This window comes from Puntigrus tetrazona, unplaced genomic scaffold (assembly GCF_018831695.1).
Source record: "Puntigrus tetrazona isolate hp1 unplaced genomic scaffold, ASM1883169v1 S000000793, whole genome shotgun sequence".
NCBI classification, from domain to species: domain Eukaryota; kingdom Metazoa; phylum Chordata; class Actinopteri; order Cypriniformes; family Cyprinidae; genus Puntigrus; species Puntigrus tetrazona.
The window spans coordinates 1-277,500 of NW_025048397.1; the positions used below are offsets into that span (position 1 = coordinate 1).

A 277,500-nucleotide genomic window follows, 5' to 3' on the forward strand; every position below is an offset into this window, starting at 1 on the left:
GATTGGGCTCTGATTTTTTGAAGAACACGGGAATATAAAGTAAAGTATATTGTAAATTTATGACGTACTGTACATCTGTACATCTGTTGTTGAGGTGTGTATGTGTCGGTCTGCAGGCAGATAGTGGTTTCTTTTGTGAGGGTTACTCCAGCGACATGAGTAGACGTGGATCATGAAGGAAGAGTTCAGAGGGCCATCGTCAAACAGGGCTGTTTGCTGAAACAGGTGAGCTGTGAACAAACACCACGATGAATGATACGACAGGAGTGATATCTTGCATACGATATCAACTTTGATTAACTTAACAAGCACTCACTTCAATGGCTGTGAATTGGGTTCTTCTTGCAAAGTTGAATATTTACAAGAATACAAGATATTAGGACGATTTCATCATTTCATGAGGGTCACAGGCGGAAGAACTGGAAAGTCAGAAAGTTTATTCTGAGAGACGATCCTGCTTATATCCATTACTATGATCCCACCAAAGTAAGCAAGTTTCTGTCTTTTTCTAAAGATCGTTTTGCTTTGTTTTTCACTTACAATAAAGACTGTCTGTGTATGTCTGTAAGGGTGAGGCAGATCCTCTGGCTCCATTCACCTGCGTGGTTCAGTCGCCGTGACGGCGGTGGAATACGTGCCTGATGGTATCCATCTAAATAATAACAGCTAAACACATTTCACCAGCCACGCTTTATAAATATGTCAGCTTATTGAGACTAGTGAATATCACCAAACCCACAAAAACACACGTTTCGCTTCAAAAGAAAGCATATTCTTTTATACAATGGCATCAAAATTGTGAATGGACTGATTTTGATCAGTATGACAAGTGTGATCTGATCAACTCAAAATTGAACTTTTAGGACAATATGTTCAGATGTTATAATGAAAAATAATTATATGAGCTGGTGGTGGCGCTCACGGGGGTGCATCGTGAGAGACACAAGAGCTGGTCTGATTACTATTCAAGACCCCCTCTGGCAGTGTACCAAATTTCATCCTTTTCTTATGGCATAGAAAATATTTTATTCACAGCAGAGCATAGATAATATAAGAAACGTTAACTGAAATTGAGAATTTTTATTAACAAAATAAGCTCATTTCATATTCGATGCCTGCTATGGGTCTCAAATAGTTGGGATGGGGACGTGTTTACCGTGTTGTAGCATGTCCGTGTAGTACTGTCCTGCTGAAATACACAAGACCTTTCCTGACTTGTGTCATCTGGAGGGGAGCATATGTCGCTCTAAAACCTGTATATGCCTTTCAGGATTCATAGTGGCTTCCAAAACATGCAACAAAGGGCATTCAACAAAGGTCTTTGTCCTTGTCCTTCACGCGCAGTTTCTCCGAATATTTTGATGATGTTATTCACTGTAGATGATGAGATTGGTGGAAGCCTTACGCAATTTTGACGTAGAGAAATATATTATTCCACAATCTTTTTACTCACTCTTTTACAGATTGGAGAGCCACTGCTCGCCTTTATTTCTGAGAGACGTCTCAGACATCCCTTTTTATAGATAACCATGTTACAGACCTGATGTCAGTTAACTGAATTAGCTGCTAGATGTTCTCCAGGCTCAAAATATCTTGCATGCAGGCGTCAAATTTGAAATTAGCCCAATAAGTGGTAAAAAGTGACAAATTTCTCAGTTCGTTTTGCCAATTGGGTCACATGAACTGAAAGTCTATTAGTTTTCATTTTATTCAAATTCAAAAAAAGTATTGGTCAATTCGAGTTGTACACTTACTAAAGAGGCTACGGCACATTCAGTACATAACCCTTAGCAATAATTTTGATTTACCAAATATGGAAATTGTTTGACTGAAATGTGTCTCTCTGTGATGAACTCCTGCAGCCAAGAGACAAGAGGTGGATGGCAATCTCTTTGAGATCATCACGTCAGATGAGATACACTACTACCTGCAGGCGCGACCGCCAACGAGCGCAAGGACTGGATCAAAGCCATTCAGAGCGTCTCAAAGACAGGAAAATAACCGTATCGGATCCATGCCGTGGTCTGGGGGATCCGTGCGAGGTTGCGTTTTGTCTCCTCTTCAGCGTTTTCTAAAAATAAAAATCCCAGTTTGCTGTTTCTTCTCCTTCTGCATTTGCACAAAACAGGAGGCTTTGCAACGGTCACGTGACGCAATTTCTCAAGTAAAAACGAAGTTAGAAACAGGATGTGGGTGAAATGTGTTGTTTCACCAGAAAGTGATAGTACACGGCGTTGGTCTGGCTGTCCAGAACTGTCAACTCACTGAGAGGTCTTCAGTGTTCGTGTCAATTAGTAACACTTCCCATTTCTTTTCTTACGTCCGGTCTGATGGTGAGGCGGCGTCTCTAAATATCACAGCTCTACTCATGCTCACTATTCTTAAATATAGGTAGTAACTGATTACATGATGATATCCCAAAAATAAAGTAGTTTAAAATACTTAGATTTAGACTAAAGTTACTTTTTTATGGAATGCATTGTTGTAGGCTTATTTTCATGATAGCAAAAAAAAATATATCATTTATTAATTCTGTCCAATTAATCTTTTACATTTTTTATACAGTAGCCTACTGCTCATATTTGCCCACAAAGTCTTCAATTTTGTGCAAGAGACAGCATTCGACCACTGGATTTCTGAAATATTTTATTAATAAAGTTTCTCATGGTTCTCTGAAGATGGTTATGGTCACAAGACATGCAGGTAAATCGATTAAATATTTCATTATTTATCATATGCACGTTTCAGACACCTGCTTTAACAGCCTTCATTCACAGCACACTAAGTGTTTGTCTTAAGGCTACCTGTTTTCTGCACTCAACAGCAGCCTTGTGTGAAAACATGTTCTCGCACCTTCGTGTATCTATATACACCTCTGTTTCCTGTTCACGGACGCTTCTTGTTTCAGCCCCACGTCTGTGCTTTTAGTCTTTTAGGGGAGTGCTGAAGCAAATTTTCCCCATTAGATGCCAGAAAAACACACAGTGCTTGCGTAGAGTTGAGTAGAGTCACAAACACGCACACTTTCTTTATGACACATACAAACCACACATCCATACCAACACACGCTTACACTTATAGCTGCATTCATTTTCTGCTTGACACTATTACAGAGTAAAATATGCATAAGCAGGAACAAAGTGAGTTAGTTGGCCTTATATGCCAACAGAATCAAGTCCTACTAACAAATACAGCACTGTTTTATAGTTAAATGGCTGCATGATTAAAAATCGTAGTTTCAGTGGGTTTCAAGGAGGACATTATCTTAACGTAAGCTTGATTTGGGACTCTGTGAAGTGTTTAGGTAGTTTTTGTGGATTTTGAATACAGTATTTATTGCAATTCTAACCTGAATAGAGGCAATAATATACATGCACTGGAGCGGTTGCCATATATATAAAGAAAAGAAAACCCACACACATGTTTGTTCCTGCAGATAGATGTATAGGACACAAGAGGGCAGTAAATGTCTAAAGAAAAAAAAAATTACTTTTGACCAGTGCGGTGTATTATTAATCTAGATCTGACTCATGCATATAATTTAGTTTTAAATAACAACAGATTTAGACAAAAACATATTTAGCACACACTGAATATGACTACTGTAAAAAGCATTTAAAATCTAATTACATTAGCGTGCATTACAGCATGAAAACATAAAACCAACACAAATACTTTTAATATATTAATATACTGTATTGTGCATTTGTTCATAGTTTAATCTCTCTCTCTCTCTCTCTCACACACACACTCACACACACTCACACACACACAAAGAGTGGAAATGATATTCCTTAACCTAAGAAGAGACATTTAGATCAAGTGGGCATGGCTATCTTTATCTGACCAATCATTGATGAGGGGCAGGTTTAAAAACAGGTTTTTTGAATTTTGAATTTTCAATATGAAGCTGCGTAAATGTTTGATGGATTGACGTGAACAGCGAGATCTGAAGAACCACGTGACGCTCAAGTTACATCCAGGAATTATGACGATGAAGACTGATCTTAGTATGGCATGAAATCAGCCTTAATAAGCATGAGACTCGTTGAGTAGTAGTGCATAGATGACACATACGGGCACATAAGTTCGGTTTTGATCTCATAGTCTTTAGTAATTCATGCATCAAGCACTGTAAGCACATACATCAGTCACAGCAAGAAACGATCAGTACCATCACATTCACTTCTAACCGCATCTAGGAGCTTGTGATATGAATGTGAAATCAAACAAAAACCAGAAAGGATCTATCTGGCATATAATGATCCGTATCAAGCAGAACACGCTCCTGTCAGAATACTAAAGAATCTGTTGTTATTCCTGTTCATTTATTTTTTACATGCCAAAGGATGATAAAAATGATTATTTGATTCTCGACTTTGATCGGTTTCAGCCGGGGATTGCACACAGCACTGAAACTGAACGAAAGTAAGTTTGTTGATGATTTTGAAAGACGACATCATTGCCCCACAGACCTCCACGGGGTTCTTTTTTTGATCTGTTTATGCTAATAACCAGCCGGATGTGGATCGGAATAAGTCTTTTATCACATGCAGCCTTCAAGACAACCAACCCTGCTGGAATTTAAAAAAACCAGCATATGCTAATTAGATGTGTTTAGAAGCATAGCAGCTGGTTTTAGTTGGTCACGAGTTGGTTATGAGCTGGTTATGGAAACTTAACATAAAACGTAAAAATCTAAACGTAAGATGAAAGAGGAGCCCACACGATAATAAACTGGAAGTCTCTGGGAGCTGATGCAACATGTGCATTAAAAAGCTGCAAAACATGCAGCCGTGTACTATTTTCTGTCCACAGCATGATGTCTGCGTGGACGCTTTCATGTTTGCTCAGGATCAGATGATTGTTTCAAGCCTCAAGCACACGGACGTTGTAGAAAAGCTCAGAGTGAGCGGCGCCCGGCTGGAAAGGTAAAGTGCAGGGCCATCATTATACCATCAGAAGCTCTGAAGGAAGACATTTAGTAAACCTGATGAAAGACTTCTGTCGTTGTAAGCTGTTCGATAGAGAGGGGGGAAAGACATTTCTCGAATGGACCTCATTATTGAGAAGCAGTCCACGCTCTCTAAATTTTTTTTTTTTAAAAATATGCATTTCGCCTCGTTCAGAGGCTGCGTGAGTGGTTGCAATCATATTTTAATTCAAAACTGTGTTTGTGGCATTGTTTCTCCCATGTTTCACTGACCTTCAGTTGAAGTCACAATTCTGTAACACTATAATTTACTCAGGCAGACGAATTTTTTTGTATGACATTAAAATCTTTTTAGAATAATTGTACAAAGGTTAAGCAAAACAGTTGCGATTATTTCTGAGAACCTTTAAACTGCAGACAGACTTACGCCTGCATTATGGTCCAGAACATTAATTTTTTCGTCCCTTATTTTCTCAAATCCTACAAAAATAATAAAAAAAATCACAATTGTCTATTTCTGAAGTTATTTGGCAATCGTAACGATGACATAATTACTCACCTTACCTCACTCAAAAAGAAAAGTTATTGTTGGAGATATGCGAGCAACAAAAATATTCAAAAAAAGGATAATAGAGATGGAGTAGAGATGGAGATATTCAAGAAAAAACAATTTGTACTAAAAAACATGACTGATAATAAAGAATACAGAATTTATGTCAAGTTTGTATAAGGGATATATTACGAAGAATGTATTTATAAAATGTGTTACTCTCAGAGGAACCCTGCCATCATGGCATAGCTGTCACTTGGTTACGAAATTGCATTTAAATGCTTTGATGTCTTGAATAGAGGATGCCTTCTGTGGTTACATCTTCATTTTTTATTTCAGTGGCTTTAATTATAAATCGCACCCCTAGGTGTTTGCCCTAGAAACTAGAAAATATGACTGCCTTGTAATACAACGCTAATCACATGGAAAAAACTACTAATACTATTACATTTATTACAGAAAATATGTGCAGAAGGGTGCCACTGTGGGGGATTTGTAGAAGTAACATCAAAAGCAGAGTACTGAACCACTCATAACCTTAATAATTGAGATATCCAATCAACACGTCCGATTTCAAAAACAGGCCAATTAAATGCCCAGTGCCTTAACTGACACTTTTCTTCGTTGTTATTTAAAATAAATGCTTCTGCCAGCTGATATGAAATATAGGATGAAGAATGGGACTGGTCAGACACATTTGAACTCCACTCTCCTTACTCTTCACACCACTGCTACTGCTAAATGGCTTTCTTTTATCATTTTGTCTGGCGGACCAAACAACGGTGTGCTGATTTAGTGTGAATAGCCTTCATCAACAAGACAGCCTGCTTGCACTTAGTCCACACTTAGTCTGTGGCATCAAAATGTCTGAGAATTACTGATGGGGCTTTAAAGCACTGCTTCATGATTCCTCAAATCCTTTGTTTGGAATTAGGGGTATACAGGTATTTTTGAAAAAATGAAATATCATTTCTATTTTAAGTAGACGTGGTAAATTAGTAAATTAGTAAAAACTACGGACGATGCTTTCAACGCAACCCTCCATCTCGCCCTCTCACATCTGGACTCAAAGGGAAACTACGTCCGAATGCTGTACATTGACTTCAGCTCAGCATTCAACACCATCATCCCTCAGCAACTGATAGAGAAGCTAAGCCTGCTGGGCCTGAACACCTCTCTCTGCAACTGGATCCTGGACTTTCTGACAGGCAGACCTCAGTCAGTCCGGATCGAGAACAGCATCTCCACACTGAACACTGGAGCTCCTCAGGGCTGTGTGCTCAGTCCACTGCTGTTCACCTTGCTGACTCATGACTGTGCAGCGATGCACAGCTCCAATCACATCATCAAGTTCGCTGATGACACGACCGTGGTGGGTCTCATCAGTAAGAACGATGATTCAGCATACAGAGATGAGGTGCAGCAGCTTGGTGTAGAGCCAACAATCTATTTCTGAAGGTCGACCAGACCAAGGAGATGATTGTTGACTTCAAGCGAGCAAAGAGTGACCATTCTCCGCTGTCCATTGATGGATCCAGGGTGGAGACCGTCAAGAGCACCAAATTCCTTGATGTTCATCTGATAACTTCACCTGGTCACTCAACACCAGCTCCATCACCAAGAAAGCCCAGCAGCGCCTCTACTTCTTGAGGAGGCTGAGGAAAGCTCATCTCCCTCCACCCATCCTGACTATGTTCTATAGGGGGACCATTGAGAGCGTCCTGTGCAGTTGCATCACTGCCTGGTTTGGGAATTACACCGTATCGGATCGCAAGACCCTCCAAAGGATAGTGAGCACAGCTGAAAAGATCATTGCCGTCTCTCTGCCCTCTATCACAAACATCTACACCAAACGCTGCATCCGCAAAGCCCACAATATAGCACAGGACCCCACACATTCTTCACACACACTATTCACCCTCATGCCATCTGGAAAGAGGTACCGGAGCATTTGGGCCCTAACAACCAGACTGCTGAATAGTTTCTTCCCACAAGCCATCAGTCTCCTTAGTAATCAGACTTGAACAGACTTTCTCTCCCTATGCATTCTTTGCACTTCATATTAATTGTTGTCTTGTATTTTGTGTTCTTTGCACTGATTTTGTCTTACACACTGATTTTGTTTTGCACTTTACTCCCTTGCTGTTTGCACTAAGTCTGCACACTTTGCACTTTATGTGGCTAAGACACTGTCTTAGCTCAGTATGTGAGTTTTTGTATTGTGTGTGACCTGTAGCACCAGGTCCAGGAGAAACGTTTCATTTCACTATGTACTGCACAGCTATATGTAGTCGAAATGACAATAAAAAGCCACTTGACTTGACCTGACTTAAAAACGAATAGTACACATATGACACATAATAATCTAGTGCCAGAATCACTGTGGAACTCTTTTTCATTCATACTCAACACCAGAGGGCGCCCTCAAACAGAAAGTCCACAAGCCAAACTCACAAATAACATTCAGTAAAAGCCTTGCATATGCATCCTCACGTCTCACGTCTCGTTCGCCACAAACCAACAATAATATCAACACTCAATGAAGCCATACATAATGTTGGAGTATTATTGTCATTGTTAATTTTTGATAATACTGTAGTGAAATCAGTAGTTCGGAAGCGTTACGCTGTTTCAGACATCGTTACGTCACAAACGTTTTGAAATGTTTCAACAGTGATGGTTTTTACCTCATCACTAATTAATTTGACATTTATAGTAGCTTTTGATACAGCAGTTAAAAGGAAGACTGGTCTCCGACTGGCCTGTTTAGATAAGTCTTCTAAACAGTGGATCATTTCAATTGATTCAATGCTCTGTTTCTCCCATCACTGCTGAAAACCCCTGCTATAAGACACCTCAGAGATGATAAAACATGCCAATACTAAGATATTGTAGAGACTCGAGAGCTTTGGACTTTGGACTTATGTAGTTTAGTTTTTTTGGTTCTGTCTGCACAGTTTTAGGCCGTAACCTTAGGCAGCTGCTTTATCAGACAATGACTGTGTAGGAAGTGCTTGCACCTAAAGGTACCTCACGAAACTCATTTCAGATGGGCTTCTGCAAAATAATAATATTATACTAATACATCTGGTCAAAACCACAACTGACCACCACCTGCAATATTCAGACGCCATCTTTAATGTTTAGCTCGGTTCTCAAGGATTTGGATGTACAGGAGGATTATGGGATATACTCTAAAAGCGAAGGATATGTCTATGCTGGTCTGAAGAAGGCATCTCAGGACACAGGAAGTGATACTAACTCTGGATTAAGATGTGCCTTGATGCCTTCCTTCCTCCTTTTCAGAGGCAGCCCTGGAGATAGTTTTTTGGTTTATCCTATTTAATATGTTTATACCGCACTTGGATCCGGTTTTATTTCTTCGTTCCTAAGCGGCACAGTCATTATGTCAGAAACAGCTCATGTGTGCTGTTGTTTGATGGGAATGAATTGTCTTGCTATGACTGAGCATTTATCGTTGACATTGTCTAAACGAAACGGCTAAGGGCTCTTAAAACTTGCACGCTGGCAAAGTATTGATTTTCTCTAACCTCATATTCTGCTGGTACTGAATCACAGGATTCTTCATGATGAATTTCTTTTTCCTTTGACTGTGTTTATGTGTTTATTGATGTTTGCCGAGCAGTCTGAGATATGTATAAGTTCAAGTAGTCTGATGAAAAATAGATGCGGTGGGAATGTTGTGCAGCTCTGCTGTTACTGGCGTACATTTTCTACAGCAAAACAGACCACTGGAGACGAGTCTTTTCTTTCTTCAACGCGTTTGCTTGTGTGGGTGTGAACTTTTGAATTCGAATCCATTTCGAATGGCATTTTGAAAGCACCATCAGCAAAGAAGTTAAAAAATTCGCCTTTCCTGCTGAAACAATGCATAGAGAAGAGACCGAATAATTCAGTGAACGTCTAATTAGTTAGTGCAATTTAAGTTAAGTGTAGTTTTGGGTAGGATTAGGGATGTAGAATAAGGCATTAATATGTGCTTAATTATTACTAATAAATTAATAACATTCTAGTAAATTGCATGCTAATTAGCAACTAGTTCCGAAACCCTACAATAAAGTGTTACCAAAAATGCACACAGTAAAAAGAGGTTGCTTTAGCTTGGTGTTGATTTTGAAGATGGCTGCTGTTTCGCATACATACAGGTCGGCTGTTTATTTCTTATGAAAGGATTCTCATGAATTGGCTTAACACAGCAGACGTTCTCAGCAAGCATTCTTAGCGAGATCAAAGGTGCACGGGTGTGTTTGCTCGTGAATAGCATCTCTATACTAAGATTCACGGACAGACTCAACACACAACAGGAACAGACAGATCGCACTGAATGTTTTTTCTTTTGGAGAATAATAGTGACGGCGAGCCTTGATCTGAAGTGTAGACAGAATGCATTGAGTAGCCTACACTTATTTCAGTTTACTTTCCTAGCTTGGAATGGATATTCATCACAAGTTAGTCGAGCTGTATCTCTTTAACAAACTTCTCAGCTCAGATCTTACCAGCTCTGTTTCCTTTATCATACTCACTTTCTGAAATGTTTTTGAAAATACTCTCATCAACGTTACACGTTGATTTCAAAGGGCTGACTTTATTTACGTAAAGCACCATATTAAATATTGTTCTACTGAGAGTCTCTATACTTAATGAATGCTTTCTACATTCATCTCTACAGTGTTGCACGTTCCCGTCTGGAAAAGAAATGTTACGGCTCGACCTTGCTGCTTTAAACGTGTGGCCCTTTTCCATGCAACTTTAACTTACGTCTCGTAAGTCTTGGTTTTTATTTGTGCACCAGCATTGCAACAGTCTTGTTGTATGCAATATTAATTAATTCCCTGCAATAAATGAGTGATCTTGAAGCGCCTGTGTCAAATATAAATGAAAGCGAAGACATTGGCTTGGTTCTCTCTTTGTTTTGGTGAAGTGGTACTTTTCCATCAGGTTTCCACATATCAGAACAACTTAACATCAACACAGACCTCGATGAGCCTTTAATCTGAGCCACAATCGACCTCTGCCTCAGAACAAGTCCATCATGGCCTCAGGCCTGCCCCGCTCTACTTTGTGTGTGCGTGTGTGCGAGTGCGTGTCTCTAAACTCCTCGGGCCATTGACATTGGGCAGTTGCGTCAAGGAGCGTTGTGAGGGAGGAAGCGATGACTGGAAGGTCTTACACTCGTTCGCTGCTATCTTTAAATCACTGCTTCTCCCCTAGCTTTCCAAATCCAGCTCAGCTCACATGAGGAAGATCACAGATGAGATCGCTTTCAATCTAATCGCAACGAGATTATACTTACGAAAACAGAATATACTTACAAGAATTCTCAACGTTGTTTCAAACCCGGGCTCAGTTTTGTTCTGACACCAAAGCCTGTAGCCGAAAGTGAATTATTTAGTCTAAATCAGGGATCCTCAAATCCGAATTTAGCTCCATCCCCGACTAAGATTTGATTTGAGGATCCCTGGTCTAAATACGCAGTAATACACGGTTGCCTTCTTCTGCTGCTGTGTTTGATATTACTGACAGGGTCTATAAATTGCCACAGCACACGTTTTAAACTAATCGACGGTGAAAATGGGGTTGCCAAACTGAACATTCGCTTTGATTCTTGGCAGGCATTCATTTTGTATCCCGGTTTGGAGAGACAAGCACTCATCTCTGCAGCATTATTATAGGTGAAAGGTCAAAGTTCGGGTGCTACAGAGACGCTTCTTCGTGATGACGAACACTTGGGACTAAGTGCATTTCATCTACTTCTTTACAGAGAAACTGCACCCTGCTGGATTTCTCTAATTGCTGCTTTTCTGCTTGTTTTTACGGAGGCTTTTTTTTAAATGCCACGTATCGCATGGTAGGAAGTACAAACGAAAATGTTTCATCATGTGGGTGGCTTTCTTTTTTCTCTAAATGTTGTTAGACGTCTTCAGTGACTCCCTAAGTGACATTTAGGAGACACAGCCTGTAGGTCCACGGACACGAGCATTAAAGGTACTTAACCTTATCTGGCCGTAACGAATGAGCTGCGCGGCGGCTGCAGATAACGGCTAAACAGCGCACACACGGCTAATTCTCACTCGAGGGTCGTATTGTAGTTATTAATGGGTGACACTGGAGCATTGGCCTGGCTAACCCTCTCCGCTGCGTCTCGTCCACCCGAGACTCCTTGAGGGATCCTGTAGAGATCAAAACAGCGTGAGACCTCGCCTCCATTTACGAGTCTCACTCGACAAGCCTCCTTTCCACAAGCTCCCTGTTCAGAAATAATGTGGCAATAAGAAACGCTCCCGTAAGGAAATACCCATCGAACAGTGGTCATTTATCTCCTCTAGGCCGCTGAGAGCGGGATTTGTGAGCTGAAGGAAACCTAGCCTCGCACCATGGTGTGTGTCTTTCGGGTACACACAGATTAAGACGCTGTCACGAACGCAGTGGCAAGCAGAAGACATAAAACCTGACAACTTTACAAGACTGTGTCCTCTGCGCATTATAAAAAAAAAGCTCTGTTCAAATATAAACATCCTGCAAAAGGCACTTGTTTTATTGGTGACACGCCGGCAGGCCAATAAAACAGTCCGTGGTATTTCGTGGCTGAATAAAAGTGATCCAGTAATAAAATATGCAACGGGAAATATCGTTTTGCATCACTCTGAAAGGTGCTGTCCTGATGTATGTTTCTGGTTTTGTTCGTCTGGAGGCTAAGCAATTCGTTTTGCGTTTCTGATATGTTAGCATTTCAGTTAGGTAGAATAAATCAGAAGTGTTTGGCCATTCCACGGTTCCAGCTCCTTAAACATGAGAATCAGATTAAATATTGCAATGAACGATCCACGCTACAAACATAGTTTATGTTTATGAATTCATATAATTCATATTTTTAATTCACACTGTCATCTTTTCCAATATGTTTAAACAAATTTTTATATTTTATGGGAATCTTTAACTTTGGAAGGCATTTTATTGGCTTTCGAGTTCAATTCTTGTATTTAATCAGTGAAATATAATAAGAAGACATTTGGGCTGTTACTAAGCAAATTAAATCAACACAGAAGTTGCATCTGAAATGTATTTCCACGCTGTTTAATTCAAGACATGAACGCATTTAACTGCAATTACATTATATTAGACATGAAAGTCTGAAGAATTGAAATGTGAAATTATAACCACCAATAGATGGCAGAAAATAACTCTTAATAAGTGAGTCGCTGCGATCGAACAGAGTTATTTGAACGGTTGATTCATTCAGAAACGAAACATCATTGAGTTGCTCAGAGATGCAAAATAGTGCTGTGGCTGTTTGGACTGAAACACGGGCAATGTGCTGTTTAAAACTAAAATTTCTCAAATAACTTTTATTGAGCGGTTGTAAAAAAATAAGGAACACATTGTAAAGGCCCAATAGTCCAGACTTGATGTAATGTACGTCTGCGCTCTGTAGGGCTGTTTTGAATGGTTTTTGCAGACTGTATATCGCACATCCCTACCACTGAGGCATTCAACACGAAAGAGCTATTTTAATAATAGCTGTCAGTTAATTCTGTTAATTTGACCTCGGGGACTGGAGCCCCAGAAGCCACCTAATAGAACAGATGAATAGAAATTCCATTCTATAGAATGTGACGGTAATGGCGGTAAAGGTGGTTGAAAAGGCAGAGTTGCATCATCAAATTCCAACAAAAAGGACCCCCTCCCCGTCCAAGGGAACAACACATCCACAGAAACACTAAACTTTCAAAGTACATGTATTTTTTGATAGATATTTATTGACTATAACATGCACATTATCTACAATTAAAGTGGAAGACACATGCACCCTGTAGAAGTCAGTTTTGATCTCATCTGTGAAATCCTTATGCTTAATGGGGTCTGTAATACGAGGAGAAACAGTCTTTAAAACTGCTCGTGGTAGATCATTAGTGCTCTGCAGGTAATTCTGAAGGATCTTTATGCAGTTTAGTTAATACTGTGATTGTCAAAACTGCTAAGCAACTGTGTTTAGGTAGTGGGGCATTTCAAATCAGCTACTGCAGAAAATGTGTCTTAAGACGTGGCAGTCCATATACAAACTTAAGACCAGAATTAAGTAAATCAGAAGAACAGAAGAACAAAACAAGTTAGCCTTATGATGGAGGTTTCTTATGATTCAGGTTATGGAAGTTGTCGGCAGGGCTGCATGGAACCTGCTCCGGAAGGATGTTACATCTTGTTATTGACTACAAAATCAACAATGTCAGAAATGAAGTGTGCTTTTGGTTGCAAGAAAAATTATCTCAGTCAGCTTCCAAAGAGTCCAGCCTTAAGGGAATTAATAATGTCCATATCACAGCATGTAAACAAACGGTTATTACATGACTGCCTTAAAGCCATGACAAATAAGAAGAGGACACAGTGAAGTGTGTTTCGATTAAAGTTAACATAATGTAAAAAGGAAATGAAATAAACTCAACTTTAGTTGGTAACTTTCAGGGTATGCAAATAGCCATAGCAACTTGCTCTCTGAATATGTTTCAGTTACAGTACTCTTGTTAGGATGCGTGTGTGCTCTACTGAAAAGACTCTAGTCTGTGTGACAGATGTGCAAGATATTATAATGTTTGCACATCAATCTTCACTCCACACACCACGACTGTACGGCAAAAAACAGCTTTTTAACATCTTTGCAAATTTATTCAAAATAAAAAAACTAAAATTGTACGTGTTTGATTTGGAAAGGCACACTCGTCTTAATAAAAGGTCTAACAGCGGAGAATGCATATCAGAGCAAAAACCATACATTAAGGTAAACAGAAACTGCCTGAAGAGCCGAGAAACAGGTTTGTGCCAAGCCACACATAAAAAAAAATTCTGAAAACCTGAACCTGTGCATCTGCCCACATTGAGAGGTGAAGAGGAGGAAGAGTGGCAGATAACTGACGAATTTCTGATAAGCAAAGCTTGCCGCATCAAACAAAGAAGAATGTAAAGATGCTGTAGCTAAATTTTAGTTTGAATACTTATGCAATTAACTTATTTTTAAAAAATGTACAAAGATGTTAAAAGACTTTTTTTTGCTGTACAGGTTTATGGTGTATGGATTGTAGACTGATGTGGAAAAAAGTCATTTAAAGCAGTTTAACGTAGGGCAGTAACAACAAAATATGAAAAAAAGTAATATGTCATAAAACTAAAAAATATCTCGTCAAGAACCAGACCCATTGTCCTGGTTGGTAGGGAGGGTGTGGATGATGTCATCTGTTGGCCTGGATCTCTTGTGTCCTGATGGCCTGCTGGAGATGGACGTGTGCACTATCCCACACACTCTCGCTTCAACGTATCCAATCGTCCTGGGACTAGAACAGGAGAGCTTGGAACCCTAGGACGCATTGGAAGGGGGTGAGGCCTGTGGAAGAATGTGTGTTTGAGGCATAATATGCCCAGGGAAGAATTCGGACCACTGATGTTGTTTCCGACTGCAATATGTCCTTTGATATTTACAGAACGTTTGACTTGGCCATTGAGGATTGAGGGTGGTATCCTGATGTGAGGCTGACATTAATATCAAGTTGTTCACAGAAAGCTTTGCAAACTTGAGAGGTGAATGGAGTGCTTCGATCGCTGACTCTGTCCTCTGGTAGACCGTATATTTGGAAAACGTTATGGAAAAGTGCAATCTATAATAACAAGGATGGTGGTAAAGTTATTGGAGGGGGGCAGATCGCTAACAAAGTCAACTGATAGATGGGACCATGGTCGTTCTGGGATGGGTAGAGGTTTAAGAAGACCAGAGGGCAGTACTTTATGTGTCTTGGACTGATCCCAGACATGGCATGATTTTACATATTACACTATTTCCGTATTTATTTCTGGCCACCAGAACAAATTTTGTATCAGTTGGGCCATGTGTGAAATACCCGGGTATCCAGAATTGAGGGATGTGTGGACCCATTACATAATTCAAAATAGTAGGTTGATGGCCCATTATACTGCTTGTGTAATTCTTCCATGATTTCCCAGGACACCGGAGCTAGAATGATGGATGGTGGAAGAATGGGTTTGTGGCCAAGTCAAGAATCCTCTAACCAGTGTCGCCACTCTTCATGGACAAGAGCTCCTTGCTCCCCACATCATGATTCCTTTCAGTTGGTTTCCGTGAGAAGAATGCACATGGATACAGTTTACCTGATTGGCCAGGTAACGGTGCCTGTGGAGTGACATATGGCATCCACAGCCGCAGCCATGCTGCTCAGATTGCTTCATATGAAACCATTTCAGCACTGGCTTCACTCCTGGGTCCAGAGATTGGCATGGCACTGTGGGACACTCCGTGTGATCTTGTCAAGCTGTCACAGCACCTTCAGTTCGTGGTTGGACCTTGTCTTTCTTTGTCGTTTTGTAAATAACATCATCCTTAAATAATCACTTGTTAAAGCGTACATACATTGTTAGCATATCACTTGTTAATTGCTTATGAATGGTTTTAAAATGATTAGTTTAACATTAGTCGCTTATGAATGCCTTGCAACTGAAAGTTATTATAAAGTGTTACTCAAAACACATGGAACTGCCATTAGTGCAAGCACTCCTAAAACAGTTTTACTTAACAAATACAGTGTGAAGGGGCAAGAAACTGGCCAAAGGAGGTCCACCATGTTTAAATGGTGTAAGGTTTGTAAGGTCTAAATAGTCTGGTTTTAAATTATTGTTCTACAACTGTTGATACCAAGGCTACGGTCGCTGTAGCACTCTTCTGGGGTTTAGATTGTGTGGCGTCAGCTGCAGGAGCTCTATAGTCATGTTACATTGGCTGAGCTTTAATCTTTTCTTTAAACTTTTTGATATTTTTGCTGATATTATGAAATGTTAGCATAGAATTGTTTTGTTTCATAGCTAACTTGACAATACAGGGTAAGCTTTTGCTGTGGTTTGATATATAACGTATAAACAAATAAAAGTCCCTCCAATGTTAAAGTCATGGTTACGGCCTTGGAAGGGATCTGACCTCAGGTCACCTCAAGATTTACTGTGGCTCTGACTGCTTGTCAGTTTTATTGACGTTATCATTCTGTTTAGTGCTGTAGAACATAAGAGTATGTATAAAGGTTAATACTGTGCTCTAGGTCAGACAGTGCTTTTGCAAATTTATATTGGCCAGCGACAAAGTTTATTCTATCGTAGGAGCAGGACTTAATATGTCAAAGTCGTCATTAAGCATGCCGCAGTAGTGTGAAGGGAACATTGATATAACCTTGCCTACAAACAGTGAGCATTTCAAGGCCCAAACTAAACAGTATTTCTAAGAAAAAAATCATTTGGCTTGAGAAATGTAAATCAAAGATTTAAATTAGGTTTAGTAATAACATATTCATATAATATTTTCATATGACTCAAGTCAAATCAAAATTAAGAATCTTAATATCTTAATTGCTTTGCCTAGACATTTTATATATTGTATCTTCAACTAAAGTCATTTAAGAAGCTACCTGAGCCAAAGCTGATAACTGAAATGAAAACTGAGAAGTCTGAGCAGTGAAAGACATGTAAGCAATACAATGTAAATTTTGCTAATGAGTAGGCCTTCATGATTTATCCTTGCATCCATACAAACTTCCTCAACGTTTATACTTGTTCAGATTGCTTTGCAGAATAGGCCTAGTTAGTCCTGCACACTAGCTTTGGATGATCTTTAATCCAGTACAAAATCTTTCACCAATGATGAAAGCTTTTGCACATCAAAGTGACATTGTTTATGTGACATGAGTATAGTTATTTTTGAGGCTTTAAATTTTCTGATTGTTTAGGTCTGTCAGTACATACACACTAAATTGATTTGATGCAAAACCATGGCAGCACTTTCCCAAGAGGCTCTGTATTGAAATCCTAAGAGATACTTTACAAGTACAGTTACCTTGGCAACATGTTCATGTAAATGTATGTGCATAGGACATACATGCCTGACATTTTGATGGAGATTAGTGTTGCTTCATTGTTATTTTGTAATCATAAGTTGACTTTGATAGCTGCAGTGTTTGTTATGACTGGAAGAAGAAAATGAAGTAAGACTCTAGCTAGATCAGCCTCTCACTGACCTTAATCCAAAAGACCTTTTGAAAAGAGACACAATTTTTCTCTAGTCAGCTAACATGGTCTCTAAAACTCTAGATGGACAATATATGAACACACACACACATACAACTATTGAATTTTGAATTTGAAAATCATGGTTATTGAAGTTGAATTTGTTAGCAACAACATCAATATTTCTGCTGATGGATTTCGGGTTTTGAAGAGCATCAATGAGGTTAGCACTTATCGTTTCAAATCACCTTAAAAAAACATTTGTTTCTGAATCTTACAACTAGTTCCATATGAAACCATTTAGTACTTGTTCAGATTGCTTTTCAGAATAAGCGTAGTTAGTCCTGTACACTAGCTTTGGATGACATTCATCTTTAATCCAGTGCAAAATCATTCCCCAACTTCACCAATGATGAAAGCTTTTGCACACAGTGATGTTATTTATTTTATGGATTTACCTGTGCTGCCGCCTAATATACATGTCAGAGACAGGTATGTCTTCTGGCATGGAGAATTCTACCAGAGAGAGTAGCGAGGCTGATCCAGAGCTAGGGGTGCTCTGGCTATGGGTTCATGGCTAGCTCTGCATGCCGGGATCACATCAGCGTAACCAGGGGATCTGGCTACTCTGGAGGGATCTTCTCCCCGAGCTGCAAGCCTCTTTCTGAGTGGAATCGTAAGACGTAAATGTCCACCACACAGTTACTTCATGAAAGATTGTGTCAAAGGATGTTACAGATCAGAGATGTATCCGCTGCTATCTCTTGCAAACGTGTGCCTTTTGGCGCGGAGGAATCTACTAGAGAGAACAGCAGGGCTGATCCAGAGTAAGGGGTTTTCTGGGTATGTGTTCGGTGGCCAGTGCTGCACGTCAGGACAGCTGCACCTTTGTCAGCATTTATTAACAACCACACATAGAGGATTTGGCTACTTAGTGAATGATCTCCTTGAGATGCAAAAAGTAGGAATGGAACTGACATGTGGGGAAATGGATGTTTTTCACCCATTTAAGGCTTCTGGCTTTGCCAGTGTTTGGCTGCTTTTGCTTACGTTTTAAATTTCTTTACATTTTAACTTCAGCAGATCAGCACAGTGCTCAAACAACACATTTTTGGCAGAAATGCTAAAACTAAAAAAATCAGGAATGGAATACTACAACTAGCTTACGTGTCAGAAAGGGGAAAACACACCGGTCTACAGTCAAACAGATGATAAAGAAAATGCCTCTTGTGGAATCTACTTGCTGCATGAACTGCTACAAATATCCACAAAGGACTGCAGTTCTTGGAACAAAGTTACTTGCTGGACTTCCATAACAGCCAGAACACACGGCAGATCATCATCATGGACCCCTCAGCATTCAGCTGGTGAGTGCTGCAAATCTAGTGAATTTCAACAGATTATACCAAGTGTAGAGGAACATGCCGAAACTGGACACACTAATTGACACTCAAGACATCAGATTGTTATGAATATATCATTTAGTGTAACGATTCAGAGGCGGAAGCCGGAGTAGAATCCATATGCAGAGTTTTAATGGAGACAGCAAACAAATCCAAACGTAATCCAAACTCAGCGTCAAATAATCAGGCAAAGGTTCAAACACAATAATCAGTCCAATCCGAGTCGTCAAGGCAAGGGGTAATCCAAAGAACAATAGTCAAGAAAAACAGGCAATAGGTCAAAACACGATAGAAACAGACAGATAAAGAAACGCTTGGTATGCAGTGATGAGCTGGCAATACTTCGCACCAGGCTGTTGTTTGGGCCTGGTTAAAATGGCCGCCAAAAGGGAAGTGGGCGTGGAGAAAGCAGAGGAAGAGCTGACAGTCAGAACTCTGGGGAAGGCTCCCTCTGCTGGTGTGGCGTTACAGCACCCCCCCCTCTAGGAGCACCTCCTGGTGCTCTACGTGGTCGTCCATCGTGGTCGTGGTGCAGGGCGGCTCAGGTCTGGCTCTATGAAATTCCTCGATTAAGGAGGGGTCCAGAATGTCGAAGCAGGTATCCATGATCTCTCCTCAGGTCCGTAGCCCTCCCAATCCACCAAATATTGGAGCTGACCCCCTCGTCTTCTGGAGTCCAGGAGTACATTGACAATGTACGCCGGTGATCCATCTACATCCAGCGGTGGTGGTGGTTCCTCCGGCTCAGCATTGGGGTCAGCATCCGAGTGGACAGGTTTGAGGAGCGACACGTGAAAGGAAGGAGAGATACGGTAGTTGGCAGGGAGCTCTAACTGGTATGTGACCTCATTGATTTGTCGAACGATTTTGAAAGGACCAACATACCTTGGGCTGAGCTTCCTGCTCGGCAGATGTAACTTGAGGTCCTTTGTGGAGAGCCAGACCCTTTGTCCTGGTAGATAGGGAGGATGTGGGCGACGTCGTCGATTTGCATGCAACACTTGAGTGCCAATTGCACGTTGCAGGCGGACATGAGCATTGTCCCATACCCTCTCACCTGCGCTGAATCCAGTCATTAACGGCGGGTACAGAAGATGGTTCTCCGGACCACGGGAACAAGGGGGGTTGGTAGCCAAGCACACACTGAAACGGGGTTAGTCCTGTGGATGAGTGAGTCAATGAATTTTGAGCATATTCAGTCCAGGGAAGGAATTCTGTCCAACGGTGTTGCTCTCGACTGCAGTATGTTCTCAGATATCTCCCGATCTCTTGATTTAGTCTCTCCACCTGCCCGTTAGACTGTGGGTGAAAACCAGATGTTAAACTGACATTTATGTCTAGTAATTTACAAAAGGCTCTCCAAACTTGAGACGTGAATTGGGTTCCTCGGTCGGAGACGATGTCCTCGGTAGTCCATAGTTTCTAAACACATGATGAAACATGGCTTGGGCTGTTTCCATGGCTGTGGGTAGACCCTTGAGTGGAACTAGACGGCATGCTTTGGAGAATCGGTCAATAATCACCAGGATGGTGGTGAATCCATCAGATGGTGGGAGGTTGGTAACAAAGTCTACGGACAGGTGAGACCATGGTCTTTGTGGAATGGGGAGAGGTTTCAGTAGGCCAGCTGGAAGGTCTCTGGGGGTCTTGGCTTGAGCACACACTGGACAAGCTTTTACATAATTTGTGATGTCTCGCGTCATAAAGGGCCACCAGAATGAGTTCTGTGTTAGCTTGACGGATCGAGATATTCCTGGATGGCCTGAGCTCAAAGATGTGTGAACCCACTGCATCACTCTCCTTCTTAGTGTTTGTGGAACATATTGTTTGTTGGGAGGACAATTAGTTGGCGACGGTTCGTGTTGGGTAGCTTGTTGGATTTCATCCATTATATCCCAGTTGATGGGTGCGATGATTACGGCTGGGTTCAGGATGGGTTCTGAGGTATGTGTCTGATGAGGGGGATCATGTCTCCGTGACAACGCGTCTGCTTTGCTGTTCTTGCTTCCTGGGCGGTAAGTGACAGTGAACTGAAATCTTGAAAAGAAAAGTGACCATCGTGCTTGACGTGGGTTGAGTCTCTTAGCAGCTTTGACATATTCAAGGTTTTTATGGTCAGTGATAACTTGAAATGGATGTAGTGCCCCTTCTAGCCAATGCCTCCACTCTTCAATGGCTGCTTTCATAGAGAGAAGTTCCTTATTGCCGACATCGTAGTTTCTTTCTGCTGTGGAAAGCTTTCTGGAAAAGAAAGCACAGGGTACAATTTCGCAGGTTGACCATGACGCTGTGAGAGCACCGCACCAATGCCACAATCAGAGGCGTCCACTTCCAGGATGAATGGAAGGTCGGGATTTGGATGTCTCAGGATTGGGGCTGTAGTAAAAGTGGTTTTCAGGTTATTGAAGGCGGTGTCTGCTTGTTCGGTCCAATGTAACCTTGAGGGTTTTCCTTTGAGTAGTGAGGTCAGAGAGGCGGCTATTAAACTGTAATTTCTGATGAACCAGTGGTAGAAATTAGCAAATCCTAGGAACCGTTGTAGTTCTTTGACTGTGGAGGGCCTGGGCCATTCAGTGACAGCAGTGATTTTAGCATTGTCCATTTCCACGCCGTGATGACTTATATTGTATCCTAGAAAGGATGTCTGGAATACATGAAACTCACATTTCTCTGCCTTGATGTACAAGTTATGTTCTAGAAGACGGGAAAGGACAATCCTCACATGATCCACATGTTCATCCTCAGATCTGGAGTAGATCAGAATATCATCAATGTAAGCGATTACAAACTTGTGAAGAATATCCCTGAAGATCTCGTTGATGAAGGACTGAAATACTGCTGGAGCGTTGGCAAGTCCATACGGCATCACCTGGTACTCATAGTGCCCCTGAGTGGTGAGAAATGCAGTTTTCCATTCATCTCCTTCCTTGATTCTGATGAGGTTGTAGGCACTTCTGAGATCGAGTTTGGTGTAAATCTTGGCTTCGAAGTTGTTCCAATGCAGCTGGGACCAGTGGTAATGGATAACGGAATTTAACAGTGACATGGTTGAGACCTCGGTAGTCGATACATGGTCGTAATCCTCCATCTTTTTCTCAACAAAAAAACCCAGCTGCAGCGGGAGAAGTGGATGGACGAATAAATCCAGAGTTCAAAGCCTCGTTGATATACTCTTCCATAGCTTGGGACTCCTGACGAGACAGGGAATAAATCTTACTTTTGGGTGGCATAGCGTTGGGCAGGAGATCAATGGCACAATCCCAGGGCCGATGTGGTGGCAATTGAGTGGCCTTAGTTTTACTAAAAACTTCCCGCAGGTCATTATAGCATTGTGGAATCGTGGGAGTCTGTGAGCTGAGGGGACTTTCCACACTAGTGGCGAGACATGGCAATGATGGGCAGTTGTGCAGACAGTGCTTTGGCAGAACTGAGACCAGTGTGTGAGTTCCCCTTTGAACCAAGAAAAACTTGGGTCATGAGTGGAAAGCCATGGGTATCCGAGGATGATTTCATACTTGGGTGAGTCAATTACATACAGTGAAATGAGTTCTTGATGAAACAATCCAGTTTGTAGACGGATGGGCGATGTCTGTCTGGTGATACCCCCTTTTATGGGTTTATTTTCCACAGTGGTGATTCCAATGGCTGGCAAACATGGTATGGTGGAGATATGGTGTTGATGAATGAGATTCTGGTTAATGAGATTAAGTGCAGCTCCAGAGTCAATCAGTGCTGTTAACAGAATAGGACCATCGTCAGTAGTTATCTGGACTGGTACAGTAACAGCCTTGAATATTTGTAAGGAGAAACCATCACAACTCACCCGGGTTGAATCAGCTGCCTTCTTCCGGGCCTTGTGTGGACACTGGTGATTGCGATGGCCTTGTTCTCCACAGTAGAAACAGAGATTCAGTTCTCGGCGCCGATTTCTCTCAGTCTCAGATAGGCTGGTAGCTCCAATTTGCATAGGTTCAGAGCCAGACTGTTCAGGTGTACAGCTGGACACAGGTGCAAAATGGGGTGATGAAATGCGTGTGATCCTCCGTCTTGGTACACTCCGTTGCAAGTTATCTAACTTAATGGCGGTATTGACATACTCCGTGAAAGACAAATCCTCTCCTCTGCAGGCCATCTCAGTTTGCAATTCCGGATTGAGACTTTGTTTAAAGACGGCTTTGAGTGAGACATCATTCCACCCACTTTGTGCTGCTAAGGTGCGAAACTCAATGGCATAGTCTGCTGCTGTGCGACTTCCTGAGTTAAATGCAGAATCCGTGTTGATACATCCTGGCCCCTGCAGGATATTCAAACACTTCACGAATTTGGTTCATAAAATATTCAGCAGAAGTAATGCAGATTTACGTCTGTTTCCCAAACGGCCGCAGCCCACTCAATTGCCCTGCCGGACAATAGTGACATGATCAGGGAACACTTATCTGCTTCGGAATGATCTGTCATAATTCCCAGGTAGGTGCGAGTTTGGCGAATAAACCCTTTGCATTGCTCAGCAGAACCATCAAATTTTTCTGGCAGTGCCAGTCTTACCGTAGGAGGTTGCGTGGTGGAAGCGAACGGATATAATGAAGCAGATGATTGTTCGCTGCTTGCACTTGAGCCAGCTGTTCCTGATAATTCTTCATAAGTTCACTCTGGTAAGTGAACGCGGCCTGTAGTTGTGAAACCTCCGCTGGATTCGGTGAAGGCGAAGTATTCTGTAACGATTCAGAGGCGGAAGCCGGAGTAGAATCCATATGCAGAGTTTTAATGGAGACAGCAAACAAATCCAAACGTAATCCAAACTCAGCGTCAAATAATCAGGCAAAGGTTCAAACACAATAATCAGTCCAATCCAGTCGTCAAGGCAAGGGGTAATCCAAAGAACAATAGTCAAGAAAAAACAGGCAATAGGTCAAAACACGATAGAAACAGACAGATAAAGAAACGCTTGGTATGCAGTGATGAGCTGGCAATACTTCGCACCAGGCTGTTGTTTGGGCCTGGTTAAAATGGCCGCCAAAAGGGAAGTGGGCGTGGAGAAAGCAGAGGAAGAGCTGACAGTCAGAACTCTGGGGAAGGCTCCCTCTGCTGGTGTGGCGTTACATTTAGCTACCCCAGATAGAGCAGACAGTGGGTATGCAGCCCAGGACTCTGATAATAGGGGACTCCATTATTAGAAACATCAGTAGCAATTCCAGTTTTTTTTTGCCCATCTCCATGGTGATGGAGTTTGCTGCTCGTCTCCTCACTCTCTCTGCAGAAGGACCTCCACTTTTATTCCTTTGTCGAGAAATTCTGTCAGCTAGCTGTAGTGGCAACGTTGGATGATGCAGCCCTCATTTATCTGTTCCAGCTTGGGGCCAGTTACCATCACCCCATAGACCTCCCAGACACCACAGGACTGAGTTGGAGAGAAGCCATGTAACTTGTCTGGAAATCGTCTGCAGGGCCAAGCCAAAATCGCCCAGCCATTTCTGATTCCTGTAGATCCCATTTCACACTCACAGCCATTCTGCCATTTTCAAGGTGGAGCTGGAGGGACAAAGGATCGCGGCAGAGCTGGTGGACTGGTGAGCCACGCCAGAGAGGAGGGAGCTAGGAGCCATTGTGGAGCCAATGGATGAAAGTGTCGAAGTCTGTTGGTCCAGTTCGCCTTCCTCGTGCTGTGGGAGCTCTCTGACTGCTGAATCACCTAATTAGCTCTCTGACCTTATTCCATCTGGTGTACACTCAAGAAAATACTCTTTAAACTAACTTACTTCAATTATGTAATTATGGACAGTGGTTGCACATGACCAAATGTTTTCTTATTCACATGAATAGAATTTTGCACTTTGCATTGTTTCAACACAATTGAATGAGGACAAATCTATGAGAAATAGTAAAGTCCAGCCAACTCAATTTATTTGCTTTTGTTTTCAGTCAAGACTTGGAAAAACCTGTTAATGTCTTTATCACCAGCAGGGTGAATTATTGTAATGGTCTCTCACTGAGCTTCCCAAGAAGACCATTAGACAGTTGCAGCTCATCCAGAACATTGCTGCCAGGATTCTGACTAGAAACAAAATCTGAGCATATCACACCAGTCCTCAGGTCCTTACACTGGAGCTTCAAGAAGCTTCAAGCTTGAAGAAATGATCAGGTACCATATTCACAAAACTTACCAAGAGTTCTCCTATAGCAGTAAATGTTTTTAGCTAATAGTTTTCGTTTGAAACCTATCCACAAAGCTGTTAAGACAAAGTTTTATTAAGGAATAGAGAGACGTCTAAGAGTATGGGCGGCGTTGACCTTGTTGCTATGAATGACAATATCACACTTACTAACTATGCACACCATGATTGGCTGATAGGAGAGGAGAGGAGTCTTCATATAGGTTTATTTCATAAGGTGGACAGCACACCTCAGATCATTTGATCTTGAAAGAATTCAATATATACATTTTCTTATTATAAACACTGATATCTTGGCTAATCTGAGCACAGTTCACATCCTTGAGGTCCCTTCTGAAAGTCATAGCCTCAAAACTTGCCTCTACAAAAATATTGTGAATGTAGCAGACTGTCAGGGTAGGTTTAGAGTTAGTAGAATAAGTTGACATATACTTGCAAAGCTTCTGATAGTCAGTATGTAGTATGTGCTGAATCCATCAAAATAAAGATATTAAGCAGACAGTCTACTAATACTCTAATGCCTGCTAGTTGACATGTAGTTGCAAAATTACCTGACGTTAGTAGAATGTCTAAAGTGGACTAATCAATAAATAGTATGAAGTGATAGTTTAAGAGGAAGAATTTTCTTGCTTTATTTTTTTTATAATAAAAACAGGAATGACTACTAACAATTACTAGTCAGTAACAGCAGTCAGAGATGTTAAAATGTAGAAACCGCATAAGCAACCATTGATCATTATTCCAATGCTGGTGCCTTTGCCATTTCGGAAAGGTCAAAATCTGCCCATAAACACATGAAAGTAAATTGACAGATGCAGTCTGCAATGACAAAAACAGTACTTCCATCTGATTTTCTCAAGATTTGTTTTGCTATAAACCTAAGACAGTTCTACGGTACATGTTTCATATGATATTAAAAATACACTCAAATAATAATGCTTATCAGAGAACGTAGCCTGACTGCTTCAAGGTTGAAACGAAAAGACATGTTTTTAGTAGCAATAGTTTCAGGCACAACACATTTATCAAGGCAAATATGTTTAAACCGATGCATTTATATGACAACTAACTGCACCAAAGCATTTTTTTATATTGACTTCAAACAAGACTGCTTTATGAAGAACAGAATGCATTAACATCAATGGCAGGTTTTTACATAGGACAGTTTTACATTCTTATTCCATAGAACATTTTTTGGATGAAAGTTACACAACTAAAATTATTCAAACAAGATGAGGCATCAATGCTTTGTTGTTTTTGACTGTTCTGATTTCACAGGGTCATTCAGTTCTGCGAGTGGGACAGCAGATGAAAAATGACAACATCTTCTGATGTTCTCTAAGGAGTTCCCTGACATGAAGAGCAGCGTAGGGACATCTTCGGGGAGTCAGTGATGGCAGCGGTCTGATTTATTGTGTTAAAAGCTGAGGCAGCAGACCAGGACGATGCATGTTCAATGACTCTGGAGGTTTTTACTTGTACTCTGTGTTCTCGTCTACACACCGGACCACCAACTGAGTCACCGCCGATGAGCCGAGAGTGCTGTGGCATCAAATGACTGAAGCAGACTGAGATTGGCCATCAGGCTGATAGAACAACTGCAGTGGGCAAGCGCCTGCATTCATAAGAAATGGAGAATTGGCATCCAGCAAGGGCAGTTTAGAGGTCTTCGGGGAAAACTCTCTAATGGTTCGAGGAGCTGTGTGTGTGTGTTCCTGATTCAGCACATCTTTTATGTTGCTATCCCTAATTGTGTCTGTGTGTATTTGTATTTATATATAGAAATGTAAGTGCAATATGTGTGTTGATGTGATAGTACTTGTATTAAAAGACTTCTTCGTTCTTTCTACAAGCATGGCTCATTAACAGTATTCTTCTTGTAGGTTCCTAAAATTATGGCTGAACCAGTTATGTCACATGGACTATTTAATAACATCCTTGCAACGTTTGTGTTTTGATCGCTGTCCATGGAGGGTCAGAGAACTCAAAGTTGTTTCAAAGTTGAACAAAGGTCTAACAGGTTTGGAACGACATGAAGGTACATAATGACAGAATTTTATTTTGGGGTGAACTATCCCTTTAAAGAAAAGTCCAATTTTAGTGGTTGCCACAGTACTTGAGAAGCCTCTTCATTTTCCTTTAAGTGTTGTTAAAGCACACCTTTCAGTCAATCGAAATGTGAATTTGTACCAAGCAGTTATTCTTTTTTTAAGAGGTGGGTCCTCTCCAGGCCTAAGTATTGGCAATTAAATATTTTCCTCATTCATAGGAGCTAATGATGTATTCATTCATAAACCCTGACGTATGAAAAGGTTCTACAAGGTTGTGTCGAGTTTGATCTGCCTTTTAAAATTCAGTTTGATTTAATTCAGGTAGGAGCCAGTGCCATTTTGTTATTGAATAAAGATGGAATGGACCGTCATGCATGTTCTGGGCTCTCCAACATTTTAATGTCTTTGTTGAAGAAGACACAAAGGTGTTGTACTCTGATTATAATCATCTGATATTTCTCCATTCATTCATTCATTCATTCAGGATTTCGCCAAAGTCCTATTTTTATTTTTTTATATATAAATTCACAACCCACTCATCAGAAAACTCAGTTTGAATAGGTATGGTGGATTGTAGACTCTGTAGTAAATATCCACTGTTAGTTATGTGTTTAACATCTTTACCTCTTTCACAGTGATTTAAGGTAAAAAATGCATAAATAGATAAAATGACCCAGGAGAGCTATAGAGAGTAGATCAGACGGCTTATGCACTCACTCTACTTTGGTGTCATACAACAATAAGTCTCTGCAGTGGCACTTCTAGTCAAAGAAACGAATTAAGACACCGGCTAACATGTGCACGTACTTGCATCACTTTCCTAGCAGAGAGTTGCAGCTTGTCAAATATGGCAGCAGTTTCTGTGGAATAAGATGACAGTCAGAAAATAAGCAGCACAAGTAAGAAATTCTCTCTAAATTGAGTGAACATTATAGCAATGCTCTTACATGCCTGACTAGGATGTATCTGTAAAAGGAACCAATACGAAACCTCTGGCTGTCCGTCTCCAGCCACTGAGTTTATTTAAAAGGACTGTAGAGTAATGCATAAATAAAAGCAGACAGCGAAGTGCCTGTTTGATTTCATGGCTGCCAGGGTTTTCTGACAAGTGTGAATGCGCTTGAGACAGGAAACTTTGAAACTCATGAGGACCATCTGTGCAATGAATGCACCACTCTTCTCAAGCACAAACAGCATACAGAGGACACCCATTCAGCAATTCGACACTGAACTTGTACCATCACAAAGACCATTTGCTATACCTTGAACTCCAAGAGTCCCTGTCAGTGCATGATTCCGACTGAGTAAGAAAAGCACCTCAATCACAATCACAGTCTGAAATCACTCAGTCCACTCAGCTCGTAATCAGTATCAATTTATTTCACTCACTGTCATGAAGAAACTGGACTAATTTGGCTCAGTCTCCACCTGTGCTGGTAATACCAGGAATCTTTCAAGAAATTCAGGTAGTTGACAAGTGGACGTTTATTTGAGTCTTCACATCACACGCATTCAAGTCTACAGTCAGTGTATGTCTCAATTCATCTGTACTGTCCCAAAAGATACGGGCAGAGATACGGCCCAAAAGAATCACAATTCTTTTGGGACTAGAACCAGAAACCTTCCTGCTGTGAAGGAAGGTGTAAATAAGAAAGGTAACACTTTACAATGTGTTAACAAGCACAAACTAACATGCATTTTTTTAATAAAACCAAAATGCTATTGCCATTTTCTTGTTGCAGACAGTAGCCAATCTTTTCTTCATTCCACGATATACATACAGTGCCATCTCCATGCTTACTCTGAATCACAAACACTTGACATTTCAGTACAAACATCACCAACTAAGTATTTGTTACGCAATCCTTGTATACAGAACAGTCATACGGTATACAGAAGTGCTTCTCATGTTGCAGATATATTTGATGTTAATTTACAATAAGTACAGAGTCTCTCTATCACTGGTGTATTACTCCATCTGCCTGTTTCACACCGGTTGCATATTATACACAGACACAGCTAGCTGTCTTTTATCAACAAAGACTTATATTGTGAATACCATGCCTTTTTTTAAATCAACTGTTGGTTAAGAATAGGTAATAATGTCATTATTAAACCTTCTATTTACATTTTCTAAAGCCTTCAAAATGATCATTAGTATAATAACTATCACATGCTATATATACAGAGTCATCACACTCAATGTAATCACATTCATTCTAGCATTAATGTCTCTCAATTATTAACTTCCCAGACTGGACCCTCTTCATATTGTTACACACACTTATACACAGAGGTCTTCTTCTTCCATTTGTCTTAACGTTCCCTTGTTACTGCTCTTCTCCCCAGCTCTGGAACTCACTTCCTTCTGACCTTACTCCGTTGTTTTAATTGTCTTGTCCTGTTAATGATGTTCGGTGAACTTGTGTGTCTAGAAAGGCGCCTTTAAACTAAATGCCCGAATAAATGGCCGAAGTGTCGGAGGAATACTAATAATAATACATTAGTATTCCTCCGACACTTCGGCCATTTATTCCATCATCTTCAACCTTACTTTGTTCATATCATTCCCATGCAGCACGTCTGCACCTCATTGTCCATATAATTTGACCATTTCAGATTTGTTGTTAGTTCATACCCACTGTGCTATTTGCATTAAAATTTAATTACATACTGGCATCAGACAGCCGCTTTGTATTTTAGACACGCTCACAGTCAACAAGGCCTGTAGTGAAAAAGCATGACCCTTAGCTCTGTTGACTGACGGAATGAACAATACAGTATATACTGCTGAACGCATCCAAAGAAATAGTATGACAAATATTTGACAAATTAGGTACTCACATGATTAACCACAGCACATCTTAATGCGAAATTTAGCAAATTTAACGTTCATTTAGCAAGCTTTCAATTCAAATCACATTCGCAGAGTTCTTCGTCTTGGATCCCAGCATGGCAAAATAATCGAAAGGCACAAATTAGAACTAAATGATCGATTCTGATGTGAATTAAACAAATATCTCAAAAATCTTTACCCCTTCACCAAAATACATAGACAGCTCAACATACTTGCAAATATTGTGAACAAACTAAAGGTCATCTCTACCGTGACTGCAACAACAAACAGCTCTTTTTAACTCAAATCATCAATGACTGCTAACACTCACTGGATGTCTGCCTGCCGCAAAAACTCTGCAATAACATACTTGTCTGTTTTGTTTTGTTGAAATGCATTTGCTTTTATGTACATACATCTAACCTTGGATATACTAATACTGCCTCTAACTGTTTAAATATATATGCATTTGATTTCTTCTACCCAGGGTTAAATGTGACCTTTAAAACTATGATAACCTGGGTAATCACAGCGTGAATGCCCTGCTGTGGTCAGCCGAAGGCTTGGCAGAGATATTAGAAGGGGCTCTGCCTGGTTGAGCTGAAGCCGAGGTAATGAAAACAGAGAAAGGAGGCGGACCAAGCACAGAACCTTGAGGCACCTCAGTGATTAGTTGATGCGACGCATTCTGCTCTCTTTGAAACCCTGATGATCTGCCTGTAAGGTAGACTTCAGCTACCTGTGATGACCAAGTCAGAAAGGTGAATAGGAGCAATTACTTCTTTTGTGACCAGCTCGCTGCTAAGCTCTTTTGCCATTTCCATGGTAACAGTACCTTGGCGAATCCCCTCCCAGAATTATGTTTATTAAAGTTCTTCACCTTGAAAATCAGCAATTAAGCTTCACAATCGTGTTTCGTGAAATTACAGGTCTCGGAACACACGTTTGGCTAAAAAGTTTTTATGTTGAGGAAATTGAGAGTATTTTTAGCTTCAAACCTGATTGTCATCCTTCTTTCCAGCTTTCTTCAGTGGGAACTTGCTCGGCTGGTGGAGAGCAGGTAAGATAATTAAGAAAAGACTCATACATAATTCATGGGTTTTGCAGCTTTCTGTGACTTCTGTCATTATGTTGCTGTGTGAGACAGCGCATGACTGAATCACGACTGTCTGCTTGCAAACACAACAGAATCAGCCTTATGTTTGTGTTAATTAGCATGTCGAACAAAACTAGCATAACGAGCTGCAACCTCTGTTAGACTAAGAACACTAAATGAACATCTCTAAATGAATCAGGTATACTAGCACATTCACTGTCAGACGGTTCTTAAAAAGGTCATGTTTATTAGCTTAAAATAAAATAATGATAATGTCTTTTAAGCTTTCATAGTGTTGTCTACAGCAGAAGTGATTATATCTTATTATTTTTCAGAACGATGAATGAAATTACTGTATTAAATGGCTCTGAATGGCTTTTTAAAAAATGGACCCAATAGCAATATGCTAAAAGGCACCAATGTTTCATAAATATATGAATAATAATAATAATTAAAATAGAATGGCATATGATTAGAAGCCCTCTGGCATTTAAAGCTGCAGATGCCATGCATATATGCACTTATAATAAACACACCATTATCTACCAGTGTGGATGTTAATAAAGGAATTGTTGTAAGTTACCTTTATAGTTATCGTTCTCGTGTTTACATGAAATAAGATGCTGCCAAGCAGGTTCAAGGCAGCAGACCTGTTGCTATGGCAGCAAGTTCGGCATTGGCTTCGAAGAACCAAACAATCCAAGATCAGGCAATTAAACAATTAAACTGAATTAGTGACGTATGGAGAACGGTGCCTGAACTCTTCTGTTGTGTTATATTCAGTATCAGTCGTCTACCTTAGTTTAGTTCCTGTTTGCCCATATTTGGTTCTGTTCCTGTTCTCATTAGTTTATTAGTCAGTTATCAAGCCCAGCACCTGTCTGTCCCTCGTTCTCTACCCTACTTAAGTTCCAGCCTGTTCAGTTTTCCCTCATTCTGTATTGAAAGTTGTTGTTGCGTTCACCCTGATTCTCTGTAGATTTGCCCTATTGGAATAAATATATCTGCTGTTGGATTATTTTCATTTTCATTGTCTGCCTTGTAGCAAAATGCAGTTTTCTAGATTCAGACCTCGAGAGCTATTATTACATGACCACAGTTCATATTCATTCAAAAATTCAAGTTATGAGACTGAGAATCCACAGAATCTCTAAATTACGTATGAACTGCCCTTGGACCTTAGATGAACATACCCTGCTGTAAAGAGCAAACAGAAATAAAACTCACAGATTTACATGAGATTAAACGTCACAACATTACCTCTAAACTGGTCGATAGTGCTTCTTGAATTATTTCTCCAAAATTCGAGGACTCATGACACATGGCTCGGTTCTCAGGTCTTACTTTATTTACAGAATGCATGCAGATACTATATTAACCAACACAAAAACAGCAAACTTTCACATACAAAACACTGATTGAGAAAGGACCTCACTAATCACACTAGCTTTTAAATAATCTATATTATGTAACATTAAGCTATGTATTTCTACAAATAGAATGCATCAGTCGAGCGAAACTGTTTTGAGGTAAAAATTCCACCCATTTTCTTAATAGAGAAATGTTTAAAAGTTTACATTTTAATGTAAATAACTGCAATACCCATATCCCCGAATAAACCCTCCACCAATCAGAAACAACAAGGCTTGGACAACACAGGCTTGCAATTAAAAAGGTCATCATACGGAGCTGCTCTCACAAAGCATCACGAATGCTGGTGATTCTCCTGACACATGCTTAAATAATTGTATTTAAATAGTTTAAAAAGAAAGTAGTCAGTAGACATCTACCCTTTGCTTTGTCATTCTTAACGCTTCAAGGAATGAGTAGTTAATTCACTCAACATGAAAATCTGAGCAAAACAACTGAAACGATCATTTGTGATCTTTCATAAACACATTTACATACTGTATGACGAGTATGGCACATTTGACAAGGAAAAGAAACACTAAAACGTATCATCAGTCAGGCGATATTCATCTACAGAACAATGCCCGGAAGCAGCATGATCAGTACTCTCTAATCATCTGTTATATGGGTGACATGAAAACCACTCAGCTCGGCTCCCTTTCTACATTCGGTGAGGTGGGGATTGATGTCTGTCTCGTCTGCGCTCTTCCTGGAGGTGTAGGTGGATTTCCAGCGGAGGAGAACGATCCTCTTGAAGTATTTGACGGTGTTGTTCTTCACGCTGACGAAGCAGAACGTGTTGATCATGCTGTTGCTCATGGCGATGCACTCGATGATGTAGAACGCCACCAGAGAGTTCCTCTCGCGGGAGATGAGCGTTGGGTGGAAATCGCGCAGGATGGTGTAGCCGTAGTATGGAGCCCAGCAGAGGATGTACGCCGTGAGGATGCCGATCAGCACCATGACCGTCTTCCTGCGGCAGCGCAGGCGTTTGCGGATCTGCTCCGTTTGGAAACCCGGCACGCTCTTGAACCACAGCTCTCTGGAGATGCGCAGGTAGCACAGAGCCATGGTGAGCACCGGCCCCACGAACTCCACGGCGAAGATGAACAGGTAGTACGAGCGGTAGTACAGCTGCTGGTCAACCGTCCAGATCTGGGCGCAGAAGGTCTTGCTGCGGTTGGCTCCGTGAGGGACTTTGGTCGCCGAGGCGAAGTACGCGGAGGGAATGGAAATGAGCACCGGGACGATCCAAACCCCCGTTATGAGGCAGTACGCGGTCTGGTGCTTCATTCTGGGCCTCAAGGGATGGACGATGGCCATGTACCTAAACACAACGATGGCCATTAGTGGGGTTGTGCTCAATTTCCATTCTCTACAAGACAAATTCCATAAAAGACATTTTTCTACTAATTAAACCAAAGAAAGATGGTTAGTATAGGGAAACCACGTTAACCACAAATTCACCATAGCTTTGTTACACTAACTATAGTCTAACCATGGTATTTGTAGTAAAACTTTGATCATAAAAATGGTAATCCATATGCCAAAAAACCATGGTTACTACACATTTGCTAAAACTTCAATCTCAAATGGGTGCTCAACTAAAAAGTGAGTATAAACATCTTCTAAACGTAAAGTCAGCAACATCCGCATTCAATCATAGTGACTGTCATGATATGCGAGTTTTGATAATTATAGGTCTCAGTGTTATATGCCTAGTAGCGGTGGTGGACAGTAACGGAGCATTTTTATTTTTTTGTAGTACTTTTTTCAAGAATATGTAATTTATCAGAGTATTGCATTTTGCATTTTTTATTTTATTTTACTTTTAAACAACATTTTTATCATGACAAGGTTTTAGCATGGTAATGGATATGACAATGTTAATGTAATGTTAATATAGATCTGGTTGCTTCATTGGTTATTACTCTAGTTGTAGATTATTGCTGCTGCTGCAAAGTACAGGAACTTGCTACTGCCAATGTATACAGCGATGTGATGCTGTGAGTAATTAAGACATACTGCTGCGGCACAAATATCAAACACAGCATAATAACCCTAAGCAGATCTATACAGGTGGAGCTGGGGAGGTGGAGGGTTTCAAAGAAACAAAATCATTCATTAATGACCCACCGGCTTGCACCATCTAGAGTTTCAGAACAGAACTTGGCTATTCTGAACTTATTTTGTTTTAAAAAAATCACCACCCCCTCTAAAAGTGATGTCATTGAGTGACTCATGAGCTGATTATTTTAAAAGAAAAACCTGTCGGATTGGTCCTCAAATCACACTTAATGATTCAGTTGCAAACAAGACTGCAGCTGTTCTTGTGTCAATGACTCACTGATTCAGTGATCTGGTGAGTAATGCTGAAGCTTGAAAGTGGCACAAAAGTAAGTCACCGATGGCCGATTTTAGTACTGGTTATGGTATATTAGCATCATATTCAGGTCCCTTAGGTCCCTTTGTTTATCTAGCTGAAGAAATCACATTTACATTACTGCTGTTGACTCAAGAACATCTGCGGTCTGATCAATGATCTGGTGAAGATATCCTACAAAAGGGATATTCCAGGATATTGAATGTTTGTCTGACTGATGGAGTACAGTACAGTAATACTGTACAATAATGTACAGTACGTTACTAATAGAGAATTTGAGCATTTATTGCTGTCAATGAACATCAGATTTAGGTCACGGCTGTCAGCTGTTTGTAAATTAATAGGCAAAAATAGCCACATTTATACAGATTTGAGTTCATTTTTTAAAAAACGATACTATATTTTACTTTTTTTGCACACCTCAATTATCAGTAACCTAAGTTAAACTTTAATTTAGCTATATAATAATACATTTTTGCAATAATGTGAGTTTGCTTATTCGCTAAATAAATAACAGACAACAGACTGGTCATTAACTTTGCACTGACTGTTTTTGAGTTCTGACTTCTTCTGCTGCATTGCCACTGATGTTTCCCTCAGGAAGAGCAAATCTGGTTCAGTCTGTTCCATTTGTCTTACTTGAGTGTTTCAATCAGTAGATTAGAAGCTTCAAATGTAAGTCATCCATAAGTGAAAGTCGCTTGATTACGGACTGTAAATTAGAGTCGAGTCAAACAGGGAGGCAGATATAATTATAAGTGGTCCTCACATAACCACTATCAGAACTGTCCAAAATGACTCATTCATATGAAATGCCAGGAGAAACTTCAAAAGCTTTAAAAGATAAAAACAGCTGTAGAAATACTACATGACCTGTAGTGTGCTCTTTATTCTCCTATTTTAGCAAAACGGTCACGCTGGGCTACAGGACAAAATTGATCATTAATACCGCCAATATTTCCACACATTTTATTCCACTTCAGGCTGTTTCAGCAGGCTTATGTAAATAGCTCATAATTGTTGTTCCCTCTGGGCATATTTTATACCTTCATAGGGAGAAGATAAAGAAGCCCACACCGAGACGGCATTTTAAACAGTTTCTTGGGTGCCTGAGGAACTCGCTCACATTATTACAGAAATATTCAAAGCAGTCCTCCATATGTCACCATTAGCACCGTCTCCACATTCTGACACGGGTCTGGAGATTTAGTTGAATAAAACATTGTTAAGACTCAAAACTCTGAACGGATGTTTCTGAAGCTTTTAAACACACAGCTGTTTGGCCACACTTTCTATGAAGCCTGTATTTAAAAGCGTTCTTAAGACATTATGATACATGCATGCTTCCTCATAAAAACACTAGTACACTGTGATAGATCTAATTGCTTATTTGTGCTCATCACATTTAAGAGCATGAGCATCTTTTTAAAAGTGTTATCTCCTATCATGACATTAAGACGCATACAGTTTCTTTGGTTAGGAGTGTTTCGTGTGGATTTCACTGTGAACTCATTGGTAACAATTTTACATCCAAAACAATGAAATATGGTTTTGTGGATATTAGTATTTGAAATGCTGATAGCAAATGTGTCATAACCCATTAGTGATGTTTTATGGCCGTTTTAAAGAAGAGTAACCACTCATAAATATTATGACCACATTATAAAGAAGATTTGTAACAGTTTGTAATGCATTACGAATACAGACTTCATAGAAACCGTTTATAGTTTTTAGATGAAGTACATTTAAGTAAATATTTTATATGATGTTTCAAACCTGTATACTAATAATTATTTAAAAAAATCTATTTTTTAAGCCACACTTGAAAATGTGAAAAAAAGTGTGGGTAAGGGCATTATATTTTGTGATCGCCAATGATATTTTGCCTGCTAAATAACCGGCAGCTGAACCCAGCCCCAGGCTTTCCTTTCCCTTCCCACTATCTGAGACACGACGTCTAAATCACACCAACCTGTCAACAGCGATGGCCAGCAAGGCATTGGTGGACACATAGAGAGACACAGTCCTGAGGTAGTTGACGGAGGCGCACAGCACTTTCCCGTGGTCCCAGGAGAGCTGTTTGACCACGTAATAATCCACCAGAAAAGGGCAGCAGACCACGGCCACTATGAAGTCAGAGATGGCCAGGTTAGCGATCAGCAGGTTGGTGAGGTTCCTGAGTTTCTTGTACCGGGCCAGAGTGGCTATGAAGAGGAAGTTTCCGAAGCCGCAGACCAGCATGATGCAGACGAGCACGGCTCCGATGACGATGGTGGCCACGAAGTAGGCCAGGCCCTGCGTGGTGTCCGGCATCTCCTCTGCTGGAACACCGTAGTCCATGTCGTAGAAGTCCGTGTACGTGTCATGAACGTCCAGAACGGGCACCTGACCATGAGGGTTCACGAACACGGCCGCCAAGTGAGTGATGTTTGCCTCCTCCATGGCAGAGGAACGAGAGGAGCTACGAAGGGTTTCTTTTGGAAGATGGGGGGTCTTTTTCTAGCAGTCAGCGATCATGATCCAGGAATGTTCTTGTCTTTTGAAATGGTTTCAGTTTCCAGTAGGGGTCAAGCCACACATGAAACACACAACATAAACACTGACATTATGAACTATCTAAACATCAAACAGTAAAAAACAGTTGACCCAAAAATGAAACCTCTGTGGCTGAAAATTGGTCTTTTTTTAAGAGTAAACCTCTTCACAAAAGCATCTGAATGAGCTCATCGGCTCACCGACTCACTGTTGCTCTTAAGTAAATTATCAGTTAATAACTATGATTTCTGTTTTTCACATGGTTTCAGATGACTCACAATATAGCTTTTATAAATCTTCTATGCACTAAAGGTGCTTCATGATGCCACAGAGAAACACTTTTTTTTGTCTAAATGGTTCCATAAAGAAGCTTTAACATCATTGATTCTTCAGGTTCTTCAGATTATAAAACGGTAAGAAAGAAATCTTTAAAGAGCCGTTGACTGAATGGTTCTTTGTGGAACCAAAAATGGTTCACTGAAGAACATTTGCGGGTCTTTATTTGTACGAGTGAAGTGCTTTTAGTGTCTTCAAAGTATAGTTCCCCTTTCACTATAAATGCATGCATGCGTTTTCACAGTTTCATCTTTTGTGTTTGAAGAAAAGTCGCGCAGTGTTTTGGAATGACATGAAGGTGAATAATCGTAGAGTGTTTGTTTAAAAAAAGTTAAACAAGCATATAAAATAAAACAAGGCGACAAAGCTGTATTAAATGAATGCATCTTTGCAAAGCAAAAGCATTTGGACTTTAAAATGCCATCTCTTTTCAACCAGTTTAAGGTCATACAATATACAACAAAAGAGTATCGCTTGTTACAAAACACCAATAAATGTCATTTTATATTATTAAACATCTGGGGGTCCTGGCACCATCACAACATGTGTAAAAAAATTTAGATATTCACACTGCCTCATAGTACATTCACAGTCATAATCACACAGCAGTCACAGTTACAATTTGATGATGCATTACAGCACACGATATATGAACCTACATGTCATTCAGTAATTATTTCGCCATCATGCACCACATGTATAACGCTACAGCTCTTACAATATACTGTAACTGTACAAATCCTTCAAACCATAAAGAAATCAGTCATTCTGTCTGCTGGCCTTTCACTTAATTCCATTAGATCAGCTGCAAACTGTTCATTTAGTGGAATAGCACTAACAGACATCAATACATTTGAAACATTTTTTTCTGAGTTCATAAACTTACCGACTAGCGGGAGTTGAGATCGGCGTGTCATCGTCGTGGCGTGAGGTGCTCCGCGAGTCTCGTCGGTGTAACTCACATCTCGCCGGTCCTTCACACACACCGCGTCTTCTCTCTCCCTCTTGTGGCGAAAGTGAAAGCCTGATCGCTGAGGCGACGCTGTCCGTCGAGCAGAAACGCGCAGTACTCCCGTTTATCTCACGTATCACTAATAAATGTGTTTTTAAACGCCGTGCAAAAATGGCGTCCCTTGCGAGTTTGGCGTTCGTTCGTTCGCTCTTCCAGCCTCAGTTCTGACTTTGAAAAACTGAGGAGAAAGTTTTTGACGATTTTTCTTATCAGTGCTCTGCTGGGAACCTATCAACACTTTTTCTAATAAAACGTAAATGTTTGGCTGTTACAAACCGATCTGTTCTCGTGAAACTAAACAGTGAACAGTCAGAGCCACTTCAGCCGGTTCTCCTGACATTAAAGTGAAGTAGGTATTGTCACGCTTCCGGCGTGAGGCAGCGGTCGGTCCATCACCCACTGAGACCGAGGACGGTTAATGGCCAGAGGGGCTGAAGATGTTCTTTCTGGTAATGAAGAATTGATCTGTGAATATCACCAACACGTCGTTCTTTCATTATCTGGTTTACACTATCAAAGAGCAGGCTTCTGCTGTTCCTGGAGCCATATCAACTCCCTGGTGTCAAAGACGGCATTGTCACTGAGACGTTTAAACTTTATACAAGCCTACAGGCCAAGCCAGATAGAGAGATAGCAGGATGAACCATATTTTCTATTTATTTCAAAAGTGTCCAATTAAATGAATTTCTAAATACGTTTACATTTTATATTGTGAGGTTACGCTCATAACAATCCCACGCATGCTAGCATAACAAAACCTATTGCCACGTCAAGTTATCACTTTAACGTTTATTTAACCAAAGCAAAAGTACATTTCTGGCTGAGAGTACATTTTTAATCAGATTTAATTTCCAGTAGCACAGATGGGGAACGTTGTGCTTTACAGCGCGTCCCGCTATTACTAAACTACATGCTATTCTATGACATGACAGACTAATTACATTTAATGAATTTTACTGACAAACCATGAGAAAAAGGAGAACGGATTTGAATGCAATATTTTTAAGAAATGCAAAACTCATTTATTGCAGTCTCCTGTTGTGTAGGAGCTGTGTGTGCTGTATACGTTGGATCAAATCATTCATTTTTGTCAATGCAATCTACTTGATAATGTGAGTTGTTAAAAGAATTGTGCACAACATATAGACGTGTGTTATATATCATTGAAACACAACAGTTTGCAATGAGCATTGTGGTTTGAGACCAAACTATAATGAGCTTTTACATGAAAAACAGAAAGTTAAGCTTCAAAACTGTTACATCTTGTCACATCTCTGGACTCTGTGTTTATGTTTTCGTTTCATGCCATGTGCTCCCTGTGCCCTGCCTTCCCTCTGTGTTAATTATGTTATTGTCATCAGCTGTGTCTCGTCAATTACCCTGTGTATTTAAGTCCTGTGTTTTGAGTTCTGTTTGTCCGAGCGTCAAGGTCTATACCCTATGTCTTTACCCGATGTCTACACCTGTGTTTAGCCTGCCTGCCTGTTCTACCTGCCTGCCTTTTTGTACCTTTATTTTACCATTTTGAGATTAAACCCATTTACGTTTACTTTACGTCTCGTGAGCTTCGTCCCGCGAAAGCGCAACCGTGACAGAACGCTCGGACCTACAAAAAGTAAATAGCGGCGTATTTTCCCCCTTATTTTTTGTTTTTTTGCCATGTTTGCCCAGTTTAAAGACCCAAACTTCCTCATCCGCCTGCTGGAGCAGGGGGATTGCTCTCTCGAGGACTACACGAACTATTCCTCGAACTGGCCAACGACTCCGCTACCCGGACTGCTCTCTGCTCGAAATCTATTTCCCGCGGACTTAACACCTCCAGCCAAGCGCAGCTGTCCGGGAGCGGTCCTCGAGAGAGCCTCGCGCATACACGTCGAGTGGGTGCTGGTGTCCTGCAAATCAACCATGATGGTTGCGCCTGAGGACAACGACACCAGCCCCACTCCAGATCCAGAGCCTAGCCCATCCCTTCACCGCATGGTCGAGCCCCAGCCTGAGCCCACCGCTGACACGGGGGCGGAGTCAAGCGCGACCACGGACCCATCGCCAGAGAGAAGCGACAGAGTCGTGGAGCGTAACAGGACCCGAGCCGTATCACGTCCAGACCAGGTGCGCGAGCCAGCTGCGGAGTTCACCGCGATGGAGTCAGTCGTCTGCAGGAGAGCGCGCGGTGGAGCTCCGCCCACTGCACATCGGCTGAGGATGAGCTGATCATCCACCTGGGGCTGCTGGATCTGCAAAGGGAGCTGGATGATGTGGACTTGGACTTGGACTTAGACTGGGCACCTCCCCTGTATCCTGAGTTCCTGTTCCCGTTTAGCTATCCCGTTAGCCCGCTGGTTCCGCCCAGCCGTCCCGTTAGCCCGCTGGTTCCGCCCAGCCGTCCCGTTAGCCCGCTGGTTCCGCCCCAGCCGTCCCGTTAGCCGCTGGTTCCGCCCAGCCGTCCCGTTAGCCCGCTGGTTCCGCCCAGCCGTCCCGTTAGCCGCTGGTTCTGCCCAGCCGCCCCGTTAGCCGCTGGTTCTGCCCAGCCGTCCCGTTAGCCCGCTGGTTCCGCCCAGCCCGTCCCGTTAGCCCGCTGGTTCGCGCAGGCGCTCTGTCGTTCAGTGCCCGCGCCCGCGGCGCTCTGTCGTTCAGTGCCCGCGCCACGTGCGCTCTGTCCCGTTCCAGTGCCCGCGCCACGCGCGCTCCGTCCCGTTCCTGTGCCGCGCCACGTGCGCTCCGTCCCGTTCCTGTGCCCGTGCCACGCGGCGCTCTGTCCCGTTCCAGTGCCCGCGCCACGCGGCGCTTCTGTCCCGTTCAGTGCCCGCGCCACGTGCGCTCTGTCCCGTTCCAGTGCCCGCGCCACGTGCGCTCTGTCCCGTTCAGTGCCCGCGCCGCGCGCGCGTCCGTCCCGTTCCTGTGCCCGCGCCACGCGTGCGCTCCGCCCCGTTCCTGTGCCCGCGCCCGTGCGCTCCGTCCCGTTCCTGTGCCCGCGCCCGTGCGCTCCGTCCCGTTCCTGTGCCCGCGCCCGTGCGCTTCCTCCAGTGCCGCCTCAAGTTTTCCCACCCTCCCACCCATGCCACACCACGTCGATGGATCCCAGCAGCCCCTGCGCTCATCCTCAGCAAACCATCTGGAGCTCGCCACGGGTCTGCGGTCTCCATCGCCATCGAGGTTGAAGGATCCTCGCCTCACCGTCCTGCCTCCGAGACCCAGACTCCTCCTCGGCTCGTGAGACCCGTCGGCTCCCCTGGGCTCCTAGCTCCCTCCTCTACACCGTGGTCCGTCAGTCCACCAGCTCCACCAGGCTCCATCGTCCCTCCGGCTCCGCCTTGGTCTGTCGTCGACCATCCGTCGCCTCGGGATTCCTCTCCTCCGGCTTCGCCTCGTCACTCCATCCCACCGGCTCTGTCAGGCTCCTCCTTCCCTCCAGCTTCACCTCAGTCCTCAGTCGCTCTGGCTCCGCCGCGTCCTTCCCGTCCCCCGTCTCCGTGTCAGTCGCCGAAGCCTGCGGCGTCGCCTTGGACCTCCAGCGCCTCGCGTCACCCTGGCTCTTCGGCTCTCCGTCTCCCACCTCAGTCTCCTCCACCATCTGCTCCGCCGCCGTCGGTCGGCCCCATGGAGTCGATGGCTGCTCCTCCTCCATGGCTCCTCCCTCCGTCGGCTCCACCTTGGACCACCATAGCTGGGCTCTGGATCTCCTCCTGCTCCGGACTCCTCCTGTCTCCTTCCTGGCTCCTCCCTCCGTCGGCTCCACCTTGGACCACCATAGCTGGGCTCTGGATCTCCTCCTGCTCCGGACTCCTCCTGTCTCCTTCCTGGCTCCTCCCTCCATCTACACCTCCTTGGACCCTTCTGCCTTCTGCCTGCCCCCTCCTGGGGATCCGTCCTCCACCAGAACCTCCTCCCAAGACCCGGTATCCCCAAATCCTAGTCATTTTGGTTTTGTTTGTTTTCATTTGTTACCCTTTAGGTGCGAGGACGCACCTTCCGGGAGGGGGGGGTAATGTCACATCTCTGGACTCTGTGTTTATGTTTTCGTTTCATGCCATGTGCTCCCTGTGCCCTGCCTTCCTCTGTGTTAATTATGTTATTGTCATCAGCTGTGTCTAAATCAATTACCCTGTGTATTTAAGTCCTGTGTTTTGAGTTCTGTTTGTCCGAGCGTCAAGGTCTATACCCTATGTCTTTACCCGATGTCTACACCTGTGTTTAGCCTGCCTGCCTGTTCTACCTGCCTGCCTTTTTGTACCTTTATTTTACCATTTTGAGATTAAACCCATTTACGTTTACTTTACGTCTCGTGAGCTTGGCCATGCGAAAAGCGCAACGTGACACATCTTTTGTTTTGAAACAACGTTTTGGAGGCTGTGTCAAAGTCGTGTGATTTCAGCGAGGTTTTGTTACGTCACATGGCTGTCTTTTTAGGGGATGTTGATCTTAACTGACGAACCAGTGTCCAAATGTGTGATTTGTGCATGGTTTGTGATCAGTGTGTGTAAAACAGTCCATACATTTCTTACCCGGATTTAATTTGGCTGTTAACTAATGACATTTAAACACATTTTATGTTTTGGTAAATAAAGATGATATTAAAATGATAAAGAAATATTGTATGATTTATTTCTTTAAAAATAAAATTGTATTGACTAAAATTTTGATTTATTTTTATTTTAAATTTCTGTGTGTTTATATGATATGACATTGGTTTTCAGGTGAATGGGTAAAATGTTAAGTGACTCTGAGAGCAGTTCTGGAGATGTTTATGGATTTATGTCCTCACTGAGATAGAAGAAGCTGAAGTCACCACAAGCGTCACGTGCTTCAGTGTATGTATTAAACAAAAACGCTTGTCCCTGCCAATCATTCATTAATTCAGAAACGCACATAATATACAGGATTAATATTTGAATCGACTTATTATTTACAGATACTAGTCCATATAGCAAACTGTAGCATATATTCCATTTTTAAACTGGATTCATAGAGTGCATAGAGGAAATTATGAAGGCATACATGTCAAGAACCGGGTTTACCGGGTTCTCGGTACCACCGATACTTAAAAACACTGGTACCGTCATGTTTCAGTTGATTTTTTCAGTACCGACTTGGTAGCGAAGTACCAGGTCTTTTGACCACATGCCACAATAACGGCTCATCAATGCTGTGACCCATGCACTCCAAACACCTTCAGGTGAACATCTGCTGTACTGTGCATTAACAAGGTGTGTGTAAAATCATCTGGGCCTCTCAGTGCCAAAGACATCAAAACCTAGAAAAAACATTTTTTTTTAAATGTCTTAAATTACACAAAGTATACAGATTAAGTCACTTTAATTTTAAGCAAGACAAAAGGACATTAATTAGCATTCCTCTCTGGATCATTGAACTTTAGCACAGGTTCTGCTGTCAGAATTTCTTTCAAGGTGTTTCAGCAGGTTTCTTGTTCATGTGACCTTCATTCACCGACATTCATTATTTGTTCCAGTATACTATGAAGTGGTGTAGACTGGGCAGAAAGCTGTGGTATGAACTTTGCCAGGTATGTAACCATACCAAGAAAGAGTTTGACAAAATTTTTGTTATGTGGTCTTTCCATATTTTCAATCACGGTTGTTATCTTAGGTCAGGCCCCTCAGAGATGACATCCCCAGAAAGGTTAGTGATTTCATTCCAAATTCACATTTCTCTTTGTTGAGCTTCAGATTGACTTCTGAGACGCTTCAAGTACCTCTAGAAGTCGGGTGTCGTGCTCCTCTTTTGCCTTTGTATGTTTCCGTAGATCATTCTGATGGTTTTGTGATATACCTCTAGGACTGAGAGTATGCCGTATGGGAACGTCAGAAACCTGCATCTGCTCCCAGTGGTGTTGAAGGTGCAGAGTCTTGAAGATGCGTCAACCAGCTTCATCTGCCAGAATCCTGTAGAAGCATCCAACTTGCTAAACCATTTTGCCCCTGCAAACTGTGACATGATGACTGCACAATGGTTTGAATGTGAGTTTCCACATGCATATTTATTTGAATCAGATCAGAACTTTTTTAGATTTACTGTAGGCTTTTTTGAGAGCGTGCACTGTTTTCTCTTTTTGGTCTTTTTTGGATCTTGCTCTCACAGCAGTCTCTCTTTTGCTGAATTGTCTGGAATTCAACATACTGTTTTATCAGAAATTCGAAAGTTGCCAAAGTCACAGGTTTTGCTCCTAATATGAAGCTCTGCTAAATATCGATCAAAACTTTTGGCCCTTTTTAATTGCAAGAGAATAATTTTTTTCTTTCATATGTGACATTTTGTTTCAGCACAAAATACTCTTCAAATCGGGCCATGGTGTTTTGCTACTCATCCTCTGGTATTTGGAAGTTGTTGTAAATGTCAAGTGCATCATCTCTGATGACATGTAGCAATACTGATGCTTTTCCTTTTTCGTCATTGCCACCTGCCTCACTTGCATCCAAGTAGATGGTGAAATGTTGCTTGAATTTCTTCCAATATTCTTTCTTCCAAAATTTCCAGTCAGCTGCATACTAGAGGGTTTGATACTTCTTTCTCGAAGATTCACAGAAGACCTGATTATTGCATGTAAACATGGAAAAAGTACCTTTTAGATCAGATAGGCTCAGTGCTGCACTGCTATATAATGTGTGGCCCTAGTTGGATGTTAGCGACTCTGCATGGAGGAGAAACATGGCACTCCTGCAGTAACCCTCATGTAATGACCACAGAGGTCATCTCTGAACTCTCTGCCTGTTTTGTCGCAGCCATTGATGCTGTTCCTGAACCCTCTCTGATCCATCTACTCCACTTCTGTTTGACCCGATGCACTGATTTGATTCTCAGTGGATTCTTCATCTCCAGCTCGCTGGTCTAAAGCTCAGCGACTCCTCTATGAGGGTCTTCAGCTCTGCTACATCTGCTGCTGTGGTCATCTGCTCTGTCGTTGGGGATCTTCGGCCTCTCTGCACAACTTCCTGCTTTGTTCGTTTCATGAAATGATTACACAGAGAGCAAAGAAGAGAGATAGAGATTAAGTATTTCCGACAGAAAGACTTTTAATTAGTCAATTATAGGTTTGCTTTAGCATTAAAAGTATATGATGGCCTATCATTGTGCTGCAATCATTGGGCTCCACCTTTTCTCCACGACTGGTCTCATGGTCATGATTTTCATTAATTTATACTTTTGCACTCATTATTATTATTTCTGTACAATAATGTGAAAATTGTAATGTTTTTCTTCTCAACCGTAAACATTTATTTTGGTACTGCACAACAGAGATGAACCGGTGCTCCAGTCTTCTCCTGTCTTTGTGAGTATGTGTATTCATGTGGGAAGCCCTGCAGACTGTGGTTTGTGTTCTCAGTTCTGTGGATTGAGGTAGACGGCTTGACCTAAATGGCAGCGCCCGTGAACTCCAGTGGGTGAGTGCTAGAATGTCAGCAGGCATTACTCTTACAGGGTCAGATCACAGATCAAGCACCTTCAGAGGCCAACCTGAGCTGCACGGAGCAAATGAAACCCAGAATGAAAGGACTGCCATCGTTGCGGAGTAAACCATTGCAAACAGATGTACATGACACTAATGCCATGGACAACAATGGGTGATTTAAATTAATTAGTTGATTAAATAATGAATTATGGCTTGTTTGAAGACGGTTAAGTGAGATAGCAATCATGCACATGCAGCATTAATACCATCTCTGACGTATGATGTTTTGTTCATTAAAGTTATTTGTGTTTTTCAGAGATAAACACAAGGCTAAATTTGCTTTGATTTTGTTTCTATCCTTTACTCAGCAGTAGATGTATCCTGTTCTTGAGCAAAAATTTTGAGGTTTTTATTTAACGTGTGTAAAAATTTTAGAAACTTTTAATGTCGTATATCGTCTGTGAATGTGTAATTGATTACTAATGTAATGTAAAGTATTTAGCATTTTTTGCTAAAAAATTATGCCACATGTGCTGCATGATCTGCATTAAAAACAAATTATTTCTTTAAAAATGATTAATCATTCTGCCTGACTAGACTATGATTAATGCTGGAAAAACTGTAGTAGACTTGGCGAGTTAGCAAAAGCCAGCGGACGTTATTAATTTTCGTTGTGAGAGATGTCAATGCTCTAGTAATAGAATTAAGCTGGATGTAAGGCAGTAATGTGTTATGATGACGTTTGTCTCTTCGTGAAATATGTAGTTCAAGTTGAGCAAAAAATAGGGTGGTGTCAACACAAATGGATTAAAATTCACATTCAAAGGGATTTATCAGTCCTGAAAGCCATTTTAAAACCGGAAATTGCATTTGCCGGGTGATATCATAGAAAGGCAGATATATATTTGACACTTTGGTACTGTTCAAAGACCTATTGAACTGCCCTGCTGTCTACTTCCTAGCGGCTGCCTTCATAGTGCAGTAGATCATAAGCGACATAAATGACATACTGAACTGTACAACTGTAAGCGGCACACAGATGAAATGACTACATCAGTACACAATGCTGTTGAAAGAGACAACTCACTTCCAAAGAGAATCACTCCCTCTCCAGGGCATGTAAGAGAGTGCATAGTCATTTTTTTTTGAACGGTTTGTGGGTATTTTCCAAATAATCCCTATGCCCTTGTTAGTGGGTTAGTTAGTAGTTATGTAATTTCCTCATTATCCTCAGCTTGGATGATCCTGTGAAAATGCAGCATGATGTCTGTCATAAATGTATTTTTATTGTTGTTAGCAGAACTGTTGCAAATAAATATATATTTTTAATGCTTGTGTTACACAGTGAAACTGTTGACGCACACCTTCAAGTATGGGTTTCTGCAGCAAGGTAATGGGAATTACCTCATTGGGGCGTTTTTACACCATGTTACCTGATTGGTTGACGTCATAGTCATGCATTTGGTCCCAGACATGTTTCAAGTGTCTGCATTTGGCAACTGGAAAACATAAATGGGAAAGTCACCATTCAAGTCATGATGAACACACAAAGAGAGTTCATGAGGATGGAGAATAGTTGAAAAAATACGCCAAGCTATGCTCTTCTTTATAATTTCACTCATGCACCAGAAAGGCTTGATTAAGTGATATTATGGATGAAACGCAAGGGCTAAGTAGGCATGAGCAAGCTGCAGTGGTTTTAAGACTTATTGACAAAGACCTCTCTGAACATGAATCATTCATTGGATTTTATCAGACTGAGAAAATATGACCCTTCTTTTAAAGACTGCACTGATGAGTCTTAAGGCCATGCACACGGAGTCAAAAATTTTCATCTGACATTTTTGCGCGTTAAAAATAAATACGACTTCAATGTGTCAATCAGGTCTACACACTGCTTTTAAATCTTTTGTGCGTCATTTAAAATTGTGATGGGTTTGATAGCAAGCATTTTGAGGCTCCTACAAGCGCACGCTAAAATCCATAATGGCATCTGATTAGTTCATCCATATTTGTCTCACAGCACTTTAAAGATTTTTGCACACTGAGTTCACAGACATTGCGGGTGGTCTTTGTGATATATGGCTGCAGTATTACTAGCAAAGAATGAAACAGATTCACTGACATCCTGAAGCAAACTTTTAAGTGTCCTCAAAATCCAACTTCTCCTTAAAAAGGAGAAGGAAAACTTTCCTTTTTCTCTATATATTTTAAGATTGGATGGACCCAGTATTTCCTCTTTCTTTTTTCTCTTTTTAAAGAGTGTGTGCAACAAAATGTAACACTTTATTTTGGTCCACTTTTGACATCGTTTTGAAAATGAAAATTTGCAATAAGCGTTGGACTCAGTGTGCAATGTTTCATATGAATATGAAAAACTAATATGGAAACGTATAATGTTAATGTGCAAGGACCTTTTTATCTTGTCTGTACTAGCATGTTCATCAAAGAAGACCTGACATTTATTTGTCATTATAATGGTTTTGAGAACAAGTACAGAACTCAGATCATGTTGTATGTTGACAAGACAAGCAAGTTTTGATCAACTGTTATCCACCCTGTTCTCATATAAATATGTAACACTCTATTTATGTACCTTACTGCATGTTTTGCCACACTTTCAAAGAGAAATGTCCACTGAGTGGCGCTAAATACTGGTTCAATATGTGAACCTTGGCATGTTTTTATTATGTTGACATACACTATATTGCAAAAAGTATTCGCTCACCCATCTAAATAATCAGACTCAGGTGATCCAATCACTTCCATGGCCACAGGTGTTTAAAATCAAGCACCTAGGAATGCAGACTGTTTTTTCAAACATTTGTGAAAGAATGGGTCACTCTCAGGTGCTCAGTGAACTCCAGCGTGGAACTGTGATAGGATGCCACCTGTGCAACAAATCCAGTCGTGAAATTCCACGTAAACCTGATGGAGCAGGGTCAGTAGATGCTGAGGCTCATAGTGCAAAAAAGTCGGCAACTTTCTGCAGAGTCAGCCGCTACACACCTCTAAACTTCATGTGGCCTTCAGATTAGTGCACAGGGAGCTCCATGGAATGGGTTTTCATGGCCGAGCAGCTGCAGCCATACATCACCAAGTGCAATGTAAAGCGTTGGATGCAGTGGTGTAAAGCATGAATCGTACTTGTCCTTCTAGCAATCTGATGGACGAGTCTGGGTTTGGCGGTTGCCAGGAGAACGGTACTTGTCTGACTGCATTGTGCCAAGTGTAAAGTTTAGTGGAGGGAGGATTATGGTGTGGGGTCATTTTTTGGAGCTGGGCCTGGCCCCTTAGTTCCAGTGAAAGGAACTCTGAATGCTTTAGCACACCAAGACACTTTGGACAATTCCATGCTCTCAACTTTGTGGGAACAGTTTGAAGCTGGCCCCTTCCTCTTCCAACATGACTGTGGACCAGTGCACAAAGTCTGGTGTGGATGAACTTGATGAGCTCAACCCGATAGAACACCTTTGGGATGAATTAGAGAGTAGACTGAGAGCCAGGCCTTCTCGTCCAACATCAGCGTGTGACCTCACAAATGCTCTTCTGGAAGAATGGTCAAAAATTCCAATAAACACAGTCGTAAACCTTGTGCTGCAAAGAGTGGACAGATGTCGTATTGAACCCTATGGATTAGCAATGGAATGTCACTTAAGTTCATATGCGTGCCAAGGCAAGTGAGTAAATACTTTTTGACAATATAGTGTAGGTATGTATTTGCAGAGTTTTTTTTTTTAATGCAACCATGTCATTTCAAGTTCCTTTTACACAGATTTAAACTGTTTTGTCAAACCATAATAACACAGGATTCTATCTGGAGCTCCAGTCGTGATACTCTCCGTGAGCTCCGAGCAAACTTACAGTCTATGAAAACCCATAGATATGAAGCTGGTTATGTGTGATGCCAGAGTTCAAAAGAATCAGTTTTAAATATCCCAGAATATTAATATAGTTTTGAAGTTATGATGAAAGACACTCTTTTTCGAAAAAATAATAAAGAATGAGTTACATATACAGACACACCAGATACAGTTTTTTGAAAGGCATCATCTTCCTGTGTCGAGCATGTGGCAGAATTAAATGATTTATTATAAATCCTCTACAATATGCCCATGAAGTGTACACTATAGTATCATAAAGCTCTATGTTCTATTCAGTGCAGCACTATACACAAGCTTCCCATGTTGATGTGCTACAAATGCTCTTTGAAAAATGCTGTCTCTTCAGCTGTCATGTTTTGGCAGAGTTCTGTGCATCACTGTGAATGCTAGAAGAATATTCTGCATTGTGGATTATCAATTCCAAATGACAAACCCCCCATTGATCTCCCAGTGAGGATTCAATAGCCAGGAAAACAGTGGAAGAGAATGAACACTGATCGAGCACAGTTCTGTTCGCTCCACACCCTCATACACCATCCTCCCGTTTGCTTCTAGCCAGTCATGTCTCTCACAATGTCAAAAGAGAGCGTGTTCATTTGGAAAGCATACCGTTTCCCCATGAAGTAAAGGAGAAGGAGCTCTTCCCGTCTCTGCTTTGAGCAATCACTTGAGGATACTCCGGTGTGATAATAATTCATAATGACAGTGAGGAGCTCCATCTCCAATCAGAGACCCCAAAGCCCTGATGTGGATGACTCAGCCATGCACTGCTTCACCTGAACAGAGCCACAGAGCCCCCGGTGTGCCAGACACACAGCTGATTACCTCCAAAGCACTCTCAACAAAAGTGGACTCTGAATTCTAAAACAAAAAAGGGTGTTTTTGAAATAATAGTTTTTTGAAAGTCTCTTATGCTATCCACTTCTGCAATTATTTGTTTCAAATACAGTACAGTATCTTGTGAACCATTGTAACAGTTTACATTGTAATATATTTTAAATAGTCGTTTATTCCTGTGTGTCACATTCTGATTCTGTTTTTAATCATTGGGTTTCCTTGTTTCAATGGTTGCTACTTAGTATCACATTTGACATGCTGAGTTAACAATTTACCTTTGTATTTATATGTTCTGTTTCCATGGTTGCTGGTTTATTTCCTCCATGCTTTAAGGTTTGATTATGTAATAAAGGTGCTAATAGATCCTCCTCCCTTCTCCTTGTCTGCCTATAGCTGTAACAGAACAGTGGGCGCAGAAATGAAGAATGGATCTAGACATCTGTCTCCTCTTCACCCCTCCTCAGAACCAGATCACAGAATGATCCCAAGAAACACACCAGAGACTTCGGTAACGCTTTAGAACACTTGTTAGGTAGGGATGTAGAACAAGGTTCATGTAAATAAGGCATTAACATTTGTTTAATTAGCACTAATAAATAGCTAATATTCTAGTAACCATAAAATATCGTGTTACAGAGACTTTGTGATTTAGTTTGTGGCTCTCCACCTCCACAGTTGGTCGGCCCCCTGTAGTCGGCAGCCATTTCTCCTCTATGGTTCCTATCTTCATTCCTTCCACCGTGGCCCATCATCACGTCTGTGTGTGATTATTAGTAATGTATCCCTTGTTTAGTTCAGCGTCTAAGTCCTGTGTCTTGCCTTGATTTCTTTTGATTAGGCACAACATCTAGAAAATGCTTCGCTCAGTTATTTGCTCATGTATTTGTTATGTTGCTATAGGCACGTATTGCTATGTTTGTATTACAATGCTCCCGATACATATTGCACTGGATCATAATTCAAATATCTGGGGTGTGTCGCTAAAAGTTAATGCTCTATAGTATAATATTGAAGATATCCCCTACACTAAACCCAACTCTGACCCTACCTGGTCAGTGTACAAGCTCTTCATCACCTAAGTGCAACACCATATCATGTGAGCTACCTAGAAAACTCATGCATATGAAACTCTATATGCAACGCTAACCTTCAAATCAGTTTTTAAATCTTGCAGGATGTTAAAATTGTAAAATGTTCACATAATTACTGGAGGGATATTTAGTTGTTCATTCAACTTAATATCCATCCAGTAATTATGTGAAAATTAGTTTAATTAAAACTGTGGAACTACAAATCATACTTTGTGTGAAAAGTAATATAAGTTGCTGGAGTTTTACTGCCTATAGTGTTCATACCAGCTGCAGCGGTTTGTATGTATAATACATTTTTGGAGTTTTGCAGATATGTAGGTAGAGGCACGTACTTCCAAAGAGCCTATAGGTTGTAATTTGTGATGGTATCAACAATGTAGATAACTGCTTTTAAAATTTGTGTCAGTCAGTAACTGGCAGCAACTATATAGATAAATGTAGCTCTGTAATTAAATTCTACAATCTACTCGACAAACCAACTGCACAAGAATTAGTAGTACAAAAAGTTAACTGTATACCCTTCAGCTTCACAACTTCTCTTCAAACCACAAAAAAGAACATATCTGACCTTCAGACTATGTGAAACATTCAGACAAGTTTTTGTCAATTAAACTTTGTTTTTCTAGCTGAAGTTGTCTTTTTTTATTTTTTTTAGGCCAAAGCAATAAACCACAGAGAGTCTTTAAGTTTATTTCTATTGGTCACTTGGCCTTTTAACATCAGACTTTAAACAGACCTGAAGAATGCTTTATGATCATTAAGATCATAACTCATAATTAAACCTATTGGTCACACATAATTTTAGGTGCCCTTGACCTTTTAATACAATGTAATGTACTAAAGTGCTTGCATTTAATTAAAATGTAACACATGTACACCTAACTGTAACCCAAACCTTACCCTGCAACTCTTTTAACCCTACTGTTACTTTTCAAGAAGAACATTTAAATCCAGTAACGTACATAGTATTGAAAGCCACCTAATAAAAACACATTTCTTGAGTTTTTGAGTAATATTATCATATTGCAATCGTAAGAAATATTCCATAAATGCATCACTGGCTGTATTTAACACAGTTTTGGGATTGTGTACAGCATTGCCATACTGTCATCGAGAAATTGCTGTTGTTCCATGTGCTCTGAAAAAGCAGGTCCTGCAATTTTTCATTGTCAACCAGAAGGCCATGGAAGCGCATCATTGTGATCACAAACAGAGCTGGCCTGAGTTGCAAACAAAAGCAGATGTCAAAAGATCATTCAACACAGCAAAGCCCTCAACAATGGTGGCCTTGTGCACGGGATTCCACTGGAAGAATCCACCGAGGACCCCATGTGAAACACCAGGATGAAAAGTTTTTTAGCTATTTGTCCCTGAGGCCCGGGCGGGCAGAGTTTAGTCTAGCATGAGACAGCAGAGGGTGAGCACCCCAGTTTTCACACACTAAAGGTGCTGAGGGGCACTAAAGCACTAAGCCGAAGATTGCGGAGGTGGAAGCCATCACGCACACGGTATGTTCAAGACCAGCTACCGACATGAGGTGCGCAAGGAGAAGCACGAGCGCTCCGATGTCTCACGAGAGCCCAGCAGCCCAGAGGCAGGGCCTCGATAGCCCACGTCCAGGGCTGGGAGAGCCTCCAGGACCTGAACAGCCGCTTCGCACGTTACATCAACCGGGCGCGAGTGCTGGAGCAGCGCAATGCTGTGTTTCGCAAACAGCTGGAGACTCTGCAGCGCATGGAAGAGGTTCCAGGGCTGGAGGAGGCCTTCAGCGAGCAGATCAGTGTCAACAGACAGCGCATCAGGGAGCTGCTATCGGATCGAGCCAAGTTGGAGAGAGAGCTCAAAGATGCAGAGCGCATGCTAAATGAGTACAACAGCAGGTCAGACAACGCCACAGTATGAGGTCGAGCTTAACCGTTAACATCTTAACCAGAGAGCAGGGTGGCCTAGATAATGCAAACATGCAGCCATAGTGGCATTAAATAAATTAGCAGACATTATTTAAACAGAAGTTATTTAAGGTTACACTCTATGTTGATTGTCCAGTTTAGACATTCTACTAACTATGAGTAACTTTGTACCTGCATGTCAACTACACATCAACAAATTTTTACTCATTAGCATCTATTGACTCTCATTGTAGACTGTTAGGGTAGGTTTACAATTAGTACAATAAGTTGACATACGTTTGCAAAGTCAGTATGTTGTGGACCCATCAAAATAAAGTGTTAGAAAATATTAAGCAGACAGTCTGCTAACACCGTGATTTTGCCAAGTAAAATATTTTTTGTTGATTCTGGACCAACATTACTGCCCAAAAATATAAACTTATCCCAATCCTTACCCCTAAACCTAACCATACCCAAAATATATTCCTAAAATCAGTGGAAAATGAAAGCTGATTTATAGGGGTGTAGAAGCACCTAAGCCATACTTGGTGAAATCACGCTCACCTTATACGCTAATGTAATTACGCTTATAGTTAACATGTAGTTGCAAAGTTGCTTACTGTTGGCAGAATGTCTAAAGTGGACTATCAATACAGTTAGCATATTCAATAATCTACTTTAACAGTAAGAAGGATGCTAAGAAGTTCAATTTAGGGGCTGGTTTACCTGAAATGCCATATTAAAAAAACACAGATCATTTCACAGGCAATTGACATAGAATGTAAAACCTTTCTGATTGTGGTAGTTCACGAGTTGCGACATGTTCCTAGATCAACATATTTTATTGACCCTGGAACATTATTTTAATCCAAAGATTTAGTCTTGAACAAATCTCTACATAGATGCTCATCAAGAAATACGTTGAACTCAGCAAAATCAGGTTCTGAGGTAGGTCACAAGCTACTAAATTCTGAATTTCTAGGATGCGATTCCACTAACCTCTAAAACCTTAACAAATCCTGTAATTAGTTCTTTCTTGAAGGTGCTCAATGATGCAGTGAGATCAAAGCAACACAGAGCAGATCGATAACGCACCCTATAACTAATGGTTGCAAAGAGCCTTGAAATGAAAACCTTGAACATGCAAGAAGAACTGTGCTTGAAACACTCTTTATTGTCCACAGATACAGAAATGAATGTGAATATCAAGAGCAGCTGCGGCAAACGCTGGAACAGCTCAATAAGGTACAAATAAACTAGCGTTTCTCGACCTGCAGTTTCTCAGACGGTTATAAAAATAATCCACAAGAGATGATGCTCTTCAGGAACTTAACCACAGGCAAGAGCTGCTTTTAGGCTCAGCACCAGTGCTAAAATCAACATAACACAGACTCAAGGACTTGTCATTCTTTTAGAAATTCAATACTATAAACTGCTCCAGGCTTTTTGTACTTTAAGCTGCTACTTTTGGCAGAAATATACAGCAAGTCCTTTCTAATTCAAACGCTTCTAGCTGATCCTAAGCTTAAAGGTGTGTGTTGGTACAATTAGTTTTGTTACACTATGCATTCTCAGAAAAAATCAAACAAGGTGCTATAGCTAACAGTTGTTTCAAAAATGTCATCTACAGTCTTTTGTTGTTGTTTTGAGCATGTTAGTGAAACAGTTAGCTACCCAGGTAATAACACACTTTATTACCACAGATATTTAACAGATAGTTAACTGTGTCCCTCCCTTGAGTTATGGGCACTGCTAGCATGATCACAAATGCATGAACACTTATGCTGCCGGCAGGCATCTGCGTTTGAATCACGTACTGTATGATTCTGGTTTAAGATCAACCCTTACTTGTGGTGAAGTCTCTAATGCATATCCTGGAGTGCTTCTTTGCTTTAAAAATCCACCAGTGTTTATCTGCTCGAGTGCAATGTAATGGGGCTAGCAGGAGCCAGAGAAAGGAAAATGCATCGCCACTGATCGCTTTTCCAGAGAAAGTCTATCACAGCCACACAATTATGAGTCAATTTGCTGTTGTGTTCACAGGAAGCCGACACGGTTCTATTGAGAAACCTTGAGTATCAAATCCAGCTGCAGTTCCTGCAAGATGACGTCAACGCCACCAAAGAGAGGCACAAAAAGGTAGGAGGCGAACACAACTCCTATTTTCTATCTTTTCGAGTAGCCCTCTCGAAAGCTCTTGTGCGAAATTGTCATCTGGTGGCAGAAGTGTACAGTGAATGGCAAACCATAGTAAACCCCACTTACTAAAAGCATTCGACACAAATGATGTTTTAAAGTGTAGGATTCGAAAAATTGAAAAAGAACCGAAATGGACAGCAATTACACTTTTACAAAAGATCACAGCATCTCCCTCGCACACGTTGTTCTTTTTGCTAACAATGATTTGATTTTTGAACAAATTAGTTGAATGAATGATTCAGTGACTCACTTACTAACTGAATGAATCAGCAACTCAAATGAATTTCTCGAATCTCAGTGACTCACTCATTAACAGTCATTTGCTGCCATTTGCTTGCAAGTTTAATTTCACATGCATTATATACAAACACATACAGATGCAATATATATTTTGTATATATATATTTGTATGTATATATTTTATAGTCATACAATGTGTATTATATATATAGATTTAACATATTTGTAACATTTTGTAACTTTATTTTTGTTTGAAATACTTAAATACTTTTCATACTTAAGTAGAATAAATATCACATACTTTTACACAAAGTTTTACTCAAGTCATTTTCTAGTAAGGTATTTGTACTTTTACCCAAGTGTGGCTTTCAGGTATTTAATCCAGCACTGATCACTAGTCTATTGGCTGTGTATTAGCACTTATAAAGCACATATTAATTCCTTATTCTGTATGACTACATCCCTTAGTCGTGCCCCATACCTAAACATTGACTACTAACTATGAATAGACAGCAAATTACTTTCTTGAGTTAAAAAAGCGGGACCCTGTGTTTTCTCATTGAATTTCCTCATATTCCTCATTTTGAGGAATCAGTGTATTATGGATGTTGTTGAGAGGTGGGTTTTTGTGCTGATCTTACATCTGTTCACTCAGATGACAGAATTTGGCACTGGACCATCTTTTAAGTGTGATGTCAGCAGTGTTTTTCGGAGCCGTACGGTGACAGACCATTGTGTGCTCCTGCATTATGTTTAATCAGCACTGCTGTACATCACATTCAGCGCCTCGAAGCCAGAGGTTTCTCAACAACATGTACATTTTTTCAGAAGCTCGAACAGCAGCCGGAAGCACAAAAACACACTCTCTCCAACACGAACACATATATGACCCAGCAGCCATAATATTTCTTTGCCATTTATATGACTGATGTCTTACTGGTATTACTGTTTAATATAAAAGCATAATTCAGTAGCAACAACAACATCTTTGCCACTAATGGTCGCAAATAATATTTAGACACTTTTAAAGAACTACTGTAGTTGACAAATTAACAAAGAAGTTTCTTCAAGCAATCAAGATGTAGATATTTGTTTGACTAATAATCGGACTTCCTTATGTAACATCTTAACAAGTTTGGGAGGAACTTAGCAGTGCTAGTGCTAGTTGGAAGTACAACTGTATTTTATATTTTATACTAAATCTTTACTACACTTTCTAAGCTTCCGAAAGTAAAGAGACCAAAAGCTACCAGACACTGACAATACTGATGGGGTCTTTAAAGGCGCGACTCTTCGGCTCTGTGGCCGTCAGTGTATCTCTCTTCTGAAGTAGTCATGATGGAAACTGAAGCTGTTCCTCTGTTCACGTCTCACCGTAATCTCATGAGGCGCTTGAGAGAACATATGCTTTTTACGCAGTCATGCATATGCCGTCTAAAAGCGCCTGCTCAGTTAATCAATCAGTGTTTACAGAGCGTGAATATTACATATGCGAGGAAAGAGTTAGTGAAATGTGCCTGTGTTTGGATGCTGATCACGACATTACTGTAAGCTTTGCGTGTCGCATTCCTGATAACAACTACTCCTGATCTGAACACGCAGACTACACCTTTGTGCATTATTAACCCCCTAAATTGGTACATTTAAGCAGTGTTTCCCAACCCTGTTCCTGGGTTCATCGTAAGACACGTTGTTTAGATATTTACACAAATGCTAGCATGACAAAACGTATGGTATCTACTAGTTTCAATGTCAAAGATAGCTATGTGAAGAGAGAAAAGGGTTTCCACTTTAAGTGTCTCTAATACCTGTGTACTTACACTGTTGTACACATCTAGTTACTATGTAAGTACACATTGGCATGTAGTATCTACAGCTGTAAGATTTCCGTAACTACACGCATGCAACTAACCTCAAAATGGTATGTGGAAGTGCAAATGTGCAACAGGACATCGTTCACAACATTTTTTGTTTAGAAGGACTCATGTAACATGAATTATATAACTACATTTTGTAACAACAGTATGTATAAGAGCAATGGGTACAGTTTGATCCAGGGGGTGGAGATGTGTGAGGAGTTGGATCTGGAGTTGGTGGAGTTGGTGCAACACTGTAATACCGGTGTAATTACATGATAACTCCTCAGGAACCGTCCGATTAATATAAAGTGTAACATTCAGGTCATTAACATCAGAGTAATTACATGCTAAATCCATAGAATTTGTCTACTTAATCTAAAAGTATACCACTGTCTTTACCAATAAGTGCTGTTAGTCCTGTTACACGTCTGCACTTTCACAGACATTACAGCTATAGATACTCACACTGTGGTTACATACTATGTACACATCTAGATTACTGTGTATGCCAAAATTCAAAAATCTTTTGAAATTATCACTGAATATTTAACCATAGCAAAAAAAATGTTTTTGATAATTGATAATTAAAAATGAAACAAATATGCTATCGTTTTAGTCTCTAATCTCTTATCCACGAGTGATACATTAATACATTATATGTTATAACACTGCAACTATTCTGTTTTCTGGCATTAGTGATATAATTTACTATTAACTTTTTTAAAACCGCTGATCTAGCATCTTTTCTTTGCACTCCAGTCAGATGTAGTTTATATAATTATCTATATTTAACCGTCTGTAGGGCACAACATTTGACACAATCACGGTGAAGAAAGGAAAGCCTCCTGTAAACTCCTGGTGTGCAGGTCTCCTCTGTAATGAAATTGACCTTTCAACAGTCTCCGCCGCTCATCACGTCCACCTCCATTGATTCCTGTCTCTCGTGTTTATTTTCTCCACAGAACCTCGCCGAAATCCAGACATATCTAAACATCCTGCATCAGATCAACCAGACGATTCCCCTCATGGCGACCACGTCCGTCTCAGAGGTAGGGTGACCTTGTGGCTCTCGGCGCCTCGGGCCCTTGCTGACTCTCTGGGTGTCACATGCAATAAGAATAGTGCTGCGCCGGTGCCAGTGAAATTAACGCAGCGCTCTGAATGTGCCCTGAGTGATCAGTCTCCCTGAGCGATGACACCCTTTATCTTCCTGCTTCTCACCCGAGTGCATGTCTCACATCTGCACTGCGGGGACCTGGAGCAAAGATCACTGCGTTCGTTTGTGCTCCGCTTTTCGGGATGCCTTTTTTATGTCATTTGTTGTGTTTGTTCATACTTTAAAGGGGTCATGAACTGCCTTCGTTGTTTTCCCCATTGACTTACAATGTTATTTTTGCATCAAAAACATCATTATTTGAAAGTTAGGCTACAGTCCTGTATGTAACCTCCTCATCAGAACGTTCTATTATCTTAATGCAGTATAGGCATCTTTATCTTTTGGTATCTGCGAAGACCTGCAATCGTCCTCTCGTAAACACTATGTGCTCATATTGGTGGGCGGGGCTAAACAGACAGTGAGACCAGTCGGTGGGCGGTGCTAAACCAGCAGCGCTGTAGAATCAGTGGGCGGGGCTAAACAGGCAGCGCTGTAGAATCAGTGGGCGGGGCTAAACAAGATGTGTATTTGAAGCATCCTCAACCTAGAATTAAACGAGACTGCCTTCATAAGTGGAAAAAAAACAGGAAGTATTATGTTGCTATGCCAACACGTGTTGTGCTCTCACACTACTTAAATGAAGTTATTTATAAATTTGCAAAGTAATTTAAAAAAATGCTTTTATTGTTTTATTTTATTCAGTGTTTGAGGAGCTGTAGCGTATGTACAACAGACATCTGGATATCCTTTTTTAATGCATTTTTACCAATAATTTGATGATATAAAAACATGCCGTGTCGTTGTGGTAAATTGGGTCTGTTTTGCTCAAAATGTAAGTGGCCATACTGAGATGATTTGGCTTCAATTTTGCTATAGTGGAAGGAAGCGGAGACGTGTCATCTATCCTTTTAACAGTCTCTGAACACAGCTGCTGTAGAATCAGTGGGCGGGGCTAAACAGGCATCAAGCTAGAATTTTGGGGTGTGGCTAATCAAGGCTACACAGGCATGAATGTGGAACTGGTTAGCAGAACTACACAGGCAGTGATCGGTGAGGAGGCGGAGCTTAGCCACACTCTTACATCACAGTGTGGCACATTCCACAAGCTGTGGGCTTTGCAGATTGGCTTCAATATAAGCTGTTTTTAGACTAACCAGAAGTTTTGGGTTCTGAAACTTACCGGAAGTTTTTAAGCGCAATGGAGTTTGCAGGTGAAAATAGTTCATCCGATCCGAGTATCCCTCTAGGCTGAAATCTTTCAGACTAATACAATCAGTTAAATTAAAAAATATCCTGCCTCTTCTCAGTTTTATAATGTAGGTAGTGAAAAAAATAAAAAAATACCAAATAAAGTATGTTTTACTGCTCCAGATACAAAATCTGAAGTGAAATAGTTTCAAAAATATCCATATTTTAAAACCTCTAAGGCTTAATCATTTTTCAGAGTGAGATAAGTGCAATTAGTTAAATTAACCAACTAATATGTGGAGGCCTTTTCATGATGGATGGATGCACTTTTTTATGCTTCAAAAAAGTATGCTTTCCCCATGCATTTGAAACGGTAATACAAAACTACTAATCTTAAATGTATTTAAATACAAATTGCATTAGATTTTTTCCAAAGGCTTTAAAATACAAAGTATACTGCCCATCCTCGGAAATCAAGGGTCGGTACAATATAATTCATGAGCAAGATGTACGGCCAATACATGACAACTCATACTATTTAATTGCAGCTGAGCTGTAAACATATGCACTGCAATTAAATGAACAATTGTTTACTCTACAATATTTACTTAAAGTGTGCTGAAAATCGCTTAAAAATATATAGTACTATACTGCCTTGCAATAGTTACAAAGAAGGTATTTTCCGAGGAAAGAGTGAGTGGCGCATGCCTTTGCAGTGCTCAAATGGGTTGCCAAGGCTCTGCTATCTGGTTGCTAAGGTGTTTGAGTGGTTTTTTGAGCGTTGATGTGCAGCTGCTATGATTTATGAACGCTTGTTTACTGGCCCAAGTCAAAAGGTCCCTCTTTCTTTGTGAGTCTGTGGAATTGTTTTGACCGTTTCATAGCCTGACAGGTGAAAGTCTGCTTAGGAACAAAACAGAAACATTTGAAGGTATGGTTCATTCACATTCTGCTGCACAAATGGAAATATAGGCCTAATAACTGTATTTATAACTATAGTAGCACCTGCATCAACATGGCACAGTAATCAAGCTGGATTTTAAACAATGAAACATGCCGTTTTATTTCTCAATTTGAAAACATTATCCTTTTAGCTCTTTATTTTTAATCAACACTTATTAAGTCGTGCATATGGACGTCTTCTCCCAGAAAAGACTGTTTGACTCTCAGCGTCGCGGCCCTTTTAGAGAAGTCACTGCCTGGATTTGATCTCATCTTACAGTCATGTGAATCCAAGTGAAACATGCCGGTCCGATAGTTGATCATAAGTGCTGTCTTCTCGCAGGACCAGGAGCGTCTGCTCGCTCAGAGGCGCGTGCCAGCGCTGCGCAGTCAGCTGGAGGAGTACAAGAGCGCCCTCTGCCAGCTCCAGGCGCAGAAACAGAGACTGCAGACCGAGGTGATCAGCCCAAATCACCATATTAATGAAGACAAGAGAAAATGAGCTGGCTTTGCTTCAGGCTGTAACTAGTAAACGGAGACCAAACACTTTACAACTGCATACCAAAATGTTACGTTACGATTTGGCTTAGGTCAGACAATATGCAATTGTTAACACATACTGAATATAAAAAAATGCAATTATCTCTGTAAAAGCTCGTCCACTGTTAGCAGCATCGTTAAACATGTACACTATGTACGTTTGTAAGTCAGTAAGCATCATTTTACTTTTATTCTTCAAGGATGCATTATATTGATCAAGATTGACAGTAAAAGCATTTAAAAGTATTTGTATTGCAAGTAGACGCTGTTCTTTTGAACTTTCCACAGTTGATATTAATCAGAAATCTTTCTCCAAATCAGCGTATTAGAACATTTAGTGTAACGCTGATGACTGGAGTAATGATGCTGAACATTCAGCTTTGATCACAGTGTAACAGATCCATAGAAACCAGTTGTTTGAAGCTGTAATGGTATAATGTACTGTATATGCGTAACATGTTTGTTCTTCTAGACCGCTGTGTTGGAACAGACCATCAAGACCACACAAGAGAGCTACGACGACGAGATCCAGCTTTACAACGAACAAATCGAGACCCACAGGAAGGAGATCGAAGAGGCCGAGAGGTCACTGGAGAAATACACCAACGACTGTCGACAGCTGGCCATGTACCAGACCTCTCTGGAGAACGAGCTGGAGCGGTACAAGAGAATCATCGAGAACGAAGACAACAGGTGAGACCGTGAGGGGTACTGTATGTAGCCCCTATATACCGTATATTGAACTTGTGATTAAAGTGTAATACTATTATTTTAATATGACAATGAAAAACCCCTGTTTATCTTCACTGTTCTGGACAATAGATATGTTAATATGAATTAAAATGTCATTCTTATTTGGTTTGGGCTCTTGCTGCCACAAAGTGGCAGTATAACTTCATAGTCAGTAAACTCTAATATACCCAGCTTGTTTTTTTCTTCTTTAGCCACTGCATTTCAATTCTTCACAGATATGTAGGCATAAATGTATTCCAGCGTTATTCATTAATACGATAGCTTTTTGCATGAATAATATTTAACATTGTTTTCTCTGAAACCTTTCTTTAATAATTTTGTTTTCTTTTTCCCTCTCACTATCACAGACTGAACTCAGCGATAATTGGGACACCCATTACTTTGCTCACAACCAATTATAAATACAGCCATAGTCCCAGCATAACCATGAAAGGAAAAGGTGAGCGTCTGGGCTGGGGGTGGGCTGTTATGTAACATGACTGCATCATTGTGATAGTCTTAAAAGGCAACAAATCAGCAGCCAGCAGCTGCCAGCCAGAAGGAAGATTTACGCCCACTCAGCTGTCAATCATGCCCACTCGTCTCGCTCAGTCCCTCTACAGCTACTTGAATGTAGAAACATTATAAAATTGCCTTTAAGATCCTTGCATTGGCCTGTTAACAATGATAAATGACTGTGACCTTTATGTCTGCGCTCATGGAACCGTAGCGAGTAACTGCTGTTTGTTGAGAGCCACAAAACGTTTCCTGAGAAGAAAAAAAATGGTTTAGGTTTGTCAAGTAGATTAAATAATAATCTTGTTAAGTAAATACTGGTAATAAAGTTTATATTAGGTGGCCTTGACTACTATGTGCTTACATTTCACAAATTTTGTACATACATGTTTTTACATTGAACTTGTATTTATAAAAATGCCTATATGTAATTACATTTGTAATTAATTTCTGTAATTATATTTATAATTACATTGTTGACCAATCCCTGACACCTTAACCCACCCTTAAAGCTACCCCTACCACCAATCATGTCCCTAACCTTACCCGTATTCACCTCAATAGTGAATATTCCCCTCTCAGTGAGGTACTTCACCTGATCTGCCATCATAGATGTGAGAGGGCTAGTGAAATTAAATCACTTGGGAATTCAGAGGGCCAAGCTTAAAAAATCATTAGGGATTCACTGAAATATGAATTCTTTGCCGAAACCGAACAAAATGAAAACTGGACCGAAGGCCAAAAACAGTTTTTATGTTTGACGCACGTATCGCATTGCCACATTTCTTTAAAAAAAAATGTTGCAACTGATGAGTAACACAGTTTCTCTCGCTGTTGGTTTTTGTGTCCTTCTCAGACAGGTTTAAATGCTTTGCACTAGAGACATGTTTAACTGCATTAGCTCGCCTCTATTTGATTGTGTCACATCATTGAGACCCACCTTATGTTTAGTGTAGGTCGACTGTATGCATACGAGGCCCTGTCCCAAATGGCACCAAGTCCACACCGTTACGATGTAGTGCTGCTTTGTGGCTGGGTTAAAGTCTGCTGCAAGCTTGCCTTACCGCAGTTTTGTCAGAAATGCACCATAGTCATTTTTGCCTGACCCTAAGATTATACCCAAATCATTTATGTCAATTATCTGTTTTTAGATATCACCCAAGTCATCCAAGACATCACCAGCGTAAAACCTCGTCAGAAGTACTTGGCTAAGAAAGTTATTAAAAAGAAAGAGATCACATCCAAAGGAGCTGGAGCACTCAAGGAGAAGCAAGCAGAAGAATATGAAGAGGAAGTACTAAAGGAGCAGCAGGGGCTGGGAAATGAGGAGCATGCTCCTCGTGAGGATGTGCCTGATGGCGCCCAGATCAGCAAAGCCTTCGACACGCTCTGTAACATCATACGCGGCCGCATGAAGCGGGTACGGAGACCAGAGCCCATCGCTGACTTCTTCACCAAGGGACGTTATGTACTAGTGACAGGCGACTCTAGCTACCTGGACCCCTGCTTCTTTTCAACCACTCCTTCTGCCAGTCACATCTACGTCACCATCCAAGATGGCATGAATCCTTATGATCCGTACTGGAGAGGTACACCCTCACCTGGACCAACACCCTTAACCCCTTCCACACCTTCAGATCCAGAAAGGAAAAAAGAGGATGGAGAGAGGAAGAAGGGTGGAAACGGGGAGAGGGAAAAGTCCAAAAATGGAGAACCTCATCCAAAGACGAAAGAACCAGAACCGAGCCCCAGTCCACCGCCAGGCCCCCCTCCAGGTCCCAGGCAGCCCTCACCCCAACGTGGAGGCAAGAGCAAGAACCCGGACGACCTCGGCAGCTTCCGAAACCCTCCTCCCATGCCATCGCCCAGTTCCATTCCCCCTGATTCCATGACTTACGAGAAGGTAGAAGTAGTGGAGTCGGTGGAGAAGATCTCACCTGATAAAAAAGTGAAGGGCTACGAAGAGACAACCACAGTGGTGGAGACCATGATCGAGAAGACCAGCAGAAGGAAACACGCCGATAGGTCTTCTTGAGACCACTCAAACATTCCGCACTCTCTATCCATTCCTGCCTCGGAGCTGCTTTAGGTTTTGCCTCATGCCTGCTGTTGACGAGATTCCTTTTAACTTCCTGCACCACTGCCTTTGGCCTTTACTGTCTGAAAACTTGGGAAGCCAAAAATAAAACGCCCCATATTCTCCCTTCACACAAAAACAAATTTGGTAACTAAGAACCTTGATACAGAAAACTTTAACTGCCAGTCTTAATTGGATTCACAGGCTCTATTCCAAAACCTAGAGAGCCTTCTAGGGCACCATCCTTACTGAAACTAAACTTTTTAAGTGACTTATTTGGAACATTCTTCTTGAAGCTACTCACAAAGTGCACAGGGGCATCTCTGTTCAACAAATGGTTTCGAAAGAGTTTGGTGTTACCATGTTGCTAAGCTAACAAAGTATGTTCAAAAATATATAAAAACAGAGAGCATAATAGTGGTACATTTTCAGTTTTATATTTCATATTCTGCATTTCTCTTGCTTCGTCTGCCATCTCGGATGGATATTTTTACTCTAGGATTGCCTTCTCTGCAAAAGATACTTGCATTGCTGCCTTAGAATTTTTCCACATCTCGGTATCGTTGGAGGCTGTGAATCTAAAGCTGCCTACCTTCTGGAACACCCTTGTCATCGGGAGTATGCTTATGATGCCTTAAAATGCTGCCTAGGTCGGCAGTTCCCTAGGTTGTGGAATAGAGCCATACAGCCACCCCAATTAACATGTACAGTATCACCCTCTCTCGCCCTTACTCTCAGGTCAAACCAAAGCAAATGTTTAGTTTTATTTGCTACCATTTTGTTCAAATTAGGACACCAGCATTGGCCACCACAGTCTTGATGTGTAACTGCGACACAAATAAACATCAAAACCAAAAAATTCCAATTTGTGTTGTCTGTGTGTCGTCACATTACACTACCTGTAGTGCTTTATTTGTAAATTGCGGAACAAACCTAGGTGAGCAATCCATCAAGAGATCAGAGGGAGGAGGAGTTAACTGAGTATCTGCTCAATCACGTTGGTGGACCAACTTAAGTTGCTTTTATAGCGTGCACAGTCATACTTGAGACATGGGACAAAACAGGTCCAGCAACTGCTATTAGATGCATTTTTAAATGTTACGAGGGATTAATAATAGAATATATTGAACACAATACATTTTTGTCTTATTATACCAAATCTTATTGTCCAGAGAGAAGGGTCTAATCATTCATATAATAAAAATGTTTTTTGATGATGAAAACGATTTTGTTTTAATGAAAAGCAACACTTATATCAAAGCAAGGTTGTTTTTCAGAGACACATGCATGTTTCATAAGGTCTCAAAGTTGTGTCCCCACTTTTTGTCAACGCCGTGAGACATTCACTAAACTAATAAAGGTAATATTCTAAAGGACCCCCTTGCCAAAAGTCCACCTCTGCAGAATACATCAGTGTCAGGCGGCTCTGCTAAGATTTATAGTTTTTGAATATTTTAAATCCTAACGCTAATATTTCCTCAAGCTGGTTTCATTAGCATCTAGCATCAACAGAAAAAAAAATTAAATGGCTACTACATTTGTTTTGTGAAAAAATGGCACCGTCAGGTGTCACCGCCACAAGATTAATTTCTCATGATATATAGAAAATACCTAAACGTGACTGTTGAATAAAAGCTTTATAAACAATAACTTACTCAATTTTTGTTGTGTTTGCTTTAATACAGCGATTGATTTAACATACTGATATTTTTACTGAAGTTCAGGTTTTCATTGCCACTCTCAGATTTATCAGCTCCATCAGATGAATATTTTGATCATTTTTTATTCTGATATTTTCATCGTTGGTCGCATATAAACGTGAAATACGTCTGCTGACACGGCAGTGCATTTTGAAAGGTTAAAAGCATCCTGAATGTTGTTACAGATAAAGTTGAAATTCAAGGTAAAAAGCACATTTTTAATAAAAAAGAAAAGTTGGTTGAATCAAAGCATCTCTCAGTAGCTGTTCATATAAGAAACATAAATGTGGTTTATTTTTTTTTTCAATTTTGCAACCTGTTTTGTCCCACTTCTCAAGAATTTCAACCCAAATAATTGTTCTTTTTTATATTAGTGTTGTGTAACACAGCATCTGGGACAGTTGCATCAGCCCAGTGGTTATAATGAGCATCCTCTTCGGGTGTTGACTTGTATTCCTTGGGTAAAATATAGGTTATTTAGCCTAAAAAAAAACAGCTGTAACTACAGAGATGTGATATCAGTCACCTAATTACTGTATGCTGCATCTGTCTTTTTTCTTTAATGTCAATCAATATCTACCAATTAGTTTACTACTGTGGAAATAAAACCTCCTCCATGGATCTAATATCTAATTCCCTACGTCAATTATCATTTTATATTTAAAGGGGATAAAGTCGTTGACATTATTATACGTGTATTTTCATGAAATGTATGCGTGCATCTTTGGAGGGTGAGAGTTGCTGGCTTGTTCTGGTGAGCTTTTAAACGCCTGTATCACCGATAAACCCTTGAATGGTTGAGCATCCACAACAACAGACGACAGTTCAAGACCACCACTGCATCGACTGATTATAAAGAGGACTAAAGGTCAGTAAAAATTACAATGCAGCAATTAAAACAATGAAAACTTCCATTAGAAGCTTAAGTATAATATAAGTATTTAAGTACAAGCCCCTCGGGGTTCGGTTAGTTCAACCGTCAAGCAAAAATCATCCACTTTTCAGCATGAGCCAGCTGGAAATAGAAACTCATCTATTTTTCATGAAACTGACCTTGCGGGATACAGATGTGACCTTTGCATAATTTTCTATGCAAGGTCCAGAGCGCAGAGAAAACACTGAAATATCACATTCAGCTTTCAACAGAGCGCTACGGCTGGGGCACAGACATGTATTTGTGTCGTACGAACGATAAAAATAGTAAAAAAAAAAAACAGATTGAGAAAAGCGAGGTACAAACGTCAAGCCTTAAAATATAAATACACCTGAAACTACAGAAAAATAAACACAGCAAGCTGCTGCATCGAAAACAGCCCAGACTAAAGATAATGGTGTGTGTGTGTGTCTATATATATATATAGAGAGAGAGAGAGAGACATTTATATATCTTAGGAGAGGAATTATGTTTACGTATACCTAATGTACTTATAATTCTGATTGAATTACGGTTAACCGAGTTAAACCACTGGACTCCTCCTCACCCAACCCGCTGGAAATTACTGTCTTAATCACTCAGGTGCTTTAACAAACAGCTAAATAGATTTATTATATATATAGACAACGCTATGAAATACGCTTTGTTTGGCCATAAGCAGGAGAATGATGTACAGTTCATCTATTCATAAGATGAAAAAAAAACAAAAACACATTTTTCTCCTCACAAAAAAAGAAAGAAAGAAACAAAGAAATATCACCGCTGTGTTTGCAAGATACTAAACTTTAAAGGAGAGCCACACAAAAGGATTTACAGTCACGAACTGTACAGCAGAGGTGAGGGACAGCAGGGTGAGTCTTCATGTATCTGCTTTATATACAGTTTTGTAAAGAGTAAAAAAGGAACATCGACAGTAAGATATTTTCGCCGGGACGTACAGCGGTGCGAAAAAACACATCTGGACATTCAAGTCATGCATTACAGTCTGAATTTCACTGCGTTTAAAAACTAAATATCTACAAATGATGCTAAAGGTTTTCTCAGGACTAACTTTCTCGAAGTTCTTCTGCAGATTAGCAGAACGGTACCGAAACCTCGAGAAGGTCTTTTAGCGAAGCGTCTGCTTGTAAAGTGTGCTTGTGCTGTCTTTCGTTAACGTGAACGCCACTCGCAGTGATGTTCAAACGTTTCCGAGAGCTTCTTGAGTGTCGAAATGGTTTTCGCGGCCGCTGAATCATTCAGAGAATACACTTTAACAGGAGAGACCCACGTCAGACATTCATCAAATCATCACAAGAAAAAAGAGAAAGCCGAGAGAGAACGGGCTGGGAATATACGCTAATACAGAGAGATATGATCATGCACATGGCTAGTTACTTTTACTCAAAAGGCTTTTCAAGCTTCTCTCCACGGCTTCGTCTAGCTCCTCCTCGAGCTCTTCTTTTTTGGACATGGCCAGTTTGGACTGGTAGTCCCGCACCACTTGGTCTATGTAAGGGGCACTTTGTGTTCCGTGCAGCATGAGGGTCCACTCCTTGAGCACGCCGCTCTGAGGGGCCTCGCCCTGGAACCCCACCTCCAGCAGCCAGGCTCCTCGAGGGTCCTCGCCCCACGTGTGGGTGGTCATGAAGGGCCACTTGTCGAAGCCCACCTTGGCGTCGTCGTCCCGGGGCCGGCGGCTCAGCAGGATGGACTTGGTGCCCATGGGGGACGTCATGTTGATGTTGAGGTCTCCTCGGCGGCTGGCGTTGACCGTGATGACGGCCTGCACGTGCTCCAGGTAGCGCACGAAGTTGTCTTTGCCCTGGCAGGCATCGGTCGAGACGCTCAGCACCAGCTTGCCGCCCGACTGTATTTTGCTGCGCGGAGACAGAGAGCGAGATTTCGTAAAACTTGCGTGCAATACTGCTGGAAAGGAAAAAAAACGTGACCCTGGAGGGCAAAATATCTTAAGCGGCACGGGTATATTTGTAGCAATAAGCAACTATATATTGCATGGCTCAAAATGATTGATTTTTTTCTCGTGGCGAAAATATTAACCCTTGTGCATCGATAAAACAAGTTGCACGTAGGTCCACAGAGGACAAAAACGTCCACGTAAATTTGAAGCTTGGGAGCAAAGACGTACATTCGGCCTCGTTTTAAAGACGACGCGTGGCAGATTATTGTTGAAGTTAAAAAACAGTCAATTGAAGTCTTATAAAAATGAACAATACTTCATATAGAATACACATTTTAGGAAATATGATCATCCCAGAAAACCAAAGCACAAATAAAAACGAACTGTGTTTCAAAATTTGGTTGATATCTCAAAAAATGGCCAAAAAAAAGCTTTCGGTGAGATTTTGTTTGGGCGCCGTACTAAATGTTCCCCATTAGATGCCAGCAAAACTGCTTGATTTGTTTGTCTATCTCAGATATTACAAGAACACACACACACTTTTAAGAAAATTGGATTTATGATATCCATACCAACACACACAAAAAACGACTCGTATCTTGCGGTCCAAGGTCACGCATAAAGTCAACAGAAGACGTTTTATCAGCGGCGCTGTATGTTAATGTCAGACGTTCACGGACGATCCTCGGGCGAGCTCTAGGCATCTCAAACCACACAAGTGTCATGTTCCTCCGTAATCACCTCTCCGGAGCAATGCATGACATCCTGATCTTTGGGGGAAAAAAGCGGCGGAGAAGTTCTTTTTTTAAAGGAATCAAACGGCAGCGATTCACAAATGTCTCAATTTCCCATACTTCTGTATTTTATATGTTAAAAGGACGTAGCTCTGGTGCGGCTCTCAGTAAGAGCGTAGACCTCTCAGCACTCGGTGTCTTTCAGCGTCTAGATGGATACTGAATGAGCAGAAACATGGGATGGGACTTGTTTGCATCCATTAGGACGTTGTTACAAACAGAGACCTAACAAGGAGAGCACACTGCTTCCATCAAAACCAGAGAGTATTCCCTGAAAGTGTGTTTAATTGTACAGTATGTTAATATACAATATTTAATAAAAGTGTACTTAATGTTCACTCACTTCATAATAGCATATTTCAAAAACAATAGAGCTAATTGTTCTTGCAATCATAAAAATGTGTACTAAAATCCTAAAAACAAGCATTTAATATCAATTTAAGCTCGACATATTTTCATTTAGTTGTAAATAACACGCTTATATTGTTCCAGGGACGCTAAAACGTGCTTTTTTTGAACAAGGGTTAAGAAAGATATATCTCACACCCTTCTGCCGACTTGAATCAGTCTTTGTGAGCTGGACTATTAGATGAGATCTGTTCCCGGCGACATTTACAGAGTTCATATTAATTCAGCGACGTTGGCTAATAAACCGGTATGAATGCTAAGAGCTCTCTGAGCGTGATGCACGGGCGCCAGGCTCAGACCAACGTGCTTCTCCACAGCCACCGAAACATCAAAGGAGCATGTGAGCAAAAGCTGGAGCTCGAACGTTTCCGTTTCAGAAACAACCCTACGCTCCTGCCGTTTCAAAACGAGCAGCAAAACCGGGCCACGGGGAGAAACAAAAAAACAAAAAAAAAAGATTACACGTTCCTCTATTTTAAGTGGAGCGCCATCCCGCTGCCAACAATTGCTTTGAGCAGATGATGGGTTTTCTGCCTTCGGTAAGGCCGCTTTGTTGTGGCCGGCCGCCGCTGACGCTCTGTTTTGTGCTGCTGCGCTGATAACGGCGCAGGACCGGAGCGAGCCGGCGTAAAGTGGACGTAATGGCATTATCAGAGGCAGGTCTCCCAGCCTGGCCCATTACAGGCTCAGATTAGTGGGAGTGTTTGTGAGCGCCGAGGCCTTTCAGAGGCCAGTGTTTCCCGGGAAACTAGTTGAGAGAAATATCCAAAGGCCACGCAAGAGGACATAAGAAGACGTGACGAGAACAACAGTTCATAAAAGAGCCACGCCAAACATCGAAAAAAACACAAGATCCGTTGGCCTACTTAGCACATAAATGCCAAAGGCACAGACTGCCACGTTAACCAGGTGTTTCGTAAATGCAACTTTTTATCTCCCAGTGCTTTATTTCTCACAATTCTATTTTTTTCTTGTGAGATAAAAAAAAGTCACAGTTAAAAAATTTTTTTTGCAGAATCGCAGAAACATAATTGCAAAAATTGTGAGATACTTTTTTTATTGAGAACTTTAATACTTATCCCATGGCCTTCAAAAGAGACTAAATGAACTATTGTGTGTGTTAATTCATAACTATTTATACGCAGTAAAGTTACTGTTTCCCCGTTACTGTTACTGACAATAAAATTAGTATGATAGATAATTTATTATATTAACATTAGAATTAGAATTTTCCGTCCATCTGAATAAGTGCACAGTGTAGCTGTATTTGAAGTACCATAAACTCGTCGTTGTCTCACACACGCAAAGATATAGAGCAAGAGAGTCTTTCATAACACGCAGACTTTACGCGCTTTTCGTTACATGTAAACGATATTCTTTGTCGTGTTTTTCTGTCAAAATAACAGACTTTTTTTGGAATTCTTCAGCTTTTAAGAACTGCCGGTTTCTCTGGTAGTGGGCGGGGCTAATGCGCGACAGACGATCTTATTGGCTGGCGCTCATCTATTATCGTCCCTGTTTTGATTTCAGCAAATCAGTTTAAGCGAAAGCTGGCTACGTAATTAATATTCATGAACCCAGCAGCTCATTTTGTTATCTTAGAATTTTTTTTGGACCCCTTTTTTATAGAAACACTTAATAATAAACAAGCACCACCACCAGTCGTAATTCAATAACGTTATAATATAATTCTTGACTGACTGCTGCTATGTGTCAGTAAATAAATAGTGTAGATTGATGTACAATGTCTTATAATAATAATTTATTATATTAAAAATGTACTATTAATTTACCATTTAATATTGCGGGCGTTGAGCGCCAGCCAATAAGATTGTCTTTCGCGCATTAGCTCCGCCCACTACCAGAGAAACCGGCAGTTCTTAAAAGCTGAAGTGACGCCTTTCAAATTATTATTATTATTTTTATTAAGTAACACAATAGTTACTTTGCCTGGTAATTAGTTACTGTAAAATGAGGTGACTCAGTTACTATTGATGATAAACAACTAGTTACTATAACTAATTACCTTTTACAAAACACTAAACACAGTATACCGAGGTCTATGAAGCTAAGGAATAATACAAATAGGTTGTGAGTGCCAAATCTGTATTGACTTAAAACTAAAGTACCTGAGCTGCAGTGACCTGATATTATGCAAATGTAATTAACAGCTTTGTTTATAACACATCAGTGACAAACTGAGCCATGAAACCAGCCAGAGGTAGAAAGAAAAGAGTGGGACTGAAACTCGTGAATGCTGTTATGCTTTTCGTTTTAATTATGCTTCGGGGAACAAAGGTGGGCCACCGGGTGTTACTGGCTGCCTGAGAATAGCTAGTTTTTCTGTTTAGCTCTCTTCATCTCTACTAGCTTTTATATATATATATATAACAAAAAAAATAAAATAAAACTTTTTGCAATAATATTTCACGAAATATTTTTGATTGTATTTTTAAATAAATACAGCCTTGATGAGCATAAAAACAAATCTTACTTTTGAAAGGTAGTGTATATATGTACTGTGTGGGTGAAAAGGTAGGCTGAATCCGTGTGGCTCGGACAGTAACAGAAATCAATTAAAGCCTGGTTTGTCCTGACAAGAGTGACACGTGATGTGTGTTAGTGTGTGTGTGTGTGTGTGTGTGTGTGTGTGGAGGCATTCATTAGTCAGGAGTGTCATCTCATTACACTTCACTCACATCTCTCCCGCGCCGCTGCTTAATTGCTGTTCTTGAATTGTGCCTCACCAGAACTCCCACCACCCCTGTGTGAGGTATGATATGAGGCCTGGCGCTGTCGATGGAGGTTTTGACAAGGACACCTACACAAACAAGAGCGTGCGAGCGCACACACACACACACACACACGCAGCGTAATTGCGGCTGTTGCCATAGCGTGCAGTGCCCAGCAGTGAGTGGGAGAGAACTAATTATAGCAGATGTGAGAAGAAGCGGAGCGAGTGAGGAGAGTCGGGAGGGCGACACATGCAATATGCCTTCACACAGAGCACAGAGAGGGTCAGAGCGGCCGGATAACACCACCAGCACACGCCGCGAACGGAGGGAAAATAATATTTAACAGCACACTGAATCCTGAAATCAAAGCTGTATTTATTTTTTGTATTATTTTAAAATATATACGATGCAATGGCATTCTTACATTAAAACTAATGATCCTTTGAAGCCCAGTCTGTCAATTAGAGTTTAAACTTTGTATTAAGTGGCCTTAACTACTATGCATTTACATTTAAATGAATAATTTGGTATGATGCGCATAAAAATGCATGCGTGCAGTTAAATCTGTAATTACATTTATAATTACATTGTTGACGCATCCTGTACACCTTAAACCTACCCATAGCACCAAACCTGTCCCTAACCTTACCCGTATCCACCTCAAGAGCAGCAAACGTGTTTTACAATAAGTACTTTTTTGATGTAAGTGCATAGTTGTTAAAGCCACCTGATATAAAGCGGGACTGATTTGAAGGCTATAGATTGAAAAGTATTATTTAATGCATGCTATTATATTGTGTTATTATTTCAAAATGAATTATGAATTAAAACTTAATGTAAATTACCATTCAAACATAATTTAGAAAATGTGAAATTATATTTAGAAAGGATTGCATCGAACTGAAATAGTACTTAGTCCTCATCTTCAACATCTCATATTGCCATGTGCAGTTGTGTAACTTCCCAAGATTAATTTTGTGCTTAATATTTGTACAATTTCTACCACTTTAGTGAAGGCAAAGGCCAGTCTAAATGGTGTTTTCTGTACTCACTGTATCTCCTGCACGGATCCAGCCACACAGTGGAATCGCTCCGGGACGGTCTTCCACTCCCGGGCCAGTTTGACCATCCCTCCAGCATCCAGCACGCCGTATCCGAACAGATGGTTGAACTCCAGACCCACACCGTTCCTCCTCCACTGGTGCACCTCGTCATGAAGCTTGTTCCTCTTAGAGGTGAGCACCGTCAGATGCTGCAGGTCCCTCCACGTCAGGTTCGGGCTGCAGAAAAAACACAACGAAGGAAATAAATTCAAGCCATGTAAAATAAATGACTAGCGTAACTGCTGTTTGTCATAAACTTGAACCATTCAAGCCTCCTTCAGGCTCCCAATCCTAATAGTTATCATATCCTTCCAATATAAAATGTGCACTGTTGAGTGAATGACTTCCTGCAGAGAGCACAAAGCAATGCAACAACAAAACCCTTACAGTTGCATATGGTTCCTCAAGAGCGCTCGACTCAAGATGAAGAGCAATTTGTGGAGAGTGCCAGAGGAAGCGAATGTAGACTATATGCCGTCTTCTTTGACCAAGCTCTGACCATTAATCCTAGAGATTGTCAGTAAGAGATCAAATGAATAGACTTGATTCTGTGCATTGGTTGTTGATTGGATGCTGAGATGTGGCTCTAAACGATGGAGGCAGAGTTTAAGAGCTGAAATCCACGCAAAGCTACGTCATATATCGAGTCAGAGGTCAGCCGAGAAACGAAACTTGACTCTCTTATAAGTTATAATTTAAAAATATAAACATTTTTGGTTTAGTTTTAAAATGTATATATGCGATTTGTGGAGCTTCAAAATAATAGCCAGCATCCACAAGCCTTTCCAAGCTTGGAAGAGGATACATTTTAAAAAACTGAAAGAAGAAAGTCATATGAATGAGGAATGTTTCATTTTTGGGTGAACTCTTCCTTTAATAAGCAAACCTCTGCTTTGCTTACAGCGATGACCAATGAAACGCTGTATGGTGATTGCCGCATAAGCGCCACCTACTGGCAGAGGGTGAATTTACATTTAAAATGACATGATATAGTTTAATAACAAGTCAATCAATCAATCATTTGCACACCGGCAAGGAACCAAAACCCCATCCATAAAGAATGGAGAAAAACTGTCGCTTGAACTGAAAATGCCAGGGCTGATTTTCTTTGTCCCGTTCCAGCCCAGAGCCGTATTGCAGTACTCTCCTCTAAGTACTGCTGAAATATACAAACACATGCAAATAAGCTGCCGTTTACGATGTGTGTTTACATTTGGCTGAACAAAGAGACCTGCTCTCTCGCCACCTACATCATTATTTAGTACTGAGCAAACACAAAGACTTTACACAGGGAAGGCTGTGTCAACAGTTATTAACACCAGTCCTGACACCATAACGTCATACTGAAATGTGTGAATGGAGGCAGAAATTATGTGGCAAAATGGCCTTTTCCCCAGAAGTCGCACCTTACAAAGCTTTCTCAATCAAGTGTAATAAACACAGTTGCTGTTCCTCCACCTCCAGATCACGTTCTTCTGACTGCGTGACTCTCCTTCTTAAGATGTGTTCCACAGGCAGCGTGGCTGATGTAACAGAAACTATATACTTTATGTACTCTCTTTTCTAGCACTTTAGATTTGCTCCTTTAAGCTTAAAAAAGATAGAAGAAAACGATCTGACTCCGTGGTGTATAGGCGCACTCCCACCCTAAAGAAAGCGCCCCAGAAAATGGAGCGCAACTGGACAAAAACTAGAGGTATTTTGAATAGCCTGGCAATAAAGTGCCCTATTATACAGAAAAACATTAAAACTCCTTGATCAGATTTTTTTTGTCTTGTTTAAAAGAAAACAAAAAATAATCTCTGGTATGTGTTCAATACAGAGACTAAATTAACGAAATATAAACCATCAACAGGTGCTGACATTCCCCAAGAGCACAGCAGTAATGACTTTATGAACTACTTTACTTCTAAGATTGATACCATCAGAGATAAAATTGTTACTATGCAGCCGTCAACTACAGTTTCAAATCAGATAGTGAGCTTTAGATCCGATGAGGAACAATTACACTCTTTCTCTACTATAGGAGAAGAAGACTTGTACAATCTTGTTAAATCATCTAAACCAGCAACATGTATGTTAGACCCTATTCCATCTAAACTATTAAAAGATCTGCTTCCAGAAATCATAGATCCTGTAACGCCACACCAGCAGAGGGAGCAGTCACCGGAATATTGACTTGGCTTCACTTCCTCTGCAACCACTTCCTGTTTGGCCAGTATAAAGCCAGAGCTCACAGCTTACCCTGCCTTACCGAGCGTTTTCATTGTTTATTCTGATTGCTGTTCATGTATGATCTTTGCCTGTTTGCTCTCTCTGCTCCTTGGATTTGCCCCTTTGTTTTGTTTGCCTGATTGAATTGTTCATCTGTGCATCGACCCTTTGCTTGCTACTCTACCATGCCTATGGATTTGCCCCTCTAACTTGGTAACCAATCCTGACTGCCTTGTTACTGACCCACTGCCTGTTTCTGATTCTTGTCTCTCATTTGTTGAGTAAATCCTGCAAATGGATTATAACACCATCTCAGTACTCAGTACCCCTCATAACAGATCCTCTCTTGGCTATTATTAATACATCGATGTCATTAGGATATGTCCCAAAAACCTTCAAGTTGCCTATTGTTAAGCCTCTCATTTAAAAAATTCATCTTGACCCCAAAGACTAATTACAGACTGATCTCCCTTTTCCGTCAAAGATAATAGCTAGAATATCAAAATGGGTGGCGGGGGGCAGAACCTTTCCTATCTGGCACCCAAACTCTGGAACAATCTCCCTAAAACTGTTCGGGAGGCTGACACACTCTTTAATCTAGCTTACACATAACACACTAATACACTAATTTTATTATTCAAATCTGTTAAAGTATTTATATAAATTTATAAAAATGTATTTAAAAACTTCAATGTCAAGTGGGATTAATCACTATTAATTTCAGGAAAAAAAGTGTGATTAATTTGTTAGTTTTTAATAAAGCCTTAGCTCTTTGTAGTTAATTTCAGTCAATGTGGTTACTCTTGAAATGAAATGAGACTTGAGCTTCAAACTCTTTTAATGAGTCTAAAGTGCCAGATGCAGCCAAATATGATTTTTTTGTCTGGCATTCAGAGAAACATGCGTAGTTGTTGGCTTGAACCAAAAGCGCCTTTCAAATTCCTTTTCTTGAGGTGATCAGCGACATACTTGCCAGTTTGATTCTTTATCAGCGGCTGTAAATGTAGGTGGATATGAAGCGTCTTAGAAACGAACAGTGATAGCCTCCTTTCCTCCAGCAGGGCTACTGCCAGATCACCCTCTCAGCCCTGATTCACACATCAAACTGTCCCTGTCCAGGGAGCGTATCACAGAAAGTTTCTTATTTTAGGTCTTAACCTAGGATACGATACGTTAAGTTAGGATTTTACAGATTCGTATTACAGAAAACTAATTATCCTATTTTACAAAATCGTATCTTATCTCTAGTTAGGAAATCTTAAATTGCAGCATCAAGTTCGACAATCCAGTCTCAGGTCTGTTACCAAGCAACCAACACTGCGCTGCTGATGAGATAAATGAAATAATAGATGATTCTTCACTTTAAAAATTGCCTTTTGCAAAAAAAAAGCCCTTTTACACCAAGGACGAGAAGGATAAAGCCTCCACACCATCGACAAAATCATCTCTTTATTCTTTTTTTTTTTTTTTTTTACATTAGCGTTTTTATTTGTTGTTTTATTAATATATTTTCAAAGAGTGTGCAAGATATGCATACATGAACAGGTTTTTTTTGTCAACAAGGTTTGCGTAGTTCAGACAGGATAATGCACTTAGGAAATTGTGTTCTGTAATAGCTGTCGGCCAAAATGTGTCCCTAATTGAAATGATCTTGGTCACCAAACAGATAAGATTTTAAAATTATGATCTTTCTATAATTCACCCCTAAACTTCTGCCTGGGATAGATCTGCTCAGGAGTTTGGAGAATGAATGGATGTCTGAATTTTACAACATGGTGCAAAATCAAATGGCTTTGGGTGAAATGTACGTTTTCAAATCAAGTAGTAAAGTAAAGCAGCGTGAAGCAGCGTGTTTATTTTGTCGGTAACATCATCATTCAGCTCTCTAATCACCAGGAATGCAGCTTTCTGTGTATCAATCATACATGAGGAGGTTTGAGAGCAAGAGCGCTCTGACACGAGCCTCGTCTGCAGTAATCTACCATCTCAGCTGCCGCCTGCCTGCAACGCTGTCTTATTGTGTCATAAATCTTTCATAGAGGCTGGAAAACAAAAGTGTACATACTTGGCCTCCAAAGCCAGGGCGAACACGCCAGCGGCCTCCGGGGCGGCAGCAGATGTGCCCGAATGACGCAGTGTGCAGTTTCCATACAGATCCGTGGTGGCCTGGAGACAGACGCAGACAAAGAGCAAGCCTTAATTAAACATTAGTGCCAATGATATCCTGATTACACTCCAGCAGGTGAAAAATGCCTTCGAAATTCTAATTCTGTGTTGAACTGACTTTAGAGCAAGCGAGCAACGTGTTTATTTTGTTGGTAACATCATCATTTTATTTTTGCATTTCTAAGAATATTAGATTTTATTACTAAATTTTAAATCTAAGAATGTATAAAACCTTACTGTTCTAAGAAAGTTTCATTCATTGCATGAAATACAAATAATTGTGATGAAAATATTTTATGTCAAACCAACAACGAGCAACCATACACTGTAAAAATTGACTTTTCTAAATAGTAAATACTATTTAAAAATATTTTTTTAAGTGTACAAGGTGGAAAGTAACAGTGAAATAAAGATGATTGGTTCTTGCTGATTTCATTGTTGCGTTGGACCAATGAAATTGCTCTGTTATGTGACTGTGTTGAATTTGTTTCCGTAAATCCCTTCCTGTAGCGTTTGTTGGGCCGTTCACATTGCAGCTCATCGGAGGAATGGAAGTCAATTCTTACATTTTGAACTTTGTCGATCATTAAGAGAACTTGGTTCGGCTGGCAAAGAGGAAAACCCCAAAGCTTTGTTCGTCACAACTCTTTGAGGTGATGTACACTTTGGAGTTGCCTGGGATTTTATGATCTATCAAAGGCGGGAGATGAAAGAAGCATCCATATTTACCCTCCAGAGATGGGTGTTTGTACTTGTGACCAATTTTGACTGATGTAAGCAAACCTCTCGAAAAGCAATGAGATGAAAGCCAAATAATGAATTATTTAGTGCTTTAGGCCTAATTTGTATGAATATATTTGAATGGATATCACTGTCACTGTCATGTCTACATTTCTTTTAATCCTTTTGAGTGATAAACCGATCGAAATAAGTTTATTGTTCTTCCCCTTTTAATAAGAATAATAAAAAAGCAATCATTTGCCATATCTTTTGGTATTGTAGTGTTCAGTGCTCAGAGAGAAGTCTCACGACGCTGATCTCCCTGAGAGAATCCAGACTGACACGAGCCAATTCTTGCCTTTCCTCTGACAGACTAACCACAGTCTTCATCTCAGACGCTTTCTTTGAGCCTGGAGATACGCTCTGATTAAGTTCCTAGCTGAATGCATCCCTCCGACTCCATCTGAGAGTCATTGTTCAAACACAAAATGGATGAAACGATTAACTCCCTGTCATTTTATCACTGTCGCACTTCATATGATCACGCTGCAGAATGAAGGATTGTGTTTCAAAAGCATGTTTTAAAGCAGCTATGACCAATCTGAATCTAATACTCCACAGATGACTGAATACAAAATATATGACCCTGGATCGCAAAACCAGATTCAGCAATCTATACATCATCTGAAAGCAAAAAAAACTGCCCAAATGAAGTCTTTAGCAATGCATACTACTAATATATCATTTACAAAATATCTTCAGGGAACATAATCTTTACTTGAGATCCTACTGATTCTTGGCGTACAAGAAAATTGTGGACCCATGCAATGTATTGTTGGCTATTGTCACAAATATAGCCATGTTACTCGTGACTGGTTTGGTGCTCCAGGGTTATAATAAGAATTACAATACAATACAATGTGCTTTTTAAAATGGTAATTATTAAAACATCATTTGGATGGAAAATCAAATCAATTCAAACAAACCAGATCTGTAGGAAACACCGCCACGCACTCACTCACTCACTCACCACGCCAGCTTCGGGGTTTCGTTTACGGCCGTTGCTGAAGGTGGAGGCGAGGGTGGAGGAGCAGCTTTCATCATAGAGCGCGGTGCGTCCGTCATTGATGGCTGAGTTAATAGAGATGGTCCACATGCTGGAGGCGTATCCGTCGCAGTTACAGTCGTCATAGCTACCACCGTCTCCGGAGGCCCACACGTAGATGCTGCCTTTCCCACCTCGGCCCTGTCGGACACAGAGAAAGACGAGCGCCGCTCACACCTGCTACTGCTCAATGCGGAGCAGTCCGCGCTCTTTCGGATTTACTCTATCATACAAATTACACTCGCATAACCACGAGTAATTCACTGGAGACATCAGAGAGGCGTTTCGAGACCTTTTAAAGACTGCAAGCTCTCCTGCGAGTGTCGATGATTCAAGCACAGCCATTGTGTTTAAGGTTCTCGTCTGAACATATAATTTTGATGCTTTTAGCTGGATGCAACGGCGCTCTTTTCTTTAGGCTTTGTGTTTTATAGTGGCAGGCACCTGACGGGAGGAAATCTGTACAGTACAATTGTGATCTTAAAAGGGTGCTTGATTATTGTTATTTGAGCAGTACGTGGTGATTTACCATGCTAACACATCGAGGAGTGATTACGGTGCTTCCAGACCCCGGGGCATCAGCCTCTTTGGAGTAAACAAATAAGAAAATAAGATGGCGCCTTTACAATCTGCAGTCACTACCGAACTTTACGGCTTTTCATAATTTAGATTTGATATCAAAATGACTCATTCAGCATCTAATAACCCCAGTCTTTTGTGTGGTAAATGTGACTCGTCGAGGAGCTAATGAAACTTGTTTGCTAATATGGAAAAATAAAGTCTCGACGGTGTAATACAATAAAGTCACAATTGCACACATGAGTTTAATACATTGCTAGGGTGAAAACAATTTAGACTTCATCAACCTCGAAGCTGTGCTATAAGGGGTTCAGAAGACATTATTAGAGCCATAGAAAAAAACACATCTCATTTCTGCAACATTGACTTCATGAGCTATTTTTTGGCTGGTCATTTTTAAATTTCTTCTGCCTTGTTTGTGGGTGCAACCCTTTATGCATTCTCTTTCTCTTGACTGATTAAATTAATATTTTGCTTCCTGTAAAAGAAAAAAACAATATTACAGACCACAAACACCTTCAACTGCTGTCATTTTAGTGAACACAACCTCTCAATCTCCATCTGTTTCTCTTTCTCTCTTGCTCTTTATGAATGGAGACCCATCCGCTGAACCCTGGAACAATTAGCTAAAACAAACGGTTGAGCTTTAAACTGCCGGTTTTGTAACAAGCTTTGTTTAGTGTGGGAGAGGAGAAAATTCCTCCAGACGACTGAAAGAACAATTGGTCAAAGAGCAGGAACAGAAGCGTCTGTGCAGCTCTTCACACAATGCAGTGTTAGACACTGACTTCTGTATGATTTATAGTTATGAGTAGTTTCACATTGCTACAGCACACGCTGATTCCTCTGATATTCTGCTCTCAAGAAAGACACAGGGTCCTTCTTTAACACAACTTTATAGGATCATTCACCTTTTTTTATCAGCTGCTAGGTGAAAATGCCAGACCTGATTGCTAGGAACAGTAAAAAGCTCTCCTCAAACAGCTGCATGATTTGAGGTCGGTCAAAAGTCTGAAAAGTTTTTAAGGTCGCATTTGTATGGTTGCTTTTCACTTGTTCAAAGGCCTTCACAGTAAAGTGCCTTACAAATTCCTCATGGAGCAAGACAAAGGTGACTTTGCCAATGGAGAAAATGTCCTACAAGAAGACCCAGAATACCTTCTTCTGTCAATGTTTAACCCTCATGTTTGTTTGCTTGTTTTCTCCTGAAAATGCTAGTTAATGTTAGCACAGTAGAAGAAATCTCAACCCACCCCTCTCACATTGAATATTTTTGGACTTTTTGGAAAGACTTCCCCTACTTTACATTTAGCTTATTAATTGCTTATAAATCTTTCGATAAGCTATTATTGCTGAGTACCAGATACCTTCAGTTAGCAGTTTTCTACTTCTTTCTTGGAACTGACTGATCATAGGCTGTATCGATCTGAGATTATGCACCAGTTTTTTCACTGAATTTTGCCAGAACTCTCCAGAAATATTACTGCTTTTTCTACAAAGAAATTTTGAGGTGCTCAGATTAGTTTCTCAAAGTAACACAGAAGAAAACTGGTGGATAAAAGGCTGAATGATAATATGGCATGATTTCTGAGCAATCTTCAAAAGGTAGTTTTAGGTAATTCTTATTATCGCAGACTTTCACTTGCAGTTTTATGAACTTTAAGCTTGCATTTATTTATTTTTAGCATTGCCATGGGGTCCAACAGCAAAACAGAGCAAGGGTGAGCTAAAGGAACTCGTTGAGCAAGGGTCAGCTAAAGGAACGTTTTTGCATTATTCGATCTGTTGACAGCATTTCTGGCAAAAATCATCAGGACTGATTCTGGCATCGCAACACAGGGTTTGAAGCAGAAATGGGAAGACAGCATTCATTCTAGAGTTTTCCTTTTTCTTTTAACATTGTGTATTTTGCACGTAATCATAAGATATGACACCAAGGTTGAAATATCATATATATATATATATCTGCTGCAATGCCCCATGTGTTTCCATTGCTGTGCAGTAGCCACAAATTTTGAGTGACAATTTAAGATGATATTCTGTGGTAAGTGACATGCTGTCTGTATCTGCCATTTCATTAGCGCTCTGCGTGGCATCCTACAAATAAATAAATGAAGCGTACGAGAAGTGTTTGGCGTCTGACCCTCATAATGATTAAACAGCGCTCGGTATGACTCCCAGGCTCGACCTCAGTCCTCTCCGAGCGCTTTGAGGAAGCCTGAGGGACAGATAGTCTTCACCCATCGCTGCTATTCTCGTCCAATCTGATTTCAATTGCAAAGGGCTGCTCAAAACACACAGCGATTACATTTTGTGCGATGCCTCGGCTTGACAAGTGGAGCGCCCTCATAAATCCTGCTCAGCAGAGGAGCGCTCGGCGCCATTTATACCCATTAGCCGAGGCAATTTGTGAAGGCAGCAGTCACGAACGGGGAATGTGCATCTAAATGACACGTTCAGTGTGACGCGAGGAGACTTTACAAGGTTGACATATGTGGGAGAACTCCTAGAGTCTCGGGAGTCAAAGCGGTTTTGTAATGCGGCTGCAACGATGCAAAGGCCTGAAATAGTTATCGTAATGAATGTGCAGCATTTGCTTGAGACAAATACTTATATTTACAAAGATTCAACTGTGAGCAATTCAAAAGATAGCCAACAATGATGCCATGGACATATTATCTGCATACTGATTTGTCTGTGAGAGATTGGGAATATATAGAGAGCTTTCTTCCTGGGAATGCAAATTGACGAGGTACCTTGTTGACTCCGTCGGCCATGGCCTGCAGGGTGAGCTCCCGAGGGCCGTCCACCGTCTTGCCGTCGTCGGTGGGACCCCAGCTGGCGCTGTAGATGTCAATAACCTGAGGCATGTGGCTGATGGACGAGGCCTCGATGATGTCCGTCATGAAGGGCTGGTCCAGCATACGAATTCCTGCAGGAGAGAGATCACGGAGAAGAACTAGATGTTACTCTACTGATGCTTACTAAGCTACTAGTTTATAAATTATTGGGTAAGATTAGGAATATAGTCCAATACAAGTCAACTTTTGCTACCTAAGAAATACCTTATTTTTAACCATTAATACAATACCAAGACACTTCCAGAGCTCTTTTGATATTGCTTAATGACATCATATAAAAATCCACGTCATTTATTCACTTTTTCGCAATAATATATCGAATTTTGTGGGGCGATAACGAACATTTTGACATTCACTGGTATAAATCAAATGATTTATTTTTGTTATTTAGTCATTTAATTAGCTATTGACTGCATCTGAAGCAAGTTTACACCCAATCGCATTAATGGTGGCTGTAAATAAATCAGAGAGTTTCTCCACAGTTGTCTTCAAACTAAATCCCGAGTCCTCTTAGTCTGAGACCAAGACCATCAAAAGCTTGTTTTAAGACCGTTCTCGAGACAATGTTTTCTATATACAGCTTAAATCCACGTATGAAGGCATTCCAGGGAAATCAGCGGCTATAAGACTCACTGATAGTCCTCATCCTGGAGGAAAACCTTCTGTGAATCATGCGTGTGTGTCCCTTTGTGAGGGACAAAAGACGTTCACTGGCTATTAGTTACTCGCCATTTCTTTTGTGGCCTTTTGAAAAGAAAAAAAAAATCAATGCGCCGCAGAGCGTAAATGATATTTTTATTGATGCTGCTGTTGGCGCTGGCTGCTGGACGTCGTGGAAGAGGGGAAGGCTAGAAATTATCAATTGAGCTGATATTCCATTAGGCTGAGAAACAAAGCAACGTCTCAAACGGAGACAAATCATTCATCACTACTGACTGCACAGAACAAACCTGCTAACGCATGCAAGTATTTGAAGAACAACACTTTAATGTGAATATTGTTTTTGTACCGTTTGAAACATGGATTTTCTATAAAGTTTACAAATGATCTGCAACCAAATATATGTTATTGGTATTATTCTGGTGCTTTCCAATACAATCCAACAGCCAGCACAGAAAGCAAAAAAAACATATCTGTAATATATATATATATATGAGCGAATAATAGAAGTGAACGGTCAGTGTAAGATATAGGATTTTTCAGACATCAAGAAATGGTGAAACAGATCACGTGAGACCTAATCAACCGTGAATGACACGCCCCATTTTTATAGCCTATCAGAGACATACCTGCTACCTTGGAGTTGTAGGCCACGCCCACTCCACAGATGTTGTTGTTGGACACCGCAGACACTCTCCAGCACACCTTGTGCCATGACTGAAAAACACGCTCCACACGTTTCTCAAAGATTTGACGTAATATAACAATTACTGTAAAGAGAAATACAGAACAGCTGCACTCTACACAAACTGTCAGGCTGATTGTGAATGCAGTGTGGTTCTAAAGATCATAGTCGCAGAATTCAAGAACCGGTTGCTGCCAGCCACTTTCACAAAGACTTTTCTAAACCTGTTTAATATTTGCAACTGAAGCCAAGATATGCATTTACTGTAAAAGCATAGCCTAAATTATTTCAGTGATTACCTTATTTTAAAGATGATCAAGAATCATTTAGAACCTATTTAACTTTTAAACAACTTTAACATTTGTTATGAAGAATATTAAATCAACTTCATAGTAATGATCCCAAATAAAATCGAATTGATGCAAAACATATTCAAGACGCATTGCTGTGACATTTATTAGGAACACCAACAGAAAAGCTAATGTTTTCTGTTATATGCACAATCTAAGAAAAGTAAAACATCCTTGATGTTTCAATAGGTCAGAAGCACCTAAAAAGTGGTTACTGGTGCAAGAAAACTGCAAATATTTTACTGAAAAGTTCTTCTAATTAATGCCTTCAACAAATACTTCCAATACCATTAAAAATTAATTGTTATTTTGTTGTTTTTGTTATGGAGGGCTTGCATAATTTTTCCTTTTAATTACACATGCTATTAAAGTCTATGAGTGTAAGTAAAACTGAGCCAATGAAAGATCACTTCAAAATGGTTGTGACATTAAAAATCCTCATTAATTCAAATCGCCTGACTTTGGCTTGAAGCATCATGAAGCAGTGCTTTGAAAGCTCTATCGCTAGCTCAAACGGTAGATCATGGCACTAGCATCTTCTGAATATGCATAAATAACAGCAAAATATCCATTGTTCGATTGATGGCAATAAGTATGATTACAAACAAGCAAAATATAAGGAATCTGCTAAAAACTTTCCAGTCACCACAGCATGTATTCAGAATACGAAGGTCTGAAGAGAGCTTCTCATACACGCCTTCTACTCCATGATGAAGTCTGCACCCTGACAGCAAGCAACCACTGATTCAATTCGCTGATTTGTCTGTTGACTGCACTAAATCCAAATGGCATTTGCACCCACAGCTACAGTAATGTTAAAAGAAATGTTCAAATTTATTGGGATCAGTGTTCTAGTGCTATAGATGGGTTAGGTTTTCACTGTCCGCTGTAACAATGTGTTAAAACACATTTGTTGAGGCGATGAAAACTAAAATCCATTGGGATGAGGTGATGGTGACTGCAATAATTGTGAGGTTATTTCGATAATTGCTCACAAGTGTGTTGTGTCATTTATGTGTGAATAATGTTTGATACTACAGCGTGAGATTGAACAGTGGTACGGCTCTACAAAATTGCAAAATAAATAAAAAAAATAATTTCTGAATCGGTTTGACAAACCAACAAATAGTTTTACATTAATTCAATGATTTTCACAAGTTGTCTTACCATCTGGGAATCTGTGCATGAGAACTGAAAGCTACAAAAGGAGGGCAAGACTTCCAGCAAATAACCGCCGTTTCATTCTGTTCCTCACAAAACTAAACGTGACATCAAAGTTAATTAATTCATCATTCAGGTCATTTTGCTTACTTGCTCCAATGTAAAATATATTTTCTTATTAATGCATATTTAGAATATGTCCATCGGAAATTGCCTTTATCATATAGCCTCTAGCAAAGGCTTTTGTATAGACGCATAACTGTTTGCCTTTTAGACTCCTTAAGGAAACTGGAATATTGGTTTAACGGGGGAATAGCCATAGGGTCGATACATTCACGACACTTGGCTAGATTCCGAATTCAATGTGCATATAGCGAGCGCATTGATTCTGACGCCACCCTGTAAAATAACCAAGCCTCAGGCGCACAAGGCAGGCTGCTAAAGAACAGAGCCTCCTCTGGAAGGAAAGCCATCAAGGCGTCCTCCTCCTGCTCTCAGTTAGCGTTTCTATTTATATATGCCGTCTGAGTTGTGCTGCAGTCTGCAGCTCAGATGATATACTGCTCTCAGCTGCGGCCCAGCGTGCTTCACACCCGCAACCCAGCCTGGAAAAACACAAGGACCACTTGTCTTCCCTTCTGTGAATTCTGTCTGTCCTTGGCGCTGGCGTTCAAAATATCTATCACGCCAAGGTTTATCTGGGCGCACTGTAATGAGATTTATCCTCGGAAATCAATGCAGGTTACATCATTTTGTGGAATCGACTTTAACGTCACATGCTTTTGCTTGCATGCTTGCATCTGAGGTTTAGTAGTGAATACGACACCCAAAATATCGGAGATGCACATATCACGCATAAAATCCAAAACCACTTTGGTGCCCGTAAGCACTTGCATTTGTGTCCATGTCTCCGAAGAGTGTGATGGTGTATGGATTTGAGCAGTGCAGTACGCTGACGAAGGCCACTGACCTTCCTCCGTAGGGCAGCCTGTCCTATACGCCTGAAACCTCCACAATAAACACAGCTCCATGGCAGGCCAAGAAAACATCTACTCTGTGCTTTTGGATGCATTTCAAAACAAGTTCAGACTGAAATTCTATCTCTCTCGAGCGGATATTGTATAAATGAGGTTTAATTAGGCGACGTAGCAGAATATGTGCTTTTATAGAGCCCACAGGAGGGTGCGCTCAGTTTAAATTAGTCCGTTTTTATTCTTTCCTCTAACCAGTATGAAGATAGCTACAAACCATCAATGCAGTTGATTCGAGAAAAGTCTCACCATTTTCGCATTTTGCCCCTAGACCCCCTAACAATCCTACATTTTATTTCTAAATCCAAATCATAATATATATATATATATATATATATATATATATATATATATATATCAAAATATCATATTCATGGGAACCCATTCCTGCAGAGCATTAATCAGAAGGTGATGCAGAGACTTGTTTCTCCAAATCCCTGATGAAGATCACAGTCCACAGTCATCTGGCTTGGCAGCATCTCATCAGGCCCAGTGAGCACATTTTCATCTGAATTTCATTTTCATCTGAACTGTTCCTTCAGACCGTCCAGCGTCCATGGCTAGCTACCCCTGGATAACAGCGCATCCAGCTGAGTCCATCCCGCTCTTAGGTAGCCAGCGAGGCCACGTTTATGCAGGGTTGTTGTTTCTTTCGTCCACCTCCCTCCCTCACTGAAACATCTCTAAATGCGCTCCAGTTTTAGCATGCCCAGCGAAGCAGGCGATCAATCGTGTTTCATTCCGAGGAAGTGGGAGAGAAACGATTTGCATCACACCGAGCATTAATTTATGTTTTATTGTGGAACAGACTCTCCTGATTACTGACTCCTTCATCAGGTTAAGCGGTGAAACCCTGTTTGGAAATCCGATGAAATGATGGAACAGTAATCTTCACCTCTGGGGCGAGGTTTGAGTCGGGCCACCACTGCTCTACAGTAAGGTGCAGAAGGAAGGAGCTCAGCGCTGTATTAATGCAGCTGGGCTGAGCCAGTCAGAGATGACTTAATGGGGCTCTACGTGTGAGGAAAATCCAATGCAGAGAGGCAGGGAGTCCTTCATCCAGCCACTGCTCTGCTGGGGAAACACAGTCACAGAGTCAATGCTCCTCCAGCCCCGCCCGGATACATCCTTGCGCTCTGAGTAATCTTGCCCATCTTATAAGGCATTATGGCCACACCACCTGAGTGTTTAAAGGTTTGGAGCCAGTAAGATTCTCTCTTTTATATTTAAATACTAAAATATATAGCAAGTACAGAGAGTATACAGGCAGCATTGATCAAAGAATGGATATTTTGTATAATATGACTAACTATCTACTCCAGAGAATATGCTCCAAGCGGTGCTTCAATCCAACGGAGCTCCTAGACTAAACTACATCACACTGTTTCTTCCTAACATATCTTGCATCCCTAAGCGTCGCCGTGAACCGAATTAACCTCCGTTAACCAAAAGCTAACACAAGACATTTCTGCAACACACACTAGACTCCATTGCATTCTTGTTATATAACAAAGGCACCCTCCGCTGCCTATTTATTAACTTAAGCGCGATTTCTCTAAAAAAATGCTCTGTCGCTTTTTCTTGTCAAAAAGATGCAGAGTAGACACGTCCTGAATCAAAATAATATTAAACATACAGTGAATAAAATGAATATAGAAAGTCAGGTAGCTAAGATGAGTATTATCTTAAAGTTCATTTGTGTTGGTGAATTAACATATTTAATTGAAAAGCATTACAAAAGGCTTTAAAATATGAGACAAAGAACAGTTTTGACCTAAATTCCAGCTGGATGAGTTACGTTCAGAGCTGTTCACTAATCACGTAAGCTGTGCGATTGTTTCCACTGCATATGATTTACATGGCTACCTGTTTCACGCCAAGAGATGTCAGTCAGACCTCAGAAGACATTCTGTTGAACCAGTCGTCACCAATGTAGCGTGGAAATGCGAGGTGCGAATTCGTTACTGCTGAAGTGAAGCTGGCTTCTGCGTTCTGAAGCAATCAGGAAGAAAGCGCAGCATCCGTCAACTTTTACATTCGCACTTACCAATCCAGTGTAAATACGTCAAAACACACAAAGAGACGATTTTCAATGGTGGTCATTCGCTATTTTGAAACCAACTCTGGAATCTCCATTGAGCTCACACCTATTATTGTTCCCTTGCCCTCATTAAGCATTCGTCTAGCTATTCCTTAATTAACCATCTCAGAGTAATATGTTTGGGCACGGTAGAGGCGCCACACACAGCCTGCATGCTTTGTTCTGCTTCCAGCAGTGAGGCGAGATGCAAGAAAGAAAGGTAGTGATAAAATCCTAATGTACTGTATGACTCATTTATGTCACAGTAATGGAATATATAAAGAATAATTCAGGCAGAGGCAAATCTTAAGGCTTATAGTAAACTACAAGGTCTTTAACTTTTACATAATAGAAATCAAAATCTTTTGTTTTCTTACGAGCATAGAAACCTATTTAACATTTTTGATCCCACAAATTCTAGCACTTAGTATAAAAGATGTAGAAATCTCTCCATCTGCTGCTCACACAGAATCTGCAAACCAGTCCCCATCTCTCATAAACTCAGCAGAAACCTCCAGGGGCTTCCCGCTCCACACTCATCAGGCCATTCTCTCGCTCTGAGTGCCAACTTGAAGAAACTTCTCAGCACGGTCAAGGTGCCATATGCTCCTTCATTATCGGGCATTCATTGCCCGGAGAGCCCGGGCGTATTCAGCGCCGTTAGGCGGAGTTGAAAAGATGGCTGAGTCTGTAGTCAGTGGCTCCAGGCTGATGAGGATCGCTCTGGCATTTCACCGATGACTGATGGGGACGAGAGGCCTTTGGCTCCAGGCCAGCAATAACACCGAGATTCGGGGCAAAAGTAGCTTGGAGAGATTTCATACCGGTCGAGACCATCGCGAATGCTGGATATTCAAAAATGAAGTCCACTTCTCCGAACCATCTCCCTATAACGGAACGTGATGAATTAATGTAACATGGCAAAGGTAACCACGAATGTCATCAGCTAAATAATAACAAGGAAAAGCTATAAACACAAATGTTCTTAAAATGCGCATAATAACATTTCATTATATTTTCAATTGTGTTCCATATGTCATGCCATAAATTGTGACATTATCCAAATGATTACAAATCTTACCAAATTAGATTTTTGCTTTTGCTGGCAAATTTCACTTCTTTTCTATTCCAGTGTTTCTGCTTGATGTTCTATAGAAATATGATTTTTATATTCACTTGGGACCACGAATGGATTCACAACACTGCCACAGAATCCAAAAGAGGAAGTAATTTCTTCATGAGTCTGGGCTGAGGGAAAGTAGAGAGCATGATGTGGCCAGCGGTCCCCGAGGCGAACAGCGGAGCCCTGCACACAGCCCAGAGCACAGAACCATGACATCGGTTTGTAGCACACGGCAGCGCATAGATTTCTGAGCAATCTGTCATAAGCATAATCCCCACTACCCTCACATCAGCCGTCCATCTGCCCAGAGAGTTCATTAACTGGGAAGCAAGACCAAAGCACGACCGCCTCCAAAGCGCCATCAAGATACAGATATTCTGCATCACAATGTTTACATACATACATGAGTAGCTGTCATTGAAAAATATATTCATGCGCTCAGCCAGCCATTACCGCAAAATTATACCCAATAAATATGGACTCTTATATCACTTCTTATGGGGATTTATTGGCAGTTAAAGAGAGTGAAGGGCCTAAAACCTCCTGTAGCTTGGTAAATATCTGCAAGGTCAAGTTTAAACCGCTCTGAGGACCTTGCCTTAACATGACAGCATTTTAATCACCATGAAACTGAACACCATCGAGAAGCGGTCGTATGTTGAGAAACTGGCCTCTGTTCTCTGGCAAGCCTCCATTTGGCTGCCGCTGGAGCTACAGTTAGCGATGGATTAAATCCAGTCCCCTGTCAAAAAATCATTAAGCAACATGCTAATTCCTCCTCATCCCATTAGTCCTTGACCAGGCAAATGATCCTGAATCTATTTTAACCCCACCTTGGCCACACTGAAACACAAAACCAGCGTTGCATAGCGGGTATCTGCTCAGTTCTGGCGAGAAGTCTGGGAGGAATGGGGGTGCTAAATAAAGTATGAAGGAGGACATGCTGAGTTACTGCCTCATCTAGGCCCGGCTGGAGACATTATCATCCCCACCGCCGCCTCAAGTCATGAGTTATTTTTGAGTTCTAAAACTCCTCTGTACTGCTCCTGCTCCACCTTACCCAGAGCTCAAGCCCAGATCTCAAAACAATAATGGCTCTGTTTCACTGCTTGGAATATCTACTTCCATTTGTGAACTATTCATGAGGATGCAATTTAGATTCCATCGTGATTTCTTTCAGTGCTCTGGAAGGCCCGCCTCTGTAAATACCGTATGAAGCGTTTATCGTTGCATAAAAACTATAGGAAAATAATGTTTTTTTAAGCACAAATCTCTGTCTTTCGCTGGTCAGGTGGGACATGTAGTCACAGGCAGTTTTGAGTTCGACCGCGGAAGTCGGGTTCAGTGGAGGTTTTACAGCCAGTTTGGCAAGAGTTGCGTGTACTCTACTCCATCTAGTCGTCAGGCAGCCATCATGTTATTACCAAAATTGGTTTTGATGCAGACAAGCCACTTTTAGTCAAATGGGAAGCGATAAAAAACACCTTGATACTCCAATTGTCAACTTCGTAGATAGCATTAATATAAGTTGTAGCTACAGTAAAAGAGTGGGAAAGTGAATCAAACTATAGAGCGTTCTGTTTAGGGTAAAAGGTAAGCACATTATTTTTAAACAAGATGTCGTTTTTGGCTATTGCGTTCTGTGTGAATCAGTGTGAATCCCAAAAGTTAGAACAGTTTTTGCTGTTGATGTCATTGGCTGTGCCCATGTGTGTTTCGAGGTTAAATGTAGCGTAGGCAGTTTCAGTGACTTGAGAATAAAGCATGTTTTCAAGAATATTCCTGCAGCGCTCTTTCATCACTCCCCGACTCATGCCTCCAAAACCACAGCTCTCAAAGATTCTGTAAAAATAAAGCACTTAGGTAAAAGGGAGGCTACTGTATCAATAGGAATAAGACCAACACTAAGATCGTCTTACTTGAAGAGAAACCCCTGATTTGTTTGTATCAAAATTATTCAAATTTGTCAAACTTTGTCCATATCCTCACTTTAATTATTTGATTGCTATCAGGATGTTCAAGCAGTAAAACAAAATGCTTTCTAGGAAAAACTGCCTGCACTTGCAGCTAATGTTTACAAATTCTTTACTAATTTACTTTATGATGGGAGTGCCATATATATAATAGTGTGTGTGTGTGTGTGTGTGCGTAATTGCTAATTTTTCATTGCTGTATTTATTATGCTTGATCTATTTTTACTGTAGTAATTTTCTCAGTCTGGAAAATGTCAGCCTTGACATTCAAATTTTCTATCAAATACCATTGGCTGTGAATTTACTACATCAGCTTTTTAGGCTTTGGGAGCTAGAAATCCATAGCCCAATCCTGTCTTCTAGAGATAATCTTCAGTTCATACAGATTACTTTTTCATGTGAAACATGATTGCAGACTTTCAAATGAGTACAAAAACTTTTTGTGTTTCACGGCTTCATGAGTGTGTTTATCGAGGTTGGATGATATGAGTGCAAGTAAATTGTAGCCGAACCTTTTGGGTGTTTGTAACTGAAAACTCGTGTGCATCATTTTTGAGTTATTTTTAGATTCATTCCGCCGGTCATTCTTCTTCGCTCTGCACTATTTAAGTGCCCCGTATGTTTGACTGTACATGCAATAAGTAAGACAGCACAAAAAGAACATGCATTAACTATTCCATACACCTCGTATGGCACCAGAATCCATCTTTCTCATCTCATTCAATTCCACAGTTAACAAGCTCGCAACACTAAACATCATAACTAAAACATTACTGTTTTGCTGTGGCGCTGCCCTCAATATAAGTGCAGCAAATGCTTTAGAAGTGCTCTAAGCACATCCACGGCCCGATAAAAGTCAGGAGCTGGTCCAGCAGAGCATGTTTTCAGATGAAAAATTTGCTACATGTGGCTTGGTGTACATGTTGCATAAGCCCATAAACCCCATGAACATTAAACATTAATCGGGTTGTAGATACTTAAAGTTTCTTTAGCTCTTGTGTGACCAGCAGCATCTGGGAGTTGGGAAATATGCCACTAGCCAAAGTGTGAGAGGACAACTCGACATTCAACAAAAGCAGCTTATCTTTTAAATAACCAGTAGTAATGCCTATTTTTGGATAACTGGCCATTGATTCATTTGAATCCTTACCTCCAACAGGGTTGCCCAAAACATATGAAACACAGATCAAATGGCTTGACTCAGCACTTACGTAATTGGAAGGCGATCTGGATACAGGTAATCAATGCCTGCAAAGGTGAAACAAAGGACTCATTACTGGACGTTTAATGTTTATAGTTTTGCAAAACATCAAGCCTTTAGTGTTGTGCTGCGGATTTGCACAAATGCGTCCGCGATGGCGATAGTCACACCTTTCCCGTGAAACCCATGCTCCAAGCTTCTGCCACGTTGAGATCAAGCGGGAGTCCCGTCCGGCAGCCTGTATTGATCTAATCAAACCGCGCGAAAGTCGTATGAGCTGAGTATCCACCTTTGATAAGTAGAGATGTTATGAGGTGGCGGGAGGGGAAAATAAATATCACGCAGATATTACACTTCGCTGAAGCCCTGCTGCGCTGTAATTTTATGGCCCAACCGACTAAGTTAAAGAGGCAAAACAGACAGGAGGATGCCTGTCACATTAAGCCCTGGGAGAATAAGGAGAAGATATCAGCGTATTTTATGTGCGCGCTCACGCACCGGTGTTGGCTGGAAACGGCTAATAGGAAAGCGGTTTAGGCCGAGTATCAGTAGTCGTAATCAACCAATCTTCGCGATGCTGAAGATAGGAATCAAATGAGAACTTATTCACGAGCTGTAATTACTCACAGATACCGCGCTTGAGTGGCGGAGTCACTCATGTGGCGTCATATTGCAATTTCTCTGGCCCCTCTTTTTGGCCAAACCCTCTGAAACACATTTTCACCTGAAAACAAAGCAGAAGGCATCTTCCGTTGGATGACAGCTTTGCAGACACTTATTCACGTAAGATACCATGTTTGAGTCAGCCAGTGTGCAGAAACGTTAGATGTTATAACACATTAACACATTATTAAGTTTTTTTATTATGCATTCATTATAAAGCTCCATAGAATACCTTCATAATGTATTATATAAGCTTCACAGAAGTGTTTTACACAGGGATTCGTCTTTTTATCACTTTTTATAAATTAATCACAGTCAACAGATGAAAAGATACAAGTTCACCATGTTTTTAAATAAAATGTTATATGATCAAACTCCTTTGCAAAAGCATTCAGAATAAAACTTAGAGTGTACAAAAACAGAAAGAACTGATGTTCAGACACAAATAAAAGTGCAGTAAAAAACAACACCAAAATATTATATTTGGATGTTTCCTCACCAAATAAAACAGCACGGCAAAAACAATGCCTTTAAACATGGAATTTTCTCAAGCGGTTATTAGAAGTGGAATCTATAGTTCCAGTCCACCAGGAACACGGCATCAAAACACAACGTGGCGTCTCATCGGCCGAGGAGCAGGTTACTCATTAGATATTGTCCTTTAAAGCAGCTTCCGGCGTGACCTTCGACCTCAGCAGCGAAGCCCCGAAGCCTGTCAATGATCGCTCGCTCCCGAATGGCAGTCAAGGCTGCATGGCGCGAGCCAACACGCCGCGTCAAGCGAGTATTTTCACCTGCCCAGCTATTTTGATGGTTCACACACATTTTGATCTTACGCCAAACAGATGAGAGAACATTTAGACTTTTCCCTCAATAAATTTAACATTACTGGTTAATTTTGGTTATTGGGTAGGATTAGGGGTGTAGAGGATAATGTCATTTAGAACAAAGGCATTGTATGTATTTCAGTCTGCACTAATAAATTGATATTGCTCTAATGTATACGTAACTAATAAGCAACTAATAGTGTAACAGTAAAACAAAGTGTTACCTATTGGGTAATAAAATAGTGTTTTAAAGCAAAGAAATAGGACACAAATTATGTAGTAGCATTTTATCATTTTGCAGCTCGTGTTGGAATAAATCTGTTTACTAGCGCAATATGCAATATTATTATAATTACTTTGGACGCATCATTAAAATATCATTGCGAAACAAAAACACTAATAATTAAGCTTCAGCTCTAGCAAGATTATAAATAAGTCTCAGCCCAGTGAAATAGACAGCGGGAGAGGTCAGAGCTCTCTCTGACATTGATCCAGTGTGAGTGAATCAACAGATGAAAGGGACTCAGACTCTTGGGTAGTCTCCAGGGTAAGGGATGCGTGCTGCGTGCATCCAAGCATCCTGGGCAAAAGAGCTGAAAACTGGGCCAATTTTGGATTGCTGAAATCAAAACTAATTGAAAGATACATAGGGGCGAGGCCATACTGTGCTGCTAGGGAAGAGGAGGGTTGCTGCCATGCGCATCAAAACTAGGGAAAATCTATTCATATACGAATCACGATTATGTCTTCTAACAATTTATAAAGTTCATACGTTTTCCAAATCAATGAAGCAGCGGTTCTTGTTCTGTTCCCTGCTCTGCGCCGTCAAAGCTCAACAATGAACTGTATTCCAATCACACACTTCATGTGTATAGACAGACAGACGAGTGTTTTTCACATAGAAAATGTTAAACAGGGAACCCAAACGGCTATCGCTGATGGCAATGATATATAATCACGTGATCATTCAGAGAAACGCATATGCTAAAAATATATAAGTGCGCTATAAATAATTTAGCACTATTTCACCATTAGGTTAGAGGTAGAAAAGCAAGTGTAGTCATTTTTGTAGATGATCTAAAATAATACCGCAATTACCACAGTGAATCGTGTAAAAGTCACGCATTGCATTATGGCATATGTCATATCATAGCGACAACACAATAATACACTACGCCTGCTAGAGTAGCTTAACCGGCAGTAAAAATAGGTTATGTATTAGCGAGCGAATATGCCAGCGAATACGCTCCCCAGTGTCTTTCAGTATGGCCTAATTGTTAATTATTTAAATTAAAAAAATACGTTTTAAAGGCTAAAATAGATAGAATGTCTTAAAGTTCTTAAATCTGGCATTAAGAATCCTGTACACAGATCTCTGATGTTTCCCTAATTGAAACAGTATTATGCTAGTTAATGTTGTATGCTCCGGATGATGACTCAGATGATGCTCAAATGGCACAGTACTCTTCAAACGTGCATTCCAGCAGTGCTTTCCTTTGCTTTGCAGCCAGATCTTCAGCCCGTATTTTTTTTTTTTTTTTTTTAATCCAGGGTTTACAATGCAAAGAATACCCACTTGAAAAAAAATGTGGTAAAAATAGTTTTCTCAGAACCATACTATAGTAAGTACTTGGATTAATTTGATTAAATGTGGATCGATAAAAGCTAGTGCATTCTACAAATCAAAACAATTAAGAGACTAGATATAATTTTTCCAATAAGCCTTAACAGTTCTCTTAGTTATTCTGTGTCACTAATAAAAAGACCCTCCTGTGCATTTGTTTGTTGCAAGTTAATAACCACAGAATAAGCCAGCTTTCTTTAATCTATTGGAGAATATGTATCAATATCCTTGCATTTGATATGAGATTCTGGTCCTTGAGCAAACGTCTATCTGAATCAGAAGAAGAACTACTTTCTGCAAAGGAGGAAATCCAGCTCTCCGTCACCTGGGTTCAAAGGACATGACAATTGAGTTATAAGAGTGGGCTGAAAGGAGGAAAGTGGCAGATGCAAGTGCTGTTCTCTGGATTAAATTGGCTTCACATGGGTTTATGGGTCAGTTATGTCTGTATAAAGATTCACATCGTTTGTAGAACGTTTCTGTTCTACCGTATATCAACACAGAAGACCATTACCTTTCATTTAGCAGATTCTGCAATGGTTGCATTGTGTTTGACAGCTAACAAAATTAGACCGTGTTTACACTGCATGAAGAGAATAAGTTCTACGCGCATGTCCAAGCTAAGTTCTCAAGAAGCGGCATTCTTATTTTAAGTGTTATTGATAAAGTGAAATGGTAACAATCGTGTATTGGGCCAAAACCCAGAGCAAAGAGAGGCAGTGGCTTACTTTCAAGTAAGTTGAAGGAAATGACATTAAAAATGACCCACTTAAACACATTTCTGCTCTTATTGTGCACTTCAACGGGAGACATTCAGCAGTAAACTGGAGAAACGCCCGTTGTGCTGGAGCGGGACAGAGGAGGGCTATCCCAGAGTGAAGAATAAGGCAAACGTGTGGAGTCTCGAGTGAAGCAGCCAGAGGGCGTGGCCAGGTGAGCCAGAGCACAAAAACCAGGGCCGATCAATGCACAGCGCCGGAGCTGAGGATGGAAAGCCTCCCTTGACACCACCGGTTGTTGGGGCCTCAGGGTCAGAGCCGAATATAGACCATGCTTCTACTTATCTGAGATTCAGGCGTGCTTTTTTACTGTCGCGCAACCCAACATTGTTCAACGTGAAGCAAACGTCCTAAAGCCAAACATCTAAAAAGTCCATTTACTTCTCTAGAAACATCTCCTCTATTCAACGCAAATCACATTCCAAACACAGAGCCACCAAAGTGCCTTTGCCTTATTTTGTATTTGAACCTGTACTGAATATAGTTTGGCTCATAAGCACTATTCCTTGGCTGTTTTAAAATAAATTGTGGTGTTTGAATGGACACACAATGGAGTTATGCTTTACTGTTATTTGCATTTGTAATGGTTTTTCTGCTGTAGTCACATGACCACAATGTCCATCTGACACATCACGGTCGTCTATTAATGAGAATCTGAGGTATACGTTTGTCAGGATAGTGAATTAGTTAGATATAATAGGTCAGCACTTCTGAATTTATTACCTAGTGCTGGATCAGCCCCAATTAGATGAAAACTCAGACCAGAAATTATCAGATGTCACCATTAATAGATGGAATAATGGGATTTTTACATTCAAGTGAATGCATGATAGCTATTATTCAGAAGCATTTGCCACAGAACCATTTTCTTTCTTGTTGGACATTTTTGATTTTAAGACATTTGGCTCCTGTCATCAACATTATATTTTGGGAGGTGATAATGCAGGGCTTCGCCAGTTTTATCCCTTCCAGAAATTAGCGGATATTGAAAGTGGGGCTTTAGTCAGGTGGCTGGAGATGGTGCTTGATTTTCATCCACGTATGCCTTTTTCCCTCATTTCCATACTGAATTATGCATGTTAACGAGAACAAAGGTTCTGGTCATTTTAATCTGTTCAGTTCGGATATTAATTACATAATGCAATGCGCCAATTCGCCAATACAGGTAAAACACCTGTAAAAAAATCAATCAATCAATACCGAAGTTCCAGATACAGAATGGGTTAACTGGTCAGAATCCTCCTGAAGAATCGTTACAGGCCATATTCCTTTACTTATTTGTTTCTGCTCTGTTGACATTCTCCAGTTTGATTAGTTTTAATTCTTTTTATTGTAAAACGTACAATGAAGTTGAGTAAACTTAATTTCTTTGTGTTCCAATGGAACATATAGCTCCACAACTGTGTATGTGTGTTTATAGAGCCAAAGTGCACATTAAGATCTAGTTTAGTCTTCCTGCCCCGCGATGTAAAGCCCATTGAATGAATACATACATAACCGTTATCAAACGTTTCCAATTTCAAAATAAAAATAGCCACAACACACTTCTTTTGTATATTTGTTAGTATAACTCAAATTTTCAAGTGCTAGAACTTTTCTTTTAACTATCCATGAAGTTCCTTTACTCTCTTTTACAGCGTGCTTTGATGGATTTGGAAACGTCTTGTGGGTTGCCACGGCCGGCCTGATGGAAACGGACTAATAAATAATTCCAGCTCTTCAAGCCCGACTAGAGAACCCGCATTTGAACGTGCCGCTTACGTTTCGTTATTAAAAGTGCAGAGTGAACAGATCCTCGTGTGTGAGTGCAAATGGCTGCTATGAGCCTGCAGGATTATGGGGTTGATTATGACTTAAATCTCACGGACTGAAAAATGACCATTTTCAGTCCCAAAATCACAGCTATGGTTCATTTTTACTTACCCCCTTGAGCAGGTATTCTGAGCTCAGACAGATTGGAAATCCAGAGCAAGTTTAGTCAACACTAAGTCAGAGAAGGTCAGGACCACAGCTAAAGTAGTTTAGTTCTATTCATCAGTTTGATGGGAATACATAAAATGAAAAACTTGTAAACAAAATGTATCTTCATTCTTATGTACATACAGTATCTACAGTATCTATCTAGCTTGGGTTCTTCTTCACTCAAGACATGATTTCCAAGTGAGCATAAGAATTCACTTTTATCAAAAGAGGACCTGCGGTGCCTCTGGTAGCTCTTTCTGAAGACGTCTGGGCAGGAGACTCTTGATCACTGACCAGCTTCACTGTTTCAGAGTTCAAGTGTTTAAAATCAGCTTTCCTTGACAGTATTCTCAAGTTTGGGCACCTTTCCTACTTTTCCTTCCTTGCAATCAACTTTGTGCCATCATACTTTGATACAGCGCTGTGAACAGCCACTCATTTTTTCACTCCGAGGGAGGTAGGAAGTCTCCTCTCCTCAATTGGATGAGAAGGTAATGGTATCGCAAAATAACCAGCCAGCAATATTTTGGTGGCTGTAGCCCGATCACACAACCTAATAACTAGGTTTTTGAGCACAGATAGGAAATGCTTTGAACATATGATGAACATATTTATCGCACGTTGTCGATGCACTTGGCCTCAGTGAGTTCTGTACAGTAATATACCCACTTAGCATTTTCATAAATCCTTAAGCATGCCTTCATTTCAAACTTCGTAACATTGCATTAGCTGATAAAATACCCTCCAGACAGTCAAAACAGGTGATTCTGCGACTGACATATTAGCCTTCTACCTACTACGGTTGACGGCCAGCTCTGGTACCGGTCGCTAGGCGGTTTCTGTAGAGAGACAAGGGCGCGATGTAGTTCTGGTGCTTACCCGGTGATCCCTTCGCCCAGGCGCCGGTGCTGCTGCAGCCAGCGTTTCCCTCCGGGTTTTAAGGATCTCTCCAGCGGGTAGAAATGAAATAGTCCCTCACGAAAGGAAACTGCAATTAAACACAGCCGTATTAGAAGAGCTGAGAGCTGACCGAAGTGTGACGGGATCACCAGGAAAACCGATACACTGGCTATATGTCCAATGTTTAATGTAGATTCAGAGCAATAAAGGAAACTCTTTAATGTGCTAAAACTACAACCTAGAAAACATGTCAGGAATTTACTTTCATTTTAAATGTGATAATTAAAGAAATGCTGTGTATATTTTATTTAAGAAAGAAGAGCGAGGATATTGTATGTGATTGCAGTTTTAACTTGAAATACTGTACAGTACTGAAATATCCATCGAGTCATGACTATAAAAACTGTATTAATATTCATATTATTTTTAAGTCACTGCTGACGTGCTGTAGATGAAACTATAATTGTGCAGTTTCTATGAAACATTAGCTCTTTTATTTGCCTTTTTTAATTGTAATTAATTTGGCTCATCTTCTTATTTGTTCCCTAACACGTTCCCCCGCTTCTGGAGAGAAATCTTTTCACGGCAGGCTGTCACATAGGTAAAATCCCGTTCTGTAGAGTTGTCCATGTCCAAGAAGAACCCACAGATTAAAGGCACTGACAGCGAACTGTGACCGAAATCCGAATAAAGAGTCACCAGCAGAGCTCGAAACGTTTAATAAGAAAGCAGAGAATTACATGGTGAAGGGAAGCGGGTCTGAATCAGCGGGACGGAAATCCCCTCTCAGATACAGAAAGAGGCGTTTGAGGTCAGGTGTTGATCCTGGGCTGGGTTCATCCGGTGAGCTGCAGACGTGCTTTGGCCCCTTTTGGCGAGAAGCTGGTTTGTCAGGCCTAATCAAGTCCTGTGTTCGGTGATAAACGGCCCTTCAATAAGACGGGATCTGATTGTCAGGTGAAGACGTGTTTGCTATTTACAGTCAGTCATTTACTTGAACCCAGAATAATAAGAGCACCAGCGCTGCTGTTTTCCCTCAATGTTTCTATATTTCTAACAAGTGGCTGTGATTCACTTGGGTTGACTTTTAAAAGCGCACGACCTAATAATCGCAATACATCTGTAGATCTCCAATCTCCTTAATTCCACACTAAATCAAATGAGCAGCTGGATTTTTGTGAAATCATCATTTGAAACCAATCCTAACCGAGATCAAAACAAGCAAAGATGCCACCGAGGCAGCACATCATTTACTTATCCCCGTAAGTCTCTGGAGTTCTGTGGGGACATCTTTAGGGATATCCCATATGACCTTTCCGACAACGGCGCATTTCATTCGCCAGCCTTTGAACGTTCCGGTCGCTTTGTTTATGTGGTTGTCACGAGAGAACACTTGGCACTCCGGATGTTCGTGATGGACGGCTGCATCATGATGCGCGCGCGGCTCGTTCTGCATGTGTGTAAAGCGGAAGCGCGCACGCACGCCTTTCCTGCCAACACCTTCCTCGCGCTCCGAAGCCGTGCTCCAGAACCAGGATTGCTGAGGCATCCTCGTCGTCCTCGCGCAGCTGGACAGAAATGGTCGCTAGACAGGCTCCTCGTCACCGCTGTCGCTGAGCACAGGGGGCACCGAGCAGGACGAGGCCAGCGCTGTATCCGTCTCTCGGAATCCAGCAGCATCGTACTGTCTCCGCCGCGCCAGTCGGTAGTGAACGCTATCAAACGCAGAGGGAACGCCGGAGCTCTTCAGCCAGGGCTCGCCAGACGCATCTCCTCAGTCATCGGTGGATCGGACCGCTGTGTATGTAGGACCCAATCTGCATGTTCTGCCTCCGCTTTAATCTATCATTTTATCGGCATGGGCGTGTGGCTCTTTTTGCGTATGACGATGCCCAATAAGCTGAAGTAGGTGTGGCTGATCGCCTCTCCCTCCCTCAGTAGTGCGCACGAAGTAGTGCGCCTTCCCTGGACAGTTCCCGCTACAGTTCGCCTCGCGCTCTGTCGACCGATCAAACGCCCGTGTTGAACAGTAATAGACTAGCACCGCGGTGATTTATTAGACGTTTCATTGGTGTCTATTAAAAGCAGGTTGGTTTTATAGCGCGTTAACCCGTTAAAATGTCAAGCCGATACCATGATCTAGATTCTGGTCTCACGTCTTGGAATGTTAGCCTCAAAGAGTATTTTAAGAAGTAAGTAGGAAAAAAGCATTACAATAAGATTGCGTTAACAGCTGTGGATTTAATCGCTCATATTACATCCAAACCCTGCAGATTATTATTATCTTTATGCTTATTAGCAAATTATTGGCGTTCACAACAGACATTGTTACTGTGAGCACCGTTATGTATTAAGCGTGTAAATGTACAGTCACGTAATCACATTTTTAATTTCCATATTAAGAAAGCATTTTAACCTAAAAACGTCAATAATTTGCTAATAAAGTATAAAGATAATAATAATCTGCAGGGTTTGATGTAATATGAGCCAACGGATAAACCACAGCTGTTAACGCAATCTTATTGTAATGCTTTTTTCCTCACTTACTTCTTAAAATACTTCTTTGAGGCTACATTCCAAGACGTAGACCAGAATCTAGATCACTAAGTGCAGGTCGTGCTTTGACATTTAACGGGTTAATGCGCTATAAAACCAACCTGCTTTTACGAGACACCAATGAAACGTCTAATAAATCGAATGCGAAAAGCAGCTTATTACTGTTCAACACGAAGCGTTTGGATCGGTCGACAGAGCGCAGGGCGAACTGTAGCGGGAACTGTCCAGGGTGCTGAAGTGCACTACTTCGTGCGCACTACCGAGGGAGGGAGAGAGGCGATCAGCCACACCCGCTTCAGCTTATTGGGCATCGTCACATGCAAAAGAGCCACACGCTCATGCCGATAAATGATAGATTAAAGGGAGGCAGAACATGCAGATTGGGTCCCACACACAAGCGCGGTCCGATCCACCGATGACTGAGGAGATGCGTCCTGGCGAGCCCTGCTGAAGAGCTCCGGCGTTCCTCTGCGTTTGACAGCGTTCACTCACCGACCGCGCGGCGGAGACAGCACGATGCTGCCGGGATTCCGAGAGACGGGACAGCGCTGGCTCTCGTCCTGCTCGGTGCTCTGGTGCTCACGGCTGCAGCGGACGAGGAGCTCGTCTATAGCGATCATTTTCTGGTCCAGCTGCGCGAGGACGGACGAGGATGCTCAGCAACTTGCCCTGGAGCACGGCTTCGGGAGCGCGAGGAAGGTAAGCGGCGGTGGCGCGTGCGTGCGTGCTCGCTTTTACACATGCAGAACGAGCCCGCGCGCGTGCATCACATGCAGCCGTCCATCACGAACATCCGAGCACAAGGTGTTCTCTCGTGGACAACACAAACAAAGCGACCGGAACGTTCAAAGGCTGGCGAATGAAACGCGTCGTTGTCGGAAAGGTCATATGGGATATCCCTAAAGATGTCCTACAGAACTCCAGACCCTACGGGGATAAGTAATGATAAAGGCTCGGTGGCATCTTTGCTTGTTTTGATCTCGTCAGGATTGGTTTCAAATGATGATTTCAATAAAAAATCCAGTTGCTCATTTGATTAGTGTGGAATTACGAGATTGGAGATCTACAGATGTATTGGTGATTATTAGGTCGTGCGTTTTTAAAAGTCAACCCAAGTGAATCACAGCTACTTGTTAGAAATACAGAAACATTGAGGAAACAGCAGCGCTGGTGCTCTTATTATTCTGTCTAAGTAAATGACTGACTGTAAATAGCAAACATGTCTTTCACCTGACACCGCATCCCGTCTTTATTGAAGGGCCGTTTATCACCGAACACAGGACTTGATTAGCCTGACAAACCAGCCTCGTCAAACGTCAAAGCATGTCTGCAGCTCTCACTGGAGCGGAACCCAGCTCAGGATCAACACCTGACCCCTAAACGTCTCTTTCTTGTATCTGAGAGGGATTTCGTCCTGCTGATTCAGACTCGCTCCCCTTCAATTATGTAATTCTCTGCTTTCTTATTAAACGCCGAGCTCTGTTGGTGACTTTTTTTTATTCGACTTCGGTCACAGTTCGCTGTCAGTGCCTTTAATTCAGGGGTTCTTCCTTTCTTGGACATGGTAACTCTCACAGAACGGATTTTAATTTGCGGTGACAGCCCGCCGGTGAAAAGATTTCTCCTCCAGAAGCGGGGGAACGGTTAGGAACAAATAAGAAGATATCAAATTAATTACACCAAAAGGCAAATTAAAAGAGCTAATGTTTCATAGAAACTGCACAATTATAGTTTCATCTACAGCACGTCAGCAGACTTAAAATAATATGAATATTAATACAGTTTATAGTCATGACCGAGTGACATTTCAGTACTGTACAGTATTTCAAGTTAAACTGTAATCAATATACAATATCCGCTCTTCTTTCTTAAATAAAATATACACAGCATTTTTAATTATCACATATTTAAATGAAAAATTTCGACATGTTTTCTAGGTTGTAGGTGTGTTTTAGTACATTAAAGAGTTTCCTTACGTTTCTGAATTCACATTAAATATTGACATATAGCCAGTGTATTTGGTTTCTGTGATCCTGTCACACTTCGGTCAGCTCTCAGCTCTTCTAATACGGCTGTGTTTAATTGCAGCTTCCTTTCGGTGAGGGACTATTTCATTTCTACCCGCGGGAGATCCCTAAAACCCGGAGGAAACGCGGGCTGCAGCAGCACCGGCGCCTGGCGAAGGATCACCGGGTAAGACCAGAACCGCATCGCGTCCCTGTTCCCATAGAAACCGGCCCAGGCGTATCCGAGGCCAGAGCTGGCGCTCGTCAAACTTAAAGGCTAACATGTCAGTCGCAGAATCACTCTGTTTTGACTGTCTGAGTGGTATTTTATCAGCTAATGCAATGTTACGAAGTTTGAATGAAGTTGCGTTATTATTTATGAAAATGCTAAGTGGGTGACATTACTGTACAGAACTCACTGAGGACAAGTATCGACACGGCAAGGATAACATGTTCATCATATGTTCAAAGCATTTCATTCGTGCTCCAAAACCTAGTTATTGTGTCAGTGATTTGGCCAAGGCCACCAAAATATTAAGTTAAGTTGGTTTTATTTTTGTGATAATTATCATTTTCTCATCCAATTGAGGAGAGGAGACCTCCCTTGCCTCCTCGGAGGAAAAAAATGAGTGGCTGTTCACAGCGCTTTATCAAAGCATATTAAGCATAAAGTTGATTGCAAGGAAGGAAAAGGTAGGAAAAGGTGTAGGAAAAGGTGTTCCGCAAACTTGAGAATACTGTCAAGGAAAGCTGATTTAAACACTTGAACTCTGAACAGTGAAGCTGGAGTCAGTGATCAAGAGTCTCCTGCCCAGACGTCTTCAGAAAAAGAGCTACCAGAGGCACTCCGAGGTCCTCTTTTTAGATAAAAGTGAATTTTGCGTTTCACTTGGAAATCAAGGTCTTGAGTGAAGAAGAACCCAAGCTAGATAGATACTGTAGATACTGTATGTACATAAGAATGAAGATACATTTTTGTCACAAGTTTTTCATTTTATGTATTCCCATCAAACTGATGAATAGAACTAAACTGATTTTTTAGTCAGGTCCCGCATCTTCTGACTTAGTGTTGACTAAACCCAGTTTCGATTTCCAATCTGTCTGGAGCTCAGACTACTTGTTCATAAAAGTAAATGAACCATAGCTGTATTTTTGGGACTGAAAATGGTCATTTTTCAGTCCGTGAGATTTAAGTCTATAATCAACCCCCATAATCCTGTGAGTGTCTACAGCAGCCATTTGCACTCACACGAGAGGATCTGTTCACTCTCTGCACTTTTAATAACGAAACGGCTATTAATGTTCAAATGCGGTCTTCAGTCGGGCTTGAAGAGCTGAATTATTTATTAGTCCGTTCATCAGGGCCGGCTGTGTTAACTCACAAGACGTTTCCGAACCATCAAAGCACGCTGTAAAAAGAGAGTAAAGGAACTTCATGGATAGTTAAAAGAAAAAAGTTCAGTTAACTTGAAAATTCTGAGTTACATTAACAAATACACAAAAGTCGTGTGTTGTGGTCATTTTTTATTTTAAATTGGAAAGCGTTTGACCACGGTTATGTATGTATTCATCTAATGGGTCACGCTATGGGCAGTGTGAAGACCAAACCAGATCTTAATGTGCACCTCGGCCTATAACACATACACAAAGGAGCTACATGTTCATTGAACACAAAGAAATTAAGTTTACTCAACTTCATTGCAATGCTTTAAGTAACAAAAAAGAATTAAAACCTCAATCAAACTGAGTAATGTCAACAGAGCAGAAACAAATAAGTGAAGTGAATATAAATTTTACAATTTACTCTTTCAGGATGGATTCTGACTAGTTAACCCATTCTGTATCTGGAACTTTCGGTATTGATTGGATTGATTTTTTTTTACAGGTGTTTTACCTGTATTATGAATTATGCATTGCATTATGTAATTAATATCCGCTGAACTGAACAGATTAAAAATGACCAGAACCTTTTGTTCTCACAATATGCATAATCTGATATGTGAAATGAGGGAAAAAAGGCATACGTGGATGAAATCAAGCACCATCTCCAGCCACCTGACTAAAGCCCCACTCTTCAATATCCGCTAATTTCCTGAAGGGATAAAATCAAGTGAAGCCCTGCATTATCACCTCCCAAAATACATCACATGACAGGAGCCAAATGTCTTAAAATCAGTGTCCAACAAGAAAGAAAATGGTCTCCAGTAAGTAATGCCTCTGAAATAATAGCTACTTGCATTCACTTGAATGTAAAAAATCCCATTATTCCATCTATTGTACGGGTGATATCTGATAACTTCCCCGGTCTGAGTTTGGATTCAATTAAAGGCTGATCCAGCGACCAGGGTAATAAATTCAGAAGTGTCAGACCTATTACATTCAATCCATTCATCATCCTGACAAACGACACTCGCATCTCATTAACAGACCGTGATGTGCTTCAGATGGACATCAGGTCATGGACTACAGCAGAAAACCATTACAAATGCAAATAACAGTAAAGCATAACTCATTGTGTGTCCATTCAAACACCACAATTTATTTTAAAAACCCAGCCATGAATAAAATATGAGCCAAACCATATTCAGTACAGGTTCAAATACAAAATACAAGCAAAGGCACTTTGTAGGTTTGTGTTTGGAATGTGATTTGCGTTGAACAGAGGAGATGTTTAGAAAGTAAAATGGACTTTTAGATGTTTGGCTTTAGGGACGTTTCTGTTTCACGTTGAACAATGTTGGGTTGCGGCGTATTGTGCAAAAAGCACGTCTGAATCCTAGATAAGTAGAAGCATGGTTCATATTCGGTTTGACCCTGGAGGCCCTTCAGAATCAGTGTTTAAGGGGAGGTTTCTCCATCTCGGCTCAAGCGCTGTGTATTGATCGGTTCTTGTTTTTGTGCTCTGCTCATTCACACGCTCCTCTCTGGCTGTTTACACTGAGACTCTGCTAATGTTTGCCTTGCTCTTCATTTGGACAGTCTCTCCCCTTCTGTCCCGTTCAGCACAATGGCGTTATTCAGTTTACTGCTGAATGTCTCCCTGAAGTGCACAATAAGAGCAGAAATGTGTTTTAAGGGTCATTTTTAATGTCGTATTTCCTTCAATCTCATTTGAAAGTAAGCCACTGCCTCTTCTTTGCTCTGGGTTTTGGTTCAATACACGATTGTTACTCATTTCACCTTTACTTCAATAACACTTAAAATAAGAACGCGCTCTTGAGAACTTAATGGACATGCGAGAACTTATTTCCTTCATGCAGTGTAAACACGTGTCTAATTTTTGCCGGTCAAACACAATGCAACTGATTGCAGAATTGCTCAATGAAAGGTAATGTCTTCAGTGTTGATATACGGTAGAACAGAAACGGTTCTACAAACGATGTGAATCTTTACAATAGACATAACTGACCCATAAACCCATGAAGCCAATTTAATCCAGAGAACAGCACTTGTATCTGTCACTTTCCCTCCTTTCAGCTCAAATTCTTACAACTCAATTATCATGTCCTTGAACCCAGCGCACGGGAGAGCTGGATTTCCCTCTTTTGCAGAAAGAAGCTCTTCTTCTGATTCAGATAGACGTTTGCTCAAGGACCAGAATCTCATATCAAATGCGAGTGATACGATACATATTTCTCCAATAGATTGAAGAAAGCTGGCTTATTCCGTGGTTATTAACTTGCAACAAACAAATGCACAGAGGTCCTTTTTTAATAGTGGCCAACAGAACAACTTAAGAGAACTGTTAAGGCTTATTGGAAAAATTATATCTAGTCTCTTAATTGTTTTGATTTGTAGAATGCACTAGCTTTTTATCGATCCACATTTTAATCAAATTAATCCAAGTACTCTACTATAGTATGGTTCGAGAAAACTATTTTTACTACCTTTTTTTCATGTGGGTATTCTCATTGTAAACTTTGGATTAAAAATACGGGCTGAAGATCTGGCTGCAAAGCAAAAGGAAAGCACTTGTGCTGAATGCACGTTTGAAGAGTACTGTGCCATTTTGAGCATCATCTGAGTCATCATCCGGAGCACACAACATTAACCAGCATACGTCTGCTCTCTCAATTAGGAAACATCAGAGATCTGTGTACAGGATTCTTAACGTCAGATTTAAGAACTTTAAGACATTCTTCATTCATTTTAGCCTTTAAACGATTTTTAATTTAAACAATTAAACAATTAGGCCATACTGAAAGACACTGGGGAGCGTATTCGTCATATACATATTCGTTCAAGCACACATAACCTATTTTTACGTTTTCAAGTTAAGCGCCCTCTAGCAGGCGTAAAAATAATATTGTGTTGTCGTCATGATATGACATATGCCATAATGCAATGCGTGGACTTTTTACACCGATCTCACGGTAATTCGTGCATATTTTAGATCATTCATAAAAATGACCACACTTAAGCCACTCCTAAACCTACCCAGAAATAGTGCTAAATTATTTATAGCGCACTTATATATTTTTTAGCATATGCGTTCTCTGAATGATCACGTGATTACATATCATTGCTACCGCGACAGCTGCTTGGGTTCCCCCTGTTTCCCCCCTCTTCTATGTGAAAAACACCTGTCTGTCTGTCTATACACATGAAGTGTGTGATTGGAACACAGTTCATTGTTGGAGCTGACGATGCAGAGCAGGGAACAGAATTAAGAACCGCTGCTTCACAACATTGATTTTGAAAACGTATGAATCCATTATAATTGGTAGAAGACATAATCGTGATTCGTATATGAATAGATTTTCCCTAGTTTTGACGGCATGGCAGCAACCCTCCCTCTTCCCCTAAGCAGCACAGTATGGCCCCGCCCCCTTTGTTGCATCTTTCCAATTAGTTTTGATTTACAATTCAAAATTGGCCCAGTTTTCTATTTTTTTGCCCAGGATGCTTGATGTATCGCAGCACGATCCCTACCCTGAGACTACCTAAGAGTCTGAGTCCCTTCATCTGTTGATTCACTCTCACACTGGATCAATGGGGTCAGAGAGCTCTGACCTCTCCCGCTGCCGTTCATTTCACCGCTGAGACTTATTTATAATCTTACAGACAGCTTTGTGCTTTTAATTATTAGTGCTTTTGTTTCGGCAATGATATTTTAATGGATGTAAAGGTCCAAAGTAATTACAATAATATTGCATATTGCGCTCAGTAAACAGATTTATTCCAACACGAGCTGCAAAAATGATAAAATGCTACTACATAATTTGTGTCCTTATTTCTTTGCTTTAAAACACTATTTTATTACCCATTAGGGTAACACTTTGTTTTACTGTTACACCTATTAGTTGCTTATTAGCATGCATATTACTAGAGCAATATCAATTTATTAGTGCAGACTGAACACATATTAATGCCTTGTTCTAAATGATATTATCCTACACCCCTAATCCTACCCAATACCCAAAATTAACCAGGAACAAGAATTTATTGAGGGAAAAGTCGCAATGTTCTCTCATCTGTTTACAAGATCAAAATGTAAAGGAACCATCAAAATAGCTGGGCAGGTGAAAATGCTCGTTTGACGGCGATGTGTTGGTTTGCGCCGTGCAGCCTTTGATCTGTTATCTGGAGCGAGCGCAGACTGGCTGACGGGCTTCGGGGGCTTCTGCTGCTGAGGTCGAAGGTCACGCCGGGAAGCTGCTTTAAAGGACAGCCATTCAGCCGAGAGTAACCTGCTCTCGGCCGATGAGACGTCACGTTGTGTTTTGGATGCCGGTGTTCCCAGCAGACTGGGAACTATAGATTCCACTTAATGAACTTGCTTGAGAAAAATTCATGTTTAAAGGCATTGTTTTTTTAGTCTGGTGGAAAGAAAACATCCAGCTTTATAATATTTTGTGTTGTTTTTTACTGCACTTTTATTTGTGTCTGAACATTTCAGTTCTTTTCTGTTTTTCAGTAACACCTTCAAGTTTTATTCCGAATGCTTTTGCAAAGGAGTTTGATCATATATAACATTTTATTTCAAAACATGGTGAACTTGTATCTTTTTCATCTGTTGACAGTTGATTTTCTGATTTATGGAGTGATAAAAAGACGAATCCCCTGTGTAAAAACACTTTCTGTGAAGCTTATATAATACATTATGAAGGTATTCTTATGGCTTAATAACGAATGCATAACAAAAATCCTAATAATGTGTTAATGTGTTATAACATCTAACTGTTTCTGCACACTGGCTGACTCAAACATGGTATTCACGCGAATAAGTGTCTGCAAAGCTGTCATCCAACGGAAGATGCCTCTGCTTTGTTTTTCAGGTGAAAAATGTGTTTCCTCAGGAGGGCTTTGGCCGTCAAAAGAGGGGCTACAGAGAAATCAGTAACATTGACGTCAACATGAGTGACCCGCTTTTCACCAAGCAGTGGTATCTTGTGAGTAATTACAGCTCGTAATGTCTTCATTTGATCTGACCTTCAGCATCGCGAGCGATTGCTTTGGATTAGCCGGGATCACTGATACTCTTCATTTAAACCGTTTTCCTCATTAGCCGTCTCCGTCAACACCGGTGCGTGAGTCAGCGTCAAAATACGCTGATATCTTCCTTATTCCTCCAGGGCTTATCGTGACAGGCATCCCTGTCTGTTTTGCCTCTCTTTAATTTAGTTTGTCAGCTATAAACACAGCGCAGCAGGGCTTCAGCGAAGTGTAATATCTGCGTGACATTTATTTTCCCTCCCGCGCCACCTCCCTCATAACATCTCATTTTCCACGCGGTGGATACTCAGCTCATGCGACGCCCTTTGCGTTGTTTGATTAGATCAATACAGGCCAAGCGGACGGGACCCCGGGCTTGGATCTCAACGTGGCAGAAGCTTGGAGCATGGGCTTCACCGGGAAAGGTGTGACCATCGCCATCATGGACGACGGTGCGTGAAATCCGGCAGTTATCAACACTTAAAGGCTTGATGTTTTGCAAAACTATAAACATTAAACGTCCAGTAATGAGTCCTTTTGCCTTCACCTTGCAGGCATTGATTACCTGCATCCAGATCTCGCCTCCAATTACGTAAGTGCTTGAGTCGCTCATTTGATTCGTGTTTAATATGTTTTGAAGTAACCCTGTTGGAGGCATGGATTCTGCAATGAATCCGAATGGCCAGTTATCCAAAAATAGGCATTACCGCATTGGTTATTTAAAAGATAAGCTGCTTTGTTGAATGTCGAGTTGTCCTCTCACACTTTGGCTAGTGGCATATTTCCCAACTCCCAGATGTTGCTCGCTAAGCAAGAGCTAAAGAAACTTTGCGATTCACAACCCGATTAATGTTTAATGTTCATGGGGTTTATGAAGCAGTACAACATGTACATCAAGCCACACATGTAGCAAATTTCTTTTCATCTGAAAACATGCTTCTGTCAATCAGCCCTGACTTTTTATCGATGTGGATGTGCTAGAGCACTCTTAAAGCATTTGCTGCACTTATATTGAGGGCAGCGTCACAGCAAAAACAGTAATGTTTTAGTTATGATGTTTAGTGTTGCGAGCTTGTTAATCAGAATTGAATGAGATGAGAAAGAGTGATTCTGTGCCACGAGGTGTATGAATAGTTAATGCATGTTTCTTTTGTGTTGTCCTTACTTGTTGCATGCAACAACAAACATACGGCACGAACAGCGCAGAGCGATTAATGACCCATGTGAATGAATCTTAAAAATAACTCAAAAATGATGCACGAGTTTTCAGTTAATAAACACCCAAAAGGTTCGGTCATAATTTACTTGCACTCATATCATCCAACCCCGATAAAACACACTCATGAAGGCTTTTTTCGTGAAACACAAAAAGTTTTTGTACTTCCGTTGAAAGTCTGCAATCATGCTTTGATGAAAAAAAGTAATCTGTATGAATCAAGCGATTATCTTCAGAAGACAGATTGGGTTGGTGATTTCCAGCCCCAAAGCTCTCCAAAAAGCTGATGAAAAATTCACAGCCAATGGTATTTGATAGAAATTTAATGTCAAGGCTGACATTTTCCAGACCGGAGAAAATTACCACAGTAAAACAGATCAAGCATAATAAATACAGTAAATGAAAATTAGCAATTACGCACACACACACACACACACACTATTATATATATATAATTCTACTCATATGGGTATAAATTAGTAAAGAATTTGCAAACATTAGTTGCAAGTAGGCAGTTTTTCCCAGAAACATTTTTTGTTTACTGCTTGAACATCCTGATAGCAATCAAATAATTAAAGTAGGATATGACAAAGTTTGGATAAATTTGAATAATTTTGGATACAACAAACTTGTGGGGTTCTTCAAGTAAGACGTATTCCTAGTATGTCTTATTCTATTGACAGTAGCCTCCTTTTACCTGTTGCTTTATTTTTATAGACCCCCGAGAGCTGTGTTTGTGATGTATGAGTCGGGGGAGTGATGCGTGAAAGAGCGCTCGCAAAGGTTCTTTGAAAACATGCTTTATTCTCCAAGCTCTACTGAAACTGCCTACGCTACATTTAACCCTCGGAAACACACATGCGTCGTTTTCAACATCAACAGCAAAAACTGTTCTAACTTTTTGGGATTCACACCGATTCACACAGCATAATAGTCAAAAACGACATCTTTGTTTAAAAATAATGTGCTTACCTTTTACCCTCAAACAGAACGTTCTACAGTTTGATTCACTTTCCCACTCTTTACTGTAGCTACAACTTATATTAATGCTATCTACGAGTTGACAATTGGAGTATCAAGTGTGTTTTTATCGCTCTCATTTGACTAAAAGTGTGGCTTGTCTGCATCAAAACCAATTTTTGTAACAACATGATGGCTGCCTGGACGACTAGATGGAGTAGAGTACATGCAACTTTGCCAAACTGCTGTAAAACCCACCCAAACCCGACCTCCGCGGTCGAACTCAAAACTGCCTGTGACCACATGTTTGCCTGACCAGCGAAAGACAGAGACGGTGTTTAAAAACATTATTTTCCCATAGTTTTTATGCAACGATAAACGTCTATACGGTATTTACAGAGGCGGGCCTTCCAGAGCACTGAAAGAAATCACGATGGAATCTAAATTGCATCCTCGCGGAATAGTTCACAAATGGAAGTAGATATCTGCCAGTGAAACAGAGCCATTATTGTTTTGAGACCCGCTGAGCTCTGTGAGCCGCAGGAGCAGCACAGATGAGTTTTAACCCAAAAATAACCTGACTTGAGCGGCGGTGGGGGATGATGCTAACGTCTCCAGCCGGGCTCAGATGAGGCAGTAACTCAGCATGTCCTCCCCTGCTACTCTTTTATTTAGCACCGATTCCTCCCAGACTTCCCTCGCCAGAACTGAGCAGATACCCGCCATGTAAACGTTTGTTTTTAGTGTTTGCGTGTGGCTGAAGTGTGTGGGGTTAAAAATAGATTCAGGATCATTTGCCTAATAAGGACTAATGTGGGATGAGGAGTGAATTAGCATAAGCGTTTGAAGGATTTTTTTGACAGGGGACTGGATTTAATTCATCGCTCGCTAACTGCAGTCTCCAGGCGGCAGCCAAATGGAGGCTTGCCAGAGAACAGAGCGCTGCTTCTCTCAACATACGACCGCTTTCCTCGATGGTGTTCAGTTTCCATGGTGATTAAAATGCTGTCATACACACACAAGGTCCTCAGAGCGGTTTAAACTTTGACCTTGCAGATATTTACCAAGCTACAGGAGGTTTTAGGCCCTTCACTTCCCTTTAACCGGCTAATAAACTTCCATAAGAAGTGATATAAGAGTCCATTTATTGGGTATAATTTTGCGGTAATGGCTGGCTGAGCGCACATTATATTTTTCAGCCGAATAGCCACTGAAGATGTATGTATGTAAACATTGCAGATGCAGAATATCTGTATCTTTGATGGCGCTTGGAGGCGGTTTCGTGCTTTGGTCTTGCTCTCAGTTAATGAACTCTCTTGGGCAGATGGACGGCTGGATGTGAGTGTCGTGATTGCGTTGTGACAGATTGCTCAGAACGATGCGCTGCCGTAAAGCGAAGCAAACCGATGTGTCATTAGTTCTTGTGCTCTGGCTGTGTGCAGGGGCTCCGGGGGCCGTTCGCTCGGGGACCGCTGGCCATTATCATGCTCTACTTTCCCTCAGCCCAGACTCACAGAAGAAATTGGCTTCTCTTTTTGGATTCTGTGGCAGTGCTGTGAATCCATTCGTGGTCTCACGAATATAAAAATTCATATTTCTATAGAACACTGAAGCAGAAACACTGGAATAGAAAAGGAAGTAGAAATTTGCCAGCAAAAGCAAAAATCTAACTTGCAAGATTTGCAATTGCATTTGGATAATGTCACAATTTAAGCATGCACATATGGAAAACACAATTGAAAATACAATTTAAATGTTATTAAAAGCGCATTTTAAGAACATTCGTGGCTTTGTTAGGCTTTTCCTTGTTAATATTTAGCTGATGACATTCGTGTCACCTTGTCATAAACACATTAATCATCAATGGTTCCGTTAGGAGATGGACTGGTTCGGAGAAGTGGACCTCATTTTTGAAGGTCCAGCATTCGTGATGGTCTCTGGACCGGTGGTATGAAATCCTCCAAGTTACCTGCTCCGAACTTGTCATTAAGCCGGGCTTCGGGAGCCAAAGGCCTTCTTTTGTCTCCCACTGAGTCATCGTGGTAAATGCCAGAGCGCATCCTCATCAGCCTGGAGCCACTGACCACCAGACTCAGCCATCTTTTCAACTCCGGCCTAACGAAGGCCACGCCCGGGGCTCTCCGGGTAATGAATGCTCCAGATAATGAAGGAGCATATGGTGGCCCGGACCGTGCTGAGAAAAGCTGTTAAGACCAGAGCGAGAGACCACTGATGAGTGTGAGCGGGGAAGGTTCTCCGGAGGTTTCTGCTGGAGTTTATGAGAGATGGGGACTGGCTTGCAGATTCTGTGTGACAGCAGATGGAGAGATTTCACATCTTTTATACTGCGCTAGAATTTAGGATCAGTAAAATGTTAAATAGGTTTCTTATGCTCGTAAGAAAAACAAAAGATTTTGATTTCTATTATGTAAAGTTAAAGACCTTGTAGTTTACTCCATATAAGCCTTAAGATTTGCTCATTGAATTATCTTTATATATTCCATTACTGTGACACAATGAGTCATACAGTGGTATTAGATTTTATCATCACCTTTTCTTGTATCTCGTCTCACTGCTGAAGCAGAATAAAGCATGGTGTCAGTGTGGCGCTTCCCGCCGTGCCCAAATATATTACCTCTGAGAGATGGTTAATTAAGGAATAGCTAGACGAATGCTTAATGAGGGGCAAGGGAAACACACAGGGGTGTGAGCTCAATGGAGATTCCAGAGTTGGTTTCAAAATAGCGAATGACTAATTATTGAAAAATCGTCTCTTTGTGTGTTTTGACGTATTTGACACTGATTGGTAAGTGTGCGATGTGTGCTGACGGATGCTGCGTTTCTTCCTGACGTTTCAGAACGCAGAAGCCAGCTTCGACTTCAGCAGTAACGACCCGTACCCGTACCCACGCTACACAGACGACTGGTTCAACAGGTCAGTGTCTTCTGAGGTCTGACTGACATCTTCATGTGAAACAGGTAGTCATGTAAATCATATGCAGTGGAAACAACGCACAGCTTACGCATTAGTGAACAGCTCTGAACGTAACTCATCCAGCTGGAATTTAGGGTCAAAACTGTTCTTTTGTCACATATTTTGAAGCCTTTTTGTAATGCTTTCAATTAAACATGTTAACCAATCAACACAAAATGAACTTTAAGATAATACTCTGTCTTAGCTACCTGACTTTCTATATTCATTTTATTCACTGTATGTTTATTTTTGATTCAGGACGTGTTCACACTTGGCATCTTTTTTGACAAGAAATCAAAAGCTGGCGGCGTTTTGGTTATGAAATAGCAGCGGAGGGTGTCTTTTGTTGCTATAACAATAGCTGCAACGGGAGTCTAGTGTGTGCTGCAGAAATGTCTTGTGTTAGCTTTTGAAGTTAACGGGAGGTTAATCTCGGTTCACGGCGACGTTTGGGGATGCAAGATATTATACAGGGGAAGAAAACAGTGTGATGCAGTTTAGTCCAGGAGCTCCGGTTGGATTGAAGCACCGTTTGGAGCATATTTTGGAGTAGATAGTTAGTCATATTATACAAAATATCCATTCTTTTGATCAATGTCATTTGTATACTTTCTGTACTTGCTATATATTTTAGTATTTAAATATAAAAAGAGAGAATCTTACTGGCTCCAAACCTTTAAACACTAGTGTAAGCTACACGTCTTATAAGATGTAAGATTACTCAGAGCGTGCAAGGATGTATCCGGGAGTGGGCTGGAGGAGCATTGACCTGTGACTGTGTTTCTCAGCAGAGCAGTGGTTGGATGAAGGACTCCTTGCCTCTCTGTATTGATTTTCCTCACACGTAGCCCCATTAAGTCATCTCTGACTGGCTCTCAGCCCAGCTGCATTAACACAGCGCTGAGCCCTTCCTTCTGCACTCTTATCAGAGCAGTGTAGGCCCGACCAAACCCTTCGCCCAGAGGTGAAGATTACTGTTCCATCATTTCATATCGGATTTCCAAAACAGAGCCACCGCTAACTCCGATGAAGGAGTCAGTAATCAGGAGAGTCTGTTCCACAATAAACATAAATTAATGCTCGGTGTGATGCAAATCGTTTTCCTCCACTCTCTCGGAATGAAACATTTGATCGTCTGCTTCGCTGGGCATGCTGAAACTGAGCGCATTTAGAGATGTTTGTGTGAGGGAGGGAGTGTGGACGAGAAAGAAACAACAACCTCAGCATAAAACGTGGCCCTCGCTGCTCAAGAGCGGGATGGACTCAGCTGGATGCGCTGTTATTCAGGTAGCTAGCCATGGACGCGTTGACGGTTTGAAGGAACAGTTCAGATGAAAATGAAATTCAGATGAAAATGTGCTCGCGCTCTGATGAGACAAGCTGTAGATGACTGTGACTGTGATCTTCTTCATCAGATTTGGAGAAATGTCTCTGCATCACCTTCTGATTAATGCTCTGCAGGGAATGGGTTCCGTCAGAATATGATATATTCTGATATATATATATATATATATATATATATATATAATATGATGCAGAGCAGGGCCGGATTTAGAAATAAAATGTAGATTGTTAGGGGGGTTCAGGGGCAAAAATGCGAAAATGCGAGACTTTTCCCCGGAATCAACCTGCGATTGATGGTTTGTAGCTATCTCTCTATATCAAGCTAGAGAAATAAAAAACGGGACCAATTTAAACCGAGCGCAATCTCTCCTGCTTCTATAAAAGCATATATTGTGCTACGTTCGCCTAATTAAACCTCATTTAAAAGCAATATCCGTTCGAGAGAGACAGAATTCCCAGCTCTGAACCTGTTTTGAAATGCATCCAAAAGCACAGAGTAGATGTTTTCTTGGCTCGGCTGCGGAGCTGTTTATTGTGGAGGTTTGTATGTATAGTGGACAGAAGGCGCCCTACGGGAGGAAGGTCAGTGAAGCCTTCTGTCAGCGTGCCGCACTGCTCAAACTACACACCATCACACCTTCGGAGACATGGACACAAATGCTAAGTGCTTTTACGGGCAATTATTAAAGTGGTTTTTAAATGATTTGCGTTGATATGTGCATTTACGATATTTTAAAAGCCGTATTCACTACCAAACCTCAGATGCAAGCATGCAAGCAAAAGCATGTGACATTAAAGTCAGGCGATTCTCCACAAAAATGATGTAACCTGCATTGATTTCCGAGGACAAATCTCAATACAGTGCGATCCAGATAAACCTTGGCGTGATAGATATTTTGAACGCTGTGCGTCAAGGACAGACAGAATCTAATAGAAGGAAGACAAGTGGCTCTTGTGTTTTTCCAGGCTGGGTTGCGGGTGTGAAGCACGCTGGGCCGTGTGCTGAGAGCAGCAGTAATATCATCTGAGCTGCAGACTCGCAGCACAATCAGACGCTTATATATAAATAGAAACGCTGTCTGTCTGAGAGCAGGGGAGGAGGACGTCTTGATGTGGCTCTTCCAGAGGAGGCTCTGTTCTTTAGCAGCTCGTCTTGTGCGTCTGAGGCTTGTTATTTAAGCAGGGCAAGGGTCAGAATCAATGCGTTCGTTTACATGCACATTGAATTCGGAATCTAGTCAAGTGTCGTGAATGTATCGACCCTATGGCTATTCCCCCGTTAAACCAATATTCCAGTTTCCTTAAGGAGTCTAAAAGGCAAACAGTTATGCGTCTATACAAAAGCCTTTGCTAGAGGCTATATGATAAAGGCAATTTCCGATGGACATATTCTAAATATGCATTAATAAGAAAATATATTTTACATTGGAGCAAGTAAGCAAAATGACCTGAATGATGAATTAATTAACTTTGATGTACGTTTAGTTTTGACGAGGAACAGAATGAAACGGCGGTTATTTGCTGGAAGTCTTGCCCTCCTTTTGTAGCTTTCAGTTCTCATGCACAGATTCCCAGATGGTAAGACAACTTATGAAAATCATTGAATTAATGTAAAACTATTTGTTGGTTTGTCAAACCGATTCAGAAATAATTTTTTTATTTATTTTGCAATTTTGTAGAGCCGTGCCACTGTTCAATCTCACGCTGTAGTATCAAACATTATTCACACATAAATGACACAACACACTTGTGAGCAATTATCGAAATAACCTCACAATTATTGCAGTCACCATCACCTCATCCCAATGGATTTTAGTTTTCATCGCCTCAACAAATGTGTTTTAACACATTGTTACAGCGGACAGTGAAAACCTAACCCATCTATAGCACTAGAACACTGATCCCAATAAATTTGAACATTTCTTTTAACATTACTGTAGCTGTGGGTGCAAATGCCATTTGGATTTAGTGCAGTCAACAGACAAATCAGCGAATTGAATCAGTGGTTGCTTGCTGTCAGGGTGCAGACTTCATCATGGAGTAGAAGACGTATGAGAAGCTCTCTTCAGACCTTCGTATTCTGAATACATGCTGTGGTGACTGGAAAGTTTTTAGCAGATTCCTTATATTTTGCTTGTTTGTAATCATACTTATTGCCATCAATCGAACAATGGATATTTTGCTGTTATTTATGCATATTCAGAAGATGCTAGTGCCATGATCTACCGTTTGAGCTAGCGATAGAGCTTTCAGAGCACTGCTTCATGATGCTTCAAGCCAAAGTCAGGCGATTTGAATTAATGAGGATTTTTTAATGTCACAACCATTTTGAAGTGTTTTGAACTTTCATTGGCTCTCCAATATTTTGGTTTTACCTGATCTTGGGTCAGTTTTATACACTCATAGACTTTAATAGCATGTGTAATTAAAAGGGAAGAATTATGCAAGCCCTCCATAACAAAAACAACAAAATAACAATTAATTTTTAATGGTATTGAAGTATTTGTTGAAGGCATTAATTAGAAGAACTTTTCAGTAAAATATTTGCAGTTTTCTTGCACCAGTAACCACTTTTTCGGTGCTTCTGACCTATTGAAACATCAAGGATGTTTTACTTTTCTTAGATTGTGCATATAACAGAAAACATTAGCTTTTCTGTTGGTGTTCCTAATAAATGTCACAGCAATGCGTCTTGAATATGTTTTGCATCAATTCGATTTTATTTGGGATCATTACTATGAAGTTGATTTAATATTCTTCATAACAAATGTTAAGAAGTTGTTTAAAAGTTAAATAGGTTCTAAATGATTCTTGATCATCTTTAAAATAAGGGTAATCACTGAAATAATTTAGGCTATGCTTTTACAGTAAATGCATATCTTGGCTTCAGTTGCAAATATTAAACAGGTTTAGAAAAGTCTTTGTGAAAGTGGCTGGCAGCAACCGGTTCTTGAATTCTGCGACTATGATCTTTAGAACCACACTGCATTCACAATCAGCCTGACAGTTGTGTAGAGTGCAGCTGTTCTGTATTTCTCTTTACAGTAATTGTTATATTACGTCAAATCCTTGAGAAACGTGTGACGTGTTTTTCAGTCATGGCACAAGGTGTGCTGGAGAGGTGTCTGCGGTGTCCAACAACAACATCTGTGGAGTGGGCGTGGCCTACAACTCCAAGGTAGCAGGTATGTCTCTGATAGGCTATAAAAATGGGGCGTGTCATTGCGGTTGATTGGGTCTGCGTGATCTGTTTCGACCATTTCTTGATGTCTGAAAAATCCTATATCTTACACTGACCGTTCACTTCTATTATTCGCTCATATATATATATATATTACAGATATGTTTTTTTTGCTTTCTGTGCTGGCTGTTGGATTGTATTGGAAAGCACCAGAATAATACCAATAACATATATTTGGTTGCAGATCATTTGTAAACTTTATAGAAAATCCATGTTTCAAACGGTACAAAAACAATATTCACATTAAAGTGTTGTTCTTCAAATACTTGCATGCGTTAGCAGGTTTGTTCTGTGCAGTCAGTAGTGATGAATGATTTGTCTCCGCTTGAGACGTTGCTTTTGTTTCTCAGCCTAATGGAATATCAGCTCAATTGATAATTTCTAGCCTTCCCCTCTTCCACGACGTCCAGCAGCCAGCGCCAACAGCAGCATCAATAAAAATATCATTTACGCTCTGCGGCGCATTGATTTTTTTTTTCTTTTCAAAAGGCCACAAAAGAAATGGCGAGTAACTAATAGCCAGTGAACGTCTTTTGTCCCTCACAAAGGGACACACACGCATGATTCACAGAAGGTTTTCCTCCAGGATGAGGACTATCAGTGAGTCTTATAGCCGCTGATTTCCCTGGAATGCCTTCATACGTGGATTTAAGCTGTATATAGAAAACATTGTCTCGAGAACGGTCTTAAAACAAGCTTTTGATGGTCTTGGTCTCAGACTAAGAGGACTCGGGATTTAGTTTGAAGACAACTGTGGAGAAACTCTCTGATTTATTTACAGCCACCATTAATGCGATTGGGTGTAAACTTGCTTCAGATGCAGTCAATAGCTAATTAAATGACTAAATAACAAAAATAAATCATTTGATTTATACCAGTGAATGTCAAAATGTTCGTATACGCCCACAAAATTCGATATATTGTTGCGAAAAAGTGAATAAATGACGTGGATTTTTATATGATGTCATTAAGCAATATCAAAAGAGCTCTGGAAGTGTCTTGGTATTGTATTAATGGTTAAAAATAAGGTATTTCTTAGGTAGCAAAAGTTGACTTGTATTGGACTATATTCCTAATCTTACCCAATAATTTATAAACTAGTAGCTTAGTAAGCATCAGTAGAGTAACATCTAGTTCATCTCCGTGATCTCTCTCCTGCAGGAATTCGTATGCTGGACCAGCCCTTCATGACGGACATCATCGAGGCCTCGTCCATCAGCCACATGCCTCAGGTTATTGACATCTACAGCGCCAGCTGGGGTCCCACCGACGACGGCAAGACGGTGGACGGCCCTCGGGAGCTCACCCTGCAGGCCATGGCCGACGGAGTCAACAAGGTACCTCGTCAATTTGCATTCCCAGGAAGAAAGCTCTCTATATATTCCCAATCTCTCACAGACAAATCAGTATGCAGATATGTCCATGGCATCATTGTTGGCTATCTTTTGAATTGCTCACAGTTGAATCTTTGTAAATATAAGTATTTGTCTCAAGCAAATGCTGCACATTCATTACGATAACTATTTCAGGCCTTTGCATCGTTGCAGCCGCATTACAAAACCGCTTTGACTCCCCGAGACTCTAGGAGTTCTCCCACATATGTCAACCTTGTAAAGTCTCCTCGCGTCACACTGAACGTGTCATTTAGATGCACATTCCCCGTTCGTGACTGCTGCCTTCACAAATTGCCTCGGCTAATGGGTATAAATGGCGCCGGGCGCTCCTCTGCTGAGCAGGATTTATGAGGGCGCTCCACTTGTCAAGCCGAGGCATCGCACAAAGTAATCGCTGTGTGTTTTGAGCAGCCCTTTGCAATTGAAATCAGATTGGACGAGAATAGCAGCGATGGGTGAAGACTATCTGTCCCTCAGGCTTCCTCAAAGCGCTCGGAGAGGACTGAGGTCGAGCCTGGGAGTCATACCGAGCGCTGTTTAATCATTATGAGGGTCAGACGCCAAACACTTCTCGTACGCTTCATTTATTTATTTGTAGGATGCCACGCAGAGCGCTAATGAAATGGCAGATACAGACAGCATGTCACTTACCACAGAATATCATCTTAAATTGTCACTCAAAATTTGTGGCTACTGCACAGCAACACATGGGGCATTGCAGCAGATATATATATATATATGATATTTCAACCTTGGTGTCATATCTTATGATTACGTGCAAAATACACAATGTTAAAAGAAAAAGGAATGCTGTCTTCCCATTTCTGCTTCAAACCCTGATGATTTTTGCCAGAAATGCTGTCAACAGATCGAATAATGCAAAAACGTTCCTTTAGCTGATGCCAGAATCAGTCCTGATGATTTTTGCCAGAAATGCTGTCAAGTTCATAAAAATTGCTAGATCGAATAATGCTTCAAGATCGAAAAGTTCTTCTAAAAAACGTTCCTTTAGCTGACCCTTGCTCAACGAGTTTCTGTTTTGCTGTTGGACCCCATGGCAAACTGCTAACTGAAGGTATCTGGTACTCAGCAATAATAGCTTATCGAAAGATTTATAAGCAATTAATAAGTACAAAAATATTCAATGTGAGAGGGGTGGGTTGAGATTTCTTCTACTGTGCTAACATTAACTAGCATTTTCAGGGAGAAAACAAGCAAACAAACATGAGGGTTAAACATTGACAGAAGAAGGTATTCTGGATCTTCTTGTAGGACGTTTTCTCCATTGGCAAAGTCACCTTTGTCTTGCTCCATGAGGAATTTGTAAGGCACTTTACTGTGAAGGCCTTTTGAACAAGTGAAAAGCAACCATACAAATGCGACCTTAAAAACTTTTCAGACTTTTGACCGACCTCAAAGGAGAGGAGAGCTTTTTACTGTTCCTAGCAATCAGGTCTGGCATTTTCACCTAGCAGCTGATAAAAAAAGGTGAATGATCCTATAAAGTTGTGTTAAAGAAGGACCCTGTGTCTTTCTTGAGAGCAGAATATCAGAGGAATCAATGTGTGCTGTAGCAATGTGAAACTACTCATAACTCATATAATTCATACTGAAGTCAATGTCTAACACTGCATTGTGTGAAGAGCTGCACAGACGCTTCTGTTCCTGCTCTTTGACCAATTGTTCTTTCAGTCGTCTGGAGGAAATTTTCTCCCTCCCACACTAAACAAAGCTTGTTACAAAACCGGCAGTTTAAAGCTCAACCGTTTGTTTTAGCTAATTGTTCCAGGGTTCAGCGGATGGGTCTCCATTCATAAAGAGCAAGAGAGAAAGAGAAACAGATTTTGTTCACTAAAATGACAGCAGTTGAAGGTGTTTGTGGTCTGTAATATTGGGTTTTTTCTTTTACAGCAAGCAAAATATTAATTTAATCAGTCAAGAGAAAGAGAAATGCATAAAGGGTTGCACCCACAAACAAGGCAGAAGAAATTTAAAAATGACCAGCCAAAAAAATAGCTCATGAAGTCAATTTTGCAGAAATGAGATGTGTTTTTTTTCTATGGCTCTAATAATGTCTTCTGAACCCCTTATAGCACAGCTTCGAGGTTGATGAAGTCTAAATTGTTTTCACCCTAGCAATGTATTAAACTCGCGGTGTGCAATTGTGACTTTATTGTATTACACCGTCGAGACTTTATTTTTCCATATTAGCAAACAAGTTTCATTAGCTCCTCGACGAGTCGCATTTACCACACAAAAGACTGGGGTTACTAGATGCTGAATGAGTCATTTTGATATCAAATCTAAATTATGAAAAGCCGTAAAGTTCGGTAGTGACTGCAGATTGTGAAGGCGCCATCTTATTTTCTTATTTGTTTACTCCAAAGAGGCTGATGCCCCGGGGTCTGGAAGCACCGTAATCACTCCTCGATGTGTTAGCATGGTAAATCACCACGTACTGCTCAAATAACAATAATCAAGCACCCTTTTAAGATCACAATTGTACTGTACAGATTTCCTCCCGTCAGGTGCCTGCCACTATAAAACACAAAGCCTAAAGAAAAGAGCGCCGTTGCATCCAGCTAAAAGCATCAAAATTATATGTTCAGACGAGAACCTTAAACACAATGGCTGTGCTTGAATCATCGACACTCGCAGGAGAGCTTGCAGTCTTTAAAAGGTCTCGAAACGCCTCTCTGATGTCTCCAGTGAATTACTCGTGGTTATGCGAGTGTAATTTGTATGATAGAGTAAATCCGAAAGAGCGCGGACTGCTCCGCATTGAGCAGTAGCAGGTGTGAGCGGCGCTCGTCTTTCTGTGTCCGACAGGGCCGAGGTGGAAAGGCAGCATCTACGTGTGGGCCTCGGAGACGGTGGTAGCTATGACGACTGTAACTGCGACGGATACGCCTCCAGCATGTGGACCATCTCTATTAACTCAGCCATCAATGACGGACGCACCGCGCTCTATGATGAAAGCTGCTCCTCCACCCTCGCCTCCACCTTCAGCAACGGCCGTAAACGAAACCCCGAAGCTGGCGTGGTGAGGAGTGAGTGAGTGCGTGGCGGTGTTTCCTACAGATCTGGTTTGTTTGAATTGATTTGATTTTCCATCCAAATGATGTTTTAATAATTACCATTTTAAAAGCACATTGTATTGTATTGTAATTCTTATTATAACCCTGGAGCACCAAACCAGTCACGAGTAACATGGCTATATTTGTGACAATAGCCAACAATACATTGCATGGGTCCACAATTTTCTTGTACGCCAAGAATCAGTAGGATCTCAAGTAAAGATTATGTTCCCTGAAGATATTTTGTAAATGATATATTAGTAGTATGCATTGCTAAAGACTTCGTTTGGGCAGTTTTTAGCTTTCAGATGATGTATAGATTGCTGAATCTGGTTTTGCGATCCAGGGTCATATATTTTGTATTCAGTCATCTGTGGAGTATTAGATTCAGATTGGTCATAGCTGCTTTAAAACATGCTTTTGAAACACAATCCTTCATTCTGCAGCGTGATCATATGAAGTGCGACAGTGATAAAATGACAGGGAGTTAATCGTTTCATCCATTTTGTGTTTGAACAATGACTCTCAGATGGAGTCGGGAGGATGCATTCAGCTAGGAACTTAATCAGAGCGTATCTCCAGGCTCAAAGAAAGCGTCTGAGATGAAGACTGTGGTTAGTCTGTCAGAGGAAAGGCAAGAATTGGCTCGTGTCAGTCTGGATTCTCTCAGGGAGATCAGCGTCGTGAGACTTCTCTCTGAGCACTGAACACTACAATACCAAAAGATATGGCAAATGATTGCTTTTTTATTATTCTTATTAAAAGGGGAAGAACAATAAACTTATTTGATCGGTTTATCACTCAAAAGGATTAAAAGAAATGTAGACATGACAGTGACAGTGATATCCATTCAAATATATTCATACAAATTAGGCCTAAAGCACTAAATAATTCATTATTTGGCTTTCATCTCATTGCTTTTCGAGAGGTTTGCTTACATCAGTCAAAATTGGTCACAAGTACAAACACCCATCTCTGGAGGGTAAATATGGATGCTTCTTTCATCTCCCGCCTTTGATAGATCATAAAATCCCAGGCAACTCCAAAGTGTACATCACCTCAAAGAGTTGTGACGAACAAAGCTTTGGGGTTTTCCTCTTTGCCAGCCGAACCAAGTTCTCTTAATGATCGACAAAGTTCAAAATGTAAGAATTGACTTCCATTCCTCCGATGAGCTGCAATGTGAACGGCCCAACAAACGCTACAGGAAGGGATTTACGAAACAAATTCAACACAGTCACATAACAGAGCAATTTCATTGGTCCAACGCAACAATGAAATCAGCAAGAACCAATCATCTTTATTTCACTGTTACTTTCCACCTTGTACACTTAAAAAAATATTTTTAAATAGTATTTACTATTTAGAAAAGTCAATTTTACAGTGTATGGTTGCTCGTTGTTGGTTTGACATAAAATATTTTCATCACAATTATTTGTATTTCATGCAATGAATGAAACTTTCTTAGAACAGTAAGGTTTTATACATTCTTAGATTTAAAATTTAGTAATAAAATCTAATATTCTTAGAAAGGCAAAAACAAAATGATGATGTTACCAACAAAATAAACACGTTGCTCGCTTGCTCTAAAGTCAGTTCAACACAGAATTAGAATTTCGAAGGCATTTTTCACCTGCTGGAGTGTAATCAGGATATCATTGGCACTAATGTTTAATTAAGGCTTGCTCTTTGTCTGCGTCTGTCTCCAGGCCACCACGGATCTGTATGGAAACTGCACACTGCGTCATTCGGGCACATCTGCTGCCGCCCCGGAGGCCGCTGGCGTGTTCGCCCTGGCTTTGGAGGCCAAGTATGTACACTTTTGTTTTCCAGCCTCTATGAAAGATTTATGACACAATAAGACAGCGTTGCAGGCAGGCGGCAGCTGAGATGGTAGATTACTGCAGACGAGGCTCGTGTCAGAGCGCTCTTGCTCTCAAACCTCCCTCATGTATGATTGATACACAGAAAGCTGCATTCCTGGTGATTAGAGAGCTGAATGATGATGTTACCGACAAAATAAACACGCTGCTTCACGCTGCTTTACTTTACTACTTGATTTGAAAACGTACATTTCACCCAAAGCCATTTGATTTTGCACCATGTTGTAAAATTCAGACATCCATTCATTCTCCAAACTCCCTGAGCAGATCTATCCCAGGCAGAAGTTTAGGGGTGAATTATAGAAAGATCATAATTTTAAAATCTTATCTGTTTGGTGACCAAGATCATTTCAATTAGGGACACATTTTGGCCGACAGCTATTACAGAACACAATTTCCTAAGTGCATTATCCTGTCTGAACTACGCAAACCTTGTTGACAAAAAAAACCTGTTCATGTATGCATATCTTGCACACTCTTTGAAAATATATTAATAAAACAACAAATAAAAACGCTAATGTAAAAAAAAAAAGAATAAAGAGATGATTTTGTCGATGGTGTGGAGGCTTTATCCTTCTCGTCCTTGGTGTAAAAGGGCTTTTTTTTTTTTTTTTGCAAAAGGCAATTTTAAAGTGAAGAATCATCTATTATTTCATTTATCTCATCAGCAGCGCAGTGTTGGTTGCTTGGTAACAGACCTGAGACTGGATTGTTGAACTTGATGCTGCAATTTAAGATTTCTAACTAGAGATAAGATACGATTTTGTAAAATAGGATAATTAGTTTTCTGTAATACGAATCTGTAAAATCCTAACTTAACGATCGTATCCTAGGTTAAGACCTAAAATAAGAAACTTTCTGTGATACGCTCCCTGGACAGGGACAGTTTGATGTGTGAATCAGGGCTGAGAGGGTGATCTGGCAGTAGCCCTGCTGGAGGAAAGGAGGCTATCACTGTTCGTTTCTAAGACGCTTCATATCCACCTACTTACAGCCGCTGATAAAGAATCAAACTGGCAAGTATGTCGCTGATCACCTCAAGAAAAGAAATTTGAAAGGCGCTTTTGGTTCGAGCCAACAACTACGCATGTTTCTCTGAATGCCAGACAAAAAATCATATTTGGCTGCATCTGGCACTTTAGACTCATTAAAAGAGTTTGAAGCTCAAGTCTCATTTCATTTCAAGAGTAACCACATTGACTGAAATTAACTACAAAGAGCTAAGGCTTTATTAAAAACTAACAAATTAATCACACTTTTTTTCCTGAAATTAATAGTGATTAATCCCACTTGACATTGAAGTTTTTAAATACATTTTTTATAAATTTATATAAATACTTTAACAGATTTGAATAATAAAATTAGTGTATTAGTGTGTTGTTATGTGTAAGCTAGATTAAAGAGTGTGTCAGCCTCCCGAACAGTTTTAGGAGATTGTTCCAGAGTTTGGGTGCCAGATAGGAAAGGTTCTGCCCCGCCACCCATTTTGATATTCTAGCTATTATCTTTGACGGAAAAGGGAGATCAGTCTGTAATTAGTCTTTGGGGTCAAGATGAATTTTTTAAATGAGAGGCTTAACAATAGGCAACTTGAAGGTTTTTGGGACATATCCTAATGACATCGATGTATTAATAATAGCCAAGAGAGGATCTGTTATGAGGGGTACTGAGTACTGAGATGGTGTTATAATCCATTTGCAGGATTTACTCAACAAATGAGAGACAAGAATCAGAAACAGGCAGTGGGTCAGTAACAAGGCAGTCAGGATTGGTTACCAAGTTAGAGGGGCAAATCCATAGGCATGGTAGAGTAGCAAGCAAAGGGTCGATGCACAGATGAACAATTCAATCAGGCAAACAAAACAAAGGGGCAAATCCAAGGAGCAGAGAGAGCAAACAGGCAAAGATCATACATGAACAGCAATCAGAATAAACAATGAAAACGCTCGGTAAGGCAGGGTAAGCTGTGAGCTCTGGCTTTATACTGGCCAAACAGGAAGTGGTTGCAGAGGAAGTGAAGCCAAGTCAATATTCCGGTGACTGCTCCCTCTGCTGGTGTGGCGTTACAGGATCTATGATTTCTGGAAGCAGATCTTTTAATAGTTTAGATGGAATAGGGTCTAACATACATGTTGCTGGTTTAGATGATTTAACAAGATTGTACAAGTCTTCTTCTCCTATAGTAGAGAAAGAGTGTAATTGTTCCTCATCGGATCTAAAGCTCACTATCTGATTTGAAACTGTAGTTGACGGCTGCATAGTAACAATTTGATCTCTGATGGTATCAATCTTGGAAGTAAAGTAGTTCATAAAGTCATTACTGCTGTGCTCTTGGGGAATGTCAGCACCTGTTGATGGTTTATATTTCGTTAATTTAGTCTCTGTATTGAACACATACCAGAGATTATTTTTTGTTTTCTTTTAAACAAGACAAAAAAAATCTGATCAAGGAGTTTTAATGTTTTTCTGTATAATAGGGCACTTTATTGCCAGGCTATTCAAAATACCTCTAGTTTTTGTCCAGTTGCGCTCCATTTTCTGGGGCGCTTTAGGTGGGAGTGCGCCATACACCACGGAGTCAGATCGTTTTCTTCTATCTTTTTTAAGCTTAAAGGAGCAAATCTAAAGTGCTAGAAAAGAGAGTACATAAAGTATATAGTTTCTGTTACATCAGCCACGCTGCCTGTGGAACACATCTTAAGAAGGAGAGTCACGCAGTCAGAAGAACGTGATCTGGAGGTGGAGGAACAGCAACTGTGTTTATTACACTTGATTGAGAAAGCTTTGTAAGGTGCGACTTCTGGGGAAAAGGCCATTTTGCCACATAATTTCTGCCTCCATTCACACATTTCAGTATGACGTTATGGTGTCAGGACTGGTGTTAATAACTGTTGACACAGCCTTCCCTGTGTAAAGTCTTTGTGTTTGCTCAGTACTAAATAATGATGTAGGTGGCGAGAGAGCAGGTCTCTTTGTTCAGCCAAATGTAAACACACATCGTAAACGGCAGCTTATTTGCATGTGTTTGTATATTTCAGCAGTACTTAGAGAAGAGTACTGCAATACGGCTCTGGGCTGGAACGGGACAAAGAAAATCAGCCCTGGCATTTTCAGTTCAAGCGACAGTTTTTCTCCATTCTTTATGGATGGGGTTTTGGTTCCTTGCCGGTGTGCAAATGATTGATTGATTGACTTGTTATTAAACTATATCATGTCATTTTAAATGTAAATTCACCCTCTGCCAGTAGGTGGCGCTTATGCGGCAATCACCATACAGCGTTTCATTGGTCATCGCTGTAAGCAAAGCAGAGGTTTGCTTATTAAAGGAAGAGTTCACCCAAAAATGAAACATTCCTCATTCATATGACTTTCTTCTTTCAGTTTTTTTAAAATGTATCCTCTTCCAAGCTTGGAAAGGCTTGTGGATGCTGGCTATTATTTTGAAGCTCCACAAATCGCATATATACATTTTAAAACTAAACCAAAAATGTTTATATTTTTTAAATTATAACTTATAAGAGAGTCAAGTTTCGGTTTCTCGGCTGACCTCTGACTCGATATATGACGTAGCTTTGCGTGGATTTCAGCTCTTAAACTCTGCCTCCATCGTTTAGAGCCACATCTCAGCATCCAATCAACAACCAATGCACAGAATCAAGTCTATTCATTTGATCTCTTACTGACAATCTCTAGGATTAATGGTCAGAGCTTGGTCAAAGAAGACGGCATATAGTCTACATTCGCTTCCTCTGGCACTCTCCACAAATTGCTCTTCATCTTGAGTCGAGCGCTCTTGAGGAACCATATGCAACTGTAAGGGTTTTGTTGTTGCATTGCTTTGTGCTCTCTGCAGGAAGTCATTCACTCAACAGTGCACATTTTATATTGGAAGGATATGATAACTATTAGGATTGGGAGCCTGAAGGAGGCTTGAATGGTTCAAGTTTATGACAAACAGCAGTTACGCTAGTCATTTATTTTACATGGCTTGAATTTATTTCCTTCGTTGTGTTTTTTCTGCAGCCCGAACCTGACGTGGAGGGACCTGCAGCATCTGACGGTGCTCACCTCTAAGAGGAACAAGCTTCATGACGAGGTGCACCAGTGGAGGAGGAACGGTGTGGGTCTGGAGTTCAACCATCTGTTCGGATACGGCGTGCTGGATGCTGGAGGGATGGTCAAACTGGCCCGGGAGTGGAAGACCGTCCCGGAGCGATTCCACTGTGTGGCTGGATCCGTGCAGGAGATACAGTGAGTACAGAAAACACCATTTAGACTGGCCTTTGCCTTCACTAAAGTGGTAGAAATTGTACAAATATTAAGCACAAAATTAATCTTGGGAAGTTACACAACTGCACATGGCAATATGAGATGTTGAAGATGAGGACTAAGTACTATTTCAGTTCGATGCAATCCTTTCTAAATATAATTTCACATTTTCTAAATTATGTTTGAATGGTAATTTACATTAAGTTTTAATTCATAATTCATTTTGAAATAATAACACAATATAATAGCATGCATTAAATAATACTTTTCAATCTATAGCCTTCAAATCAGTCCCGCTTTATATCAGGTGGCTTTAACAACTATGCACTTACATCAAAAAAAGTACTTATTGTAAAACACGTTTGCTGCTCTTGAGGTGGATACGGGTAAGGTTAGGGACAGGTTTGGTGCTATGGGTAGGTTTAAGGTGTACAGGATGCGTCAACAATGTAATTATAAATGTAATTACAGATTTAACTGCACGCATGCATTTTTATGCGCATCATAAGGCCACTTAATACAAAGTTTAAACTCTAATTGACAGACTGGGCTTCAAAGGGATCATTAGTTTTAATGTAAGAATGCCATTGCATCGTATATATTTTAAAATAATACAAAAAATAAATACAGCTTTGATTTCAGGATTCAGTGTGCTGTTAAATATTATTTTCCCTCCGTTCATGCGCGTGTGCTGGTGGTGTTATCCGGCCGCTCTGACCCTCTCTGTGCTCTGTGTGAAGGCATATTGCATGTGTCGCCCTCCCGACTCTCCTCACTCGCTCCGCTTCTTCTCACATCTGCTATAATTAGTTCTCTCCCACTCACTGCTGGGCACTGCACGCTATGGCAACAGCCGCAATTACGCTGCGTGTGTGTGTGTGTGTGTGTGCGCTCGCACGCTCTTGTTTGTGTAGGTGTCCTTGTCAAAACCTCCATCGACAGCGCCAGGCCTCATATCATACCTCACACAGGGGTGGTGGGAGTTCTGGTGAGGCACAATTCAAGAACAGCAATTAAGCAGCGGCGCGGGAGAGATGTGAGTGAAGTGTAATGAGATGACACTCCTGACTAATGAATGCCTCCACACACACACACACACACACACACACACTAACACACATCACGTGTCACTCTTGTCAGGACAAACCAGGCTTTAATTGATTTCTGTTACTGTCCGAGCCGTTACGGGATTCAGCCTACCTTTTCACCCACACAGTACATATATACACTACCTTTCAAAAGTAAGATTTGTTTTTTTATGCTCATCAAGGCTGTATTTATTTAAAAATACAATCAAAAATATTTCGTGAAATATTATTGCAAAAAGTTTTATTTTATTTTTTTTGTTATATATATATATATAAAAGCTAGTAGAGATGAAGAGAGCTAAACAGAAAAACTAGCTATTCTCAGGCAGCCAGTAACACCCGGTGGCCCACCTTTTGTTCCCGAAGCATAATTAAAACGAAAGCATAACAGCATTCACGAGTTTCAGTCCCACTCTTTTCTTTCTACCTCTGGCTGGTTTCATGGCTCAGTTTGTCACTGATGTGTTATAAACAAAGCTGTTAATTACATTTGCATAATATCAGGTCACTGCAGCTCAGGTACTTTAGTTTTAAGTCAATACAGATTTGGCACTCACAACCTATTTGTATTATTCCTTAGCTTCATAGACCTCGGTATACTGTGTTTAGTGTTTTGTAAAAAGGTAATTAGTTATAGTAACTAGTTGTTTATCATCAATAGTAACTGAGTCACCTCATTTTACAGTAACTAATTACCAGGCAAAGTAACTATTGTGTTACTTAATAAAAAATAATAATAATAATTTGAAAGGCGTCACTTCAGCTTTTAAGAACTGCCGGTTTCTCTGGTAGTGGGCGGAGCTAATGCGCGAAAGACAATCTTATTGGCTGGCGCTCAACGCCCGCAATATTAAATGGTAAATTAATAGTACATTTTTAATATAATAAATTATTATTATAAGACATTGTACATCAATCTACACTATTTATTTACTGACACATAGCAGCAGTCAGTCAAGAATTATATTATAACGTTATTGAATTACGACTGGTGGTGGTGCTTGTTTATTATTAAGTGTTTCTATAAAAAAGGGGTCCAAAAAAAATTCTAAGATAACAAAATGAGCTGCTGGGTTCATGAATATTAATTACGTAGCCAGCTTTCGCTTAAACTGATTTGCTGAAATCAAAACAGGGACGATAATAGATGAGCGCCAGCCAATAAGATCGTCTGTCGCGCATTAGCCCCGCCCACTACCAGAGAAACCGGCAGTTCTTAAAAGCTGAAGAATTCCAAAAAGTCTGTTATTTTGACAGAAAAACACGACAAAGAATATCGTTTACATGTAACGAAAAGCGCGTAAAGTCTGCGTGTTATGAAAGACTCTCTTGCTCTATATCTTTGCGTGTGTGAGACAACGACGAGTTTATGGTACTTCAAATACAGCTACACTGTGCACTTATTCAGATGGACGGAAAATTCTAATTCTAATGTTAATATAATAAATTATCTATCATACTAATTTTATTGTCAGTAACAGTAACGGGGAAACAGTAACTTTACTGCGTATAAATAGTTATGAATTAACACACACAATAGTTCATTTAGTCTCTTTTGAAGGCCATGGATAAGTATTAAAGTTCTCAATAAAAAAGTATCTCACAATTTTTGCAATTATGTTTCTGCGATTCTGCAAAAATTTTTTTTAACTGTGACTTTTTTTATCTCACAAGAAAAAAATAGAATTGTGAGAAATAAAGCACTGGGAGATAAAAAGTTGCATTTACGAAACACCTGGTTAACGTGGCAGTCTGTGCCTTTGGCATTTATGTGCTAAGTAGGCCAACGGATCTTGTGTTTTTTTCGATGTTTGGCGTGGCTCTTTTATGAACTGTTGTTCTCGTCACGTCTTCTTATGTCCTCTTGCGTGGCCTTTGGATATTTCTCTCAACTAGTTTCCCGGGAAACACTGGCCTCTGAAAGGCCTCGGCGCCACAAACACTCCCACTAATCTGAGCCTGTAATGGGCCAGGCTGGGAGACCTGCCTCTGATAATGCCATTACGTCCACTTTACGCCGGCTCGCTCCGGTCCTGCGCCGTTATCAGCGCAGCAGCACAAAACAGAGCGTCAGCGGCGGCCGGCCACAACAAAGCGGCCTTACCGAAGGCAGAAAACCCATCATCTGCTCAAAGCAATTGTTGGCAGCGGGATGGCGCTCCACTTAAAATAGAGGAACGTGTAATCTTTTTTTTTTGTTTTTTTGTTTCTCCCCGTGGCCCGGTTTTGCTGCTCGTTTTGAAACGGCAGGAGCGTAGGGTTGTTTCTGAAACGGAAACGCTCGAGCCCAGCTTTTGCTCACATGCTCCTTTGATGTTTCCGGTGGCTGTGGAGAAGCACGCTGGTCTGAGCCTGGCGCCCGTGCATCACGCTCAGAGAGCTCTTAGCATTCATACCGGTTTATTAGCCAACGTCGCTGAATTAATATGAACTCTGTAAATGTCGCCGGGAACAGATCTCATCTAATAGTCCAGCTCACAAAGACTGATTCAAGTCGGCAGAAGGGTGTGAGATATATCTTTCTTAACCCTTGTTCAAAAAAAGCACGTTTTAGCGTCCCTGGAACAATATAAGCGTGTTATTTACAACTAAATGAAAATATGTCGAGCTTAAATTGATATTAAATGCTTGTTTTTAGGATTTTAGTACACATTTTTATGATTGCAAGAACAGTTAGCTCTATTGTTTTTGAAATATGCTATTATGAAGTGAGTGAACATTAAGTACACTTTTATTAAATATTGTATATTAACATACTGTACAATTAAACACACTTTCAGGGAATACTCTCTGGTTTTGATGGAAGCAGTGTGCTCTCCTTGTTAGGTCTCTGTTTGTAACAACGTCCTAATGGATGCAAACAAGTCCCATCCCATGTTTCTGCTCATTCAGTATCCATCTAGACGCTGAAAGACACCGAGTGCTGAGAGGTCTACGCTCTTACTGAGAGCCGCACCAGAGCTACGTCCTTTTAACATATAAAATACAGAAGTATGGGAAATTGAGACATTTGTGAATCGCTGCCGTTTGATTCCTTTAAAAAAAGAACTTCTCCGCCGCTTTTTTCCCCCAAAGATCAGGATGTCATGCATTGCTCCGGAGAGGTGATTACGGAGGAACATGACACTTGTGTGGTTTGAGATGCCTAGAGCTCGCCCGAGGATCGTCCGTGAACGTCTGACATTAACATACAGCGCCGCTGATAAAACGTCTTCTGTTGACTTTATGCGTGACCTTGGACCGCAAGATACGAGTCGTTTTTTGTGTGTGTTGGTATGGATATCAGAGTTTTCTTAAAAGTGTGTGTGTGTGTGTTCTTGTAATATCTGAGATAGACAAACAAATCAAGCAGTTTTGCTGGCATCTAATGGGGAACATTTAGTACGGCGCCCAAACAAAATCTCACCGAAAGCTTTTTTTTGCCCATTTTTTGAGATATCAACCAAATTTTGAAACACAGTTCGTTTTTATTTGTGCTTTGGTTTTCTGGGATGATCATATTTCCTAAAATGTGTATTCTATATGAAGTATTGTTTCATTTTATAAGACTTCAATTGACTGTTTTTAACTTCAACAATAATCTGCCACTTGCCGCGTCTTTAAAACGAGGCCGAATGTACGTCTTTGCTCCCAAGCTTCAAATTTACGTGGACGTTTTTGTCCTCTGTGGACCTACGTGCAACTTGTTTTATCGATGCACAAGGGTTAATATTTTCGCCACGAGAAAAAAATCAATCATTTTGAGCCATGCAATATATAGTTGCTTATTGCTACAAATATACCCGTGCCGCTTAAGATATTTTGCCCTCCAGGGTCACGTTTTTTTTCCTTTCCAGCAGTATTGCACGCAAGTTTTACGAAATCTCGCTCTCTGTCTCCGCGCAGCAAAATACAGTCGGGCGGCAAGCTGGTGCTGAGCGTCTCGACCGATGCCTGCCAGGGCAAAGACAACTTCGTGCGCTACCTGGAGCACGTGCAGGCCGTCATCACGGTCAACGCCAGCCGCCGAGGAGACCTCAACATCAACATGACGTCCCCCATGGGCACCAAGTCCATCCTGCTGAGCCGCCGGCCCCGGGACGACGACGCCAAGGTGGGCTTCGACAAGTGGCCCTTCATGACCACCCACACGTGGGGCGAGGACCCTCGAGGAGCCTGGCTGCTGGAGGTGGGGTTCCAGGCGAGGCCCTCAGAGCGGCGTGCTCAAGGAGTGGACCCTCATGCTGCACGGAACACAAAGTGCCCCTTACATAGACCAAGTGGTGCGGGACTACCAGTCCAAACTGGCCATGTCCAAAAAAAGAAGAGCTCGAGGAGGAGCTAGACGGCCGTGGAGAGAAGCTTGAAAAGCCTTTTGAGTAAAAGTAACTAGCCATGTGCATGATCATATCTCTCTGTATTAGCGTATATTCCCAGCCCGCTCTCTCTCGGCTTTCTTTTTCTTGTGATGATTTGATGAATGTCTGACGTGGGTCTCTCCTGTTAAAGTGTATTCTCTGAATGATTCAGCGGCCGCGAAAACCATTTCGACACTCAAGAAGCTCTCGGAAACGTTTGAACATCACTGCGAGTGGCGTTCACGTTAACGAAAGACAGCACAAGCACACTTTACAAGCAGACGCTTCGCTAAAAGACCTTCTCGAGGTTTCGGTACCGTTCTGCTAATCTGCAGAAGAACTTCGAGAAAGTTAGTCCTGAGAAAACCTTTAGCATCATTTGTAGATATTTAGTTTTTAAACGCAGTGAAATTCAGACTGTAATGCATGACTTGAATGTCCAGATGTGTTTTTTCGCACCGCTGTACGTCCCGGCGAGAAAATATCTTACTGTCGATGTTCCTTTTTTACTCTTTACAAAACTGTATATAAAGCAGATACATGAAGACTCACCCTGCTGTCCCTCACCTCTGCTGTACAGTTCGTGACTGTAAATCCTTTTGTGTGGCTCTCCTTTAAAGTTTAGTATCTTGCAAACACAGCGGTGATATTTCTTTGTTTCTTTCTTTCTTTTTTTGTGAGGAGAAAAATGTGTTTTTTGTTTTTTTTTTTCATCTTATGAATAGATGAACTGTACATCATTCTCCTGCTTATGGCCAAACAAAGCGTATTTCATAGCGTTGTCTATATATATAATAAATCTATTTAGCTGTTTGTTAAAGCACCTGAGTGATTAAGACAGTAATTTCCAGCGGGTTGGGTGAGGAGGAGTCCAGTGGTTTAACTCGGTTAACCGTAATTCAATCAGAATTATAAGTACATTAGGTATACGTAAACATAATTCCTCTCCTAAGATATATAAATGTCTCTCTCTCTCTCTATATATATATAGACACACACACACACCATTATCTTTAGTCTGGGCTGTTTTCGATGCAGCAGCTTGCTGTGTTTATTTTTCTGTAGTTTCAGGTGTATTTATATTTTAAGGCTTGACGTTTGTACTCGCTTTTCTCAATCTGTTTTTTTTTTTACTATTTTTATCGTTAAATGCGACACAAATACATGTCTGTGCCCCAGCCGTAGCGCTCTGTTGAAAGCTGGATGTGATATTTCAGTGTTTTCTCTGCGCTCTGGACCTTGCATAGAAAATTATGCAAAGGTCACATCTGTATCCCGCAAGGTCAGTTTCATGAAAAATAGATGAGTTTCTATTTCCAGCTGGCTCATGCTGAAAAGTGGATGATTTTTGCTTGACGGTTGAACTAACCGAACCCCGAGGGGCTTGTACTTAAATACTTATATTATACTTAAGCTTCTAATGGAAGTTTTCATTGTTTTAATTGCTGCATTGTAATTTTTACTGACCTTTAGTCCTCTTTATAATCAGTCGATGCAGTGGTGGTCTTGAACTGTCGTCTGTTGTTGTGGATGCTCAACCATTCAAGGGTTTACAGAGATACAGAGCGTGAAAGCTCACCAGAACAAGCCAGCAACTCTCACCCTCCAAAGATGCACGCATACATTTCATGAAAATACACGTATAATAATGTCAACGACTTTATCCCCTTTAAATATAAAATGATAATTAACGTAGGGAATTAGATATGCTTGTTATCCATGGAATGGAGGTTTTATTTCCACAGTAGTAAACTAATTGGTAGATACCGATTGACATTAAAGAAAAAAGACAGATGCAGCATACAGTAATTAGGTGACTGATATCACATCTCTGTAGTTACAGCTGTTTTTTTTTAGGCTAAATAACCTATATTTTACCCAAGGAATACAAGTCAACACCCGAAGAGGATGCTCATTATAACCACTGGGCTGATGCAACTGTCCCAGATGCTGTGTTACACAACACTAATATAAAAAAGAACAATTATTTGGGTTGAAATTCTTGAGAAGTGGGACAAAACAGGTTGCAAAATTGAAAAAAAAAATAAACCACATTTATGTTTCTTATATGAACAGCTACTGAGAGATGCTTTGATTCAACCAACTTTTCTTTTTATTAAAAATGTGCTTTTTACCTTGAATTTCAACTTTATCTGTAACAACATTCAGGATGCTTTTTAACCTTTCAAAATGCACTGCCGTGTCAGCAGACGTATTTCACGTTTATATGCGACCAACGATGAAAATATCAGAATAAAAAATGATCAAAATATTCATCTGATGGAGCTGATAAATCTGAGAGTGGCAATGAAAACCTGAACTTCAGTAAAAATATCAGTATGTTAAATCAATCGCTGTATTAAAGCAAACACAACAAAAATTGAGTAAGTTATTGTTTATAAAGCTTTTATTCAACAGTCACGTTTAGGTATTTTCTATATATCATGAGAAATTAATCTTGTGGCGGTGACACCTGACGGTGCCATTTTTTCACAAAACAAATGTAGTAGCCATTTAATTTTTTTTCTGTTGATGCTAGATGCTAATGAAACCAGCTTGAGGAAATATTAGCGTTAGGATTTAAAATATTCAAAAACTATAAATCTTAGCAGAGCCGCCTGACACTGATGTATTCTGCAGAGGTGGACTTTTGGCAAGGGGGTCCTTTAGAATATTACCTTTATTAGTTTAGTGAATGTCTCACGGCGTTGACAAAAAGTGGGGACACAACTTTGAGACCTTATGAAACATGCATGTGTCTCTGAAAAACAACCTTGCTTTGATATAAGTGTTGCTTTTCATTAAAACAAAATCGTTTTCATCATCAAAAAACATTTTTATTATATGAATGATTAGACCCTTCTCTCTGGACAATAAGATTTGGTATAATAAGACAAAAATGTATTGTGTTCAATATATTCTATTATTAATCCCTCGTAACATTTAAAAATGCATCTAATAGCAGTTGCTGGACCTGTTTTGTCCCATGTCTCAAGTATGACTGTGCACGCTATAAAAGCAACTTAAGTTGGTCCACCAACGTGATTGAGCAGATACTCAGTTAACTCCTCCTCCCTCTGATCTCTTGATGGATTGCTCACCTAGGTTTGTTCCGCAATTTACAAATAAAGCACTACAGGTAGTGTAATGTGACGACACACAGACAACACAAATTGGAATTTTTTGGTTTTGATGTTTATTTGTGTCGCAGTTACACATCAAGACTGTGGTGGCCAATGCTGGTGTCCTAATTTGAACAAAATGGTAGCAAATAAAACTAAACATTTGCTTTGGTTTGACCTGAGAGTAAGGGCGAGAGAGGGTGATACTGTACATGTTAATTGGGGTGGCTGTATGGCTCTATTCCACAACCTAGGGAACTGCCGACCTAGGCAGCATTTTAAGGCATCATAAGCATACTCCCGATGACAAGGGTGTTCCAGAAGGTAGGCAGCTTTAGATTCACAGCCTCCAACGATACCGAGATGTGGAAAAATTCTAAGGCAGCAATGCAAGTATCTTTTGCAGAGAAGGCAATCCTAGAGTAAAAATATCCATCCGAGATGGCAGACGAAGCAAGAGAAATGCAGAATATGAAATATAAAACTGAAAATGTACCACTATTATGCTCTCTGTTTTTATATATTTTTGAACATACTTTGTTAGCTTAGCAACATGGTAACACCAAACTCTTTCGAAACCATTTGTTGAACAGAGATGCCCCTGTGCACTTTGTGAGTAGCTTCAAGAAGAATGTTCCAAATAAGTCACTTAAAAGTTTAGTTTCAGTAAGGATGGTGCCTAGAAGGCTCTCTAGGTTTTGGAATAGAGCCTGTGAATCCAATTAAGACTGGCAGTTAAAGTTTTCTGTATCAAGGTTCTTAGTTACCAAATTTGTTTTTGTGTGAAGGGAGAATATGGGGCGTTTTATTTTTGGCTTCCCAAGTTTTCAGACAGTAAAGGCCAAAGGCAGTGGTGCAGGAAGTTAAAAGGAATCTCGTCAACAGCAGGCATGAGGCAAAACCTAAAGCAGCTCCGAGGCAGGAATGGATAGAGAGTGCGGAATGTTTGAGTGGTCTCAAGAAGACCTATCGGCGTGTTTCCTTCTGCTGGTCTTCTCGATCATGGTCTCCACCACTGTGGTTGTCTCTTCGTAGCCCTTCACTTTTTTATCAGGTGAGATCTTCTCCACCGACTCCACTACTTCTACCTTCTCGTAAGTCATGGAATCAGGGGGAATGGAACTGGGCGATGGCATGGGAGGAGGGTTTCGGAAGCTGCCGAGGTCGTCCGGGTTCTTGCTCTTGCCTCCACGTTGGGGTGAGGGCTGCCTGGGACCTGGAGGGGGGCCTGGCGGTGGACTGGGGCTCGGTTCTGGTTCTTTCGTCTTTGGATGAGGTTCTCCATTTTTGGACTTTTCCCTCTCCCCGTTTCCACCCTTCTTCCTCTCTCCATCCTCTTTTTTCCTTTCTGGATCTGAAGGTGTGGAAGGGGTTAAGGGTGTTGGTCCAGGTGAGGGTGTACCTCTCCAGTACGGATCATAAGGATTCATGCCATCTTGGATGGTGACGTAGATGTGACTGGCAGAAGGAGTGGTTGAAAAGAAGCAGGGGTCCAGGTAGCTAGAGTCGCCTGTCACTAGTACATAACGTCCCTTGGTGAAGAAGTCAGCGATGGGCTCTGGTCTCCGCACCGCTTCATGCGGCCGCGTATGATGTTACAGAGCGTGTCGAAGGCTTTGCTGATCTGGGCGCCATCAGGCACATCCTCACGAGGAGCATGCTCCTCATTTCCCAGCCCCTGCTGCTCCTTTAGTACTTCCTCTTCATATTCTTCTGCTTGCTTCTCCTTGAGTGCTCCAGCTCCTTTGGATGTGATCTCTTTCTTTTTAATAACTTTCTTAGCCAAGTACTTCTGACGAGGTTTTACGCTGGTGATGTCTTGGATGACTTGGGTGATATCTAAAAACAGATAATTGACATAAATGATTTGGGTATAATCTTAGGGTCAGGCAAAAATGACTATGGTGCATTTCTGACAAAACTGCGGTAAGGCAAGCTTGCAGCAGACTTTAACCCAGCAGTCAAAGCAGCACTACATCGTAACGGTGTGGACTTGGTGCCATTTGGGACAGGGCCTCGTATGCATACAGTCGACCTACACTAAACATAAGGTGGGTCTCAATGATGTGACACAATCAAATAGAGGCGAGCTAATGCAGTTAAACATGTCTCTAGTGCAAAGCATTTAAACCTGTCTGAGAAGGACACAAAAACCAACAGCGAGAGAAACTGTGTTACTCATCAGTTGCAACATTTTTTTTTAAAGAAATGTGGCAATGCGATACGTGCGTCAAACATAAAAACTGTTTTTGGCCTTCGGCCCAGTTTTCATTTTGTTCGGTTTCGGCAAAGAATTCATATTTCAGTGAATCCCTAATGATTTTTAAGCTTGGCCCTCTGAATTCCCAAGTGATTTAATTTCACTAGCCCCCTCTCACATCTATGATGGCAGATCAGGTGAAGTACCTCACTGAGAGGGGAATATTCACTATTGAGGTGAATACGGGTAAGGTTAGGGACATGATTGGTGGTAGGGGTAGCTTTAAGGGTGGGTTAAGGTGTCAGGGATTGGTCAACAATGTAATTATAAATATAATTACAGAAATTAATTACAAATGTAATTACATATAGGCATTTTTATAAATACAAGTTCAATGTAAAAACATGTATGTACAAAATTTGTGAAATTTAAGCACATAGTAGTCAAGGCCACCTAATATAAACTTTATTACCAGTATTTACTTAACAAGATTATTATTTAATCTACTTGACAAACCTAAACCATTTTTTTTCTTCTCAGGAAACGTTTTGTGGCTCTCAACAAACAGCAGTTACTCGCTACGGTTCCATGAGCGCAGACATAAAGGTCACAGTCATTTATCATTGTTAACAGGCCAATGCAAGGATCTTAAAGGCAATTTTATAATGTTTCTACATTCAAGTAGCTGTAGAGGGACTGAGCGAGACGAGTGGGCATGATTGACAGCTGAGTGGGCGTAAATCTTCCTTCTGGCTGGCAGCTGCTGGCTGCTGATTTGTTGCCTTTTAAGACTATCACAATGATGCAGTCATGTTACATAACAGCCCACCCCCAGCCCAGACGCTCACCTTTTCCTTTCATGGTTATGCTGGGACTATGGCTGTATTTATAATTGGTTGTGAGCAAAGTAATGGGTGTCCCAATTATCGCTGAGTTCAGTCTGTGATAGTGAGAGGGAAAAAGAAAACAAAATTATTAAAGAAAGGTTTCAGAGAAAACAATGTTAAATATTATTCATGCAAAAAGCTATCGTATTAATGAATAACGCTGGAATACATTTATGCCTACATATCTGTGAAGAATTGAAATGCAGTGGCTAAAGAAGAAAAAAACAAGCTGGGTATATTAGAGTTTACTGACTATGAAGTTATACTGCCACTTTGTGGCAGCAAGAGCCCAAACCAAATAAGAATGACATTTTAATTCATATTAACATATCTATTGTCCAGAACAGTGAAGATAAACAGGGGTTTTTCATTGTCATATTAAAATAATAGTATTACACTTTAATCACAAGTTCAATATACGGTATATAGGGGCTACATACAGTACCCCTCACGGTCTCACCTGTTGTCTTCGTTCTCGATGATTCTCTTGTACCGCTCCAGCTCGTTCTCCAGAGAGGTCTGGTACATGGCCAGCTGTCGACAGTCGTTGGTGTATTTCTCCAGTGACCTCTCGGCCTCTTCGATCTCCTTCCTGTGGGTCTCGATTTGTTCGTTGTAAAGCTGGATCTCGTCGTCGTCGTAGCTCTCTTGTGTGGTCTTGATGGTCTGTTCCAACACAGCGGTCTAGAAGAACAAACATGTTACGCATATACAGTACATTATACCATTACAGCTTCAAACAACTGGTTTCTATGGATCTGTTACACTGTGATCAAAGCTGAATGTTCAGCATCATTACTCCAGTCATCAGCGTTACACTAAATGTTCTAATACGCTGATTTGGAGAAAGATTTCTGATTAATATCAACTGTGGAAAGTTCAAAAGAACAGCGTCTACTTGCAATACAAATACTTTTAAATGCTTTTACTGTCAATCTTGATCAATATAATGCATCCTTGAAGAATAAAAGTAAAATGATGCTTACTGACTTACAAGCGTACATAGTGTACATGTTTAACGATGCTGCTAACAGTGGACGAGCTTTTACAGAGATAATTGCATTTTTTTATATTCAGTATGTGTTAACAATTGCATATTGTCTGACCTAAGCCAAATCGTAACGTAACATTTTGGTATGCAGTTGTAAAGTGTTTGGTCTCCGTTTACTAGTTACAGCCTGAAGCAAAGCCAGCTCATTTTCTCTCGTCTTCATTAATATGGTGATTTGGGCTGATCACCTCGGTCTGCAGTCTCTGTTTCTGCGCCTGGAGCTGGCAGAGGGCGCTCTTGTACTCCTCCAGCTGACTGCGCAGGCGCTGGCACGCGCCTCTGAGCGAGCAGACGCTCCTGGTCCTGCGAGAAGACAGCACTTATGATCAACTATCGGACCGGCATGTTTCACTTGGATTCACATGACTGTAAGATGAGATCAAATCCAGGCAGTGACTTCTCTAAAAGGGCCGCGGACGCTGAGAGTCAAACAGTCTTTTCTGGGAGAAGACGTCCATATGCACGACTTAATAAGTGTTGATTAAAAATAAAGAGCTAAAGGATAACGTTTTCAAATCGAGAAATAAAACGGCATGTTTCATTGTTTAAAATCCAGCTTGATTACTGTGCCATGTTGATGCAGGTGCTACTATAGTTATAAATACAGTTATTAGGCCTATATTTCCATTTGTGCAGCAGAATGTGAATGAACCATACCTTCAAATGTTTCTGTTTTGTTCCTAAGCAGACTTTCACCTGTCAGGCTATGAAACGGTCAAAACAATTCCACAGACTCACAAAGAAAGAGGGACCTTTTGACTTGGGCCAGTAAACAAGCGTTCATAAATCATAGCAGCTGCACATCAACGCTCAAAAAACCACTCAAACACCTTAGCAACCAGATAGCAGAGCCTTGGCAACCCATTTGAGCACTGCAAAGGCATGCGCCACTCACTCTTTCCTCGGAAAATACCTTCTTTGTAACTATTGCAAGGCAGTATAGTACTATATATTTTTAAGCGATTTTCAGCACACTTTAAGTAAATATTGTAGAGCAAACAATTGTTCATTTAATTGCAGTGCATATGTTAAGTGTTATGAGGTTTTTAAATATGGATATTTTTCTTAAACACATCAATTCACTTCAGAAGACTTTTATTAACCCTCTGGAGCTGTGTGGGACATGTTTTATGATGGTATTTGTTCACGTTTTTCACTACCTACATTATAAAACTGAGAAGAGGCAGGATATTTTTTAATTTAACTGATTGTATTAGTCTGAAAGATGTCAGCCTAGAGGGATACTCGCATCGGATGAACTATTTTCACCTGTATTTTGTATACAGTAAAAAATACTGTATTTGAATTTTTTTTTATTTTGTATTATAATTTTAAATACATTTCCATGTATTTTTGCTGCTTCACTATTGGGTCATGAACTGAGAGACCAAACTACATTGCGCTTAAAAACTTCCGGTAAGTTTCAGAACCCAAAAATTCTGGTTAGTCTAAAAACAGCTTATAATGAAGCCAATCTGCAAAGACCACAGCTTGTGGAATGTGCCACACTGTGATGTAAGAGTGTGGCTAAGCTCCGCCTCCTCACCGATCACTGCCTGTGTAGTTCTGCTAACCAGTTCCACATTCATGCCTGTGTAGCCTTGATTAGCCACACCCTGAAATTCTAGCTTGCTGCCTGTTTAGCCCCGCCCACTGATTCTACAGCAGCTGTGTTCATAGACTGTTAAAAGGATAGATGACACGTCTCCGCTTCCTTCCACTATAGCAAAATTGAAGCCAAATCATCTCAGTATGGCCACTTACATTTTGAGCAAAACAGACCCAATTTACCACAACGACACGGCATGTTTTTATATCATCAAATTATTGGTAAAAATGCATTAAAAAAGGATATCCAGATGTCTGTTGTACATACGCTACAGCTCCTCAAACACTGAATAAAATAAAACAATAAAAGCATTTTTTTAAATTACTTTGCAAATTTATAAATAACTTCATTTAAGTAGTGTGAGAGCACAACACGTGTTGGCATAGCAACATAATACTTCCTGTTTTTTTTCCACTTATGAAGGCAGTCTCGTTTAATTCTAGGTTGAGGATGCTTCAAATACACATCTTGTTTAGCCCCGCCCACTGATTCTACAGCGCTGCCTGTTTAGCCCCGCCCACTGATTCTACAGCGCTGCTGGTTTAGCACCGCCCACCGACTGGTCTCACTGTCTGTTTAGCCCCGCCCACCAATATGAGCACATAGTGTTTACGAGAGGACGATTGCAGGTCTTCGCAGATACCAAAAGATAAAGATGCCTATACTGCATTAAGATAATAGAACGTTCTGATGAGGAGGTTACATACAGGACTGTAGCCTAACTTTCAAATAATGATGTTTTTGATGCAAAAATAACATTGTAAGTCAATGGGGGAAAACAACGAAGGCAGTTCATGACCCCTTTAAAGTATGAACAAACACAACAAATGACATAAAAAAGGCATCCCGAAAAAGCGGAGCACAAACGAACGCAGTGATCTTTGCTCCAGGTCCCCGCAGTGCAGATGTGAGACATGCACTCGGGTGAGAAGCAGGAAGATAAAGGGTGTCATCGCTCAGGGAGACTGATCACTCAGGGCACATTCAGAGCGCTGCGTTAATTTCACTGGCACCGGCGCAGCACTATTCTTATTGCATGTGACACCCAGAGAGTCAGCAAGGGCCCGAGGCGCCGAGAGCCACAAGGTCACCCTACCTCTGAGACGGACGTGGTCGCCATGAGGGGAATCGTCTGGTTGATCTGATGCAGGATGTTTAGATATGTCTGGATTTCGGCGAGGTTCTGTGGAGAAAATAAACACGAGAGACAGGAATCAATGGAGGTGGACGTGATGAGCGGCGGAGACTGTTGAAAGGTCAATTTCATTACAGAGGAGACCTGCACACCAGGAGTTTACAGGAGGCTTTCCTTTCTTCACCGTGATTGTGTCAAATGTTGTGCCCTACAGACGGTTAAATATAGATAATTATATAAACTACATCTGACTGGAGTGCAAAGAAAAGATGCTAGATCAGCGGTTTTAAAAAGTTAATAGTAAATTATATCACTAATGCCAGAAAACAGAATAGTTGCAGTGTTATAACATATAATGTATTAATGTATCACTCGTGGATAAGAGATTAGAGACTAAAACGATAGCATATTTGTTTCATTTTTAATTATCAATTATCAAAAAACATTTTTTTTGCTATGGTTAAATATTCAGTGATAATTTCAAAAGATTTTTGAATTTTGGCATACACAGTAATCTAGATGTGTACATAGTATGTAACCACAGTGTGAGTATCTATAGCTGTAATGTCTGTGAAAGTGCAGACGTGTAACAGGACTAACAGCACTTATTGGTAAAGACAGTGGTATACTTTTAGATTAAGTAGACAAATTCTATGGATTTAGCATGTAATTACTCTGATGTTAATGACCTGAATGTTACACTTTATATTAATCGGACGGTTCCTGAGGAGTTATCATGTAATTACACCGGTATTACAGTGTTGCACCAACTCCACCAACTCCAGATCCAACTCCTCACACATCTCCACCCCCTGGATCAAACTGTACCCATTGCTCTTATACATACTGTTGTTACAAAATGTAGTTATATAATTCATGTTACATGAGTACTTTTAAACAAAAAATGTTGTGAACAATGTCCTGTTGCACATTTGCACTTCCACATACCATTTTGAGGTTAGTTGCATGCGTGTAGTTACGGAAATCTTACAGCTGTAGATACTACATGCCAATGTGTACTTACACTGTTGTACACATCTAGTTACTATGTAAGTACACAGGTATTAGGGACACTTAAAGTGGAAACTTTAACCTTTTCTCTCTTCACATAGCTATCTTTGACATTGAAACTAGTAGATACCATACGTTTTGTCATGCTAGCATTTGTGTAAATATCTAAACAACGTGTCTTACGATGAACCCAGGAACAGGGTTGGGAAACACTGCTTAAATGTACCGATTTAGGGGGTTAATAATGCACAAAGGTGTAGTCTGCGTGTTCAGATCAGGAGTAGTTGTTATCAGGAATGCGACACGCAAAGCTTACAGTAATGTCGTGATCAGCATCCAAACACAGGCACATTTCACTAACTCTTTCCTCGCATATGTAATATTCACGCTCTGTAAACACTGATTGATTAACTGAGCAGGCGCTTTTAGACGGCGTATGCATGACTGCGTAAAAAGCATATGTTCTCTCAAGCGCCTCATGAGATTACGGTAGACGTGAACAGAGGAACAGCTTCAGTTTCCATCATGACTACTTCAGAAGAGAGATACACTGACGGCCACAGAGCCGAAGAGTCGCCTTAAAGACCCCATCAGTATTGTCAGTGTCTGGTAGCTTTTGGTCTCTTTACTTTCGGAAGCTTAGAAAGTGTAGTAAAGATTTAGTATAAAATATAAAATACAGTTGTACTTCCAACTAGCACTAGCACTGCTAAGTTCCTCCCAAACTTGTTAAGATGTTACATAAGGAAGTCCGATTATTAGTCAAACAAATATCTACATCTTGATTGCTTGAAGAAACTTCTTTGTTAATTTGTCAACTACAGTAGTTCTTTAAAAGTGTCTAAATATTATTTGCGACCATTAGTGGCAAAGATGTTGTTGTTGCTACTGAATTATGCTTTTATATTAAACAGTAATACCAGTAAGACATCAGTCACATAAATGGCAAAGAAATATTATGGCTGCTGGGTCATATATGTGTTCGTGTTGAGAGAGTGTGTTTTTGTGCTTCCGGCTGCTGTTCGAGCTTCTGAAAAAATGTACATGTTGTTGAGAAACCTCTGGCTTCGAGGCGCTGAATGTGATGTACAGCAGTGCTGATTAAACATAATGCAGGAGCACACAATGGTCTGTCACCGTGACGGCTCCGAAAAACACTGCTGACATCACACTTAAAAGATGGTCCAGTGCCAAATTCTGTCATCTGAGTGAACAGATGTAAGATCAGCACAAAAACCCACCTCTCAACAACATCCATAATACACTGATTCCTCAAAATGAGGAATATGAGGAAATTCAATGAGAAAACACAGGGTCCCGCTTTTTTAACTCAAGAAAGTAATTTGCTGTCTATTCATAGTTAGTAGTCAATGTTTAGGTATGGGGCACGACTAAGGGATGTAGTCATACAGAATAAGGAATTAATATGTGCTTTATAAGTGCTAATACACAGCCAATAGACTAGTGATCAGTGCTGGATTAAATACCTGAAAGCCACACTTGGGTAAAAGTACAAATACCTTACTAGAAAATGACTTGAGTAAAACTTTGTGTAAAAGTATGTGATATTTATTCTACTTAAGTATGAAAAGTATTTAAGTATTTCAAACAAAAATAAAGTTACAAAATGTTACAAATATGTTAAATCTATATATATAATACACATTGTATGACTATAAAATATATACATACAAATATATATATACAAAATATATATTGCATCTGTATGTGTTTGTATATAATGCATGTGAAATTAAACTTGCAAGCAAATGGCAGCAAATGACTGTTAATGAGTGAGTCACTGAGATTCGAGAAATTCATTTGAGTTGCTGATTCATTCAGTTAGTAAGTGAGTCACTGAATCATTCATTCAACTAATTTGTTCAAAAATCAAATCATTGTTAGCAAAAAGAACAACGTGTGCGAGGGAGATGCTGTGATCTTTTGTAAAAGTGTAATTGCTGTCCATTTCGGTTCTTTTTCAATTTTTCGAATCCTACACAAGAAGCCTTCAAAGGTGTAGGCTTTAAAACATCATTTGTGTCGAATGCTTTTAGTAAGTGGGGTTTACTATGGTTTGCCATTCACTGTACACTTCTGCCACCAGATGACAATTTCGCACAAGAGCTTTCGAGAGGGCTACTCGAAAAGATAGAAAATAGGAGTTGTGTTCGCCTCCTACCTTTTTGTGCCTCTCTTTGGTGGCGTTGACGTCATCTTGCAGGAACTGCAGCTGGATTTGATACTCAAGGTTTCTCAATAGAACCGTGTCGGCTTCCTGTGAACACAACAGCAAATTGACTCATAATTGTGTGGCTGTGATAGACTTTCTCTGGAAAAGCGATCAGTGGCGATGCATTTTCCTTTCTCTGGCTCCTGCTAGCCCCATTACATTGCACTCGAGCAGATAAACACTGGTGGATTTTAAAGCAAAGAAGCACTCCAGGATATGCATTAGAGACTTCACCACAAGTAAGGGTTGATCTTAAACCAGAATCATACAGTACGTGATTCAACGCAGATGCCTGCCGGCAGCATAAGTGTTCATGCATTTGTGATCATGCTAGCAGTGCCCATAACTCAGGGGGAGGGACACAGTTAACTATCTGTTAAATATCTGTGGTAATAAAGTGTGTTATTACCTGGGTAGCTAACTGTTTCACTAACATGCTCAAAACAACAACAAAAGACTGTAGATGACATTTTTGAAACAACTGTTAGCTATAGCACCTTGTTTGATTTTTTCTGAGAATGCATAGTGTAACAAAACTAATTGTACCAACACACACCTTTAAGCTTAGGATCAGCTAGAAGCGTTTGAATTAGAAAGGACTTGCTGTATATTTCTGCCAAAAGTAGCAGCTTAAAGTACAAAAAGCCTGGAGCAGTTTATAGTATTGAATTTCTAAAAGAATGACAAGTCCTTGAGTCTGTGTTATGTTGATTTTAGCACTGGTGCTGAGCCTAAAAGCAGCTCTTGCCTGTGGTTAAGTTCCTGAAGAGCATCATCTCTTGTGGATTATTTTTATAACCGTCTGAGAAACTGCAGGTCGAGAAACGCTAGTTTATTTGTACCTTATTGAGCTGTTCCAGCGTTTGCCGCAGCTGCTCTTGATATTCACATTCATTTCTGTATCTGTGGACAATAAAGAGTGTTTCAAGCACAGTTCTTCTTGCATGTTCAAGGTTTTCATTTCAAGGCTCTTTGCAACCATTAGTTATAGGGTGCGTTATCGATCTGCTCTGTGTTGCTTTGATCTCACTGCATCATTGAGCACCTTCAAGAAAGAACTAATTACAGGATTTAAGTTAAGGTTTTAGAGGTTAGTGGAATCGCATCCTAGAAATTCAGAATTTAGTAGCTTGTGACCTACCTCAGAACCTGATTTTGCTGAGTTCAACGTATTTCTTGATGAGCATCTATGTAGAGATTTGTTCAAGACTAAATCTTTGGATTAAAATATTGTTCCAGGGTCAAAAAAATATGTTGATCTAGGAACATGTCGCAACTCGTGAACTACCACAATCAGAAAGGTTTTACATTCTATGTCAATTGCCTGTGAAATGATCTGTGTTTTTTTTAATATGGCATTTCAGGTAAACCAGCCCCTAAATTGTACTTCTTAGCATCCTTCTTACTGTTAAAGTAGATTATTGAATATGCTAACTGTATTGATAGTCCACTTTAGACATTCTGCCAACAGTAAGCAACTTTGCAACTACATGTTAACTAGCAGTCATTAGCGTATTAGGTGAGCGTCATTTAACCAAGTACAAGTTTTCGGCTTAGGCTCAAGGTTAGGTGCTTCTACACCCCTATAAATCAGCTTTCATTTCCCACTGATTTTAGGAATACATTTTGGGTATGGTTAGGTTTAGGGGTAAGGATTGGGATAAGTTTATATTTTTGGGCAGTAATGTTGGTCCAGAATCAACAAAAAATATTTTACTTGGCAAAATCACGGTGTTAGCAGACTGTCTGCTTAATATTTTCTAACACTTTATTTTGATGGGTCCACAACATACTGACTTTGCAAACGTATGTCAACTTATTGTACTAATTGTAAACCTACCCTAACAGTCTACAATGAGAGTCAATAGATGCTAATGAGTAAAAATTTGTTGATGTGTAGTTGACATGCAGGTACAAAGTTACTCATAGTTAGTAGAATGTCTAAACTGGACAATCAACATAGAGTGTAACCTTAAATCATTTCTGTTTAAATAATGTCTTATTAATAATGTTTATTTAATGCCACTATGGCTGCATGTTTGCATTATCTAGGCCACCCTGCTCTCTGGTTAAGATGTTAACGGTTAAGCTCGACCTCATACTGTGGCGTTGTCTGACCTGCTGTTGTACTCATTTAGCATGCGCTCTGCATCTTTGAGCTCTCTCTCCAACTTGGCTCGATCCGATAGCAGCTCCCTGATGCGCTGTCTGTTGACACTGATCTGCTCGCTGAAGGCCTCCTCCAGCCCTGGAACCTCTTCCATGCGCTGCAGAGTCTCCAGCTGTTTGCGAAACACAGCATTGCGCTGCTCCAGCACTCGCGCCCGGTTGATGTAACGTGCGAAGCGGCTGTTCAGGTCCTGGAGGCTCTCCCAGCCCTGGACGTGGGCTATCGAGGGCCCTGCCTCTGGGCTGCTGGGCTCCTCGTAGACATCGGAGCGCTCGTACTTCTCCTTGCGCACCTCATGTCGGTAGCTGGTCTTGAACATACCGTGTGCGTGATGGCTTCCACCTCCGCAATCTTCGGCTTAGTGCTTTAGTGCCCCTCAGCACCTTTAGTGTGTGAAAACTGGGGTGCTCACCCTCTGCTGTCTCATGCTAGACTAAACTCTGCCCGCCCGGGCCTCAGGGACAAATAGCTAAAAAACTTTTCATCCTGGTGTTTCACATGGGGTCCTCGGTGGATTCTTCCAGTGGAATCCCGTGCACAAGGCCACCATTGTTGAGGGCTTTGCTGTGTTGAATGATCTTTTGACATCTGCTTTTGTTTGCAACTCAGGCCAGCTCTGTTTGTGATCACAATGATGCGCTTCCATGGCCTTCTGGTTGACAATGAAAAATTGCAGGACCTGCTTTTTCAGAGCACATGGAACAACAGCAATTTCTCGATGACAGTATGGCAATGCTGTACACAATCCCAAAACTGTGTTAAATACAGCCAGTGATGCATTTATTATGGTTATCATGGAATATTTCTTACGATTGCAATATGATAATATTACTCAAAAACTCAAGAAATGTGTATTTATTAGGTGGCTTTCAATACTATGTATGTTACTGGATTTAAATGTTCTTCTTGAAAAGTAACAGTAGGGTTAAAAGAGTTGCAGGGTAAGGTTTGGGTTACAGTTAGGTGTACATGTGTTACATTTTAATTAAATGCAAGCACTTTAGTACATTACATTGTATTAAAAGGTCAAGGGCACCTAAAATTATGTGTGACCAATAGGTTTAATTATGAGTTATGATCTTAATGATCATAAAGCATTCTTCAGGTCTGTTTAAAGTCTGATGTTAAAAGGCCAAGTGAAATAAACTTAAAGACTCTCTGTGGTTTATTGCTTTGGCATAAAAAAAATAAGACAACTTCAGTAGCCAACTAGAAAAACAAAGTTTAATTGACAAAAACTTGTCTGAATGTTTCACATAGTCTGAAGGTCAGATATATTCTTTTTTGTGAAGCTGAAGGGTATACAGTTAACTTTTTGTACTACTAATTCTTGTGCAGTTGGTTTGTAGAGTAGATTGTAGAATTTAATTACAGAGCTACATTTATCTATATAGTTGCTGCCAGTTACTGACTGACACAAATTTTAAAAGCAGTTATCTACATTGTTGATACCATCACAAATTACAACCTATAGGCTCTTTGGAAGTACGTGCCTCTACCTACATATCTGCAAAACTCCAAAAATGTATTATACATACAAACCGCTGCAGCTGGTATGAACACTATAGGCTTGTACACTGACCAGGTAGGGTCAGAGTTGGGTTTAGTGTAGGGGATATCTTCAATATTATACTATAGAGCATTAACTTTTAGCGACACACCCCAGATATTTGAATTATGATCCAGTGCAATATGTATCGGGAGCATTGTAATACAAACATAGCAATACGTGCCTATAGCAACATAACAAATACATGAGCAAATAACTGAGCGAAGCATTTCCTAGATGTTGTGCCTAATCAAAAGAAATCAAGGCAAGACACAGGACTTAGACGCTGAACTAAACAAGGGATACATTACTAATAATCACACACAGACGTGATGATGGGCCACGGTGGAAGGAATGAAGATAGGAACCATAGAGGAGAAATGGCTGCCGACTACAGGGGGCCGACCAACTGTGGAGGTGGAGAGCCACAAACTAAATCACAAAGTCTCTGTAACACGTTATTTTATGTTTACTAGAATATTAGCTATTTATTAGTTATAATTAAACACATGTTAATGCCTTATTTACATGACCTTGTTCTACACCCCTAATCCTACCAAAAACCTAAACCTAACAACTACCACACTATAAATAAGCAGTAAATTACAAATTAATTGAGGGAAAAGTCATAGTTAATAGTTAACAAGTGTTCTAAAGCGTTACCGAAGTCTCTGGTGTGTTTCTTGGGATCATTCTGTGATCTGGTTCTGAGGAGGGGTGAAGAGGAGACAGATGTCTAGATCCATTCTTCATTTCTGCGCCCACTGTTCTGTTACAGCTATAGGCAGACAAGGAGAAGGAGGAGGATCTATTAGCACCTTTATTACATAATCAAACCTTAAAGCATGGAGGAAATAAACCAGCAACCATGGAAACAGAACATATAAATACAAAGGTAAATTGTTAACTCAGCATGTCAAATGTGATACTAAGTAGCAACCATTGAAACAAGGAAACCCAATGATTAAAAACAGAATCAGAATGTGACACACAGGAATAAACGACTATTTAAAATATATTACAATGTAAACTGTTACAATGGTTCACAAGATACTGTACTGTATTTGAAACAAATAATTGCAGAAGTGGATAGCATAAGAGACTTTCAAAAAACTATTATTTCAAAAACACCCTTTTTTGTTTTAGAATTCAGAGTCCACTTTTGTTGAGAGTGCTTTGGAGGTAATCAGCTGTGTGTCTGGCACACCGGGGGCTCTGTGGCTCTGTTCAGGTGAAGCAGTGCATGGCTGAGTCATCCACATCAGGGCTTTGGGGGTCTCTGATTGGAGATGGAGCTCCTCACTGTCATTATGAATTATTATCACACCGGAGTATCCTCAAGTGATTGCTCAAAGCAGAGACGGGAAGAGCTCCTTCTCCTTTACTTCATGGGGGGAACGGTATGCTTTCCAAATGAACACGCTCTCTTTTGACATTGTGAGAGACATGACTGGCTAGAAGCAAACGGGAGGATGGTGTATGAGGGTGTGGAGCGAACAGAACTGTGCTCGATCAGTGTTCATTCTCTTCCACTGTTTTCCTGGCTATTGAATCCTCACTGGGAGATCAATGGGGGGTTTGTCATTTGGAATTGATATTCCACAATGCAGAATATTCTTCTAGCATTCACAGTGATGCACAGAACTCTGCCAAAACATGACAGCTGAAGAGACAGCATTTTTCAAAGAGCATTTGTAGCACATCAACATGGGAAGCTTGTGTATAGTGCTGCACTGAATAGAACATAGAGCTTTATGATACTATAGTGTACACTTCATGGGCATATTGTAGAGGATTTATAATAAATCATTTAATTCTGCCACATGCTGGACACAGGAAGATGATGCCTTTCAAAAAAACTGTATCTGGTGTGTCTGTATATGTAACTCATTCTTTATTATTTTTTCGAAAAAAAGAGTGTCTTTCATCATAACTTCAAAACTATATTAATATTCTGGGATATTTAAAAACTGATTCTTTTGAACTCTGGCATCACACATAACCAGCTTCATATCTATGGGTTTTCATAGACTGTAAGTTTGCTCGGGAGCTCACGGAGAGTATCACGACTGGAGCTCCAGATAGAATCCTGTGTTATTATGGTTTGACAAAACAGTTTAAATCTGTGTAAAAGGAACTTGAAATGACATGGTTGCATTAAAAAAAAAAAACTCTGCAAATACATACCTACACTATATTGTCAAAAAGTATTTACTCACTTGCCTTGGCACGCATATGAACTTAAGTGACATTCCATTGCTAATCCATAGGGTTCAATACGACATCTGTCCACTCTTTGCAGCACAAGGTTTACGACTGTGTTTATTGGAATTTTTGACCATTCTTCCAGAAGAGCATTTGTGAGGTCACACGCTGATGTTGGACGAGAAGGCCTGGCTCTCAGTCTACTCTCTAATTCATCCCAAAGGTGTTCTATCGGGTTGAGCTCATCAAGTTCATCCACACCAGACTTTGTGCACTGGTCCACAGTCATGTTGGAAGAGGAAGGGGCCAGCTTCAAACTGTTCCCACAAAGTTGAGAGCATGGAATTGTCCAAAATGTCTTGGTGTGCTAAAGCATTCAGAGTTCCTTTCACTGGAACTAAGGGGCCAAGCCCAGCTCCAAAAAATGACCCCACACCATAATCCTCCCTCCACTAAACTTTACACTTGGCACAATGCAGTCAGACAAGTACCGTTCTCCTGGCAACCGCCAAACCCAGACTCGTCCATCAGATTGCTAGAAGGACAAGTACGATTCATGCTTTACACCACTGCATCCAACGCTTTACATTGCACTTGGTGATGTATGGCTGCAGCTGCTCGGCCATGAAAACCCATTCCATGGAGCTCCCTGTGCACTAATCTGAAGGCCACATGAAGTTTAGAGGTCTGTAGCGGCTGACTCTGCAGAAAGTTGCCGACTTTTTTGCACTATGAGCCTCAGCATCTACTGACCCTGCTCCATCAGGTTTACGTGGAATTTCACGACTGGATTTGTTGCACAGGTGGCATCCTATCACAGTTCCACGCTGGAGTTCACTGAGCACCTGAGAGTGACCCATTCTTTCACAAATGTTTGAAAAAACAGTCTGCATTCCTAGGTGCTTGATTTTAAACACCTGTGGCCATGGAAGTGATTGGATCACCTGAGTCTGATTATTTAGATGGGTGAGCGAATACTTTTTGCAATATAGTGTATGTCAACATAATAAAAAACATGCCAAGGTTCACATATTGAACCAGTATTTAGCGCCACTCAGTGGACATTTCTCTTTGAAAGTGTGGCAAAACATGCAGTAAGGTACATAAATAGAGTGTTACATATTTATATGAGAACAGGGTGGATAACAGTTGATCAAAACTTGCTTGTCTTGTCAACATACAACATGATCTGAGTTCTGTACTTGTTCTCAAAACCATTATAATGACAAATAAATGTCAGGTCTTCTTTGATGAACATGCTAGTACAGACAAGATAAAAAGGTCCTTGCACATTAACATTATACGTTTCCATATTAGTTTTTCATATTCATATGAAACATTGCACACTGAGTCCAACGCTTATTGCAAATTTTCATTTTCAAAACGATGTCAAAAGTGGACCAAAATAAAGTGTTACATTTTGTTGCACACACTCTTTAAAAAGAGAAAAAAGAAAGAGGAAATACTGGGTCCATCCAATCTTAAAATATATAGAGAAAAAGGAAAGTTTTCCTTCTCCTTTTTAAGGAGAAGTTGGATTTTGAGGACACTTAAAAGTTTGCTTCAGGATGTCAGTGAATCTGTTTCATTCTTTGCTAGTAATACTGCAGCCATATATCACAAAGACCACCCGCAATGTCTGTGAACTCAGTGTGCAAAAATCTTTAAAGTGCTGTGAGACAAATATGGATGAACTAATCAGATGCCATTATGGATTTTAGCGTGCGCTTGTAGGGAGCCTCAAAATGCTTGCTATCAAACCCATCACAATTTTAAATGACGCACAAAAGATTTAAAAGCAGTGTGTAGACCTGATTGACACATTGAAGTCGTATTTATTTTTAACGCGCAAAAATGTCAGATGAAAATTTTTGACTCCGTGTGCATGGCCTTAAGACTCATCAGTGCAGTCTTTAAAAGAAGGGTCATATTTTCTCAGTCTGATAAAATCCAATGAATGATTCATGTTCAGAGAGGTCTTTGTCAATAAGTCTTAAAACCACTGCAGCTTGCTCATGCCTACTTAGCCCTTGCGTTTCATCCATAATATCACTTAATCAAGCCTTTCTGGTGCATGAGTGAAATTATAAAGAAGAGCATAGCTTGGCGTATTTTTTCAACTATTCTCCATCCTCATGAACTCTCTTTGTGTGTTCATCGCCGACTTGAATGGTGACTTTCCCATTTATGTTTTCCAGTTGCCAAATGCAGACACTTGAAACATGTCTGGGACCAAATGCATGACTATGACGTCAACCAATCAGGTAACATGGTGTAAAAACGCCCCAATGAGGTAATTCCCATTACCTTGCTGCAGAAACCCATACTTGAAGGTGTGCGTCAACAGTTTCACTGTGTAACACAAGCATTAAAAAAATATATATTTATTTGCAACAGTTCTGCTAACAACAATAAAAATACATTTATGACAGACATCATGCTGCATTTTCACAGGATCATCCAAGCTGAGGATAATGAGGAAATTACATAACTACTAACTAACCCACTAACAAGGGCATAGGGATTATTTGGAAAATACCCACAAACCGTTCAAAAAAAAATGACTATGCACTCTCTTACATGCCCTGGGAGGAGTGATTCTCTTTGGAAGTGAGTTGTCTCTTTCAACAGCATTGTGTACTGATGTAGTCATTTCATCTGTGTGCCGCTTACAGTTGTACAGTTCAGTATGTCATTTATGTCGCTTATGATCTACTGCACTATGAAGGCAGCCGCTAGGAAGTAGACAGCAGGGCAGTTCAATAGGTCTTTGAACAGTACCAAAGTGTCAAATATATATCTGCCTTTCTATGATATCACCCGGCAAATGCAATTTCCGGTTTTAAAATGGCTTTCAGGACTGATAAATCCCTTTGAATGTGAATTTTAATCCATTTGTGTTGACACCACCCTATTTTTTGCTCAACTTGAACTACATATTTCACGAAGAGACAAACGTCATCATAACACATTACTGCCTTACATCCAGCTTAATTCTATTACTAGAGCATTGACATCTCTCACAACGAAAATTAATAACGTCCGCTGGCTTTTGCTAACTCTACTACAGTTTTTCCAGCATTAATCATAGTCTAGTCAGGCAGAATGATTAATCATTTTAAAGAAATAATTTGTTTTTAATGCAGATCATGCAGCACATGTGGCATAATTTTTAGCAAAAATGCTAAATACTTTACATTACATTAGTAATCAATTACACATTCACAGACGATATACGACATTAAAAGTTTCTAAAATTTTTACACACGTTAAATAAAAACCTCAAAATTTTTGCTCAAGAACAGGATACATCTACTGCTGAGTAAAGGATAGAAACAAAATCAAAGCAAATTTAGCCTTGTGTTTATCTCTGAAAAACACAAATAACTTTAATGAACAAAACATCATACGTCAGAGATGGTATTAATGCTGCATGTGCATGATTGCTATCTCACTTAACCGTCTTCAAACAAGCCATAATTCATTATTTAATCAACTAATTAATTTAAATCACCCATTGTTGTCCATGGCATTAGTGTCATGTACATCTGTTTGCAATGGTTTACTCCGCAACGATGGCAGTCCTTTCATTCTGGGTTTCATTTGCTCCGTGCAGCTCAGGTTGGCCTCTGAAGGTGCTTGATCTGTGATCTGACCCTGTAAGAGTAATGCCTGCTGACATTCTAGCACTCACCCACTGGGTTACGGCGCTGCCATTTAGGTCAAGCCGTCTACCTCAATCCACAGAACTGAGAACACAAACCACAGTCTGCAGGGCTTCCCACATGAATACACATACTCACAAAGACAGGAGAAGACTGGAGCACCGGTTCATCTCTGTTGTGCAGTACCAAAAATAAATGTTTACGGTTGAGAAGAAAAACATTACAATTTTCACATTATTGTACAGAAATAATAATAATGAGTGCAAAAGTATAAATTAATGAAAATCATGACCATGAGACCAGTCGTGGAGAAAAGGTGGAGCCCAATGATTGCAGCACAATGATAGGCCATCATATACTTTTAATGCTAAAGCAAACCTATAATTGACTAATTAAAAGTCTTTCTGTCGGAAATACTTAATCTCTATCTCTCTTCTTTGCTCTCTGTGTAATCATTTCATGAAACGAACAAAGCAGGAAGTTGTGCAGAGAGGGCCGAAGATCCCCACGACAGAGCAGATGACCACAGCAGCAGATGTAGCAGAGCTGAAGACCCTCATAGAGGAGTCGCTGGAGCTTTAGACCAGCGAGCTGGAGATGAAGAATCCACTGAGAATCAAATCAGTGCATCGGGTCAAACAGAAGTGGAGTAGATGGATCAGAGAGGGTTCAGGAACAGCATCAATGGCTGCGACAAAACAGGCAGAGAGTTCAGAGATGACCTCTGTGGTCATTACATGAGGGTTACTGCAGGAGTGCCATGTTTCTCCTCCATGCAGAGTCGCTAACATCCAACTAGGGCCACACATTATATAGCAGTGCAGCACTGAGCCTATCTGATCTAAAAGGTACTTTTTCCATGTTTACATGCAATAATCAGGTCTTCTGTGAATCTTCGAGAAAGAAGTATCAAACCCCTCTAGTATGCAGCTGACTGGAAATTTTGGAAGAAAGAATATTGGAAGAAATTCAAGCAACATTTCACCATCTACTTGGATGCAAGTGAGGCAGGTGGCAATGACGAAAAAGGAAAAGCATCAGTATTGCTACATGTCATCAGAGATGATGCACTTGACATTTACAACAACTTCCAAATACCAGAGGATGAGTAGCAAAACACCATGGCCCGATTTGAAGAGTATTTTGTGCTGAAACAAAATGTCACATATGAAAGAAAAAAATTATTCTCTTGCAATTAAAAAGGGGGCAAAAGTTTTGATCGATATTTAGCAGAGCTTCATATTAGGAGCAAAACCTGTGACTTTGGCAACTTTCGAATTTCTGATAAAACAGTATGTTGAATTCCAGACAATTCAGCAAAAGAGAGACTGCTGTGAGAGCAAGATCCAAAAAAGACCAAAAAGAGAAAACAGTGCACGCTCTCAAAAAAGCCTACAGTAAATCTAAAAAAGTTCTGATCTGATTCAAATAAATATGCATGTGGAAACTCACATTCAAACCATTGTGCAGTCATCATGTCACAGTTTGCAGGGGCAAAATGGTTTAGCAAGTTGGATGCTTCTACAGGATTCTGGCAGATGAAGCTGGTTGACGCATCTTCAAGACTCTGCACCTTCAACACCACTGGGAGCAGATGCAGGTTTCTGACGTTCCCATACGGCATACTCTCAGTCCTAGAGGTATATCACAAAACCATCAGAATGATCTACGGAAACATACAAAGGCAAAAGAGGAGCACGACACCCGACTTCTAGAGGTACTTGAAGCGTCTCGTAAAGTCAATCTGAAGCTCAACAAAGAGAAATGTGAATTTGGAATGAAATCACTAACCTTTCTGGGGGATGTCATCTCTGAGGTCGCCTGACCCTAAGATAACAACCGTGATTGAAAATATGGAAAGACCACATAACAAAAATTTTGTCAAACTCTTTCTTGGTATGGTTACATACCTGGCAAAGTTCATACCACAGCTTTCTGCCCAGTCTACACCACTTCATAGTATACTGGAACAAATAATGAATGTCGGTGAATGAAGGTCACATGAACAAGAAACCTGCTGAAACACCTTGAAAGAAATTCTGACAGCAGAACCTGTGCTAAAGTTCAATGATCCAGAGAGGAATGCTAATTAATGTCCTTTTGTCTTGCTTAAAATTAAAGTGACTTAATCTGTATACTTTGTGTAATTTAAGACATTTAAAAAAAAATGTTTTTTCTAGGTTTTGATGTCTTTGGCACTGAGAGGCCCAGATGATTTTACACACACCTTGTTTATGCACAGTGCAGCAGATGTTCACCTGAAGGTGTTTGGAGTGCATGGGTCACAGCATTGATGAGCCGTTATTGTGGCATGTGGTCAAAAGACCTGGTACTTCGCTACCAAGTCGGTACTGAAAAAATCAACTGAAACATGACGGTACCAGTGTTTTTAAGTATCGGTGGTACCGAGAACCGGTAAACCGGTTCTTGACATGTATGCCTTCATAATTTCCTCTATGCACTCTATGAATCCAGTTTAAAAATGGAATATATGCTACAGTTTGCTATATGGACTAGTATCTGTAAATAATAAGTCGATTCAAATATTAATCCTGTATATTATGTGCGTTTCTGAATTAATGAATGATTGGCAGGGACAAGCGTTTTTGTTTAATACATACACTGAAGCACGTGACGCTTGTGGTGACTTCAGCTTCTTCTATCTCAGTGAGGACATAAATCCATAAACATCTCCAGAACTGCTCTCAGAGTCACTTAACATTTTACCCATTCACCTGAAAACCAATGTCATATCATATAAACACACAGAAATTTAAAATAAAAATAAATCAAAATTTTAGTCAATACAATTTTATTTTTAAAGAAATAAATCATACAATATTTCTTTATCATTTTAATATCATCTTTATTTACCAAAACATAAAATGTGTTTAAATGTCATTAGTTAACAGCCAAATTAAATCCGGGTAAGAAATGTATGGACTGTTTTACACACACTGATCACAAACCATGCACAAATCACACATTTGGACACTGGTTCGTCAGTTAAGATCAACATCCCCTAAAAAAAAAGACAGCCATGTGACGTAACAAAACCTCGCTGAAATCACACGACTTTGACACAGCCTCCAAAACGTTGTTTCAAAACAAAAGATGTAACGGTTTTGAAGCTTAACTTTCTGTTTTTCATGTAAAAGCTCATTATAGTTTGGTCTCAAACCACAATGCTCATTGCAAACTGTTGTGTTTCAATGATATATAACACACGTCTATATGTTGTGCACAATTCTTTTAACAACTCACATTATCAAGTAGATTGCATTGACAAAAATGAATGATTTGATCCAACGTATACAGCACACACAGCTCCTACACAACAGGAGACTGCAATAAATGAGTTTTGCATTTCTTAAAAATATTGCATTCAAATCCGTTCTCCTTTTTCTCATGGTTTGTCAGTAAAATTCATTAAATGTAATTAGTCTGTCATGTCATAGAATAGCATGTAGTTTAGTAATAGCGGGGCACGCTGTAAAGCACAACGTTCCCCATCTGTGCTACTGGAAATTAAATCTGATTAAAAATGTACTCTCAGCCAGAAATGTACTTTTGCTTTGGTTAAATAAACGTTAAAGTGATAACTTGACGTGGCAATAGGTTTTGTTATGCTAGCATGCGTGGGATTGTTATGAGCGTAACCTCACAATATAAAATGTAAACGTATTTAGAAATTCATTTAATTGGACACTTTTGAAATAAATAGAAAATATGGTTCATCCTGCTATCTCTCTATCTGGCTTGGCCTGTAGGCCTGTATAAAGTTTAAACGTCTCAGTGACAATGCCGTCTTTGACACCAGGGAGTTGATATGGCTCCAGGAACAGCAGAAGCCTGCTCTTTGATAGTGTAAACCAGATAATGAAAGAACGACGTGCTGGTGATATTCACAGATCAATTCTTCATTACCAGAAAGAACATCTTCAGCCCCTCTGGCCATTAACCGTCCTCGGTCTCAGTGGGTGATGGACCGACCGCTGCCTCACGCCGGAAGCGTGACAATACCTACTTCACTTTAATGTCAGGAGAACCGGCTGAAGTGGCTCTGACTGTTCACTGTTTAGTTTCACGAGAACAGATCGGTTTGTAACAGCCAAACATTTACGTTTTATTAGAAAAAGTGTTGATAGGTTCCCAGCAGAGCACTGATAAGAAAAATCGTCAAAAACTTTCTCCTCAGTTTTTCAAAGTCAGAACTGAGGCTGGAAGAGCGAACGAACGAACGCAAGGGACGCCATTTTTGCACGGCGTTTAAAAACACATTTATTAGTGGTACGTGAGATAAACGGGAGGACTGCGCGCGCCTGACGCGTTTCTGCTCGACGCACAGCGGCTCCTCAGCGATCAGGCTTTCACTTTCGCCACAAGAGGGAGAGAGAAGACGCGGGGTGTGTGAAGGACCGGCGAGATGTGAGTTACACCGACGAGACTCGCGGAGCACCTCACGCCACGACGATGACACGCCGATCTCAACTCCCGCTAGTCGGTAAGTTTACGAACTTCGCAGGGTCGTGCTGAAATTCAGAAAAAAATGTTTCAAATGTATTGATGTCTGTTAGTGCTATTCCACTAAATGAACAGTTTGCAGCTGATCTAATGGAATTAAGTGAAAGGCCAGCAGACAGAATGACTGATTTCTTTATGGTTTGAAGGATTTGTACAGTTACAGTATATTGTAAGAGCTGTAGCGTTATACATGTGGTGCATGATGGCGAAATAATTACTGAATGACATGTAGGTTCATATATCGTGTGCTGTAATGCATCATCAAATTGTAACTGTGACTGCTGTGTGATTATGACTGTGAATGTACTATGAGGCAGTGTGAATATCTAAATTTTTTTACACATGTTGTGATGGTGCCAGGACCCCCAGATGTTTAATAATATAAAATGACATTTATTGGTGTTTTGTAACAAGCGATACTCTTTTGTTGTATATTGTATGACCTTAAACTGGTTGAAAAGAGATGGCATTTTAAAGTCCAAATGCTTTTGCTTTGCAAAGATGCATTTACATTTAATACAGCTTTGTCGCCTTGTTTTATTTTATATGCTTGTTTAACTTTTTTTAAACAAACACTCTACGATTATTCACCTTCATGTCATTCCAAAACACTGCGCGACTTTTCTTCAAACACAAAAGATGAAACTGTGAAAAACGCATGCATGCATTTATAGTGAAAGGGGAACTATACTTTGAAGACACTAAAAGCACTTCACTCGTACAAATAAAGACCCGCAAATGTTCTTCAGTGAACCATTTTTGGTTCCACAAAGAACCATTCAGTCAACGGCTCTTTAAAGATTTCTTTCTTACCGTTTTATAATCTGAAGAACCTGAAGAATCAATGATGTTAAAGCTTCTTTATGGAACCATTTAGACAAAAAAAAGTGTTTCTCTGTGGCATCATGAAGCACCTTTAGTGCATAGAAGATTTATAAAAGCTATATTGTGAGTCATCTGAAACCATGTGAAAAACAGAAATCATAGTTATTAACTGATAATTTACTTAAGAGCAACAGTGAGTCGGTGAGCCGATGAGCTCATTCAGATGCTTTTGTGAAGAGGTTTACTCTTAAAAAAAGACCAATTTTCAGCCACAGAGGTTTCATTTTTGGGTCAACTGTTTTTACTGTTTGATGTTTAGATAGTTCATAATGTCAGTGTTTATGTTGTGTGTTTCATGTGTGGCTTGACCCCTACTGGAAACTGAAACCATTTCAAAAGACAAGAACATTCCTGGATCATGATCGCTGACTGCTAGAAAAAGACCCCCCATCTTCCAAAAGAAACCCTTCGTAGCTCCTCTCGTTCCTCTGCCATGGAGGAGGCAAACATCACTCACTTGGCGGCCGTGTTCGTGAACCCTCATGGTCAGGTGCCCGTTCTGGACGTTCATGACACGTACACGGACTTCTACGACATGGACTACGGTGTTCCAGCAGAGGAGATGCCGGACACCACGCAGGGCCTGGCCTACTTCGTGGCCACCATCGTCATCGGAGCCGTGCTCGTCTGCATCATGCTGGTCTGCGGCTTCGGAAACTTCCTCTTCATAGCCACTCTGGCCCGGTACAAGAAACTCAGGAACCTCACCAACCTGCTGATCGCTAACCTGGCCATCTCTGACTTCATAGTGGCCGTGGTCTGCTGCCCTTTTCTGGTGGATTATTACGTGGTCAAACAGCTCTCCTGGGACCACGGGAAAGTGCTGTGCGCCTCCGTCAACTACCTCAGGACTGTGTCTCTCTATGTGTCCACCAATGCCTTGCTGGCCATCGCTGTTGACAGGTTGGTGTGATTTAGACGTCGTGTCTCAGATAGTGGGAAGGGAAAGGAAAGCCTGGGGCTGGGTTCAGCTGCCGGTTATTTAGCAGGCAAAATATCATTGGCGATCACAAAATATAATGCCCTTACCCACACTTTTTTTCACATTTTCAAGTGTGGCTTAAAAAATAGATTTCTTTAAATAATTATTAGTATACAGGTTTGAAACATCATATAAAGTAAGTAAATGTACTTCATCTAAAAACTATAAACGGTTTCTATGAAGTCTGTATTCGTAATGCATTACAAACTGTTACAAATCTTCTTTATAATGTGGTCATAATATTTATGAGTGGTTACTCTTCTTTAAAACGGCCATAAAACATCACTAATGGGTTATGACACATTTGCTATCAGCATTTCAAATACTAATATCCACAAAACCATATTTCATTGTTTTGGATGTAAAATTGTTACCAATGAGTTCACAGTGAAATCCACACGAAACACTCCTAACCAAAGAAACTGTATGCGTCTTAATGTCATGATAGGAGATAACACTTTTAAAAAGATGCTCATGCTCTTAAATGTGATGAGCACAAATAAGCAATTAGATCTATCACAGTGTACTAGTGTTTTTATGAGGAAGCATGCATGTATCATAATGTCTTAAGAACGCTTTTAAATACAGGCTTCATAGAAAGTGTGGCCAAACAGCTGTGTGTTTAAAAGCTTCAGAAACATCCGTTCAGAGTTTTGAGTCTTAACAATGTTTTATTCAACTAAATCTCCAGACCCGTGTCAGAATGTGGAGACGGTGCTAATGGTGACATATGGAGGACTGCTTTGAATATTTCTGTAATAATGTGAGCGAGTTCCTCAGGCACCCAAGAAACTGTTTAAAATGCCGTCTCGGTGTGGGCTTCTTTATCTTCTCCCTATGAAGGTATAAAATATGCCCAGAGGAACAACAATTATGAGCTATTTACATAAGCCTGCTGAAACAGCCTGAAGTGGAATAAAATGTGTGGAAATATTGGCGGTATTAATGATCAATTTTGTCCTGTAGCCCAGCGTGACCGTTTTGCTAAAATACGAGAATAAAGGAGCACACTACAGGACGTGTAGTATTTCTACAGCTGTTTTTATCTTTTAAAGCTTTTGAAGTTTCTCCTGGCATTTCATATAAATGAGTCATTTTGGACAGTTCTGATAGTGGTTATGTGAGGACCACTTATAATTATATCTGCCTCCCTGTTTGACTCGACTCTAATTTACAGTCCGTAATCAAGCGACTTTCACTTATGGATGACTTACATTTGAAGCTTCTAATCTACTGATTGAAACACTCAAGTAAGACAAATGGAACAGACTGAACCAGATTTGCTCTTCCTGAGGGAAACATCAGTGGCAATGCAGCAGAAGAAGTCAGAACTCAAAAACAGTCAGTGCAAAGTTAATGACCAGTCTGTTGTCTGTTATTTATTTAGCGAATAAGCACATTCACATTATTGCAAAATGTATTATTATATAGCTAAATTAAAGTTTAACTTAGGTTACTGATAATTGAGGTGTGCAAAAAAAGTAAAATATAGTATCGTTTTTTAAAAAATGAACTCAAATCTGTATAAATGTGGCTATTTTTGCCTATTAATTTACAAACAGCTGACAGCCGTGACCTAAATCTGATGTTCATTGACAGCAATAAATGCTCAAATTCTCTATTAGTAACGTACTGTACATTATTGTACAGTATTACTGTACTGTACTCCATCAGTCAGACAAACATTCAATATCCTGGAATATCCCTTTTGTAGGATATCTTCACCAGATCATTGATCAGACCGCAGATGTTCTTGAGTCAACAGCAGTAATGTAAATGTGATTTCTTCAGCTAGATAAACAAAGGGACCTAAGGGACCTGAATATGATGCTAATATACCATAACCAGTACTAAAATCGGCCATCGGTGACTTACTTTTGTGCCACTTTCAAGCTTCAGCATTACTCACCAGATCACTGAATCAGTGAGTCATTGACACAAGAACAGCTGCAGTCTTGTTTGCAACTGAATCATTAAGTGTGATTTGAGGACCAATCCGACAGGTTTTTCTTTTAAAATAATCAGCTCATGAGTCACTCAATGACATCACTTTTAGAGGGGGTGGTGATTTTTTTAAAACAAAATAAGTTCAGAATAGCCAAGTTCTGTTCTGAAACTCTAGATGGTGCAAGCCGGTGGATCATTAATGAATGATTTTGTTTCTTTGAAACCTCCACCTCCCCAGCTCCACCTGTATAGATCTGCTTAGGTTATTATGCTGTGTTTGATATTTGTGCCGCAGCAGTATGTCTTAATTACTCACAGCATCACATCGCTGTATACATTGGCAGTAGCAAGTTCCTGTACTTTGCAGCAGCAGCAATAATCTACAACTAGAGTAATAACCAATGAAGCAACCAGATCTATATTAACATTACATTAACATTGTCATATCCATTACCATGCTAAAACCTTGTCATGATAAAAATGTTGTTTAAAAGTAAAATAAAATAAAAAATGCAAAATGCAATGCTCCATTACTGTCCACCACCGCTACTAGGCATATAACACTGAGACCTATAATTATCAAAACTCGCATATCATGACAGTCACTATGATTGAATGCGGATGTTGCTGACTTTACGTTTAGAAGATGTTTATACTCACTTTTTAGTTGAGCACCCATTTGAGATTGAAGTTTTAGCAAATGTGTAGTAACCATGGTTTTTTGGCATATGGATTACCATTTTTATGATCAAAGTTTTACTACAAATACCATGGTTAGACTATAGTTAGTGTAACAAAGCTATGGTGAATTTGTGGTTAACGTGGTTTCCCTATACTAACCATCTTTCTTTGGTTTAATTAGTAGAAAAATGTCTTTTATGGAATTTGTCTTGTAGAGAATGGAAATTGAGCACAACCCCACTAATGGCCATCGTTGTGTTTAGGTACATGGCCATCGTCCATCCCCTTGAGGCCCAGAATGAAGCACCAGACCGCGTGACTGCCTCATAACGGGGTTTGGATCGCCCCGGTGCTCATTTCCATTCCCTCCGCGTACTTCGCCTCGGCGACCAAAGTCCCTCACGGAGCCAACCGCAGCAAGACCTTCTGCGCCCAGATCTGGACGGTTGACCAGCAGCTGTACTACCGCTCGTACTACCTGTTCATCTTCGCCGTGGAGTTCGTGGGGCCGGTGCTCACCATGGCTCTGTGCTACCTGCGCATCTCCAGAGAGCTGTGGTTCAAGAGCGTGCCGGGTTTCCAAACGGAGCAGATCCGCAAACGCCTGCGCTGCCGCAGGAAGACGGTCATGGTGCTGATCGGCATCCTCACGGCGTACATCCTCTGCTGGGCTCCATACTACGGCTACACCATCCTGCGCGATTTCCACCCAACGCCATCTCCGCGAGAGGAACTCTCTGGTGGCGTTCTACATCATCGAGTGCATCGCCATGAGCAACAGCATGATCAACACGTTCTGCTTCGTCAGCGTGAAGAACAACACCGTCAAATACTTCAAGAGGATCGTTCTCCTCCGCTGGAAATCCACCTACACCTCCAGGAAGAGCGCAGACGAGACAGACATCAATCCCCACCTCACCGAATGTAGAAAGGGAGCTGAGCTGAGTGGTTTTCATGTCACCCATATAACAGATGATTAGAGAGTACTGATCATGCTGCTTCCGGGCATTGTTCTGTAGATGAATATCGCCTGACTGATGATACGTTTTAGTGTTTCTTTTCCTTGTCAAATGTGCCATACTCGTCATACAGTATGTAAATGTGTTTATGAAAGATCACAAATGATCGTTTCAGTTGTTTTGCTCAGACTTTCATGTTGAGTGAATTAACTACTCATTCCTTGAAGCGTTAAGAATGACAAAGCAAAGGGTAGATGTCTACTGACTACTTTCTTTTTAAACTATTTAAATACAATTATTTAAGCATGTGTCAGGAGAATCACCAGCATTCGTGATGCTTTGTGAGAGCAGCTCCGTATGATGACCTTTTTAATTGCAAGCCTGTGTTGTCCAAGCCTTGTTGTTTCTGATTGGTGGAGGGTTTATTCGGGGATATGGGTATTGCAGTTATTTGCATTAAAATGTAAACTTTTAAACATTTCTCTATGGGTGGAATTTTTACCTCAAAACAGTTTCGCTCGACTGATGCATTCTATTTGTAGAAATACATAGCTTACTGTTACATAATATAGATTATTTAAAAGCTAGTGTGATTAGTGAGGTCCTTTCTCAATCAATGTTTTGTATGTGAAAGTTTGCTGTTTTTGTGTTGGTTAATATAGTATCTGCATGCATTCTGTAAATAAAGTAAGACCTGAGAACCGAGCCATGTGTCATGAGTCCTCGAATTTTGGAGACATAATTCAAGAAGCACTATCGACCAGTTTAGAGGTAATGTTGTGACGTTTAATCTCATGTAATCTGTGAGTTATATTTCTGTTTGCTCTTTACAGCAGGGTATGTTCATCTAAGGTCCAAGGGCAGTTCATACATAATTTAGAGATTCTGTGGATTCTCAGTCTCATAACTTGAATTTTTGAATGAATATGAACTGTGGTCATGTAATAATAGCTCTCGAGGTCTGAATCTAGAAAACTGCATTTTGCTACAAGGCAGACAATGAAGATGAAAATAATCCAACAGCAGATATATTTATTCCAATAGGGCAAATCTACAGAGAATCAGGGTGAACGCAACAACAACTTTCAATACAGAATGAGGGAAAACCGAACAGGCTGGAAGTAAAGTAGGGTAGAGAACGAGGGACAGACAGGTGCTGGGCTTGATAACTGACTAATAAACTAATGAGAACAGGAACAGAACCAAATATGGGCAAACAGGAACTAAACTAAGGTAGACGACTGATACTGAATATAACACAACAGAAGAGTTCAGGGACCGCTCTCCATACGTCACTAATTCAGTTTAATTGTTTAATTGCCTGATCTTGGATTGTTTGGTTCTTCGAAGCCAATGCCGAACTTGCTGCCATAGCCTTGAACCCGCTTGGCAGCAGCTTATTTCATGTAAACACGAGAACGATAACTATAAAGGTAACTTACAACAATTCCTTTATTAACATCCACACTGGTAGATAATGGTGTGTTTATTATAAGTGCATGTATGCATGGCATCTGCAGCTTTAAATGTCAGAGGGCTTCTAATCATATGCTATTCTATTTTAATTATTATTATTATTATTTATATATTTATGGAACATTGGTGCCTTTTAGCATATTGCTATTGGGTCCATTTTTATTTAATACAGTAATTTCATTCATCGTTCTGAAAAATAATAAGATATAATCACTTCTGCTGTAGACAACACTATGAAAGCTTAAAAGACATTATCATTATTTTATTTTAAGCTAATAAACATGACCTTTTTAAGAGCCGTCTGACAGTGAATGTGCTAGTATACCTGATTCATTTAGAGATGTTCATTTAGTGTTCTTAGTCTAACAGAGGTTGCAGCTCGTTATGCTAGACATAATCGTGTAAAGTCTACAGATGACAAAGCATTACTGTCGTAAGCCGCTCTTAATATTCCTGTTCGTTTTTTCGTGCTTTTAGTCAAACTGCTAATTAACACAAACATAAGGCTGATTCTGTTGTGTTTGCAAGCAGACAGTCGTGATTCAGTCATGCGCTGTCTCACACAGCAACATAGTGACAGAAGTCACAGAAAGCTGCAAAAGCCATGAATTATGTATGAGTCTTTTCTTAATTATCTTACCTGCTCTCCACCAGCCGAGCAGGTTCCCACTGAAGAAAGCTGGAAAGAAGCATGGATGATTTTTATATCTAAAATGACAATCAGGTTTGAAGCTAAAAATACTCTCAGTTTCCTCAACATAAAACTTTTTAGCCAAACGTGTGTTTCGAGACCTGTAATTTCACGAAACACGATTGTGAAGCTTAATTGCTGATTTTCAAGGTGAAGAACTTTAATAAACATAATTCTGGGAGGGGATTCGCCAAGGTACTGTTACCATGGAAATGGCAAAAGAGCTTAGCAGCGAGCTGGTCACAAAAAAAGTAATTGCTCCTATTCACCTTTCTGACTTGGTCATCACAGGTAGCTGAAGTCTACCTTACAGGCAGATCATCAGGGTTTCAAAGAGAGCAGAATGCGTCGCATCAACTAATCACTGAGGTGCCTCAAGGTTCTGTGCTTGGTCCGCTCCTTTCTCTGTTTTCATTACCTCGGCTTCAGCTCAACCAGGCAGAGCCCCTTCTAATATCTCTGCCAAGCCTTCGGCTGACCACAGCAGGGCATTCACGCTGTGATTACCCAGGTTATCATAGTTTTAAAGGTCACATTTAACCCTGGGTAGAAGAAATCAAATGCATATATATTTAAACAGTTAGAGGCAGTATTAGTATATCCAAGGTTAGATGTATGTACATAAAAGCAAATGCATTTCAACAAAACAAAACAGACAAGTATGTTATTGCAGAGTTTTGCGGCAGGCAGACATCCAGTGAGTGTTAGCAGTCATTGATGATTTGAGTTAAAAGAGCTGTTTGTTGTTGCAGTCACGGTAGAGATGACCTTTAGTTTGTTCACAATATTTGCAAGTATGTTGAGCTGTCTATGTATTTTGGTGAAGGGGTAAAGATTTTTGAGATATTTGTTTAATTCACATCAGAATCGATCATTTAGTTCTAATTTGTGCCTTTCGATTATTTTGCCATGCTGGGATCCAAGACGAAGAACTCTGCGGAATGTGATTTGAATTGAAAGCTTGCTAAATGAACGTTAAATTTGCTAAATTTCGCATTAAGATGTGCTGTGGTTAATCATGTGAGTACCTAATTTGTCAAATATTTGTCATACTATTTCTTTGGATGTTGTTCATTCCTCAGTCAACAGAGCTAAGGGTCATGCTTTTTCACTACAGGCCTTGTTGACTGTGAGCGTGCCTAAAATACAAAGCGGCTGTCTGATGCCAGTATGTAATTAAATTTTAATGCAAATAGCACAGTGGGTATGAACTAACAACAAATCTGAAATGGTCAAATTATATGGACAATGAGGTGCAGACGTGCTGCATGGGAATGACGTGAAGTAACGCTGAAGATGATGGAATAAATGGCCAAAGTGTTGGAGGAATACTAATGTATTATTATTAGTATTCCTCCGACACTTCGACCATTTATTCGCCATTTAGTTCGGCCTCTCTAGACACACAAGTTCACCGAACATCATTAACAGGACAAGACAATTAAAACAACGGAGTAAGGTCAGAAGGAGCGAGTTCCAGAGCTGGGGAGAAGAGCAGTAACAAGGGAACGTTAAGACAAATGGAAGAAGAAGACCTCTGTGTATAAGTGTGTGTAACAATATGAAGAGGGTCCAGTCTGGGAAGTTAATAATTGAGAGACATTAATGCTAGAATGAATGTGATTACATTGAGTGTGATGACTCTGTATATATAGCATGTGATAGTTATTATACTAATGATCATTTTGAAGGCTTTAGAAAATGTAAATAGAAGGTTTAATAATGACATTATTACCTATTCTTAACCAACAGTTGATTTAAAAAAAGGCATGGTATTCACAATATAAGTCTTTGTTGATAAAAGACAGCTAGCTGTGTCTGTGTATAATATGCAACCGGTGTGAAACAGGCAGATGGAGTAATACACCAGTGATAGAGAGACTCTGTACTTATTGTAAATTAACATCAAATATATCTGCAACATGAGAAGCACTTCTGTATACCGTATGACTGTTCTGTATACAAGGATTGCGTAACAAATACTTAGTTGGTGATGTTTGTACTGAAATGTCAAGTGTTTGTGATTCAGAGTAAGCATGGAGATGGCACTGTATGTATATCGTGGAATGAAGAAAAGATTGGCTACTGTCTGCAACAAGAAAATGGCAATAGCATTTTGGTTTTATTAAAAAAATGCATGTTAGTTTGTGCTTGTTAACACATTGTAAAGTGTTACCTTTCTTATTTACACCTTCCTTCACAGCAGGAAGGTTTCTGGTTCTAGTCCCAAAAGAATTGTGATTCTTTTGGGCCGTATCTCTGCCCGTATCTTTTGGGACAGTACAGATGAATTGAGACATACACTGACTGTAGACTTGAATGCGTGTGATGTGAAGACTCAAATAAACGTCCACTTGTCAACTACCTGAATTTCTTGAAAGATTCCTGGTATTACCAGCACAGGTGGAGACTGAGCCAAATTAGTCCAGTTTCTTCATGACAGTGAGTGAAATAAATTGATACTGATTACGAGCTGAGTGGACTGAGTGATTTCAGACTGTGATTGTGATTGAGGTGCTTTTCTTACTCAGTCGGAATCATGCACTGACAGGGACTCTTGGAGTTCAAGGTATAGCAAATGGTCTTTGTGATGGTACAAGTTCAGTGTCGAATTGCTGAATGGGTGTCCTCTGTATGCTGTTTGTGCTTGAGAAGAGTGGTGCATTCATTGCACAGATGGTCCTCATGAGTTTCAAAGTTTCCTGTCTCAAGCGCATTCACACTTGTCAGAAAACCCTGGCAGCCATGAAATCAAACAGGCACTCCGCTGTCTGCTTTTATTTATGCATTACTCTACAGTCCTTTTAAATAAACTCAGTGGCTGGAGACGGACGGCCAGAGGTTTCGTATTGGTTCCTTTTTACAGATACATCCTAGTCAGGCATGTAAGAGCATTGCTATAATGTTCACTCAATTTAGAGAGAATTTCTTACTTGTGCTGCTTATTTTCTGACTGTCATCTTATTCCACAGAAACTGCTGCCATATTTGACAAGCTGCAACTCTCTGCTAGGAAAGTGATGCAAGTACGTGCACATGTTAGCCGGTGTCTTAATTCGTTTCTTTGACTAGAAGTGCCACTGCAGAGACTTATTGTTGTATGACACCAAAGTAGAGTGAGTGCATAAGCCGTCTGATCTACTCTCTATAGCTCTCCTGGGTCATTTTATCTATTTATGCATTTTTTACCTTAAATCACTGTGAAAGAGGTAAAGATGTTAAACACATAACTAACAGTGGATATTTACTACAGAGTCTACAATCCACCATACCTATTCAAACTGAGTTTTCTGATGAGTGGGTTGTGAATTTATATATAAAAAAATAAAAATAGGACTTTGGCGAAATCCTGAATGAATGAATGAATGAATGAATGGAGAAATATCAGATGATTATAATCAGAGTACAACACCTTTGTGTCTTCTTCAACAAAGACATTAAAATGTTGGAGAGCCCAGAACATGCATGACGGTCCATTCCATCTTTATTCAATAACAAAATGGCACTGGCTCCTACCTGAATTAAATCAAACTGAATTTTAAAAGGCAGATCAAACTCGACACAACCTTGTAGAACCTTTTCATACGTCAGGGTTTATGAATGAATACATCATTAGCTCCTTATGAATGAGGAAAATATTTAATTGCCAATACTTAGGCCTGGAGAGGACCCACCTCTTAAAAAAAAAAAGAATAACTGCTTGGTACAAATTCACATTTCGATTGACTGAAAGGTGTGCTTTAACAACACTTAAAGGAAAATGAAGAGGCTTCTCAAGTACTGTGGCAACCACTAAAATTGGACTTTTCTTTAAAGGGATAGTTCACCCCAAAATAAAAATTCTGTCATTATGTACCTTCATGTCGTTCCAAACCTGTTAGACCTTTGTTCAACTTTGAAACAACTTTGAGTTCTCTGACCCTCCATGGACAGCGATCAAAACACAAACGTTGCAAGGATGTTATTAAATAGTCCATGTGACATAACTGGTTCAGCCATAATTTTAGGAACCTACAAGAATACTGTTAATGAGCCATGCTTGTAGAAAGAACGAAGAAGTCTTTTAATACAAGTACTATCACATCAACACACATATTGCACTTACATTTCTATATATAAATACAAATACACACAGACACAATTAGGGATAGCAACATAAAAGATGTGCTGAATCAGGAACACACACACACAGCTCCTCGAACCATTAGAGAGTTTTCCCCGAAGACCTCTAAACTGCCCTTGCTGGATGCCAATTCTCCATTTCTTATGAATGCAGGCGCTTGCCCACTGCAGTTGTTCTATCAGCCTGATGGCCAATCTCAGTCTGCTTCAGTCATTTGATGCCACAGCACTCTCGGCTCATCGGCGGTGACTCAGTTGGTGGTCCGGTGTGTAGACGAGAACACAGAGTACAAGTAAAAACCTCCAGAGTCATTGAACATGCATCGTCCTGGTCTGCTGCCTCAGCTTTTAACACAATAAATCAGACCGCTGCCATCACTGACTCCCCGAAGATGTCCCTACGCTGCTCTTCATGTCAGGGAACTCCTTAGAGAACATCAGAAGATGTTGTCATTTTTCATCTGCTGTCCCACTCGCAGAACTGAATGACCCTGTGAAATCAGAACAGTCAAAAACAACAAAGCATTGATGCCTCATCTTGTTTGAATAATTTTAGTTGTGTAACTTTCATCCAAAAAATGTTCTATGGAATAAGAATGTAAAACTGTCCTATGTAAAAACCTGCCATTGATGTTAATGCATTCTGTTCTTCATAAAGCAGTCTTGTTTGAAGTCAATATAAAAAATGCTTTGGTGCAGTTAGTTGTCATATAAATGCATCGGTTTAAACATATTTGCCTTGATAAATGTGTTGTGCCTGAAACTATTGCTACTAAAAACATGTCTTTTCGTTTCAACCTTGAAGCAGTCAGGCTACGTTCTGATAAGCATTATTTTTTGAGTGTATTTTTAATATTATATGAAACATGTACCGTAGAACTGTCTTAGGTTTATAGCAAACCAAATCTTGAGAAAATCAGATGGAAGTACTGTTTTTGTCATTGCAGACTGCATCTGTCAATTTACTTTCATGTGTTTATGGGCAGATTTTGACCTTTCCGAAATGGCAAAGGCACCAGCATTGGAATAATGATCAATGGTTGCTTATGCGGTTTCTACATTTTAACATCTCTGACTGCTGTTACTGACTAGTAATTGTTAGTAGTCATTCCTGTTTTTATTATAAAAAAAATAAAGCAAGAAAATTCTTCCTCTTAAACTATCACTTCATACTATTTATTGATTAGTCCACTTTAGACATTCTACTAACGTCAGGTAATTTTGCAACTACATGTCAACTAGCAGGCATTAGAGTATTAGTAGACTGTCTGCTTAATATCTTTATTTTGATGGATTCAGCACATACTACATACTGACTATCAGAAGCTTTGCAAGTATATGTCAACTTATTCTACTAACTCTAAACCTACCCTGACAGTCTGCTACATTCACAATATTTTTGTAGAGGCAAGTTTTGAGGCTATGACTTTCAGAAGGGACCTCAAGGATGTGAACTGTGCTCAGATTAGCCAAGATATCAGTGTTTATAATAAGAAAATGTATATATTGAATTCTTTCAAGATCAAATGATCTGAGGTGTGCTGTCCACTTTACTCTTATAGCTGTATTTTGAAACCAGTTTCAACTGTAACAATGAATCATGTATAATATTAAATGATTTCTGTAAAATGACAGTGTAGATGATTGTGCCATCTGCATACAAATGTAAATGCCTTCATTGATAAAAATAGTAAAGAATAGGGGAGCTAAAATAGATTTACATTTACATTTAGTCATTTAGCAGACGCCTTTATCCAAAGCGACGTACAATGAGGTAGGCATATAGAAGCAAATTAATATCAGCAAAGGGCAGTAGTGCAAGTGCTCTGAGTGGGGTCTTGTCTTACCTAACGCAGACACGAGGCTTTTTTTTTTTTTTTTTTTTTTTTATAAAATAACAAGAAAAGGATAGGAAGGAGCAGGAGAAGAAGAAGAAGAAGAAGAAGAAGAAGAGAGTGCTATCAATGTTGGGTCAAGTGCAAACGAAAAAGATGAGTTTTGAGTTGGTTTTTGAAGACTGCTAGTGACTCTGCTGCCCTAGTGGCAATGGGCAGATCGTTCCACCAGCGAGGAACAGACCAGGTGAAGGTGCGCAAGAGTGATTTTGCACCTTTTTGTGAAGGCACTGCAAGACGCCTTTTCGTTTGCAGAGCGTAGGCACCTGGAGGAACATATGATTCAATTAGTGAGTGTAAGTACGAGGGAGGCGGAGCCTGTGATTGTCCTGTAGGCCAGCATCAGGGATTTGAATTTGATGCGGGCATCTATAGGAAGCCAGTGTAAACTAATGAAGAGGGGTGTGACGTGGGCCCCTCCTTGGTTCGTTGAAAACCACCCTAGCCGCTGCATTCTGGACCATCTGAAGAGGTCTGGTTGTAGAGGCTGGGAGGCCAGCAAGGAGAGGCGTTGCAGTAATCCAGTCTGCTCAGGACTAGTGCCTGGACGAGGATCTGTGTAGCGTGTTCTGATAAGTATGGTCTGATTTTCCTGATGTTGTACAGCACAAACCTACAAGATCGAGCAGTTTTTGAAATGTGTTCAGTGAAAGTTAGCTGGTCGTCAATGGTCACTCCAAGGTTCCTAGCTGACCCTAGGCGGCGATACAGTAGCCGAGCCTAGCTGAAAAGATAGTTTGTGCTGTATGTTGGGATTGGCGGAAAAAACGAGGAGCTCTGTTTTTGTGAGGTTTAACTGCAGGTGATGATCCTTCATCCAGACTGAGATGTCATTTAGGCACGCAGAAATACGTGCAGAAACAGTGGGATCGTCTGGTTGAAAGGAGAGATGGAGTTGAGTGTCGTCAGCATAGCAGTGATATGAGAAGCCATGCTTCAGAATGACAGAACCCAGTGATGTCATGTAGATGGAAAAAAGCAGTGGCCCAAGTACTGAGCCCTGAGGCACTCCAGTATTGAGGTGATGAGACTCTGAGACATCACCCTCCATGATACTCCGGAAAGACCTACCAGAGAGGTAGGACTCAAACCACTGAAGGGCTGTTCCAGAGACACCCATCTGTCTGAGGGTTGATAGGAGAATGTTATGGTTTACAGTGTCAAAAGCAGCAGACAGGTCCAACAGGATAAGCACTGAAGATTTTGATTGTGCTCTTGACCGTCTCAGTGCCTCAATGACCGATAGAAGTGCAGTTTCTGTGGAGTGGCCGCTTTTGAAACCTGATTGGTTGCTGTCAGGAGATTGTTTTGTGAGAGATGGGAGGAGATTTGGTTAAAGACAACACGCTCTAGTGTCTTAGCCATGAATGGGAGGAGGGATACAGGTCTGTAATTTTCAATGAGCTCAGGGTCAAGTGTGGGTTTTTAAGGAGAGAGGGGCAACACGAGCCTCCTTAAAAGCTGAGGGAAATGTACCAGTGGAGATAGAGTTGTTGATAATGTGGGTGAGTGCAGGGAGGACGGATGGAGCGATAGCCTGAAAGATGTTAGTAGGGATGGGATCTAAAGGGCAGGTTGTGGCATTCGTGGCAAGGACGATTTTGAAACCTCCGTTTCAGAGAGGAGGAAAAAGTGGAGAATGTGTTGGGGTGCTGTGGGTTGATGTGCGTAAGGCGAGGAGCAGCGGGAAATTGATTGCTGATCTTAGTGGTTTTGTTAATGAAAAACAAGCAAAATCATCAGAGGTTAAGGATGACGATGGTGGGGGGACAGGTGGGCAGAGAAGAGCAGAGAATGTTTTAAAGAGGCTTCGTGAGTCAGAGGAGTTGTTAATCTTTGTTTGGTAATAGTTACGTTTAGCAGTGGAGACATTATTAGAAAATGAGGAGAGAAGAGACTGATAAAAACAGAGATCCGATGGATCCTTGGTTTTACGCCATTTTCTTTCCGCAGCTCTGAGTTTGGAGCGATGTTCATGGAGAACTTCAGATAACCAGGGGCAGAGGAGTTGGCCGGGCAGGTTTGGTTGTTAGAGGACAGAAAGAGTCCAGGCAGGATGTTAGCGTGGAGCAGAGGGTATTGGTAGCAGTGTTAACATCTAGTAAAGAGAACCGGTTAGGAGGAGGGAGTGACAGTGACACCGCAGAGGAAAGACAGGTTGACGAGAGTGTGCGTAAGTGACGGCGAAAAGTGACCAGAGGAGGGTTTGGTGTTATGTTGGAAGAGGTTAGGGTGGTGTTGAATGTAATCAGGAAGTGGTCAGATGTGTGCAGTGGTGTTACCTGGGCATGATGAGTAGAGCAGTTTCGAGTGTAGATGAGGTCCAACTGATTACCTGATTTGTGCGTGGCAGTGGTGGATACACGGCTGAGATCAAAAGACGCCAATAGGCTGTGGAAGTCGCAGGCCAGACTCTTATCTACATGGATGTTGAAATCACCTAGCAGTACCAGAGGAGTGCCATCCTCTGGAAAAGCAGAGAGCAGCACATCCAAGTCATTAACGAAGTTACCGAGGTGCCCTGGGGGGCGATACAGAACAATCAGGTGAATTGAAGGGTGGGTGACAGTAATGGCGTGTGATTCAAAAGAGGAGTTTGTATTGAGGGTCTGTATTTGGCTGTGCTTCCAAGTCTTTGATATGAGCAGGCCAGTACCTCCACCCCTCCCAGAAGTGCGAGGGGAATGAGTGAAAGTATGGTTGGCAGCGAGGGCAGCTGGAGTAACAGTGTCCTCTGGTTTAATCCAGGTTTCGGTAAGTGCTAGAATACTTAGATTGGAATGTTCTGTGATGGCTGTGATGAAGTCAGTCTTTTTTACAGCAGACTGGCAATTCCAAAGGCCGATGGAGAAAGAGTGTGATGTGGTGAACGATGTGGGAATAGTATGCATATTATTGTAGTTGCGCCTCCGATGACGCCGGATACAAGAAGTGCGAGTGGTAATGAGGCTAGGGATGTTGAAAGACATTGTATGAGTAGGGTGGAATAGAGACACAACAGTGGAAGAATTTGGAAGAGGAATAGGGAAAGCTCAAATAGAAACGAAAATAAATACTAGGTATACATAAGTGTTAAGCCGGTGTCTTTGCTCGGTGGAGTCGCACAGGTAGAGTCGCTGGTCTTTACACTCGTCGGTCTTCACACGATGAGGTCTGAACGCGTGGGAATTACGCGACCGCTGCGCGGTGTGCACACTACTTTTAAACTATCTGAATTGCGTGGCTGAGTAAAGCAGGACACGCCTCTCAATTAGCACCAACAAAGGTCCGAAACTCGCACGACACTTCACGGCAATAATCACGTGACACGACAATAATCACGTGACACGAGGTAAACAATACAGCGAAATCTAGCAACGAGGCTGCGCTACAATAACACTAGACTACAAACAAATACACTTACACGTTCCTGCAGACTAATGCCGATCAACTGCTTCTCCTGCCGAATGGACTAAGAGTTCTGCTTAAATGTTTTTACCTGGCGCTGGACACGCCTCTCAATTTGCACCAACAAAAGGTCCGAAACTCGCACGACACTTCACGGCAATAATCACGTGACACGACAATAATCACGTGACACGAGGTAAACAATACAGCGAAATCTAGCAACGAGGCTGCGCTACAATAACACTAGACTACAAACAAATACACTTACACGTTCCTGCAGACTAATGCCGATCAACTGCTTCTCCAGATCCTTGAGGTACTCTTTTTTCTTCCATTTTACCATTTTAGACCAGTTTCTGTAACAATAGATTATAGTCCACAGAATGAAAAGCTAATTCAAAGGTCAATAAATAATGCTGAACAAGACGTTTTACTATATATCAATTTTATGATGTCATTTGTAACTAACAGAGCTGCAGTAACAGTGCTTTGACCTGCCCTAAAACCTGATTGGTAATTCTTAAGAATATTATTTTCAGTTAGAAATTGATTTATTTGGTCATTTGTGAATTTTAGATAAACTGGTAATCTAGAGATCTGAGGGGTCTCCACTTTTTCTTGGCATGGTATTAGAGGTTTGATTTAAATTAAACATGGAAGCGATTGGTCCACCTACAATATCAGGCACAGCCGGTTTCATAACAGATACCAGAATTAGAATAAAAATTAAAAAAAATAGTCAGCAATATCTTCTTTACCTGTTTGATTGACAGTTAAGTGGTCTGGAACTTTAAACGATAAGTCAACATAGACTTAATTAACTTCCAAAACTTTATAGGATTATTACATTTTTCCTTAACCGTAGGGAGATAGTATTCATGTTTAGAGTTTTTAATTACTTTAGTGCATTTATTGCCTAGTACTCTATAATGACTTCTTTATCCTTATAATGTAAAAAGGCTTGTTCTTCAAAATGTTTAAAAATAAATTGTGGTAAAATCTTTGGAATCTTGCAACTTCTCACACAGACAACTGCATAATTATCACTTATGTCATTCTAAAAAAATCCTATTGCCCTGAACTTATGAGAAGCATTGGTTGAAATTAAATCCAGTTTATCTGCCTTTTGATGTTTGTTTGGAGTTGAGTTAGTACTGGTCAAGAAGTAAAACTAACCATAATCTCTTCACCTTACTGGTGGTAGAATCCCTCCAAACAGTCGGCGTCACATATGCAAGACAAGGCAAGTTTACTTTCATAGCACATTTCACACAAAGTAATAATTAAATAATCAAATAAAATGTATTCACAAAAAAATCTTAAAAATTGTGTGGACGATTTCCAGACAAGTTACATGGCTTCTCTCCAACTCAGTCCTGTGGTGTCTGGGAGGTCTATGGGGTGATGGTAACTGGCCCCAAGCTGGAACAGATAAATGAGGGCTGCATCATCCAACGTTGCCACTACAGCTAGCTGACAGAATTTCCCGACAAAGGAATAAAAGTGGAGGTCCTTCTGTGAGAGAGTGAGGAGACGAGCAGCAAACTCCATCACCATGGAGATGGGCAAAAATACTGGAATTGCTACTGATGTTTCTAATAATGGAGTCCCCTATTATCAGAGTCCTGGGCTGCATACCCACTGTCTGCTCTATCTGGGGTAGCTAAATGATATATTCATAACAATCTGATGTCTTGAGTGCCAATTAGTGTGTCCATCAGTTTCGGCATGTTCCTCTACACTTGGTATAATCTGTTGAAATTCACTAGATTTGCAGCACTCACCAGCTGAATGCTGAGGGGGTCCATGATGATGATCTGCCGTGTGTTCTGGCTGTTATGGAAGCAAGTAACTTTGTTCCAAGAACTGCAATCCTTTGTGGATATTTGTAGCAGTTCATGCAGCAAGTAGATTCCACAAGAGGCATTTTCTTTATCATCTGTTTGACTGTAGACCGGTGTGTTTTCCCCTTTCTGACACGTAAGCTAGTTGTAGTATTCCATTCCTGATTTTTTTTTTCGTTTTAGCATTTCTGCCAAAAATGTGTTGTTTGTGCCAAAAGACACACGTTTGCAAGAGATAGCAGCAGGATACATCTCTGATCTGTAACATCCTTTCACACAATCACCGGAAGTAGCTCCTCTTACGATTCCACTCAGAAAGAGGCTTGCAGCTCGGGGAGAAGATCCCTCCAGAGTAGCCAGATCCCCTGGTTACGCTGATGTGATCCCGGCATGCAGAGCTAGCCATGAACCCATAGCCAGAGCACCCCTAGCTCTGGATCAGCCTCGCTACTCTCTCTGGTAGACTTCTCCATGCCAGAAGACATACCTGTCTCTGACATCTATATTAGACGGCAGCACAGGTAAATACATAAAATAAATAACATCACTGTGTGCAAAAGCTTTCATCATTGGTGAAGTTGGGGAATGATTTTGCACTGGATTAAAGATGAATGTCATCCAAAGCTAGTGTACAGGACTAACTACGCCTATTCTGAAAAGCAATCTGAACAAGTACTAAATGGTTTCATATGGAACTAGTTGTAAGATTCAGAAACAAATGTTTTTTTAAGGTGATTTGAAACGATAAGTACTAACCTCATTAATGCTCTTCAAAACCAGAAATCCATCGCAGAAATATTGATGTTGTTGCTAACAAATTCAACTTCAATAACCATGTTTTTCAAATTCAATAGTTGTATGTGTGTGTGTGTTCATATATTGTCCATCTAGAGTTTTAGAGACCATGTTAGCTGACTAGAGAAAAATTGTGTCTCTTTTCAAAAGGTCTTTTGGATGAAGTCTTACTTCATTTTCTTCTTCCAGTCATAACAAACACTGCAGCTATCAAAGTCAACTTATGATTACAAAATAACAATGAAGCAACACTAATCTCCATCAAAATGTCAGGCATGTATGTCCTATGCACATACATTTACATGAACATGTTGCCAAGGTAACTGTACTTGTAAAGTATCTCTTAGGATTTCAATACAGAGCCTCTTGGGAAAGTGCTGCCATGGTTTTGCATCAAATCAATTTAGTGTGTATGTACTGACAGACCTAAACAATCAGAAAATTTAAAGCCTCAAAAATAACTATACTCATGTCACATAAACAATGTCACTTTGATGTGCAAAAGCTTTCATCATTGGTGAAAGATTTTGTACTGGATTAAAGATCACCCAAAGCTAGTGTGCAGGACTAACTAGGCCTATTCTGCAAAGCAATCTGAACAAGTATAAACTTTGAGGAAGTTTGTATGGATGCAAGGATAAATCATGAAGGCCTACTCATTAGCAAAATTTACATTGTATTGCTTACATGTCTTTCACTTTTTCATTTCAGTTATCAGCTTTGGTTCAGGTAACTTCTTAAATGCCTTTAGTTGAAGATACAATATATAAAATGTCTAGACAAAGCAATTAAGATATTAAAGATATTAAGATTCTTAATTTTGATTTGATTTGACTTGAGTCATATGAAAATATTATATGAATATGTTATTACTAAACCTAATTTAAATCTTTGATTTACATTTCTCAGAAGCCAAATGATTTTTTTTTCTTAGAAATACTGTTTCGTTTGGGCCTTGAAATGCTCACTGTTTGTAGGCAAGGTTATATCAATGTTCCCTTCACACTACTGCGGCATGCTTAATGACGACTTTGACATATTAAGTCCTGCTCCTACGATAGAATAAACTTCGTCGCTGGCCAATATAAATTTGCAAAAGCACTGTCTGACCTAGAGCACAGTATTAACCTTTATACATACTCTTATGTTCTACAGCACTAAACAGAATGATAACGTCAATAAAACTGACAAGCAGTCAGAGCCACAGTAAATCTTGAGGTGACCTGAGGTCAGATCCCTTCCAAGGCCGTAACCATGACTTTAACATTGGAGGGACTTTTATTTGTTTATACGTTATATATCAAACCACAGCAAAAGCTTACCCTGTATTGTCAAGTTAGCTATGAAACAAAACAATTCTATGCTAACATTTCATAATATCAGCAAAAATATCAAAAAGTTTAAAGAAAAGATTAAAGCTCAGCCAATGTAACATGACTATAGAGCTCCTGCAGCTGACGCCACACAATCTAAACCCCAGAAGAGTGCTACAGCGACCGTAGCCTTGGTATCAACAGTTGTAGAACAATAATTTAAAACCAGACTATTTAGACCTTACAAACCTTACACCATTTAAACATGGTGGACCTCCTTTGGCCAGTTTCTTGCCCCTTCACACTGTATTTGTTAAGTAAAACTGTTTTAGGAGTGCTTGCACTAATGGCAGTTCCATGTGTTTTGAGTAACACTTTATAATAACTTTCAGTTGCAAGGCATTCATAAGCGACTAATGTTAAACTAATAATTTTAAAACCATTCATAAGCAATTAACAAGTGATATGCTAACAATGTATGTACGCTTTAACAAGTGATTATTTAAGGATGATGTTATTTACAAAACGACAAAGAAAGACAAGGTCCAACCACGAACTGAAGGTGCTGTGACAGCTTGACAAGATCACACGGAGTGTCCCACAGTGCCATGCCAATCTCTGGACCCAGGAGTGAAGCCAGTGCTGAAATGGTTTCATATGAAGCAATCTGAGCAGCATGGCTGCGGCTGTGGATGCCATATGTCACTCCACAGGCACCGTTACCTGGCCAATCAGGTAAACTGTATCCATGTGCATTCTTCTCACGGAAACCAACTGAAAGGAATCATGATGTGGGAGCAAGGAGCTCTTGTCCATGAAGAGTGGCGACACTGGTTAGAGGATTCTTGACTTGGCCACAAACCCATTCTTCCACCATCCATCATTCTAGCTCCGGTGTCCTGGGAAATCATGGAAGAATTACACAAGCAGTATAATGGGCCATCAACCTACTATGTTGAATTATGTAATGGGTCCACACATCCCTCAATTCTGGATACCCGGGTATTTCACACATGGCCCAACTGATACAAAATTTGTTCTGGTGGCCAGAAATAAATACGGAAATAGTGTAATATGTAAAATCATGCCATGTCTGGGCTCAGTCCAAGACACATAAAGAACTGCCCTCTGGTCTTCTTAAACCTCTACCCATCCCAGAACGACCCTGGTCCCATCTATCAGTTGACTTCGTTAATGATCTTCCCCCTCCAATAACTTTACCACCATCCTTGTTATTATAGATTGCTTATCCAAATCATGACAGCTCAAGCCCTCTTCCATAACGTTTTCCAAATATACGGTCTACCAGAGGACATAGTCAGCGATCGAGGCACTCCATTCACCTCTCAAGTTTGCAAAGCTTTCTGTGAACAACTTGATATTAATGTCAGCCTCACATCAGGATACCACCCTCAATCCTCAATGGCCAAGTCAAACGTTCTGTAAATATCAAAGGACATATTGCAGTCGGAAACAACATCAGTGGTCCGAATTCTTCCCTGGGCATATTATGCCTCAAACACACATTCTTCCACAGGCCTCACCCCCTTCCAATGCGTCCTAGGGTTCCAAGCTCTCCTGTTCTAGTGGTCTGGAGAACCCTCCTCGGTCCCAGGACGATTGGATACGTTGAAGCGAGAGTGTGTGGGATAGTGCACACGTCCATCTCCAGCAGGCCATCAGGACACAAGAGATCCAGGCCAACAGACGACATCATCCACACCCTCCCTACCAACCAGGACAATGGGTCTGGTTCTTGACAAGATATTTTTTAGTTTTATGACATATTACTTTTTTTTTCATATTTTGTTGTTACTGCCCTACGTTAAACTGCTTTAAATGACTTTTTTCCACATCAGTCTACAATCCATACACCATAAACCTGTACAGCAAAAAAAAAGTCTTTTAACATCTTTGTACATTTTTTAAAAATAAGTTAATTGCATAAGTATTCAAACTAAAATTTAGCTACAGCATCTTTACATTCTTCTTTGTTTGATGCGGCAAGCTTTGCTTATCAGAAATTCGTCAGTTATCTGCCACTCTTCCTCCTCTTCACCTCTCAATGTGGGCAGATGCACAGGTTCAGGTTTTCAGAATTTTTTTTTATGTGTGGCTTGGCACAAACCTGTTTCTCGGCTCTTCAGGCAGTTTCTGTTTACCTTAATGTATGGTTTTTGCTCTGATATGCATTCTCCGCTGTTAGACCTTTTATTAAGACGAGTGTGCCTTTCCAAATCAAACACGTACAATTTTAGTTTTTTTATTTTGAATAAATTTGCAAAGATGTTAAAAAGCTGTTTTTTGCCGTACAGTCGTGGTGTGTGGAGTGAAGATTGATGTGCAAACATTATAATATCTTGCACATCTGTCACACAGACTAGAGTCTTTTCAGTAGAGCACACACGCATCCTAACAAGAGTACTGTAACTGAAACATATTCAGAGAGCAAGTTGCTATGGCTATTTGCATACCCTGAAAGTTACCAACTAAAGTTGAGTTTATTTCATTTCCTTTTATATTATGTTAACTTCAATCGAAACACACTTCACTGTGTCCTCTTCTTATTTGTCATGGCTTTAAGGCAGTCATGTAATAACCGTTTGTTTACATGCTGTGATATGGACATTATTAATTCCCTTAAGGCTGGACTCTTTGGAAGCTGACCGAGATAATTTTTTCTTGCAACCAAAAGCACACTTCATTTCTGACATTGTTGATTTTGTAGTCAATAACAAGATGTAACATCCTTCCGGAGCAGGTTCCATGCAGCCCTGCCGACAACTTCCATAACCTGAATCATAAGAAACCTCCATCATAAGGCTAACTTGTTTTGTTCTTCTGTTCTTCTGATTTACTTAATTCTGGTCTTAAGTTTGTATATGGACTGCCACGTCTTAAGACACATTTTCTGCAGTAGCTGATTTGAAATGCCCCCACTACCTAAACACAGTTGCTTAGCAGTTTTGACAATCACAGTATTAACTAAACTGCATAAAGATCCTTCAGAATTACCTGCAGAGCACTAATGATCTACCACGAGCAGTTTTAAAGACTGTTTCTCCTCGTATTACAGACCCCATTAAGCATAATGATTTCACAGATGAGATCAAAACTGACTTTATCTACAGGGTGCATGTGTCTTCCACTTTAATTGTAGATAATGTGCATGTTATAGTCAATAAATATCTATCAAAAAAATACATGTACTTTGAAAGTTTAGTGTTTCTGTGGATGTGTTGTTCCCTTGGACGGGGGAGGGGGGGTCCTTTTTGTTGGAATTTGTTGATGCAACTCTGCCTTTTCAACCACCTTTACCGCCATTACCGTCACATTCTATAGAATGGAATTTCTATTCATCTGTTCTATTAGGTGGCTTCTGGGGCTCCAGTCCCCGAGGTCAAATTAACAGAATTAACTGACAGCTATTATTAAAATAGCTCTTTCGTGTTGAATGCCTCAGTGGTAGGGATGTGCGATATACAGTCTGCAAAAACCATTCAAAACAGCCCTACAGAGCGCAGACGTACATTACATCAAGTCTGGACTATTGGGCCTTTACAATGTGTTCCTTATTTTTTTACAACCGCTCAATAAAAGTTATTTGAGAAATTTTAGTTTTAAACAGCACATTGCCCGTGTTTCAGTCCAAACAGCCACAGCACTATTTTGCATCTCTGAGCAACTCAATGATGTTTCGTTTCTAAATGAATCAACCGTTTAAATGACTCTGTTCGATCGCAGCGACTCACTTATTAAGAGTTATTTTCTGCCGTCTATTGGTGGTTATAATTTCACATTTCAATTCTTCAGACTTTCATGTCTAATATAATGTAATTGCAGTTAAATGCATTCATGTCTTGAATTAAACAGCGTGGAAATACATTTCAGATGCAACTTCTGTGTTGATTTAATTTGCTTAGTAACAGCCCAAATGTCTTCTTATTATATTTCACTGATTAAATACAAGAATTGAACTCGAAAGCCAATAAAATGCCTTCCAAAGTTAAAGATTCCCATAAAATATAAAAATTTGTTTAAACATATTGGAAAAGATGACAGTGTGAATTAAAAATATGAATTATATGAATTCATAAACATAAACTATGTTTGTAGGGTGGATCGTTCATTGCAATATTTAATCTGATTCTCATGTTTAAGGAGCTGGAACCGTGGAATGGCCAAACACTTCTGATTTATTCTACCTAACTGAAATGCTAACATATCAGAAACGCAAAACGAATTGCTTAGCCTCCAGACGAACAAAACCAGAAACATACATCAGGACAGCACCTTTCAGAGTGATGCAAAACGATATTTCCCGTTGCATATTTTATTACTGGATCACTTTTATTCAGCCACGAAATACCACGGACTGTTTTATTGGCCTGCCGGCGTGTCACCAATAAAACAAGTGCCTTTTGCAGGATGTTTATATTTGAACAGATTGACCACAGAGCTTTTTTTATATGCGCAGAGGACACAGTCTTGTAAAGTTGTCAGGTTTTATGTCTTCTGCTTGCCACTGCGTTCGTGACAGCGTCTTAATCTGTGTGTACCCGAAAGACACACACCATGGTGCGAGGCTAGGTTTCCTTCAGCTCACAAATCCCGCTCTCAGCGGCCTAGAGGAGATAAATGACCACTGTTCGATGGGTATTTCTTACGGGAGAGCGTTTCTTATTGCCACATTATTTCTGAACAGGGAGCTTGTGGAAAGGAGGCTTGTCGAGTGAGACTCGTAAATGGAGGCGAGGTCTCACGCTGTTTTGATCTCTACAGGATCCCTCAAGGAGTCTCGGGTGGACGAGACGCAGCGGAGAGGGTTAGCCAGGCCAATGCTCCAGTGTCACCCATTAATAACTACAATACGACCCTCGAGTGAGAATTAGCCGTGTGTGCGCTGTTTAGCCGTTATCTGCAGCCGCCGCGCAGCTCATTCGTTACGGCCAGATAAGGTTAAGTACCTTTAATGCTCGTGTCCGTGGACCTACAGGCTGTGTCTCCTAAATGTCACTTAGGGAGTCACTGAAGACGTCTAACAACATTTAGAGAAAAAAGAAAGCCACCCACATGATGAAACATTTTCGTTTGTACTTCCTACCATGCGATACGTGGCATTTAAAAAAAAGCCTCCGTAAAAACAAGCAGAAAAGCAGCAATTAGAGAAATCCAGCAGGGTGCAGTTTCTCTGTAAAGAAGTAGATGAAATGCACTTAGTCCCAAGTGTTCGTCATCACGAAGAAGCGTCTCTGTAGCACCCGAACTTTGACCTTTCACCTATAATAATGCTGCAGAGATGAGTGCTTGTCTCTCCAAACCGGGATACAAAATGAATGCCTGCCAAGAATCAAAGCGAATGTTCAGTTTGGCAACCCCATTTTCACCGTCGATTAGTTTAAAACGTGTGCTGTGGCACGAATAGACCCTGTCAGTAATATCAAACACAGCAGAAGAAGGCAACCGTGTATTACTGCGTATTTAGACCAGGGATCCTCAAATCAAATCTTAGTCGGGGATGGAGCTAAATTCGGATTTGAGGATCCCTGATTTAGACTAAATAATTCACTTTCGGCTACAGGCTTTGGTGTCAGAACAAAACTGAGCCCGGGTTTGAAACAACGTTGAGAATTCTTGTAAGTATATTCTGTTTTCGTAAGTATAATCTCGTTGCGATTAGATTGAAAGCGATCTCATCTGTGATCTTCCTCATGTGAGCTGAGCTGGATTTGGAAAGCTAGGGGAGAAGCAGTGATTTAAAGATAGCAGCGAACGAGTGTAAGACCTTCCAGTCATCGCTTCCTCCCTCACAACGCTCCTTGACGCAACTGCCCAATGTCAATGGCCCGAGGAGTTTAGAGACACGCACTCGCACACACACGCACACACAAAGTAGAGGCGGGGGCAGGCCTGAGGCCATGATGGACTTGTTCTGAGGCAGAGGTCGATTGTGGCTCAGATTAAAGGCTCATCGAGGTCTGTGTTGATGTTAAGTTGTTCTGATATGTGGAAACCTGATGGAAAAGTACCACTTCACCAAAACAAAGAGAGAACCAAGCCAATGTCTTCGCTTTCATTTATATTTGACACAGGCGCTTCAAGATCACTCATTTATTGCAGGGAATTAATTAATATTGCATACAACAAGACTGTTGCAATGCTGGTGCACAAATAAAAACCAAGACTTACGAGACGTAAGTTAAAGTTGCATGGAAAAGGGCCACACGTTTAAAGCAGCAAGGTCGAGCCGTAACATTTCTTTTCCAGACGGGAACGTGCAACACTGTAGAGATGAATGTAGAAAGCATTCATTAAGTATAGAGACTCTCAGTAGAACAATATTTAATATGGTGCTTTACGTAAATAAAGTCAGCCCTTTGAAATCAACGTGTAACGTTGATGAGAGTATTTTCAAAAACATTTCAGAAAGTGAGTATGATAAAGGAAACAGAGCTGGTAAGATCTGAGCTGAGAAGTTTGTTAAAGAGATACAGCTCGACTAACTTGTGATGAATATCCATTCCAAGCTAGGAAAGTAAACTGAAATAAGTGTAGGCTACTCAATGCATTCTGTCTACACTTCAGATCAAGGCTCGCCGTCACTATTATTCTCCAAAAGAAAAAACATTCAGTGCGATCTGTCTGTTCCTGTTGTGTGTTGAGTCTGTCCGTGAATCTTAGTATAGAGATGCTATTCACGAGCAAACACACCGTGCACCTTTGATCTCGCTAAGAATGCTTGCTGAGAACGTCTGCTGTGTTAAGCCAATTCATGAGAATCCTTTCATAAGAAATAAACAGCCGACCTGTATGTATGCGAAACAGCAGCCATCTTCAAAATCAACACCAAGCTAAAGCAACCTCTTTTTACTGTGTGCATTTTTGGTAACACTTTATTGTAGGGTTTCGGAACTAGTTGCTAATTAGCATGCAATTTACTAGAATGTTATTAATTTATTAGTAATAATTAAGCACATATTAATGCCTTATTCTACATCCCTAATCCTACCCAAAACTACACTTAACTTAAATTGCACTAACTAATTAGACGTTCACTGAATTATTCGGTCTCTTCTCTATGCATTGTTTCAGCAGGAAAGGCGAATTTTTTAACTTCTTTGCTGATGGTGCTTCATCGCGCCATTCGAAATGGATTCGAATTCGAAAGGTTCACACCCACACAAGCGAACGCGTTGAAGAAAGAAAAGACTCGTCTCCAGTGGTCTGTTTTGCTGTAGAAAATGTACGCCAGTAACAGCAGAGCTGCACAACATTCCCACCGCATCTATTTTTCATCAGACTACTTGAACTTATACATATCTCAGACTGCTCGGCAAACATCAATAAACACATAAACACAGTCAAAGGAAAAAGAAATTCATCATGAAGAATCCTGTGATTCAGTACCAGCAGAATATGAGGTTAGAGAAAATCAATACTTTGCCAGCGTGCAAGTTTTAAGAGCCCTTAGCCGTTTCGTTTAGACAATGTCAACGATAAATGCTCAGTCATAGCAAGACAATTCATTCCCATCAAACAACAGCACACATGAGCTGTTTCTGACATAATGACTGTGCCGCTTGGGAACGAAGAAATAAAACCGGATCCAAGTGCGGTATAAACATATTAAATAGGATAAACCAAAAAACTATCTCCAGGGCTGCCTCTGAAAAGGAGGAAGGAAGGCATCAAGGCACATCTTAATCCAGAGTTAGTATCACTTCCTGTGTCCTGAGATGCCTTCTTCAGACCAGCATAGACATATCCTTCGCTTTTAAGAGTATCCCATAATCCTCCTGTACATCCAAATCCTTGAGAACCGAGCTAAACATTAAAGATGGCGTCTGAATATTGCAGGTGGTGGTCAGTTGTGGTTTTGACCAGATGTATTAGTATAATATTATTATTTTGCAGAAGCCCATCTGAAATGAGTTTCGTGAGGTACCTTTAGGTGCAAGCACTTCCTACACAGTCATTGTCTGATAAAGCAGCTGCCTAAGGTTACGGCCTAAAACTGTGCAGACAGAACCAAAAAAACTAAACTACATAAGTCCAAAGTCCAAAGCTCTCGAGTCTCTACAATATCTTAGTATTGGCATGTTTTATCATCTCTGAGGTGTCTTATAGCAGGGGTTTTCAGCAGTGATGGGAGAAACAGAGCATTGAATCAATTGAAATGATCCACTGTTTAGAAGACTTATCTAAACAGGCCAGTCGGAGACCAGTCTTCCTTTTAACTGCTGTATCAAAAGCTACTATAAATGTCAAATTAATTAGTGATGAGGTAAAAACCATCACTGTTGAAACATTTCAAAACGTTTGTGACGTAACGATGTCTGAAACAGCGTAACGCTTCCGAACTACTGATTTCACTACAGTATTATCAAAAATTAACAATGACAATAATACTCCAACATTATGTATGGCTTCATTGAGTGTTGATATTATTGTTGGTTTGTGGCGAACGAGACGTGAGACGTGAGGATGCATATGCAAGGCTTTTACTGAATGTTATTTGTGAGTTTGGCTTGTGGACTTTCTGTTTGAGGGCGCCCTCTGGTGTTGAGTATGAATGAAAAAGAGTTCCACAGTGATTCTGGCACTAGATTATTATGTGTCATATGTGTACTATTCGTTTTTAAGTCAGGTCAAGTCAAGTGGCTTTTTATTGTCATTTCGACTACATATAGCTGTGCAGTACATAGTGAAATGAAACGTTTCTCCTGGACCTGGTGCTACAGGTCACACACAATACAAAAAAACTCACATACTGAGCTAAGACAGTGTCTTAGCCACATAAAGTGCAAAGTGTGCAGACTTAGTGCAAACAGCAAGGGAGTAAAGTGCAAAACAAAATCAGTGTGTAAGACAAAATCAGTGCAAAGAACACAAAATACAAGACAACAATTAATATGAAGTGCAAAGAATGCATAGGGAGAGAAAGTCTGTTCAAGTCTGATTACTAAGGAGACTGATGGCTTGTGGGAAGAAACTATTCAGCAGTCTGGTTGTTAGGGCCCAAATGCTCCGGTACCTCTTTCCAGATGGCATGAGGGTGAATAGTGTGTGTGAAGAATGTGTGGGGTCCTGTGCTATATTGTGGGCTTTGCGGATGCAGCGTTTGGTGTAGATGTTTGTGATAGAGGGCAGAGAGACGGCAATGATCTTTTCAGCTGTGCTCACTATCCTTTGGAGGGTCTTGCGATCCGATACGGTGCAATTGCCAAACCAGGCAGTGATGCAACTGCACAGGACGCTCTCAATGGTCCCCCTATAGAACATAGTCAGGATGGGTGGAGGGAGAGGAGCTCTCCTCAGCCTCCTCAAGAAGTAGAGGCGCTACTGGGCTTTCTTGGTGATGGAGCTGGTGTTGAGTGACCAGGTGAAGTTATCCGCCAGATGAACACCAAGGAATTTGGTGCTCTTGACGATCTCCACCTTGGACCCGTCGATGGACAGCGGAGAATGGTCACTCTTTGCTCGCTTGAAGTCAACAATCATCTTCTTTGTCTTGTCAACGTTCAGAGATAGATTGTTGGCTCTACACCAAGTTGTGAGCTGCTGCACCTCATCTCTGTATGCTGACTCGTCGTTCTTGCTGATGAGACCCACCACGGTCGTGTCATCAGCGAACTTGATGATGTGATTGGAGCTGTGCATCGCTGCACAGTCATGAGTCAGCAAGGTGAACAGCAGTGGACTGAGCACACAGCCCTGAGGAGCTCCAGTGTTCAGTGTGGAGATGCTGTTCCCGATCCGGACTGACTGAGGTCTCCCTGTCAGAAAGTCCAGGATCCAGTTGCAGAGAGAGGTGTTCAGGCCCAGCAGGCTTAGCTTCTCTATCAGTTGCTGAGGGATGATGGTGTTGAATGCTGAGCTGAAGTCAATGTACAGCATTCGGACGTAGTTTCCCTTTGAGTCCAGATGTGAGAGGGCGAGATGGAGGGTTGCGTTGAAAGCATCGTCCGTAGTTTTTACTAATTTACTAATTTACCACGTCTACTTAAAATAGAAATGATATTTCATTTTTTCAAAAATACCTGTATACCCCTAATTCCAAACAAAGGATTTGAGGAATCATGAAGCAGTGCTTTACAGCCCCCATCAGTAATTCTCAGACATTTTGATGCCACAGACTAAGTGTGGACTAAGTGCAAGCAGGCTGTCTTGTTGATGAAGGCTATTCACACTAAATCAGCACGCCGTTGTTTGGTCCGGCCAGACAAAATGATAAAAGAAAGCCATTTAGCAGTAGCAGTGGTGTGAAGAGTAAGGAGAGTGGAGTTCAAATGTGTCTGACCAGTCCCATTCTTCATCCTATATTTCATATCAGCTGGCAGAAGCATTTATTTTAAATAACAACGAAGAGAAAAGTGTCAGTTAAGGCACTGGGCATTTAATTGGCCTGTTTTTGAAATCGGACGTGTTGATTGGATATCTCAATTATTAAGGTTATGAGTAAGTGGTTCAGTACTCTGCTTTTGATGTTACTTCTACAAATCCCCCACAGTGGCACCCTTCTGCACATATTTTCTGTAATAAATGTAATAGTATTAGTAGTTTTTTCCATGTGATTAGCGTTGTATTACAAGGCAGTCATATTTTCTAGTTTCTAGGGCAAACACCTAGGGGTGCGATTTATAATTAAAGCCACTGAAATAAAAAATGAAGATGTAACCACAGAAGGCATCCTCTATTCAAGACATCAAAGCATTTAAATGCAATTTCGTAACCAAGTGACAGCTATGCCATGATGGCAGGGTTCCTCTGAGAGTAACACATTTTATAAATACATTCTTCGTAATATATCCCTTATACAAACTTGACATAAATTCTGTATTCTTTATTATCAGTCATGTTTTTTAGTACAAATTGTTTTTTCTTGAATATCTCCATCTCTACTCCATCTCTATTATCCTTTTTTTGAATATTTTTGTTGCTCGCATATCTCCAACAATAACTTTTCTTTTTGAGTGAGGTAAGGTGAGTAATTATGTCATCGTTACGATTGCCAAATAACTTCAGAAATAGACAATTGTGATTTTTTTTATTATTTTTGTAGGATTTGAGAAAATAAGGGACGAAAAAATTAATGTTCTGGACCATAATGCAGGCGTAAGTCTGTCTGCAGTTTAAAGGTTCTCAGAAATAATCGCAACTGTTTTGCTTAACCTTTGTACAATTATTCTAAAAAGATTTTAATGTCATACAAAAAAATTCGTCTGCCTGAGTAAATTATAGTGTTACAGAATTGTGACTTCAACTGAAGGTCAGTGAAACATGGGAGAAACAATGCCACAAACACAGTTTTGAATTAAAATATGATTGCAACCACGCAGCCTCTGAACGAACGAAATGCATATTTTTTAAAAAAAGAAAATTTAGAGAGCGTGGACTGCTTCTCAATAATGAGGTCCATTCGAGAAATGTCTTTCCCCCCTCTCTATCGAACAGCTTACAACGACAGAAGTCTTTCATCAGGTTTACTAAATGTCTTCCTTCAGAGCTTCTGATGGTATAATGATGGCCCTGCACTTTACCTTTCCAGCCGGGCGCCGCTCACTCTGAGCTTTTCTACAACGTCCGTGTGCTTGAGGCTTGAAACAATCGTCTGATCCTGAGCAAACATGAAAGACGTCCACGCAGACATCATGCTGTGGACAGAAAATAGTACACGGCTGCATGTTTTGCAGCTTTTTAATGCACATGTTGCATCAGCTCCCAGAGACTTCCAGTTTATTATCGTGTGGGCTCCTCTTTCATCTTACGTTTAGATTTTTACGTTTTATGTTAAGTTTCCATAACCAGCTCATAACCAACTCGTGACCAACTAAAACCAGCTGCTATGCTTCTAAACACATCTAATTAGCATATGCTGTTTTTTTTAAATTCCAGCAGGGTTGGTTGTCTTCGAAGGCTGCATGTGTGATAAAAGACTTATTCCGATCCACATCCGGCTGGTTATTAGCATAAACAGATCAAAAAAGAACCCCGTGGAGGTCTGTGGGGCAATGATGTCGTCTTTCAAAATCATCAACAAACTTACTTTCGTTCAGTTTCAGTGCTGTGTGCAATCCCCGGCTGAAACCGATCAAAGTCGAGAATCAAATAATCATTTTTATCATCCTTTGGCATGTAAAAAATAAATGAACAGGAATAACAACAGATTCTTTAGTATTCTGACAGGAGCGTGTTCTGCTTGATACGGATCATTATATGCCAGATAGATCCTTTCTGGTTTTTGTTTGATTTCACATTCATATCACAAGCTCCTAGATGCGGTTAGAAGTGAATGTGATGGTACTGATCGTTTCTTGCTGTGACTGATGTATGTGCTTACAGTGCTTGATGCATGAATTACTAAAGACTATGAGATCAAAACCGAACTTATGTGCCCGTATGTGTCATCTATGCACTACTACTCAACGAGTCTCATGCTTATTAAGGCTGATTTCATGCCATACTAAGATCAGTCTTCATCGTCATAATTCCTGGATGTAACTTGAGCGTCACGTGGTTCTTCAGATCTCGCTGTTCACGTCAATCCATCAAACATTTACGCAGCTTCATATTGAAAATTCAAAATTCAAAAAACCTGTTTTTAAACCTGCCCCTCATCAATGATTGGTCAGATAAAGATAGCCATGCCCACTTGATCTAAATGTCTCTTCTTAGGTTAAGGAATATCATTTCCACTCTTTGTGTGTGTGTGAGTGTGTGTGAGTGTGTGTGAGAGAGAGAGAGAGAGAGAGATTAAACTATGAACAAATGCACAATACAGTATATTAATATATTAAAAGTATTTGTGTTGGTTTTATGTTTTCATGTAACGCATACGCTAATGTAATTAGATTTTAAATGCTTTTTACAGTAGTCATATTCAGTGTGTGCTAAATATGTTTTTGTCTAAATCTGTTGTTATTTAAAACTAAATTATATGCATGAGTCAGATCTAGATTAATAATACACCGCACTGGTCAAAAGTAATTTTTTTTTTCTTTAGACATTTACTGCCCTCTTGTGTCCTATACATCTATCTGCAGGAACAAACATGTGTGTGGGTTTTCTTTTCTTTATATATATGGCAACCGCTCCAGTGCATGTATATTATTGCCTCTATTCAGGTTAGAATTGCAATAAATACTGTATTCAAAATCCACAAAAACTACCTAAACACTTCACAGAGTCCCAAATCAAGCTTACGTTAAGATAATGTCCTCCTTGAAACCCACTGAAACTACGATTTTTAATCATGCAGCCATTTAACTATAAAACAGTGCTGTATTTGTTAGTAGGATTTGATTCTGTTGGCATATAAGGCCAACTAACTCACTTTGTTCCTGCTTATGCATATTTTACTCTGTAATAGTGTCAAGCAGAAAATGAATGCAGCTATAAGTGTAAGCGTGTGTTGGTATGGATGTGTGGTTTGTATGTGTCATAAAGAAAGTGTGCGTGTTTGTGACTCTACTCAACTCTACGCAAGCACTGTGTGTTTTTCTGGCATCTAATGGGGAAAATTTGCTTCAGCACTCCCCTAAAAGACTAAAAGCACAGACGTGGGGCTGAAACAAGAAGCGTCCGTGAACAGGAAACAGAGGTGTATATAGATACACGAAGGTGCGAGAACATGTTTTCACACAAGGCTGCTGTTGAGTGCAGAAAACAGGTAGCCTTAAGACAAACACTTAGTGTGCTGTGAATGAAGGCTGTTAAAGCAGGTGTCTGAAACGTGCATATGATAAATAATGAAATATTTAATCGATTTACCTGCATGTCTTGTGACCATAACCATCTTCAGAGAACCATGAGAAACTTTATTAATAAAATATTTCGTAAATCCAGTGGTCGAATGCTGTCTCTTGCACAAAATTGAAGACTTTGTGGGCAAATATGAGCAGTAGGCTACTGTATAAAAAATGTAAAAGATTAATTGGACAGAATTAATAAATGATATTTTTTTTTTTGCTATCATGAAAATAAGCCTACAACAATGCATTCCATAAAAAGTAACTTTAGTCTAAATCTAAGTATTTTAAACTACTTTATTTTTGGGATATCATCATGTAATCAGTTACTACCTATATTTAAGAATAGTGAGCATGAGTAGAGCTGTGATATTTAGAGACGCCGCCTCACCATCAGACCGGACGTAAGAAAAGAAATGGGAAGTGTTACTAATTGACACGAACACTGAAGACCTCTCCAGTGAGTTGACAGTTCTGGACAGCCAGACCAACGCCGTGTACTATCACTTTCTGGTGAAACAACACATTTCACCCACATCCTGTTTCTAACTTCGTTTTTACTTGAGAAATTGCGTCACGTGACCGTTGCAAAGCCTCCTGTTTTGTGCAAATGCAGAAGGAGAAGAAACAGCAAACTGGGATTTTTATTTTTAGAAAACGCTGAAGAGGAGACAAAACGCAACCTCGCACGGATCCCCCAGACCACGGCATGGATCCGATACGGTTATTTTCCTGTCTTTGAGACGCTCTGAATGGCTTTGATCCAGTCCTTGCGCTCGTTGGCGGTCGCGGCCTGCAGGTAGTAGTGTATCTCATCTGACGTGATGATCTCAAAGAGATTGCCATCCACCTCTTGTCTCTTGGCTGCAGGAGTTCATCACAGAGAGACACATTTCAGTCAAACAATTTCCATATTTGGTAAATCAAAATTATTGCTAAGGGTTATGTACTGAATGTGCCGTAGCCTCTTTAGTAAGTGTACAACTCGAATTGACCAATACTTTTTTTGAATTTGAATAAAATGAAAACTAATAGACTTTCAGTTCATGTGACCCAATTGGCAAAACGAACTGAGAAATTTGTCACTTTTTACCACTTATTGGGCTAATTTCAAATTTGACGCCTGCATGCAAGATATTTTGAGCCTGGAGAACATCTAGCAGCTAATTCAGTTAACTGACATCAGGTCTGTAACATGGTTATCTATAAAAAGGGATGTCTGAGACGTCTCTCAGAAATAAAGGCGAGCAGTGGCTCTCCAATCTGTAAAAGAGTGAGTAAAAAGATTGTGGAATAATATATTTCTCTACGTCAAATTGCGAAGGCTTCACCAATCTCATCATCTACAGTGAATAACATCATCAAAATATTCGGAGAAACTGCGCGTAAAGGGACAAGGACAAAGACCTTTGTTGAATGCCCTTTGTTGCATGTTTTGGAAGCCACTATGAATCCTGAAAGGCATATACAGGTTTTAGAGCGACATATGCTCCCCTCCAGATGACACAAGTCAGGAAAGGTCTTGTGTATTTCAGCAGGACAGTACTACACGGACATGCTACAACACGGTAAACACGTCCCCATCCCAACTATTTTGAGACCCATAGCAGGCATCGAATATGAAATGAGCTTATTTTGTTAATAAAAAATTCTCAATTTCAGTTAACGTTTCTTATGTTATCTATGCTCTACTGTGAATAAAATATTTTCTATGCCATAAGAAAAGGATGAAATTTGGTACACTGCCAGAGGGGGTCTTGAATAGTAATCAGACCAGCTCTTGTGTCTCTACGATGCACTTCGTAGCGCCACCACCAGCTCATATAATTATTTTTTCATTATAACATCTGAACATATTGTCCTAAAAGTTCAATTTTGAGTTGATCAGATCACACTTGTCATGTTGATCAAAATCAGTCCATTCACAATTTTGATGCCATTGTATAAAAAGAATATGCTTTCTTTTTGAAGCGAAGCATGTTTTTTGTGGGTTTGGTGATATTCACTAGTCTCAATAAGCTGACATATTTATAAAGCGGTGGCTGGTGAAATGTGTTTAGCTGTATTATTTAGATGGATACCATCAGGCACGTATTCCACCGCCGTCACGACTGAACCACGCAGGTGAATGGAGCCGAGAGGATCGTCCTCACCCTTACAGACATACACAGACAGTCTTTATTGTACGTGAAAAACAAAGCAAAACGATCTTTAGAAAAGACAGAAACTTGCTTACTTTGGTGGGATCATAGTAATGGATATAAGCAGGATCGTCTCTCAGAATAAACTTTCTGACTTTCCAGTTCTTCCGCCTGTGACCCTGCGAAATGATGAAATCGTCTAATATCTTGTATTCTTGTAAATATTCAACTTTTGCAAGAAGAACCCAATTCACAGCCATTGAAGTGAGTGCTTGTTAAGTTAATCCAAGTTGATACGTATGATAGATATCACTCCTCGTCGTATCATTCATCGTGTGTTTGTTCACAGCTCACCTGTTTCAGCAAACAGCCCTGTTTGACGATGGCCCCTCTGAACTCTTCCTTCATGATCACGTCCTCATCGCTGGAGTAACCCTCACAAAAGAAACCACTATCTGCCTGCAGACCGACACATGCACACCCTCAACAACAGATAATATACTTTACTTTATATTCGTGTTCTTCAAAAAATCAGAGCCCAATCCTGCTCCTGGCCATCGTTCAGCACCTACTCTAATCAAACACACCTTTATTTTTTCAAGCGATCCTGAAGACCTTCATTAGTTGCTTCAGGGGTGTTTGATTAGAGCTGGAGCTGAACCTTTGGATTGGGCACCCCTGGCTTATGATGTCTTAAAGTACTGCCTGTAACTCTGTAACTGTTAACTGTTTCAAAATAACCATTTTTTAATGTTTTAATAATCTAAAAACCCTTTTGTGGAAGGATTACTTCACTTTTTATTTTTAGCATAGAGTCATAAATCTCACCGTACAAACTTTGTAAAGTGCAACGGTGAGTTTATGTCATACAGTTCTGAGAAAAATTATAATTATTATTTATTAATTTAGTATTTTTTCATTTAGAGGCAGAAACAGACTTTCATAGTTAGGGTTTAAAAGACTTTATATTCCCCAATATCATCGGCAACTAAATAATATTAAAACCTGAACTGAGCTGAACTGAACAGTGACACAAGTGTCTTTGCAGCAAAATCTGTCAGATATTTGAAGTTTGCATCATTTTTTTGTTTATGTTTAAAACAGTCTGCATTGTATAGAGCTCTGTAGAAATATAGATGACCTGAAATAGTGCTGATAATAATGTCCCTTATATGATCTGTTCACTTACAAAGTAATAAAGAGCCTCGATTTGGTCCAGGAAAACACACTCTGCTCCTTTTTCAAAACCGTCTTTGGATACGTCTCCGGCGGGCAGCAGGAATCCCTCGTTCAGCAGTCCGGTGGCCAGCATCAGTCCCTCGGGTCTGTTTCTGGCCTTGTCCTCAGAAATCAGCCAGTCGATCACTGTGTTACCTGCAACCGATCCAGCACAGGTCAACAAAACTCACGGAAAGAGAGATTAAAATGAGATATTCCACTAGAAAACAATGGAGCAATTCTCGCGATTAGCTTATTAGCACGCTTGTTATATAGGTTGTTAATGGCAAGAACTGGACTTCAAAATAAAGTGGGTAACACTTTACTTGAAGGGGTGTGCATAAGACTGACACGACACCTTCATAATCATGACATACGTCATAGCACTCAAACTCTGGAACAATCTCCCTAACACTGTTCGGGAGGCAGACACACTCTTGTCAGTTTAAATCTATATTAAAGACACATCTCTTAAACCAAGCTTACACATAACACACTCATACGCTTCTATTATTCAAATAGCGGTACAGTGGTACAACTTGAATTTGTGTCATTAAGTGTTAAAATTCTGTAAAAATAAATTTATTTTATTTATTATTGTTTTATTTATTTGCTTAATTTATTTTGTGTTGTCTAAGTAATGTCAAGTTGCCTGACAGGTTATAATGTATTGGTTTGTGTCATGTTGTCATATAAAAGGCATCTCAAACAATATCATCTTTGCATTAAAAATTACTTAGCTGAGCCACGGATAACCATGCATTTAACATATGCCATGTCATAATTATGAAGGTGTTGTGTCAGTCTTAGCACACCCCTTCAAGTAAAGTTTTACCATAAAGCGCAACAGAAAAAAAACCCCAGTGATCATTCAGCTAGGTCATGCTAGGTCATGTTAATACTTCTCAGTAGTCGTGGTACTAAGTTCTTCTTTTTTCTATTGGAGCTGAAATTAACATTTTACCTGTGAAACAGTGATTGAACAGCCTTTTATCCTTCTCCACCTTCAGCTCCTTCACCCCTTTGTCTTGATCTTTCATTAAAACATACAATTCACTGCAGACAGACAGAAAAAAAGACAGTGTTTTAACAGCTTTTCATTTCACGGCAGAGTCTTATATCTACTATCCATTTTCAGTTTGCGCCACGAATGTTTCAAACACGATCCAGTGTTATTGCTAAAAATACCTCAGGTTAACATTCTCCGGTAAACGAATGGATCGGCGAGTGGACTTCCTGGCAAACTTCTTGCCGCCCTGTAAACAAGTGATGGCTCTCTTGATATCTTTAACCCAGAATTCCCTCTCCTCCAGGTGAGTCGCTTGGAAGAAATGATCCTGGTTCTTAGCCGTACTAACCTTAAACACCAGCTGTTGGAAAAAGCATATGAAAGATATTCATGAAAAAGCGTAGATACGTCAGCAGTACACTGGCCTTGAAGACGCCTGGTTCATTCACCGTTCTTTTAGTGAAATCCTGGCACGGGCTGGTCAGAGTCGAACCCTTCAGAGGGATCATTCCCTTCGGACTGTTGTCTGTCTTCTTCTTGTAAAACTCAATGGCATCGTCTGCTAACACCACCCACACCACCTTCCACGAGTTGAGCACCGTCCCCTGCAAAACAACAAGACACCTCTGCTCTAGCTTCCTAAAATCATCTGAATGCAAAAGACAAATAGCTTCAATCAACAGGAGTTGGTTTGGCTGGTAGGATTACATCAGCACGGTTTGAATTTCTGGACAAGAATTTGCAGTGAAGTGCGAGCGGTCGATTTTGCTCATTTTCGGTTCTTTGTTTTTGCACAGCTGTGGGTGGATCTACTATATTTGCAGACACACAAATTTAGTTTTGTGTGTCATGGCAGTTTTAAAGAATAATATACATTAAATCCTTTTCCAAAACTAATTTTAGGGATTCTGCCCCTAAATAAATGAATAAATGGGTGGACAAAATGAAATACATGATACATGCTGCAATGGCCGTGTCACTGTAAAAGGAGGAGGATGTTTCTACATCTGTTCCCAAAAATAGAGCAAGTTCAACTTCATGGAAAAACATGACAAAACATCAGCACATGACTAGTATTGTCATACATGGTATGTTCAGAAACCAAGAATGCCTGCCGCTGTACTTTTATGCTAATATAGTATATATCGTTCGGTGTCAGAATCACTAAATATCACCGGTATCTCATGTATCAAAGCCACACACACAAATGCTGTACTGGATTAATCCCAAAATCTGATTTGCAACATTATTTTTCATTTTGTTGATGTAAAGTTTCTAAAACTTTAAGGGTATCAAATAAAGCGATATATAAGCTTGTCATTTCTTCTTTATGTAAGGCATTTGTATGGAATATCTTTATCGGCAACGTTTTTTGGTTAATAGCCGACGCTATTAATATTTACTATTATTAGGTTTAGGCATTAGGTATAATTAGAGATGTAGAATAAGGCGTTAATATGTGAGTAAATACTACTACTAAAAATATTCTAGCAATGCTAATTAGCAACTACTGCAGTTAGGAGGCTCTAAAATAAAGTGTTACCTAATTTCCTTTTAAGGTCACCAGTGATACCGACACTGGCACATTTTATGTTCAAAAGCACAGAACAGCTGTTCTTACACAGATAAAGGCCCACCTTACCTTCTTCACTAAGTACCCTTCTCTGATTGTTGTTGGCTCCATGGCTGTGAGTCTCTGTCTGCAGGGAGTGGTGAAGACCGCTTACACCCATACAGTCGAGCTGAACTCGTCTCTGACGCGTAACCTCAGTTGTCAGTTATACACACATTTTGATAAAAGGGAAGTTGCGCACTGCTTGACAGGCAACATAATGGTCAGCTAGTTTCCTCTGTTTTCAACCCACACGGCGAGCGAGCCTGAGGCCAAACGATACGCTTGTGCTGAGTGATATCGAGCCCACAGGCACGCATTATCGGTTTTTTAACACGTCAATAGTAGGAGTTTTCATCATATTTTTAAAAATAAACGCCCTTAATATGGCCTTTCATTGTGAAAAAAAATGGTTCTTGACAATGACCTAATTTGGTGCAGCTACGAACCATATTTTGAAGTCTTCTGTGGGAATAATAGCTCATCAATCTAATCACTTTAGAGAAACAATGCTCTCACAGGAAGTTGAAGTGCTACAGGAGAACGGTGTGATGCATGTTTGTGGTCAATGAAGGACGTTTAAAGCAGAATAACAGAGTACTGCTGTAACACGTGTCAACTGAAAACATTATCCAGGACTGCTTGATATTATTATTTTTAAGTGAACTGAAAGATAGGTGTTTTTCAGATGTGGTTTCAAAAGGAAGTGAGAGAGCCGTACCTCCTTATATGAGATAATACACTTTTATGGCATTACCTCATCTGTGCCTAATACTGACCAAACAGCATTACCGAAGACAAACGGAGGTCTGTTATCACACGGCGATGCTTTTGATTTTTCTTCATATAATTTACACCCTGCTTGAAAATGTCTCAATGGAAATATCTAGCATCCGTTGTCCTCTTTTGGTGGCTTGATGAAAGCACAGAAACCTAATGGAATATGCCCATAATACACACTACAGTGAACCATTCGCCATGCTTTTTTCTAGTTGATAGTCGGTAATATTTCCGTGATCGTATTTGTAGTGGAAATAAGTTTTTTAGGGCCTACTTCAGAAACACCATTGCATTTGATGGCCAAAACCACATCACGGCGCATGTTTAAAAACCAAAGCCATGTTTTCACGCTAATAAAACGCATTCTTCAGTAGCAACACCTCGCGCTTGACAGCAGTGAGCAACAGAAGCTGAATAAGTGAGGTGTTTCGTCAGAAGCCCGTTGGAGAGAGCGGTTCCCCGAGCGCAGGAGCGCCGCGCGGGTTAATCCGAAGTGGGCTCCACCGCCTCTCTCTTGATCTCATTAGGTCACAGACACACGCTAGCGCGGATTACCGATCTCGTGCGGATTATGGACAGGAACAGCAGACATGACTTTGGACGTGCTTTCTGCGATGCGTTGTTTTGCGCGTTACGGCGCGACGCTCTAGTTCAGCCTCGGACACCTCGCACCTGAGCGCCGGCTTTCCGCGTCGTTTGGCGTCATGGCTGACATCCCCCAGCTGATCAAAATCGGCGTTTCTCTGAAAACCACCCCGAATAACGGACCCGTCTACTTCAAATCGGACGGCACGAGGTTCGGTCAGACCCGAACCATCAAATTACTGACCGGAACTAAATACAAGATCGACGTGGTCGTCAAACCGGGAGCCGTCGAGGCGACGTGAGTAATGAGATGCGTCCTGATTCTAAGCATAAAAAACGCGTTTGTTTTATACAGTGCACCAATGCAGACGTATTTGTAGGCTGTTCATACATTCAATGTACTTGGTGCTCATAAAATGTCCATATCTGCATATCCCGATTGTTTTGTATAACGTATATAACATCGTATGCAGAGTGTGAAGATGCATATGGGATGTCACGATTGTGGGGTTTATCCTTCAGGATCTCATGCACTGACAGATTGCTTCCTTTGGCAGTCAAATCCAGACGATTAAGGCATCAGCCATGACTGACTGGCTTGCAGTGCATGTACTAATCTTTGTGTGTTCCTATGCAAGCAATCCCAAAAGCGAATTTCTGGACCGTTTAGAAGATGCACCTTTATAATCCATCCGTGCATGTTAAATGCATGGGATAACTCGTATAGGGGAATCATGTCACGGTCGAGGAGCTGTGATTTGTTTGTTTGTCTGATTCCTCAGATCCATGACTATCGGCGGAGTGACGTTTCCTCTGGAGCAGCAGTCTAAAGACCCTCAGTCCGTGGTGTACACTGGGATGTACGACACCGAGGGAGTAGCACACACCAAATCCGGAGAGCGGCAACCTGTCCAGGTCAACATACAGGTGAGAAGCGAGCACCAACCGGCTTTTCTCTCAGAAATATTAGGTATGTCAGTGCAGCCGATGGGGATTCGAAACCAAGCGTGTGACTGTAAAAAACGACAGCTGTGTCTTTCCTGGCGTTTCAGTTCACGCAGGCGGGGCTTTTCGAGACCGTCTGGCAGGTCAAGTTCTACAACTACAACAAGAGAGACCACTGCCAGTGGGGCAACAGCTTCAACAGCATCGAGTACGAGTGCAAACCCAACGACACGCGCACCCTCATGTGGATCAACAAAGAGCTGTTCCTGTGAAGAAACAGACTGTCGTTATGAATCGGTAGGGATGTAGCCTTTCCTGTTAGTGACGTGTGACTTAGTGGGAGTTTTCTCGGTGCCGATGGAAAACCAATGCATTGCCATCAGTGCGTGTCACGCAATCGCTGCACTTTACCGTTTGTCGTGGTGTCGTCTCGTGTCTTTTGCGGTTCTCCTTCCAGCCGTCTACCTCTGAAGAACCCAAGCGAGGATGAAGTTTACTTTTATATTTGATCTTATATAGATTTCTTGTCAATGCGCAGTTTTGTCAATCCACGTTTAATGTAGCATTTTCGCAGTGAATTCCACCCATATCGATATATATTTCTAGTGTGTCTTTTTATGACTCTTTTGTAACGGTGCATTGTGATTCTTGTGCAATAACTGCAAGTTGGGCGTGTTTTCCACATTTTTGTTGCATTTTTCAAAAACGTAATACTGTTTAAAAGAAAAATAAAGCATGCCGGAAAATTGTGTGGATGTGTTGATCTTCAGCCTCGGACTGAACCAAGCAGAGGTTTTCGGACAGATTTTGAATTCTACATGTCATGCTCATCCCACAACTAGAAGTGACTGATGATAGGCTGTGGAAATGATCTGGACATGCAGACAGCAGGTGGAGCTCTAGCATAGTGCTAATTAAATATCAAGAAGATCAGTCCTTAAAACATTTTAAGCTCCTAACAAGACTCTAGGACCACTATAAGACCTTAAAGTAAGATTCTAATACAATTTTAACATAAAACATAGGTTACTTGTGATTGTAAATTGTATGGTTATGGTTGTATTGCTTTAAGTGAGACCAATAGAGCAAAACAATAGAGTTCAGTACATCTGCCAGTCAAGATTTGAATGTTTCTCACCAAGCCTGCATTTATTTGATCCAAAATACAAAAAGAGCAGTAATATTGTGAAAATATTTTACTACTTAAAATAACTGTTTTCTATTTGAATGTATATTAAGATGTAATGTATTCCCTCAATCAAACCATCATTACTCCTGTCTTCAGTGTCACGCAATATTAGAAATGAACATTTATTATTACTATCAATATTTAAAACAGCTGAGTACATTTTGATGAACAGAAAGATACAAGCATTTATTCGAAATACTCTATACATTCAAAACTATCAGTCTTTTTTTTTATTGCAAAAATCAATAAAATCAAAAATGTACCCAGCTGTTTATAACATAATAATAATAATAATAAAATGGATCATGCAACTGGATTAATAATGCAAAAGATTCAGCTTTGAAATTACAGAAATAAATTACATTTTTAAATTACATTTCTAAAATTCAGTTATTTTGAATAGTAATAAGATATATATAAACAAGCTTTAGCTATTTTTTTGTGAGCAGAAAAACATTACAAATCCTCCTGTTCAAAAGTCTTTGACTTGGAGTATATACTTACTGCTGTACTTTCCGATCATAAATGTCACTTTTTAGAGAATAATGCTAATATTTCTTCACTCGGAGGCCATGTAAAAATGACAGGTGTGCAGTGATATTTATGGAATTGGAAGAAATAAATCCACTAACCATTTTGTCTTTGTTTCATCATAAAATGTTTTCCTTTTAGATGCAATAATAAAGCATTGAAATGAATGACCCCGTGTGTTTGTTTGAGTGAAGGGGTGAAGGGAAGGGGTGGGGCTAAGGGTTCCCGTATGTGGTGTACCGACGGCCCGCCCATCAGCGCCTCTTCTCGCCGCCCCCCTCGCGCCTCGCCCAATAGCGACGCGCCTCGTAAGCTCCTCCCACTCCCCGCCCTGCGGCTCTTCCTCACGTCGCTGCTGCAGTGCAACCCACGGAAACGGACGGAAAATAGGTTACGCTTCTTCCCTGTCCAAACCAGCCTTTTCTTTACCGAACAACAAGACCAGGAGCAGAATTTCCCTCTTATTTTTGTGCTCTCATTTACTGCTGTTCATTTCCGAGGGGGAATTCCGTCGCGCAGGCAGCAAAATGGTAAGCGACACAACGCGTTTGCAGCGCTGTAAACAAATTGCACATATCGTAGTTTCAGATGCGTCCTGCAAACACTGGACAGCAAACCCAGCCTTTGCCTCGGGTCTCGTAACATAAAGACTCGCGGGTTCCCTAGTGTGCATCTGCCAGGCTGAGTATGTCTATTCTTAGTCTATTTCGTGCAAATTGCCTGCAAGATGAACAGCCATGAATGTGCCTGCTGCCTCTGTGATGCTGTTTGGCATTTAAAGTTAAAGCCAGAGCTATTAAGTGTGACATTAGTCAGCTATTACAAGAAGCTGTTTCTATTATCGTTATACACGGTTTGATAAATAAGAGAACTGGACGCCTTACGTCTTTATTGGTTGAAGTTGCTTCATCTCACCTGTAATCCATTTTTATAGTTATCCTTTGAATCGTGCGCTTATCCATACAATGCAGCCTGCAGTACTACAACTCTACATCCAATTCTATTATAATAATAATGATGTCAACTATAGAGATATTGTCCATCATCATCAGTGATGTAAATCTCTCTTGCACTAGAAATTCAGTGGTGAATACTCCAGAAATCCGTTACAGCGGCAACCAGCGAGAAGATGGCACACTGGAAACTTCACCCGCCGTAGAAAGCTGATTGTTTTCATTAAAGTTAACTGGAACAAAAACTAGGTCTGCCCTGCCACGTTCTGTTCCAGCTCCTTGGGGCTTCGGCTTTTTAATAACACCGTGTGCCGTGGTCTATGTCTTGTTCTGGAAGAGTCTTGAGACGGGCCGACAGCGGTCGTGTCAAACACACCGCACGAGCATCCCTGAAACGCTGGGTTCCTGTTGTCTTTATGAGGGCTGATAACATCGTTTAAACATTAAGGATTGAATATTGAGTCGGTGTGCCTACGGGAGAACTTTAAGCCGTTTATATCTGTGCGTTTCTATGATGTTTCAGATTTTGGAGATGCTAGTGGTGTGAAAACCTTGCAAGCTTCAGACCAAAGCGTCACGAGGGGCTGCCACTGCCGTAGTCGGTTTATACTGCAGAAATCTATGCTCCAGGATGATATTGCAGCTGGAGAACTGCTTTGCTTCAGTATTTTAGCAAACGTATTCTCCAGTAATGGCTTTCTTCACAGAATAGTGCCATGCAGAGCTCTTGATGTGTTCATTAGGATCTGCTAAACCTTTTCGAGGCATTCCCATGAGATGCAGGACCCTGTGAGATGAGCCTTTTTGCCTCCATTTTATTTATTTATTTGCATTGTCTGTTGTATTCCCAAATTCTGCGTCATACAGGAACTTGATTCCACGATTCTACTAATTCTGATGTTTCTCCATCGTGGATCTCACGTAGATTTGCTCCGGGCGCTGAAGAGTTATTATTAGTACGCCCCGAGGGGTCGAGGCTTTCTAGAGTTTTCACTGGACGTCATATAAGGTCTGGTACATACTGCAGTGCATTCTGTGGAGAACCGCCCACCTAGACAGGAAGAGCCGGCCGTCTGACATGTAAAGTTAGCACTGTTCCTGCGTGGAGTTGAGATCAATAGGAATGCTAGCGGCTGGCTTTCTGCAGGTATCACACACACACACACACACACACACACACGCATTAGTCAAGCGGAGGCCTGCTCTCAGGCAGTGTGCAGCTGTTTGTGAGCATTAGTCATCTTTTGTGGGCATCATGAAGGAGAATGAAGAACCATCATATCAGTTCTCTCCCCTTTATTAGCGCTATTTATAAAATATATATGTTAGGATAGTCTAGGATTAGTGTAGTGTTCAAGGATATAATTGCTTCCAGGAATGGAAGTTGGTTTGTGAGGACACTTTCAATGTCCCCGTCCCCGAAAATGCCTGTAGTTTTCGGTAAAGGTTAGATTAAGTGCGTGGCGATAGCACATACAGTTTGTACAGTACAATAACCACTACACGCATGGGGAGTCCTCGTAAAGCACAAATGCCAATGTGTGTGTGTTGTCTTCTATATGTCTAACCCCACTCCCTCCGTCACAAACCACTTCTTTGGCCTCAAATGTGTACAAAACAGACATCAGAGACAGAGCGCTGTGATAACGGCCAGCTACGAGCATCATCTCCAGCCATGAAGCGTTCGTCCCTCTCTCTGTTTATTTTACACCGCGCCATCGAAGACGTTTCAGCGAGGCTTGTTTGCATATGTTTCTGTTTGCTTCGCAGGGAGCAGGGCGTGCAGTGCATGTTTTGTGCGGTCTAATTGACTCTGAATGGCAAATGCATTATTTATGAACCGCGCTGAGTGTTTGCCTCTTAGGTCTTCCAGACAATGTTCAGCCCACTGAGGAGTTCATTTACATCTCAGAAGAGCTCACTAATGATGCAGGATTTCGTTTAAAACGCCGTCTTTTCCCGTCCGTTCTCTCTCTTTTGAGCCGTAAGGCTTCATTTTCTCTCATATACTCACGGATAGTAAGGTACTATCGCTGTAATTCATGTTTATTTTGGACTCGGGGGATCTGATATTAATAACCCAGTCCCGCTCTTCAAAAACACTTCAGATGCCATTTTACTGCGGCTTCTCATTTGCATATACTGCATCTGCTTTTCACTGTGGGTTTCGTAGCTTTGTGGCGTTTCGTCTGTGAGGATGCGAGACGAAACCGAAAAGAGTCTGAGATCAGCCTGAGATCAGCATAACTCATTGTAGAGAAATGATGGCATTGAATTAAGCTTGAAATTTTCCTGCTTCAAGCTCTTTCTACCCTTTGGAAGAGGTGACCTGAACATTTCATGCTGTGCTTTGGGGGGAAAAAGGGCTTCTAGGTCATCTTTAGCCATCCAGGATGTAGATGAGTTTCATTGGAGCTTTAATGAGCTTCATCAGAATTGGAGAAATGTAACTCTTAGATCAAAATCAAAAAATAGATTAAAGTTACCTGAGCTTTCTTGTAGTGTGTAACACAGCTCTAATTGAATGAAAAGTTAGTGTCTCTCAAAAGAAAGAGCCGACTCTGAATCATTGAAGCGAGTCGGTTTTAAAACGAGTCCCAAGCTGTTTCGTGATGATCTCAAAATGAATCATTAACATTAGCATATTACCCGCCCACTTGTTTTTTGGGTTTTTGCGTTGGTCTGAATGAAAACGCGAATTCGTTCTTCACCACTAGGTGCCGATTTTGGAGCGGGAACAAAGTAAATCCTGCTTTATCAGACATCACAGGCATGATGAGATTAGACCAATCGACCAATCACCGAAGAGTATCGTCACGCAAAGGACGGCTTCGGACAAATGAATCATTGAGTGAATCACTTGGCAGTCGTTGAGCAAATGAAGTAAAAATACGTTCATATTAGAAGACAATTATATATTTTGACCTTGAATGAATGTCAGCCTGTTGTTGGGGACTCCCAAAACTAAAACATCCACCTTTTATAACCCATGATAGGGGCACTATAGTGATGGATTTCTTTCACGAGCGGCCTGAGCACAACCCGAGCTCTAAGTCCTGTATGTACAGCACCTCGACTAGAATATACAGAAAGCGAGCCGAGAGCTGAGTGCAGACAGCTGCTGGTATCTCCAAACACACCGCGAATCCAGACTCCTGTATATGGAGTAGATGTACGCTCTCATCCGTCCTTCACTGCTGTGACAGATACAGAATATGGGCCTTTGAGCCCTTGAACTGAATGGGACCTTATAAATAATAAATCAAAGCAGATGGAGATACAGAGAGCGGAGCCATTTAGTATTTCATCTCCTAGAACAGAACGGCAGCAGCGTTTGGTTTGTATCCGTGTCTCTCGGGTTTTGCTTTAAAAGACAGAAATGTCAGTTTGTAGAATTATTATGCTTTCTTATCATGAAAGGATGAAAAAAAAAAAAAAAGGTTCAAAATAATCTAAATCAGAACAGGCTAGCAGGCCGTATTATATAGCGTTATAAATCTTCATGTTGTTTGTTTCTTTTTTTTCATAGGGAAATGAAGCAAGTTATCCCCTGGAAATGTGCTCGCATTGTAAGTATCTTACACTTCTACCTTTCATTTGCTAAAATGCTGCTCAAACCCAGATGACTGAAGCGTGAACGCTCACACTTGTAGCCGTCAGACAGATGCCAATAAACGAAGCAAAGCTCGTTTTCAGAGAAGCAGAGGCTTATTTTTAGCTCTGAAACTTTTTTTTATTAGTTTTGCTTCCCTCTGATGTTCAACGCATGCAAAACTGAGCGAGCGTTCAGTCAGAGAGATCGGCGAGAGATCTAAAATCTATCCGTTGTGTGACGTATTAATGATAACTCATGCAAATGACCTCTGACAGAGAGGAACAGGGAAAGCCACGATGAGCCATAGCCGGGAATCACACGAGCTCCAGCGCCGCTGTTAATCAGCTGTGAGGATCTGGCGCCCCTGGGGCTCGACCCGGCCCGCTCTCAGACTTACCTCACGAGTGAAGAGCTCTGCTTGGATTAGGGTAGCTTGCGGCACCAGGCAAACGTGTGAGATTTTGCAACTTCAGTGATCTCTGGCATACAGTTCAAAAGTTTACACCCCCCCCCTTTCACAATCTGCTAAATGTGAATTTCACAGAAACAAGAGGCATGTTATTGTTTATTTAATACTGATCTGAATAAGACTTGTATTTGAACCCTTTCCAACAATTACTGTATGATTTGACCTCCATCTTTTTACACCGGGGGCCTGAAATAACTGTTCAGGTCAAACAAGGGTCAACTAAACAGCTGTCACTAAACATAGCTTTAATCACTGCACAAGTGGAACTTCCAGTTTTTATCTATTAATAATTTTGCCAATAATAACCCATCTATCAAATTATGGCCATTCTTTGAGGAAGATCAAACAATAAAAGCAGTTTTTGGCGCTCTTTAATGCGGTGCGACAGATCATGAACGTCTCGTGCTCAGTGCAATCGCTCGAAACAGTGTTACGATTCCAGCCAATGAAACGGCTTGTAAACAAAATGTCACGAACCATTTCATTTATTAAAGCCATAATTGTCCGAAATTCATTGGAGAAGTAAAGTCAAAATAATAAATAAGTAGCAATTCAATTTTAAGTTTGGTCTCTGTTGTTAATCGTACTCTTATAGTGATGTAAAAGGGAAGTACATTGGTGCAGTTTTTCACCATGGACGACTTTCATTTGATTCACACATGACGAAAGTCTGCTAAATGCGAGCGATCTCTTGGACTCTTTATACTCCTCGTGTGATAGACTGGAGCTGGCGGCTTGCTCACGCAAACGACCTACTTACAGGAGCGTGTGTGGAGTAATGCGTGTCATGCTAGCATGTGGCAGAGGCCATTAGCATCCCGGACCGTCTGCGAGCGCTCAGAATAACCCGGCCTGTGCGCTGGAGTCCCGTGTTGGCTGGGGGTTTCCCTCAGGGCGCTTTTGGGGGCTTCTTATGAGCTCAAGGCTAAAAATAAGAGCTCCTCGGGTCTTGCCCGGCGGTCATTAATAGGGTGATGTCAGGCTCTGGCCGTCGAGAGGGTAAAGCTGATGGATCTGAAACAAGCCGGCGTCCACGAGCAGAAGCTCAGAGAGCAGCACATTCCAGGCTTTATTTAGACGTCCATCCAGCTGCAGTCTGCACGTGATGAAACCATCTATTACTGAAGCTCCAGCATGACATATCACCTTCTAATACTCGTGAGAAGCTGTGTTAATTTAGCCCAATTCATTTTAGGGAACAAACTAATCATCCGAATGAAAAATTTAATCAAAAACTTAATTAGTAATGCTTAATTATTCACACACATCGATGAAACCTAGGACCATAAACACAATGTAAAATTGTATACGGCTGGGTTTTTTATTCAATGAGTTTATCGGATGATTGATGGGTTTTATTGGCTTCTGTCACAGAGGAGGTCTGTCTGTAAGCCCGCTTCCGCCGTTGAATAAAAAATAAAACAAGTATTCTTCTACGGGAACAAGCGTTATTCACCGTCGAGCGTCAACGTCACCGGCTCAGTGAAGGTCCCGGCGCTAATGCATCGATAGCTTGACCTCCCGCCATCGGCACGCTTTTAACGGGGTCCTCTCGATCACCTCGGCCGTGGTAATTGTGTTAATTCCAGTCGATCTGATGCTGGTGATTCATCACGGCCATCGAGCCGAGCGCAGAGTTAATGGATGTGCGCATGTTAGTGTTATTAGCATGTTATTTCTGTGACAGCGGCGCAAGTGAGCGGATATCACGGCCTTCGTTTTCCACACACCTGCAGTTGCCTGGCAACACAAGTCCGTCACGCTACAAAGACTCATTTACACAGACGAGATCAAGGGATCTGAAGTAACCGCTGTCAGACTACAAACTGGACATGATATCATGATAGCTACGCTAACACGCAAAGGCTTGGGGACAGCGCTTATTGAAAGATGTCTTGCTCAAAAATGCTTTTTTTTTTTTAATCAAAAATGAATATAAATGGAGCAATATTTTGAAAATATTTTGCAATTTAAAACAGATATTTTACATGTGAATGTCTGTTAAAATGTAATATATTTCCGTGAATTTTCAGCATCATTACACCAGTCTTCAGTGTCTTCAGAGTTTTCAATGAATATAATATTCAATGAACATTTTTTTTTGTTAAACCTTTTGTTGTTGCTTATATATATATATATATATATATATAATAAAATCAGTTTACTGGGTTAGTGCTGAACGAGACTGATAATAATCAGAAATATGTTGTTAAATTAAAAATGAAATACTATAGAGCAAAAAAATGAACCGTGACAGTAACAGAAGCTTGTACAATACATTTTAATGGGAATAATTGATTTTCCTAAACGAAGTAAGCCAAATAACAATATTAATATGTGACTCTGGACCAGTCGCATCTCTACGTTCCTTGTTCTGATAAAAGTGCTATGAGTGGATCGGTGACTTATTCTAAAATCAATGGAAAGCATCCCAACTGTTGACTGGCAGCTTCGGCTGTCGTGCGGGTCACGTGACTCTCTCTGAAAGAGCTTACGGTGAGCGTTCAGGGCTCAGTGGGATCCGCATGGCTCTTCGGTACGCTGCGATGGGCAAACCTCTGTGTGTAGTGACCCGCGTGAGGCCGGCCGCGGCCAAGGACCCCGTCACGGGATGTGAGTGTGTTAGCCGAGCAGTCCTGCTGAAGCGAGGGTCCTGAGCGTTTGCTAACGTTGTCCGTTTCTGTGTTTGTTGTGTGCGTGTGTGTCCGGCCTTTCCTCCTCTCGCTCCACGCCAGTCGATGCTGATGAGATTAAAAGGCTGGGAAAGAGGTTTAAGAAACTCGACCTAGATAACTCGGGATCCCTCAGCGTGGAGGAGTTCATGTCCTTGCCCGAGTTACAGCAGAACCCGCTGGTGCAGAGAGTCATCGATATATTCGACACGGACGGGAACGGAGAGGTGGATTTCAAAGGTGAGCCGCGCCACCAATCAGATAGAGATGAGATGCATGAAAACAGCTATAAATTATAAAAAGCTATAATTATTTTTATCAATAATATCCTAGAGCTTTTGTGTAGATAATATATCTGTAATAAATATGTTTTTCACGCATGTGTTTGTATATATATATATATATATGCATAAAAAATATTCACAGTATATTATATAAACAGAAACTGGATGTGAAACTGATGCAAACAGATTAAATCTTAATGTTTCTTAAAATAGGCTGTTTTTGTTTCGACCGTGAGGTGCGATGAATTCGTCTTTATTGAAGTCGTGTGTGTGTGTGTGTGTGAACTCAGCTGTGAAATGCTTCGCTCAGACCTGTTGCATCACATCCTGAAAAGAAGCCTTTGTGCTGTTTGCCAAGAACGTTCACATTCTCTCTCTCTCTCTTCATTAAAAGACCTCTTGTTTCAGAAGGGGACTGTAGTTCACTCAAATTAAGAGTTTAGAAGATCACCCAAATGAGAGCTTAGTGACTGGGGTTAGTGATCGTGTGTGTGTGTGTGTGTGTGTGTGTGTAGAGTTTATAGAAGGCGTCTCTCAGTTCAGCGTGAAGGGTGATAAGGAGCAGAAGCTGCGCTGTGAGTATAACACACTCCTCCTCTGATCTCCACCACACCGCTCCGCACTCGTTCCCATCATCTGCTGTTCTCCTGCGTCCAGTCGCTTTCAGGATCTACGACATGGACAAGGACGGCTACATTTCCAACGGAGAGCTGTTCCAGGTGTTGAAGATGATGGTGGGCAACAACCTGAAGGACACTCAGCTGCAGCAGATAGTGGACAAGACCATCATCAACGCAGACAAGGACGGCGACGGGAGGATATCCTTCGAGGAGTTCTGTGCCGTAAGAACTCGTTTTTAGAGGACATTACATTAAGAAGCAGGAAGTATTTGCACTCCTGAGCTGAATGTTTAAAATAGTGGTCAAATTAGCAATCGCATCCAAAATAAATGCTTTTGCTTACATAGTATGCCGCATGTATATTATTTTAGACCATATTAGTCTCCATATGAATATATAAATGTAACATTTTTCTTAAATGCATGCACAAAAAGCAAATGAAGATGCGTGTTTGTGGTTTGCGTCCTCAGGTCGTCGGAGGTCTTGATATACACAAGAAGATGGTGGTGGACGTGTGAGCCTCCGGCAGATCCGCTTTCCTCTCCATCTCTGACGACCTGCTCAAGATATCCAGCAAATGCTCTCTGTGTGTTTCAATGGAAGTATTTAAGCCACTTTTGTCAAATAGAAGCCTTGTCAAGCCGGCGTGTAAGTGTTACCGAACTCCAGTCCGCTCGATAACCTGGTGTAGCACTTTATGGGCTCATGGACAATGAAAGAGCATCTCCGTTCAAGAGGAAAGAGCATCGGCTTGTCCATATTTATTTAGGGTTAGGGTTTTTAAAATGCTTCTTTTTTTTTTTATATTTATTTGGTTTCGTCTTTTTTAAGATATCGAGTATGATCTAATAAGTATACGTAGGTATGACGTGCCAAGCAGAACATACAGAAGCGAGCGCTCGCCACCATCCTGTGCAGAAGCTTGTTCGACCGCATGACATAAAGACGCTTCCTTCTCTTACACTTTGTGATAATATTACACTATTTATATCATTCTAGCATTTAACCATGTTTAATAACTGTTTTTGTATCGCTCGTGTTAGAACCTTTGTATTGTTAGGTCTGAAGTCCGGTAGAGAGTTACCGAGGCTAAAGCGCTTGGGTCTACTTCACTGACACCAGTACTGAGACGCTCACACTACTACACGCCGATGGATCTCAGAGCGCCACGCTTGTGACACTAGCGCACGAAACCAGTCGTACGGGTCGAAAATCGATATTTACGCAACATCTGGAAGCTAAATGAGCTTTCCTTTGACATTTGATTGGATAGGACACGACGATATTTACGATTTTAACCAAAAGTGGACATTTATAACACATTTACGGCTATATTAATGTGTTAGATCGAAATCGAAATATTGAGTAAATTGCCTTTAAAGTTGCCCAAATGAAGTTCTTAGCCATGCATATTACTAAACCAAAGTTTAAGTCGATATATTTACAGTTGGAGTATTTTCACGGAACATGATCTTTAATGGTTTTTAGATAAATACTGAGCTCCACTAATATACCCGTGCTACTTAAGACTGCTTCTGCGCTCCAGTCTCACATTTAAGAACCGAAGCGTTCCTCTTTGAAGCGCCGCGCGTCAGTCGTCTCTTAATACATGGGTTATATTCACCGAGTGCTCAAACATCAGCACAGCCAATCATTTCAAGATCAGAACTTCAAACGTAAGACTCTGAATGTTTACATGCATGACGGGAGCAGCGTAACCAAACTCATCACCGAACGAGGCTTCTGCCCTGCTTGCTCGGACTAGTTCCTTTCTGCATGCTTACTTTCAATGGTTTACACTTAAGCTGTGAAATCTATATCCGATATCAAAAGAACCATGAAATGCATTACATAAGTTGCCAAATCAGCTTCGAACAGACGCGCGTTCTTTTCAGACTCGGCTTGCGTCATTTGCCCGTTCGTTTTGTAAATACAGACTTAACCAGTTACTCGCGCCTCGACAAAATGGGTCTGTCTGCAGCTTTTGGTGAATGAAAGCGTGTCTCGAGACGCGCCGAGCTCGTCAGTTATGGGATGTCTATTCTGCATGCTGCATCAAATCAACTATTATGGGACTACTTGATACCGTATGAAACAATAAACACGTACAACTTTATTATTGGCTCCACACGCGTCTGATTTTCATTGGTGAAGTGTTTATTATGTGAAGATCCGGGTGCTGGCGTATCCCTCTCTCACGCACGACCAGGCCGACGTGGCAGTCATAATGTCAATGGTTATTTGTGCATCAGTCCGTGAGCTGCGTGTTAAAACCTCTCGGCCGCTCGGCTGGCCACCGCTCGAATGTTGCCGTACACCTTCGACGGAGGACTTCCTGCAAAAGTTACGTCAAGCTTAAGTCTTGTTCGATTAATTCAGATGCGTACATTAGAAGTGCTATTTTCACTAACCGAGAATGAGGTTGCATATTGCCGTCCGGGCCATTTTGATGTTCTGGAAAGATCCCAAAATATGAACCTTCCTGTACAGGGAAAGAAAAGAATGAAGTCTACGTTAAGTTGTGGTCGCTCTATATCAAAAAGCAATAATGGCTTAGTAGCTTTGTGTTTCTGTTGCATTTAAATATCCATCTTTATATCAAGTGTCCCTAATACCCGTGCGCTCACATAGTAACTACTATGTAACAACAGTGTAAGTACACAGTATCTACAGAGCTGATATTTCTGTAACTACCCTCAGGATGGTATGTACAGTACAAATGTGTAACAACACTTTTTTCACTTCAAGTACTCTCATAACAGGAATTATATAACCATGTATGAAAGTAATTGGTACAGTTTGAACCAAGGGGTACTTCATATAAAGCAAAACATTTATTATAAAGTGCCGTACACATTTGTACTGTACATACCATTCTCATAAGCACACATCTAGTTACTATGCAAGTACACTGGTATTCGTTACATAACATAAAGTGGGACCGTTTATTATTTTTTTAATGTAAAAAAAAAAAAATCTAATTTTGACCAAATATTTCAAACCGTTAAATAAAATAGTAAAAGGTTGCAGCGCCAGGCCTACTCACGTGTCTGCGAGCACGATCCTGGTTTTCGTCACATTCTCGATGGTGAACTTGGTTTTTCCTCCTTTCCCCGCTATCCTCCCGATGGCTCTGGATAAATGATCTCCTTTCAGAGGTTTGACTGCAGACACGCACAGAACAATCAGCGACGAGGACTGAAGTCTCTCGAGTGAAGGGACTGAGGATAAAGACTCACCGTCCGTGATATCAAAGGTTTCCAGAAACAGCTCGTCTAATCTGATCAGAGCAAGAGCATCCTGCGGTGACACATTTATGACAGTCAATGAATATATACTTGGTCTAACTTTGAGATCTGTCTGGCTCCCAGGAACCCGTTAGATACTGAACATGCTCACTCACCTCCACCTGAAAGCCCAAAACGAAGGCCTTCACGAAGTCCGCAGCTCTGGTCAGGGCGCCGATGTCTGACGTTTCTCTGCACGTCTGCAAAACAACACTTCACTTCATTTGCTGGAAATGACCCGACGCCGCTCGAGATGATTGTTTGACCGCCGAGAACGCCGTCTTTAATGACTGCCAGCACTCACTTTAATCTCCACGTGTCTGCTTTTGAGGTTGAAGCGCACTTGAAGCTGCAGATGTTCTACGATGGGCGTGAAGATCTTCATCCAGTTCTCTTTCAGAGGAGTGTAACGGTGAGCGGGAACGGGCACCTTCCGCATCTCCACAGCTCCTCCCTGAAACGGTCCAGAAAAACAGCACAGATCAAAAGCGATCAAAACATACATTTTAGCTTTACTTTTGCAACTTTTTTCAGGTTCGCTTATTATTGAGAAGCCACCGATCAGACAAAAGTGCGGCATTAACTGAACGTGTTCAGTTCTGACTGTTCTGTGTGAAATCATGCAGGTTTTGAATGAATTATGAGGTTTAGAGAGAAAGTTATTGACTCAAGAGCCACCTCGTCTCGTCATATTAACGTGTTTTTGCTGAATAGTGTCGAGTTTTCTTCTGAACGGACCTTAACTTCGGTCTGAGCTACTTTTAACGTTTTCCAAGCCCTGTCCAGATAACTCAAAAGTAACTTAACGCGTTACATACCACAAAACGTACCTAAGTATCGTAATTAGTTTACTTCACAGGGAGTCACGCTATAATGTAACGCGCTACTTTTAAAAGTAACGCTCCCCTACGCTGCTGGTTTCAGGACCGTTTCTGAGCCCTTCGTTAAAAATATCCGCTGCCATTTGTGAAGAAAGACTTCCGTGTCGTTCCCATCGTTTAATGTCGTAACTCATAATATAACGCTGTCCACAGAGCGCAGGACAGGGGCGGGAAGTTACCGTGAGCTGGTCTCCTGATAAGGCCGGGAACTGCGGTCTCTTGGCCGCTACAGGCTGCATGTCCACCTCGGTCGCATCCCGCTTGCGTTTATGTGTCCTTTTTGACTTGACTTTCTCAAACGTGTCTGTGTTTCCGTCGCTGTCCATAGCAGCGCTCGCCTCCGCTGGCGTGTTTGACTCCGACTCCATCGCGACACGGGATTTTAAATATTACAGTCGAGCAGAGATGTTTACCACGAACATGTGGCTTCGGCCATGTTACAGGAAGGGCCTCACTGCTGCCCAAAGAGGTGCCAAATGCTGCGACTTATTAAAAGAATCATACGTTTTCATGCTAGCTGCTAAAATGATTTTAAATTAATTAATCTTTAAAAAAAATACTAAACGAATTGTTATTATAGTCTTCCCGCTTGGTGAAGATTTGCCGTTGATTTTGCTCAGGCTAAACGCAGGCCAGCTATGTGTAGTGGGAGGGTCCTTGTAGCAGCAGGAAACGCACGAGCGAACTGTTTGAGCAGCTCTGCTCTGGTCTGTCCTGCCTAGACTGACGGGATTCCGCTTTTTAAGTAATTTGATAATTAAAGCAACATGTCGGCGGCGCTGGAGAAGCCCCAGATCATCGCGCACATCCAGAAGAGCCTGAACTACACGGTGTTTGACAGCAGGTGGATTCCCTGCAGCGCTAAGTTTGTTTGTATGGGAAACTTCGCCCGGGGAACCGGAGTCCTGCAGATCTACGAGATCCAGCACGGCGAGCTGCAGCTGGTCAGAGAGGTCAGCTTTATTTAACGTTAGCTGGACAGCAAACAAGTGAGGACCGAGACGTTTTCATGAGCGTTAGTCGCTTTCTAGAAAACTCTTAACAGCCGGTTGTCATGACAACAGCGAAGCGGTTGCTGTGTTGTATTCTCTCTATATAAATACGTGCACACACACACACACATATATATATATATATATATATATATATATATATATATATATATATATATATATATATATATATATATATAAAATACTTACATGCATTTGTATGTAGCTATATATTTGTAGTCATATAAAAATATACGCAACATTTTCCTAAAACATGTACATGCATGCGTGTGTTTATATATGCATAACAACCTGTTATTTCTCCAGATAGAAAAAGCCAAGCCAATCAAGTGTGGGACGTTTGGAGCCACATCTCTCCAGCAGAGGCACCTGGCCACGGGAGACTTTGACGGCAATCTCAACGTTTGGTAGGATGGCGTTTGTCTGCTTTGGGTTTTTTTTTTTTGTCCATGTTTCCGTCCACAGTGATGTGCGATCTGAGGTCAAACCTTTGCTTTACAGGAACCTGGAGGTGCCGGAGAGCCCAGTGTACTCGGTGAAAGCACACCAGGAGATCATCAACAGCATCGATGGAGTGGGAGGACTGGGCATCGGAGACGGGGCCCCTGAGATCGTCACTGGGAGCCGAGATGGTGACTAGACATACTTTGATCACACATACATGGACAATATACTTTATTTGACTGGGAATGTTTTCGATGTTTTCATCTGATTCATTTCTTACTGAGGTGCTTCATGAAGTACAGGTGGTTTCAGAGCAGCTGGGGTTGAATGAGTTCAGCGTCGAGTCAGTTTATAATTAATAAATGTGGATACTTCATTTATTATAAAACAGATTAATTTCAGCTGGAAGCGGCTCTGCAGGAGACATCATCCCGCTCGGTTCACGTTATGTTTGGTCTCATCTGATAAGGATTTTTTAATAATCACGTGCGTGTGTGTGGTTTTATCAACAGGCACGGTCAAAGTGTGGGACTCCAGGCAGAAAGACACACCTGTGGTGAACATGGAGCCCATGGAGGGAGAAACCAAGAGAGACTGCTGGACCGTTGCTTTCGGTGCGTGTGTTTGACTCATTAAAACATAGAACGAAGGTTTGTTTTGAGGTTCATAAAATCTCAAAATATCACAAGGGCTTTTTCGTAGCGTGCTTAACCTGACATATCGTCGTTTTTATACCCTGAATAGTCTTCTCAAGGAAAGAGGATGAGGATGTGCAGCGCTGGAGATGTACGATGTGTAATGTGCATCTTGTCAGTAAAGCATGCGTGTGATTTCACATTGAGCAGCATCTACTTTACTGACAAGACGTGCATTATATATCGACCAGGGGGTATCGTGCATCCCTAGCTGATACATAAACAGGTCAAAGACACATTAACCCGGGTCTGAGACTGGTACCGTGGGAAACGACGGCTTATGAATACCCAGAATGCCTTTCTAACCGAAGGTGAATTATGAGCTGTGTGAAACAAGAAGCTAGATGACCTGGATTCTGTTTCCTCAGGGTTTAGTGTGACCCAAAGTTAACTATTTCAAGTGTGAAAAACCCTACTACATTTAAAGGAGTAGGAGTTAATGTTTTTTTTAATCAATTCAGCCAATCTCGGGGTCTGTCGATAGCACTTTTAGCGTAGCTTAGCATAGATCACTGAATCCAATTAGACCAGTAGCATCATGTTCAAAAAAATGACCAAACAGTTTTAATATTTTCTGCTAACGCTAAAAGCTGTGCTATCGCCAGACTCAGAGATTAGCTGAATGGATTCAAAAACAGTAAATCTTATTAACTCTGGGGGAGCTTTTAGAAAAAAAAGCGGAGTGTTCCTTTAAAAATATTAATGTCCCGGTCATTAAACCTCATTGAAAAAAAATACAGGTCTGAAATATCTGCATTTGTTAATGCGGTCTCTATTAACAAAATTTGATAAAACCAGTCACAAACAAATGGAAAGTTCAATGGTTGTAAGGAGCAGAAGCTGGCTCATTAACTCACACTGAAATCTGTTCAGAAGATTAAGGTTCTCCTATACTTTAAAGGAGAAGTCAAAGAAGATCATCATGTGTTTTGTCTCTCTAGGTCACGCTTTCAATGACCAGGACCGCTGTGTGTGCGCTGGATATGACAACGGTGACATCAAGTTATTTGATCTTAGAAATATGTCCTTAAGATGGGAGACGAACATCAAAAACGGGGTAAGACATACGATGACGGATGGATGGATACATTTGACGATTGGATGACGTCTGACGAGTGACGTAACCATTCACAGCAAATGAAGATATTTACTTAATTTTTTTAACATTTTTTAAAAATGAGATTTGAGACCTTAAATATGAAAAGGAGTTCTTTCATGACTAGGGGAAATTTTAAATATGTCAACTTTGATGTAGCCATCAGATCTGATTTCAGCTTCAGATGGCCAGGGATTGTAAAGTGTCTGAGCAGGAATAAAGAAGGAAGCGCTGGAGGCGTTCAGTGTAGAGAGCTGCTTCATTGTAGTGGGAGCCTTCTACTGTGAGTAGATGCAGCGTAACCAATCAATGTGTTGTTTTGTGTCTTGGCAGGTGTGCTCTGTTGAGTTTGACAGAAAAGACATCAACATGAACAAATTAGTGGCGACATCTTTAGAGGGCAAGTTTCATGTGTTTGACATGAGGACCCAGCACCCCACCAAAGGCTTCGCTTCAGTGTCCGAAAAGGTAGGCCTGACTCGGCTCAAACGAGAACAACAACGGGTTGCTTTTGATTTATGTGAAGAAAGATCATGACAGCTCCATTTGGATTGGCGCGCATGAGTCACATGAGTTGTTTTGCACGTTTTGAGAGCGTTTAACATTTTCTTTCTATATCTCAGGCTCATAAGTCTACAATATGGCAAGTCAGGCATTTACCTCAAAACCGCGACATCTTCATGACGGCCGGTGGAGCCGGAAATCTGCATCTATGGAAATAGTAAGTGATTTCTTTGAGACGGTTTCGTTCATATTCTTCGAGCGCTCTTTTTGACGGATCGTTGTTTCCGTCACAGCGAGTATCCCGCCCAGAGGACTAAAAAATGTGCTGAGGATGTAGACATGGGCGTCGCTGGCTCGGTGAACCTCCTGCAGAACGTCACTCTCTCCACACAACCCATTTCCAGTCTGGACTGGAGCCCGGACAAACAGGGCCTCTGCGTTTGCTCTTCGTTTGACCAGTCGGTACGAGTCCTCATTGTGACCAAACTCAACACGCTCTGACTGGACTTCTTCACATCTTCTGTTATTCCCAAACCAATGACTGTTTACACGCCACATGTATATCTTAACTTCATATGTGCAATTATATTTGAGTTAATTGTTTGTTTGTGTTGTTTTTTTTTTAAGAAAACAATAATTCGTTATTATCCTGTGTTTGTATGCACAATGCGAAGGACTCTAACACCACGGTGAATTATTTTATGACAAAAAGTATCTAATTAAAAATCTACATTTTGTCTTTGCAGTTCTTCATCAGGTTGTAATAATTTGCTTGGCCTCTGTTTTCCTATAGTGCTTTTTTTCTTGATCAATTTCTTGTTTCACGTTGATTAAGAATATACGCCACCCAATGCCCAAAGCGTCTTTTTAATATTCAGAGTGGATTTAAGTAAGGCATTTCCGAACTAAAAACATCACGTCCAACACTTGAATCTGAAGAAGTCTTGCAGCTCCTCGTCATCCACTGATTTGTCATGAACTCCAGCGTAAACTCTCCTCAGAAGGCCGGTCATGAACTTCCCCTCGAGTGCTTCAATATATTTGTCAAGACATCCTTTTAATAAAAAAAGCAGAAGGTTTTAATATTAGCAGTAACGTTGCTCAGAGTGAAGCAGAGTTTTGTAAAAGATTGTGTTAAATGAATGGATCTCTAGCTGAGTCCCATGACCTTTCCGTGTGCGATCAGGTTGGGCAGAAGCTGAGGATGCTCGTACAACTCATGTTTCATCAGAATATGCACGATCTCTCCTGTTACGAAGGCATCGTCGAAGGTTTGTTCGCAGACAGGCTTGATTGGGAATCTGCTGTAAACGTCCACAGCAGCCAGAGGATCCTCCTTCAGCAGCAGATCGGCCAGCTCGATGTATGCATCATGCACCTCGAGACACATGCAATGATGGTGAAATGCCTTATTATGATGCGAAATGTGTGTCGTAACATGCTAATGAAAACTCACCTCCGGAGCCATGTCAATGACCTGCTGGTAGAAATGACATGCTTGTTTCTGTGAGTCTGTGCTCCGCGCCAGAGCCCTGGCTAAGCCTATCCTTGGCACAAAAGACTTCTCGTTCAGAGCCGCCATGACTGTACTGTCCTTGTCCTGCTTGCCAACCTCCACTGAGAAGAATATTGATTGTCAGGGTATGAATCCAGAACACCGGAAACGTTGAGCCTGGAGTCTGAACTAACCTGCTGAAGTCATTGCTTTTTCAGGGCCGTGTTCCTGCTCAGATTTACGAGGAGAAATTGGAGCCTTAATGCTTGATTTGCCCGCAGTCTTTCCCGCTCCGTCACTCTTGGTGACCAGATGTCCTCCTGTCTTCCCTCTGATGAGAGAAACGTTAAAGTATTAATCATTTTTGAATAAGAGAACGGCTAGCTGTAAAGGTACAGGAGGCTGTGCTGTGTGTGTCTCAGCAATGTTTTCCTTGACGCTCTTAACATCAATGAAGTGCGAATGGAATGCTTTCTGAGGTCGTGATGTTTTGGGTTGAGATGCGATGTGTTGTGCTCACCGAGCAGCTTGTGGCGTGTGTTTGGCTGCTGTAGCTGTCTTCTTGACCCGTGTAGGAGCGGAGGTCTTCGCTGTGGATGTAAGGACGCCTCTGGCTGGAGCTCCTCTGCCTCTCGCTGGCTTCTTCCCGTCCGCAGGGGCCTCGGAGGACTCAAACGCTGGCTTGGGCTCTGGATTTTTGTCCTTTTCTGCATCTGCATGATTCTTCCACCATGTCTGCTCTAATTTAAAGGCAACATGGACAAGTATGTTTCAGAACATAAAACATTCTCTTTAGTCTAAAAATGTATTAGTGCTTCTACATCACTGCCTGTTTAGCCCTGCCCACTGATGCTACCTCATCTGTTTAGCTCCGCCCCCAAACAGACTAAGTTAAAACCAGTGGGCGGAGTAGCATCTCTGCGCGTTTATACCTCAATGTCAAACAGATTATTTGTCAGTTAGTTGCACACACAAGGTTAAGTTTGATGAATTTCCTGACTCGCTATCTCCTCAGACATCTCCTTATATAGAGAGAAGTCATCTTTACAGATTAAAATTATAATTTAAATTTAAGTTGTAATTTAAAGCTTCCTATAGATATATTTATCAGGGTTTTTTGGCTGAGTTTCGGTTCCGAAGGCAGAAAGATTGTTTTATTTATTTTTACCTTTTTTTATATATTGTGCACATAAATAAAACTAGACCCTTCCCAGAAAACAAATAGTCCACTGACATTAGTTTTTGGTTATTTAAAAAATAAAAATAAATAAATAATGTTTCCAGAACATTGCAGGGTGGTTATTTAAGAATTTTCCTAAAAATAACCTGTACATAACATTCCCTCATGGTTATTTTGAGGTTTTTTTGCAACCAAAAAATGACGTTGCAGGCTGGTTATTCAGCAGTTATTTTATTTTATCATTTTTATTTATTAGTATGGTTGAACTGGTTTATCAAAAGGTCAGCAGCAAAGACATTTGTTAATAAAATTGGATTAGATTCCTTTGTGTTACCGTTTTTTTTCCGTTTTTCTGCAAAGTGAGATGAATTAATGCAAATTCACTGATGTCTACAGACCTGATCGTCAGTGGAGACAAGAAACACGTAGATGAGCTCCAAAGACAAGTCACAAGTCCTTTACACAATCTGACATGGCTGTATATGAAACATGATCTGGAAATTAATTCCTGCTTTGTCCGGCCAGAAGAGAAGCAGCTAGAGTTCACCCCTGGTCTAAAGTGATATAAGGGTGAGCAATTAATTACTTAATTTTCTTTTTTAGCTGTTTAGTGACCCTTACTGGTCAGCTGCTCAGGTGCTTCTCCGGTCTGATGGAAGCCTTCTAAATCAATGCTGGCCTGGAAACTGAGGCAGGCGTTTGTAAGCGCCGCCCGAGCTCGTTCTTCATCTGCTGCACGACTGTCGCTCTGAGCCAGCTGTGCCAGTCCCAGCAGACACAGAGCACGACTGCAGCGGGGCAAAGCCAGCACTCCCATCTGACAGACCTGCATGAAGGAATGAAAGAAAGAGGCGTTTCCTGAACAATGACGTAACTCATTTAAACCATCTGACATTAACTGTAAATGTATCACTCAAATCTTGGAAAGGTGTTCCAGGATCAACAAGTCAAATCAAGGTCAAATATGGGGTGAATGTGATTGGTAGATTTGGTGCTAATTTAAGGAGGTCGGGGCAGACAGAGAACGATCAGAGGCTCCAATGCAAGTCAGTAACAAAACAAACATGGGTAATAACACAGTAAGGGCAAATCAAGACTTCGCAAAAAGTGAGTGTGTGTGCTGTATATATGTGTGTGATAATGAGGTGTGGGAGGAGCTAGGTGATCACCCCCAGGTGTGAGGGATCATGGGAAACTGAGTCTGGGTAAACTGTTAGACTTCAGGTGACGGCTCCCTCTGGTGGTGCGGAGGTACAGAATGGATTCAATTCAGGCTTCTAAACGTTTGTGTAAATTATTATCTTAAAACCCGTTGAACAAATACACATTTGTTTTGTTGGGTAAGTTTTGAAGCACAGTAGCAGGTTTGAGCTGGTTTTGATGGTCTTTGGTTGGTCCTGAGCAGGTACTAGTTGCTTGGGTCCGGCTCATGATCGATTATCGTGCTTCAAAACAACCAGTAACATTTAATTTTTCAAAATGTTTCTTTAACGCAAATATAAAAGGAAGACAGAATCAAAACCACAATCACTTGATTTTCTGATTGCTCAACATAGTCTACCTTCTCCTGCATGTCCAGAAGCTCTCTACAGTGGCCGATAGACGAGAGCCGTATCAAAGCGGTGAGGGCCTGACATCTCTTCAGTATCCAGGGCTGTTTTTTGTCTCTTTGTTGCTGAACAAGGCCTTGTAGGAGAGCAAAATGAGCCTCCAGCAGCACCCTCTCCAGCTGCTGACACACCTGGCCCTGATTCACGCTCCTGCTGACGCCCTGCGCTGCGAGCCCAGAGACGCTGAGGGAACACCACACTATCATCTTTATCACAGGCGTTCATTAACAGGGTCATATGTTGGACAATAGAACTATTTCACAGTCAGATTAAAGAGCATGAGCTCCTTCTAATATATTTCTTCAATCTTTTAATGCTAGAAACAAACTCATATACATCTCCATTGATGAGCACATTTTCAGGAAATGTTCAACTGCTCCTTCAAAACTCAACCGTTGCAGAGGTCTGTGTGACATACATGTGATAGACTTGCTCTGGACTCATGTTCTGGTCAGAGGATGAGATCCTGGAGAGCAAAGCTGCCAAACTGAGACAACCACGTAAAAACTGAGCATTCATGACTGGCCAATCATATCCAGTGTCCCACTGCTGTCGTCTGCAAAAAAGACAAGTACACTGAAAATATATATAAATGTCACCTTAAAAAAAGCGACTGCATGTTTTACATACTCTTTGTGATCATGTGAGACAAAGAACTGAGCCATGACATGTTCCAAGCCTTGTTGTAGGAGCAACGCTATCTCACTCTCGCTGGCCACGGCCGTCTCTTCCAGCTGCAGCAGGGCCAAGCCTGTATAAAACCTAAAAGACACGATAGTGAAGAACTAACAACAAACACCAGCCTGACCCGAGCTCATCCAGACACAATCAGACTAATATGAAACACCTTGATCCATGCTAGACACTAATATAATTATAAAACCATAATGCATTGTAACAAACTTGCTAACATTTCACATTAAAGCTGCAGTCCGTACTCTTTATTTTCTTTTTGTTAAAAATTGTCCAAGATTGATTTTAGGCAAATACATATGTTATGTATGGAGTTTTTTTTTTTCCCTCAGCCGGTCAAAACGAAAGTGGCAGAGATGTAGCTTGCTTGTTCAGATGACGACATCTGGTGAAAATTCTCATTAGTGTCATACTTCCAAGACGTACAGTAAATATCTGTGAATGCTCACACACACACACACACACACACACACACTCCTCAAAACTTTAGATTTATCCACGCTAATGCACAGTCTATGTTAAGAAAACGATTCCATACATAACTGCAAGTTTCAAGCAGAGATGGCGACGAAGAAGCGAAACACACGGACTGCAACTCTAACTGTAGACACAAATACTGCTGTGATCAGGGCAGGAATGAGGGGAAACGAGGCTCAGACCTGACAGCTGTCTGACGGGGCTGCAGGCCCAGAGCAGTCTGAAGGAGCCTCAGCGCCTCTTCACTCCTCCCCTGCTGCAGCTGCAAACGGCCCGCGTGAAGGTTGTATTCCCAGCTGTCTGCGTTCAGAGAGCAGGCGTCCAGATACTTCAGCAGGGCTCGACTGAGCCAAGGCTTCTCCTCAGACACCACACCGCAGCCGTCCTGCTGTGACAAACCAGACGAACACTACTGAAGAACACTATCTGATATCAATTACAGCAAAATATAAGAAAACCTGCACTGCTGCCTAGGGGTGTGTTACAATCTACTGCTGTCATATTTATTTAAAAACAAAACGTCTATATCATGTTAGAACAAGAGATGATTTTATCGTCAGCGTTTTGAAGGTTACTTTGGAAATGTAATAGGATACAGATTACAAGTTAACCTATTTAAAATGTTAAAGTAGTGTTCATTACTTTATTAATGTAACTGATTACATTTGACTGCTTTTGTAAATTTCTGTTATTTTTTTTTTTTATTTAAAGCAAGCAGGTTTAACCTTTCAGTATCTGCTAGACTTTAAAAAATCCTGAATTGAAATTCTAATAATTTAATTACAAATGTAAAAGTTTAAAATTTGAAATGAATAATTATAGTCTGTTTTCTTTTAAAAATACCATTCAATATGTATTTTAATAAAAATTGATCATTGTTTTTTTGGGGGGGTTTATTCAGGGCATTATAATGTGTTTCCTGTCATGTGCAAAGATTTGATTTCAAGAACTGTTGAAGAGTTTAATTATTAGTTAGAAATTGAGAAAAGCAATCAAATGTAATCAATCACATTACTTTAATAAAATAATTGAAATAGTTGCACAACGTATGACATTTTAAACAGAGTAACTAATCCAGTCCTATAATCTGCTTGACATTCTGATATTTGTGGCAGTGCTGCACAATACTTCTGGTTGTCACCTGTCTCGAAATATAAAAAGAATATGACAGCAATCAACATTAACTATGCAATTTTATGCTTGCAATGTCACACTTATGCTTTCAGTGTGATTCAGTGGCCTAAAAAAGGCAACATAAGCACCTTTCCAGCTTTTTTTGAGAGCCAGAGGAACAGCGTCTGGACATAATCGGCCTTCTCCGAGCGGCTCTGCTGCTTGAGGTCTCGTAGCTCCATGTCAAGCGCTCGGAGCTGCTTCTCAGCTGTCGGTGTTCCAGGAAAGCCATGAAGCCTGCAGATGGCCAAGATCTCTTCCTGCCTCCCGGCAGACTCAGCCTGGCCCAGATCCTGGTCATCTTCCTGAGCCTGTGGGGTTTCAGACAGTCAGCGCCTGCATCAACATATGGCTCTTTCACATGAGGCCGATATTAATATATACTCACTGTTGAGTAAAATCTGGTTGGTGTAACACTTATGTCATCTAACGGTTTGAGGTGTTCAGACAGTGCAGACTTGAAACATAGCTATTGACTCTACACTGGTTTCCTACCTCCTTCTTCAGGCCGTACATCTCTGTTGCGTAGTAGTGCTCCTCTAGTGTCTGCCCGAGGAGAAAGTGCAGGTTAGCGTCGTGGGGTTTAGTCTTAATGGCAGTGGCGTAGTGAATGGCAGCCTGCTCCAGATGATCTAGAGGTGACTCTCCGGGATCAAACTGCATAACGTCACCTGAAGAAACAACATGCTATGTTTCCAGTTTATTAAAATGACGTCACACTTTTGGAAGCAAAAAAAGAGAAGACTTAAGCGGCTCTAAATATCAACTTGTGTGATGTTGGGGGCCAGAATTGATGTAATAATAAATACGATTGTATACCTGATGTTACTGCCTGACTAAAAAAAGGACAACAGCTGTGGTAAAACACTATAATGCGAGCGGACCGGACAGAAACGATCACCAGATCAGAAAAGGTTCGATACAGTATCTTGTTGTTATTGGTGCGTCAAGTTATTATTATTTATTTCAATTTATTATGAGTTTTGGTAAATTGCTTTTGTTGATTATGGGACTTTCTTGGGTAAAAAAAAGTTGAAAACCACTTGACACAGATGAAATCACTTCACTCTCTCCCTCAGTCCCACAGTTATGTGTTTGTTGATGAGGCGCTCCTTCAAATATTGGGATCATAGGCATTTCTCCCCAAGTGACTGGATGGATTCTAGTCTGTACAGTTGAACACAGGGTCATGTTTGTGGTCCTAGCAGGTCTACCTGGATTGGGAAGTCTTTTCTTGTAGAGTTTAAAGTGTTCCTCTGCAAGAGCAACCAGACTCGCTACATCATGTTCTCCAAATGCCGTCTGCAGTCTTTCCTCCCAGTATCGAATCTGTTTGAAGAGGACGAACCAGGCGTGGTTTTATATATTCTGTATCGCACACGTCCAGAACACAGTGTACTGTCCTTACCTCAAGTGTGTGACCGGGCATCATTTTACTCGAGGATGCAAAATACCTTCTGCACCAGTCTGTTTCTGTAATTTCCTGCAGTGACACAAACGATTCCATAAACAACACAAAACTGCATACTAAGCCGTCTACTGGTGTGTAACATGGCTGAAGAGAAATTCAGACGCACTGAGCCTGTCAGACTGAGCGCAGAATCCAGATCTGACCACGGTTTGTAGTGGCACTCTTTTGCATGTGCTCCAATCTCTGCATATCTCATCTGCTTCCTGCATCCTATTAAAAATATAGAAATAATTATAATACAGCAACCATAATTATTTTAAATCCAAAGTTCACCTTTAAAATAACATATGTTAATTTAACTCTTTCCCCAGCAGCATTTTTGATGATTTTCACGAAAATATCATGCCCCCCAGAATACTTTGTTGTATGAATAGCTGCAATAATTTTTGCTAGTTCAAGCTAGTCCTTAGCCGGTCATGTGCTGGTTCTAAGCTGGTCCTACCGGCATAAGACCACCTTAAACCAGCATCTCAGCTTCAAGACATACCTAACCGGCTGATAAGGTGTTGTTAGCAAATGTTTATTTGCGGCTATAGCGATATTCATACCACGATATGAGAAGAAACACTTGACAGGAGCGCGAGACATTCTCCGGTCGAGCTCTGACTCCAGAACCTTCCAGCCCTCTCCCAAAGGACGCTCAGTAAACGGATCGACCTTCGACCTCCGCGTCAGCATGTCAATATATGGAGCTGAAAATATTGCCTTTGGTTCGCTGCACACAAACATGACACACACACACTAATGGGACGGTCTGAATGCACGAAGGGGTTTGAGCGCAGAAATGTTTCTCTCACCTCTGACGAACGGACACAGGTTTGTACAGAGCGCTTAAGGACACAGGACACTCAAACTCCATCTGGTCTTTCACGTCACAGAACACCACGGATAGAGGAACCGGCTCTCTAGTAACACTTACAGTGTAAACCTATTTAAAAAAGTTCATTGCTCAGAATCTGTGTCAGCTTGGTTTTTTGGTTTTTCACTTATATATACTACTTATATAGATTTAAAAAGTCTTCCATTTTTCTGGACATTCACTGAAAGACTGGTCACTAATCATCTGGCTATAATTATCACACGAAAATGAAATATCGTCAGTGTTTTCTCAGCATGCCCAGCCCTGCTTAAAAAAGTACTTTGCTTAAATCAAATGTTAATTCCATAGCGGGAAGACTATAACCTCATAATATCATGCACAAAGTTTAGGAATAGCAAGCAACATTAAACTGAACACAACAGGTCATGAACTGTGGTTCTTTTGGGGAGTTGTTGCTTTTAGCTCTTACTTGAGTGTTGGCGCCATCTGCCGACGTCACCTTTACAACAATGGCTGTTTCTCCCGCGTTTAGCGTGACGTCTTCAGAGCATGCTGTGTCGTTGACGGCGGTCTGCATGCTCCTGTCTGCTGTCTGAGGACGGACTCTCACCTCGCAGCAGTCAAAACCAGCAGAGCCTAAACCACAGAAAGGCTATGACTTCTTCCGAACGACCCCCTCATAGAGCGAAGGTCTGAAAGCACTCACAGGAGTAGTCGTAGGTAGCTGGACAGAAGGCAGGGTGAAGGTCGTGTCCTCCCTCTATGGTCAGATCGCTCAGCTGGGTTGCTCTGGAGGACAGTTTACTCACCTCGATGCTGTACAGCTTTGATGAGCCGTCTTCAGACACAACCTCAATCTCTACTTTATTTAACCCGTCTTCCAGTTTAATGGTTCTTGATCCATCACCGAATAACTGGAAGCATATGATGTGCGGAAACCTATTATTTTGCTATCTTCAATCTACTTACATAAAAATGCATGTAAGTTAAGCAAAAAATAGTACAGTCACAGTTAAACATATATTTGTAATGCTAGAAAAAGATTTTCATACTTACGATATTACAGGAAGCACCTCCGTCACTGGTTTGTAGATGTAATGTTAAAGTTTTGACACTGCTTTCCACTGTTGCTGCGTACTGCGTTATATCAGATCTGAACGAAGGGTTTAATTTCCCCTCAGACATTGATAAGTCTTCTAAGTCACAATCATCCATGCTTCACAGCTGATGTATTTCGAAGTTTAGGGGTTGAATCGCAGATTTGTGAATTTCGTTGAAGGCTTTGTTACCTGCTCAACTGAAAACCGGTGGTTGAGTTTAGGAGCGTCATGGGGTCGTCATGGGAGCAGAAGAGATTAATCTCTATGGAAATGCAGATCAACTCTATATATTGTTTATTTATTTAACCTTTTAACTTCAAATCCACTATTATAACAAGTTTTCTGACGTATATAAATAAAAACTCTTAGACCCAATAATAAATGAATAGATGATAGATAGATGTTTATCGGTCATCTTCTAAAATGAGAGATCCTTAGGTGTAAGAAAATTCTTACCTGAAACAAGTATAAAAGAATTTTTTTTGTAAATGAATAAAAAGAATTGGCAAGGGTGATGGTTCTGTGTCCAGCAAGAAATGTTAGACATGCTGAGATGTGAGCAGCTGATATGAAAACCCATGTTTCTGAATGACAGAACCTAGTGATGCCATGTAGAAAGAGAGAAGAAGCGATCCAAGTACTGAGCCCTGAGGGACCCACCTTGGGAGGAGCTGTAGGGAAGATAACAGGTCAACAAGGGAACAAAATACACGTGGAGATAAAATCAATGGAATCAATGAAACAACAGGACTACAAAGGGACAGCAAGAAGTAAAAACCAATGAACAGCTCACTCACTTTCCCCAATAACAGTCCCCAAAAGCCTCTCTCATGTTCTCAACTTGATGTACTCTATTCTATTAATGTTGCAAGGGATAGCTGGTCTATACAGCTAGAAGAAGCAGCTATCTATCTGAAGAAAACATTTATCACCTGGAGCTCAGTGTTTAGACTTTATTAAAGCTATTATACATTTATATTTAATGGAACACTTTGTATTGCCAAAAAGACTCTAGAAAATCTGTATTTATCTGTAAACTTCAGTAAATGCATCAGTAGATCCATAATTCCAGTTAAATAGATGTTTATAGGTCATCTTCTAATATGAGAGTGTGACTGGTGAGGAGTCCTCGTTTCTCTCTATGCTGCCCCCAATGGACGAATCCAGAACTACCTGGAAAATTCATGAACTTGCTGGTGCTGATGAACACACGGTAGAAATCTAAGAGACTGACAGCTGGAGTCAAATCTAAAAGACTTACCACGTCACCAGAGAGAAAACTCCCCTGAGGAGCAAAACTAGATCACAACCCCACTGAAGATGTTGAGCCTGCATGGATTCCAGCCTTCCCTCAGTTCATTCATGGGAAAGGACTGGACGGAGACCACATCTCTTTACAGAAACAGAGAGGAACTGAAGGAGCTGAAGAGCAGTCTGGAGCAGCTGGAGAAACTTCAGCACGAGATCTCTGAGGAGATCTACCCAGTCTCAACGGAGAAGGAGGCAAGCGGCTTGGCTTTGACGCTGGACACCAGAAGAACTGTCAGTCAGACGGGTGGACAACAAGCTGCGTGTCAGCGGAAAGAGCGAGAAGAAGCAGGAGGATGGAGAGGACTGGAGAGTTCAGACGGGTGTTTGATCTTCCTCCAGGAGTGAATCCTGAGGCGCTGACCTGCTCCGTGGCTGATGGGAAGCTCTACATACAGGCAGCAGTAAACCATCTGAAGAAACTGAGATGACTGACGACCCAGACAGAGACAGACTCCAGGAACAATCCTGAAAACACTGAGCACAGAGTACAACACTCCACCGGACAATCTTAAATAATAATGATTTGTTTTATTGTAAATATTACATTCTTGTTTTTTAAGTCTTTAAGTATACATGAAAAGAAAGATGCTTTTTATATTCTCAGTGGAACTAAAGTGCATAAGTGCTTTTCTATTTTTTTTTAAACAAATCTCAAATCTAAATTAAGAATTGCAACCAGTCATGAAGAAAAAACTGATTAATAACTTGTCAAGACTGATCTGAGCAGTTATGAAACCAGCAGCTGTGTATTGGATAAGCCTTATAACATCATATTTTACTTTGGTTTTGGGAGTCAAATGTTAGATGCTTAGTAAAATGTGTTTCCACCAACAAAAATGTTTGTAGTGACCAAATGAGCTCATCGAAGTGAAAATTAATGAGGATATTGTAGGAAATCCACATGATTCAAAACGTTTACTTTCACCCCTTTTTAGACTTGAGGCTTTAAAATTTTGAATGTATGGATTAACAAAAATGATACAAGTCAGCATGAACTGAAAATCATCTCACTCCTGTCGTCCTTCGCTCACTGCGGCTTGCAGGACACGGTTATCAGTCTGCTTTGAAATCATATTTACTGTAAAAAAGCTATAACTATTAAATCTGAATTGATTTAGATACGTGTCTTTTACAGGGTTATGCATATGACTATTCTGAAAAAAGATATGCTGTCTTACTACAAAATATATTTTTCTGTAATGTGCAATGTAATTTTGGAAACAACACATCTTTATAACAACACTTTTTGGGGGAATTTAAAAACAGAAATCTAAAATGGTGAGCTTTTGGCTGAAATGGACTGCAAGTTAAAATCAAAGCTGAATATATTCCTATGGTTTTTAATGTAGAAAACAAGCATTCAGAACACTAACAGATGCATTTCTTTGCATCTAGACCTTTACCATTTGTACTACTGAATAAGCAAATGCATGTTTAAGATGAAAAACAACACTGACAGAGTTAACATATTTATTCTCGAGAAGGAATATAAAAAGAACAGCAGACTGAAAGAATGCAACTTGAGAAAACAAAAACAGGCTAATTTTGGCATCACAGAGAAGACGTCTCAGTCCTTCCTGAGCGGCACGATCTCTTCTCGAATGCCTTCCTTGGTGATGATGCAGATCTTGAGGGCATCTCCCGTGTAGACGTCCCTCTCGGCGGCCGAGATGAACACGTCCTTCACCAGCTGCACAGCCTTCTCCAGGCTCAGAGGAACCTGCTCCACGTTCTCCATGTTCTTGAATCCAATCTGAGCACAACAGAAACTAATTTAAGTCTTCCAGACGACAAGGTTTGACCACAAAGACCAATTTAGATCCATAACACATTTGCTCTGGTGACACAGCTTCAATATTTAAGGAACAGTTCACCCCAAAACGGAAATCATCCTAGGTTTATCCACAGTGTCAGTGCTATTTTTCTCTAGAAGCTAAGAGTGCTCAAATTTCTTTGAATATGATCTATAAATGTTTCGCGAAGTCTTGTTTTTACAGGAAGAAGACAAAATGCAATCTCTTTCTTTTGATTTAGAGCATACCTGGTTGTCAAGAAGAGGCTGCAGCATTGCGCTGGCAGAGCCGCCTGCTTTATAAGTGTCCCTCTGGTAAGAACCGACTGGATCGAAGCTATAGACGGCGCCTCGACCTTGAACGGAAAAACAAACGGACCGGCATTTCGTACATGTCTGAGCTAGAGAATTTAAGACGTCCCCATTCTCTCTGACACACTCACCCTCCTCATCGAGACCACCGATAATATTGTAGACATAGTAAGGGAAGAAACGTCTCCCGTACAGGATGGTCGACAGCATGGCAGCGATGGCTCCACTTGTCATGTTCTTGTTATTCGAATGCTTGTACATCTATAAAAGAAAGGAGTTATTTATTGAGCGAATGAAAGTGACTGAAAAAGATCTGACCAGAAAACACGACGACCATTTTCAGTTTCCGTTCGAGGTGTAGCTGTCGAACCCACCTTCAGTCTCGCCTCAATGATTTTGGTTAGCGTCAAGCAGTCGCCATGGAAACCACTGCAGCCAATCACTGTAGTGTCTGTCCTGTTTGGGAATCATAATGAATCATTTTAACTAGAAATGACTGATCGCACGCGGGTGAAACTAAAATAAAACGAAGCAAAGCACAGGTTTTATTTGGCGACTCACAGTTTGTAGCATTTGGGGGAGTCTCGGCTGTGGATGCTGTATCCCTCACTTAAACGGGTGTCTGAAGCCACGAGGGCGAAGTCTTCCCCTGCCACCGCGAGCACGGTCCTGGGGTGAAATACACAGAAAACACACATTACGGCATTCGACTACTAACAGTGAGGACAGGCCAATTCATTTCACCCGGATCTCTATTCAAAAAGATTCAAATGAAGTAATTTCACGTTCATTCTATTTTCTTTGTTACACACACAAGTTCAATGATTAAAAAGTAAGACAATTATGATCTGCCTTATCTGAGAGCAGTGGAATGACATATCAGTTTTCATCTTAACGATGAAATAAATCAGCAGAAATCTTTAATGCACCGTAACATGTTAACAGTGCAGATATGAACAGTTTTGACTATGAGAACGTCTAAATCAGTCCATGTTTTCCCGGTTAAAAGCTGCCTTTCTAATAGTGAAAGTAAAATCAGCGCACGGGTGATATTAACTGCACTATGCTGATACACTCGTGGCTTTAGCACTGCGGCTCGATTTAACTATCAGACATAATAAGTAGTGAATTAGTGACGGAGCAAAGCGAGTTTATGTAGAGTTTGTAGGGGCTTTCTGTGGAGAGAAGTGTCATGTTCTCGGGCTCTTTGTGCCGAAGACGAGCACGAGACGAAAGAGGCGCTTCTTACCCTCCGTTGAAGGCGTAAGGAGAGAACTTGTGCTCCACCGGACCCGTGTAGTGATACTCCTTCATCTTCCCATTATCTCCATAAGCCTGAGAAGAAATCATCGTGAATCTGGCGCACCAAAACTCGCTGTATCACCGCAATATGGCCACCGGAAGTTGACAGGTCCTGTTTCCTGTGGTTCGCGTCACACGGTTGGAGTCACGTGGTAGCTCACGCCGCCGTCTGCTGGAAGCCGAGGCGAAGTTTATTTGAGAGCAAGTGCCGTGAAATGTCCACCTACCGCTTTGCACTAATGCAGTCCAGTAATTGTTGTTGTTTATTCCTCGTGAAATAAGTGACGCGATATTGATATGCGCATGCGCGTGTTTCCCGTTGTATTTCATTGTGCTACATGAGCAGGATTAGTAATGTTAATGTGAAGACTACTAGGGCCTGGCTTATAGAAAACAAACAACTTGCATAAAATCTAGTACAAAAATTACATTTCTATATGTTTTAAGAAATAGGAGAAATGTAGGCTATCTGTTATTTTTCCATCTTTTGTGTACTCCCGAAATCCACATAGCCTATTTAAAAATGATTTCTCTGTTTATAATTTCCAGACTGAACCGGTCTCGCTTCCAGTTCCCCATCCCAAATGATTTATTACTAGTCTATCTATTTCCCTGCTCCACCATAACAATAGAAATGGCTGTCTTTGATCGGTGGCTTAGTTGTTAAAACCACAAAATCCTGTGGAATACGTCTCAAAACTACAGAAAACCGTTTATAATGGCTTTAATGGTTAAAAGTTGATGGTAAATCGTCATTTACACTACCTGACACAGCTGTGTTTAAAATTGAACTGGAAGTTAAGTGCTGGGCGTCCGGTCAGAGGAGAACTGACCCCAACTGAGTCTGGTTTCTCCCAAGGTTTTTTTTCTCCATTCTGTATGGATGGGGTTTTGGTTCCTCTGGCTTTGCTTTGTTGGGGACACTTAACTTCTAGTGATTATCATTGAATTGATTATAGACCGTCTCTGCATTTAATAACAAATTGTTCAATCTCATTATCGTCATTATACATCCCTATCATTGTATTCTTCTTCCTTATACTGTACAGTGCTTTGATGCAACCTGTGTTGTTAAAAGCGCTATATAAATAAAAAATGATTGATTGATTGATTGATTGATTGATTGAAAGGTCAAATGCACAAAAGCGCTCCTCATCATCTGTGACTTCAGCAGTTCCTGTAGCCTTCCACTACATGAAACGTGCATCTGTAGCTACTAATGAATACCACCATTTTTTGGTCATTAACACGCCGTGTGCTTGAGCTTTGGGTGTGACATTCACCTGCAGGCGCCTGTGGTTTCAGAACCTGTCCATCCAGGACCAGGGAGCGTGAAGATGCTAGTCCTTCTTGAGTCATGGGAACATTCAGTCTGTAAACTAGTGTCTCATCAGCTGTCATCGTGTGCAGAAACAACACACCCACCAATGCACCCCATCATCTGCTCTGATTCACAGGAATCGGAGCGCTCTACTTTATTCGTGGGCGTATTCAAAGGGCGGACGTATGGATTTCCTTGAATTATTGTTTGAGTTTTGCAAATGATTACGCCCTTTGATTCACGCATAAATTGGCTGATTATTAGAAAATAGATGTCTCAGAACACGTGCACAGGATTTTATGAGCTATGAAGTTAGCTTTCCAGAGCTTGTTTGTAGGCTACGGCTGTCATTCTGTACACAGCATATCTGTTTTTACACACACTATATTTCTTCTAGGGACAGCTATCACATACATTTAGCGATGAATTATTTGCAATCTACACCAGGTGATCCGTACAGGATTGTACACATGCATAGATTAACTGGGTATTATGATACAGTGTACAGTAATTACAGTAATTTACATCTCCACGACGGGGCTCGCTTATGTGAGCTTTCCCCATAATTCATAAAACGTCATCATTTCCTCAGTGTACAGTGTTTAAGCATCAAAGTGCACTGTAGCTACAGAAAAATATAAATCTAAAATATTAACACGCTGTATTCAGAAGTTACTGTAGAATTAATGTAGGCTGTGTCATTTTTTATTTATAAACTGGCCGAAGGTCATGTAGGCACATGTGAATAGCTTACGTTTTTTAAGTTATATATAATATAATGCTGTATAACCATAGGGACTCTATATCGTGTAACTCTGCAAAACTTTATTGTCAACTCCAAGTGAAATTCTGCAGCGCCGAATAAAGTCAGCACGATGAAGCGCGAGTCACCATTCAAACAGGTCGAGCCTCTCCAGATCTGGTTTCACTGCGGGGAGGAGCTCTGGGAAAGTTTCACATAAAGACTGGCCTGGAAACATCCGGAGAGCTTCTTCAAACTCGCGCAGGAGACTCGAAACATGTTCCGCTGCGGAATCGCGTACCCGAGGTGCAGGTGGATCCTGCCTCTGCTGCTGCTGTTTGCGATCATTTTCGACATTATCGCCATCGCGGCGCAGTCAGGATGGGTGGAGGACGAGAACGCCAAGACGCACTACGCCAGCATGTGGAAGCAGTGCCGAGGCCGCAACGACCAGTGGGACTGTAAATCCCTCATGGAGTTCCGTGAGTATCCCTGAGCCTGAGAAACACCCGCGAAAGTAGGGCGCTAGAACCGAGTCAAGCGGGCGGAAAGGTGTATATATAAAAAAAAATAAGTTAAGTTAGAGGCTGCGTAACTTTTCTGTGTTCAGTTGAGTTTGTAAAAAATATATATATATATATATATTATTATAATATATATATATATATATATATATATTTTAAATAAAATGGCAAAATAAAATAAAAACAAAGCAAGGCAATAGACCGTTTTCTCCTCAGGCGGATGAACTTGAGCTAAGCAGGCCTTTGTCAATATAACGCTATATAATATCAAATGTTTGCACCTGTTCTGTGTTCGTCAGGTGGACACGCTTCTTATGTGCGAATTGATTCTTATCCTGAATTCTTAGTAAAGTGAAATGTTAAGCATATTCAATTAGAGATCAACTAAATTACGTTGAATGGACTGCATAGAGCAGAATAAACTGCTTTAGTATGTGTTCATAGCCCTCGAACAAACAACTTCCGTTTAATTCGGTTTATCTAAAAACGACTACTGTGGCGTCAGGCTATAAAGTGTTTTATTTGGTACGACACATCTGTACTCAGTGTAAATAATTGCTGTCAGTTTAACAGCTTTCAAAGTTTACATCACACACGACCAGTGGAACCAGTCAAACACTTTCTTACTGTTCTCCTTATATCTCAGCTTTTATTTTCATCGGTTTGCCAGAAGAACAAGTTTAAACTGAGGCCGTCTGTAGAAATCCGTTCTTCACAGCATACGTAGATTTTTCTTTTTTTTTTTGTAGAATGCCATGCTGTAACATGCTCTTCATAAATATTCTACATTAATGGTGATTCACTTTTTTTGCACCCCTAAATAAAAGTCAATATTTCTTTAGTTCTCTTACGTTAAATGCGTCTGATACGATAAATATATTTTGAGGGTTTGGACTACATCGTCGATCAGGTTTTCTGTGACGGCAATTCCTAAATGCAGAAGATCATTCACGTCTGAGTGACAAATTGGCTCGAAATCGATCAAGTTCAGATAATGCTAGTTGCATAAATCCTACTTTTTTGCTTCTCTTTTACCAACCACACCCTTCCTCCCTCACTGCAGCACCTTGGGTGTGACTGTATTCACAGACGTCTTAGAGCAAAAACACATTCCTGAGTGTTAGGAAGCCAAGCATTGTCTCTACAAGCCCTGAGTCATGACGGAGTGAAACTAGATAAACAGCGCTGGCGATCTATTAATATGTAACCACAATGTTACAACCTCTTGTATTTGTTCTGCTTCAGTCAGTGCGTCAACTGTACCTTGTTTATTGCGTGGTGTCTTAGTACAGTTGGTTTTTAAAAAGCCCCTATAAGTGATCGAACCTAATTTCTAGCTTTGTTTTCTATAGCGCTTCTGTGGCACTTCTGTAGCGCTCGACAACGTTGAAGAACACATGTAAAATTAAAACTTCTTCCCCTCCGTTTTCATTGCAGCCTGGGCCCAGGCAGTCGCCGCTCTGATGATCATAGGCCTCATCATCCTCCTCATCGCCTTCATCGTCTCGTTCGTGGCTCTCTGCGCCGGCCTCAACATCGCTCTGCTTCCTTTAATCGGAGGTCTCCTTATTTTGGCTGGTAAGACACTCACTTAAACTATCGGCGCGTTAGATATCAGGGCTGCCGTCGTGCTCCAAATACGACGCAAGATGCTTTCTGAGGAAGCTCCACAGCGAGAGCGTTTCCTTCACTTTGCCTGTTGAATGCTTTCTAAATAATACATGGATGCTGGGCTGATGAGATAAAAGCATGTGACGATTTGGCACAACTGTGGTTGGCGTATCAGAGGTTATTAATACGGCGTTTATCAACAATGCATCCCAAACAAGCCGAGGCAAAGAGCGTGTTCTTCTGAAGGGGTGATGTTAGGTGTGGAGTGACGCAGACTTACTACAGACTGCGCTTTCGTTCTTTCCGGCCTGCTCTTGTTTTGCCGTTGCTATGGGGTTGAACGCCGCTCTCACCCCTCCCCCCGACCTCTTCGCTTGAGTTCAGGTGAAAGTTAAGAACGGCTGTTTTGTTCTCCTTCTCTGCCAGACCGAAGCTTAGCCTTCTTTTTTTTTTTTTTTTTTATTTGCCGTTTATTATTTTCACTAATTGGCTCTTTAAGTCCACGCTCCGTTTTTAGGTTTCGTTATGAAAGGCCTGATCTGCTCTGATAGCTATGCCTGTCTCAGCAGTAGCTTCTGACAGCACTTTAGCTGGAAGCGTGAGACGCAGCGCTCCTGTGTGAACGTTCCCTACACACCCGATCTGGGCGTGGCCTGCGCTCTCATGTCTGTGCAACACTCGGACACGCCCGCCTCGCCCGCCTCGCCCTCAGAGCTTTAAGCTACTGATTAAGCTTTTTTTATGGGTTTGTATTAGGTGCTGTTTGTCAACTAATTTCATTCGCATTAAATGAGACCAAAAATATGAAGGCTGCATTGCTTTTTAGGCGCACGGTTTACAAGAGCGACGTTTAATTAAAATAGGATTGTCCGGTTTGAGTTGAGTTGACGGGTGAAGCGTGTGATGAACGTAAAAGACGCTTTTAGGAATAAGTTATGATGTCAACCATGAAAGCAGTTTTTAAAGAGCCAACTTGGTGGCGTTTTGAAAGCACACAGGTGTGCCTTTCGGCTATGTTCCTCTAACGTTTTGTTTCTGAACAGAGAGTCTATTGTTTTATCAAAGTCTGTTAAAGCTGCCTGTCTTTTAAATAAACGCCACCTGGTTTCGGCAGCTTTTAAGCGGTTTTAAGCGTAACTCGGTCCCGTTTCTTTGTTTTTCCAAGCTGGAATGGTTTTGAACCTTTGACTCCGCTTTCTCTGCTTCCAGTGATCGTCCAGATAATCGCTCTGATCATCTACCCGGTCAAGTTCAACGAGCTGATCTACGAAGGCTATTACGACTACACGTGGGCGTACGGCTTCGGCTGGGGGGCCACCATCCTGATGCTGGGCTGCGGGATCCTCTTCTGCTGTCTGCCCCGCTACGAAGACGAGCTTTCCGGCTTGTCCAAGACCAAATACATCTACACCACTGCCTGAGACCCCAAACTGCTCAAAACGCCTCTGGTAAAGGACAATGTTAAGCCGCGAGACTAAAAGTCTCCCCGATCTTCCCAAACCAAACTATAGGAGCGTACTGACTTTGATGAGGGCTGTCCACGCCCTTTTATCTTACTTTTGAGAATTAACTTTTTAATAATTTTTTTTATCAATAATAATCATTCACAAACAGGCTGGGCTTTGATGCGTCTCTCCACAAAGCAATATTCCAAAGCTCCGCATTTACACTACATTATGGTTCCTTCACACATTACATGTAAATATAAGTAAAGAACATACAAATAAATAAGTGCATGTAGTTTGCTTAAGAGTTTACACATGAACACTGCGATTTAAAGTGTGCCTGACTGTATGTTTCTTGAACATGTCTACATATCAACATTAAGGAAGTGTTTTTATTTTTATTAATGTGTCATTCCGTGGTTTATCACACTATGCTGGAGTGCACACTTTCTTAAAGTGCTCTTGTTTGGCTGGCCGACGTGAAGTGAACCAGAGCTCCTTATCATCTTGGCATCAAGCGTGGTTTTATAGTAAGAAGGGTTTTTTTTTTAATATTGAAACATCTTGATGCATTCATGCCGCGATCGGCATAATTTCAATTAGTCCATTTGATGTGTAAGTGGAAAAAATTTTATTCAAAAGTACTTGGCTTGTAAACTTTGCGAAATTGTATTTTAGTAGATTATTTAGATTTTTTTCACTTTGTCGTTTGCAGTTCTTTTGTGATATGAATATGAATACCAATCTTCAATAAAGGGAGCCTTGCTGTTAAGACACCGATCAGAGCTGCTGTTTTTTTCTGATCTCTCTGGTTTCTGAAGAAAACACAGATAGTTCTGCCTGCTGCGGGGTTGTATCTTCTTGCTTTTTTGCTTTAGAAACTTGGTTATTTTAATGAAGGAGACATATTTGCAGGCGATTAAACAATAAATGATAAATCCAGGGGGAAATGATGACATCATGACGAAGCTGATTGGCTGATGACACGTTCCTAAAAACAGTTGAAACGTGTCTATGAAATCAATTAAAATAAATATAATTTAATAAGCCACAACCAGTTTGGTTGGATGTTTTTTGCAAAAATAAATAAATTACTTCTTTGCTTCTCAGCAGGAGCTTACAGACCTCAAAACTCGGATTATCATTATATTATATTAATAAAGGAATTATTAAATAAGCATGTGTCCTAAACTCCTAAAACACTGGTGTCTCATATTTTAGTCAATGCAATTATGAAAGAAATCAATGAAATCTGCATGAATGTGTTTGTGTGAAAAAACCCCACACATGTAAGCTCCTTTGTTAGCAAGTAACTGATTGAAACTGATTACACGTACATTTATTTTTGTAATTAACATATATGTTACTCCCCAACACTGTATTTACTGGATTGTTCATGTATAATGATTTTTAGGCAAACTGTAAATAAATTGACTTTAAGCCTAGACTATAAGACATTGCTTTATTGCTAAAGAATTAATGCAGAGCCTATTCTCTCCCAGATCAACCATCAATCATTTTTATTTATATAGTGCAACAAAACAGGTTGCATCAAAGCACTGTACAGTATAAAGTAGAAGAGTACAATGACAGGGATGTATAATGACGAGAGTGAACAGTTTGTTATTAAATGCAGAGACGGTCTCTGTAATCAATTCGACGTTAAATCACTAGAAGTTAAGTGTCCCCAACAAAGCAAGCCAGAGGAACCAAAACCCCATCCATACAGAATGGAGAAAAAAAAACCTTGGGAGAAACCAGACTCAGTTGGGATCAATTCTCCTCTGACCGGACGCCCAGCACTTAACTTCCATTTTAAACGCAGCTGTGTCAGGTAGTGTAAATGACTTTAATGTGTGTGTGTGTGTGTGTGTGTGTGTGTGTGTGTGCATCAGGATCTGGTGATCTGTCCACGGGCGCATCTAGGTGTTCTGGTCTCTGATGAACATAATCTCTGTGTGCTGATCCACCATCTAGTGTGGATACAAACTGTGAAAACAGATTAAGAAAGAAACAGGACTAATATTAGCGTAGATGCCATTCTTTTTACGATGTCACAAGTACATCGTATTTTAGGAGTAGCGTTCCCGGTTCCAGCAAATCTAAGTAATGCAGCTGTCACGTTCGCGCTTTCGCGGGACGAAGCACACAAGGCTTAGAATGAACTTAAATGGGTTTAATCTCAAAATAGCAAAACAAAGATACAAACGGCAGGCAGATAGAACAGGCTGGCAGGACAAACACAGGTATGGACATCGGGTATGGACCTTGATGATCGGACAATGGGAACTCAAAACACTCAGGACTAAATACACGAGGAAATTGACTACACTGACGAGACACAGCTGTAGACAATAATACAATTAACACGGAGGGAAGGCAGGGTACAGGGAGCACATGGCACGAGACGAAAACAATAACAAAAGTCCAGAGAACGTGACAGCAGCCTAATAATCCTTTAACAGATTTGAATAATAAAAGGTGTGTTGGTGTGTTATGTGTAGGCTAAGTTAAAAAGATGTGTCTTTAATCTAGATTTAAACTGGCAGAGTGTGTCTGCTTCCCGAACAGAGTTAGGGAGATTGTTCCAGAGTTTAGGTGCTAGATAGGAAAAGGATCTGCCGCCCTCAGTTGATTTTGATATTCTAGGTATTATCAAATGGCCAGAGTTTTGAGAACGCAGCGGACGTGCAGGACTATAATGTGATAAGAGCTCGCTCAAGTATTGAGGAGCTAAACCATTCAGGGCTTTATAGGTAATTAATAAGATTTTAAAATCTATCCGATGTTTGATAGGGAGCCAGTGCAGTGTTGACAGAACCGGGCTAATATGATCATACTTCCTAGTTCTAGTAAGGACTCTGGCTGCTGTGTTTAGGACTAGCTGAAGTTTGTTTATTAAGCGTGCAGAGCAACCACTAATAAAGCATTACAATAATCTAACCTAGAGGTCATAAACGCACAAATTAATATTTCTGCATTAGAGGTTGAAAGCATAGGTCGTAATTTAGATATATTTTTAAGATGGAAAAATGCAGTTTTACAGATGCTAGAAACATGGTTTTCGAAGGAAAGATTGCTGTCAAACAGCACACCTAGTTTCCTAACTGATGATGAAGAATTAACAGAGCAGACATCAAGTGATAGACTGTGTTCTAGATTATTATATGTGGGGTTTTTAGGTCCAATTATTAGCACCTCTGTTTTTTCAGAATTTAGCATTAGGAAGTTACTCATCATCCAGTTTTTTATATTGACTATGCATTCTGTTAGATTCTCAATTTGGTGTGTATCACCAGGCTGCGCTGAAATATAGAGCTGAGTATCATCAGCATAGCAGTGAAAGCTAACACCATGACTCCTGATAATATCTCCCAGAGGTAACATGTACAGGTTGAAAAGTAACGGTCCTAGCACTGAGCCTTGAGGAACTCCATATTTCACTTGTGATTGATATGATACCTCCTCATTTAATGCCACAAACTGATAGCGGTCAGATAGATATGATTTAAACCATGCTAAGGCGCTTCCTCTAATGCCAACATAGTTTTCTAGTCTATCCAAGAGAATGTTGTGATCGATAGAACCCCGCTTTATTTTCTTAAAGGTACACCTTTGTATCTTATTTTCCCCTAAATGGTGGTTCAAATGACCTAAAAGCACATATTACTACCTAAACGAATCATTTCGATGAGGTACTGCCCCAGAGATGGCCGATCGAATCAGGTCTGGTGACTCCAACTATAACTCTGGTTTCACGGTTCGTTCTGGAATGTTCTGGTCTGATTCCATGAATACAGTGTGAATACAGTGAAGTGTGACGCATCCACACCATACTGTTGAAGTGGAGTCACCAGGATGACACACCTAAAGAGACACACCTGCTCTGAGAGCTACACACGTGCCCTTCTCTCTGTCACCGTCTGCACCATCTGCTACGTGGAGCACTGAAGGTTACCCGAAGACAGAACAGCACAGATGACCTAAAACACTGTCTTATTACCACAAAAGAGACCCTGATTATCCTTAACATATCACAGAATCCCAGGATTCACATTCATCGGGGAATCTCTTAAACTCAGCACACCAAGGTGAGGGGAGAAACAGGTATTGAAAGCACTTATGTTTGTGCGTGTGTGCTTATCGTATTATAATTCTATGTATTCTTCTGTGTGTCGGCCATTATGATTAAATGACTACAGTAATCCTAACCCTAACGAAACACAAGCGAACTAAAGCTATTCACAAACACATGTACATCACAGCCAAGCAACATAATATGCATATTTATTTAATTGTGTAACAAAAAAGGGGAAGGGGCTGTATTCAGGAAGGAAGGTTGATCTGAATAGTTCACGAGGAACCTAACATCACTCGACATGATCTACTTTTTATTAAGAAAATGCATTAAATGTCATTGTCCAGTGTCAATTTTTTTTTATCTTATGTTTTTTCCAGGATTCTTTGAAAAATGAAGAACAGTATTTATTCAAAACACGAACAATTTCTAACAGTACAAATGACCTTTTTTAACAGTTCGACAACCCTTTCTCCTTAAAAGTATTAATTTCTTTAAAACAAACTAATAAATGAATGAATTAAAGTCTGTAGGACGTCTAGTCAAATTGATTTGTTTATTAAACGCTTAGAAAACGCGCCACTGCCAGGCAACGTCATCAGTTTGCGTCAAGCTTACGCAACGACGTCGTAGGCGTCACGATGTCATTTAGCAACAAATATACCTGCCCTTTTAAAATTACTTTTAAAAACACGTTTTTTTTAAACACAGACAAAAGTTCACTCACGGTGAGCTCCAGTCAAAAATCAGATTTAATCAGAGGGAAGAATACACACACTCTTCCAGCCAAGTAATGGGCACTGGACCGACGTTTAGCAAAGTTTTCCACGCCGTCAATCTAGTTTATAAAAAGACGGTGGAGAAATTATGCAACTGCAGGGAAAAAATCCAGAAAAAGCCCACACGAGAAAAGTCAAACATCTGTCCTCGTATGATTCCAGGGCATTCGATCTTATAGGTCTCTATGAAGTGCCCTAAAAGTAATGCATGAGACCTTATCATTAAAAAATAATGACTAAAAAACACCCAAACTTGTACTAAGATGTGGTTTCCATGTCTTTGTTAACCACTAGATGGCAGCAGATCACACACAAACGTCTCAGTCTTCGCGTGTGTGTGTGTGTGTGTGTGTGTGTGTGTGTGTGTGTGTGTCTGTGTGTGTGTGTGTGTGTGTGTGTGTGTGTGTGTGTGTGTGTGTGTGTGTGTGTGTGTGTGTGTGTGTGTGTGTGTGTGTGTGGATGACATCACCTCGCCGTTTCACACTACGAGTTTATTTTCCCTTTACTCACGTAGAAGAAAACTGAATGATGATGTTCTTCAAAGATGATCTTTTCTGGTCTGCTGTTGGTGCTATTTAGAACAAACTAACAAAAAAAAAAACAAGTTACAACATTTAGGCAAGGTCAGCTGGCAGTAAAATGAAACAGGCATGCATGCTTTAGGCTCGTATTTAAGGCAAGTTCGGATGATGAGGATTCCCGTTGGGAAAAAATGAGATTGCTCCGAAAGTGGCTGTTAACTTTAAAAACCATACGAACAGATGTGAGAAATGAGTGTGTATCTGAGCTCATCTTCACTGTGCGATAAAGGAAGAAAAAACTTCAGCAATGAGTTGACATCCTGTCTCTTGACAGCTATAATAAAATATGAGATTTAGATGAACCGGTAAAGAGGACTTGCGATTTGTCACTCGCGTGTCACTTTAAATGTCTCTCTGACCTTACCAAGATCCACTTTTTGGCTTTTTTTTGAGCTATTGAATGGTTTTGTGGTCTCAGACCCCAAACAGAACATGAAAGTTCACTTTTTTTCAACTATTCCAGTAAAATGTTTGTATTTTGAGGAGTGCTGTCAGACGATGAATATATTCATATTAGTGCTGTCAAATGATTAATTGCATCCGTAATAAAATAATTAGTTTTATACAAACACATGCATGCATTTAAAATAATGTATTTATGAATAAATATTCTATCGATGTATGGTTTGTTAAGATAGGACAATATCTGGCAACAACCAGAAAAGAAAAATCTAAATACTGAGAAAATCATCTCTAAAGTGTCCAAATGAAGTTCTTAGTGATGCATATGACTAATCAAGATTCATTTTTTAATATATATTCACGGTATGAAACGTACATTTAATTACTTAATAGCTCGGCGTTTTGGCATAAAACAAAAATCAATCATTTTGACGCATGCAATGTATTTTTATAATATAAAATTATTCAAATAATAATTTTTTTTTTTTTTCGAAATTTTTACTGTAATGTGTTTGCATTTTTCTAAACATCATAAATACAGCGCGCACACTTGCAAAGCGATGAATCATTTGACACGGCTAATTCTGACTTTACGGGAGGTCAGGTTCTGTACACGTTTCAAAGCGTCTTCCGATTCCATGAAACACAACCGCTTCTAGGCCTTCAGAGTGTTTTGAAACGTCACGCAGGTAATTCCGCTCAATCAAAGCACTGGAGCACCGTCTAGCTCTTGAGGGACGGCTGAACCGTGAGTCAAAACAGCGACTTACTGAAAAGTTACACAAAAAAGAAACGAAAAAAAAAACACCTGAAAAAGTGATTTCCCCTTGAATGTTTCCTATAGAGTCCGCGCGCACACACACACACACACACACACACACACACACACACACACACACTCAAGGCTGTAGTTTTGCCGGGGGCTACCCCTGAGCAGCGGCTTATATCATAACTACGTGATGATGAAATTTACGGGATCCATCCCATAGAGCGCTGGCAGAGAATGAGTCAGGCCCCGAAGGTCACGCACCCATTCCCTGAGAAACTTTCAGTTTTGTTCGCAGAATTAGAGATCACGCGACCAGGCCGAGGCTCTTCCACCTGCTTGATTAACTTTCATCATGTTGTTTATAATTAGGGTTTAACACAGAACGGCGACGGCCTTCAGGAAAGTGTTGGACAGCTCATCTGGGAACTTTTCCTGTCGTACACAGATGACCGTAAAGCCAGCGGACCAATCAGAGGGGCTCTGTCGGATCCAGAACATTTATAAATTAATTTATTTTGTATTCACCGAACAAAATGCCTTACTAGCAAAAGATCTCATTTCAGTTCAAGCTGATTTGATTTCGTTTCCAGACAAGCACGTTGCTGAATGCTGCTTCATGTATTACGTTTTCTGCCCAAAACATGTACTGCGCCGAAAGGGCGCTGCAAACCCAAACGACAGAGAACCAGCGTGTAGGCTGCGCGTTTTATGGCAAGCGTGCCACTTTGCATAGCGTGCTATTTTCAGAGAGCTGCGCTACAGGTTACGCGTTGAGTGTCTTCCCACGCTGCCTCGCCGCGGCCCCCGCATCGCTCAAATATCACCTCTTCCCCGCACCAAACATCCCCTCGCTCTCATGCACTCTTTCCTTCCAGCTGTGAGTCAGTAGAGCTCTGGGGGGTTTGGGGTTTGCCTGCTGGAGTGTGGGCCGCCCAAACGGCTGCGAGTTGACTTTCAGAATCACATTATTAGAAAGAGCCGCAGAGTTTTAAGCCATCAAAAAGAAAAAGACGAAGACAGCAATGTTGTAAGTCACAACCACAAACTTCCTGTGACGGAATCATTTGCTTCTAATGCTACAAAATTCACCTTGGGTTTTATGCAAGGTTTCCTAAATTTAGAGTCAGTCAGAGATGATAGCACATAATATTAATACATGGGAATTAACATATATATATATATATATATATGTATGCATTTATATTACATTATATATTATTTTTATATGATATATTCTATATTATATAATATATTTTTAAACGAATTACCAGTTTCTCTGTCAGAGCGTTGATCTCATCAAAATTAAGAGAAATAAATCGTAGCGATTAAAGTTATAATATTATAAGTAAAGCCTATATTGCATAATATAGGCTATATGCTAACAAAATATATACTATAATATAATATAATTTTCTTAGTTATTTTGAATTAATTTTTTTAAACATTGCAACATTATTCTCATAAAGTCACCTTTATTCTTAAAATATTTTGAATTTATTCTCGTAATTTTTACTTTATTATTTAAATATTTTGTATTTTTTTTAATTATAAAAAGCTGTCATACACTCAGAACGAGTCTCAGACAAAGTGAAGTGGCCCAAACCCCCCCGTTACTCCACAGAAGTGACCTGATTCTGATTGTACTATATATCCAGGGGATACACAGAATGGTCTAGAATGGTTAAAAAGTTATGGTTGGAATGTGGGTGATGGGTTATGGAGTGTGACAGAAAACGCTTTTCACTTTGGTGGTGTGTCGTCCTATAAACCTATTGAACAAACCACCCCTCACAGTGACTTCAAAATGGAGACTCAAAAAAGCTTTATCAAACGACACCGTTTCAGCCATGAGTTTTAAAATCGTTCGCCATTCAAATGGGCACTGAGCACTGGATTTATCGATTTATTATTTGCTTCACTATAGCAGAAGCTTGTTCCTCTTTATGATTCTATGGTGCAGATTTCTCAACACTTGTAGGCACAGCAGAGGGGCGTTCCATTCGACTGCACGTTTCCTGCGAAGTGGACTTCTTCACTGAGATTCCGGTCCAAAAGGAAACAAACATGTTCGGTTTGAAGGACTCTGGGCATAAACATGAAGCAGAGCGGGAAATTTGGGTTGGTCAGATAAGGGAAATGTGTGTAAGATATTTCTCTCTGACCCCTGCATTTGTTCCAAAGATGAACAAAGGTCTTATGGGTTTGGAATGAGTTTGAATAATTAATGACAGAATTTTTATTTTTAGGTCAACAATCCCTTTTAAGTCAGCTCAAGTTTAGTTCTAATCCGATTGACGGCGGTGCAGTCAATTTTCTAAATATTCCTGTTAAGGTATATATCACTGGTAGAGATCTTACTGTGTCCGTCCAGTAGCATGGTCCTATTGAAGTACCCCTGTACTGCAATTTGGACCAAGGGTAATTTTTACCTGAACCATCAAGGTAGCACCTCAGGTTCTTGCAGCCGAGCTTCAGGAGGCATCAGTGGAACTATTTGAGAGTGGTACTTCTGGGTTCATACAATCAGGTAACAGATACTTACAAAGATGCCTCTATTGTGGGAAACATTACACAGAACCTTCCTACGTAAGTATGAGGTGATCCTTGTGGCACCACAGATCTCTTTACTCCCTTGGCTCCTGGCAGGTCGTCCACGGCGGCTTCCCTCAGGGACGACCTTGTCTTTCAGATTTGGGTGGTTGGGTTCATCACCCAGATCCAGCTGCAGCTTCGGGCTTGGACCCTGGATCCAAGTCCTTAACAATGGAGAGATCTCACGTGTCATTAATCTGTTTTTGTTAACCTGGGGTTTTTCTTAGGGAATATCTGCATGCTGCCACCTGGGAATCTCCTCGTCTGGATTCACAAGGTCAGTTCTGCAATTTTTGTATAGCAGCTTTGACTTTTGAAGTGTGTATGACTAATGATCCTCACAGCTAAACCCATGTCATATGTGAGTTTGTCTGTCCGGTTTGGTGAGTAGATTGTGGCATCTCTAGTGGTCTGGAATTCACCCGACCAGTTACGTAATTTGTTCAGTAGCAGCCATTGGCATAGTAACGTTGTTTTGCTACCAATAACTCCATTGTTTGTTTATTAATACATAATATACTTAAGTACCATTTTATAAGCAGCGTTTCTTGTTAGAACATGTATTTCAAGCTGCAATAAGGCAAATCAAGGTAAACAGACACAGGAAACGTTGATGTTTTTCTATTAAAAATAATTTATTCCAGGACCACATATAAATAATTCTTGAAACACATTACAGTTAATATTTGCTGTGAATAAATACCAAACCAACCAAAAAACAAGGCTTTTTATACGATACTCTATATGAAAGGTTGCACAAAATTTCTATCTCGTCATCTATATTCCTCTAGGTCTATAACTGGAATGTCACTATGTACTGTAGTTAGAAGTACCGTTCCTAATTCCAGAGCAGCTTATTCAGTATTGTGCAAGTTTGTGATGATCTGAACTGACTGAACAGATCCAGTAGTTGAAGAGTAGAAACTCTTGAATTTCTGATTCGACTGCAGATTTTTCTCGTGTGTATCATTTATCCGAAGCACATTTGTATATAGGCCCACGTGAATCTAATTCTCAAGTAGACAAAGCTAAATGTGCTTGCACAATATTGGTATGGGAATGTTTAACACAGACAGTTATTTCTTTATAAATGATGCCACAGGAGCTAACTCTATCTCTTTTTGTTACGTCTGTGCAGATATTGCAGAAATATTCAAATAGAGAATGTCAGTTTGTGCATACGAAATGTACGCAAAGAATAGACTGAGGCATTGTGTGTTTAAAGGAGTAGTGCAACCGAAAGAATGTGGCTGGGCGAGAACCGTGAAGGGAGAGTTTGCAGATCTAGGAGCGGGCAATTCTTACCTGGGCATGTTTACATTCGGCTTGATTCGTTTCGCTTGGCTGTTTACCCAGACGGGGATTTCAGCCATGTCATTGTCAAAAATTTTGACACTTTTTTTTTTTTGGCACGGTCATTCCCTTCAGCTTAATTTATTTTCATCTGCTCTAGACGTCGGGGAGGTGTCAAGTATCTGGTTTTCATTGCACTTAAGGAATTTTTCAGCCACAGAAAAATTAACATATCCATTCAATAGAACAGACCAAGTCATATGAAGTTTAGCAAGGCAAGCAAAAGTGAAAAATAGTTTCAAGAGCAAGAAGGACTTGTGAAAATGGTAAACAAAAACATTCTCAAAGGCAACAGATCCGTACTGCTTGCAGACATCAAATGGTGCAGCAGGAAATGAAATTCGAGCTCTGCTTAGCAAGCTCTCATTGGCACTTAACCTACATTTTATGAAGAAACTATCAAATGCTGTCCTTCGGTGTTCTCTGCATACCCTGTACGTCTTATTCCTGTACTTCCAAAAGGCTTTCTGCAGTCCACAGTGGAGATGTACATCGGCTTAGACATATCGTTCGGTAAATTAACTTTGGTCGATTTAGTCGCTAATCTGAAATCGTTAATTCTTACACATGCTTTTCTAAATTTTTCAACAAACATTTGCGATTAATTACCCTGTTCGATATAAACAGCGGGCGCCACGGGTGTGTGTGACTAGACGTCATTGTGTATCATTAGTTTCTGTATGCTAACATCTCACGACGGTCCTAAACACATGATACAAATGACCAAAACTTCATTTGAGAGGTAATCACCAATTCTACAGCACCACCGGGCTCTTTAGGCCCTGCCCAATGCAGGAGGGGGATTTTGGGCACAAAGCTCCTCATGTAAGAGCGTTCACCAGCATGCACGCGAACGTGCGATGAACTGGGCACTTTATAACGTTGAACTGTTCTGTCAGCCCCGGTAAATCTGCTTGAAGTGGTCACATTCGTTACAGTAGCCTTGTTTCTCTTGGTTGGCGTAGTGGTCGCAGCCCTGCGTCTTGCAGCGTTGCTTGCTTTTCTCTTTGGGCGCCTGGGCACGGCGACCCTCTCGCTGGCCGCGGCTGAGGCAGTCGGGGCAGAGGTCCGTGCAGCCAGGGGAGAGGTTCTTACAGCCGCTACGCCGACACTGTGCCTGGTTGAGCATCGGAGGTGGACGAGGTTTTGAGGCCCGCTGGACAGAAACAACAGAGCTGGTCAGAAGAGCCAAACCTACCCCACGCCGCAGCAACAAAACCAGCACGTGAGGACACTTACTGTGACAAGAGGTGGGGAATGAGAGCCCCTGCTAGCAGCTTGGGTAAGTCTAGCACTCTGTTCCTTCACAAAGCACTTGTTGCAGTAACCCTCGAGCATGGCTTTTCCCTCAGCACCGCAGCCCTGACCCCGACACCGCGGACAGTTCTGAAAGCCCGCCTCGGATGTATGTCTGGGCTGGACAATAGCAGGGGTGGCCACTGCACAAACAAAAACAGCATTAAATAAATAAAAATCACACACTTCCCAACTTGCCTATGACGTGATACCCAACGGGACAGGCGTGCCCATTGCTGCTCCTGGAGGGCCACTGTCCTGCAGAGTTTTGAACACACCTGAAACAACTAATCAAGGTCTTGCTAGAAAATTTCAGGTAGGTGTGTTGAAGCAAGTTGGAGCTAAACTCTGCACGGCACCGGCCCTTTAGGACCGAGTTTGGACACCCCTGCAGTTGAAATTATACAAAAAGAATTAAGTGAATGCAGAGATGCTGCACTTACGGTGATTGGTCTGGTAGTCTAGATAACATATAGTGCAGAATCCCAGCTTCTCCGGCGTTCCAAAGAATTGGCAGCCGGAACGTTTACACTGACGGGCAGCGGTGTCTGCCAGGTGTGGCCGGTGGTGCCAGTGCGCTCTGTCTCCCTATGCATTGCCCATACTGAGCCCTCGGTAATAGGCTCCTGCTGCTGGGCATCCCCCCTCTCAGAAACGGCAGTCCTCTGCATGCAGGGTGGGCAAAGACCGTTAAATATCCTAAAGACCTCCTGTCGGCACATAACACACCTCTCTGTGTCCCTTTCCCGTTCTCTTTCTCTCTCCCTGTCCTTCTCTCGTTCCCGGCTGCCTGACGCCCACCAGCCATGAGAGGGGCCTTGCGGCGGCCCATTAGCAGTCGATCGGTTTTGCCTCGCTGTAAAGCAGCGTTCGCACAGCCCGTCATGCTCCACGCTGAGAGTGAACAAGCATCCGGGCGTCTTGCACTTCATGGCATGAGTCTCACTGTAAAGGCTTAGACTGGGGGCTGTAGGGGGCGCGGAACGTGGGCTGGGCAGGACGGAGCGCTCCAGCCTCCCTCGGCTCTCGGGGTCTGAGGGTGAGGTTTGATTTGTGGTGGATATTGCCTCTGGCTTGCGACCCGCCTGTCGCTTCTCGAAGCACTCGTGACAGTGGGGTTGAGTGTCCACCGAGACATAGAAGGTACAGCGAGGTGTGGCACAGCGGATCTCAATGAGTGAGAGTTGGGAGACTGAGAAAGGAGGGGGACGCTGGGATTGGGGAGCCCATAAAGACTCCTTATCCTCCTGCCACCGTTTATATTCATGGTTTACCAGTTGTAGATAGTCCTCCATGAGGTTCATGTCCTCAGGCAGGTTGCCTTCATCCAATCTGATGGAAGAAGGGTTCGAGATTTGAAAAGGAACACTGTACTATCCCACAACTTTTTGTGGTTACATTTAGGAAATGACTATACATATAGCAGATCTTTTATCAAAAGTACCAGTTAGTAAAACAATTCCAGAAACAACTGCACTGAAGCAAACTGGGCTGCTTGGATCTGGACTTCACCAAAGAGTGATTAGCTCATACCTGGCTGCAGTGATAATCTGTGTGGGATCGTAGCCCAGTCCGATGACAGGGATTTCTATAAGCATTAGGTAGTCTTTTAGCAACTTCTCCTTCTGTTGCTGCTCCTTTTCCGTCAGAAAGTGTACTCGAAGATCTTCAAACCCACCCCGTCCAGGGTTTATCAATGGCACAGCACGGATCTCTGAATGGGTCACAAACATCAAATATTTAAATACACTGGGCCAAGTAGTAAGAACACATTATGGAGTAGTGTTATGTCTGGCAGCATACCTGGGCCACTGTCTTTGATTGTGATCAGAGGTGCAAAGTGCTGGGAGTCATAGCCGAGCACTATGGGATATTTGTAGCATTCTCCTGGAGGCCAATGCAAAGGCAGGTATATGCCCCCGACATTGAGGGGTGAAAATGAGGAACCAGACTTCATACTTCTCAGTACTTGATCTGCCGAGGAAAAATTGTCATATATTGATATACTTTATTAAGTCAGTGCTGCAATGAAAATGTTTTTGTGTAATTCTATTGAAATGCTCCCTACAAAAGCAATTATATAAGGATAATAACCTGCAATAACAATAATTGGTCTCCGCAGTATATTTGAAAGCACAAATATGTGAATATCCTCTAATGAGTCAAACTGTAGGCCATTACTGCTGGACACCGGAGAAGCCATTTCTACAATCTTCACCCATTCCTCCTCCCAGTTCTGAGAAACAAAAAACATTGCAATGAGTTGTCATACCAAAAATAGTTCAATAAAAAGTCATTTTTCTCACATTTGTTTTTTAGCTGGCTTTATCAGGCTGTTTATGCCATGAAATGACAGTTTTGCATGCACACTTTGATGGGGGAAGTGCTTACCAAAGTGCTGTATCGCAGGCCAGTCTGAGTGAACTCCTGAGAGTGCAACAACTCTGTTTGAAAGCGCATTCTAAAGTTACTAGTGTCTGTTTCCTTCAGCACTGCATAAAGAGCCTTTCGCAGCACCAGGTCTGTGTCCTGAACCCCCAGCAGGTACTGAGAGGCCGCATGGAGCAGGCAATTGCCATCACCTAAATGACACAAAAACACAGATTACAGCTCAGGACAGTCACCAGTGAAGGGTTTGTGCAAGTTCTTTATAAGTTCTGAGAAATTAATCGCAAATGGCCTAGCTTAGTTTCTGGAACTGATTGCATATGAGCAAACATGGCAGCATGCAGATATACCATTATGCATTAGTTGTCCTACCATCTCCTTATATGAGTATTAAACTGTAGACAAATTTTCCATGCAAGTGCACTTAGAGAGCTTTGAAAAAAAACAGGTCATAGAAGTTTGTGAAGGAGGTATTTATGCGATCACAAAATGGCAACGAAACTTGCAGTTCCTGTTTAAACATCATCTAGTTTGTCAAAACACAGAGAGCCTTAGCCTTAGTTGACGTGCATGACATAGCAACAAAAAAAATAATACCGAGAAAATTCAAAACTACATGTACATTCTTTGCTTTGTTGCTGAGTAGCTTTGACAGCAATATCTTTGTACTTAAAGGTTAGTTCAGTTCTATTTGTCAAGAAGCAAGATTAAGAATGAGATAAAAGCAATACAGGGGATTTCCAGAGGTGTTACAGCAGTTTAAAGATATCCATTTCATCTGACTGCGTGTATTTAAGAACAGGACATGTGACTGTATCTCTGCGAAAACAATGAAATCAACTCCTCATATCTAAGGGGTGTGTGTGTGTGTGTGTGTGTGTGTGTGTGTGTGTAGGGGGAAGGGGGTCTCAAAACTCTGTAAATCAATAACTTCACTGTAACCTGTAACTCTGGATCAAAGTGAAGCAAACGTGAACACTCAAAGACCATGCACTGCAGAGCTGTGCTCATGGCCTAGATTCTGTGTTCTTTCTGATGTTGTGCAACATGTGTGCGCTAGTGCATTCGTGAGCATTTGCATGTATGCGCGCTTGTGAGAAACGGCCTGCGCACAACTGCGAGGAATTTCCCTATTATGTGATTCACTGATTATGCGCCGCAAGGGCTTCACTTCAACTTTTTCTTTCCCTTGTCTCCTCTTGACACCAGAGCCATGATATAAAGCGTCTGGACTTTCCAGAGAGGAGGGGCAATGCTCTACAGGAATGCCTGCGTCTGTGCCATTTCTAGGTTCGATAAGGGAAGTCTGAACACATGATCTAGTTCCTGTTTTTTAAACCTAAAACTGTCTAAAAGCTAGCAATTTGCCTGCACCTGCTAACAACAAAAAGACCAAAAGTAGGTTTTAACTGGTCCGAAGGTTACGTTTTATAGGTAACTATTTGTACAGTGCGTTGTTTTGTTTCCTGTTACAAAGTTTCCATATGAACCTTCAACAGTAGGGGGAAAAAAACCTCAACTCACGTTGACATAAACGACAAGATGAGTTAATAATGTTACAGGGCCAAACTCTTAAAGTAGTGTATTTGTAACAATATCTAACTTAACTTTATTTTTCAGAAAGGCTTTTCAAAATAAGCTGTTTTTCCAGTACAACATTTCCTAAAGTTTTAGGTCGCATTGAACGACAATGCAGATGTGCAGCAATGTAAAATTATAGAAAAAATGACTTTAAAAGCTTCACCAATCTGTTGAGTACTTTCACATTAAGTCTCTACAAACCATTTCACTTCTTTTTCTTTTATTACGCTGAATGTTTCTGCTTTAAAGCATTGCGTGTGTAACTCAAATTCAAGTTTGATTCGTTTGAGTTAGATGTCAACGCCTTCAAAGTAATAAGATGCTACTTATAGATAGATTCTACATGGCTGACGTTTTCATAGAGGTAGCTTGACTGCATTTAAATACTTTACCGTAAATTATGAGAAAACTTCTCATTTGGGAAGTTACAGTTTCAATGTAGCTTCCCCAAAACATTAGAAGAACAGAAAACGAACACATAAACCGTGGACACAAACTACATCTGTTTATACGACCACATCCTTATCACACTGAACACAGGAGCTAAATGCGCCTGAAGAAAAGGAAAAGCATTGTGTAGATACGGTAACACAGTCCGCTTCTCTTACTTCACACGGTCATATGATCAGATGCAGCACAGAAGGCCAAGCTGAAATGTTTTTGGATTCATTTACACAAACTATTACCTAAAAGCTTTGGTATTTGGCCTGACACGTCTCTGTTTTGTTAGCAGTCAATATACGGAAGAATAGGAACTAATAGAGCAAACGGTAAACCAATGACACAAGCCGTGATCATGGGTTCGATTCCCAGGAAATGCATGAACATCACATTCAGACTTTAATAGTGACGCACTAGCTGATTAAAGAGGCAATTTCTAAATTCTCTTATCGAAGCAAAGATAGCGCAATTTCTTAGCCAGCAAGACTCCTACTTTAACAAGCCAAAAACCAAGTTTTAAAAGAAACAAACCTAATCCTGCCATACCCCATTTGTAGTGGATTACAATTGTGATTTTATTTATTTTAAGCACCAAAACATTAGATTTGCTTAACTTGCTTCTAAAAAAACCATTACCATTATTGGCGATATTACATTTATTGAGGGTTGCACTTATTCTATCTCCACACTACATTGGGTCAATGCTGTTGGGTTTTAAACAGCATGTTCCAGTCAGATGTTTTCAAAATCCCATATGACTTAAAACAGGAAATTCCTGTTTCATTACGAGAAAACAAATCTGTGCTCTCCAGAAAACCAAAAAAAAAAAGACCAGAATACAATGATGAGACACTGTCCACTATCGTGAACGAGTCATGATCAAAACTAATGTATAAAATTCGGCGCTGGGTTCCGAACTATTTCAGAGAAATTTGAAAGGAATAAAGGACGCGCGTAATCTGCATTTGCCTAATTTCAGTTACAGTAACTAGTGACTGTACAATGGAGCAACAATGGCAAGTACAGAGAAGTTTCCCTCGCAGCATTACTCATAAGAGAAGAGCAGTGCGTCCTGACCCTGAGCGAGCAGGAGAAACGTCAGAGTCATAAAGCGCTCGCTGTGAGCCCTGCATCACGCCACGGCCCCCTAAATCAAATTGTGCTGTAGAATTAAGGGGGAAGAACATCAGTGTGACAGACAGGGCAGGATTTTCCCGTCTGCTGCGAAGCCCTCGTGTGCCAAGCGTTTGAAAAAAAGCACGTATTCTTTAAGTGGTCAAACGGTACGGCTTTTTTAATAGCTGCCGAGGACGATACTAAAGATACTACAGGAGATGTGCATAAAATTCTATCATAAACCGAATACTTATTTTATACAGTGAGAGGGGTTATTAGGCCAAAAATACCAAATAACGCGAATCAAATTTCTGATCACAGTTACAACTGTTGTTATAACACCATGTGTATATTATACTTTATTTTGAGGCGAAACCGGTCCGATGTATAGTGGGCTAAATGCGATTAAAAAAAAGGTAATAAAAGTTTCCATTTAGTGTTTTCAGCTTGTTTATATTCACATGACACTGTGGGCATGTGGTTGCTTCAAACGGTATAAACATCATTCATCGTAAATAGTGAGAACTGTAGTTAATTATTGGAAATTACAAGAATAATCGACGATTACGAGTTAATCACGCAGCCCTATTGCCAACAGCCTTATTATGGAACATTTTATTAGAAGAACTAGTGTGTCAGACCAATAATGCATCGACACAAAAGGTTTAGAAGATGCACGTAGGAGAAAGAATCCAAGCGTTTCTACTGAAGAAACCACGTAATTTGAAGGAAGCGCAACACACAGAGAGCCACCACTTCTAGGTGATCGAAATCACAGCATAGTTACCGTTGGTCCTCAGCGGCACCAGCTTCTTGACCTCGCGGCACCAGTTCAACCTCTTCTCCTGCTCCAGCGAGCTCTGCATGGCCCGGTCCAAGATGGCCGCCTGGATGACCTCGCGGAAGGCCTGCGGGAACTGGCTCATGCGGATCATCTCCAGCGTGTAGCGGTGCATGCTGCGCAGGTGATGGATCAGGCCACAGCCGGCCGAGGGCTTGACCACATCGTTGGGCACCCGCTCTCTAATTTTCACGGCCTTCAGGAGGTTACTCACAAACAGGAACTTGGGCAGGAAGTTCTGGCCCTGAGACATGGTAGTCAGGAGTGGGGAACCAATCTATCTCTGCGAAAGAAGACATGAAACAAACACACCATTGTCAGAGGCGCTCAACCCACGACCATGTGCTACGAAGAAGAATTTCCCCTCCACCCTAAAGGTGAAGAACTGAAAGACAGAATCGCGAAAGCCGATGGTGTATTCCAGGCTCACGATAAAGGGCTCTTGAGGTCAGATGAGTGAAAGGCGAAGATCTTTATTAGCCCTCCCCCAAAACTCTCTCAGAACGGCCTAAAGATGGGCTCAGACACGCTGACTGGAACCTGGCGGCGTTAAAATGCCATTGACTGCAAGGGCACCATTTATTTGTCTCAGCTGCCGAGGTTCTTTAGGGACAACTTATTGTGAACGCCAAAGCGACGGCGTTCCCTTAAATACCGCTCGCCGCGGAGAAAGCGACAAAGCGGTTTTATTAAACACAAAGCGCAACGGGGACAATAGAGACCGACGCGAAAAAATATTGTAACAGCAGTTGCTGACGCTCGAATTACGTAATGGACTTGACAGAAGCCCTCAGACAATGCAACGCTGTAACACTCGAAAGGAAGCGATATGTCCCCATGGCAACAATAGAACGTTTTCTCCGTTTAATGTGTTTAAATCGCCGATAAGTGACGTCTTCGCAAACAATGGCTGTCAAATCCGCGGCGTTCGAGACCGTATCCGTCTGCGCGAGACAGACAGACTGCCGCTCGAGCGAGAGACAATACGGGAGAAATCAGCCCGGCTCGGTTTAGGATTCGGTCTGGACACGGTATCAGAGAGGCGAGGGAGCAGGCGGCGACGAATCGCACAACTCTTACCTGTTCAATATGTCGGTATCCACCAACAAAGCCCATAAGATGCTCTGGCTCTGCTGCTACTTCACTCAGTCCACTTTAATCGTCCATGGCGCTCTCACAGAGATCCACTGGATTTCACACTGCTCGCGCGGGACGCGTCCAAAACGCGGCCAAGTCTTTACTCTAGTTCAGACAGCCCCGATTGAAAGCAGTACATAAAAGCCAGTGGGGATTTCCATAAGGTACTTTCCACTTTCACAACCCATTATGAGCGTTATCTTCCGCTTGCCCGCCAGGGGGCGAAAGGTGGCGCCGTACGCTTACGTTACGGCTCGATGACGTAAGCTCGACGTTTGTTTTGCCACACCCATACAGGTCTGGTCGTTAGGTGAGATACATGGAAACGCAACAGTGGAAGTCCCAGCCTGTGTGTGTGTGTGTGTGTGTGTGTGTGTGTGTGTGTGTTTTAGTTCCATTTGACGGATGTAAAGAATGAATATACATTACAAGAAACGCAGTCTTACTCAGTGGGCTAACTGGATTACATAAGGCCCTTTCTGTTTGACTTTTTCAGCGCAAGGTCTTTAACTGAATGTAGTTTAATCTATGTCGCGTCTTCAGAAAGGAAACAGAAAGGGCTGACGGTAACAGAGCTGACTGTTTAATTTGACGGGACAAGCTGAAACTGAGGTTCTTCTTAGAAAGAGAATTCGGCCTGGCGTTTCTTACAAATATTCATTCTAATGCGTATACCATCACAAACAGCATTTGCTATGAATTACTTTTAGTATTTTATCAAACAGTTTAGTCTGAGCATGCATTCTGAATGTTACGTTTTGATCGAACGGACACATTACTGAATTTTATTGTAATAAGCGTATAATAAACATCGGCATCAGATGCAGATTTATTCTCTGAAAGAGACAATATGTATATATATTTGTTTAATTAACTACATATCATAAAATATTATATTTCAGCCATAAATGATCTACAAAAGCTTTCAGACACACTAAAAACACTTCTGTCCACTGATCCCCTGCAGTACCTACATCATTTTTATCATCCTTTTATGGAAAAATGATTATATTTTATAACTGTCATATAAATCTGAATAATTCTCATATAGTCATGTGTAACATATCAGGTAAATGTTACGAGTTTTCAAATCCAAATATGACTTTCTGTCACGACTTCACTTCATACAGAGCACACTGGCACTAAAAGCATGTTGATTATTCATTTTAGGGAAATATATATACATTTTCTTATGAAATTCTGGCCGATTATTAGTCCCATTATATTTCAACATGCTCTAATGGGAGATTTTACAGAGCCAGCGAATAAAACAATCAAATCAAATCATTTTGATATAGATTTTATAATCATCCTTTAAAAAAGCAAACTGAGGACATGCAATAAAACATTTTTATCCTTTTTTTAAAATGGTATTTTTCCTTTTTTTTTTTTCTACGCTCTAAAAAAATACTAAATAAGGGTCTCAGAAGGATATGTTACAACAGGGCAGAAAAGTGGCACATTAAAGGGAACTAAGCGTACGTTTCTGTGTAAACTGCACATGATGTGACCCGATGAGAAAAGTTCTGAAGTGCTGAAATCCCTGAGGAAACTGAAAGGATATTCCACCGGAGCAATGGTTTGCATTGACAGTAATCTCTCGAAAGAAACTCTTTCTTTACTGTTACTGTTGAAAAAAAACCAACTGGGGCTTTTTAAAACTCATATCATGTCAGTTTATGCTGAAATCTGTGAATATGTATTTTGATAGATGTGACTCGACACAGAGGTGGTTTAGTTGATTTTACACACGTGACTTGAACGTAGAGCGTTTTTTCTTTTTGGAAAGCCGTAGGTTTCTCTGTTCCCTTGCAGCATTCCTGTATTGAAACGTCGCTGAGCGTTTCCTCGACAGATGGAGATCAGCACCTGCGTTCACGACTGGACACGACCTGATCTGTGAACGCAGAGGGCTAAAAGGGCTAAAAATTCCCCTCGCCACATTGTGGAGCTTCTCATAGCACTGCAAAGAGCTCTAAGGCAGTTTCGTTTATTTATCTTATGACTTTTATGATCAGGTTGTCACATGGCTGACGCATGCGCTCCTTCAAAAAGTCATGGTGTTTAAAAATATGATGAAGGATCACTTCATGACATGAAAGCTTTGCAGAAATCGTATGTATCATATCGTCTATTTGTTAAGGTATATTCCAGAAATGCTGTTTTACTCAATCTTGGATCTTCGTTATATAGTATCGGATTATTTCTTGTATTTCTACATGCACTTCTGATCATAGATGGTTCTGAATACTTCAGGGTTTTCCGTCACAGCTGATCCCCCAGTCGGCCTCTTAACGCCACACACAGAAGTTTGCGGTGATCTCTTCCTGTCCCAGTTTTTTTTTCTTTTTTCCCCCCTATCTTTAATCTAATCTTAAACTAATTTTGTCTGTCAGCGGAAACTCCCACAAAGGTTATTTACTGCTGGAAAGAGCAGAGACGAGGCTTCGAGCAGGCAGCACTATACCTTCAGAAATCATCAGCATTCCCTGCAGGGACAAAGTCTCTCTAGTATCTCTCTAGAACAATGATGTTATGAACACAGAAGAAGGATATCTGACAGCTGGGTCTAAGGTGCATGCTGTAGATGTCTGGGCTGAAGGACCTGGAGATCTCTGGCTCCATCTCGAGGATCTTTCACCTCCCTGCACATCAAGAGAGAGAGAGAGAGACAGAGAGACAGAGAGAGAGAGAGAGAGAGACAGAGAGAGAGAGAGAAGAGAGAGAGAGAGAGAGAGAGAGAGAGAGAGAGAGAGAGAGAGCTGAGAGAGAGAGAGAGAGAGAGAGAGAGAGAGAGAGAGAGAGACTAGAGAGAGAGAGAGAGAGACTTGAGAGAGAGAGAGAGAGAGAGAGAGAGAGAGAGAGAGAGAGAGAGAGAGAGAGAGAGAGAGAGAGAGAGAGAGAGAGAGAGAGAGAGAGAGAGAGAGAGACAGAGAGACAGAGACAGAGAGAGAGAGAGAGAGAGAGAGAGAGAGAGAGAGAGAGAGAGAGAGAGAGAGAGACAGAGAGAAGAGAGAGAGAGAGAGAGAGAGAGAGAGAGAGAGAGAGAGAGAGAGAGAGAGAGAGAGAGAGAGAGAGAGAGAGAGAGAGAGAGAGAGCCAGAGAGAGAGAAGAGAGAGAGAGGCTCCAGAGAGAGAGAGAGAGAGAGAGAGAGAGAGAGAGACAGAGAGAGAGAGAGAGAGAGACACAGAGAGAGAGAGAGAGAGAGAGAGAGAGAGAGAGAGAGAGAGAGAGAGAGAGAGAGAGAGAGAGAGAGAGAGAGAGAGACAGAGAGAGAGACAGAGAGAGAGAGAGAGAGAGAGAGAGAGAGAGAGAGAGAGAGAGAGAGAGAGACAGAGAGAGAGAGAGAGAGAGAGAGACAGAGAGAGAGAGAGAGAGAGAGAGACAGAGAGAGAGAGAGAGAGAGAGAGAGAGAGAGAGAGAGAGAGAGAGAGAGAGAGAGAGAGAGAGAGAGAGAGAGAGAGAGAGAGAGAGAGAGAGAGAGAGAGAGAGAGAGAGAGAGAGAGAGAGAGAGAGAGAGAGAGAGAGAGAGAGAGAGAGAGAGAGAGAGAGAGAGAGAGAGAGAGAGAGAGAGAGAGAGACAGAGAGAGACAGAGAGAGAGAGAGAGAGAGAGAGAGAGAGAGAGAGAGAGAGAGAGAGAGAGAGAGAGAGAGAGAGAGAGAGAGAGAGAGAGAGACAGAGAGAGAGACAGAGAGAGAGAGAGAGAGAGAGAGAGAGAGAGAGAGACAGAGAGAGAGAGAGAGAGAGAGAGAGAGAGAGAGAGAGAGAGAGAGAGAGAGAGAGAGAGAGAGAGAGAGAGAGAGAGAGAGAGAGAGAGACAGAGAGAGAGAGAGAGAGAGAGAGAGAGAGAGAGAGAGAGAGAGAGAGAGAGAGAGAGAGAGAGAGAGACAGAGAGAGAGAGAGAGAGAGAGAGAGAGAGAGAGAGAGAGAGAGAGAGAGAGAGAGAGAGAGAGAGAGAGAGAGAGAGAGAGAGAGAGAGAGAGAGAGAGAGAGAGAGAGAGAGAGAGAGAGAGAGAGAGAGAGAGAGAGAGAGAGAGAGAGAGAGAGAGAGAGAGAGAGAGAGAGAGAGAGAGAGAGAGAGAGAGAGAGAGAGAGAGAGAGAGAGAGAGAGAGAGAGAGAGAGAGAGAGAGAGAGAGAGAGAGAGAGAGAGAGAGAGAGAGAGAGAGAGAGAGAGAGAGAGAGAGAGAGAGAGAGAGAGAGAGAGAGAGAGAGAGAGAGAGAGACAGAGAGAGCTGACTTGATTTACCTCAATATTACTAGCGCGCGTGACTCCGTGTCGTCTAATAACTATCAAGTCTTAGCAGAGGCCCTGAAAGTAAGATTTAGGGCAAAATTATACAAAATATGAACACTCAGAGGAAGCAGCAATATGTGAAGATTGTAAACATGCTGTAAAATAAATAAGTAAAAACCTATATTTTATAAAACTGTTTATTCTGCACTTCATTGCATTGTGTTTTAGGGTTCACGGAAATGAAAAATAATTACCAATAGATTTATTATTAGTATTATTATACTCCGTGTGTGTGTGTGTGTGTGTGTGTGTGTATCACACTTCATTCAGTCAGTCAGCCAGTCAAAGTAAATTATTGAATTAAAAGAAATGTGATTGAAATGCTATTAAAATCTGTTTTGTACCTTTAACATACTGACAACCGCCGTAATAACGCAGCAGAAGTATATAATAATAGTCATTCATGCAAACACAAAACACCATCATAATAACACACGGGGCGTTTAAATAATGCAATAAATATTTAATAAAAGCATGATGTAACATGAAGCCTAACTGACTATTTTATAACATGATTATTTAAGCAAAATACTTTCAGATGTGAATATATATATATATATATATATATATATATATATATATATATATATATATATATTTTTTTTTTTTTTTTTTTTTTTTTTATTTTACAAATGTTAAAATCACCCAGATTTTTTTAGAATGACTGACTTTGGATGGAGGTAAATGTACCTCCAGTTATTAAAAAAACACTCTGAAAAACACGCCTTGTTTAGTTTCAATAATTTGCAAATTAGTAAAAGTAAAGGTGAAGACGAGCTGGGGTTAGTGTGACAGTGGCTCTCAGTAGAGATGTGATTCCTGTAGAGTAACACTGGATGGCAGCAAAGGCTTGTTTCAGGTCTAAGCTCAAGCTTGCTGAGGACAATCACACTTCAAGACTACTTCGATTTAATTATTCATTCATTTCCATTTTATTTACTTATTGCACGCACGTGCTCATTATGTTCAAAGAACAACAACAACAACAAAAAAGAGTATTATTTATACGTTTAATTATGAATTAGTTATTTTGTTATATTTAAGCATAACATGAACATGATTTTTTCCACAGCTTTGTCATTTGATAAACAGGATGTCATTTCATACATTAATTATGTTATTAATAAACTTATAATTATAATGAACTTTTAGTTATTCACATTATTCTCATTATACTCACAAAATTAGCATCAGTTAAAAGCAGCTGGAAAAAAAATCCAGAAAAAAAACGTAGTGTATGATTACTTTTTTTCAGAGGCAGCATTTAAATGACAATTAATTATAAAATGTAAAAATTAAAAATTAAAAAAATAAAATAAAATATATGTATATAAAAATAAATATTTAAATATTATTTTTTATTTTTTTATCTCAACACCTGCAAATTGTAACTTCGGTAACAAAAATGACAGTAATTATTTAATAGTGCGACCACCAAATATGAATCTATAATTAAATTTGTTATGTTGTAATTGATCATACCAAATGTCTAAATGAATACAAATAAGCATCCCCCTTCCCCTCTCACACACACACACACACACACACACACACACACACACACACACACACACACACACACACACACACACACACACACACACACACACACACACACACACACACACACACGCGCGCGAGGCACATCCTCCTCAAGGCTTCGGAAATACGGTTTATAATAACGCAATTTCATACGCTTTAGTCGCAGGGCTGGCCTCGACGACGTCTTTTCTGTCTTATAGAAAGGAGACGCTGAATACACGTCACACGTAACGTGAGCGCGCGTGCCCCCGCTGAGACGTCACCACGTCACCACGTCACCTTCACGGCCGTGCGCGTTCACGGCGGGTCGGCCCCCTGTCAGCTCGCCTCGTTACTCACTTTGTCTCGAAACTAGTTATTAGTTTTGTACAACAATATTTAGCAGAAACACGGTAACAATTTATTACAGTTACCAATTCTCACTATTAACTAGTTGCTTATTAGCATACACGTTAGGCTATTAAGCATATCGTCTCATAAAGCATATTATTTTTACGACGAGAAAAGAGTTACTTCATATTTGTAGGATACACCAAATCAATATTTCACGCAGGCTATTAGTTAAACTTCATAAATAATAACCAACATTGACAACGGTTATACATTTGTTACAGTTTTAAATGATCTTTATTAATGGTGATTTATAAAAATAGAGCTGTTCTTCGTTAGTCCATGTCAGCTCAGATTTCTTCACTAATGTTAATTATTATTACGATGTTAACGATGCATTCAATGTTGAAATTAAAGACGCTTTAGAAGTAGTTTTTATTGATGAGAGCAGTTTATTGTATAATTGTACAATTCATCATATAATTCAGGTTTACACCCTCTTGAAAAAGGAGATGTCCCATGATGCATCTGTGCTCAACGTCTCGGCTGCCTCGCTAACACACGATGACTAGCACTTCCCAGTCGGCATCTCTGTCTGCGGGGAGACAAAAGCAGCCTCCGGCCCGGAGCCAAGCCATAGATGTGTACACGACTGCAAGTCAGTTCCCAGGCCAGGGGCCAGCGGCTGCAGGACAAAGAGCCCCGCGCCGAGGGCCGCTTCCCCTGGAGAGAGAGTGGCGCTTCGGCCCAGCGGGATCCGCGTGTGCTCGGGGCCAGGACGTGTGTGTGTGTGTGTGTGTGTGCGTCAACCAACACCTCACACCAGCTCTACTGTAATATACAGTGGCCTACAACAGTTTCTGAAAAGAAAGATCTCCAAAATACAGAAGCAAAGCAGTGTAATATTTTTTCACTATTTCAAATAACTTAGCTTTTCAGCGTCACTCCTCCAGTCTTCAGTGTCATATTATTCTTCAGAAATCAAAAAACGTCATCCTCATCGTCATCAATAATTAAAACGGTCAAAAGTTTTTTCTTTGAAAAGTTTCAAATCTGAGCCCAAGCCCTCATTACTAACTCCAGCACGTCTCTTAATAACGAAGGAACACTGCTTTACTGAAAGCTCATTGTAGTAAAAGCTTGTATTATGCATTATATTCGAGTGTGTCATCTATCTGTCGCATCAATGAAGCAACTTAATGTTTACAAAAGTCTTTATTTTTCAAAGTAAAAGTCTCTGATGCAGTCCCGACTCTCCTTCTCTCTCTCTCTCTTTCTCTTAGAGGGCCTTTTTTATTCAAAAGATGTACTTTATGTGCTGTTTTCTGTTTGATTGGAGGCATTGGCTCCCAAAACACTAAACACGCCCCCTGAGTATTATTAAACGTTAAGAAAATGTTAAGCATCGAATAAGTATCGTAGTCTTTTCTCAGGTTAATATTTTTTAAATTATAGTGGATTTATCAGCCAATCAGATCCAAGAACCAGCTGTTGTTTATATACTGATATATATATATATGTCGTTATTTTGAGAGCAACTCTGTAGAGGTTTGATTTGATTTTTTAGATTTGACAAAGACCTGATATTCTTCGGAGTGTTTTCCTGAGGTCCTGAATGCCCCGTGGAGCGCACACCTCAGCAGGGAAGCTGTGCTTCTGTCTCCACACTTCTGCTGTCACTCTCTTTGTGAAGGAGCATTACTCAGGACTCCTCTCCGCCGGCAGGAGCCCAGTCCGGCCTTCACACGCTCACGGATACCATTTAATGCCTGCTTAACACAGGGCTGGGTATTAACACCAGCTACAGATAGAGCCATTTAAAGGTTTTTGTTAGAGATGTTAGAAGGGTAGCGATACACTGGAAAAAAGTTAAGGTAAAGTAATGTTTAGTAACTTTTTCTATGTTAAAGGGATGCAATGCGCTCTAATTGCTTTGAGAAATCTCCTAATGTTCAGGTTTGGTTTATTTATTATGTCACTTATAGGACACACACAAGAAGATCCTCGTGAGGGAGAACAGTCTCACTTACTTTGATGTCAAACAAAACATCTCATTTGATTTCTTTTCCGCAGAAAGCGCAGCCAAAACACCGCTGGCAAGACATATAGAAAAATACAATCAGAAAAGCACAGACAGAAAAATCTCCAGCGTAATCTCAGACCGCACGCTGTGTTTTTAAATGTTTATTCTGCAGGCACAACTTTCTTGCTAATTAGTTTTGCTTTCCTTCACATTAAGCATTTGTGGGATTTCTCCTGCGCACGCCGTCGAAATGAAGTGACGTCTCAGTACTTTCTTTGGAGAGCTGAGTGTATTTTCTTGACCTCTGAGAGTTCAAAGGCTCCAGGGGATCATTTTTTTGCGAGATGAATGTCCTCCACCCGGAGCTGAACCAACGACGAGGAATTACACAATAAATATGACTGTAATCATTCAGTTATATATATATATATATATATATATATATATTTAAAAAAAAAAAAAAAAAATATATATATATATATATATATATATTATATATATTTAATTTTTATATATATATATATATATATTATATATATATATATATTTTTATATATACATATATATATATATATTTATTTATATATATATATATATATATATATATATATATATATATATATATATATATATATATATATTTTTTTTTTTTTTTATCAAAATAACCAACTGCAGTTATTAATTGAAATGCACAATGAAAAAAAAAGATATGCTTCTTACTTTGGTTTAATTATATGTATTTTCATCAAGGCATTGTTAGATTCCAGTGTTTCCTGGCATAATGAAATATTTAATATAAATAAAACTTGCATAATAGCTTCTAAACTATTTCTGTCACGGTTTTAAATCTGCATTCAACCTCAGAATTACTTTAAAATTGTTGTTGAAAACCGTTACAAACGTAGAAAGCAACCGCAAGGTACTCGCGTGTAATCAGTAGCGTTATTTAATGAAGTAGCTGAAAGAGTTACTGGTTAGTTTTCTGTGATCTGTAACCCGTTCCAGCCCCGGCTGTCCGTCCGCAGCCATCAGGTCAACAGTTGGTCTCCAGAGCCAAAGTGGCTGGGCTTTCTGCCAGTGTCAAGAGGCTCTGTCTGAGATTATCCCAGGGTAATTAAGCAGGGGACGCAGGTCAATACAGACAAATAAATCATACTGATAGTCCAAACACTGTTGCTGAATGCCTCCGATTGAGCAAAAACAAGGAGCCGCCCCATGCTTGTTACCGCTTAGCTTGAGGCCCAGCGGCGCGCTTCACATTACTTCCCCAGAAAAAACAGCGAGTGGGAACGCATTGTGCTACATCAAAAGCTGAGCAAAGAGACATGGGCTTTAATTGTTCCGCTTTAGTTTTAAGATAAAGGCAGAATGGGCATCAATTTAGTCTCTCTTTGTTGGTAAACAAAGCCGATTATGCCGACAGAATGGCGATTGTTCTAGAAGTCGTGTAAAGGATGATGAAAGTTATCAGTTTAACGCTTTTGATCAGGCTGCAAACGCCTGCGCGCACTCTTGATCGAAATCTGCATAATCCCACAGAGGACTGCCAAGACGAGTGCACCTAGCAGCGATGATGGTTTTTAAAAACGGCAAATATGCCAATTATCGGTCGTCAAACTCGCTTAAAAGGCCTAAACAGCCCCTACTGCCAGCCTCTGTGTAGTCCTGACCAATACGACTTCAGAAGCGCTCGCTCTTAATGGTCTTGTCGTTGCCGTACGCAAAACTAATCCTTTCTCCGTACCGCGGCGCCTCTTTACGTTTATCAGCTCCGTCTCACTCGTACAGAAACTTAAGGCAAGCGTCAGAAGGACGTACGGATAATGTGTGTAACACTTGATTTTAAGGCGTCCTTGTTATGTGTTGCATGCACTTATTATTATAATAACAATAAATGATGCCTAATTGCGCTCAAGTGACCCTGACCCAAACAGTAAGCGCATGTAGTTAATTAATAACTATGTAATAACTAACCCTTAACCCGACCCAAAAAACGATCCTTTTCTCAAGTAAGTACACTGTAAGTAAATGTTACTTACTTACAATAAATGAATACATAAAGTGAATATTAAACGTATTTTTACTGATATATAGCGTATAAGTGTAACCCAAATGGCAATATATATATTTACATCATTATTTTTTGTATTTACATGCTTTTCTGTTGATTCGTTCATGAGTATAGGAGGAAAATATGCATTCCAGAACTAATCACAACATGTATTTTTATAACCAATGTTAATATGTAATATTATTATTATCACAGTTTGATTGTGCCTTTTAAGTAAGGGTCCAGTTTTAGTGCAGGAGTCTTCTAATGGTCTGTTTCAGATATATTGCATAATATATTAATAGCAGCGATTATAAGCACAACTGTCGGGCACAAAAAAAAGTTTCTCCTCAAGGGCTGAAGAACAAAAGCAAGCTCTACTTAAGTTGACTTCCCATTGGCTGAAAGGCAGATAGCGAGAGATGGGAAGCGATGGAAGACCTTATACCATGTCCAATCGTCTTTTCTTTCGGGGGTCAGGACATTCTGTCTGGGTCCACTCGCATCTTTTCCTCAGAAGTTTCCCCATTCAGACACACAATGTAACTGTCAGTCTGGGCA

The 277,500-nt window shown here is 40.8% G+C and overlaps 14 protein-coding genes, 1 long non-coding RNA gene and 2 pseudogenes across 16 annotated transcripts; 9 read left to right on the top strand and 8 right to left on the bottom strand.

Moving 5' to 3' along the window:
* Positions 1-190: 190 nt before the first annotated feature.
* On the top strand, positions 191-1,928 carry LOC122335475. Its single transcript, XR_006248971.1, has 3 exons — positions 191-225; positions 403-486; positions 1,863-1,928. It is a non-coding gene; the product is annotated as an uncharacterized LOC122335475 (long non-coding RNA).
* Positions 1,929-32,457: 30,529 nt separating this feature from the next.
* Positions 32,458-38,821, bottom strand: LOC122335489 (prokineticin receptor 2-like). The gene is made up of 3 exons (XM_043233371.1): positions 38,659-38,821; positions 36,874-37,437; positions 32,458-33,845 (listed from the first exon to the last, which is right to left on the bottom strand). Exons 2-3 carry the CDS (start codon positions 37,341-37,343, stop codon positions 33,128-33,130), a joined length of 1,188 nt encoding a protein of 395 aa, XP_043089306.1. The 5' UTR covers positions 37,344-37,437; positions 38,659-38,821; the 3' UTR covers positions 32,458-33,127.
* Positions 38,822-53,511: 14,690 nt separating this feature from the next.
* Positions 53,512-65,629, top strand: LOC122335493 (filensin-like). The gene is given in 9 exon segments (XM_043233374.1): positions 53,512-53,596; positions 53,599-53,881; positions 55,075-55,135; positions 55,934-56,029; positions 59,151-59,237; positions 61,818-61,931; positions 62,487-62,707; positions 63,115-63,206; positions 64,414-65,629. Coding segments are annotated over 9 exon segments (1,923 nt in total). The 3' UTR covers positions 65,298-65,629.
* A 3,271-nt stretch (positions 65,630-68,900) lies between these two features.
* On the bottom strand, positions 68,901-102,913 carry LOC122335481 (neuroendocrine convertase 2-like). Its single transcript, XM_043233364.1, is given in 9 exon segments — positions 68,901-69,832; positions 74,863-75,090; positions 79,193-79,293; positions 81,044-81,259; positions 84,454-84,629; positions 85,848-85,910; positions 85,913-85,935; positions 101,557-101,665; positions 102,832-102,913. Coding segments are annotated over 9 exon segments (1,488 nt in total). The 3' UTR covers positions 68,901-69,342.
* Positions 102,914-102,991: 78 nt separating this feature from the next.
* pcsk2 (proprotein convertase subtilisin/kexin type 2) lies at positions 102,992-138,434 on the top strand. The gene is given in 19 exon segments (XM_043233365.1): positions 102,992-103,482; positions 104,615-104,776; positions 104,778-104,832; positions 106,222-106,326; positions 112,418-112,531; positions 112,918-113,026; positions 113,129-113,166; positions 117,609-117,685; positions 122,165-122,253; positions 123,471-123,646; positions 126,533-126,542; positions 126,545-126,565; positions 126,568-126,746; positions 128,490-128,590; positions 132,687-132,914; positions 137,906-138,202; positions 138,204-138,315; positions 138,317-138,345; positions 138,347-138,434. Coding segments are annotated over 19 exon segments (2,439 nt in total). The 3' UTR covers positions 138,393-138,434.
* A 3,780-nt stretch (positions 138,435-142,214) lies between these two features.
* On the bottom strand, positions 142,215-154,094 carry LOC122335496 (filensin). The gene is given in 10 exon segments (XM_043233378.1): positions 142,215-143,049; positions 143,052-143,318; positions 144,528-144,619; positions 145,027-145,250; positions 145,806-145,880; positions 145,882-145,920; positions 148,323-148,409; positions 151,555-151,650; positions 152,448-152,508; positions 153,724-154,094. Coding segments are annotated over 10 exon segments (1,926 nt in total). The 3' UTR covers positions 142,215-142,435.
* An 11,489-nt stretch (positions 154,095-165,583) lies between these two features.
* Positions 165,584-171,865, top strand: LOC122335492 (annotated as a pseudogene).
* Positions 171,866-200,431: 28,566 nt separating this feature from the next.
* On the bottom strand, positions 200,432-206,653 carry plek (pleckstrin). Its single transcript, XM_043233375.1, has 9 exons — positions 206,453-206,653; positions 205,260-205,415; positions 204,990-205,171; positions 204,766-204,857; positions 203,773-203,957; positions 202,938-203,042; positions 202,679-202,762; positions 202,524-202,596; positions 200,432-201,306 (listed from the first exon to the last, which is right to left on the bottom strand). The coding sequence occupies exons 1-9, from the start codon at positions 206,492-206,494 to the stop codon at positions 201,167-201,169; spliced, it is 1,059 nt and encodes a 352-aa protein (XP_043089310.1). The 5' UTR covers positions 206,495-206,653; the 3' UTR covers positions 200,432-201,166.
* Positions 206,654-206,895: 242 nt separating this feature from the next.
* On the top strand, positions 206,896-210,622 carry cnrip1b (cannabinoid receptor interacting protein 1b). 2 transcript variants are annotated; one of them, XM_043233377.1, is made up of 4 exons: positions 206,896-208,085; positions 208,570-208,714; positions 208,840-209,038; positions 209,128-210,622. In XM_043233377.1, the coding sequence occupies exons 1-3, from the start codon at positions 207,907-207,909 to the stop codon at positions 209,002-209,004; spliced, it is 489 nt and encodes a 162-aa protein (XP_043089312.1). In that variant the 5' UTR covers positions 206,896-207,906; the 3' UTR covers positions 209,005-209,038; positions 209,128-210,622. The 2 variants fall into 2 exon arrangements, with proteins under 2 accessions (XP_043089312.1, XP_043089311.1); XM_043233376.1 differs by having other exon boundaries at positions 206,898-208,085; positions 208,840-210,622.
* Positions 210,623-210,764: 142 nt separating this feature from the next.
* Positions 210,765-221,161, top strand: ppp3r1a (protein phosphatase 3, regulatory subunit B, alpha a). The gene is made up of 6 exons (XM_043233359.1): positions 210,765-210,982; positions 214,935-214,974; positions 218,205-218,381; positions 218,941-219,000; positions 219,083-219,267; positions 219,516-221,161. The coding sequence occupies exons 1-6, from the start codon at positions 210,980-210,982 to the stop codon at positions 219,561-219,563; spliced, it is 513 nt and encodes a 170-aa protein (XP_043089294.1). The 5' UTR covers positions 210,765-210,979; the 3' UTR covers positions 219,564-221,161.
* Positions 221,136-223,673, bottom strand: pno1 (partner of NOB1 homolog). Its single transcript, XM_043233358.1, has 7 exons — positions 223,393-223,673; positions 222,637-222,786; positions 222,449-222,532; positions 222,285-222,345; positions 222,092-222,209; positions 221,457-221,527; positions 221,136-221,380 (listed from the first exon to the last, which is right to left on the bottom strand). Exons 1-7 carry the CDS (start codon positions 223,579-223,581, stop codon positions 221,313-221,315), a joined length of 741 nt encoding a protein of 246 aa, XP_043089293.1. The 5' UTR covers positions 223,582-223,673; the 3' UTR covers positions 221,136-221,312.
* A 183-nt stretch (positions 223,674-223,856) lies between these two features.
* Positions 223,857-227,710, top strand: dnaaf10 (dynein axonemal assembly factor 10). The gene is made up of 8 exons (XM_043233357.1): positions 223,857-224,166; positions 224,533-224,633; positions 224,728-224,858; positions 225,183-225,284; positions 226,307-226,422; positions 226,795-226,929; positions 227,085-227,182; positions 227,259-227,710. Exons 1-8 carry the CDS (start codon positions 223,981-223,983, stop codon positions 227,464-227,466), a joined length of 1,077 nt encoding a protein of 358 aa, XP_043089292.1. The 5' UTR covers positions 223,857-223,980; the 3' UTR covers positions 227,467-227,710.
* A 119-nt stretch (positions 227,711-227,829) lies between these two features.
* LOC122335484 lies at positions 227,830-237,099 on the bottom strand. Its single transcript, XM_043233366.1, has 20 exons — positions 236,941-237,099; positions 236,591-236,798; positions 236,354-236,520; positions 235,862-235,992; positions 235,613-235,779; positions 235,171-235,274; positions 235,002-235,076; positions 234,808-234,922; positions 234,089-234,264; positions 233,683-233,904; positions 232,603-232,805; positions 231,881-232,012; positions 231,669-231,806; positions 231,202-231,433; positions 230,262-230,466; positions 228,981-229,200; positions 228,655-228,791; positions 228,422-228,582; positions 228,121-228,343; positions 227,830-228,019 (listed from the first exon to the last, which is right to left on the bottom strand). The coding sequence occupies exons 1-20, from the start codon at positions 237,097-237,099 to the stop codon at positions 227,880-227,882; spliced, it is 3,315 nt and encodes a 1,104-aa protein (XP_043089301.1). The 3' UTR covers positions 227,830-227,879.
* A 1,015-nt stretch (positions 237,100-238,114) lies between these two features.
* On the top strand, positions 238,115-238,723 carry LOC122335485 (annotated as a pseudogene).
* Positions 238,724-239,751: 1,028 nt separating this feature from the next.
* On the bottom strand, positions 239,752-241,829 carry psmb1 (proteasome 20S subunit beta 1). The gene is made up of 6 exons (XM_043233379.1): positions 241,649-241,829; positions 240,961-241,068; positions 240,774-240,855; positions 240,531-240,660; positions 240,337-240,443; positions 239,752-240,048 (listed from the first exon to the last, which is right to left on the bottom strand). Exons 1-6 carry the CDS (start codon positions 241,747-241,749, stop codon positions 239,863-239,865), a joined length of 714 nt encoding a protein of 237 aa, XP_043089314.1. The 5' UTR covers positions 241,750-241,829; the 3' UTR covers positions 239,752-239,862.
* A 2,145-nt stretch (positions 241,830-243,974) lies between these two features.
* Positions 243,975-248,124, top strand: LOC122335488 (p53 apoptosis effector related to pmp22). The gene is made up of 3 exons (XM_043233370.1): positions 243,975-244,246; positions 245,726-245,866; positions 247,109-248,124. Exons 1-3 carry the CDS (start codon positions 244,042-244,044, stop codon positions 247,318-247,320), a joined length of 558 nt encoding a protein of 185 aa, XP_043089305.1. The 5' UTR covers positions 243,975-244,041; the 3' UTR covers positions 247,321-248,124.
* Positions 248,125-257,159: 9,035 nt separating this feature from the next.
* tnfaip3 (tumor necrosis factor, alpha-induced protein 3) lies at positions 257,160-266,909 on the bottom strand. Its single transcript, XM_043233369.1, is given in 10 exon segments — positions 257,160-259,054; positions 259,138-259,337; positions 259,638-259,746; positions 259,749-260,526; positions 260,728-260,908; positions 260,998-261,168; positions 261,289-261,430; positions 261,586-261,776; positions 265,508-265,844; positions 266,642-266,909. Coding segments are annotated over 9 exon segments (2,340 nt in total). The 5' UTR covers positions 265,815-265,844; positions 266,642-266,909; the 3' UTR covers positions 257,160-258,793.
* Between the last annotated feature and the right edge of the window lie 10,591 nt (positions 266,910-277,500).

What these genes read in the sequence shown, in the direction of transcription:
- LOC122335489 (XM_043233371.1), bottom strand. Translation starts at nt 37,343, where the DNA reads ATGGAGGAGGCAAACATCACTCACTTGGCGGCCGTGTTCGTGAACCCT. An exon ending in CTGGCCATCGCTGTTGACAG is followed by an intron (nt 33,846 to 36,873) that starts GTTGGTGTGATT and finishes CGTTGTGTTTAG; the next exon opens with GTACATGGCCATCGTCCATC.
- plek (XM_043233375.1), bottom strand. Translation starts at nt 206,494, where the DNA reads ATGGAGCCAACAACAATCAGAGAAGGGTACTTAGTGAAGAAG. An exon ending in ATTACTATGATCCCACCAAA is followed by an intron (nt 202,597 to 202,678) that starts GTAAGCAAGTTT and finishes TATGTCTGTAAG; the next exon opens with GGTGAGGACGATCCTCTCGG. An exon ending in GGTGGAATACGTGCCTGATG is followed by an intron (nt 201,307 to 202,523) that starts GTATCCATCTAA and finishes GAACTCCTGCAG; the next exon opens with CCAAGAGACAAGAGGTGGAT.
- cnrip1b (XM_043233377.1), top strand. Translation starts at nt 207,907, where the DNA reads ATGGCTGACATCCCCCAGCTGATCAAAATCGGCGTTTCTCTGAAAACC. An exon ending in CCGGGAGCCGTCGAGGCGAC is followed by an intron (nt 208,086 to 208,569) that starts GTGAGTAATGAG and finishes CTGATTCCTCAG; the next exon opens with ATCCATGACTATCGGCGGAG. An exon ending in CTGTCCAGGTCAACATACAG is followed by an intron (nt 208,715 to 208,839) that starts GTGAGAAGCGAG and finishes CTGGCGTTTCAG; the next exon opens with TTCACGCAGGCGGGGCTTTT.
- ppp3r1a (XM_043233359.1), top strand. An exon ending in CCTGGAAATGTGCTCGCATT is followed by an intron (nt 214,975 to 218,204) that starts GTAAGTATCTTA and finishes GCTCCACGCCAG; the next exon opens with TCGATGCTGATGAGATTAAA. An exon ending in TAAGGAGCAGAAGCTGCGCT is followed by an intron (nt 219,001 to 219,082) that starts GTGAGTATAACA and finishes TCCTGCGTCCAG; the next exon opens with TCGCTTTCAGGATCTACGAC.
- pno1 (XM_043233358.1), bottom strand. Translation starts at nt 223,581, where the DNA reads ATGGAGTCGGAGTCAAACACGCCAGCGGAGGCGAGCGCTGCTATGGAC. An exon ending in TATCAGGAGACCAGCTCACG is followed by an intron (nt 222,787 to 223,392) that starts GTAACTTCCCGC and finishes GGACCGTTTCAG; the next exon opens with GGAGGAGCTGTGGAGATGCG. An exon ending in GCAGACACGTGGAGATTAAA is followed by an intron (nt 222,533 to 222,636) that starts GTGAGTGCTGGC and finishes GTTGTTTTGCAG; the next exon opens with ACGTGCAGAGAAACGTCAGA.
- dnaaf10 (XM_043233357.1), top strand. Translation starts at nt 223,981, where the DNA reads ATGTCGGCGGCGCTGGAGAAGCCCCAGATCATCGCGCACATCCAGAAG. An exon ending in CGTCACTGGGAGCCGAGATG is followed by an intron (nt 224,859 to 225,182) that starts GTGACTAGACAT and finishes TTTTATCAACAG; the next exon opens with GCACGGTCAAAGTGTGGGAC. An exon ending in AGACGAACATCAAAAACGGG is followed by an intron (nt 226,423 to 226,794) that starts GTAAGACATACG and finishes GTGTCTTGGCAG; the next exon opens with GTGTGCTCTGTTGAGTTTGA.
- LOC122335484 (XM_043233366.1), bottom strand. Translation starts at nt 237,099, where the DNA reads ATGGATGATTGTGACTTAGAAGACTTATCAATGTCTGAGGGGAAATTA. An exon ending in CCAGAGCAAGTCTATCACAT is followed by an intron (nt 231,434 to 231,668) that starts GTATGTCACACA and finishes GTGTTCCCTCAG; the next exon opens with CGTCTCTGGGCTCGCAGCGC. An exon ending in CACACGCCACAAGCTGCTCG is followed by an intron (nt 228,792 to 228,980) that starts GTGAGCACAACA and finishes TTCTCTCATCAG; the next exon opens with AGGGAAGACAGGAGGACATC.
- psmb1 (XM_043233379.1), bottom strand. Translation starts at nt 241,749, where the DNA reads ATGATTTCTTCTCAGGCTTATGGAGATAATGGGAAGATGAAGGAGTAT. An exon ending in CCTTACGCCTTCAACGGAGG is followed by an intron (nt 241,069 to 241,648) that starts GTAAGAAGCGCC and finishes ATTTCACCCCAG; the next exon opens with GACCGTGCTCGCGGTGGCAG. An exon ending in TCCCCCAAATGCTACAAACT is followed by an intron (nt 240,856 to 240,960) that starts GTGAGTCGCCAA and finishes ATTCCCAAACAG; the next exon opens with GACAGACACTACAGTGATTG.
- LOC122335488 (XM_043233370.1), top strand. Translation starts at nt 244,042, where the DNA reads ATGTTCCGCTGCGGAATCGCGTACCCGAGGTGCAGGTGGATCCTGCCT. An exon ending in TAAATCCCTCATGGAGTTCC is followed by an intron (nt 244,247 to 245,725) that starts GTGAGTATCCCT and finishes TTTTCATTGCAG; the next exon opens with CCTGGGCCCAGGCAGTCGCC. An exon ending in AGGTCTCCTTATTTTGGCTG is followed by an intron (nt 245,867 to 247,108) that starts GTAAGACACTCA and finishes CTCTGCTTCCAG; the next exon opens with TGATCGTCCAGATAATCGCT.